This window comes from Bactrocera dorsalis, chromosome 1 (genome assembly GCF_023373825.1).
Source record: "Bactrocera dorsalis isolate Fly_Bdor chromosome 1, ASM2337382v1, whole genome shotgun sequence".
In the NCBI taxonomy this organism is placed as follows: Eukaryota; Metazoa; Arthropoda; class Insecta; order Diptera; family Tephritidae; genus Bactrocera; species Bactrocera dorsalis.
The window spans coordinates 2315420-2568358 of record NC_064303.1 but is presented as its reverse complement, the minus strand read 5'-3'; the positions used below and the strand labels follow the sequence as shown (position 1 = coordinate 2568358).

The window sequence follows — 252939 nt, the reverse complement described above, 5'->3', positions numbered from 1 at the left end:
TTGCAGTCCAGCAAGGTTTAGTGAAGGTTTGGAACATATATAGGATAAAGCAAACTACCAAAAAATATTTAGTAACTCAATTATCAAAACAGTTTAAAAATCATGTTTGGTTAAGGATTCTTGTAAAACCTTTGGAACTCATACATAAACAAGGTGTGTCGCCGAAATAATAAAAAGCTCAGCGATTTCTGATTCATTCTCTTTCAAATGCATTTAACTTCATATAAATTGAATGAAGTTGATTACTTCATTGCCAAAGGTTTCGGTTATTTCTAGAGCATACGCTATATGTATACAAGTATAAGTACATACCGTCACCGAAATGCAAAATAACGGCTGGATATTATAATAAATACTTATATTGAGTTTTGGTTATAAAACTGTTATATATTGGTTATCATATGGTTATTATAACTCAAAGCGATTTTCGATTTGTTTTGATTATACGCTGTTTTGATTTTTAGTTATCCTTAACCATAAAAAGGCGTGTATATAAATTTGACATGTGCCGGTTCGTTAGTTTGTGAATTATATCATTTTGAGTGAGGGCACTTTTGTTAATGTGAAAAAATGGATAAAAGGAAATTTCGCTTATTGATGAAATATTTCTTCATTTGAAGCAAAAACTTGGCTTTATTGAGTTTCCGGACACTGTCCTAGGAAAATCAACCATTAAGGATTGGTATGTTAAGGTTAGACATGGTGAAATGAGCACCGAAGACGATGGACGCAGTGGGCACCCAAAAGATATTACTACCGCTGAAAACATCAAAAAATCCATTAAATAATTTTGGATGACCGTAAAATGAAGTTGCTCGCTCCAGTGATATCAACTGAACGTCTACATCATAGCATTCGGGAATATTTTGACCAAAGACAACGACGAGTTGATGATTCGGAGCAGTGTTTGGATATATGTATGTAAGTGTAATAAAGCCGAGTTTTTGCATCGATATGTGATAAAGTATGAAACATGTTTCTATTATTTCACTTCAAGTTTAGTCGACAATCATCGAAGTTAGCTGCACAGAATGAATGCGCCCCAAACCGTGGAAAAACGCAACAATCGGCTGGCAAGGTCGATGACGTCGTAAGACGTCTGTATTTTGGGATGCGTATGGAATAATTTCTATTGACTACCTTGGAAAAGGAAAGACCATTTACATATCATAAGTTGGTCATTTGAAGAAAAAATAATTGCTGTTTCATCAAGCAAATTATATCACAAGACAGATAAAATTACGGCAAGAATGCATGCATTGGGCTTTGAACAGCTTCGGCCATTCGCCAGATCTGGCCCCCTGCGACTATTTTTTGTAATACTAAAATGATAACGAAATGTTGGAGCGTCGATATAATAAGTGTATCATTCTTGAAGGGAACTATGCTGAATAAAATAAAACCGATTTTGACAATAAAATTTGTTTTACTGTGATAAGCCGTGCTCTTTTAAATTGACCTGTGAATAGTTAGAATTGAAAAAATTTTTGTGGAAAGTGTAGTTATACATATTAAATCTATTTAAAATTATTCTCGAAGCAAAGCTACTTATGGGCTTATAAAATATTTTTTACTTATTAATATGTACATGTTCTTTATACTATTTGGAAAATTAATACGATATCTACCTACGAGAGAACACGTACAACGTACTTTATACGGAGAAAGTAAAATATTTTACGCTCTCTTATTCTCACCTTTATACGTTCTCTGAATTTGAAATCCGTCTGCTTCTGATTTAATAGTAAAGAGTAATGTGTTAAGGTACCACGGAACTACGTACGATATCTATTTGCTCCACAGTTTACTAAAAAGCCACGGAAAAAGATACCTTTCTACTACAGAGAACGTATAACGTACTTTATGAAGAGAACGTAAAATACATTACGATCTCTGGGTTTGAGCTTTATCCGTATCGTAAATTCGTCTTAAGGTTATTTTTATACCAGATTTATGATTTCCTAAGGGAGAGCGTAGCATACGTTTTCACTAGAGAGCGACGTTCTTTGCATTCATTTAACGATACTTGCAGAAAACATACGTTCTGTCATAAAACGAGAAAAATATACTATTATAGAACGTAAAAATGTACGATTAGAGAACATATCATAGGCTAAGAAAATATACGTTCTCTATTACAATCCTTTTGAACATGAAAAATATCGAAACTAAAATATGTTATTAATTTTACGATATTACGGAAGATCGTACGTTCTCGAATAGATCCTTTTTAGCTTGAAATAATATTGAAAATAAAACATATTACAAAGTTCAATAAAATTTAGATTTATTTCATAGCAACAAGCCACATATGTGATTTCGATATGGGGAGAACGAAGTGTTTGATTTCTCCAGAGTATTTCGTACTCCGATTTCGGCAACGAAACTCTTGAATGTTAAATATATGTATGTTAAAGTATTTTCACTTCAGAACGACGTTCTTCGATTTCTCTGGCGTTGCTCTTGAAGAACGTACGTTATTTCATAGAACCAGAAAAATATACGATCGCTTTTATCGTATGTTTTATCTATGTTAAATGATTTTCACTTGAGAACGACGTTCTTCGATTACTCTGGCGTTGCTCTTGAAAAACGTACGTTATTTAATAGAACCAAAAAAATTTACGGTCCCTTTTATCGTAAAATAATATCTATGTTAAATTATTTTCACTTGAGAACGACGTTCTTCGATTTTTCGTACGTTATTTAATAGAACCAGAAAAATTTACGATTCTTTTCATCGTTAAATAATATCTATGTTAAAGTATTTTCACTTGAGAACGACGTTCTTCGATTTCTCCGGCGTTGCTCTTAAAGAACGTACGTTATTTCATAGAACCAAAAAAATTTACGGTCCCTTTTATCGTAAAATAATATCTATGTTAAATTATTTTCACTTGAGAACGACGTTCTTCGATTACTCTGGCGTTGCTCTTGAAAAACGTACGTTATTTCATAGAACCAGAAAAATGTACAGTCCTTTTTATCGTAAAATAATATCTACTCGTATGTTAAATTATTTTCACTTGAGAACGACGTTCTTCGATTTCTCTGGCGTTGCTTTTGAAGAACGTACGTTATTTCATAGAACCAGAAAAATTTACGATTCTTTTCATCGTTAAATAATATCTATGTTAAAGTATTTTCACTTGAGAACGACGTTCTTCGATTTCTCTAGCGTTGCTCTTGAAGAACGTACGTTATTTCATAGAACCAGAAAAATTTACGATTCTTTTCATCGTAAAATAATATCTATGTTAAAGTATTTTCATTTGAGAACGGCGTTCTTCGATTTCTCTGGCGTTTCTCTTGAAGAACGTACGATATTTCATATAACCAGAAAAATGTGCGACCCCTTTTATCGTTAAATAATATCTATGTTAAAGTATTTTCACTTGAGAACGACGTTCTCCGATTTCTCTGGCGTTGCTCTTAAAGAACGTACGCTATTTCATAGAACAAGAAAAATTTACGATTCTTTTTATCGTTTAATAATATCTATGTCAAAGTATTTTCACTTTAGAACGTTCGTTCTTCGATTTCTCTGGCGTGGTATTATTTAATCACCGTTTTACAATTGAAGTTTGAAATTTTCTCGAAATTTAATTTTTCACGGCTTCTATAGAAAATATTTGCAAATTAGACACTTAAACTGGTTACTCTCACACTTTACATATACTAAATATTTATGAGAAACTAGAAAATTTCAAAGAACTTTCAAGATTACATTAACTCTTACTTAATAAACCTTGCAACTTCACAAGCACACCAGACTTTTCACACTTCTTTTCATAGTTCTTCTCTAATTTAACATATTTTCACTTCCTGCTTTATCGCTATTTTCTATATTGGTTTTTCTTATTCACACAAATGTATGTACATACATATTCCAATTAATTTGTGATTATATATTTTTTTAAATAAATAAATAATATTATTGTAATGTAGTTTTACTTTTGTGAAAAAATAATTATTTAGATTGAAACCTTATTCTAAAGGATCATTAGGAATTGATAGTTATTACTTTATATAGTCCTGTTAATCAGTCTCAAATATTATATTTAGAATTGTGTTCGTGGCCTTTATGGTCATCTAAAACACATGAATGATTTTTCCCGATTCATATTTTCGATATAATTTTGCGTAATATCCAATTCATTATTGAAAAGGCATTGATTAACTTCCCAGAACTTCAATTCTAAACTTCACTGACTTACTGATATTTGCGATACAAAATCAGCCAAATACATCGCCTGGCTCCTTAAGAAATTGCTGCCCGATTTCGACAATTTTGGGCGTAAGTTGTTATAACGGGTTTTTCGCTACACTACAAATGTAGACCGATAGGGACAGCAAACGACGCTATATTTTTTCCCGCTCTTTTGACATTTCTCTTTAGTAAGGTTTTCCATTTCATTATCGAAAGATATACGATTCAACAACGAGTCAAAATTATTAAAATTTACTACCGAAATTCGAAATCAGTGGCCTCAACTTTAAAAGCGCTAAGTCCCATTTATGGTCGTAGTAATCGTCCTCTCAGAACAACAATTGAGCTTCTAGTGGAAAAGTTTGAACCCACAGGCACAGTACACAATGCAATGGTGCCAATGAGACAAAGAAGTTTCCGTAGTGTCGAGAGTATTGCTGTCGTTAGCGCATCAATTTAGGAAGACCCAAATCAGTCCCTCACACGTCGTTCTCAATAATTTTGTGAAAAGATCTTGGCCTACATCCTTACAAGATCAAATTAACGCACGAACTGAAGCTGTTTGACCACCAGAACCGTCGAATGGTCGGGAATTGGGCTGAGCAACAACTTGAAAATGATCTGGATTTTCATCAAAAAATCATCTTCAGCGAAGGGGCTTATTTCTGGCTGACTGGCTTCGTCAATAACCAAAATGTGCATTATTGGTCATTGATATTCCAAACCGTTTTTGTTTATTTCTTAAACTCTTGTAGCGCTATTATTAAAAAACCCGTTATTAGTTTGTTAAGGGAACAAAAAAGGCACCTTGAGATAATTTAAAGGGGGATTTTTGCTTGTTAGTAGATTTGTAGTTTCATTGCGCTGGTGTAAGTCAATGCTAAAGAGCTTTCAAAAAAGCTGCATTTGACAAAAACAAGCTTGATTTGAGAAAATTCCCACAAAAGGGTAATTAAAGCAGCAAGAAAACACACATTTCTATAACGCAAATATGCAGCATCTTATGACTATGTACTTTGCGGAACTTTAAATAAATCAATATTCTATAAAAGCTTGCAGTTTGGGCGTGTTTTATGTGCTTGATACGGCGTTTTGATGAAAGAATTTGAAGAAATGTGGATTTCTTTAATGCGTTCGGCGTGAAATATTGGTAGAAAAGTGCACATATTTTTTATTTTTTATTTTTTATTATTATTATTATAAGAATCATACTCTAATAAGCTTTTAATAGAGTAATTGTATTCTAATAATAATATTAATAATCATAATATTAATATTATTATTATTGTTTATTATAATCAAACATCATTATTATGCATCCCTGCTTGATTTTGAAATTCTTTCCTCAAAATTCCAAATTAATAGCAAAAAAGTAAAGTATTTTTATTACTAGTAGACCCTCCAATCTATACATTTTTACACTTTAAATGTTCGCCCCAAGTTCGCCATAAATTTTGCAGCGCTTAATATCCCATTCCTGTTTAGCATGCAAACTTTATCGCAGACATTACATAATCACCGCCGAATATCCGACTTATGTCAATTAGTTTTGTTATTTTGATGTCAAATTCTAATGACACAATCACCTCCGAATAGCAATTAAAATATTATGCTAAACAAAAAGTAACTTAAAGTACTCTAAGGCAAAGTAAAGCAGCAAAAGTAAAGTAAAGTAATAAAACAAAAACCTACTACAGCCATTCATTATCAAAAGTATACCTTTAATTAGCCACACAGTCACAATGGCCCCCTTTCTTTAAAACCCGCAAGCCGTTACTAAAAAATCTCATCAGAAGTACTACTTATACGCGCACTTGCTGTATACAACTTACTTACTTACTTACCTACACAAACACATACAAAAGCGTACTTACACATCTACTTGCTTGCTTACTTACTTACTTACGTAGTTGCTACTCACGTTCGCGCCCTCTTGCACACTTAAAATGAGTTTCCTAATAATTTTTGCAAAGTGCCTGCGGCATATTTGTTGCTACGTGCGGAAGCGGGTTGCGGGCAGCGTGTAATGGGAAGTGGGAATCTCAAGTGGGTGGCAGCGGAGGACACCTAGCGCGACCAAGCGAAAATTACCTCATTGGCAGCTGAATTTATCACAGCATCTAAAATGGGAAAATATAGTGCTCAGCACAAAAGAAAGAAGCATGAAATTGTTGCGCAAGACTTACACGCGTACTCACAGCCATAGATAATATTAAAGTAGCACAGCATACCGTTTCGCCTACATTCCTACATACCATAGCCAGGCGCATTTATGTGCAAAATATACGACTACAGGCATTTATTTTGTGTACAAATAAGTACTTAGTTAAAAATTGTGCGTTAATAGTTGTGTGAGTCGGACTTTATTATATACTTCAAGGCGCGCAAAAGCGAAATTTGACTCGTATTCATGTAGGGCTGCTGCAATTGAGTGGCTTGCGGGAGCTTTTTTTGAGCGAAAGAGCGGAAGTATTGATATGTGAGTGAGGTTGTAGGGAGGGGAAATGTCCAGCACTCAACTGGAAGGCAATGGTTAACAGTTATCTATGTTTTAACAGACTCTGAAATTCTTGAAAAAATTTTTAAATTCTGTGGCTTCATAAATATTTTTTTTTTGTATAAATTATTATTTTTTATTATTTTTTCGAGGCATAAAAGCAACAACAATAAAAAAATACTTAATATGAACATACTTGTATACCCCTTGCTAAAAATGCTTAAAGTATTATTAATACAATATTAATAAATTCTGAATATCAAAAAAAAAAAAAATTAAATTTCATAAAAAAAATTAAAATTTTATAAAAAAAAAAATAATTACAATAGTAATAAAAAAGATAATTTACTTTAAAAAGTAATTATATTTTTGAAAAATTTAATCACAAATCACGCTTTTAATATTATATTTAATTTCTCATAAAGCAGTTTATTTCTGCTTTTCCTCTTCATATGGTAAAACTAAGACTAGCCATGCTTTAACCATTTAAATTCAAATAACCAAATATATACATATATATTTGTACTCGACTTTCATTTTACTTAAGTACAGTTACAAAGGACTGTAACTTCGAGTTCGACACTGTTAAATGTAACAAGTTTATCTTGCTTCACTGCTTTCAGTACTGTTTGCATAGCTTTTAAGCTATTTATTGAGTTCACCACACTTTGCTCGGATAAGCAAGAAATTAAAATACCACGTGGTGTCATGTAACTGTTTAATAATGTTGTTGATGCTGATGATGAGCTGTGTTTTGGCGCATTTCAATAGTTTTTGAATGGATTTTTAAATGTGGTGAACGAAATGTAGCTTTACATCCGGCAACTAACTGAATAAAATCAGTCTTCATTTTTCCAGCTGATGAGTGTCGAAGTTATAGAATACCAAGCGCATGCCACATGGCAGTAAAGAAACCATCTGTCTCTGTCTATAGTAGATTTATGGGGTCGAGCGCTTTAAGGGGAACAGCTAGTGGAAAAATTGTAATTTTTGCATATTTTCATAGCGAGTATCTTTAAAAATACCACACTGAAATTTTAAATGAAAATATTAAATAATATTATATTGAGTCACTCGTTATCCCCGTCCTACTATATGGTGTGGAGGCATGGCCGATGAGTTTTCGAGAGGAAGGTTTTGCAAAAGATTTATGGTCCCTTGCGCAGATAGTGGCTACGCTGGCTGGTCATGTCATCCGAATGGATGAAAATACTCCAGCACCGAAAGTAATCGACGCAGTACTCGACGGGTACGGAAGCAGAATAAGAGGAAGACCCGCACTCCGTTGAAAAGACCAGGTGGAGAAGGAGCTGGATACACTTGGAATCTCCAAATGGCGCCAATCAGCGAAAAGGAAGAACGGATGGCGTACTATCGTAAGCGGCGTCTACGTAAGTAAAGAAAAAGAGGAAGTTTACTTGGAGGCAAATCAATAGAAGTTATCAAGTTTTTCATATAAATAGCTTTCCATGCAATACGAATTTTCACAGGCCAAAAACGAGCAAAATTTTGGGAAATCCAATTTTACATTTATTTTCCTACCGTAGGATACTGTAGAACGGTATCTTCTAGAGAAAATTTTAGTAGAATTTAATACACTTACAACGTGTTGCTACATGATATAATGTTTTTGTTCACCTAAAAGTAAACGAGATATATATAGGGTTATATATACATATATATAAATGATCAGGATGATGAGACGAGTTGAAATTCCAGTGACTGTCTGGCCTTGTGTCTGACCGTGCAAGCGTTGAGTAAAAATTTAGTTATCTTGATGGAGCTTGGTACACATATTCCTTGGCATCCAGGGAGGATAGGTAGTCCAGATGGGCGCAATCGAACACCCGCAAAATGCTATTAATCGAAAATATATATATACAATAAAGTGCTATCACTAAATTCGAAATTAACATACAAAATTATAAGTTTTTCGAAAATATTTAAAAAGGGGGGATATAATATCAAGCGAAACCACTTCCCTATAACACCTTCCGATATAACACCTTTTTAAGTTTTATCTGATTCCTTCACATTCCAGTATATAAATCTATAACACATCAATTTATCAGGATAGAACCTTGTACGAATAGTGCCTTTGAGGTGTGCCACATTATGATCAAAAATTATTAAAATCGGACCAAAACATTTCATTTTTTCTTTATAGAATCTACGAAACGTTGACATCTTTTCAGTGGTACGAGGTTTGACAATTAAGTAATGAGACTGATTTTCGATTTTCACAATTGTTGTATCCGCGCGCCCCCGCCCGAAATAAGCTCGCATGAGCAAGTCGAAGATGAGAACGATGATTATTGCCATCCACAAAGAATTCGTTCCACCGGGGAAAACTGTGAATCAAGTCTACTATTGCCAAGTACTCGAAAGATTGCGAAAACGAGTCAACAGGGTGCGCCCAGACATCGCTCGTAACTGGATCCTTCGTCACGACAACGCGCCGTGCCACACCGCCCTCAGCGTGTCCCAGTGTTTGGTCTCTAAAGGGATCGCCGTGTTGCAACAGCCGCCTTATTCGCCCGACATGTCACCCTGTGACTTTTTTTTGTTTCCTAAAACAAAATCGGTGGTCAAAGGAACCCATTTTGAGTTGATTACGGACATCCAGGCGGCCGTGACGAGGGTACTCGCGGACATCCCAGTCGAAGCGTTCCAGAAATGTTACGAAGCATGGAAAACGCGCTGGAATCGCCGTATAGATGCCCAAGGGGTTTACTTTGAAGGGGATGGCAGAGTTGTAGAATAATTTTCATATATACGGTTTTTATGGAATCAGTCTCATTACTTAATTGTCATACCTCGTATGCTCTGCCATGATTGTTGCACTACGGTCCACAACTCACAACTTTTTGGATTTATCATTCCACACGGCTTTCTTGACGTTTGCAAAATATCCATTTCAATATTATAATCTTCTGCATTATATTTACGTGTATCGGACCATTATGGCAGTAATCTTGTGAATTGGGCCTACACCTCTGTAAGAAAACCCATCCCATATCCCATATATCTAATTCAAAATTTTCGCGCTTCCGTTTGGCTTTATACCATATGAATGAATGTGCCCAAAATATAAGGTGACATTTGAATTTAAACTGCGCGCGTAGAAGGATTTGGAGAATTATTTTTTTTTAGGTTGGTAGTTATGTCAAATTTCATATCAAAATATTCATTAGTGTTTGAGATACGTGTCGTTTTGTGAGCTGCTAAAAGTGAGTTTTTCGTTTTTTGCGATGTCGAAATTTGTTGAACAAAGAATTTGCATTAAACTTTGTTTACGGAATCAATTTTCTGCTGCGGATACGCTGAGGATGGTGCAAAAAGCCTTTGGTGATGAGGCTATGTATAAAAAAAATGTTCACAAGTGGTATAGTGAGTTCCAAGCCGACCGTGAACGTGTCGAAGACGAAGAGCGTCCAGGGCGACCATCAACCTCAACCGACGAAGCTCACGTTCAACAAGTCAAAGATTTGGTGTTGAAAAACCGTCGAATAACAATTAGAGACCTTGCTGATGAAGTTGGCATATCGAAAGGCTCAGCCAATACCATTTTGAAGGATGTTTTTGGCCTCAAGCGCGTCAAATCTCGACTGGTACCGAAAACATTGAATTGTTTAGCCCTTGATGGAGTTTGGTCGTCAAAAATTGAATTTCATCTCTGCACTCTTGATGAATTAATCCAATTCCAATAAAAAAATAATCGTGCGAAAATTAGTTATAAAAAAATAATCGTGCGAAAATGTTTACGATTTAATTCCATTTTCCATTCCTTTCCAACACAAATAGCGTTCGTATATCAAAACGTTCTGAGTATGCATACCAAGAAAAATGTTAAACTTTGCGATCAAGTTGTGAGTTACTAGATTGCAATAGTACTGTTGCCAAATCCGAAAATATAAAAGGCATCATAGATATTGGAACGATTGTAATCAATATAGACAATAAAAGACTCACTGCTAGTAGGACGAGACGATCTCTCTATTTCATACAGATTTCTTATATAGGGACCGGTGTAGAAGATTTAAAATCACAAAAAAGATCGCAACTTAGAAATGCTTTACATTAGGTATATATCCTCCATATGCGAAGTATTTTGATACAAGGGCACATAACTATCGGAAAAAGTATATCTCTGAATTTCAATAACATCTCAGAATTTTACAGATATTTTGAACAAAAAATCCGCTGCAGGTACTGAAGTACATTTATTCGGTATCTGCGGACTTAAAAAACTGTGGAGCAATTTTGACTATTTTTGAATGTGAGATAGCCCACCTCTTAGGCACTATTTCTGCAATACTTTATTCTAATAAAGTTCTTGACTTTCGAATTATAAACTGTGAAACGAAACAATTTTATAAAATTGAAAATGTTGATATGAAAAGTATGCCGGCTTGTAGTTCGATGTCATCTATCTTCGCAATCTAACATAAGAGCGTCAAGATAATACGATGCAACAACTTTGATTGAAATTGATGGGGTAAGTCCTGAAGCAGAGGTTATCAACTAAGCGTGGGCGGTGCCCCACTCTTTACATCTCCCTTAATCGGAAGATAACCCTGCTCACTCCCCATATAACGGTACTGCGAAAAACTACTAAAAGCGCAATAAATCAATAACTAAAACGCCAGAGACATTAAATTGAGAGAGCTTTATGGGAGCCGGTGTGAAAATTGGACGATGGGCGTAGCAGTGCCCACTTCCATAGCTCGGTATTCGACTGACCGACTTCGACAAAATTTAGTAATTAGCATTCTTTTTATATCCCTATATCATAGTATGAAAGTGGACGAAATCGGACGAAAACGCCTTCTTTCCATATAGCACAATTTTAAATTCCACTTGATTCGTTCAGTTTCCAATACACAAATCAAGAAGCAATTAATATAACGGGATAAAACTTTGCACGAATAATGTCTTTAGTGTGTGCCATCTTATGATCAAAAATTGTTTAGAATTGCTCAAGCCCCTAGGTACCGAATATTTGTACCCCAGTACCTGTAGTTAACTTTTGATCAAAAGTTTCGGTAAATGTGTGAGATATGTAATTGAAACTAAGCGATATTCCTTCTCTGATAATGGTATGTCCGTATGTCAAAAATGGGTTTAATCGTTTCAATACTTCTCTTAGCCCCCCTATATGTACCTAATGTAAAGATTTTCGAACTTCCTGGTGACTTTGTACCGTATATATCGGCCAATATGTGAGTTATCTCAACGAAAAGCTGACTTTATTCTATATGTTGCTGGGGTTAAGTAAGTACCTCATATTATATTATATTGAACTATTTACTCCGTGAAATAATTATCATCGAATAAAACATTATGACTGGCATACATACTCATTCATGGGATTGAGAGTTCAGCTTGAGGTCACAAATTGTTAATTATTGCGAAACATTTTCATAGAATTGATATTACATAAATTGTTTTCATATTGCGTTTCAATATTTTGTTACAGTACCAATCCGAATACTTAGTTAATCTATCTTTAAATAAAGCAAATAGATTAGATGATTTTCTTACACATCAGTAGCTATACATACATATGTTCATATGTATGGAATATATAGTGGCTTATGGGAAAATATATTTAAACTGTATGATGATGTACTCTGTAGAAATGTTTACTGGAAGTTTGATTGAGATAACTTAATTTTTGGTTTAGTTATATCATTTTATCGTTTTAGTTTTTTTGTAAAATGGCATTTTGTTGGTGTGGTTATGGCTTGATTTGGTCCGTCCGCAATATCAACCTTTTCAGAGCAGGGAAAACGCGTGCAAAGTATCGCTTGAACGGATAGACGGATGTAACATGCGGGAACCAACGGATCTCGCTATCCCGAACAATTTGAAAATTAAATCGAGATAAATTAGATGCCAAACTCGAACGAAATGACCTGAACCCCATTGAAAAATCTTTGTCGAGTAGAGGACCCTTCATTCATCAAATATGACGTCGAAACCGTCCAACAATCTAGTGTATGGCAACCAAACACGAGCCGAAACTGAAAAAACCAAAAATCTCGGAATTCCCTGAATGTCATATCAGCCAAGTGTATTGAATTAATCGTTGCTTCTAAATTAAAAAATAATTCTTATAATAAATTAATAATTTATTAAATTTAATTTAATAAAAAATTGTTTATACTGTTACACTAGGTGTGCCCTTTAACATACAGGATTAACTATTTAAAAGTAGCAGCGTCCATTATTTAACACTTCTCCGTACCAAACAACTTCTCTGAATTTGAACACAAAACAGCTTTGCTCTACTGTCACTATTACCCAACGCTCTACATAGCTACAGCAATACATACATACATATGTACATACTTACATAAGTACATACATATATTAGTACAAATGTACATACACGAATACAAGTGCCTACAAACACCAACAACGGAAATGTACCAACGCACAGATGACGAATATGAATCGGAAGTTGAAGCTGTTGACAGCAACAGAAACACGAACGCCTTGCCTCAGCAACAGCATCCGACGCTGTTAACTAACAGTGTTGTACAAATCCACAAAGTTTGCGCAAATACTACACGCCTATTGTTGTTGTTATTGCTGGAAATCGTTGCTTTGCAATTGCCGGTTGTTGTTTTAGTTGTTGTTGGCACACTTCGTGCGCATTGCTTGTTTTGAACGATGTCATCGGCAACAGCAACAGCAAGAACGGCAACAACAGCAGCAACATCCAAAGCAGCTGTTTGCTCTGCAGGCGCTGCAGCATCCTCCGCAGTTGGCGTACGTTCAGTGCTTCAGTACCAATTCGGACGTCAGAGTAAACGGTAATCTTTCGGTAAATAAATAAAGTGAAATTTTCTTTTAACTTTTGAAGGAGTTGAAAGTGAAAACTCTGTGTTGCACGCGTAAATACAATTCGTCGTAAATTTAAATAAATGCAAATATTAAACACTGCATTTTTGCTTGCAACAGTGGCGTGTAAAATAAAAATATATAAGCGTTGTGAAAACACGAGTTAAACTATTTGTGCAGTTGCTGGTGTTCGACAAGTAAATGTAGCGGCACATATTCGCTGCTGAAGTTTAGTTAAATTTGGTTAAATTAGCAGCAATACATACATACTTTCATACAAGTGCGAAATTTATGTTTTTTTCTTTAAATCAAACTATAAAAAGTAGTCGTCAACTAAATATCGAAATAAGTTGTACGAGAATTTCTTCGTGTAGTGGCGCACTTGTTTAGAAGTGCCAGCGCAAAGAGGCGTCAAGTCTTTCGCGTCGCTGCGCCTTTACGTTTCTTTCGCAGTCGCAGTGCGCTTGTGTGGGCGTCGTGTATGTAGATACGCGTGCATGCGTGCGGCGCTTTGTGATTTTCGCGCATTTTCTCCTTTGCCAAACTGTTGATTGTGATTTGTCATGATTTTGTATGTACATTCGTGTCGCGTTTGATACACTGGGAGGTGCGTTAGAAATTTTCGTGTGTCACTGCTGTTATTATTTTCAATTTAAACTCGGCCTATTTGAGATTTTGGTGGCTCGTTGGTATTATTTTTGCTTGAATATAGTGTGATTTTTTACAACAATAAATGCGCAAGTCATTCGATGAATTAAGTGAATAAAGCAAAGTGATAACAAAAGACGTAAGGATTTGTAATATTTTATTATATTTAAGGTAAGCTGCTGGGATGATGCGTGAAACAAGAATTTTTAAATGTGTATAAATAATATAGATGTACATATATATGTATGTACTTGTAGTACGTGTAAGGCGATTTTTACCACTTTATAACGACGTGAAATAAATTTTATGTATGTACATAAATAAGGCATAAACAAACAATCGAAAAAAATAATAACAAAATTTTTAAAAATATAACTTAAAAATATTTTTCTATAATAATTTTTATATAAACATAAAAGACGTTGAATTTAAGAAAACAATAATGACACTTATAATCATTAAAAAACCAGAGAAAAAACTTAATTTCGATCGGTCACTTTGCATGGCAGCTATACGATATAATGATCCGATCTGAAAAAATTATTCTGAGATCGTACCGTTGCTTACGACAATATTCCGTGTTAAAATCTGTGAAGAGATCTTGTAAAATAAAAAAGTTTTCTAAACAAGGGCTTCATTTAGATCCAACGGATCAGTTTGCCTGTCAGCTAAATATATATATTTGTATATGCTTTAGTAATCCGATATTGGCGGTTCGATTGACCGAGCAACTTCTTAAAGAGAAAAGGACGTTACTTCATCGATCGTGTATATAGAGATGAAAATGAAAAAAAAAATACACAAAAAGATTTTTAAAATTAATTCAATGCAAATTCGATACGTTTTGGCTGAGCTGTTTTAACGATAAGGCGAACGGTTATTACACTGAGTCTAAGTACGTAATAAAGAACGAAAAGTTCATATGTAAACAGTCAAGCTCAGCTTAGCAGTCAGCATTTTTCCCTTTAATCGAGCAAATCAACATCCGAACCTAGAGAAAACTTTAGGTAATATGCTGATAATGTAACAAATCGTTGGACTTATTTACTAATATTAGGGTGGTACTTAATGGAAGATTTTAAAAATAATAATTTTTAAAAGTTGTTTGCTGTCAAAGAGGGAAGTAATAAAAGATTATTGGATCCTGGAATTGTTCAGAATGCTGGCCTTGGTGACCATATGTGATATAGGGTAGAGCACAATAGACATAGTTGCAGATAAAAATTGGGATGAAAAGTATAGAGTTTTTTTGGCCGCCAAGAGTATACTTTACTGTTCTAAAATAATAATTATTGAGCTTATTAAGTTTATAACAGCAAGAAGGATTTATTTGAGATCCATATAGTATAAATTTGTGATTTGCTGGTGAACTTAGCCATGTCTGTGTTTCCGAAATTCGATATAGCAGTAATCCACCTGATTCTGAAGTATTTCAGTCTTGGTCTGGGACGGGCGGTACTTGAAACACATACATACATACACATAAATATATTATCTCTGACCCGAGCAATTAACCGAAAAGCATTAATATCTGTTAGCTAACTGAAAATATTTCATTTATCCTACTTAATAGTCTCTTAAGTCATTTATATTCAACAGTCTCTAGAGACATTGTTAATTAGGTAATATAGGCTGCGAACCCCTCTCTGTACCCTGCTAATGAACTCTGACCTTACTTTTTCTTTATTAAATCACTATTTTTATTATTTTTAATGCTGTAATCCCTCTTAATAACTTGCAAAATCACTTGCCTTTATACAAAACACTTAATGACCGCCTACTGAAAAGCCTTGCAATAACAATAAAAAACAATAAAATTCATAAAAGTAATTGGTGCAAATTACAAACGTACTTAAATCGCCTGCCACAAACAAACCGAAAGGAAGCCAAGGAGCAAAAAGAGGCAAACGAAAGTGAGTAAGCAGACAGGCAAGCAAAGAAATAAGTTAACAAGATGAAAAATTTACAACAATTGAAAAAAGTACATATAAAAGGGAAATAACTTGAAGTGGGCATTAAAATGGAATAAGGCATTAAGCGAGAAAACGAGTTGAAAAGCAGCTACAACAACAAAGCAGCATAACGACATAGAATGTGAATAATAGAAGCGGCAGTGCAGTGAAATCCGGTAGTTGCCAAGCGGAGAAAGTAGCTGTGAACACTAAGTATGCCGGAAAATGGAATTTGTAAGCTGCCAGTCTTCACTCACACTCACACACATTCACATTCACACTCACTCTCCCACTCAACGCTCACTTTATTCATTCAATGAAATTGCTACGCGCCGATGCTTGAGCATTTAGCCAACCTTAAGCATTTTAATTGAAAAGTCACAGCATGTAATTAAAGAAAGGAGAAGCAGCGTTGACATGCTGACAAGCTTAATAAAGACAAAGCGTAATAAAATAAAATTAACAAAAGGGAAAACATCAGAAATAATGCCAAATAAAATTTAAAGGCGAACGAAAGGCGAACGAAAGGATACTTCTGTAGCACAGAAGGGAGGAGATGCTATATTTTATGGCTTAAATTTCACGCTAGAGCGAGTGAGTCGAAGTCTGGTTGTCTGGCAAGGACTAACTTTGAAATGTTACATATTTGTACATCGTGTTGGGTTAGGTCTAGTTGTACTCTGCCTTGAAGTTTATAAAATACAAAAGCAAAGATCGGAGATCCAATAAGGCTTATATAAAGTGATCAGTCGGTTTAGCTATCCGTCTGTCCGTCTTTTTATACGTGAATTAGTCCTTTAATTTTTGAGATGTGGATCTGAACTTTTACTAACGTTCTTTTCTCATCAAGAAGCTGCTCATTTGTCGGAACCGTCGATATCAGACAACTATGGCATATATGTAGGTGTCATACAAACTGAACGATCAGACTGAAGTCCTATTTCATTATTATTTCAAACATCGCTACAATCTTCGAAGAAATCTATTAGATCAAACAACGATAGCATAAAGTTGTCGTAGAAACCAGTCAATAAAAATCAAGTGCTTGTATGGAAAACTTTTTTATTTGACAAGAATTCTTCAGGAAATTTATCACAGATTATTAAAGAAAACTGTTCAACAACCTTCGAATAAATTATTCAAATCGGACTACTATAGTCTAGCAATCATACAAACTGATCTTTCCAAATAGATCATTGTATGAAAAGCTTTTTTATTTGAAAAAGTATCTTCACGAAATTTACCAGAGATTATTATTTAACACAATCCAAGGTCACCAATGTACTAATCCTCAGTCAAGCTGCTCCAAACCGTACTCAGAGTTTCAAGAGATTCTGATTCTTCATTCATTTAGGAACATCCAAAGTGTATTGAGATTCAACTTTTCTAAACCAGCTCTCTTTTCTCTCAAAACTAGTATTCGACGTTAAATTTTACTCTTTTAGTTCTAACTTTTTGGAACCGTACTTGGGATCCGAATACAAGCTTAGAACACTGTCTTCCATAAGGAGATAATGACATATTTGTAGCACTTTTTTCTTCAGTTTGCTTCTCCGCAGAGTCTTCATCTAATGCCCAGCTGACTTCGCATACTTTCCCCTTATTGAGTATTATTTATCTAGAAATATTTCAGCTATTAGTTTTATAATAACTAAAATTGTCTTAAGAGCATTTCTCTCTTCAGGTAAGCTTAAATGAAAACAAATACAAACATACAGAGCAAAGAAGGTACATAACATACGAACAAACTGCTAAGAGATTTAATTTCCTTTTTCTTAAAAACTTTTCCTTTAAATACTCATAGTAGCTAGTCTTCACAGCTTTATTGCACAATTTCCTAAAGTCTAACATATTTGTGTGAGTGTGTGTGTCTGGAGTGAAATGTGCTCGTATTTCCCTTAAGTTTTCAACAGTTTCTATACAGACATACACTCTCTCTTCCTCTCTCTATCTATGCGTCTTACTGAACTCACTTGATCTTTCCTTGTTTTCCTTGCAGTTGCTCATAATATAGCAGTTATCTGCATTTACTTCACCATTGTTTACATTAGTTTGTGATGAATTGAGTTGTTGCTTGGCGAGGGTCATGGAAACTTTGCGTATGCAGCTTGTTGTTTGCCAATTCGCCCATCTAGTTGCATTTAGGAACGACTCGTCTAGGCACCGCCCCACCAACTAGTGCATTGCGTCAAGTGAGAGAGTTGCAATTTTTTTACAATCTGTGGCTATTGATGCATGGGATTAAAAGTAAATTGACTTAAGCTCTTCTAACAATTTGCTGCGGGAGGTCATTAAACTTTTAGTATTGTATAATGGCTAATAAAAGGCAGTAAACTGTATTATAAACAGCGATATCCGTTACTCATTAGTTCGTTTTAAATAACGTTAGGTAGGACTGCTATGCAGGACAAATTACTATTGTGCTAAGAAATTTCTCAAAGAAACTAAACGCCAGCTTGTAGGCAACTTCAAAGTAGCTTAAAGTCATATAGAACAGTTCTTATAAAGGCTTTAAACATGCTTTATTATTTAAGCCTAAATTATTTATACGGAGTGGTCCTAACTAGTTGATTGGGTGGGAGGTGATGTCTTTTCAGCAAAAAACTAGAATCGTTTTCCGACTACAAGACCACTACAGTGTCTTTCAAGCGTATGTCATAGCAATTAAACAAAGCTTTCTTGTTCAGACAACCAGAGTGTTTACCGGAAGAAATATATTTATGTAATCAGATAAGCACTAAAATTTCTATGGGTTTCGTCAAAGATAGAAAACAATTACATGATCTCTTGGGTGACCTAACAATCTATTTCACGGTACACCTGAAAAGAATTCCTAGACATAGTGATATTTCTGGTAATTGGTTCCGCTGACTAAGCTAGCCTGGTTGCTGGATGCTAGTCACCATCTTACAACTAGACTTCGAATTAGATAGCATTTATATGCCTCTGTGTACTTGCATATATTTACACGACAAATGTGTTATAAACTTCTCGGTGGAGTCAATCCCTAACTTCCTCAACAAGCAGACAAACATGCCATGAATGGAATATAGACCGATTATGCTGACTAGTACAATTCAAAAGGAATAACATAAGAACTCTTGTAAGAGAGCTAACAGACCACTGTCTAATTGTCAGTCGGGGGAACACCATACAATGACTATTGTAAGCAATCAGGAGGCATTAGAAGAGGAGATAAAAAAACATCTTCTATGTGAATGCAAGGCTTTGAATATGTAGAGAATCACAATTATCGGTCGAGGGTTTCTCGTCTCAGAAGTTGTACAATAAAACTTGCTCTATTGCTGAACTTTATTAGGAGCACAGGATTATTCAGAGGAGACCTTATAAAGTGAGGTGATTTTGGTGCCGGTGGTTTCACAATTGGTCTCCCGAACTTAACTGGGTGCGCCGTCAGACAGTCACTCTACCTGCCTGCCTAACTTGAAAGTACTTTTACAAACACTTTGGTTGAATAAGGTTAGGTAACGTTCTTATTCCGGAAAATATATCGACTAGGTTATATTGGATCTGTAGTTCTATATTCGTGCCTTTTTACGAAGTTTAACGTTTATTTTAGATAAACATGTACAAATATTTGCTTATCTTTTTGGCAATTTGTGGACTATATCCCAAAAGAACTGCGCCAGTTTGGGGTAAATTAAGGCAATTTTTGATATAATATCCTGTAATGAACTTGATCCAGTAATGCTTGTAGTTTCTCATCTCAAAATTTTTTTGACCGTCCATGAGGTTCTTCCAACTTTGGGCATTTTCGCTCAGCAAGAGCATGTTTATCAGACAATACAATGACTTTCGACTTAGGTTTACTTAATATTAAATTCATGAAGAACTCTTCGTAGAAGCAATTTGTTAGGAACAAAGTGCGCTATATATTAGTAAAAACAATTATTATTGCTAACGCCTTAAATGAATGATATATCCTAAAAACACACTAATGACATTCGTTTTCCAACGTTTATTTTGAGTGAAACAGTGGCAATGTCACCATTTCTTGGCAAACCGGACGAAGATAGTTATATATAGAATATTTACCATTTTATAGTGAAATCTGATTACTAGTCTTCTTTTACCATCGTCAATTTACTTAACATCAGCCATAAATGAGGCAATGTTTATAATGTCTGTGCCTCATTGGCTATATTTCGGCGCCTTATAAATTTAAAAGTTCTCGTCTTGGCTTAGCCAAGTCATAAACCAAATTTAAGCTTGAAAAAATTAAAAGTCAAAGATCAGCAGCTATCTTTACAGATAATCAAATCAAGGGGGCGATAATTTAATACTTCTCAGTATATTATACGCACCGCCAAAATATTTAAGTATTTATGAAAAAGCCAATTATAGCACGCCAAAAATTAAATCACGTCATCAACTTTGCCGCAAATTTCATAAATTCAGCTTTGGCTGCGTTGATCCGGCGCTTAAATCGTATTTGCATAGATTTTCGCTGCGAAAGTTTTAAATCATAGTCATCTTCATCATCGGAGGAATCTGCAGCGCATTCTTCTGCCACACCAGCAATATGCCACGCCGCGCGCCCCAGACAACAAATAGCGCCAAGCAAGAGCTCCCGACCCACAAGAATATCAGCATTATTTCACGCTTCAACTGTTGCCAACAAGTTCATTTAAAGCGCCGCCACGCAGTTGCTTGCCAGCACACATCGCATTAGTTGGGCCTTCAAGCTGCCAGCTTCAAGCTTTACGCTAAATGCAACGAGGGGCTAAAACTGTGTGGAACAAAAACAACAACAACTAAGACATTTTAAACTTTCATAGTAATTTGTGTGCTCGCAAATAGCTACGTGTGTGTGTATGTGCGCGCTGTCGATAAGCGTGACTCGGCAACTTGCGCGAAAATCAAATCACATGCAACGGCATCGCGTGTGGCAGACCAGGAGGCATTGGCAGCCGTCAATAGCGCGCGCGCAACAGCAGGTGCCATAAATCAACGCTTAGCTGGCATAAACTTGTCAGCGCATTCCGCGCTGTCAACACTCACTTCCGCCACCCGCGGCGCCCACGTCACCCGCTTGCAAGGTAAACTTTTCACTCACTGATTGCGCTGGCAAGAAATACGCCGCCACTTGTCGCACGCTTGGCGCCTAATTGACTCCTTTTTGCTCATTAAGTCACGTACAAAATGGCAGCCACCCGCACCTGCCTACTTGCCGCTCCTCCTTCAATAAAAGGCGCGGCACTCAGCGCTTCGCACTCGGCAAATATTTAGTTATTAGCGCGGCGCGGCTCCGCTAAGTGCGGAGTATATGAAATTATTTTCACTTGCATCATACTTAAAGTGCATTAAAATTGCACTGTCCTCCTCCCTATATTATAAATTCTTATTGGTTGCTCAAAGAAATGTTACTTCTTCTAACTGGTACGCGTGCTTAAAGCGTTTGTGCGTTCGTGTGCGCAGCGGGCGCCTTCCAAACATTGCTTCAAAAAGTGCTGCAATTTTTCCCAGGGAAATATTTCAAAACTTCCTAACTCCACTCAGCGCTGTCTAGTGTCTGCATGCTGTAATCTCACAGCACATTTTTGATACTGGCAGGCGCTTTCCACACGATTCTGTACGGCCAACTGTGCGGCTGCCACCAGTGCGGATGAGTAACGTTTCAAATGGATTACACTCTTATATCCTTCATAGCGCTTTTATATACTCCTGTTGTTGTTGTAACTGGTGTTTAAACTGTGAAAATATTGCTTTTAGCTGCTGCATGGACTTAAATTCTGGAAAATCGGAATATTAAATTTGGAGCGAAATTTCTATGTGAAGACTATTCGCCTTTAAAGTTTTAGATGCATGTGCTTATGTGGCTTATGTGAATTTTTGAATATATATTTGAGAACTCACTTCAATGTTTGTTAAAAAAATACTCAAAAAATACATATACAAGATTGTGAAAATTTTAGGTAATTTTTTCGACTTAAAGCAGCTAACAACTTTCGAGAAGGTATAAGAAAGGCTTTCAAAATGTGAGCTCTTAACTCTATTACTAAGTGGTGCCTGTTCTTAATAATACAAACTTCAAATTCCAAATGTATGTAGTTATGACCCTTTAATGAACTTTTTTTTGTCTTGATTTTAGAAAAGGTGTTTTCAGATTTTTACTGGAAGTTAGTAGACTTATGCTATTTTAAATTGTAGGTAAGTTTGCGCACCCAAACGCGGAACTGTCAAGAAGGGAGTGCTGAGTTATTTTCACCTTCTTCTTTACAGCTTCTGCAGATTGCGTCTGGTAAGAATCCTAACCTTAGCATGGATGCCAATAGGGCAATGATCTGTTCAAAGCCCCACAACTAGATAGAGACTAGCCTTACTGAGGGCAAAAAGATTCCTAGATCTCTTGCAATCGATCTTGAGCGACAGTGCATGATGGTGGCCCAACGCTGGCCAAGCTTCTGCGAAGCCCACCTATCTAGTAGTAGAACACAAGAAGAATCTACCAATAGTGGTTATAGGGTACTTTTCCTAGATAGCTAATCAGCTTTGCAATTTCTTGCGATTCCGCTATGACCTGGAACCCATATCAGTCTTATCGCAGAGACACTCGATGCTACTAATACCGAAATTAGGCACGCATCGACCAACACTGGACACACTTTTAATGAATTCAATTGTAGTACCGCCTCTTTTCTATCTGAGTGAATGGTCACTTCTCTGGAGGAAGCTGCACTAGATGCAGTAGATGTACTTAATGGTTGCTACCTAGGCTTGGAAGACACTGTAATAGTCAGGAAGTCTGAAGCTGGAGTTAATAGAGATCCCCTGACGGTAAATCCCACCAACTTTCCTCCCAGGCTTCGATCCATCCGTAAACAAGCTCACTGCCTCTCTCCTCCAACGGCTTCTTCCCGCCCACAACCCCCACGTCGGTACATGGGCAGAGAAGGAGCGGCCAGAGTTCGCTTTAGGTGACTCCATGATCCGAGTGATCCGATATGAAGTTAATGTGTGTGAGGATATCCGTGTGTTCAGTTACGTGTTTATGAACACACGTTCTGTGGATCTGATAGCAACTTTCGCAGCCATATACCTTCCGACGATGTCTACGGACTTTAGGTGCAAGATGGCGTTAATTGCTATAGTTGGAATGGACCTGAGTGCACCACGCATATTGATAAGGCTGCCGTTGAACGCTCTCGAGTTTCTTTGCAAGTGTGGTCTTTTTTAAAGCTCTCTACCACATAAAGATTCCATAAAACATAATGGGCTTGACTATGGTGTAGTAGAGTCAGAGGATTACTTTCGGTAAGAATTCAATTTTGCCAAAAAAGAGGATATATTACAGCCTAAAGTTTCACATGACATTAAGAGTTCATGCTTTCCTAGAAAACTTCGGATATTGTTCACAAAATATTTTCAGGCGAGTTTTCTCTGCTCATTTAGTTTTCATCATCTTCTTTGTTGGGAATGGACAATTCACATAATCAAGGCACTATCTTAAAGATCAACTTCTGAACTTCACGACTTCAATGCCTTTTGTCCAAAATAATCCATTGGAACCTTTTGAAAGGTTGCAACTTTGCATATGCATTCAATAAAGCGCCATTATGCGATCGATTATTTTGATTTTTCATATTTTCACTTTAAGTTTTTTTCCAATTTTTCTTCAATAGGCCCACTTCACATACACAAATTAAAAAAAAACTGTAATACTTACATATGTATTCGCATAAGTTTAAAATAAACACCGCCAATGTTTGCATTCATAAAAGCAAGCGTAATGTGCTTAAGTAAATAATGCAGCCTGGTATTGCAAGTATGACTCAGTGGCACTCAAACATCACGCATTTAAATATATGTGGACATATCTACACATATCATTTCGTATAAAAAGTGCCGCTCATATTTTACGGACAAAAAGTTGTTATGCTTAGCAAAATATTTACTTACTTTCTGGCTTATGTGACCGTAATTTATTCTACATGTGTTTGTTTGTGTATACAAATATATGCAAATATATTTCGCGAAAAGTCACTGATAGTCCAGTTGTGGGTTTGTGTATTTTTTTTGGTCTTTCGCGTGATATAAGTTGACTTTTTCAGGCATTTTATTTGTATACCCTGAACCCTCGTAATATATATTATGTTTTCCACAAAGTTTGTTCTATTCGTCTCCCAGTTTTTGAGATTTTTATTTGAAATTTTGTATACATAATTTTTTTCTCAAGAAATTGCTTATTTGTCGGAATCGTGGATAGCAGAACAATATAGCTTATAGATGCCATTCAAATTGAATGATAGGAATCATGTTCTGGTATGGAAAACTTTTTTATTTGGCGAAGTATCTTCTCGAAATTCGGCACAGATTATTATCTAAGATAATAGTATAATCGTATAATCTGTGAAGAATTTGTTTAGATCAAAACTCTATAGCATATAGCTGCCATACAAACTGATCGATCAAAATCAAGTCTTTGTATGGAAAATTTTTTGAATTCAATAACATTTTCCCCCCCAGATTTTACATAGATTATTATTTGAAGTATCTCTACAATTTTCAATGAAATTTTTCTGAACGGATCATTATAGCATATAGCTGCCTTACAAACCGAAAGATTCTAATCAAGTTCTTGTATGGACACTTTTTTCATTTGAAAGGATATCATCTCGAAATTTGGCATGGCTTATGTACTAGGTTAACGGTACAATCTCCGAACATACTGTACAGATCAAGCCACTATAGCATACAGCTGCCATACAAACTGACCGATTAAAATCAAGATACAATTTTTTATACATATTTATGCTATAAAAACTGCACGTGTGAAGGGTATTATAGCATTGGTGCAACTTAAGTTAACGTCTTTTCTTATTTTAACTCAAATTCTTGAGTAAAAATATGTTTTTCCTTCAGAAATAGCGGCAATGTTAGGAACTCGATAAAAAATTGTCTAAAAAATTGTTGGGTTAACAACCCGTTAGTATTTTCACTGTATAAAATTTTATATCTAAACTAATATTTTTCGATAAAAAATTTTTTTCTTAGTAGAAAAGTTAAAAAAAAATTCCAGCAGCTTTCATTTTTAAATAGCCACCACTGTGCCCTTAAATTTTAAATCATTCCTTATATCTTAACCCAGTTCTCCTTATTTATACCCATTTGTGTGCATACCATATGTTTGTATTTGTTCTTCTAATAACAGTTAATTTCATATATTAACCCTTCGTCGGGTGGGTTTTTGCTTGCAACAGCAATCACTTCATCGCTACAGCCGTCAAGAGTAAATATCCTGACCCCAGCACAAGTAAATGAATGAATGAATGATCCTTTCCGGCGTGAGTTCCTTTTTCTGCTTCCACGGGCCACACGAAATGCCGTTGAATGATTTGACGGATAACACAAATTCGTTTTCCGCAACACACCAACACACCAGCACACTCACACACACACGTCGACAAATATAATTTCATTTCCATGCAGGTGTAGACGTGTGTATGTGTGTGTGCGTGCGGCATTTATGTCGGTGACTTGCGCCGGTCATTCGAGTACGCCACATGCAACATTGTTCCCATGTGCATGTATGTGTGTGTGCGTGTGCATGTAAATAGCGCCGCGTACACAAACAATAAAATATCATCTGCCGGATATAAGTCTTTACAGTTGGCAAACATGGCAATAAATTTTAAAATGTTTTTGCATTGTGTCCGTCTGACATACAGGAACATGTGTACTTGCTGCGCACTAATACAAATACAAACACGAATGAGCATATATCATTTATATGTATTGCATATTCACACACATTTTTGTATGACAACGAACTCGGTCAGCGGTGGACGGCGTTTATGGTGAACCACGCAAGCATGTAGCGCAACACACATGCATGTGTGTGTGTGTGCGAGTGTGTCTCTCTGTTGTCCTTTTTACAGTTACTGTGCTTTAAAGCCCTGCTGCTGTTTCTTTTAATAAAATTTAAATGAATCTTTATGCGTGACCCGTCATGACTTTTGCCTCGTGCGTGACTTACATATACACGTACGTATATAGTATATATTATATATGCGTGCTTCAATGTGTACATATTTATTATTCATAAGCTCCACTTTAAAGTGATTGCAAATTTTATGGTTTCTTTGAAATTTTATTTATTTTTAATGTAGCTTTGCTTCGCATACTGGTACATCGTCCTACATATACAAGCATCAAAATAACGGTATACTTGTTGCACGAGTGGTGTACATACATCCGTTATAACTGCAATATTAAATGCTTATCTTAAATTGTCTAAGGAAATAACAGTAATCAGAAATCTAGTATGTTTTAGAGGAGTTTTCAATATTTGAATCCTGCAAACGCAGGTAGATTGAGTGCGCGAATACTCTGAAGTCGGTTATGGCTTTATATCGTTTCATCAAATAATCGAAGTTGAGTTTTTTATTGCTTTCGATTCAGTACATAATATTACATATTTGTAGCATACAATTTCCAGCTTCCGCTTTCAGATATGTATAACCATTTTATAACCAATACTCAAATCAATATGAGTGCATGACAACCAATATATAACCGTTTTTATTTTACGTTATTTACCTCAAATTTTTCAATGTGAGTGTTTTCTATTATATCGTTTTTGCATCGCCTGTAAACTTATGAAATATTATGTTTACGTTATTTTGCATTTTAGGTGACGATATACTGATCTAAGAAAATTCCAAAAAATATAGAAGAACAAGAAACACTAGAAAAAACTTTAATTCGGCTGCTCTGAATCTATAATATCATTCACAGGGTATTTCTTACAGTATAAAAGCGTATAAAGAGATCTTGATATTGATTGAGCAGTTTGTGTGGCAGCTGTATGCTATTGTGATCCGATCTGAACAAATTCTTCGGAGATTTCATTTTTACCTTAGGAAAGGATCCATGCCAAATTTCGTAAAGATATCTCGTCAAATGAAAATGTTTTCCATACAAGCACCTAATTCCGAGCATTCAGTTTGTATGACAGCTATATGTTATAGTGGTTCGATATCAGTGATTCCGACAAATAAGCAGCTTCTTGAGGAGAAAAGGACGTATGCGAGATTTCAGACCGATAGCTCAAAACTAAGTGCTTAATTCGTGTATGTATATACAGACGGATATCGGATGAATCGACTCAGCTCATCACGTTGATCATTTATACATACCTATATATTATTTTACATGGTCCCTGTCATTTTCTTATGGTTGTTTCCAACTTTATAGCAAATCTTTTAGAGTATAATGATTTTTAGTAACCAGTCTTCTTGGCAGCTCTGCTTTTATTTGACAATACAAAGAACCGTCCATTTGTAGTATAAAATAGAGACCATCATTACAAAAGAAATAAAAGCTCGTTCAATTGCCTATTGAAGCTGATCTATACAGTTCTCTGGTCGTATATAAGGTTTTCTCGAAGTCGAGATCATGAAACGGTCTAACAATTTCAGAAATGAGACAGACTTAAGCGAGATGGTTTTATATTTCAGTTTTTAGTATCGAAAATATACAGCTACTGGATCTGATGACAACGTTTACGTTTATTTGTAATATTTGTCATGAAATTTGTTACCGACATACTTCGATTAAGACGCTTTTTCGATTAAGCTGTAGCATACTCCACACACTGTATAAGATTCAAGTAATTAGTAGGACTTTTTTTCATAAAACTTTCATGATTTCAGTTTTTATTTCTCAATTCAGTACTGAAACCTGGGGTCAACACAGAAGTTGTTGGCTTCATTCCTTGCCTGCCGATTAAAACCGAAAATCATACACATCCATCATGACAGGGCTAAAACCTATTTGAGGTTATACTATAGTCTACTTTCCTGTTCTCGACTAGATGTTATACCCTCCTATTCCTTATTTCTATCCTAGACTGCTCCTTTCGTTTCATTTATTCATTCCATTTTGTGTCAATTTATATTTTGTTTATATGAAAATTGCCAACTTTTATTATTTCATTTATTTCAATTTACTAACTAAATTTTACAATTTTCGCCAATTTCATCCGCTCACTTTACATGTAAAATTACAACCGAATATTAAATATTTAATAGAGGCGCTTATTTGCCCTCACAAATCACAGCAAAAGCAAATAAAGTGGCATTATTTACTTTATTGCGCATGAGCTCTTCAATTGAATTTTGTATTGAAAATAATTTAATTTGAAATTTTCGTTTAATTAAAAGTTGTAAATTATTTATGGACATTTTAGTAACATTGTCAGTGTAATAATATTGATGATGGTAATAATGCTGATGCTGTTAATGATGTTGTTGGCAGTGATGATTAAACTCATGTGTTATGATGTCGATTACATGGGAGTAGATGTGAGCGAGTGGGTGTTTTAAAATAGTTTGGTCACTACTTCGATAGCCTATATATATCACTTTTCATGCATACAGTTACTTTCAAAAATGATCAGGAGCAATGCTGAATGTTGTATGAAGATAACGAGTACAAAGAGTAGTGAGTAGTTCGAGTAAGTGAGTAAAGTGAGTATCAGCGAGTGCAGTAAGCATAGCAAGAAAAGTTAATGTAGCGAGTAATTTAAATGTATCGAGTAAAGTCAGTGTAGCGAGTAATTTAAATGTATCGAGTAAAGTCAGTGTAGCGAGTAATTTAAATGTATCGAGTAAAGTCAGTGTAGCGAGTAATTTAAGTGTAGCGAGTAAATTAAGTGTAACGAGTAAATTATTTATAGCGAACATAGCGAGTACAGAAAATATAACCAGTACAGCGAGCATAGTTAGTATAACGTATTAAGTGAGTTCAGCGAGTATAGTGAAAAAAGCGAGTACAGCAAATGTTGTGCAAGGATACTGAGCACAACAAGTATAGCGAGTAAAATAAGTATAGCGGGCATAGTGAGTACAGAAAATATAGTTAGTAGAGTTAGTGTTAATATAATGTGTAAGGTGAGTTCAGCAAGTATAGTGAATTTAGCGAGTATAGCCAACATAGCAATGATGCTAAGCACAACGAGTAAAATAAGTATGCGGGTATGGTCACAACTGTGCGTATAATGAGTATAGCGAGTAAAGTATTTATAGCGACTATAATGAGCTAGCGAGTTTGGCAATAAAGCTAGGAGTACAGCTAGTATATTTAGTACAACTAAAATATTGGGTACTCAAAGTTTGGTGAATACTGTGAATATAACGAGTACAGAGAATATATGCAGTACAGTTAATATAGCGAGTAAATTAAGTTTAGCGAGTATAACCAGGATGATGAGTGCAGTAAATACAGCAGGGATAGTATAGTTGTACTAGTTAGTTCAACGAGTGTGGTGAATGTGGTGAGTTAAATATTTATGGCGTGTATGATCAGTACAGCGACTGAATGGCATAGCGAGTAAAGTAAGTGTGCGAGTATAGTGAGTACAATTAATACAATGTTTTCTACAATGTTTCCTGCAAGTACAGTTATTAAAGCGAGTAAAGTTAGTATAGCGAGTAAACTGAGTTCATTTACGTAAGGGACTGTATATTTATATCTAGTCGAATATATAACACAATAGTTTCAATAAATTAATGTTTTTATTGAGGAGTTTGAAAAAATGACAATTAAATTGTGGCTTTAATGTGCATTGTCAGAAACCAATACCAATACACATAACAATTAATGATTCATATAGCGTTATATAAAAACCATCAAAGGCATTCTGCAGCTAATCTTTAATTAATGGCATTAAAAACTGATTTAAAGGCTATTTGTGGAATTAATAAATTAAATGTAAATTAATTTAGTGGGATTATATACTACTTTTGTCGAAAAGAGTGCAAAATATAAAAATAATTTGTACATGGAGTAGTTATGCTGAAAAATATATATATATTTTATTGAGAATAACCACTGCGAAAGGAGAGCGAACCAAATTAGACATTAAATACAAAGTTTTGAGGTTTCCCTTTAGAGGGGTTCTAAGGACATGTGTAGGATGCCGTGGATCACTTTTTTTAAATAAAATTTTTGCTGCACCAGCTTTAAAAAAAAATAAAAGTTTAGTATTTATTTTTCTATATTTTTTATTTATTTTTGTTTGATATTTCATTTATTTACTGTGTTTTAGTCTTCTCTTCAATATTTTTTACATTAAAAATAATTTTAAGAATTTTTATTTTTTTAATAATTTTTGATATTTCATTTTTATGTTTTTTAAATTGTTTAATTACTCATCCTAACCTTATATGCCATGGTATTAACGACATTCTATCAGATCCCTGCTCTTTAACGCATCCCACGAAGTAATTCATTCTTATTTCGCTATCAACGTGGACTCGTTGGACTCGTAGATTCGGTAATATTTCCCGCGAATTTCATTTCACGTTTTTCTTTCAACTTCAAATTTTTGTTCTTCTCGACACGTATGTATGTGTTGATCAACTTTCGTCTATTTTGCTGTCTGCGACTCAGCGTTTAATCCGCTTAAATGCGGCGCGTACACACGAAACTTGTGGGAAAAAGGAAATCAGCCGCAAAAAAAAGTGTAAATTTCAATTAGCGCCGGCTGGTTAATATGAGTCTATATGCAACGGTAGTCATAAGCTTGTGTGTTCTTCGGCCGAAATCTGTATAGATTTGCTTTAAGGATGGAAATGTAGTCGTTTCTTTTTGTAAAGTGTATTTTTGATGGACGAAAGTACTTGGTTCTACGACAGTAAAATTTTTATGAAAATTTTATATTTATAATTTTCAAAATTTAATTTAAGTCGTAGCTTTGGAACTAGTACCCAAGTTACAGAAAGACTTGTTGAAAACATAAATCGCTGTTTTTGGTGTTATTTTCTTTATTTTTAAAGCAACTCTTAAAGACGAAACTAGTTCACGGGTAGTTACTTTCAGACCAGTTTAGCAAATAATAGTAATAATTGGTTTAGGAGGTTTGTCCGTTATTTAAAGCAACTATTTCGTGTAAAACTAGACCAAAACTAGTTACTTTCAGAACAGTTGGTTGCTAAAATCTTTTTTATTAGGTGATAACAGTTAGAATTCCAATAGAGACTAACCAAAATAAATCTACTGCAAACCTACATTCAAATAGCGATAGTTTTGAGGTTATGTTCGTTTTTTAATATGAATATATAAACTAGTTCCCCTTTAGTTACTTCGAGTCCAGTTTGGCAAAAAATAATTAATAACTGTTTTAAGAGCTTTTTTCGGTTTTGTTAGCAAAATTTGCTATCCCGTTTCTATTTGGACCTAGTCCAAAACTAGTTATTTAGAGAACAGTTGAAACTCAAAACTTTTTTGTTACGTGAAATTAGCAAATGCTCATACGTAGAACAAGAATAAATTTACTAAATATCTCCTGCATATGAATGCTTTTAGCATTAAACTTGTTTTTAAGATAAGTATATGAACTAGTTCACGAGTAGTTACTTTGAGTCCAGTTGTAAATCTTAAAAACAACCATTTTTGGACATTTTTCCTTTTTTTAAAACTAGTCCGAAAGTAGTTTTTTACTGTTCTCAGTTAGGGCTCGAAACTTTTTATTGGGTGAAAATAGCGAACAAGATAAAGTTCTCGAAAACCTGTGTCTTTCGGAGTTATGTGTTTTTCTCAATATTAAAATAGAAACTATGAAATTTTAGCCCAGTTAAAATAAATAACAAATTTTTAACTAGTTCGAAAGTAGTTACTTTTTTACTGAGTTACTGAAAACCTACACAAATCGTTGATTTTGGATTTATGATCGTTTATTAATATAAGTATACGAATTAGTTAAGGACTAGTTACTTTGAGACCAGTTGGAAATTAAAATTTAAAAGACAACTGTTTTTGGAGTTTATCGCAATATAAAATACAGTGGTTCGTTTCAAACTGGTCCAAAAGTAGTTACTTAGAGCACAGTTGGAACGCGGAACTTTTTAATTAGTTGAAAATAGCAAACATATGTACTTATGGCGAACTTAAATAATGTTCCCGAAAACCTATATCTTTTGGAGTTTTGTTACTTTTTTAATATTAATATATGAACTAGTAACTTTCCGTCCAGTTAAAAAAAAAAAAGGGAAATAACTGTTACATGAGTTTTGTTAATTAGCTTAAGCATTTGTTCCATTTATAACTAGTCCACTACTTACTTTTTTACTGAGTTACTGAGAACCTACATATATCGATGCTTTTGGAGTTATAATCGTTTATTAATATAAGTACATGAACTAGTTCACGAGTAGTCACTTTGTTACAACAAATATAGAAGTAATTGTTTTTGGAGGTTTTTCGTTATTTCAAAAACTGCAAAATTTTGAACTAGTCCAAAAGTAGTTATTTTGAGTCCAGTTGATTTTTTTTATTAAATTCAAACAGAAAATTCTCACCGGCAACTAAAAAAAATTACAAGACTTTATTTGACAAGCTGCTTTCTATATTTTTACACAAATAATTACAGTAAATAACAGTTAACTAATAATATTTTTGCATTTTAATTTTCAGTGTGGACCTCAGCAAAGGTGCTTGGCATGACTGCTTGAATAAATGCTAAAATGTTGAACCACAAATGCGCCAGCCAATTATGTTAAACGCCAATTTGAAGGCAGCGCGAAGAAACGCCCGCCACTGTTGAAGAGCGCAAAGGAATTCGCGCCACGCAAGCGGAAAAAGGCAACGCATACCAATTAAAATATCATTTAATGAAAAACCTACAGAGAAACAGAACGCCAGCATTTCAAGTAAACAAATGCAATGCATACGCAATAAGAGCTGACCATTCAAGTGGCGGAAAAAAGTTAATCGAGTGATTGCATCGGTCAGTAATTAGCAATCGGCGATGGTGCGCACAAACACACACACACACAGGCACATGCGCGCATCATTATGTAATATGCATATAGAATAAATGTATAAAACATGAGAAATGCGCATAAAACCAATTTGTTTGTGGCGAATGTGAAATATTGAAATGAAAATAAAATCAAACGCTCAACTGCATATGTAAGTGTGGCAGTGTGTGTATGTACAAAAACAAAGCGGCAGTCACGTTGAAATAAATAAAAGCCATTAAAAAATTATTAACAAAGTAATTAAAAAGAGCACAGCTTGCGCGCGCGTGTGTCGGTATAATTGCGGCGGCCATTTTGCCATAATTTAATTAAATACAAATAAGGTGGCAACTCGAAATTGTTTATAAAGAGCGGCAGCCGTAGCAGCAGCAGCTGGAGTCAAAAAGCGCCACAACGCTTTGTATTGCTGCTTGCAACAGAATTTTGTCAACAAACCAACGGTCAGGCGCATAGACACACGTCAACAAACACACACACATACAAGGGCGCGCTTGTCCAACTATGAAACTGCATCCGACCACAATGTCAACGCGCCGCCTGGGATGTGCGCGCCAAATGACATGCGCCGCAGCGCTGCTCCTGTGTCGCGCGCTCGTAATTATCGCGCTCAGCGAGCGGCTGCTGGCGGTCGGCGCGGGCAGCGGGGGCGGTAGTGGCGGCAGCGGAGGCGCCGGCGGCAGCATCGGCAATAATGGTGAGTAAATAAGCGCGAGGCCAAATGGCTAGATAGCGTAAATGCAGGGATAATATTTTTATAGCTTTGCAGGCTTAAAATAAATAAATTCGCCGTCGATAAGCGCCAAGTCATAAGCAACAATGCCGATATGCGAGCGCTAAAGCAACGCTTAAATTAAAATGTATTGTTTGTATTTTTATGCTTTCACAGTTAGTGCGCTGAGGTGTGACGCGCATTTTTATACAATATTTTGAAATAACTGCATTTTAATTAAGCCGTTGGAGTGCATGATTTCAATACAGTGTGAAAATGCGCGCACATAACCTCAAATTAAAATTTTTATAAATACAATGTTTTTTATACAAATTATATCACCGTTATTCTTACAATTCAATATTAAATTCAAAATAAAACAGGCGCACGGTTCCCGCATAAAGTTGCTTACCAAATGTGCGCATAAATTTCAGTATCACCAAACCTCAAGCCGCTTGCGCGCTCTGCGCCTACAAGCATTTGCATATTTTAGCGCTCAAAACCACACACACACGGTAAAAAGTACCCGCCATTATGCCATTATATGCCAAATTTTGGCCGCAAGCAAATTCAGTCTGTTAATGGGGGGCAAAACGGAGGCGTGATTAAGCAACGAGATAGACCTCGTTTGTTCCGACACACACACGCACACACATAGACACAATTCAATTAGCTAATTTGCATTTAAGCGCCTAAAAATATACAATACAATTATGATGCAACAAAAAGTTATCAACATATAAACCGTTATGGTGCGTTGTGTGGTTTTTTGGTGGCCGAGCAGTATGGGAAATAGGCTCAAATTTCCATGGTTGACAAATATTGAAAGTATACCCAGCAATTTCGCTGCATAAATGTTGAAAATATATACATAAGTTTCTAAAAACTGATTTGTTTTGTACTAGTTAAAAACTAGTTATGTTCAGGTTAGTACTCACTTTATTAGTGGTTTCTTTTGGAACACATTTCTTTTATTAAATAAGTGAAGAAAAAGTGTGCGAAATTTATTGTCCTTAAATATCCGTCGATACATTTTGCAAAATTTCGGACTTCTTGTTCCCGTAATCGATCCCCAGAGCGACTTCCGCAATTCCCACAGCAGCCGGTTCAAAGATGCCGGGATTGTACCAGATTTTATCCAACTAAAACTGTTATTTTGAGAATCTATCCCTGTTTGGATCGCAGAGTTGCTCTTTATTCGGGCTGATATTGAGTCCAACCCTGGCTAGGAAGAGATTTTATGCTGCGTGTGCACCAAAATGCTTCGACATAATTCCATCTCTATAACGTCGAGCGGCCGACCTCTACGAAATCATAATCGAGGGCGGTGGTCACAAGACAACTCCTGATCCCTCGCTCCATCTGTGCCGCGTGTTAGACCTTGCAGTGGGACGGAAGCCTTGCACTGGCTGCGTGCGTTTGTTCCCTCGCTTTCTTGTAGGAGTTTCTTTCCGCAACAACCGTTAATGGCGTTGCCAAATCACAGTCAAGAGCAACAACAGCTCCATGGGCTAATGCAGATGAAATGACCGTTGGGTACAGTGGTCCCTCACTTGCAGGATCTCTACCAATTTACCGCGACGACCACGACTTTTACTACTGAACTATAGAGCAAGATCGAGGGTTGGTTAGTTTTATGAGCCGGGAAGGCATCGATAGCTGTAATCCAAGAAACCAATGATCGGGACATAGATGCTTTGTCCGTGGTAAGAACCGATTGGTATGTGACGATTTTAACTCGCATCACGATTTGTGGCACTCCTTCCTGTCATATGATCGTGGGTCAGGAGTTAGATCTGGCTTCATTATACCGGTATAGATGACTCCGCATTCTGCACAGTGAAAAACAAAGCCCCAGATCTACCGCATCATTAATTTTGATGTCTCTTTAAACTAGTTTCGAAACTACTGTTTTAAATTACCGAAAAGTATTCGTAAAAAGAGCATTGAAAGTGTATTTTATTCCTCTCTTACACCAAAGTTACTAATCTTGTGGTTAGCAACATGGTAACATGGCAGTACAATGTTAAAGCACTCGTCCAAAAGTGATTACTTCGAAACTAGTTCCATATTAGTTACTATCTGAAACAATGTGCTTCTATTGTAGTATGGAAAGCAACTAAAACACACGTGAGAGTTGGTTTTCTCGTAACTAGTTACAAACTAGTTCGTGTTTGAGCTAAGATAAGTGTAAATGACTAAAACTAGTTTTTTGCTGCCATAAATAAATCTAGTTTCTTATTATTTTAGCTGTTTCAACAATTTATTTTCAATTTTTTTACTAAGTAGAATGTTAAAGTACTGGTCCAAAAATGGTTACCTTGAGACTGGTTTCAAATTAGTTCCTACCTAAAATAATGTATTTCTATTGTAGTATGGAAAGCATCTAAAAAAAGTTGAAAATTGTTTTCGTCGTAACTAGTTACAAACTAGTTCGCGTTAAGCTTACATACATACTTCTAATTGGATTCCTCTCTGAATTAATGTACTTCTATAGTAGAATCGAAAGCAATTAAACAGAAGTTCAAATTTGTTTTCCCGCAACTAGTTACAAACTAGTTCGTATATGAGCTAATATAAGTCTAATTGGATTTGCAATTGCTCATTTCGCTTTGCTGCCACGCTCTATTCGGCCACTTTAATTGAATTGATGGCTGCATTGTGCCTGCCAATGCTGCCAATCAGCTGCGAAATATTGTCATTGGCTGAATGGTTCGCGTTTCGCGCGGAAAAAAGCGGTTTTTATGGCAAAAATGTCAAAGCATTATGACATTGTTTACTGTTATTGTTGCAAATGCGCCTGACAGTATGCAAATTATAATGACTATTATTGGCAATATTTGTGCAGCGATGTTTTTGCTGATATTTCCTCTGGAGCGCTGTTGCATGCCGCTTTGTTTGCACAGCGCGTTGCATAATGAACATAAGCGCGTGAATTTTAATGGACGACAGCCCATTAAAAATGCTAGTTTGTATTGTTATTGCAATTTCGTACTTGTTTTGTTGGGGGTTTTTGTATTTTTTTATCGTTCTTGGTTTTATTACTGTTTTTCTTCAGTGCTTTTGTTGCTGCTACGAAATATTGGCATCAATACGCAAATTGTTGTTATTGCTTTTGTTTTTGTTATTGTTCCCGCTTTGTATTTGCTGTTTATATGCAAATTACTTTGTCACCACTTATAAGTTGCGCCCTTTCACGCTCGACTCCTTACTCTTGGTTCTTGAGTGCATCATGCAACAATCGCCTTGTATGTTGCAAGCGCACAAGTGGTGAGGCAATAAAACGGCAGCCGACACGATTAATAACGCGCTTTAAGGAGTTTACTGCTTGTTTTTCTCAAAGCGGCTGCTGTTCAGCAACACACACACCAACAAATTTATAAAAAGGCATTGGCTGCAGCTTTATTGCTTGTGCCACATTTCCTCTCCGCTAAGTTGTTGTGACAGTGCTCTTGACAGGGAATTTGCTTCATTAATTAGTGACAATTAAAAAGTTTATTTATACATTATTTAGGCGACAGTCTGTGCTACAGACACTGCTGGCGTGTGGGTGGTCTCACTGGTGTAGGGAGGCGGAAGTTGCTGACAAGGGAGCACCCTATTTACAAGTGCCTCTGCAGTGGCACTACAGCTGTGTTTGTTGCAATTACGTTAATTGTTGTTGCTAAGGTATTCGTTTTGACTTCAGTCAATTCGCTTTGCGCTGATTAAAGCACGTGATTAAATTTTAACCCTTTCGATCCGGAAAATTTCGCATAATCAATACGCGTCCAACCATTAGCTCTATTTTAGCAAATGAAGACGTGTTTACTATTTAAAATACCACGAATGAAAACAAATACCGTTAAGAGTAGTATGAGCTACGAAATGGGACTAATTTAACCCTTTGTAATCATTTATTTTATACGTTAAGAACCTTTGAAAATACACCGGGACACATACGTCCCGGTTCGGATCGAAGGGGTTAATTGTCTTTCAAGGAAAAAAAGAAAGCGAAAAATAAAAATTAGTCGCAATTTACATGCATAGAGAAGTCTTCTGCCTTAGGCTATGTGTACAATGTAGCTAAGAGGGCGGCATAGAAAAAACCTAACAGCTTAAAGACACCTTTCAGAATTTGTTAATAATGTTATTTGCTTTAGAGAAAAATATAAAAATTTTCTTTTTAAACTTCATACGATTAATTAAAAAATAATAACTAGTTGTGCCCTTGTCCGTAACTAGTTACATTGTAGTTAGATTCACAACAAAATTTTTGCTATCTTAAAGGGTTCAATCTTTACATAATCATCAAAATATTAAAAATTTTCGAATGTTTTGCGGCCCTAGTCCAGTACGAACTAGTTGCAGACTAGTTATGTCTGACCAGTTGTCAACAATATCTCATTATTATAACCCCAAAGCTCTTAACTCAGTGATTAACTAAAAATATAATGATTGGTTGAGTACTGGACCGTAACTAGTTACATAGTAGTTAGTTTCCAACATTTTTTTGTTAGCTTACAATCGCTCATTAACATGGAAATATTACAAGTTTTTGAGTTTTTTGAAGTACTAGTCCATTTAGAACTAGTTGTAGACTAGTTTTGTATAACGAATTGCCAACCATAACTCTCATATTACCTCATAAAGTCTTACTTTAGTGATTTATTTAAAAAATAATAATTTGTTGTGTACTGGTCCGTAACTTCTTCTTCTTCTTCACTGGCGTAGACACCGCTTACGCGATTATAGCCGAGTCAACAACAGCGCGCCAATCGTTTCTTCTCTTCGCTACGTGGCGCCAATTGGATATTCCAAGCGAGGCCAGGTCCTTCTCCACTTGGTCCTTCCACCGGAGTGGAGGTCTTCCTCTTCCTCTGCTTCCCGCGGCGGGTACTGCGTCGAATACTTTCAGAGCTGGAGTGTTTTCATCCATCCGGACAACATGACCTAGCCAGCGTAGCCGCTGTCTTTTAATTCGCTGGACTATGTCAATGTCGTCGTATATCTCGTACAGCTCATCGTTCCATCGGATGCGGTATTCGCCGTGGCCAACGCGCAAAGGACCATAAATCTTCCGCAGAACTTTTCTCTCGAAAACTCGCAACGTCGACTCATCGGTTGTTGTCATCGTCCAAGCCTCTGCACCATATAGCAGGACGGGAATTATGAGCGACTTATAGAGTTTGGTTTTTGTTCGTCGAGAGAGGACTTTACTTTTCAATTGCCTACTCAGTCCGAAGTAGCACCTGTTGGCAAGAGTAATCCTGCGTTGGATTTCTAGGCTGACATTGTTGGTGGTGTTAATGCTGGTTCCTAATTAGACGAAATTATCTACAACTTCAAAGTTATGACTGTCAACAGTGACGTGAGTGCCAAGTCGCGAGTGCGACGACTGTTTGTTTGATAACAGGAGATATTTCGTCTTGCCCTCGTTCACTGCCAGACCCATTTGCGTTGCTTCCTTGTTCAGTCTGGAGAAAGCAGAACTAACGGCGCGGGTGTTGAGACCGATGATATCAATATCATCGGCATACGCCAGCAGCTGTACACTCTTATAGAAGATTGTACCTGCTCGATTAAGTTCTGCAGCTCGAACTATTTTCTCCAGCAGCAGATTGAAAAAGTCGCACGATAGGGAGTCGCCTTGTCTGAAACCTCGTTTGGTATCGAACGGCTCGGAGAGGTTCTTCCCGATCCTGACGGAGCTTTTGGTGCCGCTCAACGTCAGTTTACACAGCCGTATCAGTTTTGCGGGGATACCAAATTCAGACATCGCGGCATAAAGGCAGCTCCTTTTCGTGCTGTCGAAAGCAGCTTTGAAATTGACGAATAGGTGGTGAGTGTCGATTCTCCTTTCACGGGTCTTTTCCAAGATTTGGCGCATGGTGAATATCTGGTCGGTTGTTGATTTACCAGGTCTGAAGCCACACTGATAAGGTCCAATCAGTTTGTTGACGGTGGGCTTTAATCTTTCACACAATACGCTCGATAGAACCTTGTACGCGATGTTGAGGAGGCTAATCCCACGGTAGTTGGCGCAGATTGTTGGGCATACTCTCATCCGACCATATTTTGCAAAGAAGCTGATGCATGCTCCTTATCAGTTCTTCGCCGCCGTGTTTGAATAGCTCGGCCGGCAATCCGTCGGTCCGTAACTAGTGACATTGTAATTAATTTCCAAAAATATAATTGTTGGCTTACAATCGCTCAAACTCTACATAAACATCGAAATATTAAAATTTTTTGAACTTTTTTGAGGTACTAATCCATTATGAACTATTTGCAGACTAGTTATGTATAACAAATATTCAACAATAACTCTCTTATTAGCTTATAAACGTCTTAAATCAATGAAGTGGGTTAAAAACGTACAAAATATTGGGTTTACAAAGCGAAATAAGCGAAAATCTGCATCTCTATGGTTCCAAGGCTTATTGGCAATTTTCGATTACAAATAGTCAAATAAAAGCATTACTGCTTATTTATATGTATTTGCCATAATTCAAGAGATATTTTCATCTATTGTAAAAATCCTTAACTTTGTATGCACTTAATTAAATTCTTTAACGTATCATTTCATGGAATATCTTAAACTGCCCGAGGGAATTTTGTCCTCAAAATCTCTCCATGCCACACATACTTTCGCCGTATTTCATTATAACTGGATTATAAGAACAATTTTACACCTTGTGGCTCTATATGCAATGCTCGACAGAAACGAGATAAATCATATGTATGTATATAAGTGTGTGTTTGTATGTGCGCCTTGTAATTATACAGTTATGTGTGTGAATTGTGCGTGCTGTTACTAATTCCATTGTTATTTTGTTATTGTTTTTGTATTTTATTGCTTTTCGCCACAAAATTCTCATGCGGCTTTACACAGTCTGATTAGCAATTAGCACATTCAACGTAGCCAGCACCTTAACGAACACACATACGCATATGTAGGTCTACATATGTATATACGCTCGTTGGACATTTCTGTTGCAAGAAATAAGCCGAGAAAAGGCCATTGCTTGATTAAGCCTATTGATTGCGCCCTACAGATTTACAGTTAGCTCCACGTCGTGCTCGAAGGATCCACAAAAGCAGGTTGTGTATGTGTTTGTATGTGTGCTGGTATAAGAGTTGTGTGTTAGTGTGTGTAAGTAGCATTAAAATGCTTGTGGGGAGTGAGTTGATTTATTTTTTGAAGGTCGCCAAGGCTATGCGAGCATGTGGGTTAACGCACACACACATTCACACACATACACAAAATAAATAATCTGTGTGCGTTTGGAGTGTCTGGCACATTTATTCTTATAATCCACACACACACATACGCTCATGTGCGGTGCTCTGTGGCGTTTCTTGTGGCATTTTTGTTTGCTCGCCTAGAAGTATGCTTTAAAAAGAGTCAGATTGCCCTAGTAAGGGCTAACCAAGATTAATGACGCATGCTGCTCCATATATCGCCTCAAATTTTGTGACACACATATAAATTTTGCCCAAACATATTGTGTTATATTGTTATTGTTATTGCTTTCGTTTTTGCTTTCTTTTTCCTACTTAACCGCCAATTTCGATAACATATCCACATATTGACAATTCGCCTCAAGCCAGTACTTTCGCTTTTCTTCCCTCGAACGCTATCAGCGCATTTCGGTTCGGCGCATAAATCATGCAGATTATTATCGGCTTTCGGGTTATTTGTGTTTGAGTTTAGGGTAGGGCAGTGCAGGGTAGGGTTTATTGTATTGTCAGTGCGTGCGCACGCTTACAGAAAGCGCCGTTAGTTTATTGCCTGACAGCAAGAAAATTAAACGCGGCCTTATTTTTATTTTATTGCTACAAATTGGCGCGCCTGTTTACTTTTATTTTGCCGGCGATGGGTTAAAAGTTACGATTGTCCTTAGGGCTCTGCGTCAAGTTTGAATGTTTTGTGCTAAAAATGTGGAGCTTTGTAATCGTTATGCTGTTTAAGTGTTTTTTTTTGATTTTGTCAAAATATATTTAAGGGATTTGCAGTTGCTTTAAATAGAATTATGCAATGTAACTCTTGAAAGGAGATCAATATCGAGTCAATACTTGACGTTTCTTCTCTAGATTTGCTCATTCGTTAAGGAAATTGTAATTTGTATAGAGCTCTTATTCGCAGCATCAGAAAGTAACGATAGTATTAGAGGGCTTAAGAAGAGTGAGGAGTTGAGAAAGTTGAGTGATCAGCTGATAGGATAAAGTCATGATATAATAAATAGTTCAGACCAAAAAGTCGAGTAATAATGTCTCTGATAAAATTAGTGAGTACAAATGGATCGTGCTTCTGATAACATCAATGTGGATAATCTGTACTGCTCATAGTAATTTTGGCGGCACATTATCGTAACTGTGGTCTCATATAGTATGGTTGATGTCATTACTTTTCATAATATCACTTTTAGCTGGATCATTGTGTACGCTTTATCTTTGGAGGCCGAAATGTTTTTATATGAACGAATCTCGTAATCTTCTGTATTCGCTTTTTTGATGTAATAGCTTTCTGGTTTACACACCTGAACCCTCGTCTGATACCGTTCTTTTTTGCTTAAGGCGAGACTATGCCTCATCTTGTTAGTTTTCCCATTAAGGAGTCTTATCTACTTGCAAATCAACAAACACTTTCACAGAAATGTTCTTCAGATTAGGTTGATCTGGTAGACCAATAAGCCGCGCATATACCAGTTTTGCTCCTTTGCGATAGAGATGGAGCTCAGTTACTAAATCCATGAGGAGTAAAAGCATCTTTTACGATGCCTGCGCTTGGCTCGAAATTTAACAAATAACGAAATTCCTCTTCCAGTGTATCATACCTTGGGGACCACAAATGATTATTGTCAATGCGGGACAAGGCACAAGAGATTCCCCATTGTTTCCCTATTGCCCTGCTCTAGACATATCCTGCAGTCTTCTCGATCTGTCAACCTCATCCTGCGATCGTGTGCCGCTACCATATAGTGACCAGTTAGAATTCCCATCTTGTTCCTACAGTCTCTTCTATCGAGTGCCAATAGGAGTATTGTGTACTTCCGATCTACCGTTTTGCACATGACTTTTGCAGTTTTGCACCCAGGGTTTTGATTTTCTATTCCATGCTTCTGTCAAGATCGTCGTATAGACAATTTATGTGTTTCTCACGGGTTGATCACGTTTTCGAATGTTACCCGTACACCTTGGCAATCTCGTCTACTATGCGATACGAGGTTACTGCTTTTATTGCTGCTTGTCTTGCTTCCAAGACGTTAATCGTCTCAGGCTTATCTGCGTGGGCAAGCGACTTCACATAACGCCACAAAAAATGACAAGTCGATTTTGGAGGCAACGCCACAGTTTCTCTAAATAAATTGATTTTTTCGTTGGTCGTCCAAATCAAAATCATCTAACTCAAGCACTCCCCATTGACTGTCACACAATATCTAAGAAGATTGAATGAAAATTTAAACCGATTGGTAATTTGGGGTAAATATTCTGCTTTCAGCGTGATAACTACAGTAGATTTGATAAAAAGTCCGATTATTTTCCTCCTCATCTGTTCAATATTTCTTACGTTAGAGCATTGAGAGTCGTGATATATGTATTTCCTCATCCGACTCAAGATAGGTCATTCTCACAGATATTGTCCCAGCGGCTCATCATCCTCCGCGCATGCTCTGGATTCCGGCGAATACACTTTTTCCATTTTCTGAAGATAGGATCTTAAGGACAGATGAACTGTGATGACCGCTACAATGTTACTAACCTTCCTAGAACTAGGAACTTTTCGGTTTCTCCACTATCAATGCTACCTCAAAGTGACTTTCTCGTATCCTAAGTGTTCCATGACCTGAGGTGTTCATGTAGGATCCATTGTTTTGAACAACTCTGCCTTGTAAGAGAGCAATCAGCTGACTCGTGGGAAATTCTACGGCAACGTATGGTAAAGCGGACGGTAGAAGCGGTGGGCTGCGGTTTTGCGGTGTTGACTTATTGGGCTATTAGTACTAGCGCTAATAACCTTAATTATCACCTGTTTAGCCATTCGAATATTTATGGACTTGCTGTTAAGAGCAGAAGACCACTTGGCGCTTGATTTCGGCTTGTAAAACTGAATTGTAGTCATTTAGTTGAAAGCTACATTCTCTTTATGGATTACGACAGAAGAGACTCATTCCTGTACCCTATGAGTCATACAATTATTTTCATAATTTAAAATCAATATAAAATTTTCCATAATATTTAATAAATCTTTCGCGCCTTCAAACAATCAAATGTAATAAATCACAAAAAACACCTTAAGCTCCTTGTAATTTGTGACAAATTTCATTATTCAAAGTGCCAAGCAGATTATTTCACACTCATTTAATTTTTTGAAAAATTTATTGACGAAGATTCTCAACAGACAAGAGCAATTATCTGCAAAATTTACTTAAACAATGAAACCGTATATGAAATTACAAATAAGGAAGACATAGGCAGCACATGTGAGAGCCCGAGGCATACACAAGTGAACCTCAAAACCGCCATATACATATATGGATACCTTCACATGTGAGTATGCCGTTATGTCAGGCAAAGTTAAATAAATAAACAAATACTCAATGAGGCAGAGGCAAGTACTTTGTAGCCCTTGCCAACCGGCGTCACTGCTGTGAGTCTTTATGCCCCAAAGCGGAGTTTATATGTCAGTCATACTTAGAGGCTCATATGCCTACATCGTTTGTTGTTGCTTTGAAGTTGACAGGCAAACAAGTATCTAAGGCTAACCGCTTTGTGTCGTCCTCTCACAGCTGGCAGCTGCTTGTAGTATACGAAGGATACACACCCACTCATACATGCATGTAAATATTTTCTATACTTCACGGGGCTCCGGCAGCCTGCGGCTCATGGCAGCAAATCAAATTTGTCAAGCGTTGTGCGCGCGTTGTAAACACAATAAGGAAAAATTACACTTAATTTGGCATTTAAGCGTTGTTGATGTTGTCATCGTCAACATTTTCATTGTTGTTGCTATTGCTATTGTTGTTCCGGCTGTTCTTTTTGCGCTTGTCCTAAGCTATCAGCTCATTTGTTGTGCATTTTTTGCCACTTTTTCAACTGCTGAATAAAAAATAACAAATGCCTTTGCATTTTAAGGGAGAAGGGGGACTTGGTTTGTCATACATACATACATATATACATGAACACGTGGATGTTTGGTTATTCCCGTATGGTGCCTACAGCTGTGGCTCCAGCAGTCAAGTGCCAAGTGTCAAGTGGTCTTTGTGTACGCTCTCCAAATGGCTCAGCTTTGTGAGTTTGCCACACACATACATACAAATGTATCAGCGCCACCGCTTAAATGCTCATTTCATCACTTCAAGTGTCGTGTCATTTAGTCACATGTAGTGTCATCATCATTGATAGGCATATGCTCATTTGCTACCCTAATCGATGAATTCCACAAATGTTGTTTGCTGTTGGTGATACTTCTCCCGGCGAGTGCCAAATGAAGTCACGATTCGTGTTGACTAGAGTGGCTTCCAGTTGAGTTGACACTTTAAATGCGGCAAGTGAGGAAGCTAATCGATCAAAAATAAATAATCGCCTATCAATTTTTCCTTGCAGTGTAAAATATTGCGCTTAACATTTGTTATTGTGATGGTCCTTGAAGCTGTCAATTTTCGGTAATTTCTGCACTTTGATTAAATTGCCCATTTGCACTCATGTATTTAAAAAAAAAGGTTTGTTTTTTAGCCTCGCTTAAATCTTATACTCATGGTGTAGGTCAACCAGGTGAAATAGCCGGAATTGATATTATCCGCCTCGAAAAATTTGTGACAGGCCAAAACGCTTTGGTTGTGAGTGTTTTTTCATAGATACTTGATAGTTAAAGGTTAGGACCGACATTTGCAGCTGTTCAAGAAAGACGCTAATTGAAAATTTTCACAGTATCCACATTAAAACCTATCCCAGCATACACTAATTCTGCAGGGATGGTCAACACTCAAGACTATTAAGTCTATCTCTTCTACAATCTATAAATTTGCGACTTCTGGGAATCAACATTTTAGGAACCATGAGTTTTTAAAAAATTAAATCTGACTACCTAATATACATATTACCGAGTCTGAAATAAAGTTTTTCAGTCCAAACAATGTTTTTGCTTTACTTTTAACTTTTAAGATACGTATTAACTTCAAAATTGGTTATGTTCTCTACTCCATCTTCGTTGATGGATTTCGCTACGAAGACCCTCCAATCGGTGGTTGGCCCGTCCGGATTCTGCCTTTGCAGCAGCCGCAGAGCATGTTTCGGGTCCAAAACGCGAGTTCTGATTACCTTCGCTTTGGGCACCGAAAGAATACTGGCTCGGTCTACCACCTCCAGCTTCGCTCCCTTCAAGGTTTGGATGCGAGTCGTCGTTGCATTTTAAGATTTAGACACCGCTAAGCTATCCTGTTTCATCAAATGACGGCATGGTTGCGCTCGGTTCGGCGACCATTCTCGAGAACAGAGCTGCCAACAGCTTCATTCCCATTAATTTCTAGCGCTCCGATGACATTTGTTCCAGCGGATTATGAGCGCGACGGTCAAATGCCGTTTCACTATTTCGCTGGCCGCTGCCGCTGGCTTGGAAGTTGTGGGTTTATCGTCCGCGTGCTTGACATCTAGCTTCCCGACTACGTCTTTGTACTTCCTCGTTGTCGAGGGCGCCTTAAGTTCACTATCCGTTAAGTGCTGCCTCTTTCCAGCGCTATGCTCTTCAATGCGATTAACATACGATGGGTCCGAGGCATTGCACCAATTACAAGTAGCGATGTGTACCCGACCGTTCTTCACCGCCTCTTTAGCCCAAGCCAGCCGTTTCACTTCTTCTTCCTTTAGGCTGGACTTTCCTTCCGGGCGGTTACATATTCCGACCGTCGCCTTGTATCTCGCTTTTGCCTTCAACTTCTTGGCTTCTTCCGAGGCTCTCTCTTGTTACCAGAGTAGGAACCCTCGGCTTGCACAGGAGAGTGAAGAAGTTCATTTCCAAGTCTTCATAAACTGTGGCACCGGTGCGCTATAAAGCTGGATTGACCTTAGTACTACAACCACCGCACCCTGCTCCCGTTGCAGTGAAGGTGTGTCCGCTGGCGACACAGCTTATACGATCGCTTTTAAGATTTTGCCCACCGGTGGAGGCTGCTACGCTGCCTCCTAACGACGTTTGAACCGATATCCCGGTCCGCTTCGTTTCCATTCCGAGTTTTAGATTCGGAAGTCTGTACCATTACATACCGCCAGGTAGCTCATTACCAATATCCGTTGTATTATGCATTCACCTACTTCTGAGGATGCATATAAAGCAGTCCAACATAACGGTATGATTGGGAAGATACGTCAGCCTTCGCTAGGAGCCGCCTGGCTCCAATGTAATGACTGTGCCAGAAGCCAGCTTGAGATCATGACATTGTAAGCAGTGGCACCCATTGCCCAGTCGACATCCGCGCGGAGGATGCAGCTAAGAGCATTTTTGCTGATCATCTTTAATTTTTAGTCTTTAGTGTTTAATCGTTAAAGTTTAATCTTTAATCTTTAATCTGTAGTCTTTAATAATCATTAAACTTTAATATTTAATCTATGATATTTAATTTTTAATCTTAAATCGTTGATCTTTTAATTGACACTAATTTACTTATCCAAAGACTTTAGCAAGTTCCTTAAAATTTTTCTACAATTCTCTTTCTCCTTCATAGCTTTTTCTGTATTGCTCATTCTCTAATTTTAATTAATTGAAGTGAATGCTTTAGCTTTGTACCGCTCGCAAATTTGTATTATTTTCTCAGCCAACTTTCTTTCACAGTCATTTCGCTTATAGTAGATGAAGGCTAATCTCGCTTAGTCCACTGAAAGACAGGACATTCGTTTCCACACAACCGCTACTGAGAAACCGTGTATATTTACGTTACCATATATGTATATGTGTATATTAGGGTTAGCTGAAAAGAAACGTTCGAGTTCAGAGGTTACAATTGCACTCTGTACATAAAAAATATATACATATGTATACATTCATACTTCTGAAAGGTATCATTTTTAGCTTTATTTTGAAAGTTTTTGAATGTAAAAGTTTTTGAATTAAAAAAATCTAGCTGAGGTAGCTTTTTTAGACTTTTTTCTACAAGAATCTGCGATGTAAAAGGCTCACTTATGGAACCTTTTTAGGAAATTTTATGTTCTACAATGATCTGCGTTGTAAAAATTTCGTCACAAATGCTTCAAAAGTTATGGTATTTTTAATGAAAAAGTTTTTTAGGTGTTTTTTAAATGATAAATTTTGAATTAAGTTAACAATTTTTTCAAATCAAGGTAATTTTTTTCTTTACATAAGTACGTTCGAACTCATAAATTCGATATATGAGCTTTTCGGTCACCCTAATCTATGTACACACAGCTACTTTTGTATATATATGCGAAGAGGTGCCGACATTGGCAAGTGTTTGCCCACACCTTTTGACAAACGTATGTAAACACTTGAAGTTCATATCATTACCGATGTTTGTTGTTATCTTTATGCGCATGAAACAACGCCTGTGAACATGCAAAGCTGTGTTAAAGCCCACAAAAGCCAGCGAGCAAGTGAAACTGGCAGCCAAGTCATAAGTGCCTCAACTGCTTGCTTACAGTTAAATATGTGAGTGTATGTGTGTATACGGCGGCAAGTGAAAATTAACAAGGGTCGTGTGCGTGTGTGTACAAACAATGATTTTTTATGTGCATATGTGGGTGATTAAGTTTAGAAAGCGGCAAGAGCTGCATGAAAAATTGTTGCAAAAACTTGGCATACTTACAGGCGTCAAAGCGTGGCGCACAACTTGACAAACAAGTGTGTGTGGAAGCGCAGCAAAAACACTAAAATAAGGAAAACAAATAAAATGTAATGAAAAGCAAAAACGCAACAGACATTGAGCAGACTTTGGAGAGCTTAGGTGTTTTCACTTAACGCGTGGTTTCGCTTCCTCTTCCACGCGCTTTGTTGTTTTTGCTGGGTGGCTGGCGCGCGCCGTTCGACAGTCGGCGCTTGCTTTGGCGCACTTTTTCCGCCGTTTGCGTTTTTTGTTTATTCGCAATTGCACACTTTGTTTTTCGTGCATGAGCGCTTTCACGCGATGAAATATAAAAATGAAAATAAAATAAAATAAATTGTAGAGCGCGAAAAAAATAATAAAAAAGAAGTTCTTTTCTTTTTTCTTCTGCGAATTCCTTTCACTGCTCCCTCATTCGTTTTATTAGTGTTTTATTGTTGTTGCTTTCATATTTTGGCAACCGCCGAGTTGCGTGCAAAATATTTTCACGTTTTGTATATATATATATATGTGTGTGTGTGCGGGCATAAAGGAAATCATGCTTGAATTATAGTTTTGTTTATAACGAAAAGTCAGCTGCGAGCGCAAAAGAAAAAAGCAAAATGTGGCAGCTGAAGCAGAGGCGGAGGCGCAAAGCCAACCTCAGGCAGTTACAGACAACTTAAGAGCGCCGCCACCGACGCCTCCGCCACAAGCGCCAGCATACCAGAAGTGATTTTTATTTCTTACAAAAACAATAACAGATTTATTCGCCGCCACGACGACACAGGCACTTACGCGCCTCTGCGTGTGGGTGTGTTTGCTTGCCTTGATGTGTCTTGATCCTCTCGTATTTTCTTGCCTCTGGCGGCAAATCAACTTAAGCTGCTTTTATTGTTGTGGTTATTGATATTGTTATGCGCTCGACTTACTACCAACACTTCATTGCCATACAAGCATACACCCACATTCATAAGGAAACAAGCACACACATACAGCGTTATTTCTAAGTATGTGTGTGAGCACCCACTGGCAATAAAACCCGAGCAGCATCTTCAAAATAAATAAATTGTACGTGCCGCCTGTGAAAAGGGACGAAAATCGCTTGATTTGCTCGTCACTTCAAGTCGACAATTGACCAGCGCTCACGCTCTTCGTAGAATAGCAGACAACGCAGCCTCAACCCGCTCAGGCCAAGCTTGTGTTTTCACAGCATTTTGGTTAGTTCGTGGCGCGGCAAGGCAGGCGCGTCGGGACGCAATAACACGTAGCTTGCAAAACACGCTTTAGAATTTTACACGAGGGAACCCTTTTACACTTGCTTGTTCTTGGGATTGCGTGCGCAAATCTGTGCTGAGCAATTTCAGCGTTGAGCGTTTAGTTTGGAGGGGTTCGCTAAGTTTACGATCTGTGCGTGAATATTCACATTTGTTTTGTGGCTGTAAATGCACATGCTGCACGAATTGGCCAACGCCCCAGCACGTTGCAATGCTTTTGCTGTTATTTTTAACTTTCTTGTAAAGGTTAAGGTTGAAGCGGCAGCTGTTCAGCCTCGAATGTAGGGTAAGGGAAGGATTCAAGACTCAAGACAATGCGTTTGTGGAAAATTTCAAGGGGAAGTATGTGCGATTACAAAAATTTCAATGATAATGTGATTGACAGTTGCTCTTCTTGTATTCCTTTGCGACTCGACTGGACGCAGGATCTCTAAATCAATGGTACTAATTTCAAACGACTTCAAAAACTTTTTGAAGGCATGAAGGGACTAAGGAGTGAACTTTAAGTCTGGTTGCGTTAAGCTTCCTTCTGGCTCAGATTGGAGTGAGAAAGATCCATGGAACTACTACTTTTCAGATTCACATGACCGTTACGTAAACAGAACATTGTCTTTTTTGGCACAGAAGCGGTGAGACTAAAGATTTTAGAAGACGCAACTTCTCAAAGTCGCAGTGAGGAAGATGAGCTCGAAACATCTCCTTCACTGTCCAGCTTTCACCAGACTAAGGTTCAATCATCTTGGTTGATATACTATCTACAACCCGGCGAATTGGCTGGAGTAGATATTAGTTAGCTCAATGAACTTCTGGGTGACGCTTTGTAGATACACGGCGGTCTTTCTGATCCATACTTAGGAGTTCGGAGCGTAATAACAGACAAGTGCCTCTAGCTGTCCAAGTGGAATTATTCGTGGTCTCACGAATATCAGCTTATTTATCTCACCTAACTTAACCCAATCTAAGGTACTGGATATATGGATCCCCAAGTTATCAAGTTGGTGAGATATTAACATGTATTGACTGGTAGACAGTCGCTTATACCCTTTATTTAAACTTCATCGAACTAAAATTCTTGAATGCGTTTTTCGATGTATGAAGATGTGGTCGCATTGTAATTGTGCACTTGACTGTAGTCAGTTGCTTCAGATCCAAGCATAGTTTTTTTTTTCAAAAACTGTGGATAAGTGACTTTGCTCTTGAACAATTTTCAGAGAAGGTTCTCCAAGCTCCAATGTCGAACAATGAAGATCTTAGCTCTTATCATTGAAATCAATTATCCTTCCGGTGAAAACTTCGTATCTGTGAGGTCTGTCTTCTTCTGCCTCGCATTTAGCAATAGTTTTTCTAGACACTGGCCGGTCATTATCAAGATTTCGTAGAAAATTTCATAAATTTTCATTTTCTCGCACTATTCATTCGATAGACATTTCATTTTCCCGGCAAATAAACCCATTTCTCCGCATTACTTATTTCTGTTGTACATCTTTCCATAAATTCAATTCCAAATGCTGACATCTCTGTCTTCATTTAAGTCCTTCACAACTTTCACACGCTGGTCTTCCTATTTACTGCCAGCAAGATTTAAACTTTGCACGAACTTTTCTTTCTCTTACTCATCATTTCTGTTTACATTTCCGCCTCGACACATATTTCTTGCTCTCCTTTGTTGTTCTTGCAGTCCGTCCCCAGCAATTTGCCGCCCACTGTTTCAGGCAAATCAACTTTAAATCTCAATTTAAATGGTAATTGTTGGCAATTCAACTTGTTGCTGTCACTTTGCTTTGTTTGCGCCGCCGCTCCGTCCGGTTGTGGACTGTGGACCAGGCCTGCCAGCACGTCTTCTTCTTGCTGCTTTGCATGTAGCGCTTGCCGACAAACATTGTTTGGGTTTCCTGCATACATTTTTTATGTCTTTTCCAATTAAAGAAAATAAAAAAGACACACAATAAAAATAATAAAAACCGTAGACTTAAGTGAAATAAAAACGATTCGTCGGTTTTTGAATTTTCTGACCAGAAAGTTGAACTGCCACGCTGGTCTCGAGGGAAAAGCGCCGCATTACAGCCCAGAAAACTTCTCAGTTCACAGTTTCGCTGTTCTCCGTTGCTTTTTGCTGGCTTTCAATTTTATTTGCGCATTCCTCGTTTTTTATGCGGCCTCTTGTGGTCTCGTAATTTGTCGCTTATTGATTTTGCCTGTAGAAAAAGTGGCGGAGGCAAAGTTTTGCCGCAGATTTTTTTGGCAGCCTCTTTTGACGTTTTGACATTTTATAGGCAAAACTTTACAATTTGTACTTTGGCTGAGTTTCCACGACGTTCCTCTCTGTTTATCCACTGCCGTTTGGCACACAATTTTGTTTGTGTTTATTGGTTTTTGCTGTTTGGTTTTGAGGTTTGTCTTGCTGTCAACCTCGGATTCGAGTTGTTTTGCTCTTGTTGGGCGTTACGTTTGGCTAGAAAATTGTTTTTGACACATTTTTAATAAGTTTATGCTGATCCGTTATTTGATATCGTACTCACATTAGCTGAATTTTTGGATTGCATTAGAGAGTTGGCATATTAAATAGTGCCCTCCGTAAAACTTGGCAATTAAAGGTGTGAAAATTTTTAAAATATATTTTATTTTATTCGTGGTCGTTTCCTTCGAACGAAGTATAAATTTTTCTAGCAACGGTAAGATATAAGTTAAGATATGACAAGAGAAAGAGAGAGGGTTAGAGAGGGAGATAGAGAGAGGGGAGTTAGAGAAGAAGAGAAGGGGTGAAAGAGGGAAGATAAAGGTTGAGAAGGATAGAGATTTATAGAGTGAGAGAGAAACAGATGTAGGGTGAGAAAGAGGAAGGAGTGGTTGCTAGAAAAAGATAACCGGAGAGAGAGTGCAATGATTTTGTGATCTTATGAACATGACAAGGAGGGAAAGAGCGGTTTACAGAGAAGGTGGTACAAAGAGATAGAAAGAATGAGAAAAAATATAGAGGTAAAAGGAGAAATGCCGATAGATAAAGCTAACGGGAGAGAGATAGAAGCAAATAGAAGGTGAGTATGAAAGAGATGATCGTACAGAGGAAGACAGAGAATGAGAGAAAAATATAGTGGGCCGGGAGTACTGATCTCACTAAGAGGACAGAGAGGGTGAGAGATAGAGAAATAGTAAGATGAGAAAAGAGGAAATGTAGGGAGCAAAAAGAAGAAGGTACAGAGGAAGATAGAGAATGAAAGAAAAATATAGTGGGAGAGGGAGTTATGAACTCACTGATAAGAGAGAGCGGGGAAGATAGATAAAGTGAGAGGCTCCGAGAGAGAAAAAGATATTAAGAAGACAAAATCATGAGTGAACGTGGAGAGAGGAAAAGAGAGGACTAAGAAAAAGAGAAAAGGAGAGAAGAAGAGGTAGTGTGAGAGAGAAAAGAGGTAGAGATATGATGGATTATAAAAGCAGAAGTAGCGAGGGTGATAAAAAGAGAGGTAGATACCGAAAGAGTGAGAGAGATATTGAGAGGGAAAGAGAAGGATGAAAAGATAGGAAATGTATATACGCATAAACTTACAAGATATCTACGCTTAGTATTAAAAAAGGGAGCTAACTTGAATATTTAACAGTTTAACAATTCTCTACTTTAAGTTCTTAACTTCGCTCGCGTCCATTATCATTAGGTTTTCTATCCCCAGCGTAAGTTCACTTCGCTCTAACTAATGTTGTGCAAGATTTAGCCCTCCCCCAATATATAGGGTGATTTTTTAAGAGCTTGATAACTTTTTTTAAAAAAAAAAACGCATAAAATTTGCAAAATCTCATCGGTTCTTTATTTGAAACGTTAGATTGGTTCATGACATTTACTTTTTGAAGATAATTTCATTTAAATGTTGACCGCGGCTGCGTCTTAGGTGGTCCATTCGGAAAGTCCAATTTTGGGCAACTTTTTCGAGCATTTCGGCCGGAATAGCCCGAATTTCTTCGGAAATGTTGTCTTCCAAAGCTGGAATAGTTGCTGGCTTATTTCTGTAGACTTTAGACTTGACGTAGCCCCACAAAAAATAGTCTAAAGGCGTTAAATCGCATGATCTTGGTGGCCAACTTACGGGTCCATTTCTTGAGATGAATTGTTGTCCGAAGTTTTCCCTCAAAATGGCCATAGAATCGCGAGCTGTGTGGCATGTAGCGCCATCTTGTTGAAACCACATGTCAACCAAGTTCAGTTCTTCCATTTTTGGCAACAAAAAGTTTGTTAGCATCGAACGATAGCGATCGCCATTCACCGTAACGTTGCGTCCAACAGCATCTTTGAAAAAATACGGTCCAATGATTCCACCAGCGTACAAACCACACCAAACAGTGCATTTTTCGGGATGCATGGGCAGTTCTTGAACGGCTTCTGGTTGCTCTTCACCCCAAATGCGGCAATTTTGCTTATTTACGTAGCCATTCAACCAGAAATGAGCCTCATCGCTGAACAAAATTTGTCGATAAAAAAGCGCGAAACACATTTCGAACCGAACACTGATTTTGGTAATAAAATTCAATGATTTGCAAGCGTTGCTCGTTAGTAAGTCTATTCATGATGAAATGTCAAAGCATACTGAGCATCTTTCTCTTTGACACCATGTCTGAAATCCCACGTGATCTGTCAAATACTAATGCATGAAAATCCTAACCTCAAAAAAAATCACCCGTTAAAAGCACCACTAATTATCCATGTCACTTCACCGAAAATTTCCAAGTACGCACTTAAAAGTAACATAATGCTGAAAACTCTGTCCCAGCGCACCAATTGCTCATTTCGCTTATTGCCCTCACTTAAGTGACACTTAAACAAATCTGACAAATGACTTAACAACAATTTGCTTATTTCTTTTTCGCTCATTTATCTTTACCGTTGTGGCCACACCTTGCGCACGCCACCTTCACACTCCACAGGCGGTCGTGGCGCTTTTGTGTTGCGCTCAAAACCCCCAACTGACCTGCCTTCCGGCTTGTGTGCGCTGTCTTCTCCCCCGCTGCGGAGGAGTGAAGACTTCTAATGCGCATTTCAATTTATTATATTCCTGCTTTGATAGTTGAAATGTTTTTGATATGTTGTACAATGTCGTCAATAAAGCGAACAACAACAACAACATGACGAACAATAATTTCCGTTTTGCCTTTAGCTTTCCGCTTCACTGATTAACCATGGAATGTCGAAACTTTTATTGTGCTCAAAGTATATTTATCAAATGGAGCTGCGACGCTGAAGCACCAGCTAATGGTGGAGGCGTTTGGTGTGAGCGCGAGGGGCGTCATTCATTGACTTTGTGACAAGTGCGCATTAAGCAATATTATTTACTTGACTTGCAACCGCTTTTCTGACGCGCGATTGATGATCTTCTATTCAAATGTTTGCTTAAGCATTCACTCAAGTACGGTTGTGTAAGTTGTTAAGTCGTACAACAAACAATTTTCTTTGAATATTTATGTTGTAATTCAGCGGTACAGTTATTAATGCCGCTATTTACGTGTGTCAATGATTAAGCAATTAAACAATTCTCCGCTAATTAATGAGATTCGTGTAAATTGCGCGGCGTTAATGAAACTTTTGTGAAATACTCAGCAAAATGAGGGAATTATTTTAAATGGAAAATCAAACGGAATGCGTGGGTATTAATTTGATTTTTGGTAAAGGTGTTCTTATTGAATAATTCATTCAGGAGAATAAACGATTTACGTCACTTATTTAATTAGTCAAAGTGGTCGTTGGTGGAAAAATAGTGGCTGTCATATTTTTTATATACTTTTCTCCGTGAGAAGTTGATGGTCGCTATGCCAATTTAAGAACAAATCGGTTATATTTAGTGAATATGAAGTTGAGGACAGGAGTCCGACAGAACTTATATCGCAACAGTTGAAGGCGGTAGTCTGGTGGAAGTTATTTGACAGTATTCATTTGAAATTACAATTAGGAGATTGTCAAGTTGAAGGCAACAGTCTGTCAGAAGTTACCTATCAGTAGCCATTTAGAATTAGAGTTAGAAGATTGCGAAGTTGAAAGTAGGAGCCTGACAACTTATCTGACAGCAGTCATTTGAAATTGTGTTTAGAAGATTGTGAGATTGAAGGAAGGAGTCCGACAGATGATATCTGACAGAACTCAGTTGACATTATAATTAGGAGATTCTGAAGTCTGACTATAACATTAACCATTTGTCAGTAGGGTGAAGAGATTGTAAAGTTGAAGACGGGAATCTGACAGCACTCATTTGATATTAGAATGAAGATATTGTTCAGTTGAAGGCAAAATTTTGACAGATGTTATCTGACAGTCTTCATTTGACAATGCTATTTGGAGAATTCGAAGTTGAAGGCAGACTTTGACAGATGTTACTGACAGAAGTAATTATACATTAAGATTAGGAGACAGAAATTGAAGGCAGGATCCTATGTTATCTGGCAGAATTATTTTGATATTGGGTTGAAGACTTTGTAAGTAAGAGTCTGACAACTGTTAGCTGGTAGAATTCATTTGACATAAGGATTAGGAGATTGCGAAGTTAAAGGCAGAAATCTGTCAATATTTATCTAATAGTTATCATTTGATATTATGTTTAGAAGATTGCGAGTTGGAAAATAGGGGTCTAACAAAAGTAGTATGACAGCAAAAGTCATTGGAAGCAAAATATTAAGCGTCAAGTTAATCTGGAACAATACTTCGTCGAAAAGCAAATAATTATTTCCCGAACTTGTAAAAGTCAATTCAAATTTACTGTTGCAGCAACTTGAGTCGTTGAAAAATTACTTTTATTTGTATTTAACTATGGTAAAGTTACTCATCAACTTGCAAAAATCATCACCGATTTCGCTTCACTTCACTCGAGCGTTCTTTGGCTCCTACAAGTATGCTAAGTTTCCTTAACTTTAGCCTTCCACTTGGTTTGTCGTACTTTTGGCACTTTCTCCATATTTGTTTTGTGTTACTTTCTTGTTTTACTCGGTTTTATTTGCATTGTTTTAGCTCGCTTTTATTTACTCACAAGTATTTGCTTACATATTTAGTTGCTGGCTATTTCCGAATGTTTATGTTAATGCTCCAGAGCTTCTGTGTTTGGTCTGCAAGGCGTCAACATGTGTACACATTGTACACTACTATTGTTGTAGTTGTTGCTGTAGTTACAGTTACAAAAGCAGCTGCTTCTTTATTTGCATTGAAGTATATTTTGCTATGCGAAAATCAAAGCAACGAAAGATTTCTGGCAATGAGCGCTCAACTGCCAGCCACAAGCTGCCATTTCCTCCGACGTAACTGCTTATCTCCCCAACTGACGAACTGACATTTGCTGTTGTTGTTGTTGCTACTGCTGTTATGCTACTTTAAATCTTGAGCTTCATTGCATGTCGGTTTTGCGGACACCACAGCAATTTGCCTTTATTGCCGTCCGCCGCTTGTTTGCTTAAGCATTTAACCCAGTTGGTTGCCGCAGCACCATGCCGCGCCACGGACCCTCGGACTCTCGCATCTGCAAATACTCAACTACTCAACTTCACAGTGGATTGGCAAACCCATCGGTTAGACATTCTGTCAGTCAGTCTGTCAGTGGATATTTGTTTTGGTTAATACGCTTGAATGAGTTATGGGCTTTGCTGGATTTCGGTTAGTTGATCCCTTTTATTGTTTTAACAATTTTTAAGGATTTACGCAAATAAACAAGTTAACTGGTGTTTTGGAGCCACTCCATAGATCACCCACTCAGCCATGCTGCTGTCGACAGCAGTCAATGGTCGTTAACGTGCGTGCGTAGGTGTTTCTAAGTATTCATAAATACAAATTCACCTCACCGAAAAGAGCTCCCCTCACTAGCGACTAACTTGTAACAACTTATTTTACCGGTCCCCACCCTATGCACGCACATTTCAAAGCCATAATAGCGCTATTTTCTAGGCTTTGAATGCCGTTACTCTTGAACGAGCCTAAAGGCAAATTTTATGCTGGATTTTTATTTCCTTTTTATTTTTATTTTTATGCCTACTTTTCCTTTTCGCGTACCTTTTTTCAGCCATTTCACTTTATGCCACTGTTCTCCGGCATTCCTTCAGCGCGGCCACATTTCATGCTGTGTTTATTATCGGGATTTACAAATCGATACAAGCTTTGAGATATTGGTAATTTATGAGCGGCAATTTAAGGCATCATTAAGTGTACGATAAATGATCTGCGTGGGATTTATAAGGTTGTCATAATATTGTCGAATTGGTTGGGGGCATTTTTTTTGCGGTCTTCATATTTCCATATTTTTATTTGCCTGGTAAAAGGCCGCAACGGCTGCATGTTGCCACGAGCAGCAGCTCAGATTACTTTAAATGTCGGCAGTGACTTTTATTGCCGTGATTTTTATGGATTTGGTTGCATAAGTAAGTAAGTAAATGCTATTAAGCCTCAAAATAAATAAACTGCGTAATAAATGCTTTTAAAGGATTGTGGTTAATCCGATAATAAACTAGTGTCAAGTGGAGAATATGTTGAAAAAGACTTCTGCTACTTTTACAAATTCGCATGTAATCACAGTGCAGAATCCATAATTGATGGATGACTCATAATTTGAGAGGGGTGTAGGGCCATATTTGGTTATCCTTTAGGTTAAAAATACCCCAGGATGAAAGGATAAAGGACAGTGTAGAGAAAATTATATTTTACTTGATTTAAATTATTTGTTTAGTATTAAAGTACTTTTATTTACATTAAGTTTTTGTGTGGTTAGTTAACTGGCTGAATCTTACGCTATACATAAATTCTTATTAGTATCAGATGGATATTCAATTGAATTCCAGCTAAAAGATTTTTCATACAGGACGTCAGCTCAATTTTCGCGAAGTTTAAAAAAGACTTTGTACCTAATCGTGATACTTCATCTAGTCACTTGAACTGTGAAGCTACTAAATAGCTAAGACTTGTGGTAGATGAGGTCGAGCAGAAGCAGAAGACGTAGTTCAGCGTGTCTTAAATGTCTACTTCCCTGCACGTTCTGCATGTTTCTTCGTTACTAATACCCTTCCGATATAAAATGCATGTGATGCCAGTGAGTAGTGACCGATTTCAACGTCAAAACTCGTCGTGCAATCTTTTCGAGATTTGTCTGTCAGCCTTTTCGGAAATTTGATTTTGTAACATTTTAAGCGATTTGGGTATTTCATGTACTCGTTTTGTACTCAGAGAGATGGAACTGAATCAGTCTCACAGCTTTCTCTAGCCATTTACCGGCAGCCTCCTACCACATATCTGTCTCCCTGCCTCTAGGGACTTTCCCTGATGGGATGTGAGTTTATCCGCTTAACTTACCACATATCTGCCTACTTGTTTCTGAGGACTTTCCTTGACGTGATACGATGTGATTTTATTGCCTTAATTGCCTCTTGGCTATTGACGTATATTACTTTTTACTTTCTTTTTCATCGTTCACTTGTTAATTCTCATCTTTCAAAACCCGCTTTAAAACTATAGTGTTGAAATGCGGACCTTCTGCGTCCCTCAGTGTTTTGTATTAAAGGAATAAGTTTCTTTGGCATTTGGCCTTTAGCTGCTTTCAACGTTTGCTGAACCGCAGGTCTGCCGGAAAAGTACTAATTTTATTGAACCTAAACCTTTACTGAGCTATTTTAGATATAAATTTCGAAGATAGTCGTTCCACGGTTTAAATCCTTAATATATTGTAAGGAATATCAAACTTTGGCTGCAGAAAAGCTAGGAAGATGTAGAATTCGTTGAATGGGTTGATCAGTACTGAGAGCTCAAAAGCGCCTCTTTCTATGACGTAGGATCGTTTTCCTACGGACCCAGGATCTGCCCTTACTACGCCTGCAAAAGAATACTTAGCAGGAACTGGGTCTTAAACCAAATAAATTTTGGAGTATCAGAATGCAGAAAGCAGCCTCTGCAATCGTTATAGGTCTTTTAAGTTATATCCGACTCATGCGCTCAATAAACACCTAAGTAAGCTGCCCATATGCGTCTTTACTCGGAAAGTAGCTGACAGATCCGATATAAGAATATTGGAATTATGAGGTTATGGATACAACGACATCCAGAACTAGCTGAACTTAAGTAAATCAGACTATATTCTCCCAAGGTTAGATTTCTACAGCCATTTCCGGGCGAGGATACCCTCTAGACGTGAATGGAAAAGTGGTTTAGTTGGGGACAATATTGCAACCTTTTTCAATATCGACGGGTTCAAAAGTGGACAGCGGAATAGAGATGGGTGTATACTTCAGTAATCTCGCCATGTCTCTATCTATTCGTGCACCAAACTCAGCCAGAAACTTCAAAGCGGAAGTACTAGATATAGAGAAGGCCTGTGGTGTTCTATTGCATAACTACGGGAGGATCCAGGCAGCATTACTGGTCTTGTCTATGCCATTTATTAATTCCAGCGTAGTCAGCAATTGCATGAAGTTTTATAGCTCATAGTTAGTGCTCTCGGCCACAGGTACATTTTCGGCAAGAAAAAGCAGCTCCTTTAGATGAATCCGAGGCTGACGTTACACTGGATCCTTATACTCATTTTGAACAAATAGCTTAGAATACTTGAACTCAATAACTAATTGCAAGACAACGAAGCAGTTATAACCTAAGTATGAAGAAACTAGAAGTAAGGCCTTGTTACATAGGTCAAGGAATATTATGTTTATTAACGGGTGACTGGGCTTCTGTAGAACATACGCTAAAGATGGATCTGCCCGCATTTGCCATAGATGCAAGCTATGTAGAAGGGAGTAAGGAAACGATTTTCCACTTTTTCTGTGAATGCTATGCTCTAATACAAAGCAGACACAGAATACTGGGAACATTGAATGGCGGATATAAATAGTTTTATTGAGAGCACCTAAGACGATAGGCATATGCCAGAAATATGGTGTACTAGTCCAGTCAATATTCTTGATGGGTTTGCTTAGTACATATATTTCATGCAGACAACTCAGTTTTGAGACTTTAAAAAGTTTAACCGAAAGTGCACAAGACGTTCGGCCATCCACCAGCGGCAATGGAAACTCTAAAACGAATCGCATTAAAATTTCAGTGCCACAAATTATGAATAACATTGCAAAGAGAGTTTCCCAAGTTTTGCCGCAAATCCGTAAATTAACATTTAAATATATGCCAAGAAGAGGAAGAACAAGCGAAAATACTGGAACTTGGCAAAGGAACCAGTTAAGCAAGAGCAAGGAGTGCGATACAAATGAAAGCAAGTGCATGCACAAATATGTATATGTGCCTCTACCTTTTTGCAGCACAAGTTGCTGCATGCAACAAGCTGCTGCCACACGCGCAGCTACCAAAGGCTTGAGAGGCGCATGTGTGTCTGTGTATGATGGCAACCACTAAACAGAATAAACTCATTTGTGCTGTGGCAACTTTGTCAACGCTTTGCAGGCAACCGAACTAAGCAGCCGAGGGAGGGTAGGAGTAGTGAGTATTCGCGCACCTGCAAAGCACTTTTGTTGTTGTGATAAGCACGCAAACATATGTATGCATGCCGGTGAGCATTTACACTTACACCTGTAATTTACCGCTACTGCATGTTGTGACACGTTCGCGCCTTTATTGCCATGGTTTGCATGCCACCGCACCCCAAGCGGCAACAAAACAAGAAAGCATCAGGCAGCAGCCATTAACCGCTTACCCGCGCGTAAGCAACCGCCCGTTGAACTTTGAGCTGGTGTTGCCGACTTTGTGGCGTTGCAACGCTTGCAACTGTGGCCGTGGCAGCAACAGAAAACGCAAGTAAAGTGGCCACTTTGTTAATGTGCACTTGCTTTGAGTGCAGCGCTTGTGAATATGTGTGTGTGTGTGTGTACCACCGGTTGTTAATTCCAAAAAACTGGCATTTTCGATTTTCATGTTCGGTTTTATCGCCCCATCTGGGGACTTTGTTTCGCCGGTGGCGCACATACTACCAGGTCGTGTGTTGTGGCGCCACGCTGCCTGCTGTTGTTAAGGTATTTCGCGTCGCTTTCGCCCGCTCTGGCTTTGTTCTACCGTCTATTGTGTCGTTTAAGTTCGCAGTTCATTTAACTCGCTTCGTGACGCTGCCAAAAGTGTAGCGGGGGGTCAACACGGTGCGAAGATTGTGTACTCACGCACGCTCGAACTGTTGTGTTAAGGAATGCGATACAAGCGCACAATCGTCGTGGCCGTAAATGTAGTGATTGCCGCATACTCCGCGCCGGGTCGTGATTACTCTCCGTAAATTCTCACCGTAGTGCGCCAATATAATTAACGAGTCGATATTAACGGCGCGTAGCTCACCGCTGCGAAGTTAAAAAGTCTTGAAAAGTCCATTGTTGTTTTTAAGCGTTTTTTATTAGCCGTCTCTCTTTGTTAATTCGTGTATTGTTTGCTCACGTGCGTTTAAAATTCCTGCAACGTTAAGTCGTTGATGAAGATTTATGCACTTTTATACTCTCGTCGAACGTGTTGCTGTTTCAGGATACAATGTGTTTGGATTTCGACTGATAAGGGATTTGAGAGAGCTTGAATGTTTAAAAGTTGCTTACTAAGTGGTTCATTAAGATATTTTTAGAAAAGTTAGTATACATATCTTTATCGCCTGAAGCTTCTATGTTTTTAAAATCTATGTTTCTCTTTTAAAAAGCAGAAACATGTTTGTTGTGTTAATGACATAGAAGGTTTCTATTACATATAGGTTAGGTAACGTTAGGTTATGAGGTCCTTTCTAAGAGTTCTCACTTGGCACACAGCTTAAAACAGCATTTCCTGTGTTACCTAAAACTTCAAGATAATAAACCATAAAATCGTTTAAAATCTACAAAGCGCTTTAAGCCCATCACAAATTCTTTGAGACCGCTAATGGCTCCACTATGTCTTTTGGTTCGACGAAGATAAGTCTGTCGAGATGGATCTTGTTACCTCACAGGAGCGGTTCGCCGGCCATGATTCAATGCTAGAACGCAAAATGTCGACGAGTATCCAACTCATCCCATTCCAATGTGAGCGGGGCATGGGTATCTCCTCTAGCTAGCTTGTCAGTTTTGCTGTTACAAGCGATTCCGCTATGACCAGAAACCCAAACGAGTCTGATTATGAACCAGCTTGATATTATTTCTAGTGAGGACAAACACTCCTCGTCTAGTTTTGAGTGCGCAGCTAGCGATCTAGCGCTAGTATTGCCGTTCAGTGTCGTAGCAGTATGTCTGCCGTCACAGTAAAATAGCCACTTCTGCCTGGGGAGTACTATAGTGATCACGAAGACTAAAGCCAAGATTGAGGAGGAGCTTCTTACAGCAACTTTTCCCTCCAATCTTCTCGCCTGGCTCAGACCCATTTTTGAAAAAGCTCACTGCGCCTCGTATCCAGCAGTAAAGTTTTTCCAGTTTATTTTGTACGAAGGGGAATGAAAAGAAGGCATTTGGTATCAAGTCAAGACTTTACGGAGAATGACTAATCAACTCGATGTTTTGAATGACCAAGAATGCATTTGTTTCAACCTTTGTGTGAGAGCTGCGTGTCCTTTAAGCTTTCCATCTCAACCAGCGATCTGTCGGCAAACTGATTGTGTATTGTGTTTAGCGAATTTCGTTTTGGACTCAATATTTATGCAGCCGTTTACTTCTAACAAGAGTCATAACAAAGGCAAGAAGTTAAAACTCAAAACTCCAAACATTCTTCGCATGTACTTTCTAAATTCAAAAGCCAGATATTATTTTACCACACCAACACTTACAAAATCATTTCAAGTTTAAGCTAAATCTCCGTCGAAAATCAGGCGAATGTCATGACAAACACGAAATCAAGAGTATAAACGCTTAAGGGTAAAACAAATGTTCGAGTGAAAGGCAAAAGTGTTAAATCGCGGCCAAAGTGGTAAACAAGCCGAGCGATGCTGTAAGCTTGCCGCCTTCAGCTCGTGTTTACCGCGCAACCGCTTCCACGTTTTACTGCTTAAACAATGAAATGGAATGTATGAGTATGAGAATACATACTCCCTTGAGTGTATATGTGTATGTGTATTTGCATCCAACTGCACCTACTCCTCTTCTTCGCGCCACAAGTAGTGCAACGTACAGGGTACTTATTTATGCACAAGTCACTTGAACGTTAACCAGAAAGCAAAGGAAAGCCTTCAAGTGTCGAGAGTTGAGAGTCGAGTGTTGAGGGTAAAGGAGTTAAGTGTTGAGGCGTTGAGGTAGCAGCAGCGAAAGTGTGAGCATATTCGGAACACCTCGCCACAATGCAGCTTATTTGCTTGTGTGTATGAGTGTATGTGCCTCTTTGCTGAGGTAAACTGGAGTTCGAAGACGCAAGGTGAGCAGGAGTGAGCACTTGTACATATGTATGTGTTTGTGTAGGTGTGTGCGGGCGCTGGTGAAGGAGTGAAAATATGTGCGCTACTAAATTGCGGAGCGCCAAGAAGTATGCTCGTTTATTATAAGTGCGCTGCGGCGGCTGTGGCGCACAACCGCTTTACTCTCTTACACATACCAACACACACACATCCGACCGTTAAACGTCGTGAGGTTGCTGCTATTGTTGCTTTTGTAGCTTTCACAGGGGCTCGATGCCAAGGCTTACACACACACACACAACCGTTGTTATTGTCGACAGCAGAAATTGAATTGGCGGCGGTGCAGTCTCGCTTTTACACCAACTGCCTTTCCCGCTCCCTTTCACCAGCCGAAAAGTCAGCTGTTTCTTTATTTTATTTGTCTTCTTGCCGGAAGTGCGCTTTAAATACAATTCAGTGGAAAAAACAGCGGAAGAAAAACGATCGACGAGCAAAACTGGCGAAAAATACTGCCTTGGCTAGCGCAGAAGAAGCGCCAGCAAAAAATTGGCCTCCAACGGAAGTGGCAGTGTTGCATATTTTAAGCTTTGAAAAGCGGCGGTGACGCTGTTGAATGTCAGACAAATTAATTATTTACAGCCAACTCACAAACGTTTGTCGTTGTTTTTGCTTCCTTGCGCAGTAAGTGCACTTTGTTGGTGTTGTGATGGGGAGGGGTGGGGCGGTGAAGAAGCTGACAGCAGCAATGAATGGCTGGTGGCGTTGAGCGCGAGCGCGAGCGCAGAAGACAAATTAGTGAAGCTGTGCCTTCGAGTGTTGCGATTTTTAACCAAAATGGAAACATCAACTAGTAGCTGGTGGTTGGCTAAAGGAGGAAGAAGAGGGTAAAACGAAAATATCACTTTACATTAAGGAAGACAAAACGAGTGGCCAAGCTGCGATAAGTTGTTGTTTACGTACTTTCTTGTACCGCAAATAAATATATTAACGAAAGTAAAGGTATTGGTAATGGTGATGATAACGGTACTGGTAGTAATATCAGGATTCAAGTTAATGTTGGTATTGTTACAGATTATGGGATTGGTACTGGTATTTTTATTGGTATTGAAAAACGGTTTTTCCTTTTTTGTTTTATGGATTTTAGTACTGTTGGTGGTATTGGTATTGGCACTGGTAGTGGTATTGGTAATGGTATTGACAGTTCTGTTGATATAGATATTGGTATTTCTATTAGTATTGGTATTGGTAGTGGTATTGGTATTGGTATTGGTATTGGTATTGGTACTCGTATTGGTATTGATATTCGTATTGGTAATGATAATGTTGTTCGTCATAGTACTGGTATTGGTAGACGTCCTTTAGTGTTATTGATTTGGTACGGTATTAATATTGGGATTGGTGTTGGTATTGGTATTGGCATTGGTATTGTTTTAGTATTGGTATTGGTATTAGTATTGAAACTGGTGTTGGTATTGGTATTGGTAATGGTAATGGTATTGGTATTGTTATTGGTACTGGTATTGGTAATGGTATTGTTATTGGGATTGGTGTTGGTGTTGGTACTGATATTGGTAATAGTAATGGTATTGGTATTGTTGTTGGTATTGGTACTGGTGTTGGTATTGGTATTGGTTTTGGTGTTGGTACTAGTATTAAGTAATTAGTAAGTAATTTTATTAGTATTGATATTGTTTGTTGCTTATTCCGTTATAGAGGCATTAATGTATTCTACACCTCTATGGTATTTTTAGGGTATATTCGAAAGAATACCTTATAAAGTAACTCTATTATAACTGATTTTGTGCTAATATTCCAAAAAGTTCATAATGAATAGACATAAATCCGGCTTTTAAACTGTAGCACCCGCAAATCTTTTACCTAAAAACGCTGATTGACTCTCGGGCACCATCTGCCATTTGACTTATCACCATTCTCAGCGTGGCGTGATAATTTTTCATTTCTGATACATGACAATGTCACAAACAGATACTTAAAACGGTTAATATTTTTGCGTGCAACGCGGGGTTTCCCCACGCACACACATGCGCCATATTTGTCAGAATATGTTTTATAATTAATCACGCCTTCTTTCAAGCTTTCATCAACGAACCCTCGTTAAAGCGTTTTCACACCGACAAAATTATACACATTTATGTGCCTTTACATAAAGACAGATGTGTGTCGCATGCAACACGCGACTGAACCAATTTAAAGTCCCTGCAATTATCGCTGTTTTCGCCGGATCTCCTTGGACGCTTGTTATTTGTTTTTTTTTTTTTTGTAGGGCCTCGGAAACACTTGTAGCAGTAACAATGTGTACTTACGAACATATATACATACATATATTATACATGAGCGCCACGGGTGTACAATTTTTTAAATAATGATAACCTCTGTAAAGTGGGTGTGGCAAGAGGCGTATTGTTGCCACACCAAAAGGTGTAATGCGTTTTGTGGGGTGAAAAGAAAAATGTTTAAATTATTCAAAACATAATAAATTGCTTTGGAAGGCGCGAAATATGAATGATGTTAGCGTCGTTGCATTGGTGTGAGTAAGTGTGTTTGCGCATTTTAAAAATGTGACTTGAATATTAAATTCTAATAATTTGTAAAGAATAAATAGCGGGTTGCATGTGTGTGCATATATGTGTATATATTTCAATGGCCTTTGTCGCCGCTTGAAAAGAGTTGCAGCGAGGTGTTGAGCCGCACTCAATGACATTTAGGATTTTAGTGAATTTTTAATTAAAACTGAAGCAAAAATTTAGGCTTTCGGGTTCAAATATAATGACCGCCGTACAGTCGGTGTGAAAAGTATGTTTTTAATCTGCATTTATGAGTTTAAAAAGTTGAGCTAATATTTTTTATGTGACACTTTAAATTTAAAAATGCATTTGGGTCAGTTGTCTCCAAGGTGAAATTGAAAGCGTTAATCAAAAAATAAATGAGTTTTATATTTTTAAACCTACAAAGCCGAAAAAATTTGCGCTCATACGAGGAGGTGAAAGCATATTAAATAAAAATGTATTAAAAATGCATGTTTAAGTCATATACATACAAACAATGCACTAATAACGGTGCTATATGTCACATAGGTTATGATTCAGCTCAAATTATCTTAACTTAAATCTCAGTTGACAAATTTCATGGAAATAAATTGGCTCCTCATGAATATTCATACCTCAGATGCAAGCACATGTATGTCTGTGGAGTCTTAGAGAACACCATATGTGCCACAGTTGATAATTTGTGTGAATAATGAAGCAGCAGGTACCCAATTATAATTGCATTATACATAAATTATGGTATACTATGAAAATTTAACTAATTTATTGCTGCCAACAGGTGGTTTATTCTTCTTGCGAAAGTGGTTGACTAAAATTTATATTTTTTCAAAGAATTTGTACGAACATTGTTTAAAGGGGTGGGGAAATACACATTTCTGCTTAAATTCTCTCGATAATATTGTATGATGCGCTCTAGGGAGCGGAAATTTATTTCAGAAATCACAAAAGCTTTCATTGTTTTCCTTGACAAAAAACTCTGTTCTGTGACCTCTACTCCGACTGCTTTTTGAACAAATTCTGTGTGAGTTTACATCAGCGAATGAAGGCCTTATGGGATGAAATCCAACGGATCTTCTCCCGAGTACAAATTCTGTTTATAGCCGAGTTTACAACAGCGTGCAATTCGTTCTTCCTTCCCGCTGTTTGGCTCAAATTGGAGAATCCAAATACAGCCAGGTCCTTCTTCAGCTGGTCTTTTCACATTTGTGTAGGTATTCCTATTCCTCTGCTTCCCTCCCGCGGTGCTGCATCGAATACTTTCAGAGCTGAAGCCTCTTCATCTATTCGGACGACAAAACCTAGCATGCCTAGCCGTTGTCTCTTAATTAGCTGAACTACTTGTATGTCAATGTCGTCGTATAACTCATACAGTTCAACGTTCCATCCACTGCAGTATACGCCGTAGCCAATGCGCAAAGGACAATATATCTTCCGTAGAAGATCTCTTCTCGAAAACTCGTAAAGTCAACTCATCAAAGTTCTGCAGACCGAATTATTTTCTCCAGCAGCAGGTTGAAGAAGTCGCACGATAAGGAGTCTCTTGTCTGAAACCTCCTTTGGTATCGAGCGGTTCGGATAAATCTTTCCCAATCCTGACGAAGCTTTTGGTATTGCTCAACGTAAGTTTTTAGATTTGCGGGGACACCAAATTCATAAAGGCAGCTTATTTTCAAGCTGGCGAAAGCAGCTTTGAAATCGACAAAGATGTTGTAGGTGTCGATCGTCTTTTCACTGGTCTTTTCCAAGATTTGACACATGGTGAACATCTGGTCGGTTGTTGCCTCTTGCGTTAACTGCCGATTCTGCGATATGGATTCGGAAACTCCAGAGCACCTGATACTAGACTGCTTGAATTTATGTATCGGAATAGTCGTCGGACAGTCGGCGCAGGATAAAGACCCATGAGTCTATGTATCCGAAAAGCGATCACATTCCCTGCATAGTACCCAGCAGTGTGTTGGGCCTATGTGTTTCCGTGTGACAGAAAAGAGGGTGCAATAGACCTCAGGTCACGGTGCATGCCTGAATTTACTTTCATTCTATTGTATGAACCGATCTACTTGAATAAAAAATGTTGTGATACCTGTCAAGCACTTTGAAACACCATTCATTGAAAAGACGCCTCGTACGATGCAAGCTTTTTATGAGCTCACGCCCAAAACCGAAGGTCTTATACCGAAAACTGAGAACAGAAACTTTCCACGAATACTATACTTTTAACATCTCAGATAAAGTCTGCACAAGAAGTAAGAAGTGAACCAAAAGGTGATTATTACAACGCTGTTTTACCGTTTTATTGATAAATGTATATAAAGTATTCTCTTATATGATTATTATTGATCTCACAAAATCTCGCTGTCTTCACGGACATGCTTTCTTGCATTCCTCATCGTCCTCACATATGTCGCACAACTTCGAGGCGACTTCGTAGTATACCGTTGCCCGTTTCAAAGTATCATAATAATCATAGAGCACAATCGAAGCGGGTTTCTGACGAGCAACAGGAAACTGGCGCAGTGCTTCGATAGGCACACATTGAATTTCGCCCTTCGGCAGACTTTCGAAGTAGATGGCAATCAAAGTGTCCGATTTTTGGGTTTCCACTTGCTGCAAGTAATTTTTATTATTTATTTGGGAAAAATCTGCATTTTCAAAGAGTAATCACCCTGACTCGAGGCACGGCTTCAATGAGTTTGAATGCATCCGTATCGGCCACATAACCCGAGGGTAGTGTCACTTCTAAAATCGCCATATTTGAGGCATCTCCTTCACCCTTATATTCAACACAGGCGTCCATTTCCAATTTTAAGACTGGCGTGTTCTTATTGATTATGGTTTTTATTTCAAAACTTGGTTGGGGCTCCTTCTCGAGCACATTGTACTGATAGGCGATTTGTACTAAGGCAGCACCTTTGCCCTTCGCAATGAAATCCACTGAGAGCGTTTTGTGTGGAAGCTGTGTAGGAGGAAAAGCAAAACTATGAAGTCTTTGGATGATCTCGAATTTTTATTGGATAGTGTACTTACCTCCACCGTTTGCAGGAGCAGTCCGTTGTTTTCGTCAACAATTATACTATCCGAGCGTTCAATACCGCCTTTAGCCAGCACTTGAACTTCCATTACACCAGGTTCATACTGCGCTTTTTCGGCGAAGGCAATTAGAGCTTGTAATCCGACAACGGTATCTTGGGTGGATATGAAACCACCATAGCTATTCCGTTGGGCCACCAACCATTTCACAATCGATAATAAATCATCTATACCGACAAGGTCTTCATCTAGTAGCGTTAGCAGCGCATAGGAAGTGATCTCCACGTCTCCATTAGGTATCCAGCGCCACCAATGCTGCGAACGGTGTTCCGAAGCCGACCACCACATGCGATCCTCAGCGGTCTTCGCAGCTGACTTTAGTAATTCAAGCTGCTTACTTGCTGAAGGATGCTTAGCTAATTGTAAGGCGTACGCGGTTATGGCCTTAGCGAATATACTGGTAGATTTCTCAGTGTTCGCCAAAATAAAATCGAAGGCTTTGTCGACATTGGCTTGATATTCCTTAGTGAGTTGCTGTGTATTGGGAGCGGATTAGTTTAGAAGTAATTTAGTGTTTTGTTATAGAGACCATACCTTGTTTTCTATGAGTGTCAGTAAGACATGCGCTGTCAATGCCACACCCTGCTGACGTTCTGCACCGAAGCGTACGTTGTTTGTGTCCACAAAACTGCCGTTTTCTGCTTGTGTCTTGCTGAGATATTGCAAGCTCTTCTCGAGTATAGCATCGTCAACTTTTATAAACTCTTGCAGCTGATGCAACGAACGCGCCACATATGCGGTAAGCCAGACGGAACCGTTCTCATTTCGGTCCTTAGCGCGGAATGTGACAAACGAACCATCATTCAGACGAAAGCCGAGCATACGTTGATAACCCGTTTCCAAGTTTTGCAGTATCTTTGATTCCAAAGCTGGCGTAAGCTTGTTGATGTTCTGTGCGGGAATAGAGTGATTATGGTATAAACTCCTCTTAAGGTAAAGACATTACTTACCTTAAGATATTTCAGCACTAAATAATTGGGTATCAATGTCGACATAGTCTGCTCAGCACAGCCGGTTGGCATGCGCAATAAATGCTCCAGGTTATTCAAAAGCGGTCCCAGTAAATCGCCGATCACAGAAACTTCAATGTGTTCCGAGTTAGGCACTACATCAGGTGGCAGTATTAAATCGAAGCTTTGTCGTTGCTCAGGCGCCTGCTTGAGATTTACAAAGAACGCGCGATTCGCATACTCGGTCACGCCTTCGGGTACTACTTTTAGCGTCTTGTGTATGGCATCGCCAGCGAGTGCTGAGACAGCAGTGTACTTCAACATGATATTGCCTATGATTTTGGGACGTAGCATAAATGCGACTCCAGCTGAGGACTGTGCGGGTATGTGTACAAGTTTTGTTCTTTTAACTTCACGGGAAATCTCGTTGGAGATTTCGGTGAACTCATATTCGCCATCGGTATTGTCGAGCGTGATTTCGACATCTAAGGCTTTGTTCAGATAGTTGAAGACTAAAGCCGGCACATTGATGATCTCGCCTGCAAGGAAAAAAGGTTTATATTAGTAAGTGTGGGCTCAGCAGAACTTATTTGGATGAGAGCTTTAAGAACCCTGAGTAATGAACCCTCAATAGCTCTATTTTCTAAAATTTTGATACTTTATTTATTCATAAGCAAGCATTTTTCGGAAAATACCAAAATGTAAAGATTTTTTAAGGTAACTTCTAATTCACCTCTCTTCACCGAATATGGCAATCTCACTGCTATAAAGAACGGCTGAAATGTGACAATATCAGTGTTGTGCGTTGTAACACCAAGTCCTTTTTCCGGATGTAGTGCAAAACCTGAGACCACCCAAGAAGTGATGGTATCTGGGATTTTTTTAGTCCAATTGAACTCCGCCGTTTGCGTGCTTTAAAGACAAAAGTCGTAAGAATTGCGTAAATCGGGAATCAAAACCTTTCAACTTACTCCTCAATATCTGTGAAAATCCACGTTTCTGAAAAATCTCTGCGTACCACAACTTCCTGGCTGGCGACTGCTGGCGTTGCTCCTGAGGCCGGCATTACCGCGAGAGACACAGCACCCTCCGGTACGCGTAGAGCCGTCAGATCTTCGAAGCGGTTGTCAACTGCAAAGTTGGTAAAAGTCATTTTGAAGTTTCAACATATGCTGGCTCGGTTTGTTTTTACAGTTACCTGGTGACGTGTGTGGCGCTGTGTAGTTGTAGAAATAGTTGCCATTAGTCATGGTTACGACACCACTTTGTCCACCCGGGTAGCGTGAGTAACCGCCCTGCCAAGGTGTATAGGTTGTATAGGAGCTTAGACGCCAGTTAAAATCATTTTCGGAAATATCATTGTTGCGACCCAAAAGTAGTACGCTCTGATCAACAGCGAGCAGCCCAACAAAGGAATGTGGTGTGGTTTTGATGCGTAGAGCGACATCTGCGCCAGGTTTTACCTCAGCTGGGGCAGTAATCTCTAACTGAGCAGCGGAAGAGCAAGAAATTTAAAAGTCGCATGATAAAGGGTTAGAGAACGAGACTTGTGTAAAAATTAACAAAAACTAGTGAATAATAACCGAACCTCATTTTGCATTTCCGTCTTAATTTGTAAACTCGTCTCGGCATAGCGAAATTCACCCAGTTCATCAATAAAGTAGGCGTAAAAACGGGCATACGGCATCCACATGAAATTAGGCGTCAATGTTAAATCAAAGGTCTTGGCCTTATTAGGCACAAAAATACGTTCGCTGACCAAAATATTGCCACGACCCACGATGTTGTAGTCGAAATATGTTAGGGGCGCACTGGAGTTCAAAGTCAGTATAATTTCCTCATCCGCGTTAAAACTGCAAAGAAGTAACAAGAAAACGAAACATGAGAATTGTAACTTTCGTGTATAGAGTGTTTACGCCCCACTTACGTAAAACGTCCCTTTGGATACTCAAGCTGTGCCTTAAAGAAAGATTTCGGCGTCGTAGGCGCAACTGTCTTTACCGCGTCTGTGACTTTTGGCGGCTCCTTCTGATATATGTTCGACACGTCATGCTCCTCATCCTTGTAGAATGCTTTTATTTTATAGAAATGTGTATAGCCATCAAACTTTGCCAGAGCTGGCAACTTCACCTTAATCACCGCTGTGCTATTGACATCCAAAACGCCTTCAAACTCCAAAACTAGGTTCTCTATTTTGGGTTCGGTTTTATTTTCATCCTTATAGTAATTTTTGTTCAGCGATTCGGTGAAACGTAAGCGCACGGGCGTATTCAAAGCTCTTAATAGTTCACCATCGTAGCTCACGACACGGAATGTCATTTCCGCTTCCTCGTCGGCTGTGAACCAGTTGCAGTTCTTGAAAATCAGACAGCTTATAAAGTAGCGGTCGCGGTAGAGTGTTGTTCCTATGGTGCCGTTAATTTTGACACCGGTGAAATTCTCCTCCACCGTCGCTGTAATGTCAAGTGGTGCGGTTCTGAAGCTGAGGAAGCTGTCTTTGTATTGGCTCACGTTGAGATCGAACTTCGCTTTACCATTCACCATATCCGTCGTCTTTATAATTTGCTGTGGTGGATCTGTTGAGTTGTCGTTGGTTTTGTGAGAATAGTAAAAAGACTGCAGCTTCATGATCAGTGTGACCTTTCCATTAACCGGTTTGCCGTAGGTATAGCTTGAGAAAGGAAAGAAAAGGAAGGATTGGAATAAAAATAGTCAAATAAGCTTTTCGCTGGTAGATTAATCTTCTAAGAGATTAAAGCGGAAGTACTACTGATAAAAACACAAAAGCTCTAAACTATTCTGTAGTCATTTATGTTACTTACTTGGCTCTGACGACAACCTGCATATCACCATCCTTCACCGACACTTTGGAAGTGGCATCAACGGTGACCTTATATTTGGGTAAAACATATTTCTGCACGTCGAAGCTGACAATGGTTCTATGCCAACCGCCGTTATCCACCGCCAAGCGCTACCTACCCTGTACGGGAAACTCGAAAATTTGAAATTGGCCCGTGTAGACACCTTTGGTGACAGTAAAGTTCTTGTATTCCTTAATGCGGTTGCGCTTGCCATCCTACAAAGAGGAAGTTTACATTTAAAAGTTAAAGTTTCAAAGTCCTTACAAGTCCTATGATACTTGTACTTACCTCAAACCAAATAACACTGCTCGCTGAAGGACCACTTGGTTTCAGATTTTCATCCATAAAAAGTACGCGAAAGTTGACGACATCGCCTGGTTTATACTTTCCCTTATCGGTTTGTATCTTCACATGTGTCTGAAAGACATTGTGATTGAGCTTGGTTGAGTTCTTGAAGATCAGACCGCTTAAGCCCTCCGCGGTGATATTGTAGTCGCCATCACGCAGTACCGGCACGTTGAAGCCGATATACTGCACTTCGTACGGTTGCACCTCAACGGTTTTGGAAGCGTTATATTGTGGGCCCAGGAGACTGATTCGCACTGTTGCCGGTTCGGTGACTTGATGCAGAGCGACGGCAACATTGTATTTTCCGTTCGTATGTATGGTGCCCGGTGCGACAACTGTGTAGTGACTGTAAGAGAGTGGGATCAGATTATGGTAATGAAGAGAGTGAGTAAGGCGAAAGAGAGGTTGATTGAGTGAGAGAAATGAGTGTTTTATTTATTTTTGTTTGCATAAAAGAAGAAAAGAAAGAAGCCTAAAGCTGGCGGGTCAATGCATAGCACCTTGGTATTTTCATTTTTATTTCTTTCATAGATAAGCTAAGCTTGAGCAATTCACAGGTACGAGCTTCTTGTAGATTTTTAGCTGCATACATATATACACACCTCGCTTGGGTATTTAAGTAAGTTACAGGTTCTAAAAATTGGTGAAGACACAGGAAAATATTATGTTTCTTTCTCTTTTGGCAAGTTTTTGCTGATAACGTCTTTCGAAACAGCCATTTGTAATTAGTTCAAACGGTCGAAAAAACTTCGAAATAGTATTAACCGACTTTGTATAAAAGCAGAAACCATTTGTGGAATTGAAGTTTCCTTGGTTCAAATTTCACTCTACTTCCTTACGATTTCAGAATCGTTTTCGACCATTATTTTAGAGTTTAAGAGACTCTTAAGACTATGTATTCGATATGAGAGCCTCGCAACTATTCTTATAACAATTTAAAGGCTTCGAGATTCTTCTTCTTCTGCTAGAAATAGAAGTATCTCGGCAAACCACTCTGAAATCTCAACTCTCCATGACGAAAAGGCTGGGTAACGAACTGCGAAAGCAATATATTGGAGCTTCGCGACTAAAGATGCTTTGTAAATATTAACAAAACAAATATTATTGTTTACTTTTTGGGAATCTTAAGATAGTTTATAGTTTCTATTACATACTATTTTTCTCTTTATTTGCATAAAGTCTACCAATATTTGCACAATGAGCTTGGAAAATCAAACAAAATGCTGCAAATACTCTACTCACCCAGTTGCGTTTGCCATCCAGGCGATTTTCAAGATGGCTAATATTAAAAGCGCCGCTCCTTGCATTTCGGCGAAGGTGTTAGCGTTGAAGCTATTTTAAAATCACACAAAACCGGAAAAATTATACAAACAAACACCTGTTGATCACTACAAAAAACTTAAATCAAACACTAAAAGCCTGGAAAGTCTTAGTTTCCGATCGAATGCGTGCAGCCAGACGCATCAAAACACAGCTCGCTTCTGACTAAACGCGACTGCAAAATCCCCAAAGAAAGCAGCGTTCATTTTAGAATCACTAGCTGCTTGTTGTTGGAGCAACGATTTGTTCTTGAGCGAAATTTGACTTGAGTTTGTCTCAGGCAAAGCCGGTTTAAAGAAATTCTAGTTTGTTAGTTTTGCTTTTAATCAACAGAGTTTAATTGCTCTCTCTCACTCTTCTCTCTCTCTCTCACTCACTCATTCGTGCTCTTGCTACGACTAGATTCTGTATAAATTGATAAGAAGACACAATGTAAACAAATAGACTTCCAGTTGTTTACTAATCACTGGATTGCTAGCGGAGAGATAAGCGTTTCTAAAGTTCATAAAAAGTGATCATCGATTGTTTACAAGCCGACAGCTGTTGAGGAGGGGTGTTAAAACTAACAATACTAAATATTTGAAAATAAGTGTTTAGACTTCGCTTCAAGAGTCTACGATTTGCATTCCTTTAAGGGATTAGATGGGTTTTATCACGCCAAAAATGGTATATTTTCAAGAATTTTTCTTCATATAAAAACGAAATATGTCATTAAAGCTCTTTATTGTGCTAAAAAAACATATTTTACAAACATTTTGTGAAATTTTCGAAGAAAAATATTCAAAACTCAGCCATTACTGGAGTTTTTCTCTATCCGTCTACCGAACTCGGCTAGTATTTTCCATGCGGAAGTACTAGACACTGAGAAGGTCTGTGAAGGTCTGTTGAATAATTTTGAGAGGATACATAAAGCAACAATATTCACAAATAGCCACGCGACTCTTCTGGCCTTGTCGTCGCCCATGACTAACTCATAGTCCATAACTGCAGGAAGGTACTGAGCTCACTAAAAACACAAAATAAGCACCATGACTTCATCTGGGTTCCCGGCCACAGGAACATTTTCGGCAACGAAAAAGCAGACAAGTTGCCAAAGGCAGGAGCTTTCATAAACGAATCCGAGGCAGAGTTCATACCAAGCCCGCTAGGAACGATGAGGAGAAAGCTCAACACACAATTTCAGAAATTAGCAAATAACAATTTGAAAAATATTACTAAACAGATATCGCCAATATATGACAATAAAAGTATTAAGGACTTATTAGATAGTACACGAAAAGTATCCAGAGGCTAACTGGTCATTTGGAGAACATGCGTCTAAAATGGGTATGGCCTACAGCAACATCTGCCGAGGCTGAGAACTAGTAGCGAATAAGGAAACAATTTTCCACTTTCTCTGAGAATGCCCAGTAATATCACAGATCCGACACAGTACATTTGGAATCCATCAAGCACAAAACCTTGAAAGGATGTCTAAAAAAGCATATTGGATATTAGTAGCTTTATCGAAACCGCTAGTGCTAATTGAGCCCGATATAAAACAAGGCTGCACTCCTACCTACCTACCTATATGTCGAAGACCTGTGTAAAATTTCATTATGATCGGTTGGGGATTTCGCGAGAAATTTTAACACCCGACTTTGAAAACATATATTCGAGAAAAAACCTATTTATAGTTTCAAAAGACTATACCTCGTGGACGCAACTTTTCAAGTCTGTATCTCCAAAATCTATCTTGAAAATTTAGGACAATATTCTAGAGATTTTATAAAAGTCATTAAAAAACTTTGTTGTTTTGAATCCATGGAACCCATGTAACCCCTCCTCCATTCCTCTTCCTCTTTAAAGCACACAATAAGATGACACCGAAGTCAAAACCCATACTTAAAAAAGACAGAATTTATTTTTTAAACTATTTACATTTTTATTTATTAATAAAATTTCGGACAATATTAAAAAACCGTTATATATAATATGTACAATACAATTACTTTACGCTGTTGTGGCGCACATCTTCTTGCACTCCTCATCATCCTCGCAAATATCACAAAGCTTCGAAGACAGGGTATAGAACTCACTGACTTTCTGCGCTGTGTCGTAGTAGTCATATAAAACAAGTGGACTTGGTTTTTGGTTCGCGACAGCATGTTGTTTCAGCGCCTCAATCGGCACACAAGATGCCTCATTCTTAGCCAGGCTCTCGAAGTATATCACAACCAAAGTGCCCTCTTGTTTGCTCTCTACTTGCTGTGGTAAAGTTTCAATATGATATTAATTAGTAAGCTCAAAAACCACAATCAACGATTTGAAAACTTACCCTGACACGGTTGACGGCCTCAATTTGGCTGAAGCTCTCTTCGTCTGCAACAAAACCGGAAGCTAGTGATACCTCCAATAGCGCCATATTTGAGGCCTCTCCATCGCCAATATATTGCACACAGACTTCCATGTCCAACTTGAAAGCAGGCGCCTCTTTGTTGATGACTGTATCGATCTTGAAAGCCGGCAGTTTCTCCTTTTCGAAAACATTGTATTGGTAGGCGACTTGTACCAGAGCGGCACCGGTGCCTTTGGCGCTCAAATCCACGGAGAGTGTTTTTTGTGGTAGCTAAAAAGTACCATAAATATAAAGAATTAGCACTTTTGAATTTTTTTACTCCGTCTATTATCTGCTTACCTCAACAGTTTGTGTCAGCAAACCGTTGTCTTGTGTCAAGTGTATAGTCTCTCGCTTTTCTCTATCGCCCTTGCCGCTCACATCCAATTCCATATTTGCTGCTTCATAGTCTGCGAAGTCGGCGAACTTGATCAAAGCACGGAGTCCCAGTACTGTATCCTGTGTGGAGGAAAAGCCACCATAGCTGTTGCGCTGCGCCACCAACCAACGTATTATCGGTAAAACTTCATCAATCGTTGTCTTGCCAGTTTCGAATAGCGTGAGTAAGACATAAGACGTGATCTCTACATCGTTGCTGAAAGCCCAACGCCACCAGAGATTGCTTGGTTTTTCCTTTTTGTTGGTCCACCATTTACGATCATCCTCAGTCTTCGCAAGTGATTTCAGTTCTTCGAGTTGCGGGGCTGCGGCGGGACTACCGATCTTATTTAGCGCATATGTAGTGATAGCCTTAACATGGAGATCCTGTTCTTTGTCGGCGTTCTCCAGAATGTATTTGAAACCCTTCTCGATTTCCGCTTCGTAAGGTTTAGCGAGTTCCTGTTCAGAAAAAGGTAATAAATATCTCGATATGTTAAGGTTACAAATACTCGTACATACCCCAGCTTCTACTAGTGTGAGCAATACACTAGCTGTAAGTGTCAAAGGTCTTCTGTAGGAACCGAAGAAGAAATCGTTGCTCTCCAGGAAACTTCCATTGTCGGCTTGCTTGCTAACTAAGTACTTCAATCCTTCCTTCAGCACATTTTCGTCGACCTTTATGTGTTCTTTAGCTTGATTAAGCGAGCGTACAATGTATGCCGTTAGCCACGTGGAGCCATTGACGGGGTACTCTGTGTTACGATAGCCGACGAAAGATCTAAACGAACCGTCGTCTAAACGGAAGCTCAGAATGTGTTGGTAACCGGAGAGAAGATTACTTTGGATTTGTGATTCTAAAGCTGGAGTCAGTTTTTTCGTTTGCTGCAGAAAGCAAGAAGCGTCAATATGATATATTACTGAGTTAAACCTTTAGACTTACATTCAAATATTCCAAAACCACGAAGTTGGGCACAAATGACGATGTGGTCTGCTCCGCACAACCGGTTGGCAAGCGCACTAAGTGATCCATGTTGTTCAATAGTGGGCCCAAAATATCGCCTACAGCAGAGACTTCTATATGTTCGGAGTCGGGCACCAGATCTTGTGGTAATTCCAGTTCGAAAGACTCCTTGAACTCGGGCGTATCTTTAAGATTGACGAAGTATGCGCGATTTGCATACTCGGTTACACCTTCAGGCACAACTTTTAGCGCTTTATGTATGGCATCGCCGGCAATCGGCGAGACGGCGGTATATTTCAATAATATATTGCCAATGACTTTGGGACGTATCATGAAGGAAACACCAGCTGAAGATTGCGCGGCTACGCGCACATTCTTCACACGGCTCGCTTCGTTGATAACCTCATTAGAGACATCGGTGAACTCGTATTCACCGTCGGTGTTATCAAGTGTGACAGCAACATCTAAAGCTTTGTCCAAGTAGTTGAAAATCAAGAGCTGTGTATTGACGACCTCGCCTGAAGGCGGCAGAATTTGATTAGATTGAGTGCTTAAAAAAAAAAAATATAATAAATGTACCTCGTTTCACAGAGTAAGGAAGGCGCGGCGATAAGAAGAATGGCTGGAATGTTTTTATATTTTTGGTGTCCTTCATTACTGCAAGTCCTTTTTCGGGATTGACGGCAAAAGCTGTGAGCACCCATGATGTAATAGTTTCTGGTATTTTATCGGACCAGTCGAACTCTTCTGCTTGAGTGCTGTGCAGGAGAGAGATAGAAAATTGAGAAACTTATTTCAGATTTTCACTATGTGCGGAACTTACTCTTCAATATCCTTGAACAGCCAAGTTTCACGAAAATCTTTTCGTACTACGGGTTGTTGCGCTGCTGGTGACCCGGGAGAATCATATTGAGCACCACCTACAGCACCAGCGAGGCCAGCCTCTGGAGCCGTGGTAGTTAAAGGAGAGTCATGGACTTTGTGGAAGCTCTTTACTATGTCACCACGAGCACTGAAGGGTGTGGGATATGCTAAGGGATCAATAAAAAAAGAATGCCAAATATAGTGGTTAATAGTCCTCAAAATATATTTATTTTAAACGTGCAACTCACAATAAACTGGCTTGGTCCAATTGTAGAAGTAATCTGCGGAAGTGAGTGTCACCACACCCGTAGATTCACCGGGGTAGTGCGAGTAACCTCCTTGCCATGGTGTGCTAGTGTCATAGCTACTGACGCGCCATCTGAATTCACTTTCGGATATGTCGTTATTACCAGCGAGAAGCAGGACGCTCTGATCAACAGCCAGTAGGCCGACGAACGAGTGTGGTGCGGTTTTAATGTGCAGCGGTACATTTTCGCCAGGTTTCACCTCAGTCGGTGTTGTAATGTCGAGCTGTTGAGCGATAACAGTAAGTAAAGAGTCAACTGAAGACTTAGCGGCGTATATTGTACTTACTGTGTTTTGTAGCTCCATTTCAGCTTGGAAGGAGGTCTCCGAATAATGGAACTCTCCATTTGTGTCAACATAGTAAACAAAAACTCTGGCGTAGGGCGCATATATATATTTGTACGGTAACGTGATATTATAGACCTTGGTATTCTCTGGTAGAACCACTCGTTCATGTTCCACAACATTACCACGTCCAATGACATTATAAACGAAATATGGCAAGGGCTCGCTCGAATTGACAGTTATTGTCACAGTATCAGATGAGTTGAAGCTGTAATCGTCGAATTCAGAACAGGAATAAAAATTTGAAATCGTTTCTTCCGCCGCATGAAGAGATGTCAATACTTACGAGTATTTGTTCGTTGGATAATAGGTTCGCAGCTTAAACCATTCAGTTGGTTCTTTCTCTTCTGGCTGCGGCACCACATTCTTGGGTTCGCGATATTGATAGGAGTTCGATATCTTGCGTGTCTCATCAATATACTCAGCAGTTATTTCGTAGTAATGTTGATAGTCCTCAATCTCGTCCAAGTTGGGCAGCTTCACGGTGAATTTCGCAAAGCCAGTGCCGTTGAGCTGACTCTCGAAGCTATGCATTTTGCCTTCGATCGTGGGTCGCACCGTTGTTGTGGTATCTTCCGGATGGCGTGCGCCATGCCAGAAGTGTCGTTGCGACAATGTTTCTTTGTAGACCAGCTTAATTGGATTCTTGGTATCTGTGACCACAGTGCCATCGACAAATTTGACATGTACTAACACTTCCGACTCTTTGTCCGCGTGGTATGTATAACATGTGTCGTAGGAAACACAGCTCATGTCATAACGATATGGGTAAACACTTATGTACTTAGTCTCGTTGAGTTTAACGCCCGTGTATGCCTCCTCCACAGTTGTGGTGATTTGCATGGATGTGGCGTACATATCGCTCATCAAATGATCTTTAAAATCCTTAACATTGACAAGCAACTTGGCCTTACCGTTCACCATATCGGCGCTCTTAATGAGTGTGGGCGCGCTCTTGATCTTCGCGTCGTCGGAGTAGGAGTAGAGATCGCCATAACCTACAACAGCGGTCACTTTGCCCTCCACAGGTTTGCCATATGTGTAGCTGTGGAAAATATTAGTGAGTCGTAGTTGAGACTTTAATGGCATGACTACGGGATACTTACTTGGCCTTCGCCACTATATTGACATCGCCATCGCGTACGGATACGGCTTCGGTAGCCTCGACTTTCACTTCATATTTAGGTAGCACATATTTCTCAACATCAAAGTAAACCTCTTGATTATATGAGCCACCATTCTTAACAATCAAACGCCAACCGCCAAGCACCGCAAACTCGGATATTTGAAATTCGCCCGTAAATACGCCGTTTTTGAGTTCGAAATTTTTGAATTCTTTTACGATGTTGCGCTTGCCATCCTACAAAGAAAAGAAGATAAAAGAACTGTAAATCTGCTTGACAAACTTTCCCAAGACATGACCTTTCAAAGGATCTTAAGCAAATCTAACCGAAAAATTCGCCTCTTGGAAACTCACCTCAAACCAAATGGCAGCATCCTTATCCGCTTCACCAGGTTTCAAGTTCTCATCCAAAAACAGCACACGGAAGTTCACCTTATCGCCAGGCTTATACTTGCCCTTATCAGTTTGAATTTTAGTGATCGCCGCGAAATTGTCGTAATTTAGCTCGGTTGTATTCTTGAATATCAAACCTGATATGCCCTCCGCCGTAAGATTGTATTTGCCCTTCGGCAAAGTGGGCACATCGAACTCTACTTCTTTCGCTTCATCGGGCTGCAGTTCAATTGTCTCAGACTTTTCGAATTCTGGACCAACTAAGCCAACCTTCAATGTGACTGCTTCGGTATTCTGATAGACCGCCACGCCAACGGTATATTTGTTGTTCGAATGCAAGGTACCCGGTCCAATTACGGAGTAGTGACTGCAATTGAGATAAGAATATGAAATTTTTTTTGTGAAATGTCTTAACACAGGAAAATTTATAATTTGGAATGTATGTATATGTATTAAAAATAGTCTAAAAATATTGATTTGAAAATAGGTATAGAAAGTTTGTTGTTTTATTTGTTGACCCATAAGTCGAAAATCTCACTTTATCAGTCACCTTTGTTATAGAAGTAATAAAATAAAACATTAAAGAATTTATTGAGCCGATAAGCTTGAGTTAAAATTATGCGCTCTGAGGCAATCAGCATCTGCTCTAGCTACTTAATTAGAGATTAGACTACACAATTGCAGCTTCATCTTAATTAATAATGTAATTGTTGGCTTTTGCCTGTACCTGGTACACGAAGCAACGATTGTTTGTTAGTGATGAATATGATATTTTTTATTTGAATCGCCTAATAAAATGACTAGTTTGTGATAACTGTCGCGAGCTTTTAAAAATATACCATATCTCTCTAAAATGCTTAATTTGCTTGGAATATCATTGAGAAATATTAGTTGAGATTCTTCTTCTTTGGCACTATAGTCAAACTTCTTCAGTTGCCTCTATCATTTGCAAGCTCACGCCAATTGTAAACCCCAAGTGCAGACAGGACGCTATGCGCTTGGTCTTTCCATTGGATGCGTGGGCGATTTTGCTTCCGCTGTCCATCCAGGAGGCTCGAGTAGCGGGACCATAGGGATGTTAGGTCACTAGGATTTGTTGTGAAGGCAAAGAGGTGTTTTGAGTCATCTGAGATCTCATTACACACAGCACATATGTATATTTGGTTCATTAGGATCAATTCTGTATAAGTGGGGGTTTAATCTGCTATAATCCAGAACGAAATTGTACATTCTCGAATCAGCTCGAATTTTTCGTCTGCTATGGGTGCTGGTTTAACTCCAAGGATGAAATTCACAACGAGGGAGTCGTTGAAGCTGTTGACGGCTCCACTGAGAATGGTGGTCAATACATGTGAAGTTTGTGGCGACCGAAGCCTGGTCGGTAAACTGTTGGATGTCGTCGACATATTCGAAGAATGACCTCTAGCACCTAATGACTCGGAAAACAGGACGATGAATGACCAAGGTGCTTCAAGCAGAAAAATGTTTTTCTGCGAAAAAATCCCAGTAGAAATGGCTTGAAGATTAGTGCATTGTGTTCCAAAACTGGTAGCATGCATTATCCACTATGTAGGTGTTCGATAGGAGACATCAGAAGGCATTCTGTAATATTTCGTAGTTTTCTAAAACTTCTTCGTCTGTGTTTCACTACACATGTTGACCGGCCGGCCGATTGTTTTGTAGTATATTGCCAACAACGTTACTTTGTCATTTTCCGAAGTGCTGCCATTCAGCAACTTGTGGATTTGGTTGTGGTTCTTTTCTCAGGCAATAAGCGCTGTCGTATGTCGGTAGTAGAGGGTCTCTTTGTCTTAGGGTTGTTGACAGTCGTAATTTTACTGTCTTTTGCCAGTTCGTGAATATGCTTGCTGTGGATTTAGTGAGGCATAATAGACCCTAGGTCGCGGTGCAATCCTCATTTACTTATCTAGTGGGGTGTCAGGCTCCTCGCAGCGAAGACCGACAAAGATCAATCAGATCGGACGGGCTGCTTACCGGTGTGACTTTAAGTTCACGTATGCAATATGTTTAATGTCGGTAGTATGGATGTTTGGTATACAATTTTTCACTCAGCTAATCTCTTATAAGCTGCACAGTTGAGTCGCTACTATAAAAGCTGGCTGGTAATAAGATTAAAGATTGTTTTCGAGAAAAATAGCAGCGGGTTAGCCTAATTTTCAGCAGTTCTTGGTTAATAGTATCTGTCTTCTAAGCCTTGATGACAGCTAACTTTTTAAAACATGAATGGTTTATTATGAAATATATCTTCTCGGAAAATAGTTTTCTGTACTTCAGCTTAAGAACTTCAGTATCTTATTATAGAACTTCTTATCGTTGCCAGTATTCGCATATTTTATTGAATTAGACTATTTTCTGATGTCTTCACATTATTTTCATTTTTTGTTTGAACAATTCCACTAAATTTTCGAATTTCTTACAATCCAAGTTATCATCACCATTTATTGAATTTAGTCCGCGCCTGTTGCTGCAATAAATTATCAAATATTGTTTCTAAGCAGCAAAATCATTAAGCCTAATTAAAGAACTTGTACGAAGACTATAAAACACGTGTCAGTGTTGTTCATTTAGAACAAAAAAGTAATAAAACCAAAAAATAGCAGAAAAAGTTCCCGTTAATTAATTAATATTCAGCCAGAGGCAAAAGACAAGTTCTAAATGATGAGACTCGTTTTTTTCTCCACAGATTAAGCAAGAAAGCCAACTTTTTGCAACAAAATTTTTTCGTTTGAAAATAAAAGTAGAAATTTGCAATTAAAAGCGGCAGAGCTACTGAAATTATAAGCAAATAAAATAAATAAATTCCAAACGGCGCGACATTAACGTGTCGGTGAGGCTTCTCACGTAAGCCCGTTGCATTCGCGATTTGAGATTAGCCAATAATTAATATTTGATAAATGTCTTTTTTGCAAATCACACACAATATTCATAAAAAATATTTAAAATTAGCTGACAATAGCAAGTTAATGTAGCAGGAATCATGCCTATAATATATGACAATATATGATTATTAATAGCCTCGCACATTTTTCATACCTAAATATCACATAACTGCATTAGCCAACCTTGAATTTAAGTGATTTCGTGTGTAAACTTAGGAAAAAAGACAAAAAAAAACAAACTTTGAAAAAAACACCAAATTAACAAGTCAATAAAGACGACAAGCGATGCTTTTTCACACAATGCGCGGACTGCGAGTTTTAGCATGAAACGTAACGGCATACACAAAAACACAAATAATTTATTCATAATGTTTGGGAATACCCCGAAATAGTTTAGTGCTATCAGCACGCAAATCGGTGAGCAAATCGGTGAGCAAATAGTACTTCACATAAATCTTGGAAATGATGAAAACAAATTCAGAAAAAACAATTTACCGCTATTAACAGTTATGCCACTTTTATTTTCAGTTATTAACAAACATTTCAAAGTAACATGTTTTGCTTGTTTATATAACGGTGCTTGGATGAATCAGGTATAGTTATAGGTAATTTGAAACAAGTGACGAGTTCTAAGTATAACGCTAATTAGCAAATACGTTTTTATAATAAAGAGAAAGTTTATAATTAGTGCCTTGGTGGAAACGTAATGCTTTGCGAGCTCGAGAAAAAACTAAAAAAAGTGACATTTTTATATTGAATATGATACATCGAGCTAATTAAGTTTGCCGAACGGTTTCTCCGGAGCGGTCACTTGACTTTACTGAAAGCCAGAAGCTAAATCAGGCGAATGCGCTGGCAAAAATCAAGAAGAACCAATACAGTACGAGACGGTACATTATCGTGTCCAAAAAATAGGAGTCGTCGGCCTATAATTGCGGCCTCTTTTTACCAATGGCTTCTCGTAAAGGACGCATAAAACTCAAATAATATAACTTGTTGACAGTTTAGCTGATCGGAAGGAATTCGGAGTGCACCACATTTCGATAAACGAAGAGAACTGTCAACATAAGTTTGATTTTTGACATGCTTTGACGTGGTCTTTTCGGCTACGGTTCACCTTCGCCACGATATTCCGTCGATTGATCGTCTGTTTCCGTGTCGTAAGCAGAGATCCGCGAACCATCGTCAGTAAAAATACCTTTCATGACATCCTTTTAGTCGGCATTGTTTCATAGACGTTAACACAATGCTGTTTTCCGAAAAAATTTAGAGATCTTGTAACTAATCGTGTTTCCACTTTTTAAGGTCCAAATGATATTTCAAAATGCTAGATAAAAACACATTAGGTTGATTAACTCTTGACGAGTGTAGTATTCTAAGCTCTAAGAGATATGGTAATAGTTGCTTGGTCTAACTAAACTAAAGAGTTCAGCACTGAAGTGCGTTCTAATTGGAACAGTTTCTCTGATCTCCACCTCAATTACGGAATTTTTCATCCAAGCTACTCTGACTCCTCAACTATTTTAAAGAGATGTAGCAGATTTGGTTGAAAATAGCCGAGAAAAATAGATCAGATCGCAGTTTTTGGTGATTATTGATACAGACCAAAAAAAAATAAAAATACTAACATACATATGTAAATCAAAAATAAGAATTTATATTTTTCGATTCTCTCACATCTACTTGTAACATAAACTTTATATCGTCACTTAAAATGCAAAACAAGGTATCATCAAAAATTCAATAAAATCGAAATTGAGTTTTTTATTGCTTACAATTTAGTACATTATATTCCATACATGTGTTTAAAATTGTCAGCTCCCGCTGTCAGTTATAACCAATATATAACCATTTCATAACTGTTTTATAACCAATTTATAACCAATATATAACTATTTTATAACCATTTCATAACCACTGTATACCCAATTTATACCCAATATATAACGATTTTATAATTATATTATAACCAATATGTATAACCATTTTATATCTATTTTATAACCAATTTATAACTATTTAACCAAAAACTCAAGTCGCCTGTAAACTTATGAAAAGTGATATTACATTAATTTGCATTTATGGTGACGACATGGAATACCTATTTTTCATACTAAATCTAAACTGTAGTCCCAATTTTTTATATACATATATCGTACCATTTCATCATATTAGTCAGTTCAACTCGCTTAACATATAGTGTACACTTACCCCTGCCCCTCGCCTTGCACCAATGCGCTCAAGTTCAACACGGCCGCGCACAGGGCCAACAATAACAATCGCTTCATGTCGCTGAACACAAAACACCCGTCAAATTGGAAATAGACAACTAACAAAGTCAACGGCAGTAAAAATTATGATGAACGCACAAAAAGGTCACACAAATTTTAGTTTTTATGAAATCGTCTGTTTGCTTCCTGCAAAGCAAATTTGTATGTAAATACACGCTACACTGCAGCAGCCGTTCGCTTTGGCTCGACTACCTTCGACGAAAAGTGTTGCGCGGCAACTGACCAACCAAGCGCGTCTTCGCTTAGAGCTAAGCTCAGTCCACTGGCAGCGGCACACAGCAATAAAAAACAAACAAAACAAAAGTTGAAAACAAATAAAATTAGCCAAACAACAGCCAGATTTTTATGACAAATGATGACAAATACAATGCCTGTGCGCGAAGTGAGAGCACGACGCATAAACAGCAGTAATCACGCCAAGCGCACAGCTGCTCAGCTCAGCTCATATGTGTGTTTGTGTGTGTGTGCGAGCCAAACTACGAGCATGCATACTAATTGGCTGAGCCAAGCAAATGTAAACAGAAACAAGGGAAAAACCGGCAAAATTGACTTCTAGCCGCTTGGGGGGCTTTCAAGTTCGAGCGTCTCGTAAACAAAACCGGGTCTGAGTGAGACGCTAAGAACTTAATCTGCCACTCAGCTGGCTCAAGCGTCTGTGCACAATCAGCGCTTATTTGCAGCGCGAAGAGCGCAAAATATTTGCACTCAAAACAAGTCGAGATAAGCGGCCTGGCATTGCCACCTCGAACGCGGGGCGGCGAGTGCGCTGATGGCGAAGGCGTTTATTATGTTGGATCTATGTGTGTATGGAAGTGTGCGTGTTCGAGAGCGCGTGAACCGGCTTATGACGTATGCGCCTGCCAGCCAAGTTGGCTTAAATTGTCATGCATGCACATGTATGTGAGTAGCTGTGTGTGCGACTTGCATATGAATATCAACTTAAATGACGCACGACGACTTATAAGCATACATACAAACAATAACCGATATGTGGGTATCAATGCAGCCAATCAATGAGAGTGATTCCCCAGTGCAGTGAGCGCGTGTGGAAAAGCCGGCTGCTATATTCGGTTGTGTTTGGTTGGCCTAAAAATACTCGTACAAGTTAATGCGGAAATTTCAGCTAATAACCACTGACATAAATAACTCGCAGTCGTGCGGTAATCAATGTAATGAATACTGTGTGTGTGTGTGTGTGCGTGTGTAGTAGATGAAAAAGGAAATTTCAGATATCGTAACATTTAACCAATTTCCTTTCGTTTCCTAGGCACGTATATATATAGATGTACATACATACATACATACATATGTATATTCGTATACTGACTTTTTAAGCTGAACAAGCTTTCTAGGTTCTTGTAATTAAATTTTTTTCTCGGAATTCATTTGCGTTTGTTTATCACATATTTTCTGTATAAAACGATATTAGTAACTAGACAAGTACGAGGTGCGTTCACAATATCACGAAATAATTAATGATATTGTCACCTTCAAAGTAGTTCCCATTCGACATTATGTACTGACGCCAGCGCTTCTCCCAATCGTCGAAGCACTTTTCAAACTTAAAATATTTGGCATAGTCTCAGCTCTTTCACCGATTTTTATCTATCTTGTAAAACGATCGACGGCCCTTTAAGAACGTTTAAAGCTCGTTTTATTTTTGAAGATAAGAAAGAGTCACACGGAGCCATATGCAGGGGATATGGAAGCAGGTACATCGCTACGCCATGGTTTTTGGTCAAATATTCACCAACGAGCAACAAAGTGTGAGTTTTTAACCAACTAAAATCGTCAAGCTTCCAAAAACATTTGAAAATCGTTTGACAGCTGCCAACTGACATCTGGAGAAATACAAGTCATCGTATTCATATATATTGGATAGTCGAAAAAGACTTTTCGTATTTTGTAGGTAGATGTCATTGCAGTCGTATATCTCCAGCGCTGTATCAGTTCGTGTATCAAAACAATGGTTCGCTCGCTTACATTCTGAAAATTTTGATGTGAAAGATGCACCTCGCTCTGGTCGAACTATCGTTGAAAAAGTCTATGAAATTCTGGAAAGTATTGACCACGACCGTCATGTAAACAACCATGACATCGATAAGGAACTTAGCATTCATCATCAAACAGTTTTGAACCATTTAGAAACAGGCTGACTACAAAAAGAAGCTTGATGTTTGGGTACCACATGAATTGTATGTCAAAAATTGAATGGACCGAATTAACATCTTCTATTCTTTGCTGAAACGAAATGAAATCGAACCATTTCTGAAGCGAATATTAGTAAGAGACGAAAAGTGGATCAAATACGACAATAATGTACGAAAACGATCATGGTCCAAACGTGGTGAAGCTCAACAAATGGTCGCAAAGCCAGGATTGACGCCTCGAAAGATTATGCTGAGTGTTTGGTGGGATTGGAAAGGAATCATCCACTATGAATTGCTGCAGCTTGGCCGAATGATTGATTCTACATTTTACTGTCAACAACTGTTGAGATTAAAGCAAGCAATCGAAAAAACCGCAGGAACTGATCAACAGAAAGGGCTTCGTCTTCCATCTTTGGAAGACCACAAACATCTTTGATGACTCGGCAAAAACTAAGAGAGCTTGGCTGGGGAGTTCTGATACATCCACCATATAGCTCTGATGCAGCACCAGCGGACTACCATTTGTTTCGGTCAAAGCAGAACTTTCTTAATGAAGTGAAGTTGGCTTCAAGAGAAGCCTGTGAAAATTACTTGTCACAGTTTTTCCCGAGAAACCAGAAAAGTTTTACACTGATGTTAGAATTATTACAAGAGACCTGGACATCTCGCGCAAGTCCGTTCGAATGATTTTGGTGGATATTTTGGGTATGAGACGCGTTCTTGCTCTGCTCGTACTGATAAATCTGAATTTTTTCAAAAAGAAAAACTGAAAACTGCCGCTTTGTTCAACTCGTTTTCACTCGATCGAAGAGGATAAAGAAAATTCTCTGAAGGAGCCGAAGGCCATCCCAAAAAGTGCTTATGTTGCGAGGACTGGCAAAATCGTTGGTGTCAGCGTATTACATCTGGTGGGGATTACTTTGAAGGCGACAAAATAAAAATTGATAAATATTTAAATACTTTGCGTTTTATTTATAATTTCCGAGTACTTTTTTGTAATCGCTTACAAAGACCTTTCAGCCTTGTTAATGCATGGAAAGAGTTTTGGCGCTTTTTTTAGACGATGACATTATGTGTGCCCCTTAAGACGTGAATGGGGATGTATATTTACTTGTGACAGAAAAATATCGCAAAAGTTAAAATTTTCATAAAACTAAATAAAAAACACATAGATTATTATATGCCTCTTTAATTATATTTTAAACCCTCCTCTGCTCCATTTGACAGTTTTAAGGCATCATTACTATTTTTGAAGAACTTGATCTATGTGGGTAACTTTTTGTGGTGACTATATATTTCAGTTTTATTTTTTCCCTAGAATTTCCAACGTAAAATTATGACATTTTCCATGAAATTTTTTTAACGAGTTTGAAAAAAAATACATACTTGCTCACCATTCATTTAGAGATTTTATATCTTGCTCAGTGCTCACGTTGCAAGCACCGCAAAACCACAATTAAGTCATTAACATTGACTTTCAATTTTAATTTTTCATTATAATTCTCCTTTATCAGTTTTTGTGTTGATAATAAATTTCACGAATTTTTAATTTGATTTATTCACTGCGGCAAAATAGTTTCGGAAACAATTGCACACTTGTTGGCAATTGTTGTTTTTTCCACATTGACACGTCACAACAATTAAGATAACATTTCCACCAACGGCCAATAAATATGAGTATATATTTACAAATATACATAGTTACATATACACATATATTATTTACACATATAAGTATATGTATATGTGTGCGCCTATTTGCCCACAGGAAACATTAAACAGCATTAATGCGAAAATAGACAAAAAATAACTTTATTATTATTTTTTATTTTTGTAAATATATATTTATGTATATATTAACATACAGATATACTATTCATTTATAGGAGTGTACGTTTGTATGCTGCTTATATTTTTGTAAATAAAAAGCGTCAAATGCGCATATAACGTGCGAAAAGTCTTTAAAGCATTTGCTTATTTGTGTTGTGGCTAACATTTGTTCGCATATATCTGTGTGTGTATGTGTGTGCGCAGATGAATGTATGTTATTATTTAAATTATTATAATGCTCACCTCTATATAGGCGTGTAATTAGTAGTTTGCTTTTAATTTGCAACAATATTTGCGATAAGCAGACTCAATTAATGAACTGGCTGCTGTATAAAGCATTGGCGTATACAAATGTACAGATATTCATTAGGGTGGGTCAAAAAAACAATCACTTTTGTTTTGAGAAATAGGTTCTTAGACACCGTAAAGAAAGTTTTTCCAAGTATAAGCTCAAAATAATAACGCGAAGGTCTTCCGCCTTAGAGGTTTATATATTTTCTTAATATCATATATTAGGAAAAAGTCTTTTCGTATTTCTAATCAAACTTCAACTAGTTATTTTTTTTATATTTATAATGAACTTTTAAGAATCAAATATGTACCATTTTGGTGGAACATATTTTGCCGTTTCTCCGCTAGAGACATTATTCCATCAGTGTAAAACTTTTATGGTTTCTCGGCGAAAAACTGCGAAAAGTAATTTTCACAGGCTTCTCTTGAAGCCAACTGTACTCCATTAAGGGAGTTCTGCATTGAGCAAAACAATTGGTAGTCCGATAGTGCAAGGTCAGAGCTATGTGGTGGATGCTTCCAAACTTCTCAGCCAAACTCTTCCAGTTTTTGCCGAGTCATCAAAGATATGCGTGGTCAAGCGTTGTCGTGATGGAAGACGAACCCCTTTCTGTTCCTCAGTTCTGGCCGTTTTTTCGATTGATTGCTGCAATCTTATCAGTTGTTGACAGTAAAATGTAGAAGCAATCGTTCGACCACGCTGGAGCAGTTCATAGTGGATGATTCCTTTCCAATCCCACCAAACACTCAGCTTAACATCCCGAGGCGTCAATCCTGGCTTTGCGACCATTTGTTGAGTTGCACCACTCTTGGACCATGATCTTTTTCACGCATGTTATCGTATTTGATCCACTCTTTGTCTCCTGTTGCTATTCGCTTCAGAAATGGTTCGATTTCATTTCGTTTCAGCAAAGAATCACTGATGTTAATTCGGTCCATCAAATTTTTCATGTGGTATCCAAACATCGAGCTTCTTTTTGTAGCCCGCCTTTTTTGAATGGTTCAAAACCGTTATAAATGTTAAGTTCCTTAGCGATGTCATGGCCTGGTGCTCCATAATTTCATAGACTTTTTCAACGACAGGTCGACCAGAGCAAAATGCATTTTTCACATCAAATTTTTCAGAACGGAAGGGAGCAAACCCATATTGTGCTACACGAACTGACACAGCATCGTTTCCGTAAACTTCACAAATTTCATTGGTGGCTTGTATAGCATTCTTCCCTTTTTTATACAAAAATTTCAAAATATAGCGAATTTCTTGATTTTTTGCCGATAATAAGAACAAATCTAAGGTGGACGACCTGCCCGTTAAAATTAAGAGCTCATACTTGGAAAACTTTCTTAGAGATGTCTAAAATCCAATTTTACAAAGTACCAAGCAAAAAAAAAAAATTTTGTGACCCACACTAATATAGTATATGCAAACATATTTTATTATTTTGTAGCAGTGATGCGAGATTAGAATAAAGTAATGCCAAAAAAGTGGGTTTTACTAGTTAATGAGTCTGAATGTTATTAGAAAGTATTTTTCCAATAACCCGGCAATGACAAACGAATTTTAAGGTTTTCCAAATGATTATTTTTAAGTTATTTCCACATTGCTATTTATGTATATCATATTTGTGGGCATTTCAAAAGCTGCTTTCCGCTATTTGCAAAGCTTGGTGATAATTTTCTTTTTACTTTTTGTGAAAAATATTTCAAGTGTTTCCTCCATAATTTGGTATGCTCTGGTCATCAGTCACCAGATCACCGGATTCTATAAGAATATGCTCCAGTCTAGAAACCTTTTGATAGTCGCCGGATCTTTTCATATTTTTGAGCTTTACCCCTGTCGGTCAGCTTGTCAAGCTCTTCATACAAACGCATTTTTGTCTCTCCCTTTTTTGTCTGCAAATACGTCTCGCTTCCCCCTTCAGCACTCGGTATCTATCACATCCCGTACGTGTTGTGGTCGATTGTAACGTTGCGAGATAGGCAGTATGTTTTATCTCCACGGATCAGGAAGAACCTCTCCGAGTCGTTCGACCCAAACGAGGCTTTAGACTCCCTATCGTGCGACTTCTTCAATCTACTCCTGGAGAAAATAATTCAAGCTGCAGAGCTTAATCGAGCAGGTACAGTCTTATATAAGAGTGTACAGCTCCTGGCGCTCGCCGATAATATTGATATCAACAACGCGCCGTTAGTTCCTCTTTCTCCAAGTTGGAAGCTAAAAGGTCTGGTGGTGAACTACGGAAAGACGAAATATCTCGTGACATCAAACAACCAGTTTCGCGACTTGGCTCCCACGTCACTGTGAACAGTTATGATTTTCGTAAATAATTTCGTCTATCTTGGAACCTTAAAAATAACGCCGACCTAGAAATTCAACGCAGAATAAAATTTCTCCACAGATGGTACTTCGGACTGAGTGGGCAATTGAGAAGTTAAGTCCTCTCTCGTCGAACAAGGACCAAATTCTGCAAGTCACTCATCGTCCCGGTCCTACTATATGGTGTAGAGGAGGATGACAACATCTGATGAGACGGCGTAATGAGTTTATGAGAGATAAGTCCTGCGGAAGATTTAAGGTCCTTTGCGCATTGGCAACGGCGAATGCCGCAGTCGCTCGAGATTTACGACGACAAAGTTCAGCGCATTAAAAGACAGTGGCTACGCTGGCTTGGTCATGTCGTCTGAGTGAATGAAAATAATCCAGCTTTGAAAGTTTTTGATTCAGTACTTGTCAGTGGAAGCAAAGGAAGCACCGCTCCGTCCGTCTTAGAAAAATCAGGTGAAAAAGGACCTAGCTATACTTGGAATCTCTAATTGGCGCCAAACAGCGAAAGGAAGAAATGACAGACGCGCTTTTCTGAACTCGGCTATAACCGCGTAAGCTGTGTCTGTGATAATAAAGAAGATGAGGAAGATTAATATATTTTTCTTAACTAGTCGATATTAAGCTTGGAATGCGCTTTTGGTGATTATTTGCTTTCAATTTTTAGTAATTTTTATTATCTAATATCTAAAAAGTTATATAATTATCTATCAAATCAGAGCTCAACACAATCGCAACGTTCTCACGGTAATTAGCAAATTTTGCAATTTCTAACAACTTTCTAAGTGTCTATGCATGTAAAAACTTGTGCATTTGTGTCACTCCTTCAAATACTTAGCATTACCAATTTCCAACTTTTCAGGGTTAAACCCAGTAATTTTGAAAAAAACTTCCATTTCCGACAAAAAAATTGAATTTTACCGCCTTCATTTACTACTGTCGCAACTTCAAGCAACGCAAGCAGCTCTTCTGATTAACTGCAGCCGCCGTGTCGCACAGTCCCGCCATCGACGTCGTTGCATTTTTGGTGGAACTTTTTGCGAATGACAAAATTTTCACATTGAGTTCCCATGAAATTCGCAAAAACGAAATGCGTCTCGTCTCTGCACACGCCGCTTTGTAATTATGAAATGTTTACAATTTCCTTCCGTTGCCGCGCGCGCGTCTTCTTCCGCCACCGCAATCGAAATTATTTCATTGCATTTGTTGCTTGCAACATTGTGACAGCGCCAGTGCCGTTGGCAGGGCGTGCGGCGCACATGAAAGTTTTAACGTCACTGTTGCTTTTAACGGCCGTTGTTGTTGTTATGGTTGTTGTTGTAACTCGTCTTGCGTGCTGCTTGTGCGCCTGAAATGGTGCTACGCTAATGCAGCCAAAGAAGGCAGACAAAGCAATAAATAATAATAACACTAAATATGATGTGAAGTGAGGAGAGCAGTGCGTGGATGCAGCGAAAGCAAGTGTGTATGTGTGGGTGGGTGTGTGTGTTGGCAGCTATCGCCGCACTTTGGAGGTAATGACTGGAAATTACGTATACGACAAGTAGCACATATCAGTGCATATCGGCGACGATGACACAGCGCGCCTCTGAGTCCTGAGTCCTCGGCGACAATAACAATAACAACAAAAACAACAGCAACAAATGCAATTCGTTCACTCATTCATTACTCGCATGCAAATTGCAAATGTAAATGTAAATGCCAATGTAATTGCAAATGGGCTTATGCATATGAGTGACTCTATGTGTGTGTGTTTGTGTATGTGCGTGGGTGTTTTATGTGTACATCCGTGTCTATGAAAGTGAACGCGAATGAGAATTTATTTCCATATAAATGTGCGCTGTGCTGTGCTTACTGTTATTGTTGTTATTCATATGTGCCGTTATGTATGCCTTGACTATTTGTCTGTGCAGTTGTTTGTGCTGTGTGCACTTTGGCGGTCTGATTTATGCCTTTCAATATGCTCGAGCGCCATAAACTGCAACAGCGAGGCAAGCGAAAGTGCAGCAGCATGACGCAGCTACTGGTACCGTTAAAGTAAAAGCAGTTATGATATATAAGTACATTACAGCAAGAGGGCAGTGTGCGTCATGTGCTTAGACACACTTGTTTCGAGGACAAGCTACACTGGAGCTATAATATCTTTGACTGATAGCAGAAAAGGGTAAAAAAGATCTTTAACTTGGTTCGATCTGATCAATATGGATATTGAAGACTGTAGCGTTGCTTAGGAAAATAATATGTACCTAATTTACTGAAGTTATCTAATCAATTGAAAAAGTTTTCCTTATAAGCACTTGATTTTGATAGGTCAGTTTGTATGGCAGCTATAGGCTATAGTGCTCCGATCATAACAATTTTTTCAGTGTTTATAGTGCTGCTTTAGGAAATAATCTATGCCAAATTTCAAGAAGATATCTTGTCAAATAGGAAAGTTGTTCATATAAAGACTTAATTTCGATCTTTCAGTTTCTATGGCAGCTATATGCTAGAGTGGTCCGATCTGAACAATTTCTTTAGAGATTATAATATTACCTTAGGAAATAATATATACAAAATTTCCTGGAGATATCTTGTCAAGTAGGAAAGTTGTTCATACAAAGACTTAAATTTTATCGTTCAGTTTTCATGGCAGCTATATGCTATAGTGGTCTGATCTGAGCAACTTCTCCTGAGATTATAGCGCTGTTTTGGAAAACAGTTTTAGTTAAAACTCGCTTAGATACCTCGTCGTATAAAAGGTTTTCCAAACAAGGAGTTCATTTTATAGGTCAGTTTGTATGGCAGCTATACATAAGTTATAGTTTTCCGATCCAAACAATTTTTACGAATATTTGATCACTTCTTCAGGTAATGGATGCAAGCAAAATTTTGTGCTGATAGCTCGTGAAACATAAAAGTTGTCCATACAAGCACTTGATTTGGATGGGTATGGCTTGTTAACAGTGGTTGGAAAAAATTAGCAGCTTCTTGGAGAGAAAATATCACTAAAAATATGTGTGTGTCCAAGCTTATATCCTCCAGCGTCCGAAAGACGGCGTCTGCTTAAGCGTCATCTGTGCTCCCACTCATATTCGCACACATTGTGCCATAGTTGTTGCATTACATTTGCTATTTATCAGTGTTGTTGTTGCTGTACTTATGCTTACATGTGTAATAAGCACACTTATTCATTCATTTGCCTGCGTCCTTATGGAATTTCTGAGCATCAGCACAATTTGCAGGACATATTAATATAATTTATTTAAAGGCGCGGGGTGCAGCAGGTGCGCCGTGATAACTAAATGCAGCAGACTCACAGCCAAGCAAGGCTTGCTTTTCATGTGCATTTGCATTTTAATAGCAGTCTACTGATATATTTATATGAATGGCAATAAGTAGCTGCATGTGAAAGGATTTTCCGTTCTTTTTTGATTTTATGAAAATAGTAAAGAAAAATATTTGATGAAAATTAGCGGAATGAAATTTTGCCTTTTTATATTTTGGTTGCTCTTTAGACATAATTAAAATGTACACACTCGTTTTTTGTGAATTTTTCGCTAAAATGTGATACATTTTAGGCTGCTGCAGAATGAGAAAAAAATCTGTTCAGCGATTTGAAATTCTTTTGAAAAAATGTGTGGCATAATTAAGAAATGGGAAGTACAAGGTCTTATAAGTCTTAGAGAAAAACTTATTTTTATTTGAAAAATAATATCTTTTTAACCATTATTTGACATACGAGCTAATTTAAGTGATCATTTTTGAAAAGTTTGTAACTCTATTGAGTAATATCCTGAAGCTTTCATCTCTCAGAAGGTTTGTATCTCCTCGAGCTTTCGTTCAATCTTCTCCAAAAACACCAGGTGCTTAAGAAGTGAATTTTCTTTCAAATTTTATGGCATTTAGCTCATTCCTTCTAAGAAAATACATATCTTTTGTTAAAAGTAGTTTGTCCTCCGATCTCCTCCCTTCGAACGATCGAAGTAAGTGACATTAATGAAGCTAATTGGGATTTCATGCATCCGTTCAATATATATGTATATCGCATCTTATGTTTGCACTTAAATTCTGAGTTTGAGTTATAACAGAAATATATTTGTTCCAACTTCAATCTTCCTAACGTTAAAGAATCCAACTACCTCTTTAGCGTTTTCAACGTTACTTTGGTTGGCTCGCAAATCACGATTCTCATGTGGTCCTCCTAGTGTGACATTTTAGGTTTGGTTGGATGAAGATGTCGATCCCTACAGGGATTTCTTGGCCAACTTAAAACGGTTGTACGTTCCTATACAATAGATTATAAGTACGTCACAAATCGACAAAGTGCGTTGAGCCTATCATAAAGTTGTTGAGGAGAGTTATGCCAGTTTAGGCTATGACTCTGGTTCGCCGAAAGTAAGACTTTCGAGGGTTTTCAACATAAGGCTGGACAAGGCAAGAGAAATTGCTTGGATGTTTTCACCTCACCCCTTTCATATAACTTTCATAACTAGCGTCTGAAAAGATTTTAAACCTGTGCATGAATCGCCGCATGAATGGCAAGCAGTTCAGTAGATCTCTTGTAATCTGCTTTAGGCCAAAGGCATCTTACAGCCGCACAGAAGCGGGTAGTCGAACCCCACCTGCTAAGCGCACGCCAAGTCCAATGTTCGAGGGCTAAAACATGGTCCCTTTTCGTTGACAGCATGGCAAAGCTGCCCCTCTGGTTAGATCAACGGCTTTGCAGTAATGTCTACAACTTCAACCCATTCTTGAAACACCCACTACACCACTTCACCAGCAACTTCTCCTAAATCACATACCCCTCGTTAGTATATAAGCAGAGAAAAAGTTGCCGCTACGCTTGATTCAAGTTTTCAGGCATGCAGTTGAAGAGTGAGAGAAAATCGATGTGTCCTTTTCGGACCTCTTCTTATACCCAGCTTATTTGAGCCTTAGAGCGCACTTCTCACTAATGTACCTGCCAACAATATCCACAGGTGCTAAGTGTAAAATGGTATTAAGTTGTATTGTTGGTGTAGTCCGCAGTGTATCACAGACGCCGAAGAGGGCTGCTCTTTGAACAAGTTAAAGAGTGTAGTCTATTCGAGCACCCTTTATCATACAAATAGAAGATTTTTGATTTCTGAACGGTTTCGTAGAGTAAAAACAATACCTTATATGGGGGACCCTCTTTTCCTCTATAACACTTCTATAGCAACATAAGGCAACTGATGCCTTCCAATATATGGCCTCCTTTAAAGCTTTCTATCAATGCTAAGCCCATACCTTATCAACAGGTGAAGATGTGAGCCTCCGAATGTGGGGAAAGAAAAGTTCGGATTCTTATACCAACCTAATAAAGAAAACGATTTTACTTGGGTTGACGGCTAGGCCGCTTCTAAACAGACAGCTGAACACCACGTTGAGATACCCTTCGGTTAGGTCATAGACGGTATTTAGAAAATTTTTTTTTTACCATAAAATCAACGTCGAAGAAAGAAAAACAAGTACTAAACTTCGGGTTACGCGATGTCTAACGGCGCTGTGTTTATTTCGGTCTTTCCATGGAACAAATTAATAATTGTAAAAACAACTATTGTAAAAACTTCTCCTCCTTTAAATTTTTATCTCCGAAATACCTTCGAAAACATTCATCATATTCTAACAACAAACGGAACTAGGCACTCAATTCAAATATTTAAAGTTTGAGGAATCCCAGGATTTTATTTACCAACAAAAAATAACGGTTGGCGCTTTTTATACCGGAAGATAGCTGCCGCCTGCATGTGAAAATTGTATTTATGAAATTTCAAAATCCTTTGAATAAGCGATTGCTGTGTGTTGACATTCAACAAGCTAGAGCTGCCAGCCAAGCATGCTGGCAACCCACTAGCTCGCTTTACATACTATATCTCAGAAATACTCACTCACTACGACTACGAATTCGGCACACACACAAAGCCAGTTGGAAGCGCTGACTTACTCCTGCCACAAATGGAAATGCATGTATATGTATATGTGTGTGTGTGGCTAGTCAAATATGAAAATGATGTTGTCAACAAGTTTGTTATCCAGATTGCTGTCGTGCCGTTTGTTCTGCACATTGTTACTGCTATTGTTGTATTTGTACTTATTTCTATTTATGCTGAGCTATCCCTGATGTACGACTATATATGTATGTTTGTAGCTAACTGTTTTAGCGCTCACTTGTCGCTTGTTGCTGGCAGTTGTTGCATTTGTAGTTCTTACTATCTCCTTTACCTGCACACCCGCCCGCTTCGGTAATGTTATTGTATAAATTATGACATTTGTTGCGCTGCGCTTAGCTTCGGCTTCAGTTTTAGCCTTAGCGCCCACACAAACCCCTAGCGTGAGCTTCTGAGAAACACACACACACACACCCGCTTTCCCTCTGTCAACTGTTGCTCCGTGTGCAGTGTGCTGTCAAGCGAGTGTGGCGAAGACTTGATGCTGTGACTGCGGATTCTACTGACAGCTGCTGCCTGCTCGCCTGTCTCTCTGTCTGTCTGCTCGGCACACCGCTCCACCGTAACCCTTTTCACTCTCGGCTGCCTGTTGATTTCGCTATTTGCTAAAGTGTATGAGATGTTGAAGATGTGTAGATTTGTAGATTTGTATATATGAATTAAATTATATTCTGTACAAACCTTACTCCTCACACTCCTTCACGAGTTTTGCCGTCTGCTTCCTGGAGTCAGTTTTTTTTCTTTGTACCTTTGCTTGGTCATATTTTGCTATCCTTTGCTGTTTAGGACCGTTCTCAGTCGGTGAAAAAATTAGACAGTCTCTTGACACTTGAACACATTTGAGTTGTCAGCAAGCTGTCAGTAAGCCATCATAATGACATAATTGCTGTGAACTATTATACTTTATTTACTGTTTAAAAACTGTTGCATGAAATATTAGACTTTAAGCGTGATTTCCTACAGTTTTATGAAGTTAAATTTTCTCCGATTTAATTTTGTGTCGAAATGTGTTGAGAGAAAAATTAATAGGTCGAAGTTTGCACTATTTATGGCTTAGGGAGCATTTCTGATATAAGACTTACACACCTGCTTGTGCTTAGCCAAACGAGGACCCAAATCGGTACTTAAAAGACTGGAGGTGTTTGCGGTGAATAATAGGACGCTGCGACGTTAACTTTGCGGATGGACGGCCTTTAGCAGGTTAAGCCAGGATATTTTAGATCTCTCCCAATATTTCAATTTAAAAAACATTGAGTAGCTGGAGTGGAAAAAATCAGGTATTTTATCAAATCCACTAAGGAGCTGGATAGGGCATAATTGTTTGTCAACTGGGTGCACAAAGTGCGGACGGCTGCGGTCTGATAAATACCTGTAGGCTGATTTCTCGTGAGTCCACGAATATTCTCACTTGGACAGCGAAAGATGTTTGTCCGTTGTGACGCCCAGAACTTCTGGGTATTTATATGAATCAAAAAGTCCGTCGCATATCGACAACACCTTTAAAGTCTGCCACAAATTTATTGCGGGGGCTAATATGAATTCCAGCCAATTCGCTGGGTTTGTAAAAAAATTACAGCCGAGATGATTCACAGTGGAGAAGAAAGTGTCTAGACTTCATCGCATCTTGCACATTTGACAAGCTGCGATCTCGTAAACCTTTTGCCCCACAGCGTTACCCAATGGGACACTGTCCAGTTAGGACGACTATCATTACGGCGATGTGAACCTTGCTAATAGCTAGCAGTTTAATAGACCTTCTACGTTCCACTCTGAGCCAGATGATCATGCACTACTTGACTAGCTTTGAGCTTACGGTTAGCGAACTCAAGGTTTGTATAGCAGTTCTGTCGCTCTAGAAGAAGCCGCACTTCGTTGAAGTGCATTTGTATCTCTCTTCCCTCTGTATCTCTTGTTCAGCGATCTGCTCCACCCACATATTTCTTGGAGATATAGACGCGGAAAATATGAGGCTAGGAGTAGATTCCGCAGCGCTGTGGTCCAAGTTATCAGGTATGCAGTTAAAGTAAGAAAGAATTTCAAAACGTCCCTCTCTGGGACCCTTAATGTGTTAAGTTTTCGGAGTATGATAGTAAATTTCGCAGTAACGCCGGCTATGTCCACAGTTTTTTCTTAAATAAGAAGAAGCTTGGAAAGCCGGAACGCGGAACTTTAACCGGCTAAACCTTACCTACTCCCAACTTATATTTCTTACACGGAACCACCGGATTAAGTATTATTTCATGGGAGACAGAAAGACTTTAAGTCTCATCTATCTTACGGGCTGACAGATGCCTAATATACTGTATATGGCTTGGTTTTCTCATAACTAGAGCTGACAGCTTTCCATATACGAGTACCAGAGAACTGACACATGAGTTCTGTCAAATTTTCCACCGACAAACTAAGGCCAAGTGAAGTTTTTAACTTTTCCCTTACATTTAAAAAACGAGGGCATTAAAAAATACATATTTAAAGTCTTCTATGCACTCAGCATACGTCGGACAGTACGGACTAAGGTCGTGATGGAATCCGAACACATAGCTTCTGAAGGATGCATGTCCACTCAGTGCTTGAGTTAGGTGCAAGTTTAGGTCCCATGTTGTCTATCTATCCGCGAATGGAAGTCCGGATCCACCGTCCCTTGGTTGAGGTTTGCACCTGTTAACCGTTTCAATATCTGGTGGCAAGAGCAGAGATTGCATTCGCTCTTATTTGGAACACAGCTTCAAAGTCGCGCGAGTATCTAGCGAAAAGGAGGATATTGCTTTTCCAGGAGCTCACCTGGTTAAATGCTACTACAACAAATCTCCACCTAGAAAGTATTGCAAAACTGACTTTCTGTCGATTGTGATGTTTTCTATGATTCAGAGTAAATCCAGTTCCTCATAATAAAGCAATCAATAACAATAGGTTTCCCTTGCATGGATTCTTTTAAAGTTCAGAATTTACTTTATTTTCCATAAAAGCTCTACTAAATCCAGTACCTCTGTATACCTATATATCGTACATACTTATGCATATGTGTAAATAATGTCAAAGGTTATGGAAAGTTTTTTATAGAGAAGCACCGGGCAATTTTGGCAAAAAAGAACGGATTCTTAGAATCCACACCGAACGGAAATTAAAGCGTCACTCACCTTGCAGTTGCTTAATAGCAGAAGTCATCGCAGATTGAGTACACATACATATATGTAGTTATATGTAGTGGTGTGTGAGAAACCACAATTTGAAAAAATTCACAGAAATGTGATTTATTCTTTTCCAGCTAAAATTGTAGCACCGCAACTCGTCTGGCGCATGTCACATGCGGGCGTTGTCAACCGTCATGACAGCTGTCAAAAGTACATGTGGCGACCCACACACAGACACCTACAAACGCTCGCTGACACTTATTCGTAATAACAAAATCATAACAGTTCACACCAAATCACATTGTTATTGTTGTTGTTGGTGTTGCAACACCGGTAATTTCGCTCCATAAAATTGCGGTTGTGCGCCTGGCATCTGCAGCCGAATTTCCGGAACCGTGCGCATCCGTTGAGGTGTTAAATTTGACAGGCGTTGTTGACATTTGCGAAATTGTAATTTTGTTATAACCTTTAGATGTGCGGGGGTGTGTGTGTTGTTGCCACGGTTGTGTGGCAATAGCAAATACATGAAATAACAACAAAACACGCGCGACATTTGTAAGGTATTTATGTGCATAAATAATAAATAATCAATGACTTATGTTCTTATGCGCTGCCATGCTGCTCAGCATGCCGCCATCGATGCCGTTGTTGCTGCTGTTTTTGTTGCCTTTTGTAATGTGATAATAAGCGGCTGTGCGATTTAAGTACCCACGACGGCATTTGCGGCCGCGCTGACATTAATATTGTCAGCACATAACGGCACATAATAACACAGAACATAACAAGATGAACACATAATAAGACATGCATGTGTGTGGGTGTGTATGTATGTGTGAGGGCTTTGTGCGGCAATGCTGTGGAAAAAATGCTTTTGCTGTGGAACAAAAACTGTTTTAACAAGTTGCCTGTCATTACATTTGTTTTCACTGACTTATTTCAAGTCCCAGCGCTTTTCAGTTTATGCCGCAATTAAAATCATATACACTCAAACATTAGGGTTGGCCGGATTTTTGGCAAACGTTTAAGTTGATTTGAGGTTTTAGAATATCTTGTGAAATTCGAAAAGAGAATTGGTTGAAAACAAAGTAGAACCACAACAGTAAAACCAAAATGCAGCTTTAAGAATTGCTAGTCGCAGATATTGAGGAAGCTAGGACCTTCTTTGAGAAGTCAGTATTGACTCCATGTCTTTCAAGAATGCAAAAAAGATAATCAAGATCAAGCTAGTCCTTACTAAAGACATTTTCTCGTCCAATTTGCGCAAATACATATGTTTCACAGTTAATGATTAAAGAGGATTAGAAAGACCTTTGGAAGCCCTCAAGAAAGCTGTCATATAAACACAAAGACAGATTCAATAGCATATTAACAGATAAATTGAAATCTGAGGAATGCACTGCCATCGGTGGTCTATTGTACCCTAACCTGTTATCACGGCACTTCGTTAGAATTAATGGTTGTAATGTGTTCTTTCACCGGATTTATTTATCCGTTTGTCCAACTCATTATGCTTGCAATTACGGAGCAATCCAGTGGTATCTGCTTAGTTTTTCTCTGGTCTTTGGGTACAAAAGCAATATGATCCGTCAAAAAATACCCTTATCTGTGTAGATGACACCGCTACGTGCTGTCTTAATTTGTCACTGGTGAAAGCCATTAATTTATTGAACTATCGAACCATTTTGTATAGTGCTTTGTATGGGCGCCCACAAGATGAACGTTTCCGTTTCTTTCGTACTGATTGTCGCAGCTTCTTCGCCAGGAAATTAGCTCAGTTCCATTGACTTCTCGTCGCCCAGGGATCCATGCTTGTGTGATTTTGTTTTCAGTAGCAACACTGTAAAGCATTATATGCACTGCAGTACCATAGTTGATTTGATTTCAATAGACGAGATTGCCTGAAGAGCCGCTTGACTATCACTGATAATGACAATTCGTTCCCCGATAGTTTTTTTTCTAGAATAACCGTGTCTGCTAATGGCATAAACCTCAGCTTAAACATTTTTTTGGAAACCTACCCTTGAACACTAACGCTGATTGTATGTAGCCCAACCCTAATTCCATCTGTCATTTTCGAGCTCTTTCCAAAGTGATATTGTCTCTAGGAGAGAATGCCAACGGTAGCACCTATCCAATGGCGCTTCGCTTCTGAGCGTTTCTCACTCTTCCAACAGGACAAAAAGGCTAAAATGGACCCTATTTCTGTCATTTCCATATCGATATGAAGCGGGGTGAGGTCAAGACTGGTTGGGTCAATGTGTCTTCATTTTCTCTTCGTAATTAAAAATTCATTCTGAAAAAGATTAAGCAACTTTAACTTCTAGCATCTATCATTGTAGAGGTCTGTAACTATTATATAATTGAGTGAGCGGCAGCTTTTCCATATGATCAAATTTGACCCGGACTGGTATATTTAAACTACGCGTTTTGCAGATTTTTCTATCTGATTATAAAAAAATAATAGAAAACTGTAAGTCGGAGGACCTCCTCTTACTTGGAGAGATTTTCGTAAAGAGGACACTTATTTTTTAGAATGCCGAGCGAAAAAAAAATTCTTTTTTTGACCCACCCTAGTATAGATGTATATGTTTATTAATGTGTTCTTTTATTTTTATTATCGTTATTTAATCGTTTTATTGCTATTTTGGTTTCATTTCAGGTATGTATTCTGGCAGCAATCCATTTAAGTTCAAATACTCACAAACACTTACACGCATGTGCAACACACATGCGAACGCCAGGACACTCAAGTGAGTAGCAAAGTATATAAATAAATGGCATTTAAAAACAAATAAACGCTTGCGTGTGTGTGTGTGGGTACACCACATCGTTATCCCGGCGCATTAAGTCTTTTAATTGCATTCAATGGCAACTTCAAGTGCTGCCTGATTGTTGGAAATGTAATTAACATTACTTTCCACCGAATTTGTCATTCGAATCACGCTTCGCTACTCACGACGTAATTTATTTCACTCCTTATTGGAGCTGATGATTTATTATAAATCTGCGGAAAATTAATTCTTTTAAAAGATGATTAATTTCGTGGCAACAGTGGAGCAAAACTGGGTTTGGTGATGAAATATTGGAAAATAAATTGTGTTCTTTCACAGGAGTGTACATAAATATGCTAAGGGACCAATTTTGTATAAGATTTTCGGGCAACGGTTAAGTATCGATCGTTAAAATGTATTTAATAAACTTTATCGACATTTTATTGAATCAAATTTGACCCGAATTGACAAAAAAAATAAATACGTTTTCACGTATTTTAAGACGAATGTTTCTTACCCTGTTGAAAATAGAGTTCTAAGCCAATACAAGTATACTAATACACTTGACACAAGCTCCGGCTGAGATCGGCTGAAATAGCCTTTAGTGCCTTTAAGAACATTTAGTTTTTTCAGTTTTGGTTAATTTTTGGAGTGTCATTCGATAGATTGTCAAACAGCTTCGACTTCGCATCCATAAACTCACGTCTCTTCGGAATGATGTGCTTGGTGAATATTGGGTTCTCAGCTAAATATGATGTCAAGCAATCTCTTTTGCGACCTCCCTAGGTTTACATTTTTTACTCGACTTCCTTTTTGCAAAAGATTCAGGAATTCTGTTACGGGTCTAGCGCTGACATATTTCTTTGCCTAAAACATTAACCAAACTGTATTGATTCGACCAAAAAGAGATGTTGAGATCCTTTGTCATTTCTCTGAGGCCAACACGACGATTTTCAAGCACTGTTTCTTTAACTTTTTCGATGCCATAGTCATTAATAGAGGTGGGTGGACTACCATCATAAGACAAGCTTTTGTTGACTTCACGACCAATCTAGGAATATATTCAGATAGTATTTTTCTAATACATATACATATTTAAGAACCTTTCTGTAAGACATCTGTGAAGATTTTAGAGAATAATACTGTTCCAAGCTGTCATGACTTCCTCTCAGATTCCGATTGAAATAAATTTGAAAAATGTTCCAAAACTTATCGAAAAACTTATTTTCTGATGACCACCCTGGATTATAAGGTATTTTTGGATACGTAAGTTTTAATAATCGAACTCGAATGTATATATATTTTTGATCCCTTTGAGAAGTATTTAGTCGAGCGCTCTGAACTAGCAGTGTCAATATCTCAAAACTCCTCGAAAGCTCAAAGCTCCGACCTTTGTCATCCGACTACAAAGTCCCGAAATAGATCTTATCATGTCTTACTCGCTCTAAAATACTCTCTCTGAAGACAAAAATAATTATCTTTCTGAAAACAAGCTACAAAGAGAGTCCTTTCAGTGAATTCTTGAAAATTCCTTAAATTATCTTTTACATACTTCGATTAAGAGAAAATTAAACGCTCGTACGATATCATCGTTTCCTTCTTCTGATTTCCTACCCATCTGTAATCTTTCTTAGGGTGTTTGTTGGTCCTCCTATAAAAGTTGGATCTCCAGCAACATATTACTGAAGCTACGTCAGCAGCTTATCGTGAATTCTTAAAAATTTGTTAAATAATCTTGTACATGTACAGTTTTAGAGAAAATTAGTCTTTCATAGTATATCATCGTCACCTTCCTCACACCGCTTATAACAGTTATAATCACCCTTAAGGTGTCAGTCTCCTAATCTACCTGCTTAATCTATGTGACCTTTTTCAGGTTGATGGCTCTTAAATGTCTTTAGATTTATAAATCTTTGTCTCTACTATCGGCCATCGCTCTTTCACCAAATTCTCTGTAAAATCGTTGTTGTCTCACCTCAGCGTGCGCGGCGATTATAATCCCATTAACCACTTTAAATCCGCTTTGCGCCGTAATGAGCCAACCCAAAATTTGAATCAACTATAAATAGCATAAATCAATGGAATTGATTTTCCTATCAACAAAAACTGGCAACAACAATGCAAAAACATCTATAAACGCACAATAGAGTCTGCATAGTTTCTGCAGATATCCACTTTTTCCCAAAATACAGTTAGCCAATATCGCTGATGCTGCATTCCGCTTAACAAGCTAGATGGGTAGTTGTTCTTGTTGATGATGTCGTTGCCACACCCAACCACTCGTTGTTGTTGACATTTAAGTTTTTTAGACCGTTTTCCTGTGTCTTCCACTCCACCGCCGGGTCCACTCATTGCCATTGTTTTTGCAGTTCTTGCTCCTCTTATTTGTTGTGACGCGGAGCAAATGAAGCGTTTAGTAGCTGAAGCGTGAAACTTCACCCTGTTGTGGTTGTTAGCTGCCTGACGCTTCCACGAAAAAGCTTTTACCACCACTACTTACCATCCTGCCACCCACTTATCTTCTGTTGTTGTATAATGCTAACGATTTTGTTCTTGTAATGTCTGTTTTTGTTCGCCGCCGTGTTTGGCTGCGCGCTGAAATTCGTAAGCTTGCTTTGTGTCTGTCTGTCTGGCTGGCTGTCTGGTTATTAGTGGCCACACTCTCCTTAGTGGTCCCTTGGTGCTAGTTTTTAGTGCCATTGCGGCTTGTAGTTGTTGCTATAGTTGTACTTCGCTTAGTTGTTTCTGCGTAAATTGTTTCTCCGCTGCTTCTTACAGCACTCGCACCGCTTTCTTCTTGTTTTCTTCACGCTCTACACTTCGCTGAGCTTCGTCTCGCACTGCTCTTGTTGTTGCTGCTGCCAGTTTTTGTTGTTGTGCTGGCACATTCATTTGATATTTTCGCAGACAAAGTTTGCAGCAGTGCAACAGTTGTGCTGGATGTCAGTCTTCATTATTAGTTTGGTGTTTGGTGGTTTTGTTGCGTCTTGTTGCGCCGAGGTCCTTGCTTGGTCTCGACACCGATTTTAAAGTCTACTAAAAACATTTAATTTAGTTAACACAATGAAAAAGGAAAACATCCCTGCTGAATTCCATATTAGCTGCATTGTGCTCCCTGATGTGCTTAGTGGCTGAATTTGGTGTTTTCTTCGGTGCTTGGGAGCGTGTGAGCTTGATTTGGCGGTTGAGTTTTGTGGCTGCCATTTCTGGTTGTATTGCAAACTTTTTCGATTGTGGTTTAATTGAATTTGTTATTAGTTTAATATTTAAGCAAACTGTAGGAAACTAAAACGATAACACTTGCTTCAAGAACTCACTGGAATTGAACTTTCTGCCGAAAGTGAAAGTTGTGCTTTCGAGAAGAAACGTAGACGAAAATGCATTTAACTCTTTAAGTTTAAATTGCATGTCACACAAAATTTAAAACAAGTAAAAAAGTTGAACCCGGTTGCACCGAAACTATAATTAAAAATAAAGACTATTTCCATACGATAATTTGGTTGTATGGCAGCTATACGCTAAAGAGGTCCAATCGAAACAAAATAGTCGGACTTTCGTGACTCACCGTGACGCATTTATATCCAAGTTCCACCAAACCGAGCACTTCGAGTTTTCGTTCCAGGTAATTCTTAATTTGGTTCTCCCTTGAACTTTTTTAGAGTTCTCCTTAGCAACTCTGTAGGTGGTTCCATCACTCCATCGTCTTATATAAACAAGAGTTCACCGGAACCGTCCTCTATTCTAGCGATGAAAACATCTTCGTTGCTGATATTTTGTAAAAGAAAAATTAACTTCTTTCCTGAACGACTGAACTGATTCAACCTGTATTGTTGGTCGTTAGCAGCCTATGGCTTTTTGTCTTTAACCCAGACGAAGCAAGGACCGTTGTCCTCTAAGATCATCTCCAGAAGTGCGTTTCGCTATCATTACCTCCATCATCTTTATCGAACAGCGGCTGGCTGACTGAAGACAGATCAGTCGGTATACGATCCGCCTTCAGTACTACCACGTACGAAGGAGTCGATTCACTTGTATGTTTGCATTTCGCATCTCTTATTCCCCATTGCTTCTGGAGCCTTAGGTTTTCCGTTCCATCGTTTTTTGGGAGGATCCGTCTTCAGCACCCATCACAAGCAAAGGAATCGGTACACATGTCCGTTTGGAGAGCGCATCTCTTATTCTCCATTGCTTCTGGAGACTTTGTCGTTAAGAGGACTCGGGAAATTCAACGCTTGCCGATATGGTTCCTCAGTCCTCTCCAGCCTTATCACCTCTAGTCTGACTATCTTCCATATTTTCCTCATCCTTAAAGCAGAAGATCCTATAGAACATTATGTGGCACTGACTGCAAGATCTGATAGTAGTATCAATAGTTGACAAATTTTAGCAACTCAGTTTAAAATTTCGCACGGCTTTAATCGATTATGTCACAGAACTCGGTAAATCTTTATATGGGATTTTTATTGTACTATTTGAAGGAGAGATTTCTTGTTGAACTCAATTGAAGATTTAGTCGACGATTCGGCTATATTGGTCCTATCCCCCGCGATTAGCATTTCTTCTATTAGACAACTGACACCTTCATAAATAAAATGTTCCCTCGACGTAAGATTTAAAAGACGAAAATGTTCAGTTGCTTCTTTTATATTGAAATTGTACCCTAATCTCTCGTATTATATCTATGGTATGGTGATACGCCACGACGTTCTTCGGGAAGAGTTCAGTGTAAGAGTCATCCATTGTGCGGGTTTCCAATTTATTATTACCAAATGTTTCATCATGGAAGAAGAAGTTTGATAAGAATCCCTACTTAAAGAACTGAGCATCACATTACCATCTTAATGCCAATATAAGCTCGTCTTTCTTACTCGAAAATTGTCTCAAGTATCTTGTAACCCTACACTGAAACACAACTCTTTATGAGTTACTTGCTTCCTCCAAAAAAAATTATTTTTCAAACTACAAATTGGAGACTCCACGTTTAAGTGCCTGCCAGCGCTACTTAGCTGAGCTGAGAATCCTTTTTATTTTTTTTTACATAATCATTACTTATTTTTGTGCTGCTTATTATACGCGACTTCACTAAATTTTCATGCTTGAAAGTGCACAACAGACTCGACAAAAGCAGCAGCAGAACAAATTTACTCGCACACACCTGCTTTTCCCAGCTATCTAGTAGCTAGTTATAGACTTTTTCCAACAGCCATAAAAATATACTCACAAAAAAAGAAAGCGAAATAAGCAGATGCACTCAAAATAAGAGGGAGGAAGTTGGAGCAGTGGGGAGAGTCAAGTGTGCAGAAGTGAAAATAGAGTGGAGAGAAGTGGCTGTGCATTTGGCCGAAAGCGCTGCTGCAATTGCATTAGAAGACACTGCTACAGCATATGCAGAATTGGCGCAGCTACACGCTTCACGCTTGACTTGCGCCGGTGCACAGTGTGAGATTTAGTCAATCTAGCATCTCGAAATTCAAAAAAAAAAATGTTTTCGTAACTCGCTCATATTTTTTTTTACGTGAGAAGAGTCCTCAATTGTTACGCAAACAAACACAAAAGAGAATAAAAAAATGTTATTGGTGTGATAACAGCTATCAAACACGTGCAATTGCATAGCATGCTACAATTGATTTACAAGCTTGCATTGATCACAAAAGTTTGAGTGATCAGGTCGAAGTTGTGAGTGGTTTTTTTGGCCTAAAATATTTTTTGTATTGAAGGTTATTACTTAAACTTAAAATTTTTGTTTTATACAAAATTATTTTTGCACTCAAGTATTTTGAAAAAATTGTTTTATAACCACCTGAAGGTAAGACTAATTTAAAGTTTTCAAATATTTGATAGACTAGAACTTCCAAGTCCCACGGAGTTCCGCGATGGGAATGCCAGCAGAATCTTTGTTAATGTACCCAAAACAAATTTAAAAAATAAAATCCTGCCCATTTTTTGCCTTTTTTTAGTATGAGTGAAATATCGCGAGAGGAGCTATTTTGGGTTTGGTTGAGCAAGGTGAAAAGCAAAAAAACAGAAGCGGTCGAAAAGCGCGTTATATCAATTTTTGGACCAGATGTTGACGATACCAAAGTTAAAGATCGTATAAAAAAGCTTTGCTTCTAATTTCAATCGCGATGGAGCAAATCTCACCGTCATAAAGCAAGATGGCTAAGTTCAAAAATTTCTGCTGTTGATTTTGCTCTTGATCACGCACCATCAGCTTCAAACAAATACCTCAACGCGGAACTATGAATGAGATGAATGCCTTATCACAGCGCGAAATCGATGAAAATATGCTTGCTGTTGGTCCTTCACCTCTACATGTCTACATAAGGTTTATGGAGTGCTTGTTGCACATTTCTTACCGATTGGAAATAGAAAAATGGTACGTATCAGGCGATGAAAATAAGGAGAGCGTTGCAAGAAGGAAGAAAAAAATACAAGACAGGTTTAGGAACGAAATGGGTCTTCTTGTGGATATGCCGAAACAGAAAACAGGAAACACAAATGATGGCAATACGGCCAGAAGATTTTTCAAAGAAGCAGAAAAAACATCGGATATTACATGCATAAATCAAGCGGTATCGAGTAATACTTATTTGCATAAACAGCGGCTATTTTATTAATATAGATGCGTTCCAAAATTTTACGTCAGAAACAAGAGAGCTTTATTTGAGTTTATATCCTTGGTACTATATGCCAGTAACTCTCCACAAAATATTGTTTCATGGAGGAGCTATCATTTTCTTCATGCATTCTTCCCATAGGAAACTTTTCTGAAGAAGCGCAAAAAGCACGCAATAAAGAGTCGAGATAGTATCGCGAACTGTTCACAAGAAAAACGTCCCGAGTTGACACCAACATAGATTTATTGTAAAGGTTCCTTATCACGTCAGACCCTTTGATTGCAAGTTTACGTTTGCACCCAAAAACCAAGCGTTCTATTTTACCTTCTGAGGTCATTGCACTTCTGTCTGACACCCAACTAAATGATGAATTTGATTATGATTATGATTTAGCATAAAAAACTTTGCTTGCAGCTCTCTGGAATTTTTATTTTTGTATAAATTCCTTATTTTTTTATTTCTACTTTTCGCTTTTTACTTTTGTATAATTTGTATATAATTTCTTTATTTTGGTTTTTGATTAATATCTTATTTTGAATATTTTCCATTCTTTTAAGAACTTTCGTTGAATGTTTTAGTTTTTTTTATTTTTCTCATTTGCAAAGAATCATCGAAAACTAAAGTTCGAAACTTGAAGAATTTTATAGAAATGGTTGTATGTGGGTACTTATATCAATATATCGACAAGTTTTAGTTAGAAGAGAAAAAAAGAAGAAATTTTGAATATAAATGTGTAAAAAAAATTGTCCCCAACTAGTGTTTTTGAGGATAGTTCGGAACTAGTCCCCTTTGACACTAGTTGGAACTAGTTGTCTAACACCATATTGAAGCTTATAATCTCATTAACGATCGTGCCAAATTTCAAGTTCATATCTCTACAACTTCATATAAAAATTAATTTTGAGATGCTAGATTGACTAAATCTCACACTGTACGGTGGCGGAGCTCCATGATAGTTTCGACGCATATGTATGGCGATGTAAGGATAAATTTGCTTGGTTATGTGTGATAGGGTTGTTCTAAAATACGACATCAGGTTTCTGGAACTTCAAGTCTTACGTCGTTATACCCTAAGTAGAATATGTTTTATCGAAAGATTAGTTCTGATAGTTTGATGAGACTGTGAAAAATCCTTGGTTTTCAGAATTACTCAACCATTAATAAACACAGGCCAAGACAAACTTTTACGTTCCATTAAGTACAATGAATACACAAAGTCAGCCCTCTTGGACACAACCAATGAAAATTGTCCAAAGTGAATCAGAATACGTTAATTTCGAAGGAGTTTGTAGTGTAAGACATGGTTCTGTGTCTTTTTCAACTAAAGAGACAACACTAAAGTTACATGGAAACATTTCAATACTTGAAAGTTGGCAACAAAAACTATGGAAAGTAAGAGTACGGATGATTTGTAGTGAGAAAAACTTGGTACTACTACTACTACATTACAAAAAATATATTTAACCATATTTATAAGATTAATCCCTACGATTCTGTTGAAACATCAGTTTTTTTTTCTAGAAGACTTAGAAGATCTTGCGACTGACTGGTTGGTTCGAGATATCAAAACTGAAAGCGAAGTCCGTTTTCCGAATATTTGAAATGACTGAAGAGGTCGGCGTTTCTTTCAAGGTCTTCAGCAATCTATCCTGAGATTTGGAATGATTGGAGAGGTCAGCATTGAAGTATTGATTTCCTTAAGGTCTTCAGCAATCTTAAGCCTCAGAAGTTGTATAACCTGCATGAAAGCCTGGACATATTATTCTAACCTCTTTTCGCGAACATAAAACTCTGGACCGAAGATTAGCGATTCTTTCAAAATTCTTAGACTTCTCACACTACCCTTCATTCAACTTCAGAGTATATAAATACCTATCTACAGATATATTTGGAACTGTTGACACTTTCGTAGTCTACAACAACTTGCTACTCGACGGCTTGTCTCAGTGCCTGCGTTAGCCATGCTTCCACTCCGCTTGTCAATGCTCATTTTTTCCACAGCTGATGCCATTTCTCTCTTTCTTGGCGCACAACGCGCGTCTTGTCTATGAATATTGTATGTTTGTATTTATGTTGCAACATAAATTGTCGCTGCCACCAGTCCATGGTATCTTGCACTATATATGTAACTGCTATGCGAGACATTAAAAAAATTGCCCTGCAACCGGGAAAGTGACGTGACTTGAGTGTATTGTCATGCTATCGCAGCGCGTTGAATTGGCGCAATAACGGCAGCAGCGGTGGCAGCAGTGGCAGCAACATCATTTGTTTGCTTGTCGGCGACGATGAAAGACATCGCAAGACTGAAAGGGTCACACAGCAAGCACAACACGCACACAGCGACAAGTGCACTTGTGTAGTGTATGTGCACATGTGTGGCATGAACGCGCAGTGCAGGTTGCAAGTGCAACAAATGTAGCGTGCAGCAAGTTCAGCGTAGCGAGCGACAGAGATGGATTTTGCAGGCGATTATCGACATGGCTTACAGATGATGGTCTCCTTACATGCAAACACACATACGCACATACACATACTAGCAGAGAATGCGTGCAATTGTACGAAATAAGCTTGCTGAATGAACACAGAACACACACTCATAAGCACATACGAGACTTAAAGAAGTATGTACATGAGCAAGAGTCTCTGTTGTTTAATGCCACCACATCACATAGAGAGTCTCCATTAAAACAAACATACACACACTCAGGACTTTCCGCAGTCTCGACTGTAAGTTCTAATTAGCTGCTCTATCGATTGGCTCACAAGCGATTTTTAGGTTAGGTATAAGTAAAGAAATGGATAAATAGAAAATAGGAAAGGAAATTTTGGCGCTTCATCACTAAAGTTCGCTTACAAAATATATGTGCATTAAAGAAGTTTCAATTTCTTTTAAGTACCATGAAAGCTTTGATAGTAGCTAGACTAATTCTTCTCGACAAGCTACTTTTAAATCCGTTAGTTCTCCCATCATCACTCGCACTACTTGGAAGCCAGAAAACGGCTCTCATCGGTATCTCCGGTGCACTGCGAACTATACCAACAATAGCACTCGTGGATTTTACCGACAAGTATCAAGTTTTATCTAATGAAGTCTTTGTCCATCATCTGTGTGCTACTGAACCACTGTATTGCTTTTTAGGCAAGAATGGCTGCTATTATTCGACAACGCTGAACTCGCTAACTGTGCGCTCTAAATTAGTCAAAGGTAAAGTAACTATTATCAACGCAATCTTTTAACTGGTCATAGCGAAATCGTTGGAAACTCCAAAGCCGATGAGCTAGCCAGAGGAGGCACCTTTGTCGCGCTCATATCAGAATGATACCGTGTTGGATCTCCAGCGGTATCTTGCGTTCCAGCACTATACCAAGAGCACGCGAGGTTCTGCACTTAGCAGGCGCTTTTCGATGACGATAAACTACTTGCTCTTAGCGAAGTTATCGTTCAGCAATCGTAGTGGTTCTTATTGGACAATATCCAATAGGCTGTCATCCGGTATTGCTTAAATATTTGATGGGCGCAAGTTGTCAAAGTTGGTTGGAGGAGGGTAAGGTAAAAAATTTTCAGACACTTCTTTGTCCAGCATTTGCAAGCCAGGTTTGGAAATCGGAGAGACTTGGTGGAGGAGGAATGTTGTTCTTAAGGACCCATCTATGATATAAGCTTTGGTTTTAAGCTTGAGGCTGAACCTTAGTTTACGGAGATTTAGGAAAAAAATTTTGTTATTTGACCTTATAACATTGCTAGAAACAGTAATTTTGAAGCGTTAGTCTCTTAGGTCTTAAGCGGCGATATACCATTGACTTTTTCCTAAGGGATAGCATTACCAAAAAGGTAAACATCATTAAGAAGCCCAAGATCACCCTCGAGCTACTGCTTTGGAATAGTACAATCAACAAGTACACCGACGACACAAAAACGTTTGAAGGGAATTGGTGCAGGAGTCGCAGGACACCGCACCAAACTGTTCGTATCCATAGGAAGCTTTTCGAGCATATTCCAAGCAGAGCACTTTGCTATAAGTCGGTGAGTAGATATAACGACTGAAAAATCTATCAGATCGCAACCAAGTGCACCTTATATGGGTGCCCGGTCACAAAGGTATAGCCTGGAATGAACTGGCTGAGAAGCTTGACCACTCCGCAGCATCCATCAACGTGGTAAGAGCGGAACCTTTCATTGCCCTTGGTCCCCATACCATAAAGAAGCTGCTCTGCAAGGATAAAGTAGTGGGAAGAGAGGGGTATTGGCAACAACTCCAAGGAATGTGGCACGCCAAGTTGCTAATAATTGGTCACAACCTTAGTAGGTTTAAATATGTAATCATCATCTCAAGGAACAAACTCAGGTTCTTTGTCGCTTTCTACTCTGGCCATTGCAAGCTCAAGAAACTCTTCTACAACATGGGCCTAGCATCTTGTAAAAATTATGGGTTCTGCGAGATGTAACCTGAAACTTCAGAACCCCTTCTAATTGACTACATAACAGTTTGTAGACGCAGGATAAAGACCCTTGGAACCAAGTTTTCATGTATGGATTACATCGCCTCAATAGCTCCCAGCAGTATATTGGGATTTATCAATATGCTGTGGCTAAGCGAGTTGTTGTGACTTAGTATAGGGCGCAATAGACTTTAGATCATGGTGCAATCCTCATTTACTTATCTATCTATCTATCAAATCTCTTGTGTGTTTCTCTTTGGGTACACTTGTCCGTATGTTCCAATGGAGAGTTTATCGAGTCCGATTCAAGTCAGTGGATATACTGAGTCTCGGAATAGATACTGGTCTCCCAGCACGGTCTTCATCAGGGACCTCTTCCTAGCTCCCCAAAAAGGCCTAATGCCACCAAAACATACCATTTCTTGCTAAAGCAACACCTGGGTAAGTCTGATTGATCATATCAAACGATCGACACGTCGCGTGTTTGTCCTGACTGTCCAGGTGTTCAGAGACAACTGACCAGCCGCCCATTCGTTAGCCAGGAACGCCCTCTATCGAATCCACGCACTCACGCTGCTTAGGTTGCGGTGCAATCCTCATTTATTTATCTATATATCTATCTAATCTCTTGTATGACTGCCTTTGGGTACACCTGGGTCGACTTGTCCATTCCACATCAGCATAAACCGATCTATGTGGCACCGACTAGCCCGGTCTGACAGCGAGTCGTTCAAGCTTCCTGCTACCTTCAAAAAGTCAAGTAGAGACGAGAATTATATCGCGTATTGCCTTCAACTAGATGTGAACTGCAAACACAGCCGACGTAAATTGGAAAAGTAATGAGATCGTCAAAGCAGGCGATATGGTTTTTAATTTCCAATACAAAACCTCCCACACCATATTTAAATTAAGCACACACATGTGAGAGAACACAAGCGAACAAACAAAATCTGCATATGCAACATTTGTATTGCCATGCTGCCACAAACAAAGATGTCAAATCGCAACGGAGTCGGCGGCACTTAAGTGGCATATGCCACATGCCGCACAATGGCAGACAGCATGCCACAAAGATAAAGGCGGGCCATGAAATAGATTGGAAAATTCGACAAAAAATCCATAAAACGCCAACACGAAATATAAAAGCGCTCAGCAAACACACACACACAAATATAAACATATACGAGTTTATACAACAGAAACATCTCTCTCAACGTTTGCATGTGTGTGTGTGTGGTTGTTGCATGCCGCAAGCGATTGTCATGGGGATAACTAAACTAATAAGCAGAGACAAGTCCTATCGCAGCACACCACTTTTGCCGGCCGCAATCGGCCAAAGAAGTCATATAGTCATATAGTTGATATTAGACCGAAATAGCTTGGTGCTCGGTGCTCGGCGTTTGCCGCTTGGTGTTGGCCGCAGCGCTGGGGCTGCGCAGAGCGGCGGCGGAAAGCCAAAAAGCCAGCTGGAATCCAATAAATGTCACAAGCGAAACTAAATAGAGTTGCAAGCGCCCTCCACTCACACAAGCGCACGCACACATACACGTATACAAAGGCGTGCGCGCCAAGCACACAATGACTTCGTTACGATACGGCGCTTTATTCTCGATGAGGTCGAAGTAAGTGGATATATCCGGCGCTCAATGCACAGATTGCAATGCATTCCATTTGTTGGCCTCTGTTGTTGCTGTTGCTATTGCTGTTGATGCTGCGCACACATTGCATTGGCAATGGCTAAATTTATCAGCTTTTGTGCAGCTTGCCTCTGTGTGTGTGCGTGCGTTTGCTAAATTGTATTGTTTGATTTTTTACGTGATTTATCCTGTGTGGCGGGTGCGCTGCAGCTGCCTTTGTTGCTGGCGCAGAGCAGATGTTCCAAACCGATCCAACTGTCTGTTGCTATTTTTGTATATTTTGTACATTTAGTATGTATGCGTGTGTTCGCATTAGTGTGTGTTTGTGTGTGGCAAGGAAAGCTGCCATTTGGGGAATATATGGATATGTATGCGTGTTGTTAAGTGCGTGAGCAAGTATGTGTGCGTGTGTGATTTATAAAGTCATGGTGTAAATGCCGTGGCAATTTCTAGGGATTTGCAACACTCCCGCCTGCTGACGCTGCCATCCAGTGCAATGAACCTGCGTAGCGTGTGGGGTGTGTAAGTGCTTAGTTGGGTGAGTTGGAAGCCAGCGCTAATAATAAATGTTGGAATTATGAACTGCAGCAATATTTCTATGCATTTAAAGAAAGAAGTGAAAAGAGATAAATTGTTAAGGTGGTTAAAGAGATAATTCGAGCTGTTTTCTTTTATTTCAAGGACAATAACCATTAACTATCACCGTTTACTAGAGTATTTTCATCGACATTTTCATATCTGAAAATGTTGCAGATCGATAGAAACTCAAAGACAATAATTTAGAGATCGTCGAGTACTATGATGCAATGAACTTTAAAATATGCAGAGTCTACTCTCTAAGTACTGTGATCAGCAGCCAAGTTATGTGACAAAATGATACTGATATGTAAAGACTACGATAGATTGGGTAGGTTAGGTTAGGAGGTTGTTGCCATGGATAGTTAGGTTCAGTTAAGAGATCTATACTAACAGTGATCTCACTTGGACAGCTTAGAACGCCGATCCATTTTGTTACCTGAAACTCCTAGATAATAGATCATAAGACCGTTACAAATCGACAAAACGCTTTGAGCCTATCAAAAAATTTTTGAGACGACTAATGTCAATTTTCCTAAGTCTGTTGGTTCGCCGAAGGTAAGACTGCCGAGATGTTGCAACCTCAGCCTTAAAATGGATTGACAATGAAGGAGAAATTACATTTATATTTCCATCTCATCCTCCTCCATTCAAATTTGATTACTTGCGTCTGTCAAGAGTTTTAGCTCTTCTTCATGATACTACTACACTAAGATAGTTACAGTTAAGTAAACCCAGGAGGCACACACGGTTACCTCACCTCTTTTCGGAGTTCTCCTAGGCATTGACTATGGGATGAAGGAAACAAAACTTTTCAAAATGAATCATTTTATTAAGTAAAATGTTCTTTCAAAAAAGCAAAAAATATAGAATTGCATAGTACCAGAATATGGGCCTTATATGCCTAAACTAAACTACTTCAATGTCAGAGCCTGCCGAAAGCCGCTCATTTTCTAATATCGCTATAAGAAGTTATTAATGAAATTAAATGGCTAAATATTATGTTCAAAGGTTCTCATTCACACTATCCAGTTATCTTGTTAATATCAATACTATAAGTATTCTTGCTTCGCAGCTGTCACATTAAGTTCAGAAAACGTGTTTATCATTATTCTGTTACTTTCACTGAGTCTGTCATCTCTCTCGTCACTCATACCAGTGCCATCCATAATAGTTCATAGAACCCTCCAAGTTGCAAATTACTTTAATCAAAAAGCAAAACACCGTTTTTCACTTAACAAGTTTTGTTTATATAATTTTGCTTCAAACTACAGACTTCGCGCTAATTTCGTAATTCCTGCAACAGAACGCTAATTTAATTTTATCTCTTAAATCCTTCACTTAAGAAACTAAATAACAACTTTGTGAAAAAAGTATGGCTAGAAAGTAAAAACACAAAGCAAATCCACCACAAATCTATTCTATTATTCTTAACCCATTTTTCTGCTCTACGCTTTTCATTCACAGTTTCTGTTTTTGTTATATTTTTTTTTCTGGTTCTGTTCTGTCGCAGGCAGAAAAGTTTAAAACTTTTGCTAGTTAAAATTCATTAAAGCTTAACCGCAGCTTTTTGCCGCTCATTTCACTGGTGGCTTGACTTTTGTATGCATTCGTTGTCCCCACTTCCCCCCTTCCCGCTTCCTTTCTACTACACTTCCGCTCAGCAGTCTCTGTTCGCCCAACTTCCATTGGCCATTTCACTTGTGTCCAACTAACTATCAACAATCCCAGTAAAATCACACATAACCGCAGCTCAGTTACAACAACAAAACTTACAAAAGCATGCACACACGCTTCACTATAAATATCTAAGCATCTAAGTGTGTGTGTGCTCTAAGCCGAGGCAGCCTGTGCATGTACCCAAAGTGAAGCGCTCTGTTGTTGCACTTTAAAAAAGTGTCCCATTTCAGCTCCTATTTTAGTCCGCTGCAGCATTGTGACTCGCCTGAAATATGCTTGCGTGTGCCTGTGTGCGAGCTGTTAGTGTCGCTAAACTTTGCTCATATATTATTCTCAAGTTGGCAACACTATTTAGTAGCAACACGACACGCAACACAATAACTCGGTTATACTCTCCCACAAGTGGGCGATGGTGGCGAGGCGGGAGGCGGTCAAGGGACATCCGATACACCGTAGCACACTTTCACAGGTCACAAGCAGTATGTATGCGTGTGTGCGTGGGTTGGTGCCAACGGAAAACAAGTCAAATACCAAAGTCACCTTCGGTGTGAAAATGCCCGACAAAAATGTGTACCGGAACACTTACATGCTCTGGGATGTGCTTTGTGTGCTTATGGTTGTGCGTGTGTGTGTGTGTGTGTCTCGTAACTTTGTCGCTGGCCGAGCAGCAAATTGGGGGTGTGAGAGTTTTAAAATATGGACAATTTTAACTTTTTTGCGGCTCCTGGCACTAAGTAGCTCCGAGCTCGTTGGTCTCTTAAGCCGTCGTAATTCATTAGTTGACCAGTTTATCGTGATGGCCCAGGAGGTGTGGGGAGCATACGTTGTCTGCCAATTGGCTGCGGCTGTTGAGGCCACTTTGGGGTAGGTGTAAAAACACTTAAGTGCCATTTAGGGTTCTACTTATTGATTTGCTAAGCTTTCTCGTTTATTGAAAAGGGAACCATTAAATTTGACACCCGTTTTTTTTAGGGGATGAGTAAGGGAGCACTAGGATATTTCAGTGGTCATCGTCTTGTAATAATAGGATAAGTGTATGTATAAATAAATTACAGATAATGGGTCTCAGATAAGAGCTTTTGGAGAGCTACTCTACATTCATTTTCGAGAACTAAGTATTTCATTGAATTTTAGGTATGACTAATCCAGTATAATAGCATTTTATTTTCCGCCGGGATCCAGGGTTTACATTTATTTCGATTTTGTGCTAGCTCCTTGACTTAACTTCTTTATTTTGACCTTAGATACTTCGATGTCCAGATTTCTCTCAAGGTTAGAGCGATTCCAACTTTCCGTCGGCTGCCTTGTGTATTCAAGTCGATAGCGCTTCAGGTGATTATGTCTGGATTTTGTTCCAAAACATACTCGAACCCGATCCATGTTCATTTGAGAAACCATACGAGCAAGCAAAGCTCCAAAATATCCGATAAAAACAAAGTTTATAAAGTTAACCCTCTTCGTGTTGTTAATAATTTAATCAGAAAGCAAACAGCTTCTCTAGTTTAGCTTAATTTGGAAGCATTTTACAGATGAAACTGAGCAAAGCTTCCTTCCAATATGAAATATCAAGTCATCCCACATTTAACTGCGGAAATCATGAGCTAGGTTAGGTTAGTTACACTGGCTGACTGCCTCGCCCTTTTAAAACCTATAGATCTTCTGTCATGTTAAATGGAGGCTTATTACGAGCTGATATTTACGTCCTAGAGGACTTCAACGCTATTTGCGAAGTTTAATAGAGGTTTGAGTATTATAACTTCATCCAGTTCCTTAAACTGTCAGGCTCTTAGTGGTCTAAGCCGAGTTCTAGATAATGCCGGGTAGCAGGGTATTTCGGCCTTTCTCTCATGCCTACATCCATATTTTTTTGCATGTGCCAACTTTACCCACGCCTTTACCCGCCTCTCACGTAATGTCAGCAGGCTCTGGCCTGTCTTTAGGCCAACAACCGTCCTGGAGTCTTTCCGAGACCGCAAGTGTAGAAAGCTAGCGTGTTTTCTTTTCGCTTCTTTGCACATATTCTCGGCCATCCTGCATATCCATACGGTAATCCAACTCACTATGAGCCATTCGTTAGCTTTTTCACAAAATTTCATTGTTTATCCTTACTAGCGAATTGTGTATTTCCCGATTTGGTTTGGTAGTTAAAAGGTTAATACTTTTGGGAATCTCATTAACCATTTCGTTTTCCGAAGCGCTATTATGGCCTGGAACCCAAAATGTAAGGAGCCGCTTTCCATTACATCTACTACATTTCGTCGAAATGGAGGCAGGCTACTAAGGACATTGTTCGAAGTAATATGATGTGAGATTATTGCTTTAATTGCCGCTTAGCTATCGACTCGAGACATTTTCTGACTACACAGGATTCTTCCGGAAGATACTGCAGTATTATAGCAGCATATTCAATGATCATCTGCTTATCGAGCTTTGGCCGAAGTATCTTGTGGACAATTCACCCAAGCCATTCACCTAGCCGAACCTTCCATGCAATATTAACTGATCGATAGGTAGCAGTTCGAATGACCTTTATAGTGCAGCTATGGAGTGGTTCTTTTTGCAGACAGCAGTGAGCCGCTGTATTCACTCGAATGGTTTCCTTTGTGAAATTTTGCTGGCCGCGGAACTGAAGCGCCGTAAAGCAAGATTGACTTAACTACCCCTGTCATGAACTAAAATACGCATCAATGGAATCCTCGGTGTAGGTACATATAACTCAATAATGAAATCGATCTTTTAATAAAAGTTGATCAAGAGGGTCTTAAAGTATACAAAACTATCGTGGTATCTATAATATTCTAACATCGCAGAGAGCTGCGGAGTAAAGATGGATACAACAATGCCCTCCAAGTTGAGTTTTCGAACTTTATCATATCCGAAACCAAAACAGAGGTATTTAGTTACTTAAGTTTTAGTTGAATCAGTTACATTGTATTCTTATTTCCATACTTTACTTCTCTAAATTGGACCCTCTCAGATATTCAAAAGCTGAAACTTATTCAGTCCTTCCCTTCAACTCCAGAACAATAAGTAGAATCTCTTTGTTAATTATTCCATAAAAAAATCTTTGGTTTTAGTGTTCCGTGATCGTTTATTTTTGAAATTGTATGCTCATTGTGTCATAAAATCACATGCGATCATTATGTGTTAAGATAAAAAAATTATATTTTATTAAGTTCACAAAATTTTGGATTTGAAGTGGTGATAGAAAACATATGCTCCACAAAACTTAACTTAAATCTAAATATTAAACCCTTTGTACTACCTTCCTACTATCCCTTTTGTTAAACATAACTCTATCCCTTGCCACTGCCTATAAGTTTACAGCTCGTCGCACTTTGCCTTAATCATGTTGAGCGTGACAGTGCCCACATTCGCCGAAGCATTGTTCAGCAACTCGAAGATGTGCATGTTCGCACTGCCATTACGCGTGTCCGCATAGAGGGTCTGCACCACGCCCTGATAGGCGTTATAGCGCTCGCTATTCTCCCAATCGCGCTTAAACTCCACATATAAGCGATGCACATCGAAGAGGCGTTGTGACGACGCATCGTACAGCAGCGGCGTTTCGTGCGCGTTCGTTGGCCATGGCAATAGCTTGCGCCACGTTTCGTGTAAATGCTCGAGGAACTCAAAATTGCTGAATATGAATGTGACAAAGAGGTCGACGCCTTTGCGCTGCAATTTCGCCAGCATTTCCGCCAAGTCGTCGTTTGCATATTGCGAGTTCTTAAATTGCTCATAATCGGTGGAGAGGTCATTTTCGAGATAACTGTACAAACGATTGCGTTTCGCATAGAAGTCATCAATGGCGAGTATTGTGTCGATTTCGGTCAACACTTTGCTCAACTTGCTGACGTGCAGTGTATGCGAGTCGGCAGTGGATGGCTCCAACTTCCCCTCTTCATTTTCCGTTGATGACATAGCCGCAATGTGCTTTTCTTCAATGACCTCCTGCAATAGCTTGCGCACGGTGAACAAATAATCATCGATTAACTCCGCGCCGGCCGCCTTCACATTTGCATACAGCAGCCGTGCGAAACGTTCGAGCTCGATATGTGCCAAGGGCGTTTCGGCCGTTGAGGCGACTACAGTTTCGGCACGCAATGGCGCCAACTTGACATTCGCCCAGTAGTGCGCCGCCACGGGTGGTCGCGGCGTGGCTTTGTGTGGCGCCGTTTGTGTTTGATTCGACAGCGCATCGCGGTACCAAAATTGTCCGCACAAATTGTACCAGCGTAGATGACGCAGCTCTGTGGCGCTCTCATCCTGCAGCTGCAACAATTGTCGCTTCAATTTGCCGAGGAAGTTTAGATTGCGCACGGTGTAATAGCTCTCGACGCTGTGCAGCGGCTCATTCAACTTGAGGTCGAGCAGCTGCTTGAGGTAGACGATTTTCGGCATGAGTCGTGTGGCGCTGGCGGCTGACTCGATGCGTGACACATAAGCGACATAGTCTTTGTTGGCGCGCAGCTCCTGCAGTAGTCGATTGAGATGATCGCCGGCGGCTGTGTCCACCAAAGCGTTGAGCTCATCAATGAAATGAGTTTGGAATTTGCGGCTCTTGATGTCGGCGTGTGGCAAAAGAATGTTGGGTTGCGGGGTGGGGGTGACGCCGCTGGTGGCCGCGTTGCAGTACTAGGGATGCAGTAGAAAGTATGTGTTTATTGTGTGTTTACAGAGTATAGAACTTTGGGTATTTACCAATGGTGACTGTGAAATGAGCAGTAGGAAGGCAAAAACGATTAAGCGCCTCATATTGCTGATTGAAGTGCCAAACTGGAGCTGAAGGTGTGGTTTTGGGCTTTGGTTTTGCACTAGAATTCACAGCTAAACTAAGCGTTCTATTTTATGTCGTAGTAGCTATTATTTTCACAATTTACTTTAATTAAATAATATTTTTTTTAATTAATTCTTTTAACTCCCACACTTTTTAAAGATTTTTGAGGTTAAAGTTTTCTCAGTTATCGCAAGCCGGTAAGGTTGAAATTCAGATTCTAGTACCTTTTTTATAACTGTTTTTTATTAACTTATATTTTCTGACCGTTTTGTCACTGTATTTCAATTCTAATTCACATTATTGTATTCTTCCACTGCTTGAGCTGAGTCCAACCGCTCGCTTAAACTTTGCGATTCGCTATGTTTACGTTTTCGCACTGTAATTCTATTAGCGAACTGCTAAAGCTGCTCTGGCGCTTCTAATCGCAATTACATTGTTTATTTATAAACTCACATATGCAAATACAACGCTGGGGTTAAGCGGGTCCCGCTTATTTTGCGCGCCGCTCAACAAAGCGCTTATCAAAAGGCGACGATAGCGCGTCGGCAGCCACAAACTCTCATGCCTTTTGCATATTCCACACAACTTGTATAATGAAATTTTGTTTACATTTCTATACATATATGTGCATGTATACATATGTATTATATATTAGATTATATTTAAAGATTTTAAAGGAGGTATTGACATAGCTGACATTGACCTACATATATGTGAGTATATAATTGCTGATTAAAAGTGTAGTCAAGGCTTTGACAATCCCTTCTAAAAAGATGAAAGCTACGTATGTGAGCTTATAAAATTCTTTAAAGCATTGTGGAAATTGTAAATATACAAAAGCTTTTCGAAACTAGAAATGCGCATTAAATAAATATATGTATACGAAATCAACAACTTGCGCATGGTTTATGATATGTCTACCTTACTGAGAACAGCCCTATGAAAAGATCATATCATAAGATGAGTGCCAAAACGTTTAAGTATTTTTAATTTTGGGCACACTAGGCTAACATAGAAAACAAGTTTTTTTTATAAAATGTGATTTTATTATTCAATAAAGTTGGTTTCGATGTTACAACGATTATACCGGTCAAACAATTTTTCAAAATAATTTTTATAATATATTTGCCTTAAGCTTCAAAATAAGCCTCAGTCTTTGGTAATAACAAAATCATTATTGCTAAATTTCTTTCCGATGAGTATTGTCGTGAGATCTGAGAACAGGAAATAGTCACAGAATATGGTGTATGGGAAAGCAATTCGTATTGTTCAAATGAGTCGTTTTTCGCGATTTTGTCTTTCAAAGCACCAATAACGCAATGTAATAGCCGATCTTAATACTCTTCTGTTTAAAGACAGTCATTGAATATTACACCATGAGTATTCCAAAATACTGATCCCATAACCATGCCAACCGACTTGTGTGTCTTTCGACGTTTTGGAGTCGGTTTCATCATGTGGAGACCGCTTGGCTGACTGTCGATTGATTTACGGTGTTAAATGGTGGAACTATGTTTCATTTACTGTCATATATCGGTGCAAAAATTCGGTTTTATCGCGCTAACATAGCTTCAAACACTGCGCACAATCTTCAATTCATTGTTAATTTTGATGAATTGTGAGCAGCTTTCGAATACCTAAATATTCATTCACACCATATCTAACATGTTCCTTAAATATCTTCAGAGTCTAAGCTATATCGAACAACTTCACTTTACGGGCATCCAAAATGATTTTGTGGACTTTTCCGATGTTTTCGTTGTAACAACCTCTTTGAGGCGTCCAATACGTTCACCGTCTTCGATGTCTATTTCACAAACTTAGCTAACCACCAAACTATTGATTTCAGCTGTTGATTTCTTTGGGGCATAGTCAGAATAGTGTTGATCTATCCAAAAGGAGAACAGAGAAGTTTATTGCTATGAATTGTCAAAGTATTTCTTTCACCAAATTTTAATGGGAAAGCTTTTTTATGACAGCTCTGAAGTTCTTTGCATTGATATTCAACGTTTTCCAAAATCTTTAACGATGTTTACTAATAACACTAATTTATGAAATTTGAATTTTTATAGCTAGTTTAAACTATTTCAAAGCTTTCTCAGCCCAAAAGCTCTGGCAAATGCCTTCCACACATAAAAAGTATTTCAAGCAAAATAGTTTACTTATAGGTATAATATTTTTATAGCAAGTGGCAACTTGGTTTAAATAATTTGGTAAAATACCTTTGTTACATAAATAATTTTTAGTTGTAAGGTATATGATTTACAGGTGTAATGTGTTTTTGAAGTTTATACTTCTTATACGACGCCGGAAAAGGTTGCGATAGATTCTGGTTGCGCAACCTTCCATATAAATGTAACGCAAGGTTGCGCAACCTCGCTCCATCCACATGAATGCAACGCAACCTCTGCGAAGATGTTCGAGCAGCATCGTTTGTTCGTTTCTTTCGGCACAGCTCGGCTTTTCTACCAACAACACAATGTTGCCATGCTTATGCTGTTGTTGTTTTTGTTTTCGTAGAACAATGTTTCAATTTTTGGTTGGTGACATATTCACATGGTGTGCGCATAAATATGTTTGTATGCTTGTGCATTATTGAAGTTATACTTCTTTTTCTTTCGTTTGTCTTTCATTTCTGCGAATTCTCAACTATTTTGTGTGACTTTTAATTGAAATACTCTGCGTTGGCCTTTCAAAATTAACACTTATGTGCTTTTGGAAAACGACCCACGATCACGAGGTATATCGTTTTATCTGGGAGCGTCAGATTTAAGAAATTCATTTCTAATTTTGTCTTGTGGCATATTAGAAATGTTTCTTCAAAAATCGCTTGCTTACAACGGATAAAACGACTTCTGAGTGGTGATTTTAATGAATAAATTTCTTTTGGTTGAAACACTCTGCGTTGCCAGTTAAGAAGTTAAGACTATACTTCTCAGGGGATCACAGCAATACGAATCGATTTTTCGAATCTCAAGAACCGATTCTTAATCCACTTCGACTACTGAAAATCGATTTTTAAAAAATCGATTATTTTACGAGAAAACTCAATTTTCGAGTAGAATCGGAATCGAGTTTACCATCCCTACTGGCAGCTATCGGGGCACATATAAAACCTCCGCACAATAACCACCACAAACAAAAAAATGATTTTTTTTTCCATGTAATTTATATGGAAAACAGAAAATTTGAAAGAGGCACCTCTTAAAATTAATATTAAGAGCTCATCTTTTGAGCGACTTTTTTTTACACATTTTCGAAAGTTTTGAGCCTGTTTTTCAGTTGAAAAAAAGGTTGCCTCAGAATGACACACCCTAATATACATATTATGTATATGTATATTGTTGTGATAAATTTATTGCGAAAGCAAATGTTCTACAAATGTATATGTATATTCTATACTTAAAACAAAATTATTAGAACCATCGTATGTTTCTTGCATGCATAACCAAATCATACTTAAGTCAGCGCAACCTAAGTGTCAATGGTGGTGTTGGTGGTAAGCGCCAGCTGAGGAATATCAGAGAGCGCGTAAAAAGATTCAACGTCTGCTGTTTCATCAATCTCTGCGGGAGCATCTATAACTACTGATGAATCAACGATCGTCAATTCACCGATAACTGCTGGGCTTTCAACGCGTGTTGATGGATTACAAAAGATATATGGTTACCCTGCATATTCCCTTCCGCAACGAGACAGAACTTCTTTCCGAATTAAAATTCCTTCATTTAGACTTTATAAAATGTGCATAATAAAATTAGAAAATGTGAATTTAGGTTTTCTTTCATAGAAAATGTTATGCATTTCTGAACACCGCTAAGAAGTATAACTTCTTCCGCGCGTAGGGACTCCACGCACCTTTTTGTTTTTTATAAAGTGGCAACTCCGGTTAAATTTAGAGTTTTTCTGAAATGCATGCCTAGGATACACCCCATGCTATACACATTCAGTATTTACATTTTGAAGAAAATTTAATTTTCAGCCAGGTGGCAACTCTTTCTTAGCCCAAAAGCTTGCGAAAACTCTTTCCCCACATATGTAAAATATTTTTAGCATGCTAGATAATTTATTGATACAATATTATTTTAACAAGTGGCAACTCTAAAAAATTTGGTAAGATAATATAAGGTGGCATTTCTATCGCAGCCTAAAGCTTTCGCAAATACTTTGCACGCATAAAAAATATTTCTTACAAGGCAACTCTGGTTAAAAAATTTAGTAAGAAGGTGGCAACTTTATTAATATTATATTTTTTATTAAATATTAAAACCAAGATGTACTCTTAAGATACATGCCATTCTACCTAGATTCCTTTTGAAAAAAAATTTAATTTCAGCCAGGTGGCAACTTTGGTTATATATCTGGTAATATCTAATATTTATGTTCACATGACACATTCCGTTTTAAATTAGTTCCTTTATTAAAAAAAAAAAATATTTTAAGACTCGTGGAAACTATTTCAATCATAACCGAGTCTTTTTCTATTGTCGATAAAGCTTTGTTAATGAATTTTCAGTTAGTTCAGGTATTCTGGCAGATACAGTATACTACTATACAGCATACTACTTTACTGTATCTGCCAGAATATCAAAATGAGGCTCCTGACTAGCAGAGTCACTAAATGAAGATTGTGACAATTAGAGACATGAGACAATCGTCTCAAGCAGAATATCGATATTAGTGTTGCCTAGTCCAGAAATATATATAGCAACCTACATATCATTCAAAGCAGTGGTATAATTTCCGATTAAATTGTTAAGATCGGACCACCATAGCACATTGCTGCCATACAAAAGGAACGATCGTAATTAAGTTCTTATGTAAAAACTTTTTTGCTTGTGTAGGGTATTATGGCTTCGGTGCACCCGAAAATAACTGCTCGTTAATTATTTTTATCATTACAAGCATACTCTCTTCTTAAACTTTCTCTTCTCAACGTTTCACTTATTTCACTCATTTCATTAATTTCGTTCATTATTCAGCAGCAAAATTCATGAGAATACTCTCAAGTAAAGCAGTAACAGTTTCCTCCTCAAAAATGCAACTCTGCGCACTTTCAAATCTTATCTCAATTTCATAACTCTTCTTGTTGCAAGCACTTCAAGGTAACTCGAAAAACTTTCCGAAATTAAATTCAAATAATTTTTCAGATTTTTTCTCCCTTGCTGCTTTTGTTGTTGTGGCAAGCGTATACATTGTGGAAAATTGCACTAATTAATTGCAAGCAAAGTTGCATAAAAGTTTTCTTCATAATTTTTGGTTATTATCTGCGTGCAACTGCCAACTTGCAACCGGCAACTGGCAACTGGTAACTTGCAACTAAGCTAATACATACTTTCGCTTTAATTAGATGGCACAAACAATGGTCGAGTGAAAAAGTGCAGACGCACGTGCCACCGAGCGAGCTGCCAGCAGTTATCTGCGAGAGTTAGCAGCGTGCGTGCTTCCTAAGTGCAGTTGAATGCAGTGCGAGCAGCGTTGATATGAGCATATGACTGCGAACATATGACCGCAACTGTGCATGCATATCCTATATATGTATGTGTGTGTGTGAGTGTATGTGCGCAATTCAAGGCGAAATGAAAGCGAAGAAGTTTTACTGCAAATTGGGCCAAACGCCCGTTAGTAGACTACATTGCCGCAGCTAAATGACAGAGCACGAGCTGAACGTGTGTGTGAGAGACAAAGATAGGGCCGACCAGACAAATATTAGAACCACAAAGCTACGTGGTGGCTAATCGCCCCTAAAAAGATGTTGCTGAATTGCAGAAAGTCAACTTGCAGTTGAGGCAAAAAATTCGTATAAACGTGTGCAGCAAACAAAGAAAACCGAAAATAGCTTCTAGAGAATTAGAATTGCATATAAGCATGTGCGTGTGTATATAAATTGTATTTACTCTTGGAAAACTGGCAGCGTTAAGGTTGGCATATGTTGGTTTAAAAGTGGATCTGGTCAAGATTGCGCTGAAACGGAGCTTTTGATATATAGTAATGCCTCTTCGTAACAGTAACCATGTATATAATTACATACATAAACACAGATACAGCCACGTGTGTGCATTTCATTACACATGTTCCTCTCGGACTCTCTCCGGCCCTCACGTACCGTCTACAATTGCACAGGCTTGCCAAATATTTACCACGTGCGCTTTCTAGCAAATCTTTAGTCTCCTTCTTTAGTGTTATTTTTGCTCGGGTCCTTTAAAACACAACAACAACGCGGCAAAAAGTAAAAGTTCGCAGCAATCGCAACGTCCACAACAAAGTTTCCAAGTAAAGTTCGGCTTCCTTTCTGCTGTCGTCCACCTTTTCTTTACACAAAAGTTCATTTTCCTTGCATTGACACGTGACATTGTGTTGCAGCAAGCGGCCAGCAACAATAACAGCCAGCCACAACAAATATGCAACAAAGTTAAACAAGTATAGCGTGCGAAGAGCAGGAGGAAGGAAGAAAGGGAGCCAATGTAATGGACAAGACTGTAGTTTTCTAGGTTTGTTTGTGTGGCGTGTAGTTGTTCTTGCTTGTTGACTTTTTTGAAAATTTATTTTTGAAGCATTCATTTTGTTATTCAGACCTGTCGCTTTATTCGGATATGTCGACGTCTGCAAAAATTACTTGAGATGTGAGTTTTAAAGTTAACTGTGTTTTATAAAAGAAAAAAACTAAAGAAGTTTATAGAGGGCAAATAGATATACATATGTGTATGTTCATTACAGGATTTGTTGGGGAGGTAATAGGACTGATTTTCTTCCATCGCGACTGTACTGGACAAACCGTCAACGCCGTCTTCAAGAGACTCAAATGAAGGATCAATCGGGTCCGACAAGACATCGCAGCGGATTAGAAGTTGCACCACAACAGCGATCCGGCTCACACAACCTTTCTTGTGAAGAGCTACCTAACCATGATCGGCATCCCAACGCTTCCGTAGCCGCCTTACAGCCCAGATGTGACCCCCCAGACTTTTTTGTTTCCTTGCCTGAAAAGGCCGATGAAAGGGGATCCAAACAGCATTTACCTCGGATTTCAAGGGTATTTCTATCTACTACTTCCCAAATCTGATCCATAAAAACAGTTATAAAACAGTTACAATTACGTAGCTGGTAGGTGCTTGGCGTAGGCTGCTATTGGGCTAAGGGAATTTGTGTATTTGAGGGACACTGGGCATACTGAAATTCTCCACTGCTTCGATTGCATTGCTTAAAATCTAGAGCACTGCATCGTAGAACCTTCTCCTGGCAGTTCCTTCTTGGCTCTTTTAGCTACGAGAGATTTGTGGGCAGAACAAAACTGTTGGAAAAGAACTATTTAACGGTTGGATTGAAGTTAAGAGGGAGAGTAAGTGGTGGAGTCATCTGTAGGGAAGTTTCTATTGACTCGAGTTTCATACTACAAGACCGCTGTCGCGTCTTTCAAGCGGAAATTTCTTTCGATTGGATGCGAATCGATTTTCACCGATGTCATCTTGCGTTCTGGCATTGGAACTTGGAACATCAATTGAGATCAACAAGCGCTGATCACAATCGATCTTGTGCAACTGCGAAATACTTCTGGCCCAGAGTGTATCGTAAGTGGTTCCCCGAACTAATTGCTTTTATCAAAGTGAAAGTAACCGCAATTGTAGGTATTTTGACGGGACACTATCCAATATTTTCATACGAATTGCAGCTAAATATTTTTTGAAACGCTTTATGCCAAAAATCGCAGGTGAGGTGGAAGCATCCTGTCACTTCCTCCTCTACGGGTCAGACTGAGTTTGCTGCAATGAATATTAATCGCCTTAATTGGTATGCTCAAAACGCCCCATCGATCTATTAGGATCTGTGTAGTGACACACTTTTAAGAGTTTTAGGGTAACACAAAGAGCGAATATCTATCCAAGTGAGATTCGAAAACTTTAGAACAATTCTACGGCTTAACCTAACCTAATCTAGTTCGCCATCAGAGAGTTCCGCTCTTAAGCTCAGCAAGATATTCTAGTATCTAATGCATCCCACATTAACTAATCGACAGTGATATGCACAAACTTCTTTTCCAGTGATTTCCAAAATACTTTTCAATTGAGCTATGTGTGAGATGCGAAATGCATTTTTGAAATAATAGGGGCTCCGTTGTTCTTCTCCATTTATAATTGAACGGCTGAGCTTAACGTGAGCTCTGCAAGCTTTGGTTAATAACCACTTCTTGCTCATCGGCGAGAGTCTCCGTGTAAGGAACATCTTGACGAAATTTTGGGAATTTTAACGGAACTCCGCCCAACCTACTATCTAGCTTTATCAAAAAAATTTAGGAGAAATATCGCGGATGTCATACTTTAGTTGAACCGGGCAAACCAAATGGAATAAATATTAGCCTCAATAAATTTTTGTTGGACTCAAACCGCCTTGTCGCTAAAATATTGTCTCTTGATCTCTACCTAAAGGTTTTGCCATCATAAAGGTGTGGTGTTTCAACTATCAAAGTGTGATCTCCTTTTCTCAATCGCTGAGTTCAACCCCAAAAACTAAACTGGCATATCTGAAAAAAAAAAAAAAGAATTTATCGCATTTTCACTTCTTTAGTTACGTTAAGAGGTCATTTTAACAGGTATCTCATTTGGATGGCTTGGAACACCGGTTCGTTGTGATATCTACAACTTTTGAGTTATAGATCATAGGACCCTCACAAATTGACAATACGCTTTGAGTTTATCTCACAGTTGTTGAGACGGATAATGTCAGTTTTTTCTATGTTTTCTGGTTCACTTAAGACAAGACTGTCGAGATATTTCATTCTCATTCTGTCCGGGCAATTGAGGAGAAAGTGCCTGATGTTTGTACCTTACTCTTCTTAATACAAGTTTGACACATTGCTGCTGAGAGGTTCTCTATCGCTAAAAAATTGCAAACATTTTGAATTTGAATCATAAGAAAGTATTTCAATATCATATGTGACTAGTTCAATCGGAATCTTTTTTTGAAAATGTCTCCGCTAATATCAAAACAGAAAACAGCGTTTCTTTCTAAGTTTCTTATACTTTCCAGCCTCGAGATTATTCAGAAACTCAATGATTTCCATCAAAAATTATATTTTCCCATTTTTAAAAGAAAATTGCTTTAATCTTCAATGTTTTTGTTATAATTTTCGTTTCAAATTCCATTTCTATTGACCTTAATTAAATTCTGGGTCAATCCTCTTATCTTGCATCTTCGGTCAATTGTTTCTACAATACACATGTAACTTCATTTCTCTCGCTTCGAATTGCTTCATCAAATTGCTAACAAATAAACTATTTTAATTTGCATAAATTTTACGGTTCGTAAATCAAAGTCGTTCGTTGGAAATGATCAAGAACTTTCACTAAGCAAATATCGAATTACCAAAGAAGCAAATCTATTCGTTTTCATTTCCACATAAGTGCCCATCCACGTCCAATCATTTGCATATGTTTATTGTACTCCATTTGAGGAGGACATTTGCTCAATTGTTGCCACAACAAGCCACAAAACAACCACAACAATGACACTAAGACCGCATATAATTTTACACTTGAAACAACAATTCCAACCAGTGGGAGCGACGGCCGGTTGCTGAGGCCACTTGGCTGCTCGACTGCTCAACGGCCGGGCTGCTTCACTTCATTCATACGCGACGGCGGACGTTCGAAGTTGCCAGCCTCAGAAACCACTTAACCATGTGGGCGGCTATGGCATCTTAAGGAGGCGAGTGCTTGCTTTGCTTGTTGTCGTTATCCTGCCGAATTGTGGGCGTTTTGCTGGGCAGGCTTGTGGGCGAGGCAAATGTCTTGTTATTAAGCAGCTCATGTGATACAATAATGGATATTACGCTGTATGTATGTGTGTTTCTGTGTGGATTGTGTACATTTGAGATTTGTGGCCAAACAGTTGTTGTTCTGTTTGTTTACCATATATACCTGTCTGTATGTGGACGTGTGTGCATCCGCAAGCACAAACCCATTCAGTCAATAACTCAATATTATTGCAATTAATTATTTGCTACAATCGCCACAACGTAAGCTGTATTTGTGCAGTGTGTGTGTATGAGCTTAGGAGAGATACGATTTGTTGTTGTGCCGAAAATTCTCTTAGTTCGATTATACCAATAGGAAATTTTCGAAGAAAAGACAAAATTTTAATCCAATAATTCGGGAAGTCAAGCCTCGCAGAACCGTATCCTCTTATCTGTTTTTCAGCCTACATACCGGCATCACAGATGGGTCGAAACCCACTGGGAATATTGGAGGGGAGATTTCTGTAAGAAGCTCGTCCTCAAGCATGGTTTTAAGATACCGGATCACTGTAGCGTTCTTCAAGCAACGTTAACTTTGCGCTCGCTCACAGTGCGCTCAAGGTTAACTAAGGAGTGTCTGATCCCAGTTTCGATTATCTGGCTGCTCTAGGTGCTTCATCCTAACGGAATCGCTGGATACGGCATGGCCAATGAGGTCTGACGAGAAGGCAACCAACTACACTTATTATGAACTAGTTTGGTATCTGTTGTCGTCAGGCGTTCTAAAATTGAACCTCTCATCTTCGTAGGAGCTTAGCAGGTTGCCTCTGGACCTTGCAGGTACTGGACAAACTTTTTTGCAATTGAAATATCCTTTTGGCCGAAAGCGGATCGCAGGAGATCTCCTCAACTTCTTACTCACAGTAAGAATCATCTAGTCGTAATCGTAGAAACTCTAGAGCTCTGAAATTTGTATCGGTCTCTGACTAAAAATGTTGTGTGGAGAAAAATGAAATGGGAACTTCCAGGAATTTGATTATGCTTAATCCAACCTTGAACCTGGCGAAATAGCTGGCGTCAACAAGTTTTTAACAAGGTTTGAAATTTTTTTTATCTCTTCTTATCAGAATATATATAGATATCATAATGGACCGATGTTCTCAGCTGTCCAAATGGAATCCGTTTTTGGATTAACCTTTTAATCTAACCTTAGATCCGGTTTTAGACCGGCCTTTTAACTTATCCGTTTTTGAATCGACGGCTTGACCTGTTTTTGTATGGACCGTGTATACGTTTTTGGATCGATTTTTTAACCTAACTTAAGCTCCGTTTTTGGATGGTCCGTGTAGTCTTAGCCAGGATCCGTTTTGCATCGACCTTTTAATCAACCTTAGGATTCGTTTTTGGATCGACCTTTTGATCGAACCTAGTGTTTCCTGCAGGGTCTGTCGATAAGTATGAGCAATTCCAGCACATCTCGTGCTAAATAAGATATATCTTATTAGTCATCCACACAAGTACAAGTATTTATATGAGCGCACTTTATTACTCCACTTCTTTCAACACATTGTCCGTCTGTCGGAGATTGCTTAAGTGCGTTCCTTTGTGTTTAGTATGAATGTACATAGGTTCGCTTGGGTGTGTGTTAGTTTGCATTGCGCTTCTGCTAATATTCAATATCAGCATTGAAAATGGTCTCAGATTTGTGTACATAATAACCATGATTTAAGCTATTGTGTAGCAGCACGTCAAGGACAGAAATAGTTAAGCGAACGAGCAACCGACATAACACCAACAACAACAATAAAGTGGAAAACAAAACTAAAACCAACAAGGAGCCGACAAGCTGCGCAACAGTGGGGGCCACCAAGCGACCAGACCAGACGTGCCACTGGCTAACCAACCAGGCATACCAATCAGCTCTAAAATATTCAAAACACAACAAGCAGGAGGCAACTATTTAGCTTATCCGCACGGACCACGAGGGCACAGCGGCGGCCAGCGGCAAGGTGAGGCAACAGAAACAGAGACGGGAAAATCAAAAATAAAAATAATGAAAATGAAAATAAAAATAAAAGTAAAACAAGAACTTTACGTCATCATTGCTCGCAAACAAGCTGAAAATACAATGCCCACAACAGCAACAACTACAAAGCGGGCATCCTGCGACGACCGTCGACAACAAAAATGAGGCAACAAAGCAACGAAGCCAAGTGAAATGGCTAAACACTTGATGAAGTGTTCATTTTGCATGCCGAAAGTTTTTGTTGGCATCGTCGTTGTTGTTGTTTCGGTGCTCTTGTGGGCTCTTATTGTCGGCATTGCTGTTATTGCTGTGTTAGCGTTACTGTTATATGGCTATTTTAGTTGTTGATTTAGTTGCCTCGTCTATATATATTTAGATATAGTTGTTGTGCGCATTGTTGTTGCAAAGTTTAGTCGCTTCTTTCAGCTGCCCCCCCGCTGCGTCCACGGCCGACTGCCGGTAACTGGCAGCTAACAGCTGTTAACTTGGCATACCATTATTGCTATGATAATTGGTCTAACTTATTTTGGGGCGGAATTTCTCGTTTCTCGTTTGAAGGTTTTCTGTTTTTGTTGTAGTTTGGCTTACCAAATTTCATAGTTCGTGGTTAGTGGGCTGCATGGAGTGGGTCAACCTAAATTTGTGGCGAGTTTGCCGAGGTTTGCGCAGTTTTTAAATTTGGGGTGTTAATTCCTGGATTTTTTTTTTATTTTAGTCAAACTTTGTTAGTTGCGACGCAAGTTATCTGCTCTTGACAAATTTGAAGAGATTAAAATTTAATTTCTGATTTGTGAAATCTAAAAAAATGTTGCTCTTTAGAGAAAACAGCGTGATCATGACCTATTTTCATGCTTTTGAAAACTTAAGGTGTAAGCTTAATGTCAACTACGGTTGCACCGAAGGTATAATGCCCTTCACAGTCGCATTTCTTATAGCAAAACTATGTAAATATAAGTGACTGTGAAAAAGTAACCTATCAACGGGTTACTTTTTTTTTGTTTTTCTTCGGCATTATAACCGTTGGTCGGTTTGGGACAAAAACGCAAAATTTCGTCAGATGCCTCTATACATTGCGAAGCCATGCTAGTTGTACATCCCAAGTGCAGACAGGTCGCTATGCACTTGGTGTGTCCATTTTATGCGTGGGTGTCCTTTCTTCCATTATCCACCGATGGCTCTTGATTTGAAGGAGCTTTTCAGTAATACAACATCTTCATTTGAGAACGACATAGCCTTACCAGCGTCTACGTTGGAGTTTTTTGCGCTTCATTATATATACGTCACCGAAGAGCTTATACAAATCGTGGTTATATCCATATTCTTCGGTGTTCATGGCTCACGCGGACAGCTTCAAAGATCTTACGAGTAACAGTTCTTTGAAATGCTCAAAGTGCATTCTAATCTCTTGTCGTGATCGTTCCTTTTTGTGCGACGTATAACAGGACGAGAATAACGATAAGTTTTGTTCGTCGAAAGAGGTACTTATCTGCTTTTCAATTTCTTACCGATTCCTGCCTGTTGGCAAAAGATCTATTCTATTAGATTATTGGTTGAATTATGCTGGTACAAAGCTCTTAACTTTTTTAAAATTATAGCTCGCAACAGTGTCGTTGTTCTCAAGACGCAGGGATTCTTTGTATGACTTTAAGGTTCGTTGTCTTGTCCACGTTCACCACAAGACAAAGCTAAAGAATATTGCTTGACGACTCTATTGTAAATACCTATAATGTATCATCTCTGTATCCCAGAAGCATTGTACATGTACTTTTACAGTAGACTGTGGCACTGCGGTTCAAAAATAGCGGCACGTTTCGCCATCGGTTTGAACCATCGAAAAACATTTGGCTTCTTCTTTCTCATCGGCTTGCAGGACAGCTATGTGTATACTATAATTTTCCGATTTGAACAATTTTTTCGGAGATTTTAGCGCTGCTCAATCAGATTGTATGGCGACTATATCTTATGGTAGTTCGATATCGGCTATATCGACTCTGCTCGGCACCCTGATCATTTTTGAAAACTTTATTGGATTTCCGACATTTCATTTTGAGTGTTACAACCTTCATACCCTCTTCAGGGTGTAAAAAAGCAGTATAGCAAGCCACACTAGAAGAGGACGGATGAGGCATGAGCATGTGACTCACTACATAGACGGTTTCAAAATGAGCACTCTATAGTGGACGCCGGAATGTCGTGCTCATCAATACATACTATTGTGGGAAAACATTAAGACTTTTTAATTTAAATTTCTGCCAACCGACTGGCTATCGCACCAGTAAAGGAGATGCATCTCCAAAGTCTCCAAAAATGATATGATGAAGTTTTCGAAGAAAAACACGTATGCTGTGTACTCCCACGATCTCCAAAGAACTGCAGAAGGGTTGTTGGCCAAATGACTAGAAGCAGAAGGTGCAGAGAAGTCTTATGACTGTCCAACCTTTTCTAGAACAAGACTTAAATATCTAGGAGCTTCACAGTTAAAGGAACTAGATGACGTCTGGTAGACCAGTATAATCTAACCTTTGGCGTTAGTATTTCCTCCCCCTTTTATCTTATACTCACCTCCATTGCTTTTATCTCAGTCGTAAACGTTTGAAAGAAGTTTCACCTTCCAGTATAATACCACAAATTGATGAAAATAAAAAAATAGTTAACCTTTGCTCTTATCCCATTTTATCCTCAACACATCGCTTTTACTTACTCCTAAATAAAGGTTACAAATTATCATTACTCTCCCTCTCTGTTCTACTGAAATAACACTAAAATATTGCATAACCTGAAGCAAGCTAGAGAGATAGCAATACATCCTCTCTCATTTAACTATAAAAGATTAACTTAAGCCAACCTTCGCCTGCCATTAATCTTAGAGCACACGAATAAACCAAATTTGTTTCAGCCCCCGAAGCTAAGCCAGCACAGGCTGCTCAATGAAAATATGATATGAATATATTCTTGCAGCAAAAACGCTTGTACATCAATGAGATAACTGTTAAGTGAAGGTAATTAACGAAATAATGACTGGCGCAGTCGCCCTGCAGCTGTTCGTTCGCCACAATTCATTAAATGGGGAGTTATTGTGGCAAGACTCTAGCAGCATGTCTTCTGATGCCTCAGAGGCATTTGTAGCGTTCACATAAATTAAAATATATACACATAAATACATACCTACATCAAAAATATACAGTTATACCAAATGTGGTAATTTATTACCAAATCCTTAAGTTTTCCTCTGACATTTATTAATGCTCTTCGTTTTATCTGTTTAATTTTTTGCTCTCTCTTTCTCGCTTACTTGCAGTTGACTCCGAAGATCCTGAATTTACGGATGTCATTGATAATATAACAGTGCCAGCGGGCCGAAATGTCAAATTGGCGTGTTCTGTTAAGAATTTGGGCTCATACAAGGTAAGTCATTAATAAAGATAGGAAAAGATTAGCAAGGTTAAGTAAAAAATGAGCTAAATGTAATTACATCAGGTATTTTAGTTTATCAAACTAAAAGAAAAATTTCCCCGTGCTTCTGATAGAGCTCTTAAAATTTTTACTAGCTTTCAACATGTAACATTTTTGCTTCTACAATAATTTTCTGCGCTTGTCTTAATTTAGCTAAGTCAGTGTAAAACTTGAATATTGATTAAGAGACTTACTTTGCAAACGAAGATTAATATATACATTTTGCAGAGAGGTATTCCGTTTATTGGTTTATATAGTGCTTTACTCAAATTTTAGCAAAAGTCATGAACAAAATTAACTAACTCGTAGTAAAATAAGCTAGAGACTCCTTTTATTTAATTCTTTAGCTCACTGATCAGCAGTTCTCAATAAATTTATGAATTTTTTTCTATAAAGAGGTCTTCTAATATATGATTTATGATTTAAATGCCATGGTATAAAACAAACTTTTGGGTATAAATATAGAATCTGAAGATAATAGATCACTTGAAGTCATCAGCAGAACTTACACTTAAACTTGTAGCACAGATATCAAGCCACATTTGTTTAATGCTTTAGAAAATTGAGTGAGGTCGGAGGTCTTATACCTAAAACTTTAGAGAGAGAGAGAGCAAGTGTGGGAGAGATAGAAACTTTTGTAGAAATATGTATAAAAATATAGCGACAGAAATTCAAAGGGTCCATTTTAAATTTAATTCACTATAAAGAAAACGATATTATAATTGAATATAATGAAACAAAGAAATATGTATATGTAATGTTTATCGCGCTACAGGCGATCTTTAACGACGCCAAGAAAAGATCATCCGCTGCCGCGTTGATTCCGACCTTCTTTGATAATGAAACCACTTTTTAAAGTTCAAAAACTGGCAAGTTGATGTATGTTTACATTGATAGAAATATATACAAAGCCTGTAGAACAAAATGTTATAGTGATCGATTCATTTGTGACATGATCCTCAGATAGATTTAGAAAAAATCAGTTTGAAAAACACTTATAAAGATAAAATTACGAAGCTAATTGAACTGAGCGATTACGGTTTAGAAAACTGCAACTCGAAAACTGTTTGAGATGTGGATTTAACAGTTGAGTTTTTTCTTTTTAAAGATCGGAAGTACTCGGTAGAAGGAAATATAGATATCTGATGATACACTTAATCCTTTATAATGCCCATTGTGAAACCTTTGTTATTAAAATCCTCTTACTTCATTATGACCTTGCTGAAACACCCTATGCTCCTGCTGAAGTTCGTTAGCATTTGTACAATCTCCGAGACTTTGTCAAGAAATCCAATCCAATATTTGTGATTATTTTCCTATACAAAACATTGGATTCTTATAGAAGATGCTTTATAGTATGTTCTTCTACCATCTGACTACAAACTGTCATAAAAGTGATTGGATGGTGTTCCCATGTCCGTCAATGAGACAGTGACTTGTTAGCACTGGTCGATTCAAATCTACAAGTAGCCAGAGGCATAGAAATACTCTATTTTCTGTAGTCTAATTGTAGGATGGTGCCTGCTCCTGCTAATTCATGTGCTTTATCGTTACCAGAATATGTATCACTAAGTCCTGGTTCTCAGTGCAGGTTTATTGTGATATTGAATGCTGATTGATTGTTAAACGAGGAATGCACCACGGCCTTAAGTTTATTCTGCCCTCCTCCAATCCCCCAAAAGATCATGACAATCTTTCATAATCTTTGAAGTAATCCTAAGATACTTTAATGATTTCTAAACCGCTTGGCTGTCTGTATTATTATTCAGATAAATTTCTTTTTGTAAGCATACTCTTTGGCAGAACACGAAGACACTACAGTGGTCTGGTAAACGGTCGCTGATTTTGGTGTCCCATTTTGCTGAGAAGAAAACAAGAAGACTTTCTTTAATTGCAGTGAACTTAACTTGAAAGACACTGCAGTGGTCAAATGAATGAGATTTCGTTGTCTAATTTTGCTGAAAAGACAGCACCTCTCACTCGATTATCATGTTTGAAGCCATCCGTATAGATGCTTATCCCTGCGTTTCTACGTCCCTGCACGCCACACTATTTTTTCACTCTTCTCTGGAAGGGACAATATTGCGGACGAGATTGTGGATCTAGAAAGTAATTTGTATTGATTACAAACTGGAACTTTTTAAAAGTACAATCAATCGAAATACATAAAAAATAGATTTTTTTTTACTTCAGTCTAAAAGTGCGCCTTTCATTTCTTAGATCCTTAATATGATTATATAGTGAATAGGCAGACAATATTTTTCGGACTTAAAGTCAATAATTTTTCCTCTCAAAAAATACAAGACATTTTCAGCTGTCTTTCGTTGTCTTCTTCTAAAGAGTTGTAGCGCTCTTCCAAAATATAGGCTCACCTTATACTATATGTTGAAGCGTTGAGGGTAACTCAGAAGTAAAGAGAATTTTTCTTGTGTACCGAAAGTGATTCAGGCGGAAATGAAGAGTGAAAGCACTCAAGCTGAGTATATGAAAAATAATGCGAACATATGCACGCTGATCACGCTCTCTAGACTTAAATTCTTTGGTTCCTTTAATTTCTTCTGGCATTTCACCAATCCCTACTTCCTTACATTCTCTTTAACGCAAATTAATTCAATCACGCTAATCTATTCCGCATATTTTAACTAATAAAATATAGATAATATTGCTATTGTAGTTAACTACATCGTTGTTGTTGTAGCGCCGGGGTTGTTTGAAGACAACCGGCAATAAAATATGCATACTAATACAAGCAAGCACGGACAGACACACGCACACAAACTGACTGGCTATTAGACACAAATGGAATACACATGAATACATGCATTCCAATTTCATTAACAATCATAATTACACACACACACAGGAAACATATAATACATAACGGTATAAGTAGCTACATTTCCGGCGGCGTGTAGTCTTCCTGACTTCCTCCGACCGCGTTTGTGCTGTCTTTGCTCGCTGCCGTTTGTCGGTGCTTGCCTGCTGGCCTTAGTGTGTGTGTGCGCCCAGCTGATGCGCCAGAAGGTATGCTACATAATGTAGCAAAAGCGCACACACACATATATACCCACATTTGCGCATATATTCATGAGTCTAAGCACTGCATAAGCATCATTAGCAACACCGCCGGTGCTGCTGCGGTCATATTTTGTTGTCATTCTTGCCGCTGCTGTTGTTGCTGTTGGTTGTCTGTTTGTAATTGTGGTTGTCTTCACCTTGTTTTCTGCCAACTAATGAAATTAATTAGCCTCCTGTAATAATGAACCACACTGCGGCAGCCACAGCAGTTCAGCAGGCAAAGGCAAGCGCAAACGACAAAAAAGACGCAACAACAACAGCAATGAAGCGCACAACAAGTTATAATATAAGCACCTCTACAGGTGCAGGCAGGCGGGCAGGAAGCGCCGTGTGGAAGCGTCAGTGGCAGGAAGAAGGCGCCGCATGCGGGAAGCGCAGCCAACAAATTACGGCAAAAGAGCAATGAGCGCTAATAAGCAGGAAGGACACGACACAGGCAGAGCGAAAGTACGCAAACAAATAAAAAATAAATAGAAGAAAATGAAAATGAAAACCAATGGTGCTGGGTGCGCCGTGTTGGCTTTTGGGGATGCGTTGGAAATTTGCTTTAATTGCTGATGGGCCACCAGTTGCCTTCGATGGTCGACACAAACACACGACAAACGAGCAAACACAATTTAATGCCACAAATACATATTTACACATATTTACTATGTACATGTGTGTGTGTGTGGGTAATTTGCATTTGTTAAGTATACACTTAAGTGGAGTCAAATGATGTTCGCTTTAGCAGTCTGTTGATTAATGCATACAACTATATGGCAACACACGCCTGCATACATGTGTGTGTGTGAGGGTGTGTCCAACCCAAGGCGTCAACTCAACGTTGCTTCGTCGGCAATTAACTCTAGTCCATGTCAGACGACATGGAAATGGGAGCAACTAATGTGAAATCTCTTCTTTTTCTTCAGTGTTGTAATTACTTAGAATTTGCGGCAAATTATCACCATAAGTAGTCGCCGTCTTGCTCAGCGACACGGAAGCAGCTCAAGCGTGCACAAACGATGTAGGTTAACATGAATACATATATAGATATAGAATTGCTTAATTGTGTGCGATAAGCTAAAATTTATTCCGGCTTGATGATTCTTTGCTCAGTTTTAAAATTATCCCTCAGCTAGATACTCACATGCTCACTTCAAAGCTCGATAATTTCATTTAAAGCAGCTTAGGACTTCTGGTCTTAGGCCAAGTATCTTCTGGTTAGCCAAAGAACATCCGTTTGTAGGCGAGCTAAAGTGAGAAGGCGAAACATCCCCTCCGCTGGTTTGTGCGCGGAGTGGTCTGGTTTGGGACCTGCCACGTAAAAAGCCTTACCAACAAACCCTTCCCTACAGCCTCGGACTACATTCCAAAATACTTGGCTTACCAGAACGCTGAGCCTATCTATGGCTGTGTTTTTTATGGATGAAAAAAAGCTGTGGTGAGGGCTAGTGGAAGAGTACACAGTCGCAAACTTTCCAAACACTTCAGTTTTAAACTTCTTGAACACTGCAACGTCTTCTATGCGGGATTTCTGCCATAAAGCTAGCAGTAGATATACTACTCTAGAGCCCGCCTTCAAAGTAATGGCTATCCACCTCGAAAGTAGGACGGCAGTATTAGCCTTGAGTTCGTTGACTCACGACTTGTAATGCGGAATGGCTACGGGTGGAAGCTCCATTGGCTTCTTGTGGTTTACTGTGGGATTATTGAGCCTCAGACCAGCTCAGAGATCGCTGATTAACCACCAGCAGCTGTGCAATCGCAAAGTCATTCTGGCCCGAAATAAATCGAAAGAAGTCTAAAGAGCTGTTTGCTCTCAAAAAGGTCCACCTTTAAATAGTTGAAAAAGCTCTAATTGGACACAGTCCGAGCACGACTCATGCTGTAAGGTTGAACATATGCCCTACTCCCGGGCTTTGTTAGTTTCCTTGCCTGAAAAGGCCGATGAAAAGAGATGCAAGTAGGATGAAACAAACCAATGATTTCGTTTCGCTTCATAAGGGCTGTATACAATAGTCGCCCCATGCCATGCTGAGGGATCAACCGTCTAACCTCACCTAACCTAACCTAATATCCAAAAAAGTATGTTAACTGTCGATATTTGTATTGTAGTAAACTATAAGCCGACTCTAAGTTGGACGCATAGGAACTTCCCAATCAACTTTCCAGAGTTGTATGTGGACTGTTCTTGTTCTGATGTGGAACAATTTCTCTGATATTGACCAAAAGTAACCTAAAACATTCATCGAAAAAAAAAAAAAACTTACCTTTACTAAACTTTACAGCCTTTTCCTTTAAAACATTGCTTTGGTAAATATCTAGGTTCTTTTCGTAAAATTTATTGTTACTTCAAATCCATTGTATTTTGACCTCCTCAAAGTGCAATAGTTGATCTGAGAAATTTTCTTAATCAACAGAGTAATTATTGACCAATCAATGACTTCTAGACTTTAGACAGTTCAAAGGGCCGACTTCACATGATGAAGGAAAAAACTGAGGTTCTTGCACCTATTTATGCTCTTCAACATTTCTCATAATATTTATTGGATGCCTGTAATATGGTCAAACTACTTTTTTTTGAATACAGCTTTTAATGATGAAAATATTTGGTCAAAAATCTCACATTCGAAAAGAAAATTAGGGTTCAGATTATCACTGAAGTACTTACCGGTGAGATATTTAGCCTGGACACAAATAAGACAGATCACTATAACACAGCAAATCTCAACATCAAGAGCTAGCGCATAACCTCAACCATTACTCAACTTAACAGCCTAACATTTAACCTCACTTTTTGAAGCCATAACCCATTCACTCACTTTGCTCTGAAATTACAGTTACAGTTGTTAACTAATTTCAGCTTCTCTCATTTCAATTAAAGCCACTCCAAACTTACCCAAAGTTTGCGACCTCTCATCTCATACTTCAATAATTGCACCCATAATGATTATCGTTGAAGTGTGGCAACCCGCACCATGTGCCCACTGAGTGTCATGAAACCATGAAAGCCAACTATAATTGAACTGAGTATAATAAAGTGACACTTAAAGTTGACTCACTCGAATCGAGTTTAACACTTTGACTTCACAATTTTTCTCCTCCGCTTGCATGAAAATAACAACAAAAACAAACAGCATAATGTTGATGTTGTCACGGTGGTGACTCGTTTACAACAAAAAGCACAACAACAACGAACGGCACGATAGTTACCATTGAAATTGTTGCGGCAGTCGGAGTCACTAACGGCATCAAGCCACCGAGGGACACGCCATTTACCGCAAAATGTCCGTTTAATTCACACGCACAGCTGTCAGCCCGCCCGACTGCCCGACTGCATACGTAGCCGCAGGCAAACACAAATAAATATACGTACTTACATACGAGTATACATATTCAAACATGTGGAGGCGTTCTCATAGCGTCCTCATAGTGTTTGTCTATTTGTTTATTAAAGAGAAGCAAGTCAACTTCCGCTTGGCGTCTAAACTACTTTTCTGCGCGTATGTGTTTGTTGTATGTGGTGTGTGTGTGTGTGAGCAGTATTACATGTAATTATGGGCGTAATTGGTTGGGTGGAAATTATAGGATATCCACTTGCGAGTGTTGTCGGGAGCGCCTCGTTTACATATAATTTGATGGCAGCTTCACTTATGCCCCGGTTTGCTCGAAAGCCGCTTAGAAGCATGTTGGTGGGTTCGTAGACTGGGTGGTGAGCTCATTAGCTGGTGGAGGCATATTTATTTACTTGTTGTTGTCTCAGATTAAATTAATTGAACCCCTACCTGGGGCTTACAACAAAGTGTATTTTGAGTATTATCGCTGCTTCGAGGTGATTATTATTTGACAACGGATAAGACTGCCTGCGGCGTTTCATTTGTAAGGAGCTAATTGAAATTCGGTAGGAAAGTTATGTGTAGGTCAAGAATTTGCTCACGCTTTGAGACACTGTTATTTATTAGTTTTTAGAAGATACCTTGAAGTTTAGCAAGTCTCAGAAAAACTCATTTTCGTTTAACTGATTTTTTATTGAAGAATTGATGATTTTTCATGGAAATGTAAAGCTCTGTAAATAGACCCCGGTTGATTTGAAAAGGATGTCAATTCATAACTGTCAGACCTATTGGTTCCAATCGGGCGTTATATAGAAATATTTCTTGCTTGTTGACTATCTTCAAAACCATAAGAACCGATACGATAAGAACAAACACAGGACAAGGATAAAGATAAGGATAAGGATAAAGATAAGGATTAGGATAAGGATTAGGATAAGGATAAGGATAAGGATAAAGATAAAGATAAAGATAAAGATAAAGATAAAGATAAAGGTAAAGATAAAAATAAAGATAAAGATAAAGATAAATATAAAGATAAATGTAAAAATAAAGATAAAGATAAATGTAAAAATAAAGATAAAAGTAATGACAGCGATAAAATTATTTCATTCGGATATCTCCAAAATCCTCGAAGAAAGTTTTTTAATAAATTCGAAGAATTTGAACTCTAGAGAGTGGAGAATCAATATTTTAAACCTTTTCAAGGATGTGCAGTACTTCAATATCAACACATGAAAAATTTTAAAATTTTAAGGAAAATGTGCGAAATAAATTAACTAAAAATTAAAGTTTCCCAAAGGTTTCCTTGGTTGATCTCAACACTATTAAAAGCAGTTGCGTTTATAGGCATATTTGAAAATAATAGTATATTAGCTTTAAGCTCAAAACTTATTACTAAAGAAAATCTGAAATTTGAGAAATTGTCTCGCAAAACAAAAACCAATTAAAATTTTGGCGAAAACCTAAAAGAGAATTAAGTTATTTATTTGCAGCAGTTTTGTTGCAGCATTTCATACAACCGCACACATATCTAAAACTCCAAATAAGTGTATGTGTATGCGTATGTATTGGCTTAATTGCAAAAGCCTGCTGTGCATAAAATTGAAATATCAAAGAACTTTTGCCCGCTCGCTCAAAGCTCTGACACATGACTTAAACTTATTGCAGTGCAATAAATTCGCATTAGGCATTTAAGGCCTCAACAAGGCCAACGGCGGCAAATCCAAGGCAAAGCTTAGCTAATACGTACAACTACTTGCTTAACTGGTTTGTGTGTGTGTGTGTGCTTGCCTTTGTCTCTGCGCAAACAGATGAGTGGCAATTTGTCAGAGTATTGAAATGCAGCAAAAGTGCAAGGTGAGCTTCGCTTTGCTTTGTGTGCGTATCGGTGTGTGTGTGGCACTGCTTTTGCAGCTGTGCTTAGAGTATCTGTTGCAGAGTTTTAGGCGCAACATTTTACAAATTGTAGAAAATAGTAAAATAGATGGCGAGTCATTTGTTTGGAAGCTGGTGAAGGATTGCATTTTGCAGCAGAAGTTCGAAGATCGCAGAAGGGATGCAAAGATATTGATTAACTGGCTTTAAGAGAGGGAGTAGGTGATTTTTGTGTCTTTTAACTAAAGACTCATGCAATTCGATTCGTACTTCAATATTCAAGTTTACCAAAAACTCACTAACTAGAAAAAAATGCAAATTTTTAAAGCCATAACAATTACAATAATTGTAGAGTATATACTTAAAAACAAATATTTCGCCATACAAGTATATATTTTTGTTGATAAGTTTGTATGAATCTGCATTATTGTAAATATGTGGCAACGACTAAACGAAGAAGCGGCAAGCAATGCTAAGAGAAGCGTGACGAGCACAGCAAAAACATGCATAGCTATTAACGAATGAATATATAACATGACATGACCTAAAACACAAAACAACGTAGCTCAAAAATAAAAAAAAATTAAAAATCGTTGTCAGATATAGTAACCAATATATAACCAATTTATAGCCAAAACTCTAATTTTTATTTAAAATGGGTGTATGATAACCAATATGTAACCAATTTATTACCATTTTATGTGCGTGTGATAACCAATTCATAACCATTTTGTAACCAAAACTCAACTTTCTTATTCAACATTAGTAGTTTCTATTATATCGGTTTTTTTGCACCTGTAAACTTATGAAAAGTGATGTTATGTTGTTTTTCATTTTAGGCGACGATATGCATGTATGTATACATACATATAAACCTAACTATGCAAATATGTTTGTTCATACATATGTACTACATATGTGTGTACTCACGCCATTGTAAATACCCACTGCTGGCGTTGTCAACACACATGCTTTGTTGTTATTTTTGGCTTAGCTTTGGCATTCTTAACCATAAGCTGTGGCATTTCACATGCGAGCCAAGCAAACTGGCATACAAAACGAACTGATATTTAATTCATGCAAAGCGCACAGGCGCACTAACACCAAGTAGAGGTGAACATACACACACACACAGATGCACAGAAACACTCATACTCTTTGCATAAATATATAATAAACATACTGTAAACAAACAAGCGGGCGTGCAAACAAACGAATGCACTTGTGGTCAAAGCTTGTCTTCCACAGCACACACAGACACAGAGAAACAAACAAACAGACACACACACGCACCCAGACAAAACACATGCAATGCCATGCGGCAGCGAATTGTCGTGCTAAGCAGCTTGCCATCTGCCCATGAGCTTGCAATAACTCAGCCGGCTTACGCTCCAGCCAAAGCCAAAGCAAAAGCAGGTTCCAATACACATACGAGCATTTTTTAATTTTGCTCCACATTTTCTTGTTCCGTTTTTGTTTTTGCTCTGCAATGTGCACTTCAACAGCAACATATTAGAACACGAGTGAAAATCTTAAATAAAAACCAAAGCAGGAAAGCAGGGATGTGAGTTCAGCTGCAGCAAACAAACAAACAAACGAACATTCCAGCACCGACGTGCAGTGACACTGCTTGCTTGTGGCGCACTCCTCTGCACATATGTATATGTGTTGCATGCATAATGCATGAATTGGAATCAGTTGTAAGCAAGTCAATGCACTGACTAAATAATGCTGTAAACAAGAACGCTCGTAAGATTAGAGCAACTGCCACTAAATTTAATAGTCGGTATAAGTGCCCTTATTAAATATGCAATGAGCTTGTGTACTTTTGTCGTACACAAATGCATATGTGTAGGGGATATTTTTATACATGAGTAGGCTGTGATTTGTAGCGGCATATGACTTCCTCAAGAGACAGCTGTCAGAGCTGACAATAAGAGATCACTGTTCTCAACTACTAGGTCCCGTCCACTATGTGGAAGAGTTTGAAGAACTATACTGGCATACTCCCAAATTATGGCCACGTGTCCATAATCTGACTTGCTTTAAAGCCTTCCTATACTTACTAATTAAGCTGGAATTAATCTTTGGCGGAACAGGATTAGCAATGTCGTCTGGCAGAACTCCACAAGCCTTCTCTATACCCAGAACTTTCGCTTGGAAGATGCTTGTTGAGTTTGGTAGCCAATATAACGAAAAATATCAAGATCCTCAGAGCATAGTCCCGTTTATACTCTGCAGTACATTTCGGAACTGTCGGTATAAATTAAAAAAATATCCTCTACTCCTAATAAACTGCTTCCTCATTCACGTCTAAAGGCTATTCTCACCTGGTGGTAACAATTCAAACATAAATAACCAGGTTAGGTAAATAGGCTCGTGATGGAGCCATGTGTAGAAGTTCACGCAATTGACGAAAGTTCTCTGAGCGCCATTCACTTGGGAGTGGCCAGGAACGATTCTTTTAGTCACGACGCAGGTCACGACTTCCAGCCTTAGAAAGTATCCTCCAAAAAAACATATGTTTGAAGGCGCGCTAAAGTGAGAAGGCGAAACATGCTCTCCCCTGGGTTGTGGGCTGGCTATGGGACCCGCAACCTAAAAAACCCTCCCAATGAGAAGGAAAAACAGCCTCGGACAAATGACCCCCTTTCAGATGACGACCCCTGCAAAAGTGTTAGGGTTTACGATTTAAGGGCATGCACTTGGAATATCCGGTCCCATAATTAGCAAAGTGTCTCTGTCCAGGTGAGACCTAAACATGTTCGGTGGATATATATATACTCTGAGCCAGAAGGCTTTCGCACCCCCACCAGCTGGTTGCTGGCCAATACTTACTGAGCTCGTGCAAGGAACCTATGTTCCTTGAGTGCTGGATGACAGGCGAACACCTGCTCGTTCCCATCCCGAGGGAGGTTTTGTAAGGCTGCATTTTCTTGCAGTCGGTTTTACAATTTCTGACAATTCCACTATGGCCAGGCAGTCAGACAATTTTAATATAGAAGTACCTTGCTGCTGCTGCCAGTGAGATCATACACTCCTTGACTAGCTTTGAGCTTACGAGCTCTCACTGTTGGCAGTTATAAGTCATAATTTGGAAGTCGTAGAGGATTTCCTTTATCTTGGAACCAGTATCAACACCAGCAACAATATTAGCCTTGAAATTGCAGATTCAACTCTTGCCAGAAGGTGCTCCTTTGGATTGAGTAGGCAGTTGATAAGTACAGTCCTGTCTCGAAGAGCAAAGACCAAACTCTATAAGCGCCTCATTACTCCTGTCCTGCAATATGATGTGAAGGTAAGGGAAATGATATCATCTGATGAGTCCGCCTTAGGAGTATTCAAGAAAAAGGTTTTGCGGAAGATTTATGGTATTTACGCTCTCACAAAGACGAATACTACAGTCGATGAAACCATGAGTTGTACCGCGACACTGACAAAGTTAAGCGAATCAGAAGACAGAGTTGCGACTACCAAGGTCATGTTCTCTGGATGAAAGATAGCACTTAGAAGAAGATCGAAGGATTACGATTCTGTTCCCGCCGAATGAAGTAGAAGAAGAGTGAAAACTCCACTCCTTTGATCAGTTGAAGAAGGATCTGGCAGCCCTTTTTAACAACCATTGACGCCAAATAGCGAAGAGAAGAAACGAGGGCGCTGTTGTTAACTCAGCTATAAACGCGTAAGCGGTGTCTACGTCAGTAAAGAAGAAGAAGAATGAGTTTTATTTTTACACAAACGATTTTTATCTTTGAAATATAACAATTATTCATGTATATGTATGTCTGTTGCTGGAAGTACAATTTAAGTTCATTGTTCGCATCAATATTAGCTTCACGTTTTCGTGTGTGTATGTGTGTTTGCCATTTCTTATTGCTTTCGCTATTCATCAACATTTTCAGCTTGTTATTCAATTGCTGCTCTTGTTACCAGCGCCTTGTTTATTATTACAAATGCTCTAACACAAGGCTCTGGAATTGTCCTTTGTCGTCTTCTTAAATTTTCATTAATACCGTGTTTGTTGTTATTGTATTACAAAGTAAACAATTCATGCTTACATTTTAAGCATTTTATAATAGATATTTTGCAGGAAACCGCACACCCACTTGCATGGAAAGGTATTTAAGTGTGTGTGCATATACTATGTGTGTGTTTACCTATGTATTAGCATAAACAAAGGCGCGTATGAGCATGTTTTCCGTTTATACCCGCTGCAAGCGTTTGAATTTTGTTATTATTATTTTGGTACACGCACCACCAACCCGCACCACTTTGGCAAGCAACTTAATTTTGACTGTGTTGCCTTAGTTTTCTCACTCCACACGTGCTTTTTGCAGCCACCACGTCGTTGTGGCACTTGTTGGCTTCGCTTTCATTGTTAAGCACTTGTTTTTCATGGCGCTGAAAGAAGTCCAAGCTTACGCTTTCCGCTCCAGCCAACACAATGTATTGTTGCAGCAACCGTGTTTAGCATGGCAACGCTTAAAAGTAGTTTAATAACAACAAAACGCCTGTAGGTATGCAACGCGAGTAAATTTAAAGCCGCTTTGTGGTAAAAGGCAGCTACTGCGGTAAAAGGAGCGCGGTACGGGTGGACATTGCTGCTTTATGTTGGCAACGCATGTGTTTTTGGACACCATATTCACTTGTAAAATCGTCTTGTGAACACGCTTCAGCGACAGGTGTGGTTTTGTAACATAAAAGCACTTGTGTGGTTGTGATCACCAGCTGTTGTGACCAGCACTTCATAAACGCTCAATTAGATAACTTTATTAGTGCTATTGAGCACATAAAATTGTGCGCGCGTTGGCACCATTAATTGGCCAATTAAAATTTATACCTTTTAAATGCGCGCATTCTTACGTCTTTAAGCCAAATTAAATTGCCATTAAACCTGTTGTAACAAAACACTTTCCCCACATCGCCCATTGACGGTAATAAATCTGCGAGGCAAGCGCAATCAACGTTTCGACACGTCCGGCGGAGCAGGCGGCCGCCTCTTTTGTGGCCAATATTTGATATTACGTATACGCCACGGTGCGCCAAACGCACCTACCACGCCACAGCAATGCAGCCAGCAGCTACAGTGGCTTGTTAGCTTATTATTCACCATCCAAAAGTCAACATCTGCAGCAAAAGCAATGCTCAGCGTCCTCCCTCCTTCCTGTGCTCGCTTGCCTTGCTACCCTTTGCCTGGCCAGCAAGCACTTGGCACTCGGCTTGTCTTTGCGGTTTTGTTGGCGACCCTTTCCTCTGCGTCGTTAAGGTTTGGCCATGACTCCGCTTTTGTCTCGCCATTTCGTTTACTCATTTTAAATGCGTAGTCACGTTTTATTGCTGCCGGCATATTGTTGCCGCCGCCGTTGCCTCTGCCACGTCTCATCGCAGGCGCAAAGTGAAACGAAAATGCTGCAGCTTACCCGTACACAGTTGGGCACCTGATGGCGTCTGGCCACCACATCAACAGCAAAGCAGTTGAATTTGGCTTAAATTGCCAATGGCCGGCAGCGCGCTAAGAAGCTGGCGGTAGTGGGGGCATGAGACAGGTATGCCTTGCTTGCACTTTGCTCAGTCATACGTCTGCGTATATATACAAATATATATATGTATGTATGTGCGTGTGTCTTCAGCTGCTAATATTTATATGCTTGCATATATTTACTATTCATTTTTCATAACGATTGCGGTGTGCGCTCCGAGGCAGATCGCCTGTCTGTTGATTTTTTAGCCACACACACAACCGCATTTTTCATTTCGCTGCACATTTGCATTTCATGCGCTTTTTTGTTGTACAACTATAACTTTGTTGAGCGAAAAGTGTAAATATGAATGCGAAATAGAGACGCCAAGCACCTTGAGGATGGCTGCCCCAGTGCTAATACGAGTTGAGTGAATGAAATTTTGGATATTACCTTAAGAAATTCAGTTTCTTTTTTGGCATAGCTTTAATAAATGTATAGAAATAATCTGCATTAACGGAATTTGCGGTACTATAATATTTGGCAATTCGTCTTGAAAGTTTTTGCTCTTAATCGAGTAGCCGATCTTCAAGAGAATCTCCGAAAAACGATGTCGGGCAGTGAGGAAGATTTTTCTGCTTAAAATTATCGCAAATCCACAAAGCATAAATTTTATTAATACAAAAGGTAAATACCGGTTAGGTAAAGTTCAATGGTTGATCCAGAAATCCCGCTTGGATTATTATATTTAGTCCATTGTGAAGAACTCGCGTATCCGATCTTATAGGTCGGTGAAGCGCCTTATGGGCAATACAAATCTACTTAAGTGTTTAAGTGTTTAATATCTATTCCCACCAGTTCGGTTTGATAGCTCAAAATGTGAGCTCTTAGGTGTTAATGCCTTGATCTTGATCATAAAAAAACTTACTGAGATGTTTGCACCTTTTTTTAAACGGGGTTGGGTCGCCGAAATAACAGTCCTTGGCTGGATTCCGGTGCGTAGAACCGGCTGTTGTGGGAAATGTTTCGACCTCATCTTCTTCAATGAAGCTTCTGCAGCTGGCAAGCGGCAAGATATTCAAGCTTATAGCGTAGACAACGATAAGTCCTTGGACTTTTAGAAGCCGCACAACTATGCAAACGCTAGGCTTGTTGAGCCAACTGGACTTACAAAGAGCCAACTTAATCTCTTACTATAGGTCTTTGGTTGAAAGAACCTTGCGACAGGGCTTGAACGGATGGTAACCCTGCATTGCAACCCAGCATTCAAGTGTCCGTACTAGTCGTATCACAAAGTTACTCGATGCCATTGAAAACAAGTTAGGATATTTCTTAACTACTAATCGTGAGTTCAATGCTAGTATCGACACACCGTTATCGGAGTGGATAGCCAGTTCTCTAAAAGAGGCTGCACTCTAGAGCAGTAAATCTTCAGAGAACATTTTCAAATACATCTAAATAAAAATAAAAAATCGATGTTTGAAATCCACAATCCCTTAAATCAATTCGCATTAACATATTTTGTTAGGGTAATGTCTCGTTGAATAAATAAAAATATACGGAATGTCTGCCTTGACTGTGTATGGGCTAATTTCAGCATAAATATTTCAAATAAAAATGTTATGAAGTTTTGTCTTCACCACATCATCATATGTCCATTTTCAAAAATACTCCCTAAGCAGACATCGTCGCTAACTCCACAAATTTCAGTTCTCATATAACGGCGCTTCTCATATTACGTCAGTTCTTCAATTAATCATATTTCCAAGAAAATTTGAAATTTCAACATAGATCCGTTCAGTTTTGCCGTCCGCACACATTGAAAGCTAGCGGCCCACTACCACTACAAGCGCAAAACTCCTCCTTCGCCAACGCCCATTGCCGAAGTGCTTGTGTTGTTGCAACATGTTTGAGTTCGACTGTGCTCGGCTGATTTGCGGAGGATGGTGTGTGGAGCTCGGGTGGGCACCCATACTTTCACCAGAGAGCAAATCAACTGTAACAACAACAACAACAACAACAACAGAGAGCCGAAAGCATATTAAGAGTGATTATTTAGGTATATTTATGGTTAACTTATTAGGCGCATGCTGCGCAAGTGAAAATAAGAATATATGAAAATTGTATTGTAATTATTCTTATTTTTTTGATTATAAGTAAGTAAAAAGTGTTATGAGCATTATTGATGGAAAATTATAATAATGAATGTGGAAGCTTTTGAAAGTCATATATTGGGTAGTGAAAAAAGTCTTTTCGTATTTTATCACAACAATGGCTCGCTCGCTTCCGTTCTGGAAATTTCGAAATTTCGATTTACAGTGAGGAATAATGTCTCTAGCGAAAATGGCAAAATGGTACATATTAGTTTATTTATTTATTTATAAATATAAAAAAATAGTAAGTTCAAGTTTGATTAGAAATACGAGAAAATTTCTTAGACTACCCAATAAATAAAAAAAATTATATTTGGATGAAACCTACCGAAAACGGAAGCTAAAATAACAAGTATTGAAGAAAAAATAATTTTCGGACTATCTGTGGTCGGGAAAAGGTAAGAGAGTGGTTTAAGGGTTAAAAACGGCTTATTTCGACTTCAGACAAAACTACGAGTGCTACAAGAAAAAGTTATACAACAAAGTGGTAGATAATGATAAGATCTATAACTTCTCTGTATAGACTTTTTTCACATAACCTCAAAATTTATGTAAAATTTTCAAAAAACAAAGATTTTGTGTCTTCATTTTTTTCTTATAAACATTTTTTTCCTTTTACGAATTTTAGTGTAAAATTACCTCCATTTTCGAAAGGTTTCAACCTACTGTGTTCCTTTTCCTTCTCAAAAATTATTTACCCTGCTCTATACACAATAACTTAGGAGCACTTTAGCGCAATTTTACTCTTCTCTTCACTGTTTTCACAATAATTTATTTAAATTTTATTTTATTTTCCTTTCAATTTCCATTATTTACTCTTATGCGTGCATGCCAGTTGCTTAAAAGCTCAAATTTCTCTAGACAAATATTGACCGAATTCTTCTTGGCGCTGTTTGCGCACAAAAGTATGCTATGCTATGCAAAGTTGTCATTGCTGATATTGATGATGGAAATGCAAATAGCAAGCAGGTAAACACACACACACACACATGCACACAACGAATAATATTTTGCTAGCAGACGATATTCTTGGCACGTCCTGTTTACATGCAGAAATATTCTAAATGGCCAGTTTCGGCATTTATCGAGACAAATATGCTCAAGTGTGTGCGTGTGTGCTACAGCTTGTCTTATTTGCCCTAACTAAAATGCGAAATATTTTCAGAATGCTGGACATGCTGCTGCACCGCATGCCTTTTGATTTTTCGGGCTTTTTAAACATTTACGTAGCATACTTTGAGGCGCATGGCCAGTTATTGTTGCTCTTCACGGATAAATGCATAAATATAAGCAGCTATGACATTTTGAGTGCTGCTACAACATGTATACATGTGTTTGCTGGTCCGAAAACATAAAGCCGCTGCATGCTGCCACAAGCATGTAATGCCAATAAAAACAAAATCGCAAAATCACAAAATGGCAACTTAAATATACTTGAGGCCGGCAATAAATGCAATGCACTGTAGTCAATATTTGATATACGATTTCGATAGCCGGAGCACAAGCGCTGCAAAACAATGTGTATTTAAAGGCTGAATTGCTGACTGCATATGTGTGTGTGCGAAATGTAGATTTCTACTTATGTTTCTAGGTGTGTGTTTGTATATGAATGTTGTATTTAAACTGGTAGGTTTGTAGCATGTATGTATTTTATGTATTTTAATCGTGTATAAGTTGCTGAACATGCCTGCACAACAAACTCGTAGCATACTTTTAGGCATTTTCAACTCAACTGTCTAGAATTTGCATAAATGTCTAACATATGAAACAAATGCATACAAGTGCGCAAAAACACACACTAACACGCATATGTACACACATTCACACGCCTATATATGTGTGTATTTACTCACTTGTTGACGTGCTGATAGCCAATGAAATTTTAAGTGAATTAATTTTGTCATTTCTCCGCAAGCAACATAACTTTCTTACTTTCTCTTGCTTTTCGTTAAAGCAAAGGATTTTCACTTCACCACACACATAATATTTGCCTTTAATCCAAGCATGGCACACACGCTCCTACAAACATACATACATACCTGCATATGTGTAAGCCAACATGCAGCCGGCACACAAATACCACCAAACACATGACTACACTTGCGTGTAATCAGCTCGTACATTGCAAAATCAACTTTGCTCTCATACAATATTCAATAGTTTATTCATAAGACAAACACCGAATTGTACTCGAGGCTATTTTGGTCCTTTGTGGCATTTTACGTAATTAAATTTCAAGCCAATGAATTATAATTTCAATCAAAATCCTTTACGGATTTCCTACTCACTGTATATTGTAATTACGCCGTATAAAGTTGGCTTGTTTGCTGGCGGAAAACGCTCGTTTGCATGGAAATTAAAGCGCCAGTGTATTGATATGGATATTCTTATACTTTTCGGAGAGAAGAAAGAATTTCTGCACATTTTTGTTGCATATTTATTTTGTGATTTATTAAGCATCCTTTTTTGTTGTTGCTGTGTAAAGAATTTTGAGCGGCTTTGAAAGTATTTATGAAAGAATGTTAAATAGATTTTTTGATTTTTATTTGAGTTAAATTTGATTTTTACTTTAAAATTCGTTCTGAAATTTGACTTTGATATTCGAGTTTATCAAAAAAAGCACTTTGTGTCAAAAGTGAGATTATAAAAAATAAATGAATTGTTTCCGCAGCTCTGATCAAAGTACTACCATGCACTATGATTAGTCAGTTTAAGCTCTGAAGGGTAATATCCACTTGTGATTATACTACAAATATGATAGGACTTTGTTCATAATTTCAAAATTCTGAATTTATTCTTTAAAATCTATGTATGTCGTTCCTCGCAAAGTACGTCCTCTTGGCCCCTATACACTGGTGCCAACGTTTTTTCCAATTCTCGAAACAAAGTCAATTTCCCGAACAGCCTTCACTGAGCGTAACGATTCACATTTAATGTCTTCAATTGACTGCAAACGGCTTATCCGGAGTGACCGTTTGAATTTGCTGAAAACCCAGAAGTCACACCAAGCAAAATGAAGCGATACGAAGGAGGAGACACGATATTGTTTGAAAATTTGGCGAAAAACTTACAAAGAATCAGTGCAGTATGCGACGGTACATTATCGTGATGCAAAACCCAAGAGTTGTAGGCCCATAAGGCTGGCTTCTTTTTACGAATCGCTTCTCGCAAACGACGCATAACACTCAAATAAGGTTCCTTGTCGATAGTTTGGCCGGGCGAACGGAATTTGGAGTGCACCACACCTCCATAATCGAAAAAAATTTCCTTCATAATAACCTTGATTTAAGACGTGTTTTGACGTGTTTTTTCGGCTTCGGCTGACCTGTGCCTCAATATTCGGCCGATTGATCATCTGTTTCCGGTTCGTAAGTATAGATCCAAGACTCGTCGCCAGTAATAGAATGTTTCATGACATCCTTGCAGTCGGAAAGCATTGTTTCACAGGCGTCAACGCGAAGCTGTTTTCAGAAAAAGTTTAATGATTGTGGAATCTATCGATCTTTCACTTTTCTCCGGCCCTAACGATATTTCAAAATGGTTTTTATACCAAATTTATGCATTCTAAAATTATGGAGGAAACACTTCTCCATTCTGCTGAATGGTAGTGAAAGCATAACGCCAGGAGAAGATGAGCCCGATTCCCCAATCGATGACGATGGAGCAGACGTTCCATTGCCCTATCATTAAGAAGTTCGAATTGAGAAATAAAGTCCTCTTCGACGAACAAAAACCAAATTCTACAAGTCACTCATTATTCCCGTCCTGCTATATAGTGCAGAGGCATGGACGATGACAACATCTGAGCACTCGACGTCGAGTACCTGCCGAGGGATGCAGAGGAAGAGGAAGACCAGTTCAGTATCTCAAATTGGCGCCACATTGCGAAAAGAAGAAATTACTGGCGCGCTGTTGTTAACTCGGCTATAACCGTAAGCGGTGCTTTCGCCAGTAAAGAAGAAGAAGAAGGAGGCTAAAATTGCATATGGGCTTACTATACACATCTTATTAAATTTTCTTAGCGGAATTCTTACTTTTCTTTAGACACAGACTTCTCTATTGAATGAACTAATATAATGTCAATCCGCGAAAACTGGCTCAATTAAAACTGGCAACCCGTTTACAACTAAACACAGGGCGGTTTCAAGGCTAGGGAAAAATTCCCTTCACCGCCCGGTTTAGTCACTACCATTTCCTTTTTGTTGAAGAGCATTCAAAGAGCACTCAGAGTCTTCAACCACTCAAAAGACACCAAATCATGTGGGCTAATTTCATGATTAACTCTATAAAAGTAGCTTTTAAAGTACCCAAGCCTATTTAGGGATTTTTGTAGGTGGAAGTTCTGGTTTCCGCTTTGTAAATCCAAATATGGATCGTTTCGAAACTTATTCAAGCATCCTTTGGACACGGTCTGCTATCTTCTCTGGCACATTGCCACACTTTTGTTATTTTCTTTGTTTTTTGATGCCTGTAGAGGAAGTGCGTGATTGGTGTAAACACGCCAATTAATTTCTTTGCTTGTTAATGAGCGACATAGTGACTAATGCTCCCACAGCAGCAACAAATAATGATTACTCTCATTAAAGTATGAAATATTTAAGTAGAAATAGACATAACTTTAATTTTGGAGTCGAATATTACCTCTTGCTATAAATGTTCGGCCTGAGCTTTTTAAACCCATGAAGAAAACCATTGATGCCAACAACTCAGGAACCACTGCATTTATTGCGAAGGTCGTATTGCCTTTTCATTGCAAGGTATTTATTTTTATAACAGTTTTAAACTTCCATGGGGAAATCATCGTCTCTTACCCAATATTTCATATGTAAGTCACGTGCAGGCTCAGAATGGGTGGAGTCCTTATGAGATTACATATTAAATTTTTTGCTCTTTAATGTTACGTGTGAAGTCACTTTAGATTACTACATCACTCAGAAGAAGGTTTCATCTACTGTTACAGCGCATAACTCACGTATACCATATATGTTGTAAGGAAATGTTCCAGCTACAAAATCAATGAAATTATCATGGGAATGTATTTTTTCACATTGCGTTACATAGAAAATTATAGTGGGAGAAATATTTACCTCGAATTTGGCGAAAGAAGTTCATGCGGAGTAACTTAATAATTTCCTCCAATTCACCAAGAAAGCCGCATCCCACCCTTAATGCAGTCACTACCGCTTATTGTCATATAAGCGATAATTGAAGTTTTACCATAAATGTACTTTAAACCGATTTTTTTCCTATTTGCCATCTTTCAGTGTTTCTAACCTTTAAACTTTCACTGAGTTGCCTGATCTTCACTGGTTGTCAGTTTTTTCTATATCAAAGAGAGGGGGATATATATTGGTAAGAAATGAGCATCCGATTTCATGATATTCAGATGCAGGTTACATTAGGTTAGTCTGGTAGACTTGTGAGCCATGTAAAGACAAGTTTTTGTCTTAAGTTATGCCAGATCTAGTGTCGCTACATATCATTTACGATAACAGAGTTTTGACGACAATTTCAAGAGGTTCTGCGGCCTCATTATTAGAGGTATCTATAGTCAGCATCCCATACCATTGTTTTGCTATTGCGGGACATTTCATCAAATTTTAAGTTTCTTTGCAATGCCTTTGTTCACATTGGCGTATAAACAATGCGTCGGCTTACCAATGTTGATCACGTTATCCGATGTCAACCGTACAACACCTGATAATCTCGTCTACTGTCTGATTGCCATCGATGCTTTTGTGACCTGCCAGCAAGTAAAAGTGAACTCACTTGTTTCTGACAATACTCTCCACTGCTGCTTTGCTTTCCAAGATAGTTCTGGCCGATATGCGAAATGAAGTTACTTACTGCTCTTATTACTGCTTGACTGTCCTTTTGGTTGCTAAATCTAGAGTTGTATGCTGATGCTCTGGTAGTGAGCATGTAAGGAGGTGACCAGAGACTCGTTGCACATGCGGACATATATTGGATATCTCCGGGTCCATTCCGGGTAGGTCAAAGTTTAACCTGCTCCAGTATTCAGAACGAAACTGCGCAAGGGACACTCGTTTCTCGCGACAACTCGAGCCCTTCATCTGCAATGTGTGATGGTTTGGCTCCAAGTACGCCATTCACTGGAAGGGGATCGGTGAAGGTGTTGATGGCTTCACTGCGAATGGCCGTCGGTGCTTGTCGGAAGTTAATTGCGTCCGAAATTTGGTCGTCGTGTTGTCTGATGTTGTCGACGAAGTTGAGGAATGGCCTTTTGTTGCTCTTACGAGGCAGTTCCGCTTCAATCAGGTGACTGCAAGGGTGATTTCTGCGAAAACGCACTAGCAGGAACTGCCTGGAGAGGAGTTCATTATTATCCTTAACTAGGAGCATATGAGCCTCACTATGCAGGTGTTCAATAGGAGACATAAAGAGGCATCCTGTCGTAGTCCAGAGTGCAGTATTCTGACATGTCAGAAGCTTATTCTTCTGCGTTTCACTGAATACAGGCGACTATATTGGTGCGCGTAGTTAAGGTTCGCAATCAAATTATATCAAGCAAGGCCTAAATACTGTGACCGCGATTCCAAAATCTATGAAAATCGATGACCAATTAGAATGTACCGCCATATTCTCAGTCTTAAGTAACTAATATACTTTTCTGCGGATTGATTCCTAATTTTACATAAGGAACGAAAGAAAAATAAGGTCACCTTGACACAATGTGCACTAATCACTATAAACAGCTGTAGAAACATGAAACCTTGCAGTTACCGTTATTCCGCAAACAATTGCATTCATTGCTCGCGCTTGAACTGCTGCCCGTGCTCGCTTGCCAACGCTAATAACGAGCAATATTCTGGCGTCGACAATGCGCTACTCGATATAAAATCAAATCAAGTACCTGCAAGAGCGTTAATATACAATATTGCTAAACTGCAATTACCGTTAAGTGTCTGAGCAATGCTACACCACCACTACGGTGCCAACTGAGCAGCTCGGCGATGGCAGCAAATATTGCAAATGTGTGCTTACAGTGCCACTTGTTTTCATTGACATTGTTTTTGTTGTTGTTTCTTGGTATATTTTTCCAGTTTTCACAACGGTAAATGTTTACAAATACCGTTTCATGATACTCGTCGTATTTGCAGTGCGTTGCTGCTACTTTGCTGATTTCGCCGTTCGCATGTTTGCACTCGCTTGCATGTGGCTGTGTGTTTCTGTGTGGGTGTGTGTGTGCTTGTAAGCTGCAAATATTTTCAATTCCTCTAACACGTATCGATGTCGATGCCATTCCAGTGATAAGAGCAGCACAAAAAGTGCCGATGATAGACGGACGACGGACGACCGACGACGGCGACGGCAGCTGAGTTGTTTGTTGAGGAAAAGTGGCTGGTAACAGGAGTAGTCAACACGTTGGCCGGATGGCAGGTTACAGTTAGTTATGCGCGTGTGTCTATGTGCAGTTGAAAGGAAGCGAGTTCAACTGAGCTAGCGCAGAATGTGGCCAGAGTGGTGCCGGTGTGGCAGGAGTCTAGCACGGCAGCAAGATTGCAACTATAAAGCCACACACACACACGTATGAATATAAAAGCAGTGGCTCATGTAGGTGTGTGTGTGTTTGTGTGACTGACTACTGTCTGGCAGCAAAGTTCAGTTCAGCTCACTCCAAAGCACACACAATCAAGCAAAGAGTCAAACATGCCACAAAACATGACAAGCATCTGCACAACTGTTCGTATGTGAGGGTGCGTGTGTGTCCGTGTACAGCTAAGCATGTGTTTTCGCACACTTTGTACTCACTTGCCGTCATATACGTGCTGCACATGTGTCAGACAGATGCTTGTTCATATTTCAATGGCTTGTGCCGGGAAGAAACGTGCTCGACTTGCCGACGACTTGTGTGATTTTTCAGCTCTTTCGCCAGTCCCCTACGCCCAACCGCCGCCTCATCGTCCTCATCATCGTCCGTTGTGCTTTGTGTGTGTCTTTCATTTTACGGTTTCTTCATGCAAGTTCACGCACTGATTTTTATTTGTATTTGTATTTGCTGTTGAAAAAGTGAGCATCGAGCGCTTGCTGACAACTTGCCATACAACATGGATAAAGGCTAAGAGCAAACGCACACTTACACACTCACAAACATTTGTTAGTGTCAATAGACGAGGCTGTGCGTCGCACGCACTGTTTGCACGCCCCTGCTCCGAGTAGAAAGGGTGACTGGGGCCGGGCTTATTTTATTGACGCACTTCGTTAATCAGCCCAGTCTCACGTTCACGGTCTGTGTGGCTTCTTTATCCTTGAGCATATTTCCTTTGGCGAAGAGCTGATAGCATTTCCTATTATATTATTAGATATTCATTGAAAAGCCATTCATAAAATTGTTCCTCACTGTGTTTAAAGCATATATTTTTAAAGAATCCTATATGTGTCATGCAAAACATGCCGCCAGCTGGTGGCCGTACAAATTCCGAGAAATATGCGTGTCTTCTTAACACTAGAAAGTCGCTATGTTTTAGAAAGACTGCTTGATAAGACTGTCATCCAAACATCTATTGAAAGGCTCTCTTATAATTTGAGAGAAAATATTAAAGTAAAGTAAGTTAAAAGTATTTAGACGTAATAAAAAGAGAAGTGACAGTTATACTATGTATAGTAGTACAATTTTACACACGTTGAAATTTAGTAAGTGCTTTCAAGCCTAGATTACATTCAGAAGATTGCTTGGAGACTATGCTTAAGGCAAAAAACCTATTGAGCAGCTAGTTTAGGTTAGTTTCAACGGCTGATGTTCAAAATGCGAAGTCGCACTTGGACTACAGAAAACAGTGCTTTGTGAAGCATAAAAATTAAACTACTGTATCCGATCCCATCAGTCGAGCAAGCTCCATGAGGTCGATATATTTTATATCCACCAGCTTAACGGGAATCAAGAAAAAGTGCTGAGATGTTTCGACAACCTTGACGTCTTCCTCCAACTACCTTTTACAACTGGCATCCGCTAAGATGCTCAACATAAATACCAGTTAGAACTGCTTCGACTAGCTAGAAACTGTCTTATTGCGGTCGAGCAACTCACTAGAAAAGAAAGTAAAAGAACTTTGCTATTAGAGTGTATAGTCACTTCTCTGAAGAAGGCTAAACCCTTGGAGCAGTATACAGTCAATTTTTCTCTTCGCTATCCAATGCCAATCGCCAATTGGAGATTCCATGTGTTTCAGGGTCCTTTTCCAATTGAACTCTTCAACGGAGTAGCGGTCTCCCTTTTCTACTGCTTCCATCGGCGGGCACTGAATCGAATTCTTTAAAAGCAGGAGTGTTTTTCTCTCGAACAATATGACCCAGTCATCGCAGCCGTTGTTCTTTGAATCGCAGAACTGTGTCAGTGTAGCCACATACCTTTGCCCATATTTCCAGTATTCGTCATTGCAAATCCATAAAGAACCTTTCTCTCGAGTACTCCTAACACCGATTCAAAGGATATTGTCATTTCCACGCTTCCGCACCTTATGGACTTTGTTTATAGACAGAGGACTTTACATTTATATTGCTTACTCCGTTCAGCAATCACAGTATAAAAGGTCAAAATGCTATTTATCTCAATGTCGAACTCAACTATTTCTCTCTGTATTGACAGTCAAAGCAAATTGAAACACCAATCTTATATAAAGGCAGAGGAATTACAGTGAGTATAGCTGTATATGAGGCAGCAATAAATCGGTTCAAAGAATCACATCCACGAAGCAGCAGAAAACACCTTTTATCGATAATTTTTTCCTTAATTAAGATCTTGTGGCAGATTCTGATCATGAAAGCCGACAAGCGCGAAGAGCTAGCAAAGGCAAGGTCTCGCTTGATTCTTTAAAATAATATAAGATTCGCTGAAAACATTGAAATCTAAGCCCTCTAAATAGCATAAAATAACTACTTGATTCTAAAAAGGTCTTCTGTTAGCGTTGCTTACGTCCTTAGAACTCTTTGCTTAAATAATGTATTAAGCATTGCCTTCAATTCATTTGGACTCAGTTTTAGCTGCTGATTTCACATTTGTCTAGTTTATTTACAGCTGAAAATATTTTAGACGACATATGTCGCCAAATCTTCTGAATTTCTTGACTTGTCTATACTCTTCCCCCACCTCCCCGCACATTGTTTTTCAATACTTGCAAAGTTTTGTTTATCAAATCAGGGATAATTTATTAAACTCCGTTGCAAAAACACATAAATTTATGCGCATTTGTGTGCACACACACATTGACATTTCATTAAAAAACGATGCTGAAACTTTCTCTGCGCACCGAGGACAACAGCGAGTGCAATGAGTGTGAAAAATATTCCAGGCAAACTTAAGTTTTCTGCAAAGTTATGTCATCGTGCCACATTTTTTGCGCTCGCCTCATGTTACCTTTCCGCTATGCACATATGGATGCGTGTGTGTAACTTTGTTGCTTATTTTTCTCGATACGTTAATCTTGCATAAAAATTGATGGCCCGTTTGTTGCTACAACCAACTTCTGCTGGTGCAACATGCTGCCACATCACTTGTGCGCACAATTTCGTGGTTAAATTATATTTGTTTTTGTTGTGGTTCTTACTGTCCTTGTTTTTCATATGTCAGTTTGCGCTTGCTCTGTTGTTGTTGCTATACACATTTGTTGCTTTTTGATGTGTTTTTTCTTGTACTTTTTCACACATGGTTGCGTTGTGTCCTCCATGGCGTATGTGGAATTTGTCATTAGGTGTCAGCGGGCTGCCAGCATGCGGAGACACAAACTTTTGTCAAACTTACTTTTGATCGTTATTAATATGAGTTTGACGCCTGCAAAAGTAGCTTGGTTGACAAGGGCGGAAAGGATGTTTGCATAATCCAGGACAAATGGTTGGGGAGAACGGCCAATTTGCGTGGGTTCTTTTACTTGGTGTGGTAAGATTGTGCACTAACGGACCTCTAATTTGTCATTAGTTACGTAAGCAAATTTTGCTGTTAGAGTAAGTGGGAAAAAATTCTTTCGACGGGCTGAATTTTAGTCGTATTCAAAACTCTAGATCTGTCATTTAAACCTAATAAGGGGGTGAGTGTCAAATCTAGGTTTAGGTATACATACATATATGAGACCATGATTATGGGTACCGAACTTAACGATGAGCTTAAAAATATTATTTTTATGAAAATCACTCTTGCAAAGTTGTCTGTATCACAAACTTTGGTTCGCATCATCCTGTTATAGCTAAAAATAAGTAAATCGGACTGTATTTTTCCTAGATTAGATTCCGTTTCTGGATGAGAATACCCTTTAGACGTGAATGGAGAAGTGATTTAGTCGGGTAGCATGAATATAGCCTCCATCTGTACCGAAGGATTTAAAATAGACTGCGGAAGAGGCCTCTCTTATACTCAGATGATCTCTCTCTCTCTCTCTCTACCCAACTACTGAATTCAGTCACCATCTTCTAAGCGGTAGTCCTAGGTATAGAAAGGACCTGATAGCCCGGCAGCGCTGCTGTTCTTGTTGACGAAACTTATTAATGCCAGTGTAGTTATTATTGCAGAAAAGCATTAAGCTCACTGGCCGGTCAACTTTACTTGCCCTTAATTTGGAATCCCGGCCACAGAAATATTTTCGGCAACGTAAACTTGGACGAATTGGTCAAACCAGGAGCCTCTTTGAATGAATGTGAGGTAAAGTTTATGTCAAGTCTGCTTGGAACAATCTAAAGTAAGATTTGTACTTTGTATAAATTGCTCAGAGCAGACGAAAGTCAATATGATAGGACTTGAACTAGAGAAGAATATTGGTTTTTTCAGGCTTACAGCATTTACCAAGAGGCACTGTGTCTTTAGAGAACAAGGACAAAAAATGGGTCCGCCATATAACAATCTTCGCCACAGCTGCAAGCTAGAAAGGAATAAGGAAAGAGTTTTACACTTTCTCTGTGAACGCCCAGCTCAAACCCAAACCAGACATAGAAAACTTGAAATTCTGCTTACAAAAAGCATAACGAATGTAAATAGTTCTTTAAGAAAACCAAAGGATTTAAGCTCAAATATGAAACGAGATATCAAGATCCAGCGCTAATTGATTATTAGATTATGTTTTCATCGGAATGTCTAAATTTTGAGTAAATATGTGAAACTTCATAACACTTGACTGATTGACCGACTTGCATTTGACTACTTTTTTGGCAGGCTCTATCAATAAGGGTTTGGTGCCCCATACTCAGTGGTTTTGGAAATTACAAAGGCCCAGCGTTCAGAAAAGACCATCGTACAAGCTGGTTCCTGGGTTATCTTTGGTCCATGGATGGTTCCTGCGGCCTAACCTAAGCTATTCTATCTTTTCCAAGTCCATCTGGTCGAATTTATACACAAATTTCTCGATCTAAAAGATTGTATGCTTTGGAACCCTAAATCTGATTGCCTTAGAGTTCGACCCCTTCATGAAATTCGTAATTCCTGTGTAATGAATGCAAAATTTCTCAGCAGACTGTTTACGAGCCCTGAAATCTTAACTAAGGTTTCTTTAAAAAATATTACTTACTTATTGCTATTAGTTGCTCCTTTTGCTGGTGTTTTCCAAAGGACAACATCTTTAGATAAGAAATCTCACAGCGCCTAATCTGTCTATCACTCTGACATATTTTAAGCTTAAGCAAGACTAGCATAATAAATAGTTTCTAAATCCAAGGCTGTTTCTCTCCATACCTTAATCCCTTTCTCAGTATAAATCGACAACTACATATGTTAATTTATATTCACCTTAACCTCAACCGTACGCTTAACTCAAACACTTTCCCTCAAAAGACTTTCTCACGTCTCTAATGCGCTTTTCTGCTTTTATCTCTTTATATCCGCAGGTGGCGTGGATGCATTTCGAACAATCGGCCATATTGACCGTTCACAATCACGTGATCACGCGTAATCCCCGCATTAGTGTCACACATGACAAGCATGACAAACATCGAACATGGTTCCTGCATATCAATAACATACAGGAGGAGGACAAGGGCCGCTATATGTGTCAAATAAACACGGTGACGGCGAAGACACAATACGGATTTGTCAAAGTTGTTGGTAAGTCTCTTCTCCGCCGCTGGCGCAAGCAAAAAAACCCTAAATGAATAATAAAAGCAAATCTACGCAAATAAATGTGCACATTATGGGCCGCATAGGACCACTGGGGGTCAACCAACATTTGCGTAAATAAATGCTTAACAAACAGAAGTTCGCCGCCGTACGCTTTAAGCAAAAAAAAAATGTTGTTGTTATTTTTCTTTTCCACGCATACGTGTGTTTACATGTTTATTTATGTGTTTAACTTGGTTTGTTGTTAGTTTGTGACAATGCAGCACGTACTCATTTGTTTACTTAAGCGCAGCTTAACTGACCGCAACCAAAGTTGCGGCTGAACGAAAAAAAAAAAAAAATTCGGCATAGTGTGTACTCACATATGTACGTGCATTAAGGTGCTTTCAAAAAATTATTTATTTTTTTTTTAACTCTTACCATCTAAAAAATAATCACCATCGAAAGCGATCCCTATTGCTCAGCTCTCAAGAGGTAGCTTTTTAATAAAACTAACACTAGAGAATTCTTTCTTATTAAAATTGAATTAAAACATAATTACCTAATTTTTTTGTGTAATAAAAGCAATTTTTCTTTAAAGTTTTCAGCTATACTAGACTTTAAGAGAAATATGGTTATCTTTATCAGAAGGCTAATTACAGCCCCCTAAAAACATCTTGAAATCTCAACATTTTTACCAAAAGTTCTTAAGCACCCTAATGTACATGTAGTCATGGTAATGGGGTGGTAATCATAGTGGTAATTTTAATAGTACTGATAATGGAAAGACTAAAGCAATAGTCATATTATTATTGATTTCAATGGTATAGGTAATAGTTGTGGTAATGATAATGGTATTGGTAATGGTAGTGGTAATTGTAAAAGTAATGGTAATGTTTAATACCGTTGGTAATAGTAATTGTAATGGTATTTGGTATTGGTAATGGTATTGTGCAATGTAATTTTAACATCTAACGCTTTACAGCATTCCATTTTTCAGAAAGCTTAATAAGTTTCAATATCTGTTTACTTATTTCGTATGAAAATTTGTTCACGTTCCGAATTATTCTCTTTAAACATTCTTTCCCTTCAAGCAAGCAAGTGAAATAATATCTTACAATGACAAACAGTCTATACAGTTTCGAAGACTCACACCCCATACGGAAGAAGCCATTATTTGGTTGTAAAACTTTTCATACAATTTTTATGGAATCATTTCCGCTTTTGCTACGAAATTTCACACAATTTTTTGTGGCCTTATAAAAGCGTTATAAAAACACTTTCACCATGTGCGCATACATATGTGTGTGGGTATTTGTGTTGGGTTGTGAACCGGAAGAACTATATTGGAGCATAAAAATCACATTACTCATGTATACTTGACATTTCAGCATATGTACAATTACATTATTTGCTCGTTGTAAGTACATTTTAGCACACACTAAATAAAAAATAAACGAGAGCACTAAAGATATCTATGTACATATATTATAAGTATGCATATATTAAACATATACATACATATGTATGTATATAGAGGTATACAGAGGTATGTTCGTATAGATCATGTAATCACATGCAACAACAGTGTGGCACATTTTTATAGAGTGGGAGCTTACTATGGTGCATTAAAAAGCGAAACTTATGCAACAAGCGTTCAGTTTGAAAAGAAACGCTTTGAAAAATATTGTATAAAAAACTAAATGATTGATTTTTGTATGATTTTATAAATGTAGTGTAACTATCTACATTGAACAAGAACAAATGATTGAGTGTATGAAGCATGTATGTGAGTGTCAGCTCGCGAACGAGCGAGTGTGGTGGCAAGTAAAACACTGAACTTCACATCCCCTCAACGCGGCCAGTAGAACTATTAACTTTTTGTTGCAGTTGTTGTTGGTGGCTTATAAAAACGCAGCTTTATGACACTTTTACATCTCTGTAATGGACAAATAGTGATTTTCACCCACTACAGCGTTGCCACACTTACTAAAAAAAATTGGAAAAAAATCTATTTACTGAAACAAGAGCCACCTCAAGCATTTAATAATTTTTTGCAGTCACGACTTTTAACTTAAAAATAGGTAAAGCAAAAAATATTTGTTTGTCTTGCTAAAGTTGCTCGCGTCAGCGCCGATGCGGAGCGAAATGCAGCGGGAAAAAGTACATAAATGGCATCAGCGAGCAGCAACAACAAATCAAGCATGCGAAGTAAACAACTCAATGTCGGAAAAAATGAAAAAGAGTGGAGAAAAAGGCTACATTTACTTTTTGTTGTTGCTGGTGATTTTTTATGTTTTTCTTTTATTTTTTTTTGTTTTCTTGCTGCTGGCCACAAATGTGTCAAAAATCTGACAATGGAAACACACCCTTGAGTAGCACTTGTGTTGCTGTAACACATGAGCGTAATGGCGCCAAAGAGTGGAGCGTGATTGGGAGTGAAGTTGTTTGTTTGGTCAAGGTTGCCAACTAAGCTTGAATTTATGTTTATTTTTATGAAAAATATCTTTCGTATAAAGCTCAAGCTACAAAAAAGTCACGAAAACTGATTTTTTGAAAGAGCAAAATATCAAATGTCGAAATATAACACAGCTAATTTAACTTGGGAACTGTCCATGATAGAGATGAAGGGAACAAGCATTTCTACTGGGTCTTAAGCAGAATTTTAAACACAGGGTTGCCATAAATAATGTATTTACAGATTTAAATATTTACTATAATGCGCATTGAAAAATTATATTTATAGATAAATAGTTGCGTATATAGTAAATACTTAGATCAATATATCAAATAATAGCATAAAGAAGTGTATATGGTTGCCACCTAATTACTTATTGAATTTAAAATATTCATAATTATTTTCCAAAGTAAGCTCCCAAAAATTATTTTTGGCTTAAAAGGCTTAAAGAATATGATTTTTCCGTTTTCCGAAAACACATTATTTCAGTGTTGCCAGCTGTTTGAGAAATTATAATTTTTTTTTGTATGTCGGGAAGCTATTAGCAAATTATTTTAAAGACTTTATAGAATTATTTTAAATATACTTGACATCAGTGATGCCACCTGTTTCAAAAAGAAAAAATATCTCAAATAACATAATAAAAATGGGTACTTGGTTACCTCATTAGTTATTTAATTAAACAGATTATATTTTTTTTTGTAAATTAAGCTCTTGAAAATTATTCTAAAAGGCTTAAAGAATGTTTCCGTATATCAAATACAAAATTTTTTCAGTGTTGCCACTTGTTTTAAATAATTATAATTAATTCTTTTATTTGGAAGCTATAAGTAAATTATATTAAAGAGTTTAGGAATATATTTCAAATATACTTCACTTCAGTGTTGCCACCTGTTTCAAGAAATAATAAAAAAAATTATAAGTGACATTCTTGTAATCTATGTATAAGAAAATTATTTGAATAAGTTTTAAATACAAATTTCCATTTACCTGGTTTCAGTGTTGCCACTTGTTTAAAAACTGTAACTAATTATAAAGATTTTTTTTATTTGGAAGCTACAAACAAATTATTTTAAAAAGTTTGCGAATATATTTCAAATTTATTTTGTTACGGTGTTGCCACTTGTTTAAAAATATTTTGTATAATTTTTTTTAATTTCCAATATTTTTTTAATTATATTAATTATTATAAACATATATTTTACATCTACTTCATTTCAGTGTTGCCACCTGTTTCATAAAATATTTTTAATTATTTTTTTATAGTTTTTAATTTTAATAGTTTATTGTTTTTTGTAAAACTATAAGAAAATTATTTGAAAAAGTTTTAAATATACATACATATATTTCACATATTTTTGATTTCAGTGTTGCCACCTGTCCCAAAAAATTTATAAAATATATTTTTAAGTAAAAGCTTTTTTGACCCTTTAAATTTCGAGTTCGTTCAAACAGGGTTGCCATGTAATTCTTTTTATATATGTATTTGAAATAAAAATTGGGTGCTACTTTAGTGCAATGCTTTATATGTGTGAACTTATATTTCCTTTAAAGCGTACATATGTTTCTGGAAAATGTTTGTTAATTTATTCGCTCGGAAATATATTTTTAATTCTGAATTCCTGTTGGCTTACTACGCATGTACATATATACATATGTATGAATGTATGTATGTACACCGCGTGATCAATTTTCAATTAACCGTGCAGATTTTATGCTGTTTCCAGAGAAAAATGAAAGCCTGCATACTTGTATGAACTCGACGTCTATAAATATGTATGTACATACTCCCATATGTACATATCTACAAGTATATTGCATATCCCTGAAGCTTTTCTTACTTTTAACATTTATTTGTTGTTTTTGTGTTTTTATTTTGGTTCACAAAAAGTTGTCAAAAAATTACCAGATTGTCCAGCGGGAATGGTGAATTTTTATGTCACCGCAGCGCTTTTGTCTCACCTCTGGCCAACTCCCCTCACTCCCCGCCCCGCCGCCATGGCATTTGATGTCGAAATTTCCTGCACTTTTTCACCAGCTTTGTTTGTTAAGCGCTTTTTGTTGTTGTTGTGATTTCAGTACCGCTATTTTGCATAGTTTGTTTGTGTAGCGCGTTGCAAGCGAACGTTTTGTCAGCTGCGTTGCGGGAGCTGCAGCACCAAAAGCAACCAAAAGAAAATAAAAATAAATAAACAACCGTTAACTGTTTTTGTTGTCATACGGCAGCAAGGCTATTGCTGTTTTCGTGTTGTTGTTGTTGTTATGCCTTTGCAACATATGTCAAACTGTTGCGCGATGTTTGCTTGCAATTTTTTCACCACACACACATTCGCGCGCTTGCATATATTTGTTGGGCGGAAAAACTGCGCGGACTCTTTGCACAGATTTATACGGCAGCACGGGGCAAAAGAAAATTTACCAAAAAAATGCCGCAAAATATGATACGTGCAACATTTGGCTGGCACACTCGTTTGCCTGTGTGATGGGCGTGTATGGCTGTGTTATGTCCAACATATGCCACTATTTGTCACACAGATTTTTTGGGAAACTTTCGGCAACGTTTGTACAAGTGCTCACCAACACACGCACACAAAATATAAACATGAATTTACGCTGCCGCAGCGGCGAGGCAGCGCGCAGCAACCGCAGCTAGTAGCTGATGTGTCAACTTCTCCCATAACCGGAACTCGTGTAAATACTGTCATTTCCGTTGGCTTTCAGCGCACACACACACACATATGCTCACACATATAGGTACCCTCAAATTTACATTCGTTCGCTTTCACATTTGCATTTCCATTTCGTCGGCGCTGTCCATTGCTGTCTCTTGCCGTTGCACTTGCCATTTCCATCTGACTCTCCTCTTTTCATTTCTCCTCCTCCTCCATCTGTCATCTTTATTTCTATTTCCATTTCCATATGCAGTTCAAAATATTATTTTGCATTTGTAGTTTTGTTGTAGTTGTTGCTGTTGTTTGCTGCTAAGTTATAGTTTGGCATAAATGTATTGCTGCTGGCGTCAAACATTTTTGTCGGTTGTTATTCAAATATTTGTCATTTGTAAAATTTGTCATGTAATCGAAAAACTTTTGTAATTTAGAAGTTCACTTAATGCAGATCCCCTCAATTAATACATATATACATACATACGTGCAAATGCATGTGGCTGTATGTGGTCACGTGTATAGGTTAATACTGAAATAACTCGCAGCGACTTTTTTAGTTTTGGTCTACAGCGTGGCTTGTCCATTCTATGACTGTGTTGAATGGTTGTTATTACCTTGGTAAAACCGAAGTGCCTGCATGCCGAACGAGCATTCCTACATCTTAGTACCTCAAGCAACAATTTATCTACCCTTTTTCCTTTAGACTTTATGTAAATCAGAAGCTTTCCATTTCGACATCTTTGGCATGGAACAAAGAAAATGCTTGGAAATTCTGCTCTTCTACTTAACCCATAAGGCCGAGTTAATTCAGTATACTTCTCGATCGGTTATGAGTCATAATTTGTGGCAAAAGTTTCTTGTCATTACTAGCGATTATTACTTCTGCTCAGTCAGATCCACTATTGTAGATGGTTGTGTTTTTGACTGAGGAACCCGCTTGCTACACAACCATACCTTCACCTTGGTTTCTCAAGTAATAATTTACTGCTCTCTTTTCTTGACTTTTTATGTGTACCGGACGACGAGCGGGACCAAATGTTTTGGCATCAATTGAAATTACCGAAGAAAGTACTTGACTTATGTAATTTAGTTGCGAGGGATTTCATTAAACTGTTCTCACGATTATACTATGTATTTCTAGTTTCAAATATCCACTTTAGCAGACGGTCTTTCTTATCGCTCAGACCTACTATTGCAGACATATCGGTTTTAGTATAACTGAGGCGCCTGCTTGACACTCTACCAAACCTTCACAGTGGTTATTTAGGTAACAATTTATCTGCTCTCTTTCATTAACATTTTAAGCGAACCGGAAACCTCCCAATAATTTTGACATCCATGAAAAAAGAAGAAGACAGTACTTGACTTCCGTTATTGTATCGCAATTCTAAGACTTTATTTCCCTTCTGACCCTTAATAGCGAGTTAATGCAGAAAAACTTTCGATCGGGTTTGACGAATGGGATGGGATCCACAGATTGGAGGATCGTTGGAGCAAGTGTATTAATGTTCAGGGAGATTATACTGATTAATAAAGTGTATTTTGAATCATAAAATTGTGTTTTTGCTATCAAAAGACAAAACTTATTGAACATCCTGATACTTCTAATCTCTAATATTGGCTTTTGCAGTTGGTATTTCGTGATTATTATTTTACTATACATAAGTGAGACGATATTTTATCCAGCAGTAGTTCCCTAGCCTTCGTATATCATTGGCATTCTTAGAAGTATATCTCTTTTATATCAGTGCGAGACATTTCGCTTAGCTGTCTTCCATTAACAGATTTCAGACTTCACTTGCCCTCTTGACTTCCTATAATATTTGAATATTTTGTAAGACTACTTTTAAATCGCACAGGCTAGAGGCCACAACAGCACCTCAAGCTTCTTCTCGTTCATTTTAATATAGCTTTATGCATTCGGATAACGGAGTTGTCTGCTAATGGATAGCGACATATGCTTTCTTTTACAGATCAATCTTCTTTATCGACGATCGACACTTTTGAACCCCCAGTATTGAATGGGAAATTATATTATCAAGTCTCTACAAACTTTATCTTACAGTTCATATCTTCAGCAGTTAAGTAGGATTCACGTAAGGCTCCAATGGTTGCAAGAAAATACCATCTAATTAATCCCGGAGCCGGCTTCAGACTCAGACCCGGAACATAAAAAAGGTTGTTGCTATCTGTGAAGAAAATATTGAAATATTTGGTTTACATTCGCAGTTAAAATTGACCAGTCCGGCTCAAATTTGATCAGATCGTATATCATCACAATAGGTCAGCTCTGTTGCCTCTGCACTAATTGGTGGTACCACTGATAAGGTTTGAGCTAAATTTACTGATTTCTCGAAGCATTAGACTATAGATTACCGCAGACGGCGGAAGTTACTGTGCCATAAGGACCAATAATACATTAGGAACGAATGGTTTATGGGAATGCTTCTGAATATGTAAATATGCATGTATATGATGGAGAACCTATACTCAATTCAAAACCAACAAGTGAACGAAGAATACATCCTACATACATACATATGTCAGTACTCCAATATTAAAAGTCGCCAAAACGTTCCAGGACGTTGCTTAAACAAAAATGTAGGATTAACTGTTAAATTAAAAAATTTGCAAAACATATCACCGTTAGACGTTCAAAACAACTTCCGACAAACAACCAAATATCAAAACAACAAAGAAGAAGGAAAGCAGATTTACAGCAAACCGTAACGAGTTAAAAGCGGGCACGGAAGAGAGCAGAGGAGAGCGTGGGATTTCAGAGGTATAAATATGCCATTTGTTGCAAAAAAAAGTGCCGTTATTTAGCACTTCAGTTGCGGCGTCTGCAAAAAGAGGGAGTAGACGACATTAAAGAGAAATACTTTCACAATGTGAAAACAATAAATATAAAAGAATGAAAAATATGCACAAAGAAATTCCAACAAAAGGCAAATACATGAAAATGTTAGGAAACTGCGTTGAAGGCGAATAATACCATGGAAAAAAGTTTTGTTGCAAGGAAACGGAGAAAAGGAGGACTGGAGAAAGCGCTGACGTCAACTGACGACAATGTGACCGGAGCAAAAAAAATTAGTTTACAAAAACCAGAACAATAACAACGACAGCAACAGCAACACACCGTGTGGTTGTTGTGCATGCACTAATTTAATACGGCAAATGAGAAACGAATAAGCGAAAAGGAGCAAACAACAACAAGGCGTTGCAAAAGTGAAATGAGATTTAATGAAAATTGCATTGCAACACGGGCAGACGAAGAACAGACACAGAAGCAGCGAACGCACAACAGGAGGCACTTAACCGAAACCAGCGAGTGTAGTAAAAAACGAGGAAAGAGTCAGCAAAATGTTGGAGGAAAGAGTTACAAACCATGCGACCTGCTGGGGAAGGCGATGGTTCAGAATCTTCTTCTTCTTTACTGGCATAGACACCGCCTATGCGGTTATAGCTGAGTAAACAACAGGCCACCAGTCGTCCTTCCTTTTCACTCCTTGGCGCCAATTGGAGATTACAAGCGAGGACAGGTCCTTCTCTATCTGGTCTTTCCAACGGAGTGGAGGTCTTTTTCTTTCTCTGCTTCCCGGCGTTACTGCGTCGAATACTTTCAGCGCTGGAGTGTTTTCGTCCACTGGTTCGGAATTGGTACGGTTTAATACTACGCTATTAGTGACTTCCACGAGTTTAGAAACTTGTCAGGTGGAGTTAAAATTGTTGTAAGGCTGGTAAGGTCAACTGATATCCACTTGTTTTTCTGGTTTCGAAAAAGCAGGCGGAACTTGTTTGATGGCTACCAAAAAGAGAACAGCAGTTCTTATTGGACCGATATTTAAGTGATTGAGAGCAATGGCTAATGAAGAAGATTCTCATCTCCTTGAAAATTTTTTTCCACACATGGTTTTAATACTACTTCGTGATTGTATTTAACTACATCAATATAACTTTAGAGGCGTGTCATACTTTCTCTACAACTAACTGATTCAAATAGGTACCAGTTACTCCATTTCTACAAAAGCATCTTATCTGTTAGAAAAATAAATGTTAAAATGCTGACCGCTTTCCTACAGGGTAGCTGTATGCAAAATTCCTCAATGCCATTCTCTGTATGTGTATGTGTGTTGCTTGCGTGCTTGGGCGCGTTTCTTCTCTTAGATAATGAAAACAGCTTAAAGCAAGATAAAAGCGAATTAAGAAGAAAAACGCAAAAGGAAGAGTAGAAGAATCTTGTGGAAAAATGGCAGAAGTTTAACCAGCACAGGAGGCACTAATTATGAGTGCTCATAAATCAGTTGATAATTTGCAAAAGTTAAGCTGGAGAACGCCAACGCGCCGCGCTCACGTTCTTAAAGTGGAATTTAATTGCGATTCAGTGCAACGATTCAATTACAAGCCAATTGCCAACTTAGTCGCCGCTGTGCTACGGTGTGAGCGTGTGTATGTGTGGGGGTGTGCGTGGATTCGTGAGCGCGGCTAATTGGGTTGTTATTATACTTGGTGATTCAGCCATTTAGTGTTTTCATAATGCTCTTTTTTTGCCCATCGATTTATTGAATCGGTTTAATTAGACGATAATTAGATGAACAGTTTAGCTAACTGTTAATTGGTTAAGCGAATTGAGTCAATGGAGCAGTGATACCGAGCGATTTCGTTTCACGTGCTATTAACGGTAGTTTGTGGAGGGTGCTTAGTGATGTGCTTTTGTAAGTTGATGTAGTATTTTTGACGTTTTTTCGGACCCTCTTATTTTATTTTATTTAAGGTTATTAATTTCCACATTAAAATGTATATAATTAAAAGTTTTTTCAAATCACGTAGGCTTTATGAAAACGTTTTAGTTAATAGCAGATCAAATAGTAAATAATAATTAAATGTTTTTGTTTCGATTTAATGTGTATTGATAACTTTTAGGTATTAATTCCATATTTAAGCTAGAGTGCAATAATTTTCGAAACGATTTTCAAGATAAGGTCTAACTTAATAAAAAAAAAACTTAAAATATGAAGCATGCGATTTTTATTACGCTATCGAGAGGGCAGAACTTTGAAAAGGTTTGGGGTAGAATCGAACCTTAAGCCTCTCTTTCCTCTTTCTGACAGAACGATCGTTAGGAAATGAGGTAGTGCGCAGGCTCAATGCAGTGTAAGTAGGGATACTCACAAGTAGGAGTTATTTTGCCACTTCTTGGATCATGCTTGGTATTGATGTTCTGGAAAACCTTGAGAGAATCAGCTGCTGGTTGATTGCTTACATAGCTCTCCTGGTTAAGAGTACATTTCTGAATACCGTGTATGAGTTAACTTAGGGAAACCACCACTATGAATGGGGTAAACGCGACTTCATCCTGCTGACAGAGTTGAGTATCAAGGGTATCACCACAAGGAACCTAAAGAAACTTTTGGTTAAACCCAAAATCGAGGAAAGAGCTAGGAACACATCGGTTGCTGTGTGTTGCTGTGGGGAGGCATGATAAAAGTTGGGGACTCTCAGCAAAGGTAGTTCTATGGCTCTATGAAAGTAATATGTATGGCTTGGAAAGCTCTCAGTCTCAGAGAATCTGACTATTTAGATCACTATGAACCTTAGAACTCTGAAACCTTCGCACACTATAACTTCTTTCTAAATACTGGGATGAACAATTCGTTGGGCCTAGCCACGGGCTGTTGTTTATCTGCTCACATACCTTTCAGGGAGGCATGGGAAGGAAAGTTCGCTGAAGGAGGGGAACGGTGATCCTTTTTATGAATGAATCAAAGCTTACGGGAATGCTTAATGGAGGAATACACTGTATGAAACTTTCCATCGACTCAAGTCTTTGGCTTCTTGCCCACTGCATCATCTTGCAGGCGGAGGTGGCTACTATAAAGGTAGCAATAGATCTACTGCTCTGGAGCGCAGACTCATTCGGAGTGGTGACTATTCACTCCGAGCTAGTAGGGCAGCGATATTAGCCTTGAGTTCGCTGACTAAGCGCTCAAAATTATTAAAGTGATGTCTATCTAGACTCTTTATCTCTAAGATCACTTAATTTTATGGTAAGAATGGTATGGATGTCTATCCACAACGGTATTGCAAAAAGCTGATGAGTTTGCCAAGACAGGTACTACATTTTAATAACTGTGAAATGGAAACGAACACTATCGGATCGGAATTCACGAGGTAAGATTGAACATCTTACAGGAGGCCAACTGCGTCAGCTGTTAGAAAGGATACGAGATACAATCATTTCAACAATTCTTCCACGAATGACCTCGCCAGATTAAGGCAAAAACACCTCGGCTCATACTTTGAGACATCCAGGTGAAATATGAAAAATTCAGATGGTTTCGCCAATGACTGGTATTGAAATACAGCAGTGTTTTGTCTGGCCTTACAAAGAACTGTACTTAACAGTCTAAGTGGGACCCTCGCCTTACTGAGAGATCAGTCATTTAACCTAAGATAACCATAACTCTCTAGTTCACAGTGACTTACAGAACAGTGTGATAACTAATCCAATGGATAACGAACTATAATTTTATGCTAACCGTAGAGCTTCTTAAATTGTTTTCAATGATACTGAAAACGTAAACTTTTCTGGAGCCAGAAGGCTATACTATGCTTATAGATTGGTACAGATCTTGAGGCCATTATATAATGTATGGTGTATAGGCGTTTACATCTCTGCTATATATACTTGCCTGCAACTTTAATATATCCTATTAAGAGGCGATATTTATTTTAGGTTTGGACCTACATATTGCTGTAACTGTCTTTTAGACTCTATTTAAGCCTTAAGCGCTTGCTGGGAACCAATGATGACATTTTTACATATCTATTATCAGTATTTTTATATCTGCTTGAAATAATCCCAACTCCTTCTAACAAATAATAAATTTACTTAAGAAAAAAGAATCAGCTTTTTATATATTGCTCTGTTTATTTAACTTTTCGTTTACATTTAATTCGTGAATCCACTACCAGTTTACAAGAGTTTATCGATATAGTAAGATGGTTTAAAGTCCTTTATGTGGCCCGCCCTTCTTCTCCTCCGAAGATGAGCTCGAACTTTTCGAGTCGCTACTTTCCTCCGACGAGTGTGCGGAATGTTCCTTGGAGTGGGTTTCTCCAACGACTGGTGCACCTACTGGGGTACCGGCATCACCTTCTGGGTACGCAGTGACCAACTGTAAGGGAAAATATGATTTGATTTGTGTTATTAAAGTATATTTGACTTCAGTTTTATAAATGAGCTATTTTTTAGTTACAAATAAAAAGTTTATATTTGATATCGGCTTTGGTAGTTTGTTTTGAAATATGTTTTTGTAATTTTCAAAATAAAATTTTACGTTATCGTCATTGTTTTAATAATATATACCGATCATCAATAAATTTCAATAAACAACTTTGTTTGTTTTCATACAAATATGATTGTTTGGGTGGTTTTAATTGAATGTTTCAAATTGAGGGATGCCAAGGGCTTACAGGTTTCAAAATATCGAACTTTTCATAGTCTAATTAAATTCTACTATATTTATAAAATATCGTCCTAAATTTTCAAGTTGATGTGAGTAATAGTTTCGGAGATACAGCCTTGAGGACTTGTGCGGTCGAGGCTAGCTAGGCTAAGATCCTTCTTTGCGACAAATGCAGGTACACAGAATTACCAAACGGTATCTCACCAGCCTAAAGACTAAAGCTTATAGGCATACAGGTACACTCACGTCACCATATCGGTTATGACTATCCTGTTTAGGGTATAAATATACCTTCTACTTTTATTTTTAAGCCAGATATGTGCAATATTTGTACAAAAAATTCTTATTTGTAATCCTATCCAAGATTTCATGATCAAACCTTTTGTTCAGAACTTGTTCTAGATATATTTTTCGAGAGAATATTTTTTCATTGTATGTGATTTTTTTTTTGTTTCCATTTCTCACTGTTCTCACTGAAAATATTTCTCTTTTAATTCATGTTTTTTTTATCTTTTCCCTTTCCTTAATATTCCATTACACTGTGTATTACCTGCAAAACCAGGAGACTGCACAAAACGAAGAACATTAGACTGCACTTGGCCATTTTTAACTGGTTTCTGTTTTAATTTTTCACAACTGAAAACTCTGCTTAGGAAACGCTGAACTTGAACTGCTGCGGTAAATCATCGCCGGCCGCTTATATAGCGCCGGTCCGTTTAAAAAATTAACCATAAATAAAAATGAATTAAACAAATAAACGCCTCCGCCCGACCACCACACTGCACCATAATTAATATTTATTCATTTGAAATCATTCGCAATGCAACTTAGATGAAACGCTCTTTCCCAACGCCGGTTCGCGATCAGCCAGCCAGCGACATCTCACTTTAAATATAGTTAAATATAGCCCCTGTTTTCTACACCCAGCGAAAATGAAAATTTAACGAGTTAACTATGAAATATGCAAATTAGCATTATAACCGCTATAAATTAGCATTCCAATACGTACATATGTACTTGGAAATTCAGCGCTCGGCCCTCGTTGTCGATCACAAATGAATTCCCTGTCAGCGTGTAATTATTGACTCCCGATTAGCGCACTTCATTTGAACTAACGCTTTACGAGGGAATTCGGCACGAGTTAGCGAGGCATTAATACGAATTGCTTGGAGCTGCGGTATAAGTGTGGGATTATGTGCATCGAGATGTGTGAATTCCCTTCAGTAGGTGAACAGGTTGCAGTTGCATTTAATTCAGCAAGTAGAATTCTGCTGAGAACAGGTTTATCGTTAATATCTTTAAAAAGAAATTAACTTTTCATAGCTGCTACCACTGAACTACAATGAGAATAAGAAACAAGCCGAGAAAACAACTTTAAAATATTCACACTAAATGGCAAATTGCAACAGTGCCTCAGGTTGAGCTTTCATTGAGACAGTTAGACAGCCAATTAGTTTGTTGCATATTCATGTGGTATTTATTTCGTTAATTTTTGCTACCAATTGCATTTAACTACGACGTATTAAAATGCGAAAAATACAATGTAATAACTGAAATTAAAACGAGCTGATGAGTAATAGATAACCGTAGAAATTTTCCATGAGCCCGTTAATCAAAGTTTTTATACCATTCACAGACTTCTCAGCTAGGCATAATTTTTCAACATATAGATTATTTCAGCAAAACTTTGCTGGAAGTACTTCATTGCTTTCACCTGTAAATTAGTTTCCAACTCATGGTTAGTCGAAAGCTCACAAAATCCACTTACAAGAAAACAGAAAGTTTACATCTGAGAAGCTAAGGAACTGCTTAGAAAGCTTCTATACTTGGAAAGGAAAGCTGCAAGCTTTCATTAGGTGCGCACGTTAGTTCCCGTCGATAGATGTCTCCAGCAGTTACTGGAGATCGATTTTGATATATACAAAACGGTGTAGACTTAACACAGATATTTGAAAAAGAAACTGCGTTTCCACATTAGTGAATTTATTTATGTGTCAGATAGTTTTGGTTATGTGGATATGTCCGATTTTTGCCAAATATTCGTTATTTACGGGAAATGCTGATCTTTCGGTTCTTCAGCCGAAAAATCGGCGACTAAAGCACAAACGAAACTCCAAAAAGTTTACGGAGCTGCTGCACCTAGTGAAACTACATATCGCTTCAAGAACGGCGATTTCGATATTAACGACCTTCCGTAAAAAGGGAAGCCAAAAACTGTCGGAGATGGTGAATTGAAGCCGTTCCTCGATGAGACTCCATGTCGTATGCAAGAATAGTGGGAGTCCCCCGACAAGCCAAGCACTTTGAATGATTCAGAAACAAAGCACATGGGTTCCTCATGACTCCCGTACCAAGAGAGACATGAAAAAGTGATTATGCTGGAAGAAACCGCTCGACTTCACGTTGCCAAGCCCATTAAAATCTAGCTGAAATTTCTTACATGTCGATTATTATTTGTTCCGTTCGATGCCGCATGATCTGGCTCAGTAGCAGTTGAAGGATTCAAACTTGTAGCTCCCCTAGCGGGCAGAGGGTAGAACTAGCCCGCGGTGAGGTGTACCTGTCGTAAAAGGCGACTAAAATTCATAGTGCATACTGAATTCTTCAGATTCCTTCCTTCAGAATAAGGTCTAGAGTAAAACAAGTCGATTATTCACAATAACTAGTGCCAAAAGCAAAAATTGTTCAATACCCACTGTGAAAGCTTTAACTTACTTGGGCTTCAAACTCAGTAGCCAAAACTCAAGATGGATCGACGAACTTGAGGAAAACATGAAGAAGCTTGAAATACATACAAAATTGGAAAGAAATCGCATAATACCGAGATATCTGGACGTTACATTTGCAGCTCACATGGAGGTGTAACGCCAAAAGATAATGATGATCTGAAATTACTATTGACTTGTTATTGTAACGTCTAAAAACATTTTCGAAACAGGTGGGGAAAATTTTAAGATTAGGCTTTCTATATTCAGAGAGTTTCATACCGTATCTTAAACACGGCTGTCATGGAAACGCATAGTATAAGAGTTATACTAAAACACCTTCCTCAATTTCATATTTTCCAGTTCGCTTTCCAACAAGTAATATCACATTATCGGGAATAAATTACCGAAAGTTTCGCTTTAACTTGCCGAATACCGTGGCGGTTCAACTAGTTTACTTCAAACGCCTTCAAGTTGTAGTAAATTTAAGGCGGCATGAATACATCAGTAACCCTGTCTCAAGAAATGAGTATTTGTTTCGGTGGTATTTGGTAAAAGGCAGAAAAGGTTACACTGTGGCATCCGTACCGCATCACCGCCTTACTCGTAACCACAAAACACTTTAATTATTCACGAATTTTCTTTATTGCAAATTTTGTGTTACAATATCTTCATAGTTATTAGTCGCACGTAAAAAATTATTTATTGCTAAAATAATCATAAATTTAATTTTTGTATTTGTTTATTGAATTGCTGCCAGCCTCCAGTTTCTGTGTAATTTATTCTATGAATTAACATTTATTAATTATTAGCTATAATTAAATTAGTTACAGACGACAGCAGAGAAAAAGCGATAAATGAGTTGAGGGTATTCACAGAGTGTCATTATTTGAATATTACTTACAGAAGTTGATAAGTTTTTGTACAGAAAAAAAAGTTTTCCAACATCTTTGGTATTCAGCGCTTTATTCAGCAATACTCGCTTCAGCTGAATAAGTGTTGAAAGGTCGGAAAAGAAAGGTATGGCAATGTTAGCGAGTTTTGTGAGCAATTTGTTCACATATTGAGTAAAATTTTTGTCAAACGTGTCAGTCATAAGAAAGAGCTTTCATTCCAACTGAGCTTTGAAGTAATTAAAAGATATCTAAATACACTTAAATATGTTTTTCGTATTAAATTATATATATTTCAATTTAATTTCTGTGACTTTTTTATAGTCATGGTTTCAAATATTCTGCCATTCAGCTTATTCCTAATTTAACGGCTAATGTCAGAGCTTTTTCGGACATAAACTAACCGAATCATAAACATTTAATGCTTACTTAAACATAAATCCAAGCGGCGAGTTCATTTCGAAAGCCAAATGTGCACGCCTCTACATAAAATTACAAATAAAGTTAGACAAAAATATTTATACGTCATTGCGGCGGGACGGGCGGTGTGTACGTAAAAGTCATTATTCGAATTTGTGCGTTTTTAATGCAGTCAAATGCAAATTTAATTTGTTTCCGAGTCAGTGGACAGCAGGTTCAAAGCTGCACCCCCTGCAAGTAGGTTTATGTGTCGTTATGGCATAGCATACATATACATTTTAATATATTTGTTCAAGCCAACGTGCATGAAATCCTTTATTTGGCCGGCGCTTTAATCCCCGCTGTCGGCGAAAGCAAACGTAGCGCAAGCATATCGACAGCTGCGTGGAAATTTCGTTGTTCGTGAGCGCAAATGCGGCGGGAAGACTATTAAATTTGCGTTAAAATGCAACGCGACTATTAAAGGGGCGTGGTGCGGTGAAAATATGGTATGCAGGGTATTGCGCTTTGTTAAATTCGTATTTTTGATGGCGAAACAGTTTTTGACAGCGAAAGAGTGTCAAGGCGCATTAAAAGTGGCTGTCATGGAAAAAGAACAAATTTTAGTCTAAAGTGGGTCGACACTAATGTGTTAGAACTAGAAATTATTTTATAAATATCAGGTAATTTTTGAAGTGTCATAAAAAGCTGAATTAAGGTTTTAATATACATTTTTCTGTCCGTTATTTATTATATAATAAAATAATACCGGTAAGAAACCGCAAAATATAAAAAGAGGTAAACATTTCAAAGAGCGAATAAAGGTGGGATCTCAAACAATTGGCACGTGGACATACAGGGTTTGTCCCCGGAAAGTAATGGGACTGAGTCGATTTAAAAAAAAAAAAATTATTGAACCAATAGTTACAATTCTTTAAGAACTCTCAAAATAGGCTCCTTTTGCGTCGATGCAACGTTGCCAGCGCGATTTCCAAGCATTGAAGGCGTCACTTAAAGCAATCTCCAGATAAGCCTTGAGAGGCGTGGTGCTTGCTGCTTGGCTCCCCTCTGTCGTCTTAAAATGCTTGCTTTTCATCGACTTTTTCAGGAAAGGAAACAAGAAAAATTATTGGCTGCAGAAGTGTTGGGATGCCGGCCTTGGTTAGGTAGTTGTTCACAAGAAAGGCGGTGTGAGCCGGGAAGTTGTCGTGGTGCAACTTCCAATCGGCTCCGATGGCTTGTCGGACCCGATTGATCTTTCGTTTGAGTCTCTTGAGGACTTCCACGTAAAACGGTTTGCCCATGGTTCATGGTGGACGTTGCCTTTAATGTCAAAAAAGACATCGTTTTCACTTTAGATTTGCTCATTCTTCCGGTATTCATCAGCGACATCTTCCCGCTCCAGTCCTATTACTATCCGGAAAAACCCTGTAGGTGGACTTTTATCGATCTTCACAAAGGCTAGATTATGTTATACTGGCCGGCTGTCACCCTACACATAGACCTACTAGTTCTTAGTAATGAAAGATGGAGATTCTGTTTAATTAGAGTTGAATTATTTGTCATACAAGACATCAACGTTCCAAGCGAGTTTAAAGAGTGACTTGATTTCTTAATTTGATATTTTATCTAATTATTTTGAAGCTTCTAGATATCCAAGCCCAGTTCTAAATAAAGTCGAACATAAGTAGAAGAAGTGTTCCAGCGTCACTCTTATGCCTACTCCTCTGCAGTTTCTGTATCGCTTTTACTTACGCCCATTCCGCTCGCATGCGATGCCAGTAGATTGTGACCAGTCAAAAGGCCAACAGCCGTCCCGTAGTTCTTTCGAGACCGTGTGAGTAAAAAGTATGCGAGTTTTCCTATACATTCTACTCTTAAACATGTACTTGGCGATCCTACATGTACCTAAGACATCTTGGACCGATGCGCCTGTTAGCCCATTGGGATATTTGAATGTATATTGTTTCAGTGACTTCCATATTTCCTGTTTTTGTTCGGTAGCCAGCAAACTCATCATCTGTTTCGTTTTCACTTAGTTCCTTTGTGACCTGGACCCCGGTATATATACTGCCGCTTTCCTAATTCCGTATTATGTACTGCCTCAATGCTTCTAAAGACAATCTCTGGCGTAATGCGATGTGAGATTATTAGCTCGACTGCCGTATGGCTATCGACGTATATTTGTATCTTTTTATGTTGTTTACTGTAGTATTCCGGAAGCTTGAAGGCCTGAGCAATAAGTTCCAGCTCCCACTCCATTCGTCATTGTATAGATGTTGTAAACTCCGCTGATAAGTTGCATGTCCTTGCGCAATCCACCCGTTTTTAAGACCAAATAAAGCGTGAGAGTTTGTTGTCAAGTATGCTGTCTAATTTGTCCGCCAACTCCCTGTTCATTGAGATATAAGGCACCATCGGCCCTTTTCATTTTTTCTCCACGCTGGGCTTCCACATCAGTTTGCTATCTAAAAGTAATCCCAGTTACTTGGCATGTTCCTTAATTGTTCATTCAATTCCGTTGAGGCTCGGAGGTTTCCATGAATTACGTCCTCCTTTGAAAAAGTACCGTATCCGTATATCGCTCATCGGTATATGACCCTCGAGCGATGTTCAGCACGTAACTGAATGTGTCTAGGAACTTCTCCTTCACTAGTATAGCTATATCGTTTCAATGATACTTCCGTTAATTTCCGTGCTTTTTTTATTTATGCTCTACAACGTTTTTTATATTTAGGATTAACGAGTGAAGTGCAGTCTTCTTACAAAGATTGCTTAAGGGGTTATATGTAGTTAGGAGGCTGAAAAAAACGGTTATACTTTGTCTCCTGGAATACCCTACAAAAAGTTATTAAATTTGTTTGATTTGATTTTAAGTGACTCCAAATCGTTGTCCACCACCTTATCCTCGCTAACAACCTTTTGTTGAAGAAATTATTGAAAAATATTCTACTTATATTTTCCCCTGTAAAATCCAAAAACAAATTTAGTTCAAACTTTTTCATGAGTGTCTCCATTATGCGGCCCACCACCGTAACGGCGTTAGTCACGCAATCTATAAATGTCAGCAGTGCATTTACATAAATGCTGAAAATGCAAAAGCCCATCAACAGTAGCGAACGCCAACAAGGCCGGACTTAAAAGGCATTGCGGCGGCCGCTAAATAGGCAAAGCCGAGTGCAGCAGATTTCCGTTCTTTTTTTAGCGGCGTGTCGCGGGTGCCAACCGTAAATGACCATTTAGTGCGCCGCTGTTTGGGCAAACATATTTCAATGCTTGCGCTCGCTTGCACGCTGCCTCACGGCTACCAAATATTTGCACTGCACATAAATGTTGCATGCAACGTGCGCTGCAAATATATTTTTATTGCATTTGTTAACGTTAATTTTGAATTTTATTGTTGTCATTGTGCGCGAAATTTAGCGCAGCGTTGCCATAATGAGGCAATTTATTTAATTCAATTAATTTGATGACATTAAAAGGGCCGTCAACTCTCATACGTGTATTTGGTTGTGTGTGTGTGTGTGTATGGGTGGGTGACTGCCTAAGGGTGTGTATGTTTTTGGCAAACAAGCGCAACAATAGAAATGCAAGTTAATAAGTCAGCCTGACAGCTGCAACCAAAATGGCTGCCTGGAGTATGAGAATGAGCGAAAAGGTAAACCGCAAATGCAATTTTTCACGCCAAAGCAACGGAGCTTTTGTGGTGGGTGTAGCACTAAAGCGACGGCAAATAAATTAACTAGTATATATATTTTATACCCTGAACAAATTATTTTAAGCTGACGAGTTGAGTCAAGTTTGCCATGTCCCTATGACTGCCTGTATAACCGCGAGTTAGTCCCTCAGTTTTTGAGGTATGGATCTTAAATGGATGTACATGTTCTTTTCTCTCAAAGAAACTGCTTATTTTTGAGAACCGTTGATATCGGAAAATTATATCATATAGCTGCCATACAAATGGACCGATCAAAGTCAAGTCCCTGTATGGAAAACTTTTTTATTTGACCAGGTAACTTGGCAAAATTTAACGTAAAATTATTACCGCAAGCATAGCTATATTCTCTGAAAATAATTTACAGATCGGATCACTATAGCATATAGCTGTCATACAAATGGACCGATCAAACTCAAGTCCCTGTATGGAAAACTTTTTTATTTGATCAGTTAACTTCACGAAATTCGACAGAGATTTTTTACCAAAGCAACACTATATTTTCAGAAAAAAAATTACAGATCGGATCACTATAGCATATAGCCGTCATACAAACGGAGCGATCAGGCTGAAGTCCTTGTGTGGAAAACTTTCTTATTTGTGAATATATCTTCACGAACTTTTGCACAGATTATCACCAAAGACTGTGCTATAACCTTAGAAAAAATTGTTCAGATCGGACCACTATAGCATATAGCTGCCATACAAAGTGGAGAATCAAAATCATGTTAAAAATTTGTATATACCCTTATAAGATTTAAAAATGCAGCTTTGAAGGGTATTAGAGCTTAACGGTTTTAATTTTTGTTTTTTCTTAACTTTATACTTGTATGTATTTATGTATATTCATATATAAAATATTTAGTGTTGCCTGTGTACTTGTTTATTGCCACCTCAATGCACGTCAATAAATTATGTCCGTTTTGGGTGAGCGTATAAATTCCGCGCTTTATTTGGCACTAAATTGCGAGCGCCTACAATGGCCATCACAGCCAGTGTGGGTATGTATGTATATATTGTACACCAAGTACATAAATTTATGCCAAAAGTTGCTGTGATTAAATTCTGACTTCATTATTTCACTTGGTGGCAACTTGTAGTTGCCTTTAAAGTGAATTTAATGGCGTTTTGTTAAGCGTAGCACTGCCCACACACAACTACAGACACACCCATTTAAATATACAAACATGCACTCATATATACACATACATACCTACATTTGTATATCAATTCTCAGTCTTCCACTTCATGTGTTCATTAAGTGCGTGTCTTCATGTCTTCATTAACTGACTAGCCACACGAACATAACTAAAACAACAAAAACAGAAAAACACTACAAAGCATAAAAAGCAACAATTTAACGTTCCGCAGCCAATGCGTGTTGCATGTTGTACAAAACTTCGCCAATAAAACGTTAAGCACGTCTCCGCAGACGACAACCGTCGTTTTGTCAGACACACCCGCTTCACAACTTGCCACATGCTCATTTGTCATACACGCTGTCTTAATCGCTTTATGTGTTACGCCCACTCTGCTGCATGTACGACCGGAGACGGGAAGCATTTCGCCATTGGACTGTGTGCTCTACGTCGGAAGTACTTAAAAGTCCAGTGAAAAATACTTTGACTTGTTGTCTTTGACATTCTGGTATTATTTTCCGCTTAAGTGCTGACAAATTCCTTTAAAGAATTTCTGGGGTTGGGATGAAAGATTGTAGTTCTCAATTGTAATAAACTTTTCTTCAAAAATTATTAGTATTTAAAGAAATATTTTTTAAATGTAGACTATAGAGTAGGTTCTTATCGCCCCAATAGTGTCAACTGTATATCTTCTAGAGATTTTCAGACATTTACTAAGCCAGCCTTAAACCCAGATGCATATAATTCTTGATTTACAACTCGGTATGGTCCAGATATTATTCTTAATCCTGCTTGAAAAATATATACAGTTCTGTCTCATATCTCATATCTGAATATGGCATTCTATAATTGAGATTGGGTTATGCGGTGGTACCATTACCGGTTTGTTACTAAATACTTGAAAAAGGCTGGATGTTAAAAGAAGCTTGATGTATAGTTGCCACACCAGCTAAAATCTCATGAATCTCAAGGATCATTCGATCTTTGAATCGCTGCTGAATCGGACCAAAGTCGATCCATATCTGAAGCAGGTGGTTATTGGTGATAAAATGGGCCTCTACTGACACTGTCAAATGAAAACGGTTTTAGTCATATATCGATGACCCGGCGCTAGCGGTGGCCAAGTCAGAACTTACTGCCAATAAGGGTTTGTATCTGGTGAGATTGCCAGCGAATCATCTACAGTCAAGCCCTTCTTTCGGATCTATACTGTCAACAATTTCCCCGTAAGAAGTAAGAAATCGCTTTGAAGCAGTCTGTGGGTAGAGAATTATGTTTCAACAGGACAACGTCAGACAATACATATCTATAGTGGCTTGCCAGAAGCTATGGGAGCTTAGTTGGCATGTTCTTATAAAGGGTGATTTTTTAAGAGCTTGATAACTTTTTTTAAAAAAAAAAACGCATAAAATTTGCAAAATCTCATCGGTTCTTTATTTGAAACGTTAGATTGGTTCATGACATTTACTTTTTGAAGATAATTTCATTTAAATGTTGACCGCGGCTGCGTCTTAGGTGGTCCATTCGGAAAGTCCAATTTTGGGCAACTTTTTCGAGCATTTCGGCCGGAATAGCCCGAATTTCTTCGGAAATGTTGTCTTCCAAAGCTGGAATAGTTGCTGGCTTATTTCTGTAGACTTTAGACTTGACGTAGCCCCACAAAAAATAGTCTAAAGGCGTTAAATCGCATGATCTTGGTGGCCAACTTACGGGTCCATTTCTTGAGATGAATTGTTGTCCGAAGTTTTCCCTCAAAATGGGCATAGAATCGCGAGCTGTGTTCAATGATTTGCAAGCGTTGCTCGTTAGTAAGTCTATTCATGATGAAATGTCAAAGCATACTGAGCATCTTTCTCTTTGACACCATGTCTGAAATCCCACGTGATCTGTCAAATACTAATGCATGAAAATCCTAACCTCAAAAAAATCACCCGTTATATCTAACTTATAGTTTGGATCTGAAGAAAGTGATTAGTACTTGTTGCTGTCTATCGCTATAGATTTTTCTCGTGAAAAGTTTAGCTCTGCAGAAGCACACCAGTTAAGCGACAGGCGACAGCATTTTGTTAATAGATACTAGGGATTCTATGGGGTGTCATTATTAAATTGTCTTCAAAAGGACAACAAGTTATAATGTGTGTTACGAGTATAATGTAAAGAGATAAAAAATATGAAGATATTAAGATAAATATATTATAAATTGAGAAGACGAAGAAGAAATTTTTTATCTTTTGCCTTCATTACAGAATATATCTCAGTGTAATGGAACCAAAGTCAAGATAAGATTCATAGCTCTTTATGTTAAACTCGAAAGCATACTACAGTTTTTTCGTTGCTCTTCGTCGGTTTATCCGACACCACTAAAGGTTTTGAGTGGCTTTTTCAGAAATTTATTAACTTTACGTCTGATATACATGTTAATTTTATTCAGTTCATGGTCTTCTATTAAGATACCGATAAACACGATTCTGATTTCTATTCGAAAGATAAATTATCTGTGGCTCCAAGTCCTTTTTTACTTCAATCATAAAGGTAATCTTAAAACAATCGGTATTTACAAGAGTTTACCTGCTCTTTTGCCAAGTGTATTGGATATATCCAAGGTATAACTGTTTTCTGTTAAGTCAGAACACAGTAGTACTGTTACGGCTACTACGTCAGCCTAGAAGTGTTTCTGAAGCAAAGTAGCGTTGTCCTATCAAAATATTCTGACTCAGTTCGATATTTCACAGATGTAATAATACATATGTGTGTATCTCCTGATCAGCCTGAAACTAAAATACTTTTAATGGATCTTACCCACCGGAACATGTTCTGAGAATGTGGGAAGATACTTTCTGAGAAAGTTTAGATTCCAAAACGAAGCGAATACCACGAAATTAACACGAAGAAGTGTAAGACTACACAAACTAACTTCTCAAGCAACAATTCCATCAAACTTCGCACCGAAATTTACTAAACGAAAAGGAAAAAGATAGAAGCAATAACGATTTGAGATTGAATAAGGGCTAATGAGATATGAAAATATTTATTAAATAGTTCAGTATTGCTTCTAAAATCCACTCAGACACTTTTGATTAATTTGCGTTCTAAAACAAATCACAACTTTTAAAGCCAATACCAGCTGTCAACTTCATGACATTTATCGGGCCAGCGTGTCATCAAGTCACCCAAATCACACCGACAACGACACTTTCTTAACGCAGCAGAAGACGCTTATAACGTCAGCACATTCGGCGCTGAAGTAAAGTGTTGATTTTGCGAAGGACATAAAGATAACACAAGGACTAACACGAACTGGCGGGGTATTGCGAAATGCTTAATTAAATTGTGTGTGGGAAACTTTGCGAAAACTTTTGCGGCGTTTACTTAAGTAGGCCGGCACGACCGCGCTACGTGTGAGCTGCGTTATAGAGCAAAAGTCAGCAATGGTTTCATTAGGCACAAGAAAAAAAAACCCTAAAAATAATTTATCAAACTAAAGGACGACAGCTGCTGAATATCAATAAAAGCAATGTTTGCAGTAGAAGACAACGCTGATGACCAAGCAGCGAAGCGTGGTGAGTGCCAAGGAAGGCCGGTGAACAAGACAAGAAAAAGTCCGAATGAAACAATATGTCAAACTAACACGAACAAGCATGCGAATGACTAAATAGCTGGCGCGAGGAGTGGGTCTAGAGGTACGGTGCGCCACGTTGGCCAACATGTCATTAGTGCCGGCGATGGACCGGACAAACGTCAGCAATTCCAAGAGACACGTAGAAATAAGCACACACCACCACCCACACACACATACATACTGTTTGCATACTTGGGCGCCTGCCTTGGCGGGTGGCCCACATTGCGGTGCTAGGCGTTAAGTTGACCGGCCGACTGGTCAGCAGCAGCAGCAGCGACAGAAAATTACCAGCAAAGTCCAGGCGGAAGCGCACAAATGCCGGAAATTAACAGTAAAGTCAGTCGTTATAATGCAACAATGCATTGGCAAGCAACTTGTTTAAGGAGAGAGAGAGGAGAGAGAGAAGGAGCGACAGCGTAGCAATAAAAACGCAGCTAAACTTAAGCCACATAAGACGAGCAAAACTTTGTAATGGCGCATACTCAAGCCCCTCGTGTAGAAACTTGCCGGCGTGTGTGTGTGTGTGTACGTGTGGATGTGTGCCAATAATGATGCGCACAAATGTCGTAGCAGATGGACAGCAAAAAATTATTACATGGCTTGCTAAGCGGTGAAAGAAAAATAGAAAAAGCAGTTGCTGCTTTTTTGCTACCAAAAAATTTAACTTCTTTGTGCTGATAACTTTTCTGCTTGACTTTTTTAGCCGCACTCAGTTATTTATATTGTTTTTTTCCTTCATTTTCGAATTGTTCGCCATACTAATTGGTGTCGCATTAGCCGTTCGGTTGCCACCGGCGCCGCCATCAAGACTTCAGCGCACAATTTATGCGCTCTACATTCTACTAAGCTCTCAGTGTCCACCGTACTTTTTGCTCCGTTCCATCTACTTCTGTTTTCTGCGCTGTTATCTTTATTGCGTTTAAATTTGTTCGCATATTTTTATTGCTGTTTAAGCTCTGCGCAGTAAAATCTATTATTATTGTGTGCATCCTTTGCAATTTGACCATTGATGGGTTTGTTGTTTCGGTGTGCAGATTATGATCGGCCATTAAGTCACCGAAGCGCTGCGTATATGCTGACCGATTTCTGTGCCATCAATTGACAGTGAAATGGCATTATTTTATTTGCTGCAGTTATATTTGGTAAAATATAAATTATTGAATTGCTACTGGGTTGCTAACATAAAATCATTAGTATACATTCAGGCGCAACACTATAAGGCGTGTATCCGGTTATCGACATTAGCCGAAAATTGACTTATCTCTCTATAAGAAGATTAAATTCATAGTAAGTAAAATACAGTAATTACATGATCCAGCATTCAACCGTCCCTAAATGTCATGTACTCTCTTAAACTTTTCATCGTTGGATTACTTATTTACTTCGTTGGTAAGAATATCAGCACACGCTTCTTAATCAAACAACCATCTTCGTTGATTATATACATTTTATAGACCCAGAAATGTCATAGCAATAAAACAGAACATTCAAATTCATCACACACGAGTCTAAATTACTGCAGTACTCCCTCCTTAACTGTTCTTACAGCTTTGAAGTTATTATTCCAATCTTAGTTTAAATAAACTTGAGAAATATGCTTTACAGTTTAAAAAATTGTCTCAACTTCTTCGCCAGTCTTATATTTTATTCGATTTACTCTTAGAAAATGAAGTGTCTTAATAGTAACAATAAGCAATAATGGACTTTTCGATCAATCGAAAGATCGATGACAGAGTGAATTGTTCGCTTTAAACTTTAGTAGAGGAGCAATTACGAAGATGTGCGACCTGTAACCAAAAGTGGTGTTCTGGATCTGTGAAACCGTAGCTAAGCAAAAAATATTTTATGAGAGACGTTGTTTGATGAAAGGGGCTGGGAAAATCATGTTCGAAGAACGGCCTTCATCGGCATCTTTGGTGAACTAATTTCTACATAACTGGTTACTTAGCAGTAAAGGCTGATTTAGACTGAGGAAAGCTGAGTAAATAAGGTCATCGAGATAGAGACAAAGCAGTTCTCCACTGCTTCGATTGCATTCCTTACAATCAATATTGTACTGTATTTCAGAACCTTCACATGGCACCTTCTTTGCTCGCACACCTGGGAGGGACTTGTGGGACGGGTCGAAGCCGTTGGAGAAGAATTGTAGTGAGCCTTTTTCACGGATTGATCGAAATTAAGATTAATTAAGATGGAAAGTACGACTTTCAGGCCACTGTGGCGTCTTTCAAGCTGAGGTGGCTGCCATCAAGGTGGCAGTAGATTAACTGCTTCGAAGTGCTTCCTACAGAGAGGTGTGCATTCCACCTGACAGACGAACAAATAATATTGGCTTTGAGCTGTCTGAATGTGAGCTCCAAAGTAGGAAGGATGTCATTAGCCATAACTTCAAGCTTCTTCTATATCGCAGGAAATAGCAAAACTGAAAAGCTTGCTAGGATGGGCACCTTCTCGCATAATACATTCGATAAGAAGCAATTCGGTTTCCGATGTCGTCTAGCGTTCTGTCGTTGGAGCTTTAGACCTCCAATTAGCTCAGTAAGCACTGGGAATTTGAGCGACTGCGATATCCTTCTGGCTCAGAGTGAATCGTGGACCTTTAGACCTCTATTGAGCTCTGCAAGTGTTGGAACTACTCCGAATTGCAGAGATCCTTCGAACTACTGACACCTAGCAAAGCCAATCTCGCCGCAATTGTATGTAGGTGTTCTAACTGGTCATTGTCCAATAGGTTTACATGCGGTGCGGATAATATTCTGTTGGACGCTCTGTGCCAAAGTTGCATGTGGAAAGACTAGGTGGAATCTTCTTGTCACTTCCAACTCTAAATCCCGGCTTTTACCAGACTGAGACCGAAATATTTTCGTAGACACACCATTGTCAAACCCATCGAAGTGGCTGGGCTGGATATTGACTGCCTTAATAAATTTGTGTTGAACTCAAATAGCTTCGTCGACTCGTGAGGTGATCACCTTAAGGTGTTTTTGGGTGGTAGAAAGGCCGAATACCTGTTTAAATGAGATCCAACGATTTTAGATCAAGCATACGTCCTAACCTAACCTAACATGCAATCTTTCGAAAGAAAAGTAGTAATATAAAACTAATTTACTGTCATTTTGCGACTGTGTTGTTGAAGACTGTTTCTTGCTAGGTTAGGATTTTAGGTCGCTAAAACTGAAAATGATAGTAAAAATTTCCTAACACGTAGGGTTCGAAAACTTTTCCTTCAGATTTGTCGGCTCTCGTCCGAGGCTTACCAGGCTGTTGTTTAGAATTCCTTGGGGCGTTTTTTGCGTGGAGGGTCCCAAACCCAGCGCACAAACCTGAGTAGGGATGGTTCGCCTTCTCACCAAAGCTCGCTCTAAAACGGATGTTTTTTGGCTACTCAGAGGATACTTGGTCTAAGAACGGAAGTCAGGAGCTGCTTGAGCTATACATATGTATATAATCGAATCGTTTCTGGCCACTCTCAAGTGAATGGCGCTCAGAAAACTTTCCTCACTTGGATAAACTTCTACACATGACTCCATCCAGAATGGGTCCAAGTTCTTAATAATTCCTAAATCTTAGTTACGAAGCTAAATTTCAATCAAAATTGTATTTGTAAAAGAAGCTTGACCTAATCCTGCCTGATAGTTTGTGGTGCCACATGTTACTGATGAGCAGCAGCAAGCTATTTTGAAACTTACGTCTAAAGCCAACAAATGTCTGCAGACACATTCCTGTGTAAGTATGTAAGTTGCTATAATCTGCATGCACTTTATACCGTTATAAAACGTGTAGACGGGATAGCACGTCCCTAAATGAATGAGTATATTGAAAAATATATTATGGTTTCTAATAAAACGTGCCACGCTGTGAGTAAAACTCCAGCACACACACACTCACACAAACCCGCATAGACAATGGTGTTGTAAAAACAATAAAGATGAGCATAAAAATAACAGTAACAATGCCAATAGCGTGGAGAATGCAAGAAAGTGCAGTAAATGCAAGCAGTTGGCAGCCATTTCCACACTGCGACAGTGCCTACCAACAAATTGGGTACTTAACACACACACATACAAAATATACAAGTGTGTGTGTGGATGGGTGCGATCGCAGCAGCGTCTGCGTGTGGAAACAATCGATTGCGATAACTTTTGATTACAATGGGAATATTGAGTAAAAATCACCGGCATAAAAGCAAATATTGTCAGGGCTGTCAGTCTGTTGCCAGCACACCAGCGCCACCACAAAATGAGTCTATTTGCCACAACACTACCTACACACAAGGAATTGTTGGAATTGTTGGTCTACTTCCTGCCTTCCTTCCATCTTTGTTAGCGGAGCGCCTCACCATCGTTTTCCCAAAAGTAAAAGGTGTCTCGAAATTCAAAGCATTTGCAAATTTCAATTTCAATTGAGTATCTCTGCTATGTATGTATTTGTGTCCACACACACACATACGCACAACTTGGCTCCTTCCTGCCGCATTGTTTGCAAGTCTTAACCGTTGAATGGCAACGATTTGCATGCGACAGATTTACTACCATTTCAAATGCAAAACCAAAGTGTGAAAGCGAAGTTCGATTTGGCCAAAAATTTCCAGATTCCTCGTTTGGGAAAACTTTTCAGCCACAAACACCAACACACTGACATACGGCCACAGCTACTCAGTTTGGTGTATGCATACAAATACTTGTTTAACAAAGGCGCTTTCAGTTACCGGCTTTTAAGATATTTTCTGTTGTGGTTGTTGGGGTTGTTGTTGTTGCTGTTTTAGTGACATGTTGATGGCCAGTTTCCGATTTCAATTTGATAGCCATGTTATAGTGGCAGCCATGCGAGCGCATTGGTGGTCAAAGCTAGTCGAGAGTGATAAGCGTGCCCTGTAGGAAATGATTGACCAGAGCGAAAAAAAAATGATTTCTGATACTTAGAAATATTTTTCACCTTTTTGCTGACAAAACTTTAGTTCGAAGTTCAAAAACTTTTGAGTACCTCAAATTATCTATTTTTTTATTCAAAATATATATTAGGTTAGGTGCAGTGACTGAGCCAGATCGCGCTTAAACTACTATATGCAATCCTTTTTGATACTATAAAAATAAAACTCATGACCAGTGCTTTGGTGTTTACTTTCTATTCCCATTAGTTCAGTGAGGGGAACAATAAGGTATAGGCTAGCCTTACTGAGGGCAAAGAGATCTGAGGACTGAGTCTTCGACCGAAAATATTTTGAGACTGCGCTTGAACTGATATCAGCCCAGCTCTGGACACGCTAACGCTAAGCCCAGTAGTAGACGAGTGAGTGGAGTACCGGCCCGTTGTCATTCTACTTTTAGCGAAACAGGGGTGTCATGAAGTCTGAAACTGAAGTTTATAGAGAGTTTCTGTCAATATACACATCCATCAACCTTTACTCCAAGCTTTGACGTATCCCTTCACTTTCAAAACAAGAAAACACGGTACCTTCGCTTGCACGGAAGTTAGAATTCTCTTCACGAATAACAAATAAATAAGTTTCCTTATAAAAACATAATTTTGAAATGTCTGCTTATGACAGCCCTATGTTTTAGTATAAATATTTCGAATTGATGGACCCTCGAAAACCATGATCTATAAAATATTTTTCCAGACTAAAATATTATCATAGACTTTACAGAAAAAAGGAATTCGATAGGTACGTTTTTGAGAGCGTCTGCAATATAGCAAAGGCACTAGGCAAAGGTACCGTCCACTTAGTATCCACGGTGCATGCGATGCTACTATGGGTAGAATAAGATACCGTAATAAGCGAAAGCTGGTGGAATGAAGAAATTGCCACGCTGAAGTAGTTCTGCCACTCAGCTAGACGTCGCCTACAGCGCAATCAGAATGGTGAGAATGAAGACCGCCTCTGAGGAACTTTTAAAAACCAAACAAAGGTCATGAAAACATCCATTGGTCACAGCAAAAGATAATGCTTCGAAAAAGTTGTGAAGAAGCAAACATAAACCCCTTGGGAACTGCTTACAAATTATGTATGTCAAAATTCAAAAATAAGTCTCCGCAGCAAATAACTCATCGTTTACAAGGAAAGTCGTCTGAGCTTTATTTCCGACACATGACCGCATTTGCTATGCTAAGTGAAACGAAACTACAGTGTCATTAGTCACGGCCAATAGAGTCATGGAACCATGGCCAATAGAGGCTGCGTGCGTGAGTTTCGTAATATTGTGTGCAGCACTAAACAAACAAATAAACGCGGTCTATAAGCTCCCTGCTATAAGAGCTTTCCGAACGATATCAAGTGACTCTGCTGAAGTTCTAGCTAGTATGACGTCCATTGACATCCAGGGAGACGAATTTGCACGACTTTTTTTTGAGTAAATAAAGTGGAGAGAACCAAAAGCATCACACTGTGACAGCAAGGTGGTAGACCTCAACCAGAGGATGGTGGACACACAGACTAATCCCGGACATCCAAACGTGAATAGATAGACAATATCGAGACCTAGACTCCCACCTACCCAGAGACTGGTGGACATGGATGCTTTAGTAGCTATCTGTTCCGATTCCGTCACGTTCTTAGTCTATACGGTCCGATGTGTACTGAGTGCATAGAAGACTCTGAGTACGTATTTTTTCAAAGACCATGGTTTGCGACTTCGCTTATACGAGTATGCACCAGAATGTAGGCAACATTTAAGTTTTTGAATATTTGTTATCTTAAAACGGCTTTGAGTTTCATAAATTCAGATTATTGATCCCACTCAACCAAGTACGAATTCATTGGATACTGTTTACTACACAATTTCCTGCAGGGCATGTATGTAAGTATGTTGTTATGTTTGCTATATGATCGTAGGTGGCCGGTGAGCTCGTTTTATTGAAACTGATAAAAATTTGCACTCTAATCGAAGCAATAAATTGCGTATTTTCCATTTTCTTTTAACAATTGCAATTAATTTAATTTTAAAACGAAATAGCAAATTAGGCCTGAAAAAGGCGAATATTGGTAAATTCACAAGTGTGAAGCTGCAAATAATATTCACATATATTGCATTTTTGAACAAATTTAATTTTGTAGAATATATCTCGTATCGAAAGGTATGACTACAGGCTGTGGACAAAAGCACTTCCAGGTTCTCGGCCGAGCTCTGAGCTTCATTTCAGATGGGTCAGAAGGTATAACAATTAAATTTTTACGTAATTGCCATAATAAAAACTGAAGCATTACTCACAGAAGACCCATCAGCAAGTAGCTTAAGGGCACTTGTCTCTTAAAGTAATAAGTAGAGATAAGTAAAACATCAAATGGACCCACTCACATAAGAATATTTATGATCGCATGTTTGCAGCTTAGGAGTCTACATTTTTTTTATTCTTAGAAGCAGCTCATCGCAGCACCTCTGCTGAATTTTCTTTTTTTTTTGGTTTTCGACTGCCAAAAGACGCCGAAAAGCGACGAAGAAAAGCACAAGACGGAAACTTAGAAAAATGCAAGAATGCTTCCAGCTATGAAAATTATGTCTACAAAGGAAATACTCATAATGCTTTCAATTGTTGTTGAGTCGCTGCTGCAGTCGGACTGAATACAAAGAATGTGTATATATGTGTGTGTATGTGAAAATAAATGTGAGTTTATATGAAAAGGTCAGCACTCAACTCTAAAGAAGTTTTGGTAGGAACGTCATAACGCTGCGAGCAAAAAACGGAAAATTCGTGCAATGTGAAGAAACGGGATTACAAAATGGGTACAGCTACGGCCAGTGGAATAGGTATAGCTCACCTAAATGATTGTAAATTTTTGTCTAAAGGAGCAAAAGTTTTGCGCAAACGACAAGCATCTCTGAGGTATATTTTCTTAAAGCACTTCATAAGGGGAATTAACGCTGTATCAATCTCCTTTGGCGTAAGCTGGACCTTAGACTCGAAAACGATTCTTAGCTACTGAAAACTGAAGATTTTTACCTATAAAAGTTCAAAAAGCTTAAATTGTAGGATACAACAAATTTCACTCGCTAATTATGCGCATAACGGGCAGGGTGCCGAGCTGAGTCCGTTTAGCTATGTGTCTATTGTGTATACCTGAACTAGCTTCTTAGTTTATGAGCTATCGCTGTAAAATTATGTACACGTACTTTTCTCTCCAAGACGCTACTTATATGTTGGAATCACCGATATTGAACAACTATAGCGTATAGCTGTCATACAAACTGACCAATGAAACTCAAGTCCTTATATGAAAATTTTTTTTATTTGACGAGATATCTTCACAAAATTTGGCACAGATTATTTTCCAAAGCAGTGCTAAAATATCTGAAGAGATGGTTTAGATCAGATAACGATAGCATATAGCTGTCATGCAAACTGACCGATCAAACTCGAATCCTTGTATGGAAAACTTTTTTGTTTCATCAGATAACTTCACGAAATTTTGTACAGACTTTTATACAAAGCATTGCTATACTCTCACAAGAAATTGTTTAAATTGGACAACTACAGCATAGAGCTGCCATATAAACTAACCTATCAAACTCAAGTCCCCGTGGGGATAACTTTTTTATTTTACGAGATATCTTCACGAAATTAAACATGGATGAGTTTCAAAAACAATAAATTGTTCAGATTGGAGAAATATAACATGTAGCTTCCACACAAACCGACCTATCAAAATCATGCTAAAGCTGTTTTTATGGACTGATGCTATAATAAATGTTTCATCGCAGCCGATGTTTACCTTCTTTCTTGTTTTTTTTTATTTCTTAAAATTAGAATACCCATTTCAATGCCCACAACTGTAACAATGACTGTTTCAATGGAAATGCGCAACTATTTGTGGCAAGTCCGCGCTAGCCTTTTCGCGATTCCAGTCCCTTTTATTTTCAACATTTCCACCGCACACACTTTAATCTGAAATACTTGCTTTTTGCTTTCCTTTTTTTTTTCATTTCAATTGCATTAATTTCCTCAGTCTGGCATTGTGGCTTTCGCTACCTTGTTTTCCATATTTTAATTCGCTTACCACAACATCCGCTGCCAAAGACTTCCTACAGCTCAGACAATTTTAATAAAATAAAAAAGAAATATGCATACATACATATATTTAAGCACGGACGCCTTACTTGAGGCGGAAAATGTGTGAGTATTTTTTTATAATTTTCTCCATTACATTGTGCTACAAAGTGGAGAAAGCGTGATTTCTGCACTTTTTATTTTAATCCTTAAGCGAAAACATATTTTTCCTCCTAAAAGTTTCGTATCAGCGCTGCTTACCTTTATGACTATTATGAAGCATCTTGCTTTTCGTTGTTGGACATTTGCATAATTTTTATTCATTGCAACTTTGCTCATTTTGAACTCTCCGAAAATAATAATATGAAATATGAAATATCTACTTTTCCCCCTTTTAATGGGAACGCACTTTTGTCGCTGAAAGTGGGGCGTGCCACTTAGTTATTTAATATTTTTACTGCTCACATCCTCTTTTTTCCCCTTAACTTGACTAACGGTCTCACAATTTCTTCTTCTTCTCTTCTACAGTACCGCCAAACATCGACGATGCACTCACCTCCAGTGACGTCATAGTGCGCGAAGGTGACAATGTGACGCTGCGCTGCAAGGCGAAAGGTAGCCCGGAGCCATCAATTAGATGGAGACGAGATGACGGCAATAAAATTGTGATCAACAAAACGATGGAAGGTAAATGCTAGTAAATAAGTACTTATGTAACAGCAAGCGCATAAAAAGGAGCGCAAAGCATTTAATTGTCAGCATTTCGTTGTAAAAGTGACACCATTTCCAGCGCTTCCCCACCGCAATTGCACGCCATCCGCTGTGCTCTTGTGACTTTGCGAAATTTTATTACTGTCACTGTGACTTTTTGCGGTTGTGCGGTGTCGTACGGTTAGCTGCCGGTGCTGCTGTCCGCTGCTTGTGTTGTTATCGCACTTCAGGAGATAGTTAAAGCTCTCAGGGATACCTCTATTGTGAGGGAGCAAGTAATGATGTCCTTTGTCACTGTTGGTGGCAATTAAATTATTTAGATTGGTTTGAGCACAGATTTTATGGTCAAGCAGCAGAATAAGTTGGACGAAATTACATTTTTCATGGGGAAGCTTGAGAGTTCGCAGCTTTTAATTTATATTGTCATAACCCCAAACTCCTCCTCAATGCATTACATTGGTGGGGGAAGAAGTTAAGTGTGGTTTAGCAGCCATTAGAGGCAATAACAGAGTACCTGAATAAATCGGGAGTGGGTTGAATATCTTTGTGGAATTTGTGAGGTTTTACACTTCATACTTAAAAATCAGGAATTTGGGGTACACTGGCTAAACACTTTTATATCCACAACATGTTAATCTTGGGGCTCAGAGCCAGTCCAAATTTCATTAGCTGACTTTTATTCCACAACAAGTCTTTCAACTCTCATGGATTCTAGATCCAGCAGTCCATTTGGAACCATATTTGTATAACTTCGTAGATCTTTGCAATAAAAGTATCCTCGAGCCCAAGATGTTACCAGAGCTGACTACTTACGAATATAAAGAAAAAACCGTTCTTCACAGAAGACAGGTTTTGTGAAATACTGATGACCAGTAAGTTCCAAAAGTCATTATGTTGAGTAAAAAAATTTTATGATTTCATAATTGTTCATATTGAAAACATCTTTTCTGTGGAAGCCTTTGACTTCCTGTAATCCTTGATTGATAGAAAGTTTACAACAGCGCGCCAGTTGTTTTTCCTTTTCTCTTTTTAGTGTCAAGTGGAGACTCCAGGTGAAGCCAGGTTTTTCTCCATCTGGTCTCCAACGGAGTGGAGGTCTTCCTCTTCCTCTGCTTCCCCCTATGGGTACTGCTTCGAAGACTTTCAGAGCATAACTTAGCCAGCGTAGCCGCTGAATTAAGTCAATGTCGTTGTATCGCTCTATCGAATGTGATACTCGCCGTTGCCGATTCGAAAAGAACTACAAATCTTCTGCAGAACCTTTCTCTCGAAAGCTCGTAACGTCGATCCATCAGCTGTTGTCATCGTTCATGCCTCTGCACTATATAGCAGGGACGAGAATAGTGACTTGTAGAGTTTGGTCTTTGTTCGTCGAGAGAGGAGTCTACTTCTCAATTGCCTACTCAGTCCGAAGTAGCATCTGTTTGCAAGAGTTATTTTGCGTTGGATTTCGAGTCTGACATTGTTGTTGGTATTAATGCTGGTTCCAGGATAGACGAAATTATCTATAATTTCGAAGTTATGACTTATCTCAGTGACGTGCGAGCCAATTCACGAATGCGATGGCTGTTTATTTGATGAGAGGCGAAATATCTTTCATCTTGTCCTCAGCAGCTATACACTCTTAAAGAAGACTGTAGCTTTTCTATGTAGTTATGCTGGTCGAATTATTTTTACCAGGAGTAGATTGAAGTATTTGCACGACAGGGAATCGCCTTGTCTGAAACCTCATTTGGTTTCAAACAGCTCGGAGAGGTCCTTCCCGATCCTGATACTTTTGGTGTTTCTCAATGTCAGTTGACACAGTCGTATTAGTTTTGCGTAGATACTAAATCCAGGTACAGCGGCAAGTCCTTTCATGCAGTCCATAGCAGCTTTTAAATCGACGAAGAAATGGCGTGTATCTATTCTTTTTTCACTTGTCTTTTCCAAGATTTGGCGTATGGTGAATATCTGGTCCGTTGTTGATTTTTCAGGCCTAAAGCCTGGAGGTCCAATCAGTTTGTTGACGGTAGGCTTTAATCTTTCACACAATACGCCAGAAAGAACCTCATATGTGATGTTGTCGATGAAAAAGGGTGATCTGCGCCTCACTCAAAACTAGACAAACTTCTTCTAGGAGCATTAATTCTTGGCTGACAATATTTAATATCTGAATTTGAGCGGTTGAGCATTTCAAGTCCCCTCGGTTGACGCTGTAACACCAAAAACTCCAACAAAACACAATTTTCTTGGCCAACTCTTAGTGGCCGCCTCAATTTCCGTTGTCCTCGAAGGCTTTCACAGCCAAAATAGCAATTGCTTTGTTTACATTCCATTAAAAACTAATAAGCAAACTACGAACAAGGTCCAAGTTGCATGCCTACAGGTGAGCACCAAATATTACTGCCAGCACGCACACACATATGTATAGAACTCACCTAACCATACACACTTGTACATATAGAGAAGACAGCAGCTGTGTGCGAGGTCCTCTTCAAATGCCTGCAGCCATGCGAATCGAATGCAGCTACGGCATCGGCAACAATTGCAATCGGAACTTTGTCAGCGCTTCACTTGCACACACACACCAACACAAACATGCTTGCATAACTTTGAGGTGCTATAACATGCAACATGCAACTATGGCAACAATGTAGAAATTTGCCAGCTGCGGTGAGTGGCGCCTCACGTTGTCAGTCAGTCAGTCAGTCAGTTAGTTGCTCAGCAATTGTTGCTTTGCCGTAGCAATTCAAAGTGCGCACAAAGGCGCTGGCAAACTTTCTAATAATGGACATGTGGCAAGTGGGTACATGTGTGTAAATGGGAGTGTTTCTAAGTGTGTGTGTGTGTTGAAAGTTTTCAAAGCTATCTGATGCCTTAAGCGTACAACTTTGTTGCTTGTGTTGCAACACTCGCATGCAACATATTGCTAATCAAGATTTTAGGTTTTGTGGATGTGTGAGAGGGGCTTAGCCATAACTACATGCATATACTATACATATACAGAGGAATGAATATACAGACAAATTTGTATTTTAAATAAAAATTTGAGGAAACCAAAAATGGAATTTTACATCTAAAACTGTATATAACAATATATTTATATATTTATATGTAAACTGTGTCCACTATCTAACTTTACACACCTTTTCTGCCTCGTTTCTTTTTCAGTGCTCGAAGTGGATGGCGAAGCTTTGGAGCTAGAGCGCATCTCCCGTCTGCACATGGGCGCTTATTTGTGCATTGCCACCAACGGCGTGCCGCCCAGTGTCTCCAAGCGCATTAAAGTCAGCGTTGATTGTAAGTACCACACATTTAACATAAGCAAAAATTATTTTAGATAATATATTTGTAGTCGAAAAAGTCTTTTCGTTTTTCCATTCAAATTTCAACTTATTTTTTTTATATTTAAATTAAGCTTAAAATCTCGTCTCTCCTTATGGTATGACACAATGTGATTGGTAGACTGGAGATATATGACTGCAACGACATCTATTGACAAAATACGAAAATACTTTTTTGACTACCCAATATAAATACTTAGCTGATACTAATTTATTCCATTTACATATGTTCAAAAAACTTACAGTTATACAAAAAATACACTGGTTAAATATAATTATAACCAAAAAACCTAAAATTTGAAATTACCATTACAGTTTCACCAATGGTTTGGATACCTCATCAGCTGGTTGGCATACCCATGTACTTCAATGTCACGCTAGAGTGTTTCATCGAGGCAAATCCCACTTCATTGAATTACTGGACCCGTGAGAATGATCAGATGATTACAGAGTCCGCAAAGTACAAGTAAGTGCCACAAATATTTATTTTTATTGCCGAAAAAAAATATCTGCATATGTCTGTATGTGGAATAAAATGGCCATATTGGGTCCGCAACAAGGCGAACCCTATCAACATAAGATACATATAGGAATTTACTGACATTTCAACTGCAAAATATTATTGGATCTATAACTACGAGTATATTCGTGCGGTTAACCGGGAGATTGCGTAACTTTCATAGCTCTAATATTGCGAACAAGAACGTTGAAAAGCTATTGATCTCGTGCGTCATTTCGGTATATGTGTGTCATTCATCTAAAGCGTAAACAGCAATAATTTTTCTTTCTCAATTATGTCGAACTTAGTGTCTGAAAAAGTGTGTTATAGCTCTTCCTCGTCACTTTAATATGAACAAAACTTAGAAAGTCCATTATGTCACTCTTAAAATAGGGTAATTTTTGAATCAATTATGATTTATCTTTTCTTGGGACCAAGTGATCTTTTAAAATGGTCATTGAACCTTTCGCTATTCCAACGATGCTAGTAAGATTTCAGACTGATCGATTCTCATGCACTAATTGCTTTATTTTATTGACGTGGTGATCATCAATTGATGTCGATGGCGGTTCTGGACATGGTTCGACGTCAAAAAGAGATTACAACACCCCACCTCACGCTACACAACATACTTATGTTGCTGAGAACCCTACATTTATCATATTATCATTACTGGGGAAATAAGTTGCAGGCTTATATCGATACAAAAAATAATTGTTGTGAAGGTGACCGACTGTGAACCGTTAACAATTCTGATAATACTCGTATCGGCCTGAAATAAACTTACTCTAAGTATATTTTTTGAAAGTCATGAGCCCCAAACCCCATTCCTTAAATAGGAAAACCCTAAAATATTATGTACATAGGTAAGAACCTGTATAGATGAAAGGCCGCAACTTCTTATGTAATACAAGACTTAAACTGAATTGACTGCTGTTTAAATTATTTCGAATGTTGTTATAGGATATTTTCAGCTATGTTAAGTTATGTTAATTTTAAGTTGTGCCAATTGAATTTGTTTCTTAATTAGATTTCGATTATCATAAATAATTATTTTGAAGAGGTATACAAAATTATTAGCATACCATAAAATGTTGGGTAATGTTACGTTACGTTAAGTTCCTTTAAGTTAAGTTGAGTTAAGTTAGGTTAAGTTAACTTGCGTTATGTTATGTTATGTTGTGTTGTGTTATGTTATGTTTGTTATGTTATGTTATGATATGTTATGTTATGTTATGTAATGTTATTTATCTTCTGTATGACATGTAGCGCTATACTCTCACAAAATAAAAAATGAGAATTTAGTTAAAAAAATTTGTTAGAAATATAAAGACCGAATGTCTATACTCATCATATAATTTTATCACCACATGCTTTACAAGGCCTAGTGAGCGTAACTAGTCCAGATGGAAGCAGTTATCATAAGCTCCCCCACTGCGTAAGCTTCTGACTTCGCTGCTTGTTTACTCGCCGCTTGTGGTCTTATTGATGACTCAGAGTACTTTAAGATTATTATGAAATGTGCAATTCCAACTAATACAACAACAATTTACTATTTGCGTAACGCGGTGGCGCCTACTAATGTGGATATAATTTATGTGGTTTACATACATATGTATGTGTGCGTGCTGTGACGTGTGCAGTCTATTTGCTTTCAATATTTAATAGGCAATAGTAAAATAAACGATGGCAGCACCTGAGGGTTAAGCAAATATACAAATGTATGCACGTAAGTACATATATACAGTGACGAGCAATACTGTAACACGTTAAAGGCGCTTTTATTTCAACTAAGTATATTTCACCAGTTAGAGTTAAAACTCAATTTTTTTGTTTGAAATGCTGTATATGGACATCATATTTTACCTCTACAGTAAAAGTGCTAACATAAAACAACAATAAATTACTGTGAACAGCGAAAATTAAGAATAACTAAAATGTTACAGTTATGCACGCGTGTCATGTGATCTTTTATTACCGTTATTTTTTGCAACTGCGATAAGCAGGCAGGAATTTTTTAGTTGTTAAGTGATAATTTGAGTTGTCAAGTAGCAAACGTGACCATGCAGCCAGAAAATACGCAGAAAATTTTAAAATTAATAAAGGGGGAGCAATCTGTGCGTAAAATAGCAACAGAATGTAAAGTTAGCCATATGACAGTGCACAGGTTAAAACAAAAATATTTTAAAACCTCGTCCAAGAAAAAAGGTGGTCGGCCCAGAAAAATTAACGACCGACAATGCCGCCATCTCGCCCAATTGGTCACTTCGAACAATGCGGTAACACCCGCAGCAGCTCTTAAAGTGCTAAATATCGAAGCAAGTGAGTGGACAGCGCGCCGTTCCTTAAAAAAAATTGGACTCAAAGCATCTGAAAAGAAAAAAAAACCGATGTTGACAAAAAGACATGTGCAGCTGCGGCACGATTTTATTGCAACACACAAGCATTGGACTGAAGAAGATTGGGATATGGTAAGTTTAAAACAAAAAATTTTTAATTATTAAAAATATTGACTTAATTTTTTTATTTGAAAGGTAATATGGTCTGATGAGATAAAAATAAATCGTTATCAGTCTGATGGACGTTCCTGGTACTATACACGAGACCCAAACACGATTAAACCAAACCATGTTTCCCAAACTGTAAAACATGGTGGCTGGTCAATCATGGTTTGGGGGTGTATCACCAAAAACGGTATAGGTCGTCTGGTACGCATTAATGGAATCATGCGTAAGGAGCAGTATCTGACCATTTTACAACAAAATTTGCCGATAGTCATCGAAAATTTGGGTCTTGCTGATGAAAAAGTTATCTTTCAGCAAGGCAATGACCCGAAGCACACGGCTCGCCTTGTACAAGATTGGATAAAACGTCAAAAATTTTCGACCCTTACATAGCCCCCTCAATCACCGGATATGAATCCAATCGAAAATTTGTGGAGTCATGTCAAGGCGCAGCTGGCGAAGTACACTAATCCTCCAGAGGAGGTAAATGAGTAGTGGGAGCAAACTCAAGAAGTTTGGAAAGCAATCACCCCGAGTTTGTATCGAAATATACAAAAAGTATGCCCCACCGATTGAACGCTTTAAAAAAAGCTAAGGGTTTTTGGACCAAATATTAACTTTTTGATTGTTATGTTTTAACATTACATCGAGTGCAAAACTGTAACATTGAGCTTTTTTTACGTTATTAATTTTAAACATATTGAATTGTTATTAAATTACCATATTTGGTTAATTTCATAAAGCTAAGGCTACAATTAATTGAAAACAAAAATTAAATCATTAAAATCCTTCTTTATTTTTGTTTTCGACGTCATTTTAGAATGGATCACTGTGGGGTGTTACAGTATTGCTCGTCACTGTATATATGTACATTTGTAAATATGTGAGCAATATTTGATTGCAAGCAATTCCATTAATATGTGACGGCAGCTAATTGTTGCTAATAACGGCAAATTACTAACGCGAAAGTTCGAGGGCAATGATTGATTGTTTGCGAAAGCGCTGCAACTTGCTAATTATAAGAAATATTTTTAATTTTATATAAAATTAAGTGGAATTTCTTAGTGTCGGCACTTTTCTGACTTACAATGTGCGGCTTATCACTCCATTGTACATTGAACTGGTCAGTCATGAACTTGAAAAGCTTTGTTTCTTCTTTTGTTTTGCGGCTCATTTGTTGCGACCCTTGTGGCATTGACCGGCGAATATGCCGGGTATGAGCACCACACCGTTATGTTTATAATTGTTTGCCGTAACGCCTACACGGAACATATTGGGTATTGCAGGCTTCTCATTCATCTAAAAAGCTTCCTATTAGGGTGAGGCATTTGAGGGAGAAAAGTTCAATATTTCGATATATTGAAAAGGGTAAAGATAGAGTTTGACGTTTACCATTATGATTGGGAAAAATAATTTAGGTGCGATTTGAGGTCGGGGAGAGGAAGGTAAGCTGTGTCGTTGAATTATTAAGAGTTAAAAAAGGTTTCTTCCGATTTCCAGAAAAATCACAAGTCCTACATAAAATAGTTACAAGGCAAAGTTGTAGGTAAAAACAAAGATGTGCAGACAGCTTTTGACGTAACCTCTAAATTTATGTGAAAAATTCATATGACTAAATTTTGGGTTTTTTCTCATCTTGCAAACAAAAAGTTTGTGCCACCCTAATGTTAAAAAAATAAACTTTAGCTCGTACTAGTAAGTGGACTCAACAATTTGCTATATTATCAGCATGAGATCTAATGTGGTCCCTAAGTTCGAAACGAAAGTCAACGCCGATTTGCTCGATTAAAGGAAAATCTGCTAACTTGACTGTTCAGCTGAGCTTTTGCTTTGTTTGGGTGTGAACTCTTCGTACCTTATTACTTTTTTAGACTCAGCATAGCAAACGTGCGTCTTATCGCTAAAGCTGGGTTTTTTCATTACAAACAAATAATAACTTTTTATTCGGAGAATTTTTCGCATTTGATCGAATTATTCGCCTAGTACAAGGCAGTTGCTCAGCAGAAGCGTGGCCGTGCAGTGTAATTCGAGAACGAGGAAACCACAGCAGTGTTAAAGTAATTTTCAACGCTTTATCTAAATGAAATTTATATGTTGTGTAATTAAAATATAAAGGGGATAATTCTAAAAATAATGTTAAAATAAAAATACTTAGGAAGTGTGTGTTGAATAAAAGTGAAAAGGTAGAAATAGAAAACGAGTGATAACTAAATAAGAAAAAACGTGCAGCTGAATCGAAGCTATAATACACTTCAGTGGTGCATTTCTTTGAGGACTATAGCGCAGCTTTAGGAAAAAAGCCAAAGCCAATTTTTTTAAAGATATTTTGTAAATTAAAAAAGTTTTCCATATAAGGACTTGAAATCAATCGGTCAGTTTGTATGGCGGCTATAAGATATAGCAGTCCAATTCCTAAAAGTATGATTGAAGATTGTAGTCTTGCCTTGCAAAATAAAGTGTACTGAATTTTGTGAAAATATCTTAGCAACTAAAAAAGTTTTCCATACAAGGACTTTATTTTGATCGATCGGTTTGTACGACAGCTATATGCAATAACGGTCCGGTTCCAAAAAGTATACTTGAAGATTGTAGCCTTGACTTTGGAAGGTAAACTGTATCAAATTTTGAGAAGATAGCTTTCGAATTAAAAAAGTTTTTCATATAAGGACTTGAAATCAATCGGTCAGTTTGTATGGCGGCTATAAGATATAGTAGTCCGATTACAAAAAATATGATTGAGAATTAAGGCTTTGACTTTCAGATTAAAGTATGGCGAATTTCGTGAATATACCGCTTCCCTGGCAGAAGCATTGTGTTATGTGAAGTTTAGCTTCGGCTTGGGAGGCCTTGCCGGTAGTTAAGCTATGGCCTCCTTTCCAGAAGGAATATGTCATGTCGATTGTTTTAGACCCGGTACTCACCTTCGACGTACCCTCCTTCTGAGGTCCCGCCAGTAGTTCAACTACCGTCTGCATCTGTCTCAGGATGAATGCATTCACTGAGCCCACACATTGGCACAAGATAACAATATTTGAGGCTGTGGGAACGCTATGTACCGGGCATAAGCTTTACAATAAATATAATCTAAGAAACTTTTTAGCTTTAAAAGTGGAATAAGTATTACTTTAAAAAGTCTGCCCTGAAAAAGAAGCTGTAAAATATTAACTGCTTTAGGATAAAATAAATTGCTATTAAAATAAAAGCAATATATTCATTCACTTCATACGTTTTCAGTGATATCATTTTGGCAGAGCGAATTGCCACAATTTCCGCGTTACCCACTTCAAATACAAATATAACAAATACAACAATAAATAAGCGCCACCAACAACAAAATGAATTTACATAGAGCTTTAACAAGTCTAACATTATTTCTACTGCCACTCTTGATACACCCCGCCCGCAAAGGTGCGTTCGCCAGCGTCAATGAGAATCAAATTCAGGCGATCACCAGCTACGTGGACCCGCTCATTAATCCATGCGACGACTACTACCGCTACGCCTGCGGCAATTGGGCTAACGTACACTCGAACGAGCAGTACTACGAAGTCACCAGCTTAATGGATCACAAGGTCAATAAGCGTTTAATCGACTACTTTCAAAACTATCAGCTGGAAGGCAGCAGTGAAGCCGGCAACGAAACCTACACGGATAAACTCTTTCTTTACTATCAAACATGCAGGCGCACAAAAAGTTTGCAATTGAAGCGTTACTTGCAGCTGGTGCGTCCCAGCTCCCACTTGGACTGGCAGCTGATGCTCGAGGTGCGCGAGCCCAATGCCACGTGGCCGGCCGAACGCTTCAACTGGCTATTCACGCTGGCCAAGCTGCGTCGCTATAACTTCAAGGGCGCCTTCATCGAACACATACTTCTGCTGGACGTGGATAATGACTCCAATCGGTACCTAATCGATTTGGACAAACCAACGGACAAGTTGGCTGATGAGATAGTGATAGCAGCGTTGCTTATAGAGTTGGGGGTAGAGAGAGCGCGTGCGATTGATGTAGCAAAGCAACTGCATAAGTTCGAGGAGAGACTACTGATTCTGCGCGATATTGCAGATAAAAGAGGACCGCAGTCCATATCTTTGTCTAAATTGAAGGACGAAATGCCCGAAGTTCCATGGCAATTGTATCTGCAATTGGTACTCAGCTACACACTGACAGAGGACTATGAAGTGCAAATCAACAATCGTGAATACTTTCGCGCGCTCAACAAGGTTCTGGAAAATACCGAGCCTAGCTTGATCGATAATTATATAATGGTGAAATTCGCACTATTTCTGATGAAGGATAGTGCTGACAACTTCACGAAGATGGACTGTATGTGGGATGTGCGCAAAAAGATGGAACTGGCTGTTAATTTCCTCTACAAGCAACAATTCTATGGCGGCTCAGACGCCAAGTACATCGCCGATGTTGAGCGCATTTTTAACTTGACAAGGCGCGAATTCAGCGCCAGACTGAAAAATAACAGAATGAAACTGCTACCAAATCAGCTTGAATTCCTCCAAAGCAAATTGTCCGCCATGCGCTTCAACATCGGCAATCTACCGGCAAGCGCTGATGAGCGTTTCATCGATAAGTACTATGCCGACGTGCACATCGACCCCAATAATTACCACAAAAATCAGCTGCTCTTGCTGAAACTGCGCTCACGCAAAGAGCACGATCAGTTAACGGCGCCGGCGCCATCGCCCAGCGACTACTACTTCATAAGCGATGGTGACAGCTGCACGCCGTACTTTTTGTTTCCTAAAAACTTGGTCATCATACCGTACGCTTTTCTGCAGCCGCCTGCGTATCATGTCAACATGCATGATATAATGAAAATGGGTATATTTGGTTTTGTGCTCACCCATGAGATTATGCATGGCTTCGAGTATAGCGGCGTGCGCTTCGACTCTTCGGGCATAACAGACTGGCTCGGTAAATCTATTCTCTCAGAGGACGAGTTTGTCAGTGGGTTTGAGTGTTTGAGTTATCCAAAGACGGATAGTCTCGATGAGCGTGCGGCGGACTTTATGGGCATTCGTGTGGCCTACGACACGCTCTTCCACCCCAATTCTAGCATGAATGCGCGTCAACCGAGCTTCACAGATATAACGCCGCGCCGTTTGTTCTTCTTAAATGTAGCTCAGTTTTTCTGTGGCAATTTGCAACCGACTTTCTACGAACACGATGCGGACGATGTGCGCTTGCGACAGACTCTCAAACAATTCGAGGCCTTCACTTTAGAGTATGAGTGCAAGCCAGGCGATGCCATGTTTGTGGAGAAGAGATGTGAGCTGTATTAGGGTGTGGAGCGACGAATATGACGGAATCTCTACTGAGCCATAATATTTACTATTTTCTACCGAAACAAGCCAATCGAATCCTTAAAGTTTAGTAATTAGTTTTGTATTTTAAGTTAGGTTTTTTATCCTTGAATTATTTTGTACAATAAACTAGTATCTGACAAATATAATATTGCTTTCTCTTTTTGTATAAGAAATGTTGCTTGCCAACGCGTTGGGGAGAATGCTTCCTTCAGCATTCTCTAAACTTGGGTTTCACGTCTTCAGAAAAAACGATAGTCCTATTTATATCTAAAATATCTTAAATTCTTAAGTTCATCCTGCTAATATTTTCGAAGATACATCCGTTTTCTAAAGCTTCAAAGATTTCAACCGAATTTCAAACATTCATTCCCCTACGATTTGTTTGTTCCAGTGCGAAATCTTCCCATATAGCACAGTTTTAAATTTCATATTCTTTGAATTTCTAGTCTACAAATCAACCACCAGCGAATTTGTCCGTATAAAATTTTGTATAAATAATGTCTCTGAATTATGCCTTATCATTATCTCACATCTGAAAAAATTTCAGAATCAGACCATAACTGCCTAGTCTCACCTTACTGAATATGGAGACCAACTGTCTGATGCTAACTTTTTCTAACTTCCCATTGGCCTTATACGTTTATCATATGTAACAGTCGACTACACGTATAATATTGGATATACTACACATACTATAGCTAAATACCGATAATATGTGATGTTGGTCTTAGAGTTAAGTTCTCCACTCCCATATATAGCTATATGTATGTATATTTATTTTCGTTGTTTGAACAAACCTTATGCCGAACATGTCGGTAAGTGATTGAGCTTTATAACGGTTGGAACGAAGCGACGTATGAGACGACTTGGCGTATATTACATCGATATCTTAAATCAAAACTATACAAAATACAGAATGTGCAAGAACTGAAACCGCTCGACCTTCCCAAGCGACATCGCTTCGCTCTATGGGCTCTTGAAAAGTTTCAAGAAAATCCGACGTTTTTGAGCCAAAATTTGTTCAGTGGACTGTATGTGGCGCATTTCTGGCTGAAAACAAGCAAAATTGCCGCATTTGGGACGAAGAGCAACCTGAAGAGATTGAAAAGCTACTATTTCAAACAGAAAACACAGCTGTTTGGTGTGGTTTGTGGATCGGTTTAACCATCGGTCCTTAGTTTTTCAAAACTGATACTGGTGAGAATCTAACCGTGAATAGCGCTATGATAACCAGCCATTTGCCTGAAATTGAAGCTCGTGATCTCGGCGACATTTTGTGTCAGCAAATGGCGCCAATTCCCACACATCGTATCAATCAATGGATTTATTGAGAGAACTCTTCGGTGAGCTGATGATTATAATTTCGTGTTTTGGGCCGGTCAATTGGCCACCAATATCGTGTAATATCGCATCGTTAGACTTTTTTCCATGGAGATATGTAAAGTCTAAATTCTATGTGGACAATTCCGCTTCCATTCAGGTCTTGGGGCGAAACACTACACGTGTCATTAGCCAGTTACCAGTCGAAATGCTCGAACGAGTCATCGAAAATTGGATTCAGCGCATGAACCATCTGAGACGTAGCTGCGACCAACATTTGAAAGATATAATATTCGAAAAATTAATGCGAAAGAATGTTCCTTCGATTTATAATAAACGTTCTCTATTAAATTTGAAGTTTTTGTGTGTTTTCCTTTAAAAAATTATGGAACCTTATAATGGATAATGTTTCATAAAGTTATGTATGTATTTCCCGTGTTTTGACCTTTGCAAGTTGCAAGTGTATAAAATGTTTAGTTGCTCACGAGCTTATCTCTTCCCTACTTGTTTATTTTTATTTTTAATACTGTTATAAGTTTTGTTTTCAACGAGGAGGCACCTTTTTCCGAGGGATTGTTAGAAATGACGTCGTAATGGCCGAGTTTAAAATATTTTGCTCTGAAAATTTAACAAAATTTTTGTGAAATATGTTTCTTCGGAATAATAAAATATAAGATATTTAATCGAACCACTGTGACATCTAGCGGTGCTTTCTCGCATTCCTTACGATTTATAAAAGCAGAATGCAGCTTTCCATGTATTTTGCTGTTGTATGTTCACTTCTTGACTAAGCAAATTTCGGTTTAATATACACAAAATACTCATATGAAATAAAGAGTTTTAAATTACTATTTACTTTATTAATATGCTTAAGGTAAAACTAAAATTTTTCTCTCGCACCATATTTACAAATAGCCAATCTTCTCTCAAAGCATTATCATCCACCAAATACTCATTTTTATCAGTTTATGTACAGGAGTATATGTATGGGGAGTATATGTATGTATGTGGACATATTCGTCTCTATGATACATATAAAATATAACCCAACACATACAGCCAAAGCTTAACAGAATGCTTGTATAGTTTTTGAGCTTTTGGCTAAAGCTTTTCACAAAAGTTCTCTTACTTTAAATACACATATTTTTGTTTATTGCACTCTTACGATCAAAATATTCGAGCTTATCAGTTTCATATTACCCTTTGCTATATTCACTACAACAGCTTGATTAGCTTTCTTCTGTAACGGCTTCACCAAAGTCGACAACGATGTTTCGACTGCATTTTCGCACGTCGCTCGCAGCCGAATTCGCGTGAGAATTCCTCAAAGTTAGCTAATGTCTGCAGCACGCGCAACTCGTCGATTGCGTGCTCCAAATAGGCGGTCTGTCTGAGGCTGCGCTGCACCTTGCTGCAGAAGAATTGCGCGAAGTTGACGAAGAATAGTTGTTTGTCCGTGAATTCCGGTAGCAGCTTGCTAAGCATGCCACCCGACCGCTGGGTCTTGTTGCCGCTAAAGTAAGTGTCGTAGGCTAAACGGAAACCCTCGTAATCGGCAAGCTTCTCATTTAGACTACGCGAGCCAGTGGCCAGCTCATTCTGCATGCAACGCAGTCCTTGCATAAAACGCTGATTCGCCGCAATCTCCTCGCTGGGTCCCATTATGTTGCCGATGCTATCGTAGTCGATACCCGCCGAGTCGAAGCCATGCAGCAGCTCGTGTGCAATGCTAAAACCAAGCACCGAGTATTTGAAGATATCGCGCAAGCCTCGATGGTATATGGGCATCTGCAAGTAGCCATAAGGCACAATAATTAAATTCTTCGGCTTCACATAGAATGGCGATGAAGAGCTGCCCGCCCAATCGGGCAGCACATACGAATCATTTTCGGGCGTACTAAAATTGCTAGCGACCACAGAGTCCAAACTCTCATGGCTCTTTTCAACAGCCAAACGCAGTAAACTCAGCTGATTGACATAGAAGTTATTCGGATCGAGCTCAACACGTTCGTAGTACTCATCGTAATACTCTGGCGTGGCCTTACGTGGTGAATTGCCTATCTGCAGACGCATGCTGGTGATCTTCTGCAGCAGCGAATCTACGATCGGACGTTGCAGCTGCAGCCGATTATCGCTGATGATTTCATGGAACTTTTGTTGTAGTCGTGCAAATATCTCTTGTACGTTTTCGTCCGTCTGTGCCGCATCCTTGTAGTAATGACGACCCACAATATAGCTCATAGCCAAAGGCATGGCGCGTCGCAAACTCGAAATGCACTCATGCTTCGAAATCTCCGCCGGTCCGCGCTGTTTCAGGTAGAGCAAGAACTTCAGCATAATATAGTTGCACTGCGTCTCTTTGGGCGTATCGGCGAGTAGACGCACCAATGCGCGCATGTACGGTATATTTTGTATGATGACAGTGGTTTCGAGATTGGTTGAGGCACCTTTCAGCTGTTTTAGCAACTCAAGCCAATTTATTTCCTGCACATACTCCTGCAAATAGCCCAGCTGCATCTCCTTGGCGCCCTCTTCGTCCTCAATTTCGTGCAGTTTGTGTAGACGCAAAGCGAAGGTGTGCACCTCACGCGCTACCTCGTTTGCGGCACGTTTCGTTTGGCCAATATCCAAGAGCAGCTCGATCATTATGCCCTCCTCGGTGGGCTCTGTCTCAGCCAAATTCGGTTTGTCCAGGTAAATGCTATTACTGCTCGACTCATCCCAACGCGGCAGCACTTCTTCTTTCAAGAGCACCCCATTCAGCCCATACAAACGCAACTTGGCAATCGCCGACAGCCAGTCAAAATGCTCCGCATGCCATTTCTTGCCACCGTTGCGTGCCAAAATGCACCAGTGCGCGCCGAAACCCGGCTGTATGAGTTGTAAATATTTCTTCAGATTGTAAGGCTTCACCTTCTTACAGGAGCGATAATATATGCGTGCCTTCTCGTAAATCAGCGGTTCACCGACCGCATCCTCCAGCAGGTAAGTGGACGCTGTCGTTGTGGCAGCCGTAGTGCTGGACGCTGCTGGCTGTGGCTCCACGACCAGATCGCCCACCATAGCGTAGGGTCCCTCCAATGCCGCCGCGGCTGTGACAAAATTCGTGACGACAGCAGTTAAGCTGTCGCCGGATGATGTTGGTGTTGCCTCCGTAGTTGTGCTGCTGCTAACCGCATGGCTGGCACTGGCGTTGAGCTGGCGCCGCAGCAAATGCTCCAACTTGCGGTTGAGCTCATAATCCAGCAGTCCAAGCGTATCGCCGAAATCCAATTGCTCGATGTGCTGCTGCGGCCAGTGGCCACAAGCGTACTGATAGAAGTTTTCGCATGGCCGCGCCGTTGTGTCCATGTAATTTTTTATATTCGTTGCCAAAATTTGATTCACATTGCCGCCGTGACCGTAGGGGCGGCTACAATTGGTCGGCGTGGTGCGCCAAATAATGGACGCGAACAATGTGCAAATTATGCTCAATTTCAACATCTCGCCACATACACACACTCACGCAAACGCGCGTATTATGACGGCACTAACGAATTTCAAGCGCGGCGCATTGACCTCTTTGCCGAAAAAAAATCTTTGAATTAGCCAAATTTGGGCAATAGTAAAGTGCTTTGTGTATGATTTTCAGTTTTTTGCAATTTTCGTTCGAAAAGTGTTCCTCAGACCGCTCCGCTTACACGCACTTGCCAGGCTCAACTAATGGCGAGTGCTGGTCCAATTTGCGCGGCTACGTTCAGCTAATGGCGAGCGAACGCGGCGACACCTAGCCGCGACGCCGTCTTAATCTCGGTGATCTCGCGCCGGTCAGTGTCATTGTGATCTCGTTCAGTTTTCTTTTATTTTGATTCTGTGCTGTTTTTTATGCGTTTTCCACATTTGTTATTGTATATTTTGTGCAAAAATTCGCCTTTTGTTGCTCGCGAATTCGTATTGTGGCCCATTTTTAAATCTGGCATACAAACAAATCTATTCAAATATATATACATATATGTATGTATGTATGAATATATATATATTCCTATCAAGTCGAGACGTATATAAGCGTTTTACATATTTGTGTGTAAACACATTTATAGAATTCGCGATTATACTCTGGGTGATTTTAATTTTTCGCTCTCTGGCGCTCAGTAATTTGTTGACACCTATCTCGCCTTATCATATTCTAGGTGAACGGCGATTAAGTATAGTGCCGTCAGTTCTATTATAAATGATGCGGTATAAACGATCTATATTAGGCAGGTTTTCCTTAACTTTTGTTATAATACCAGGGAGCTTCAAATTGTGTTTTTTTTTCAATAAAAATTGTAAGAATTCTAAGGATTGGTTTGAGATTTTCCTTGTACCACATATGAAGTTGAAAGGTTTGGATACTTTGAGCTTAATTTAAATAGTTTATGAGCTTTACCTTAAGGTAATCCCAGAAATTTTTAGAGTCGTGTGCTAAGTCTCTACCTGAATGTTTTTTTGCTACAATCTCTATTGTTAAGCGATAAATTTTCACTAAATTTGTGGGAGTGGTAAGGCATAGAGGGCTCGTTCAGTTCACATTGCTGTTGTGCACTCTTCGCTACGCCAAAGGCTAACCACATATTAGGTGTGTTCGATTCATCATTCATATGCTCGCTTCTTCTCTCTTGCAAAAGAGTTACATGTAGAAGCATTGTATACGTACAAGAGAGCGATACATCCGCTATTTTCAATGCCACCGAGTTTTGTTTTGCATATTTAAGATCAGTTTTACTATTGTGAATGGCACAAAAGACATTTGAAAATATGAATTTTCTTGTATCTTATAATTTAGAAACTTAAGTCAGCACATCCTTGAGGGGTTACTACGTTTTTTCATAGCACAATTGCGTATGCGTCAGAAGATATATTGACGCAAGACTGTACCCAAAGTGGTAGTTAGTTCGTTCGATTCGCTACTCTCCAATGCATGACATATTTTCGCTCCTTTCTGCTTTGTTCTTCATTCCACTATGCGACCAGCTTTAGACTGCTTTTGTTTATATTTTCAATATATTTCGGCTATATATTTCAACGTACGTTCATTCTTAAAAAACTACAATAGTTACAGTTGGCAAAACTGCCATTGAGAAGCTAACAAACAAAAGTACATATTTCTACATATTTTTATACATATGTATATGAATGTTACTCATTGTCATTAATCTTGTCTATTCAATTTAGAGAGAATCTAAAGGCATTCGAAAGCAACTATTCCTCAGTGGCAGACTGCTTTGTTTGTTATTCCAGTCATTCAATGGCGTAGTAAAAATCCAATAGTAGACCATGTATGTACATACATAGATATTTATTTATATAGAGAGGTATATAGATAGATAGGTACAGGCAAACACTTTCATAGACACCGAGCAGCGAGCGCATCTACTATTTGTAAATACATTCGCTATTTTGGGCCAAAAGAGCTAGCTATGAGAGTTAAAGGACTGAGAATTGTGGCACTATATACAAGTATATATGTTATGATATCCATTTATATATGTATATTGCAACTTAGAGTATCTTTAACTAAATTGTTGTATTCTTTAAAAAAAAAAGTAGTCTTAAAAAAGTTGTGTGATAAATAGTCAAAGCCAAAAATTATTTGTAGAGAAAATACATTTTCTACAACAAAGCAAACATAAATTAAAATTGTTGACATTCCTCCTTCAAGAAGCTGCACCAGAGAACATAAAACAATATTTTATGTTTTTTATTGTTCTCTGCTACTCACAAAGGCTCTGTTCTATTCAAATCTCAAACAATTCTACAATTCTTGAATCATATTGTGTGTAAGTTTGTATGCTTGGCTGTTTATATGTTTGTAAATATTATGTGTTTATGTTTCTTATCACCTTGACCTTGAGTTCATTTAAAAAGAATTCTTATCTTACAAAGCCCTCTTCTCGAAAATCTTTTAATAAATAAACAAATGTTTTCAAACATATACAAATTATTTACATATATTCTCTAAGTGAGAGGAAGGTCTGTCACCAAAGGTCATAGAGCAAAAAATTATTTTTGCTTGGTTGAGTTAGATCACTGTCCTATTAATTTCCATATGCATTTGTTCATAAAACCGTAATTCATCCTCTGCTGGCATATAATGCTGAAGCTGTGTGGATTCATGAATTGGTGATAATGAAGATCCTACTCAGTTTACCCATAATTAATTATTACGCAGAGGACGAAATAACTTATTTGGCATAGTTAATGACTTCAGAACGAAAAGAACAATTATCATTAATTTCAAACAAAATTTTTTTTTTAAGATATATATAAATATAAAATGTATTATTTAATAATAATTTACACTCACCATCTTAAAAAAATTGTAATTCGGAGTCAAAAGTATTGGAAAGAAATCCAATCAGATCCGTAACTGAAAGTGGTAAATTTGAAACGACGCGCCTTGAGAGAGAACTTGAAATAGATGCTGCATACAGCTCCATCTGTGATATGTTTGGTTGTAATATTCTTCGTGTAAAACCAAAGAACTGGAAAATACTATTAACTGCTTGGTAGATAGATTCAAAGGCCTTTTGGTTAACGACAACGTCGAGCGTTGTTAGCGATAAAGCAATGACATTTTTAAGCACTTAAACCTACAATTTGATGTCATCAACCATATAGTCCTGACTCGGCACCTTCTTTTTATTTCCGTACGAAAGAATTAACTAAGAGGTCAACGTTTTTCAACACTAGAATAGGCGGTTGATGGGTTAACAATGAATATTTTGCAGATATTTAATTCAGAGTGTTAAAAGTACTTTTCTTAGTTTAGTTATACTATTTTATCCAGAAAAAAATTAATTTTCAAAGTATTAAGTAACACAATATTTAATTCCAACAACTTCTTTTCTTTGCTTACAGAACTGAAACACTGCCGGGCAACCCCTCTTACAAGGCAACCATGCGTCTCACCATAACGAATATACAGAAGAGCGACTATGGCAGCTACAAATGTGTGGCGAAAAATCCACGCGGTGAAATGGATGGCACCATAAAGCTTTACAGTAAGTGACACAACAAACTAATGACCATATTATCAATGAGAACTTTCATTACATAAAATCAGGGTACAAATTAGTGCAGCAAAGTGAAAGTATGCTATTTTCAAGCAATTGCTTCCGACTTCTCTGATTAATATAACTTAAAAAACCCTTCTTTAGATTTTTTTTCAATGGGACATATTTGCGACACCAAGCCTCATTGCAATTCATGAATCTTTTATGCCATTTTTTGTCGGTTCTCCATAAATCATATTAACTGTAGCTAAAAAATGCACAAAAACTGCTGGAAAAAAATCTATTATTCAATGTGTAATGAGTTGAGTTGGTGCACCCACTATACTCTCACACTCAGGTATAGGAGTGGAGCAGATTGAAAACCGAAACTCTTCAAGTCATATCGTAATGATGTATGAAAAAAATATGGAGCAGTTAAACGATAAACCGAAAAAATGGCAATGTGGACGCATATTTCAATGCAGAGAAAGTAAAATGGGTGTACTTCCACCTCATTGGAATATTATGACTATAATTTTTGGCTATAGCTTTCAATCGTAATTGGAGAACATGTGAGCCGCTTAAAACTTTTTGAAGTTACATTTCGAGTATTAAACAAAAATAAATTAATTAATATAAATTGAATAAAAATTCACCAGCTGTCAATATCGAAAAGCATTTCAACAACTACTACAGTTGAGCACCAGCTCAGGTGACGTCACACGAAAGTCATGTGATGACAGTTACTGACTGAATTTTCATATAAATAAATAGCGCTTAATAAAATAGGCAACCTCCAACTAGGATAGATTTATTGCAGGCAGAAGCAGAAAAATGCTACAAGTACATGAAGTCTTTAAATAAAGTCTCACATTCTATTGATGAATTTCCGGATTTTTCCGAAAAAAGAGTCTCCATCGCCACAGCAACCAATACGCATTTTAGTGGTGAAAGAGCCATGAACATGAACTTCTAAAAAGAGCCAAATACTAACGGGTATTCTAAGTAAAGAATTTGTTTGCTCAACTCTTTATCGACATAATCGGCCTACTGAACGTACTATTCGCAACACCCACACTCATCTTGAAACCCAGCATTCATTATTAGATAATATTCGACCGAATACACCCCGTCCACGCTGTAAGGAAATATAGCAGCCGTTGTTGAGAGTGTAAACGAAGACCATGGATAGTCGATTCGGCAGCGTTCGCAGCAACTCTGACTGACTTATGGAACGACTTGGCGCATTTCACGTCGAGATTTAAAATTGAAAGCGTACAAAATACAGCTTGTGCAAGAACTTAAGCCGCTTGACCTTCCTAAGTGATATCACTTCGCTCTATGGGCTCTTCAAATAATCCAGGAAGATCCGACGTTTTCAAATTTTTTTCAGCGATGACCCACTTCTGGCTCAATGGGTATGTAAGCAAACAGTGCCGCAAAAAGCAACCTGGAGATTCAAGAGTTGTCATTTCATCCCGAAAAATTTACTTTTTGGTGTGGTTTGTGGTCTGGTGGAATCATCGGTATTGGGTTCAGGGAATGGATCATCTGAGACGTAGCCGCGGCCAACATTTAAAAGAGATAATCCTCAAAAAACAAATACCAAAGAATGTTCTTTCGAACGATAATGAACATTTCCCATTTAAGGCTCAATGGGTAGGGAAAAACTAGGGAATCACGAAATGAATCAGCCTATACTATAATATTATTTTTTGGCTGTTTCACACAGTAAAACTCAGAACTTGAATACTCAAGGTGAATTTCACCACAGTAATCTAAGAAAGCGATGAGTAACAGCTTGAGTTTTGACTGATTTTGCCGTTGTTTCTTTCGGCTTCCGGCAACGTTTTTGCAAAAGATTCGGGAATTTAGCTATAACACCCTTCATACCTAAAAGATTAACGAAAATAAGTTGAGTCGATCCATAAAAGAGGTAGATATCCGCTGTTATGTCTCTGATGCCAGCACGACGGTATTCAGGCATTCTTTTATAAATCTTTTCGAGGTTATGTATTAACAGAGCAAGTTTTCGAAGACTTCACGGCCTTCGAATGCTTTTAGTCAGTAAAACACTTGGGTTCGTGAAAAAGTAGACTGTCAGAAACAAATTCATTATTCATTTTTTTCATGGTAAAAATCGTCAGACAAACTTTTGGCAGACATAAACAGGTTTTACCAAACATCTGTACAGTGAGTCCCATATGCTTCCAGCTAAGGAGTATAATAAACTTCTCTCCAAGCAGTTTCTGTTGGAGTGTTTTCGTAGAAATCATCCCTGCATCGGGAGATCCTTCTTGAACTACGTCGATGATATGAGCCACTACGCCGACCACACTTCGGACGCAACTAACTTCAGACATGACCGCCACTCACTAGCAACGAGTCGCTCTTTGAATGCCCAGCTAACCCTAGACATCTGACACTCCCTATCGTCCCACCCCATCGGAACAGCACCTTTCTAAGCCTACCGTTGGATGAACTTGATGACAACTTATCTAACCTTACCACTCTAATGGAAACCAGATAACCATTACAACAACAACAACCAAAAAATTTTAATCGATTAGGTTTGGGCATGTGGTTTTAATAAACGAATCCGAAACTTAATCAGGTGGCTGAGATCCAAGCTCATTTTCCCCAATTAGCCCATCGCTGAAATTTAAAAACTATTAGTTTTAAAGCATATACTTTAATTCAAACTACTTTCCTTTCCCACCACATCCCATCACCTTGAGGCATTCCGCTCATATTTATTACATTCCCCGCAGTTATTCTCCCACTACACATTGCTACCCTGCAAAAATGTGTAATAAATCCTATTTCTTCCTTACTATTCACACACCCGGTGCACTTTTATTTGCATGCCTTTGTCTGGGCGACACAGTGCCGCCACTTTGGAGTCCAACAGGTTTTATGCTAACGGTTAACAGCATTGAGCACTTGTTGAAATGCCTGGACAGCGGCAACTTGGCTTCCACCACAACGCTGCCATTGCGGGCGCCGAGCTGCGGCCGGGGTTGAGGTGCTCAGCTGTGAAAATAATCATAAAAATCGGAGAAATGCAAACGAATTGCTGCCCCTTCGCAATGCTCTTTCACACCTAAGCACATTTATATGCCATTTGGCCTGCAGCGCCACTTTGTCGTAATTCTTTTCGGCTTCCCTTTAAGTGCCTTCCTGTGTGTTGCTGTGCTTCCGCACGCTGTAAAATGCAAAGCTCCTGAGGATTTTCAACTCAACCCTCTTGTCTGCACGGCCGTTTGTCAGGGTTGTGCGGTTTTTGCGAAAAGTTATTGTAAGAAGTAGCGATTTGCTCGGTTACAGCAAGAAAGCACACAAATCAATTTGAACTCATTGAGTAGCGAAAGTTTTTGCACAATGGACTCAATGAAGTTGGCATGAAATACTGCCGAATTATGAGCTTGACGATTTGGGAGGTCTTTAAATATTGGGAATGGACGTTAAGTGTTTATTTACTGAATTATTTGAGTGATGCTGGAATTTAGAAGGAAATGATGGAGCTAGCATAAGAAATATACTTAATATGTAGATATATATATCTAACCTAATAAACGTATATAATTTTCATTGCTTTCTTCTAAATATTAGCTACAGCTAAAACCATTTACTTTGTAGAAGGAGGAAATAATCGAACGCCCTCCAAAAGTCGTTTAAATTCCATTCCTGGTGGGATGTCTGAAGGTATGCGCTGCCAAGTGTTTAAGTCTTGACCTCCCAAACGCAGTATTGAGACTTTTTAACCAACCCTGAACGCACTGTTAATGAGGTTACTATTACCGTTCTGCTATCTGAGCGAATGGTCACTTCTCTGAAGGAGGCTACACTCCGGAAACGCAAACCTACAGCTAGCTTAACGGCTGCAACCTCGGCCTGGACGCCACCACAATAGTTAGGAAGTTTGAAGCTGGAGTTGATGGAGAACTCCCGACAGTCAGATGGATGCATAAGAATATACCGTGCCTTCTGACGAGTCATTATCAAAAGTCTGGTTGCCCTAACGAACCTCAATTTTTCCTCTATTTGCCAAAGTTAGTCACTTCAGGGCGTTACTTCCTTCAGACGGTCCCACTTTTAGTAGTACAGCTCCCATTTAAGAGTTTGGCTTTGCGGAGGATCTAATAGTAGACGACACATAGCAAACTCTTCCTTACAGTCAATCTTTTCTTTAGTCACTGTTTACACCGAATTACCACGAATCGACTACGAATGTTTTCATTTGAAGTTGTCCTAAGTGACACACTTTTTATACGTTGTTTCTGTCTACATATGCGCCAATTAGTCCTTCAGATTGTAAGATATCGATCTGAAAAGATACTGAATATAGCTGTCACATAAACAGATAGATAAAACTTACGAAAAAGATTATCATCGAAGATATTTTCTCCTTACTAACTTTAATTCGAATTGAAGCTTCTTTATATGAAAATTGGCGTGAAAGAATTAGCAAAAAGATTTGTATTGGGTACCAACCGGTTATACATGTTATATATAATAAATAAAACCGTAAAGGGTATTATCGCTTCGATGCAGATGATGTTGATGGTTTTTCTTGTTTTCGTTACCTTCAGGTTATAGTTTTTACTCCTCATATATATTCGACTACTCCCTTTTCTTGATATAAGGATATGTCTTGTTCAACACTATTACACTCTTTCAACTTTACTGTAGTTCCTTCAAAGCAACGATTTATATAGTGTGCTATATGTAAGCAACTTACCGATCATTTCTCCTTTTACCACATAGATTGACCACCTTAGCGTTAATAAGTGATTTTTTATTACGCCCTTACATTAAACTTTCTATTAGTTTACTTCTTCCATAACAAACATAAAACATAACTGTGCCTTCATCATCACAACAACACTTTCAATACACGTGTAGACATGCAATAAACCTTATTAAGCCATAATAATCATCCTAACATATTATTACTGCCACACAAACATCAAGACATCAAGAACTATTCCCAGCCATCAAACTACAGATGTGTGTGTATATGTGCCTGACGGCTTTCTAAGCACACACAATGGTTATTGTCTGTCTGTTTGTCTGTGTTGAGACACAGTGGCAGACAAAAATCGATTCGTAATTTGCCAAATCACAGTTAAGTAGCAAATTTATGGGTAAACACTAAAAATCAGCCATAAAATCAGTGTCAAGCGGTCACACAATTGACGCAGTGGCACAAAAGAGCAGACACACATACAAATATTGTACATACATATGTATAGACACAAGCAGCAGCAGGCGACATGCCGAGCCACAGACAAAAGGGTAATAAAAGGCACATATGTATGTATGGATGGCTGTATTAGAAAGGTGCATATGTGTGGAGCAAACAACAAATATACGTTAGAGTAAGTGTAGTGCTGTACAACATATCTATCTACTTAGCTTTATGGGCGATTGTGCGCTTGTCAGTGAGACATTCTCACCCACATCTGCGCTTTGTGTGTGTGTTTATTGTATTTATGTGTAAGTAAATGTGCCTTAGTTGCAATGTCAAGCACAAATTAAATCTTCAATGAATTGAAACTCACAATGAAATAATAATAAAAAGAAATAAATGTGCATACAAGAGCACACGTGATAGAAGGTAATTATTATTGAAGTATACATATGTATAAAATGTCGCCTTGCAACTCGTAAATTGATTGCAATTAAGGTGTTGCAGCGAAAAATGCATACTCAGCTAAAAATAACTTTTCACAGTTAAATGTTGTCAAACAAGTTGGTCTGAGTAATGCTTTAAGTAGATATTGTTTGATTTGGAAATAGAAGAGATCGTAAGAACATGATCGGAATACCAACTGGTCACTGTCTCAGAAAATGTCTAGAGCTAGGCACCGAGGAAACAATGAAGCACCTCTTATGCATTTGTCCCGCATTGGCAATACTACACTGTAATCATCTGGGATCCCCATGGTGTGATATACTGTGGGAAGTATCAATAGTGAGGCTGCAGAGTTTGTTAAAATTCGCGTCAAGCGCAGGCATCTTAAAGGATGACTACTACTCTTGGTCTTAGCAAGTAAACTCCAAAGAAGCAAAACTGGTCTACTATTGTGATCAAATTGAATAGTGAATTTTGTCCATTTTATTTCCTTCAAAGTACTCCACTACCGCTGCATTACACTTATCCTTTCTCAAAACTGCAATTTTTAAATTTGTTTGAGCGATTACTCGGATATATGAGTTTTATGCATGTTCTGGATAGTTATGGATGGATATTCTGGATAGTTCAAAAAATTTACAAAATTGTGGGTCAAGTTCAACTTTTTTTTGAAATTCGTCATTTAATCACTTTTTGATTTTTTTCGAACTAAATTTATTTCTACTACTGGGCAATATCCTTTTTTGTGCGTTTAATCTACAGAATTCCGGTATTTTCCGCAAAAAAATCTCTACTAGAGGGTATTGCTCCATCACCATGGTTTTGCTCTGTCGGGGATCGCTTATAACTCGTAAAATAATTAATTTTTTTCTTAAAAAAGTTACAAAATATTCTTTAAATACCTATACATTTTCCCTTTAATCCCCAAAATCCGCCTTTTCTCTTCTCTTTTAGGCCACGTGTGCACCTTAACATAATATCCACGGCGTATGAGTAACTTTATTTTTTTTCCATTGAAGTTTTTAGTGCATTGTTAATGACCTTTCTTACCTAGATTGGCTCTCATGAGCACTGAAACAATTTGTAATACACATTTTTTTACTTAAAAAATGTAACTTAACATGCGTATGGCTTATGTTTTCTGGAGGAGGCTATGTCAGGGCGTATGAGTGACATTGATAGTGTCATATGTGCTTTAAGCTTTCTGACCAAAATTAGATATATCTTCTTCGGAGTTAGAAATGTGCGAACTTGTAGTCACTTTTTCTTCTGTCTTCAGTTCCACTCTCTTTCCAAAGCAGCCTCTCTTACAACACTTGACTAAAAGAATTTTGAGGAAAAAGCGATGAAAATTTAAAATAGATTTTCATACAATTTCTATTAAATCATATTAATTTAGACGTGTATTTATTTGCATAATTACATTTTGCCATTAAAGTGCTAATTTGTGCCACTAATCTACTTTTGCTAACACTAATAACGTAACAACAACAAGTCAGTTGGGCAAAGGATAAATATATTTGTATGTTTGTATTTACATTTGTATGTATTTGCGCATGTGTGTTTGTGTGGCGTCATAAATCAGCTTACCTCTGTGAGTGTGTGCCGCAGGTCTCTAGTTGGCAATAATTTTACGTTTAATGATTTCATTTTATGTGTCATGGTGTTAGTGCAATGGCAATAAATAACACGAAAAGCCACTAAAATCAGCGCCAAAGCAAAAAATAGAAAGCAATCGAAAAACTTGTAATAGCCATGCGATTACTTCTATATATATAAATATGTACATATATATATGTGTATGTACATATGTATGTGCGAGTGTTTGTGTGCGCAGTCAAATGCCTAAAAATATGCTAGCAAACAATATTTCACCTTTTAATGCCATCGCAAATACTTGCACAACAAAAAAAGTAAATAAATAGAGTGACCAGAAAAAATCCAAACGGCGGTAAGCCATTTGCTGGCTTTTTATTGCTTGGTATTTTATCCTTTAATTTGTTTTCCACCGCAAACGGATTTGTTGGGTGTATGTCTGTGTGTGTGTGATACAAGTGTTAAATAAATAATAATATCAAAAAATTGCCGTTATTTGATTTATTTAGTTAAAGCATTTCGGTTGAAATCTCGACAAATCCCACAAAATGCCACCAAATTTTTCGGTATTTTATTTTAACCGCAGCATTTAAATGATTGATTTTGCATATTTTTTGGCGCGGCAATTTTAGGCTTTACTGGTTGACCAGTAAATAGCGCTTTTTAATATGGTTACAACAAAATATAATGGAAAATATTTTTCATAAAATTGTCTATGTGAAAAATTGCGACTTACTTACATATATGTATGTATGTATGATTTAACACAAGAATCTATACTATAGAGTGTTTTATTATACTGTATATAGCATTAATTTGCTTTCTTTATTGTTTTTTCTTCCAGTGTCCAGTCCGCCAACAACGCTGCCACCGCCGACCACAACCACAACGCGTCGCACCACAATAGCGCCAGCCTGGGGCAGTTTCAGCACGCCAATTTATGGCATGATGCCAACCAATTCAGTGATTGTCATCGATAAAAGTAAGTTTCTGATAAATCTAGGCACGTGAGCACCATAAAGCAGTGAAATCGCCCGGTCACAGTGTGTTTGTGGCTTACTGCGACCGGACGTGCAAACTTGCAAAATTATAGCAAACGTTGCAAGCAATGTTTACAAGCAAACAATTTTTTATGATTTTTCTAAGCGACGATTTTTTCGTTTGATGGAGTCATAGATTTGATATGGAAATGCAGCAAAAAGTGTTTAAATTGAGACAAGATCGTTTTTACTCAAAACTAGGGGAGAGTCTATATAGTTTGCACCCCCAAATGAACTGGAACTGAATTTGAGTATATTAAGATATTCTGGGTGCAATATCCGCAGCCTTTCAGTATTTCATGAGCCATGGCGTATGAGTAACATTCGTATAATAATATTCAGTTTTTTTTTTAATTCTTTTACTTTTCTGTGAACTTACCAGCTCTGCTACGTTTATTGTCTTATAAACGCTAGAAAAATGCACTGCAATTTCTCTTTTGAAAGCTAAAATTACTACGTGATGCACTCAGAACTGTGATATATAATGTTATGTAAGTCAGAGGCCTAACCGCGTCGACTTTGGAACTGGATTATAGGCTTTGTAGAGGGGAAAAAGACTACTACCCATATCCTCTTCAGTCTTAAATATCTTTCTTACTACCAAAATCTGTTTAAATTAAGATTTTCTTCCATAAACTACTCCATTTGCTTCCTCATCTTAATTCCTTATAGTTCTGATAAGTAAATTTAAAAGAAAGTCATATAAATAAAATGAACCCTGGCAAACATTACAATTGAATGGATAATTTTCAGCAATAGCAAGATAAATCTTTCAAAATGTATTTTGTTTACTCTAAATAAAACTGTTCCTCCAAACATGAGCTTTCCATAGTGCTTCGAAATACTCTTACATCTGCCTTTATTAGCATACAAACAGTGATGTTTAAAACCTTGACGGAAGCTAAAAGTTGTTTGTCAGAGATAGTGGTATAATCGTCTCTTCTCTTTATCCTTATACTTATTCCTTATCGTTCTTCTTTACCCTTCTTCTTTACTGTGATTTTTTTTTTTAATGTTCCTTATCCTCATGCCTTTAGCGTTAGTAGCTGGAGCAACAATCAATTACCTGATAAGTTTTGTAACAAAATCACGCTGGATTTATATACGATTTATTTATAGAAAATATTAAATATATCTCTTCAAGTTTTTTTTTGGTATCGCAAAGTATTTGTCCTTAACCACTGAAATGGTTCAACATAAACAGCTAGGTTAGCTTATAGAACTATGCTAAGGGCACGTAGTCTATATTCTATAAAAACGATCTTGCAGTCGCTAAGTACATGCAAGATCTAGTGTTAGAACGCGAGAAGACAAAGGATACCAAATTACCTCATACACCAATGTGAGCGGGTTAAGGATGTCCCCTCTTGTTCGCTTATCGGCTTTGCGGTTTCCAGTGATATCTCAACTCAAGTGAGACAATATGATAATGTAGTGGCTTCATGCTATTTCTATTGAGGATAGATACGCCTTGACCAACTTTGAGTACACAGTTAACGAGCTTAACGCTGATATTGCCGCTATACTGTAGGACTAATTACTCAACTCCCTGAAAGAAGCTGAACACCGAAGCAATGCGTCTTTTGATATCCTAGTAGCAGGCACTTTTGCCTGAAAAACATTACAAACCGGACCGGTTACCTAAAGTCAGGGCTTGAGGACGGACGCCTTACAGAGAATAGCATCTAGTTACAATAAATCCATGAAAAAGCTCCCTGTTTTTTATCTCCATTCCGACATTCAGACATTGTGATCAAATTAAATCAAATTTCATACAGACCACACTGCAGAAAACCATTGATACAAAGATTTTATCAACATTCTCGTGAACTCAAAATGATCAATATCTCTTCACTCGTCACCAATTTCTTTAATAAATTTCCACTCCAAAAGTTAAAGTACTAACAATTGCAATGACTTTTTTGCCCCACAAAGAACTTCACAAACACCAGTAAACATATTTGCATATTAACATATATGCCTGCTTACATGGCGATGCAGAAGTGCAAAAGCAATTGGCATAAATGCTCTCAATTAAGTGAAATTCATTTGAATCCTTGTTTATCTTCCATTTCAGTGGGCACAAAGTACCAATCAAATCTGAATGAGATTGGTAAATCCGAACAAAAGCTAACCGGTGAGAATCCAAAAGGCTATGACTGGTCAAAGGATAAAAGTGCGGCAACAAGAATGCAATTGTGGCTGCCACATACTGCATGTGGCAACAGCAATAAGCTAACGTACACACAACGAATATGTTGCAATTATGCAATGCTAATTGCATTGCTCGGCATGCTGCTGACGACGTGGCTGCAGATGGCAATGATCGGAACAACAACAAAAACAATAATGACGGCAACAACAACTACAAAAGAAGCCGTAGTAGCTGGCACTGTAGATGTAGCAAGTGCAACTGCAGCCGACAGTGCAACGAACAGCAAAGCTGTAAGCGCATCAACAACAGCAATAACAACGGAAACGCCAACAGCAACAGCAACAACAACACCAGCAACAGTGGTATTAAGTGCAGTAGATTGCAAAACAATACGAAAAGAGTTCACCACAAATGAGCACACACCACTACACATGCACAATGAAACGCGTAGCATAAGCATAGCATATAAGCAGGCGTAAGAGCTCATTCTTCGATTGCAAGTGGCGAAAAATCAAATTTCTGTATCAACACTAGCAAACCAATAAACAAAAGCACTAACAGCATACACACATACATACAAACACTCATTACCCCATTAAACAGCAGCTTTTCTCGTAAATTTTGGTGTTTATAGGCGTTTTAGCACGCACGAAATCCAAAAGAAAAACGAAAAGTTCTTGTGTTACGTAAAAAGTTAACTAATTTTTGTTTATTTCAATTTTATATATTTTCTAAATTTTACGCATTTATTATATGCTTTTTCAAAAGCATATTTTTCACTTTTTCTTTAACCTTTTCATTGTTTTATTGCAGTCTTTCACATTTCTCTTATTGTTTCCCTTCACTTTTATATCTAACGACAGCCTAGAATCTACAATTATCCATTTATTATTTCGGTTTTTTTTTTCTCTTTCATCACTTTTCTTATTTTTCCTACTTAACTCATACTTACTCCCAATAACACTCACAACTTAGCAGTCTATCATAGTAAGACACCACTCACAGCAACAAATTTCAATGCCAAAAGACAAAATGTGCCAATTGTTTCTTATAACAAAAACAACAACATAAACGAATTATGCTAAAAAAAATGTGTAAATATTATACAAGTACGATGATACTCAATATATGTTTATGTAATATACTAAACTCTAAAAACTATATATACTATACTAATGAATACATAAACAATTAAATAATAAATAAATGAATAAATAAACAAAAAACAACTAAAAAGCATAAAGCAAAAATGTAAAAAATACAGTTAATCACGCATTAATGCACACGCATGCATTTAGAAAACTTAGTTTAAGCAGCAACCGAAGCACTGCAGCAAAGGCAATGCTTGAGGGTAGACATTAATATAACAACAAAAAAGAAAAATGAAAGTAAAGAGTGGGCTCAAGGTTTTCTGCCTTATTTTGAAAAAATCTCACAATTAAATAAATTAATATTTAGTGTATTTCTTTTTTAGTTTAAAATCAAAAATTTCTCAAAGGACACACCTAACTCTTTTTGATGGTATAATACGATGGTCGTAATAAGAGAAAAAGAAAATTTTTGTTATCAAAAATCGATTCATTATTATTATTTCTTTAATAATTAAGATCCAGAAACTTTTGCATGCCCTTGAATTAAATGTCGAAACAATTTTGCCACTCAGATTGTGGTATCTCCGAAACATTCCGAAAATCGCTGACCTTAATTTTTACGTAAGGAAATTAAAGAGTTAAATTCAACACCAGTCACGATATCGTAGAGGGTTTTAAAGCACATCCATCCTATGGTTTTAACAATATACTCAACCAATGAATACGAGCCTTTTTTGAGCGATTGACAAATGCATGGGATCCAACTTGGGCAATTTCTTCGTACTCAAATGTTCATCTAATATTAAATGTGCCCCACAAATGCCTATAGCTCTCTCAATCTAGCGATAATTCACATGATGATCTGTAATACCAATTTGCGTATACCAACAAAAGCTTCCGGAACAACAACTGATTTTGGCGGACTTTCACGAAATTCGTCTAACAGTGATATATAACTTCTGCCCAAGATCCATCGCAAGGAATTTTGTGATCCTTTGCACTCAGTAAAGTTAGCCTCTCCCTAGTTTTGGGGCTTTTAACGGACCATTGTCGTATTGGTGTCCACGCAGTAAGGCTGGGAATTTTCAGACGCCATCTGCGGAATCTGAATGGAAGAAGTTGAGGTGGAAACAACCTAATACTTCCTTCTTGACTGTCCTGCGTCTGAGAGGTCAATAATTAAGCACTTGGGAGCTATTATTTTCTATGGCCTCACAATTGACTACATATAGTAGTCCATGTACGATCTTTGACCATCTAACCTCAACTAACCTATATAACCCCGATGGGTCAAGAGGACTCCATCAAAAATACCATATTAATAAATACCTATTTTAGTTTCCATTGCCTGGTCAGGAGTGTGCATTTTGATTAATTTTGTATTAAGGGCTGGGACTAAATTGCGCTAATTCAGTGAACCATAACTTTAAATTTAGAGCTAACTCAATTTCCGATTTCTTGTTTAAGTACATGTAATGTGCTTTAGAAATTGTCAGAGTTATTGAGTTTATTTCAATTCACATTTTAAATATGCACACACCGATATCAACAACATATCGTCACCTAAAATGCAAAATAACATACCATCACTTTTCATAAGTTTACAGGCGAAGGAAAAGCGATTTAATAGAAACTATTTACAGTGAAACAAAATTTGTGGTTTGGTTATAAAATGGATATATATTGGTTACCATACACTCATATTGGTTATAAAATGGTTATACATAGGTTATGATATCGGGCAGCGATTTTCGATTTTTATTTTGTTGATGATATGTTGTTTTGCATTTTAGGTGTCGATATAGTACATACAACAACTTTTAATGCTTTCTAAAAGTAGAAAGCCTTAAACAAAGCTTCACGCATGGTTGTGTGTCTGAAGAGAACAGGCTGCTTTTTGCATATGTAAAACAGGAAATATAAGTTAGACTTAAAACAAAAACAATATAGTCTTAAAAATAAAAAAATATAATCAAATAGGAAATTAAAAATAATTCATAAAACAAACTGAAATATGAAAATAAAAATAATAGGTCAAATTGTTAAAGAATTATAATTAAAAGAAAGAAATAATGAAAAAAAATAATATATAAAAATAAAAAAAAAGTTAAAATAAGATAAGCCATTATAGTAATAAAAACATGAAACAAAAGAACTATATATATAAAAATAATAAAAAAATAAAATAAAAAATAAGAATAATAATCAAATAAGTTATAATAAAAAAAATTTAAAAAAAATATACAAAAAAATAATAAAACAAAAAAAATAAAAAAAAAAATATTAAAAACAAGTAATAAAAAAATAAACAAAAAAATAAAAAATTAAAAAAATTAATAAACTAAAAATTAAAAAAAGAATAAATAAATAAAAAAATATATTAAAAAAATAACAAAAAAAAATAAATTACAAAAAAAGTACTAAAAAAATAATAATCAAACTGCATGAAATGAGATAACCAGTTAATACCTGCAAGCTAACTGAAACTGACATAAATAAGCATACTTGAGACTAAGTGAACTGGGCATGCGCAAACTCGGTTAATAATCTCTTGCATATACATACATACATATAAAAGCAGCAAGTACTATTGAATACAAAATAATATAATGAATAGTGGTTACTAAGCGTTAAACAAAACAGAAATTTGTTTGTGGCAATTAGAGTAGTAAGCTATTGCTAGTAAGTAAAGACACACACACACATTAGTACATATATGGATGCCAATTGATTGAGCATACAAAATAGAGACGCTTATAAGAACAGATCACATAGACGCATATACACATGCAGATGTATAAATATATAAGATAAATGCATGAATTATTAAAAATAAATAAATAATTATAAACAAATGAAATTTGAAATAAAAACTCAAAAAACAAATAAAAAATGCATTAGTGTGTGTTAATCATACATTTTCCGCACTGTGGGGGCTGAAAAAGAGTTGAAAAAAGGTAAGTCACTTGGCAGATCAACTTACTTGTTTACAAGGCGCGCCGTAGCGCTAACTTTAGTGTTTACTATACCGCCTAGCTATGTAATATTAGCCCATCTTAGTTCTGTAAGCAATAGCTGCTAAGACCTTTAACCCGCAGTAACCACATAATTCTTAGCTACATTAAAAGTCAACTTAACTCCGAACAGCCGTGAGGACACATATGTACATATTTAGTGGAGAAACTTCCAAGTAATTAACTTTTCTAACTCGCACCAAGACACTACAAATTTAATTGAGGTTAACTCGTCTCCAGCAAACATTGACCGCAACAGCATAAATATTCCAGTGCCCGCTTTGTAGCGACAAACGTGCACAAATAAGCAGCGGGACGCAGTTAAAGGTCAATTTCACTGACGACGATCAAAGCACATTAATTTTGTATGCACAAGACAAATTGAAATACAAATTAAAACGAGTAGAGATTTCCACACCTGCACACCCGCACAACCGCTCGCCTCGTCAACCGCGCAGCAGGACTTATTTGCGAGCAAGCCACGTCACCTCCGCCAGCGCAATAATTCTTCTTCGCTACTAGTTCGCCACTCAACGAAGGTCACAGCTCGCCCGCCAGCTAATAAATACTCTGCGAAATAGCAAATGAGTTTAGCACGTTGAAAATTCACACACACACACAGACATGTGCAGGTGTGCGCTTATTTGCTGCTGTGCAAAGGTAAAGTGTTCGTGGCGCCACAGCTGGCTGCTGCTGCCACTGTGCTTGGAGCAGATAAGTTCATTAGACAAATAATGCAAAAAGAACGTGTCGAAATGTGAGTGGAGAGTAGCAGTTGACAGTGTCACCGGTTGTTGTTGGTGCACATTAATTACGGCCACATAGTTGGCCATGTCAAGGATGCAAAGTCAGCGGTAATATTGTCAGTATCACTCCGTATAAATATACATATTTTACATTTATATGGAGAGATACATATGTGGTATGTATGTATAATACATTGTATATAGTGTGAAGTGTGTATTCAAAGCGTTCAACGTGTTGTGTGTGGCGTGACCGTTAATTGCATAAAACACTTGTACACGTATCATGCAGAAGTGCTGCTGACATCGTTTCGTTTTGCTGAAGCGTGAGTTAAAGCTTTTCAAACTGCTTATGTGATATCATGTCTTCATATCATCATATGCTACATGGTTTCGTTTTGTTGAACCGTGAAATAAATAAAGGTTTTCGCACTGCTGATGTGATATCATATCATATGTTCGAACGTGATTTGACATATGGTATGGTACATCCTTAAACGTAAGATAAATCATTTCCAACTGGTATGTGACATCATATCTTCCCATGGCATTGCTTAACAGTTAGATAAAACTGGTGATGTGATATCATATCGTCGCATATAATGTGACATCAACGTTTAGTTTCGATGAAACGTAAGATATAAGCGTTTCAAACTGACGATGTGATATCATATATGCAAGTGTGATGTGACGTCATATGACTAAACAATTTCTTTTTTATTTTACTTCATTTCTGTGATTGAAAATTCGTTAAATTTATAATGTAGACAAGCTAATAAAAAGAAAAAAGAATAACTATCGCATGACATCACGTTTGACCATATGATTTTTGAGGTAAGATCTTTTAGAAATTTTGCACTCAAGTAAATATTCAAATCACTTCCTATAATATGAACGTTAAAAAAAAGTATGATGATATCTCATATCATGATGTGATATCAAATCATTATATGTAGTGTGACATCATGTAATAGGATCACATGACTTTCTTTTCATACATACTTTCATTTTTGAAAATTTTGTGCCAAGAGTTTGGTTAAAAATATTTTGTGGACGTAGAAATATGAGAGGCAAATAACATCTCATGATATCACGTGTAACCCTAGGATTTTTTCAGGTAAGGTTTTTGAAAATTTGTATTTTTATTCGAATGTGAGTATTTGATAAAATTAAGTTAATTTTGCTTCTAATAAGTTCTCAAATCAGTTCGTGCAAAGTCAGATCAATGTAAAAAAAAGAAAGAAAATATTAAACTGCTTCGATTTCCTTTTAAAACAGAAATTTTCGATCATTTGGCGCCATAAATTATATTGTATACCATAGATACTTTGCTAGATCATCTAATAACGTTTTTTGAAAATCACAGTAGTCCCATAACCACATTATATCAACATCACACCATGAAATTAAAAAAAAGAAATAGATCATAGTACATCATATCACACAGCATTTCATCATCCGAATACATAGGCCCCCTTTGTTCTGATCGAATCGTAAATATCACATGAAATGATGCATCACATAACTCTGTGAAAATCGCGTAATAAAATGAAAAGTACAGCCATTTCATTTTGTGTTCACTAAATAACCTCATATTAAATCGTAAAAGTCATATAAAATCACACATCACATGACATCACATTATGGAAATCGCCTCAGTGGCAGTTTCAATCAATTAAAAAACTATGAAAATCATAGCTGCTCAGCGCTGAAGACATTCATTCTCATATTTGCAGCTCGTCCAATAAATACTGTTAGTGAATGGGTTGTAAAAAACGTATATGCTCCTTGAGTGGTTAGCACAATTCGTATAACTGTATATTTGGTGGTACATTCCCCAGAACTTTATGAGTGAAAGCAACTTTATGAGAAATGCAGCCACTTGTAACTTTGGCCCCTCAACCGCACACATGAGAGCATATTCATAAAAATAACAATTCGTCATATACCATATATGTACATATAGGGTCGTATACTTACCATATGTTATGTGCTTGTATGTGTATGTGTCAGCCGTGTGCGAATCGCTGTGCAAAGGTATGCACCAGTTGTCAATTGTGCACTTTTTCTTCACACCATGCAAAGAAAAATCGATTTTATGATGCCGCTGGTTTATGGCCAATATGCGCACCACATACTCGCAATCTCACACTTACATATGCGTTGGCAATTCCCTTCGCAATTTTATGCAAATATTTGCACAAACTTATTTCGCAGAATCATTGCTTTGTGTGATTGTCTGGCTTGTGAAGCTATTTGCAGTTTATTTGCTTGATTGTGATTTGTGGAGCAAATCAACGTAACCGTTACATGAGTCATGGCGTTTCCTGTGTACGTGTGGGTAGTGAATGCCTCATTGGAGCGTGCGGGTAAAATATTTATTTAAGACTGGGGTAAGGAGATATATGGAGGTTGGTAGCTGAAAGTATAAGAAAATATCAGCTGGAAGTGAGAAAGCTGACAGAAAGTAAAGAAAACTAAAGTAGTTGTTCATTTAGCCTTGAAATATGGAATTCTCAACTTGTTTATAGCATTTTTTAAATATATATTAGTGTGTAATTCGACACAAGGAATCCATATTTTTGTAATGATGTCTCATGCCATTCTATAGAGTATTTTAATATTCTGCAAAGGTTTCCCTGGATCTATGATTACATCACAGTCTCTATAGAGATTCAGTAGATGCTCTATAGTTTTCACCATAGACTCTGCATATTATTTTAGTTTATATATTAAACTTTCCAAAGACAACAGCAATTACTATTTGAGAATAATGTATAGAAAGAGATCAAGACAAACCGAGATAAAATTTAAAATAAAAATTTCATTTTTGTAACATAAATTTTTAGCATATATTTCTCCAATAGCGTATTATAGTATAACAGTATTGTCTTTCATAACTACCTCCTTCACCTTTTTCGATATAAACCATAGTGGCGAGTAACTTTTCACGCTGAACACAAAATGTTGTTTCCCATTTGGGACTTATGCTTACGCTTTCTTTTTCAAACTCTCTAAATATTCTCCCAGATACGACTGAACATTTGGCTTCTGTATGTTGCTCAAAAATATTTCCAAATCATGCTGACGATTATCCTCAAAGTTCTTTAAATCTTTCTCGCGAAACTGACGTTTAGTGATCGCACGCGCCACCAGCGAATGCTTTGGATAGCTGCTGATAAATGCCACAGCTCTCTCCAACCCTTGCTCCTTGCTAGCTGCCAACTCATCAACTAGACCTGCTTTAAGTGCGTGTTCACTCTTATAGATACGACTAGCTGTAAGATCCCATTCGGCGACGCGCCTGTTGGGTATAACATTGAGGTAGGTGTCTATCAACCACATCGGCACCGCTAGTCCCACCATAGTTTCATTGATGCCGATCTTAAAATTGGGCAGCATAATGCGATATTCGCTGCTCAGCGCTAACATGCCACCGCCTGCAACTGTGTGTCCGTTAATTAGCGCTACAGTGATGAGCGGCGTCGAGTAGAGCGTGTGCCAGAGATTTTGCAAAGCAACCCAAATGCCCTGCAGATGCGACGCCTCAGCTTGGTAGCATTCTTTCAGATCGAGTCCAGCGCAGAAAATGCGCTCCGACGACGAGGTGAGTATGAGGCCGCGACATTTCGATTTCTCCAACTCTTTAATGGAGCGCGCTATTTCGCCCATGAAGGCGGCGTTGAGCGCATTCGCTGGCGGTCGATTGAGTGTGAGCGTAGCGATACCGGTCTTATCATCCACGCTCAGTGTGGTGAATTGTGGTGGCGACGCGGAGCCGGTGCTGCCGGCGTAGTGGCGAGCGAGAGCGCTTGTTCTCATCAGATGGCAGAGACCGTGTTTCGGCAAATTCATAATGCGTGCGGCCATTTCGTGTGAATTTACTGTTTAAAGAGTGAAACGAAATTTATTTGATTTAATATGATTCTCAATTATATTATATTAATATTATTTAGCACAATACTTACAACTTTCGGTGTGTAAAAATATTTCCAATATAAACGATAACAGCAAACCTCCTCACTGCTGCTTCCACAACTTAGCGCTGCGTGTGAGTGCCAAAGCGATGGTCGTGTGAAGCGAATAAGCAACAAAATGAGAGTGAATTTCACCACGGTCGCAGCTGTTTCTCCGTTTTCTGCCTTGCCATTTTCTTTATTGTTTTCTTTGCTTATTTTGAGTTTATTTTGTGTGTGTTTGTGTACATTCCTAATTACATTTTGATGCACAGTGACGTATAACAAACTAAAAAGTCCAAAAAATATATTTTTCATTTACAAATTCTTAGTAAATATATGGAAATAATATTCCCAAAAATTACATTAACATACATACGTTGAGCCAATAAAAACTTGCACAGAATATTGTGATGATATTTGACCTTGAAACCTCCTAAACTATTTCAACATTTAAGTTGCAACCAAGAGTAAGAATTTGAGAATCTTATGTATTTTTCATAGTTCAATAAAAATATTAACAATAAATTGATATTGTAGACAATATTTTCAAAAGAAACTTCAGTATACATTGTTCCAAAAAGTACCCGGAATTGTAATTTCAATGCCCCAGGTGAATTATATTTCAAAAAATGTATTTTTCTAAGTTGGTAGGACTGGAATTTTGTATTTCTAATCGAATTTCGTATCGGTGCGAATTTTGGAAAAGGCTTACGTTGATTCAGGTTTTTCAAAAACACAGGCCTACGAGTGGTCCTCAAAAACAGTCGAAATATCGTTGAAAGCATGACTCGTTCTAGACGAATATTTTAGATTTGAAACGCGTTCTTGCTCGACTCATCCCGATGAAGCTAAATTTTTTTAAAAAAGAGTACCATAAATAAGCCGTTTTGGACAGGCTTGATCATGATTTCATGAAAAACGAGTCCACAATTATCGGAATGGAGGGAACAAGACGACCCGAAACCAAAAAACCACGTCAAAGCCACTCAAAAACATCCGTCGAAAATAGCCGGAATTGTGGAGAACTATTCAAGGATTTTACACAATAATAATTCGCAATCGATTGTGACCGAATTTAGAGGCAAAAACATAATGCACACCATCGATGTGGTGTTTTCTTGTGCGCTGAAGAAGCTGAAGGCAATCTCAAAAAGTGCTTATGAAAAGTGTTTCGATGACTGGAGAAATCGTTGGCAGAAGTGTATTGCACCTGGTGGGGATTACTTTGAAGGCGTCAAAATAAATATTGATGAATAATTAAATAGTTTGCGTTTGATTTACGGTTTCCGGGTACTTTTTTTCTCAAAATATATTTATGCTAAATTCAAAAAGCCTGAGTTTTTGAGACACAGCATGTTGGGCCTTCGAGGTCAACTATACAGTCACGTAAAGGTTTCTACTTAAACGGATCTTAATTTTAGGCAGATACGCGAAATGTAATTTACAAGGTCGTCAATGAAGAATTTTTTCTGTCGGGAAATTTTCACCTAAATTTGCTTTTTTTTTTGTAAAAACGTCTGCCAAAAATACAATTTTATTTTTTCCCCCCTCCAATACCTAGTTTATGGTCTTTACAAAAGCACATATTTTTATAACCTTCATTGTTGTAAGAACTAAACCATATTCACACTTTCAAAGTATCAAGTTCACCAAAATGCGTTGGTAGTTAATACCTTTTGCTCAATTACTCCATACTCTTTTCAACGATCGCTCATGCAATTAGCACCACTAAATATTTTTAAAGCATACTTTTTGGCTGCCGATTTTAGTTTGCCCAGCACTGTATATGCAGCATTAAAACGGAGCGTATATAGAGCTATATTTAGAAAAAATATGTATTATGAGTATTTGGTGACAACGTCTAGGGGACAAGAAGTTGTTTGTTTTGAATTCAAAAGAGATTATTTTTTATGTTCTTGGAAGCGGCTGATGTGCAAAGTCTAATTATGAATGACAAATTGTTATTTAAATTTAAACTTTTTATTTATATATGTATATATAAATAATAAAATAAATCTAAAATTTGCTTGTTTACTGGTTGGGAATTATTTGTAGTAAAGCATAGATTATATTATATTTCATCATTATTTTTGAAAATGCATCTATCGGCTATTGACAGCATGAGGATGATTCGACGAAGTTTTTGATGGAAAGGGGTTTCTCATAAGAACGTTCGAGGAATAGCACCCGAAGCCTTTCTGTCTGGCCTTTTTGCAATTTTTAAGGCAAAAGTATTAGAAATATGTTTCATACAATTTTTTTTTTATTTGAGTTACATCCTAATTAAAAATAAATGCTCGTGTAAGGTTTGCAAAAAGGTCTTTACACGGACAATATCTTATAATAGAGTGCCATAAAAACCCATGTTGTTTTGTTAAAATTTAATAAAAAGTATTGGTTTATAAATATAATATATACCGTTTGTTCAAAAAAGATGTCGAAGAAATTCAGCATTGGAGAGCTGAGAAAAAACTTCTTTAACGCAACTCTTCAAAGGTACTTTTTTCGACCGTTGAAATATTGAAAATTCATAACAAAAACATTTTTTTTATTAAGTGAAAAAGGAAAAACTATTTTGCCATTAAAAAATATTTTGCACGAAAAAATTTGTAAATTCTTTAGGCTGTCTCTACTCGGCTCTAATTTTCTGCACAAAATATTTTAATAATCATTCACATGAAATACAATAAACATCCGAAATAGAGAATTATGAAAACAAATATACTAAATTCATACCATCAACTCATTTATTTCCACTTATGCTCTTAACGTTTACTTCCGCTCACCTCGCTTAATGACACACTTGTCTCTTACTTCTCAACTCTGAGATAATCAAATTCACTATATGACAACAATTCCAGCACCTTAATCATATTCATTTGATAATATATTTGTCGCTTCACCAACTTCATTATGCCAATACAAATTATGTGCGAATTTACACACACACACACAGTATGTATGCATGCGTCAAACCATATTGTGGGTGAAACAAATCCCATGCTGATTAAAATAAAGTCGAGGAAACACCCCAAAATGTGATTAAAACACGCATAAAAAATCAGAAAGTAAATAAAACGCGACCGATAAAAGCATGTGCCCAAGCACACATGTGATTATACGTCGCTACATACATACACACAAACATGCATATATACATTCATACATACATAAATATATGTGCATGTGCCCTTGTGTTGTATATCGCCTTAGCCGGTACCATCATGCGAGGTTGTACCCCAACCGAGGAGCGATGTCACTCTTCAATTATATTGCATCATTCGAAATTCATTCAAACACACGAAGAAACATGAAAAAATACAAATCAGCAATGTTTGTTTTGTTGTTATTTTTTGGTTTTGTTTTTATTTTGCGCTTTCTTTGCTGATTTGCAAACTCACTTGTGAAACTAGAAGCGCAAATAAGCTGTTGAAGGAAACATTTAGGTAAAGCAAAAGTATATACCCTTTACGAAGTTGGCACATTTATTTACTTAAAAAAATATTTCGAAAAGTTTAATGGCAAATAAACAAATTTAGATTAATTTTATGGATTTATTAATTTAATTAATTATTTGTGTAATTATTAAATAGAACAAGAAAAATACATTGTCACCAGTCACACTGTATCACATTTGTAGGAAAGGTGAGATTTAAACTTCATTTAACCGAAAACTTAATTCGGAGAAGTTGAAAAAAAGTTACAGCTGTTCAAAAATGAGAGAAAATAATGAAGAAAATCGCTATATTTTGAAATTTTTGCACATATAAAAAAGGGCAAAATGCCACGCAAGCCACCAATGAAATTTGTGAAATATGCACCCTGCTCTGATCGACCTATTGTTGAAAAAGTCGATGAAATTAGGAAAAAACTTGACCAGGACCATCTCATAAGCAGTCATGCCATCGCCATGGAACTCAGCATTCATCACTATCAAAAAAGGCTGTCTACAAAAAATTGTCTGTGCAGAACGGGCCGAATGAACCGAATTAAAATCTACGATTCTTTGCTGAAACGAAATGAAATCGAATCATTTCTGAAGCGATAGGTAACAGAATACGAAAAGTGGATCAAATACGACAATAATGTGTGAAAAAGATCATGGTCCAAGCGTGGTGAAGCTCAACAAATGGTCGCAAAACCTGGATTGACACCTTGAAAGGTTATGCTGAGTGCTTGGAGGGATTGGAAAGGAATCATCCACTATGGACTTGATGAGATTGAAGCAAGCAATCGATAAAAAACGGCCAGAACTGATCAAAGAGAAAGGTTTCATCTTCCATGAGGATGCTAGACCACGCACATCTTTTTTTGACTCGGCAAAAACTGGGAGAGCTTGGCTAGGAAGTTCTAATACATCCACTATATAGCCCGGACCTTGCATCATCGGACTGTCATTTGTTTCGGTCAATGCAGAACTCCCTTAATGGAGTAAAGTTGGCTTCAAGAGAAGACTGTGAAAATTATCGCAGTTTTTTGCCGTCAAACCAGAAAAGTTTTACACTGATGGAATAATGTCTCCAGCAGGAAATTGGCAAAAAGTGGTCAACCAAAATAGTACATTATAGTACATTCATATTTGTTTATTTATTTATTAGTGTAAGTCGTATCTATTTTTTCCATGTCATCTTATCTTATATTCATCTTTTTTAAACTTATTATATGAAGAAAACCCTTATTTTCTATCGAAAAGTCTTAAGACAAAACATCTGATTGAAGCTTTTTCGTTGGAATCTCTCCCGTCTGATTAGTATAACATATATGTATATTCTATACATTGTTATGGTAAGTTTTCGCAAAAAAATTTAAAAAAATACCGTACCTAATATTTCAAACCCGTATTATTTTTTACAACTGCTACCATGGAATATATTTCGATTACACTTTTGACCATTTTCAAAGCCCTCAATTCTGGTCTAATGAGCATGATTTGTAATAAGCTTTATGAAAGCAAAATATTTAATAAGGCATTGTATAACAATAACCTTAGTGAAATGTCTACATAATCACATACATATGTATGTATGTAAGTACTACTGCGCAACCTTAAATCTGACACCCGTTCACTCGGCGTAGAGCATTCACCCGAGAAATGACACACAGCTACACATTTTCATATTTGCGCGCAAAAACATATTCTTATAAGCATAAGTTACTTATAAACAAAACATACATATATATATGTATGTATGTATGTATGTATGTATATGTATGAATGAATCGAAATTCTAACCTCAGCGGCAGGCGCTGCTGTCTCGGCTCTTATGCGCTTTAAAAAAAATAAAATAAAATAATATAAAATAAAAAAAATAAAAGAAATACAAAAAAATTAAAAGAAAAAAGTAAATAAAAAACTATTTATTTTCTTATTAATTTGAAATTATTGCGCACTTTTCGTTGCTTCGCTTGATTTTAGCAGTTGACAACGAAGTGGAAGCGCTTAAGGGAAAATGCTGCTAATGGCAAATGTTAAGCGAAGGTGTTAGAAAAAACAACATAAAAAATTGTAAAGCTAATTATCATCAGCATTTCTTAGAATCTCCCACTGTAGCATAGGGCCTCAAAGCATTTTATACATACATACATAAATAAAATATGGAGCGAAGTCGTTGTGAAATTCTTTGCTCTGACACATTCTGTCTCATACAATGGCATGTACATATGCTAGACAGCACTACGCAGTAGACTAAATGACTAGACTACATTTTTGTTTGAACTAGTTTGACTGCTGACACCCAAGAAGCTCTGTTCTTATTTTTATTTTGACTGATGTATTCGTATGAGTTGCTATTGCTTTGATTTTGAATGAATTTTTGAGCTGAAGGCATCAGCAATAACTGCACGAAAAAAAGTCAGGTGGAGTAAAATCTCTAGGTCTGGATGATTAGTCATTTGATATCATCCACTCAGGCTTGCGTGTATATAGACGATCAGTAATATTATTTGTATTAAGTATAATACTTTATTTCGAAAGAAATTAAAAATTTAAAATTTTTGACAGCCGCTACTTCTCATAGCGCTTGATTGCTTAACATAATAGTAATCTATAAAAAATTCTTCAGATGGTTCGTAGGCACTTGCTAAGGAATCATTGCATGTTTCTGGGTATTCGAGGTAATCATGCTTCTAAAGAACAGAATCAAATTTACGAATTTGGAGAATGTTCTGAGATTTGTTCCTATGGAGAAATGCGCACTTGTCCACACCAATTGCTTGTGATCCAAGCACTTTTACCTTGCTCATCCTGCAGTTGTCATTCGCTTCACCTTCTTACTCAGTTTTTGTAATGCTACTGGGTTAGCAGAAGCTGTCGACGAATTCGGTTTAATGATTTTTAACCGCTAATGACTCGTCATGCGTTCGTCGGCATAAGAGACATTTTTCTTCGTAATACTGACCCTTTTTATGTACTTCATAGTATTTTTCTTAATTGGTTTATCACCACAACTAAAATTGTTTATTCGAATTGCAAACCGAATCAAATTCTAACGAAATACTTATTTTTCTGAAGTATTCATTCATCAGAAATTTGGAACCAGCCAACCTAACTCAAAGGAACTTTTAAACTAACTTTTTGTTTCATAAAAAATCAAGACTGTTATTCTGATTAATAACATTTTTGGTACCTTTCGCACATAGGTTAGGTTAGGTTGGGTCATAGGGTTCATTCGAACTCGATGAATCTGATTTGGTTATATATTCCTTCTTTGTATTACTTAATACAGAAACTCTTTCTGTTGAACTTTGTTAGGTGTAAATATTTAATAGTCGAAAAAGTCTTTTCGTATTTCCAATCAAACTTCAACTTCCTTTTTTATATTTATAATGAGTTTTAATAAACCAAATATGTTATATTTTGGTCGAACACGTTTTGCTCTTTTTCCGCTAGAGAATTATTTCATCAATGTAAAACTTTTTTGGTTTCTCGGCCTAAAACACAGGCTTATCTTGAAGCTAACTTTATTCTATTAAAGGAGTTCTGCATTGACCGAAACAAATCATAGACCGATGGTGCAAGGTCATATGGTGGATGCATCAAAACTTCCCAACCAAGCTCTCCCAATTTTTGCCGAGTCATCAAAATGTCAAATCTTTTTGTATTTTTTAAATGGTTCAAAACCTTTTGATGATGAATGTTAAGGTCCTTAGCGATCTAGATTCTCAGTATTATAGATCAAGCTTACTTCTGACCTACTTTTAATACTCATGCGGAATTTATAAACTATTCTTTTGTTTTGTTGAACCAATCACATTAGATCTTTGCCATGAGATCTCAGCACGAGCTGGTGATCTGACAAAGGAATATTCACACTTAAGATCGTTTAAGAAGAATATATTGTAAATGAAACTTTCTTCTTGAACATTATATTGGGCGTGTTGGTGGCTTACCCAAAAAATTGCATTGCTATTTTTAGAATTATCCAACAATAACTAATGTTTCAAGGCAAAACTCACACAGGGTTGACCTTGCTTTAACGCTTTTACGCAGTTCTTGTCATTGACTTTGCAGACAACGCCTACATGGCGCTCTCTCTCAGTACCCACGCCGCAGCTGTTGTTGTTTTTGTAACTTATGCTTTATGAAATTTGCCTGTGTTGCGCATTTTTATTGAAATAAAATTTTAATTTATTAATTTATTAGCGAAAAATAAGTAAACATACAAAGGAGAAACAAAAACAACAAAAAGCAGTGCAGCAAACCCACATAAATGCGCCAAGCCGAGCATGAAAAACAGTGCATTCGCATGTATGTATTGAAAAATGTGTGTGTATGTGTGTGCGTGTTTTTGTCGGCGTGTGGAATTGCGCAAAGCTGCAGCGGCGCGGTGATCGCCTATAATCCTGCGCTCGGCCGATTGAAAAAATCAGTCGCGGGCGTTTAAGCTTCGCGCCGTTGCATGGCAACGCATGTGTGTGGGTGCCAAGCTGTGTGCGTATGTGTGTTGGTGCAAGTAGTGGCAGTTGTCTGCCAGCCAGATAGGCCGGTCAATGTGCAAAAATGTACATATGTATTAGCAATGCGGCTTATGTAATAAATGTATATACATATGTACTTATTTAACTACAAATAATGCATATATGTGTGTATGTATGTATATATCATGCTAATATATTTGTTTATTTGTATGTGTTATGATGCGGACGGCGCGTGGTTTCGCTTCAATGGCAACACTGATTGTCTGCGGCTCGCTTTATTCGCGCATAATTGTTACATATTACAACAAACATACACACTTACATATGCAAATATTTGTATCCGCGTGTACGTGTGGGTGCGCGTATGCATGCACTTCTGCGTTTGTAGTGGCAATCCACTTTATCACGTCGCATGGAAGAATTTAATATTTTTCAATTAAAAAATCTGCGCTCCCTTTGCCTCGCGCCCGCTCGTTAGCGCAGCACAGCGCTCTTTTTTCGAACACTACATGTATATATGATATATGTATGTACATATATATATATTAATTTCATACTTTTTACACCCATACATGCAATGCAAATCGGCGCCTCAAAAGGCACTTAATTGATGAAATATTTTTGCAAAAACTTATATTTGCCTTCATACATATATTTATTTTGCATATTTATACATACATAGGTACATAAGGAGTTACATGTTTATATGTATATTTATATATACACATTCATATCCTAGATTTGTGCGCCTTTAATCGTGTTGCCTGTTTGCATGTTTGTTGTCATAATCCTTTTTACACGTGTGGTCAAGCCTTCCTCCGCTCTTTCAACTCCGCTTTAAAGTTTGCACTGCCACACAGTTTTCCTAGCCCCACGCTCACCACAGTCTCTACTAAAAAAACATATATAAATATGCGCATAAGCAAATATGCATACATAAATAAATATATGAATTAATGCATGTACATATTTTCATGCTAATAACTGTCTGCTCGTTGCATTAAAACTGACTCGGCGAAATGCCATTGGACGCCTGCAGTGCGAAATTCGATTTTTTCTTAAAAAAAACTGGAAATACAATTTTGAAGTAAAAACATGAGAAACGTAAACTTCAGCTGAAATAAAAATAATTTCCGGTACCAGAACTTACTTCTGATTGTTCAGTTTGTATGGTAACTTTACGGTATAGTGTGGTCCAATCCAAAGCATTTTCCGAAGATTGTAGCGTTCCATTGGGCATTCGATGTTAAATTTCGCGATGACAACACGGTTTTATTGAACACAGTTTCAAGTGATACACTGATGACCCTCTATTTTTTTGATAATATGCGTACAGTACAATAGTTCTGTTGTAGTTCAGTTTGTTCTTCGCTTCATAATAGGCCTTAGTTTCGATGATCCCCTCTTCATTCGACAAAAATTTCTTCCCAGCGAACATGCTTTTGAGATTTGAGAACTGGAAATAGTCGCTAGGGCCAGATGTAGAGAATACGGTGGATGTGGAAGCCAACGTCATGTATTTTTGTCATCTTTTTCACTGACTTGTGACACGGTGTTACATTATCTTGGTGCAACAGTACTTTCTGTTTCTTCAAATGCCTGTTCTTTAGCGATTTCATCCTTCAAACAGTTCAATAAAAGACAATAAGAATAATTTATACGCATCTCAAAATTCAGACGCCATAACCTT

General features: G+C 38.1%; 7 protein-coding genes and 1 pseudogene across 8 annotated transcripts; 3 read left to right on the top strand and 5 right to left on the bottom strand.

Annotated features, from left to right (window-relative positions):
• The first annotated feature begins 13491 nt into the window (after positions 1 to 13491).
• Positions 13492 to 237611, top strand: LOC105232340 (interference hedgehog). Of its 2 annotated transcripts, none has more exons than XM_049459116.1 (10): positions 13492 to 14343; positions 32594 to 33634; positions 140288 to 140394; positions 169150 to 169366; positions 203931 to 204089; positions 207267 to 207395; positions 207755 to 207905; positions 223963 to 224105; positions 232175 to 232312; positions 234448 to 237611. In XM_049459116.1, exons 2-10 carry the CDS (start codon positions 33442 to 33444, stop codon positions 235002 to 235004), a joined length of 1794 nt encoding a protein of 597 aa, XP_049315073.1. In that variant the 5' UTR covers positions 13492 to 14343; positions 32594 to 33441; the 3' UTR covers positions 235005 to 237611. The 2 variants fall into 2 exon arrangements, with proteins under 2 accessions (XP_049315073.1, XP_011212294.2); XM_011213992.4 differs by having other exon boundaries at positions 13492 to 14375.
• LOC105232334 (CD109 antigen) lies at positions 68813 to 75288 on the bottom strand. Its single transcript, XM_011213986.4, is given in 13 exon segments — positions 68813 to 69153; positions 69212 to 69502; positions 69574 to 70110; positions 70171 to 70527; positions 70587 to 71125; positions 71320 to 71498; positions 71558 to 71717; positions 71785 to 72073; positions 72175 to 72439; positions 72514 to 73257; positions 73409 to 73662; positions 73736 to 74141; positions 75038 to 75288. Coding segments are annotated over 13 exon segments (4332 nt in total). The 5' UTR covers positions 75103 to 75288; the 3' UTR covers positions 68813 to 68907.
• Positions 77015 to 87290, bottom strand: LOC105232335 (CD109 antigen). The gene is made up of 13 exons (XM_011213987.4): positions 86977 to 87290; positions 81827 to 82232; positions 81456 to 81709; positions 80636 to 81394; positions 80293 to 80557; positions 79947 to 80229; positions 79658 to 79865; positions 79414 to 79592; positions 78814 to 79352; positions 78393 to 78755; positions 77793 to 78332; positions 77433 to 77723; positions 77015 to 77362 (listed from the first exon to the last, which is right to left on the bottom strand). Exons 1-13 carry the CDS (start codon positions 87051 to 87053, stop codon positions 77108 to 77110), a joined length of 4419 nt encoding a protein of 1472 aa, XP_011212289.2. The 5' UTR covers positions 87054 to 87290; the 3' UTR covers positions 77015 to 77107.
• LOC105232336 (uncharacterized) lies at positions 123541 to 125621 on the bottom strand. Its single transcript, XM_011213988.4, has 2 exons — positions 125158 to 125621; positions 123541 to 125091 (listed from the first exon to the last, which is right to left on the bottom strand). Exons 1-2 carry the CDS (start codon positions 125209 to 125211, stop codon positions 123775 to 123777), a joined length of 1371 nt encoding a protein of 456 aa, XP_011212290.2. The 5' UTR covers positions 125212 to 125621; the 3' UTR covers positions 123541 to 123774.
• LOC125775976 (small nucleolar RNA U3) lies at positions 127903 to 128097 on the top strand (annotated as a pseudogene).
• On the top strand, positions 212350 to 215909 carry LOC105232338 (membrane metallo-endopeptidase-like 1). The gene is made up of 2 exons (XM_011213989.4): positions 212350 to 212499; positions 213677 to 215909. The coding sequence occupies exon 2, from the start codon at positions 213778 to 213780 to the stop codon at positions 215737 to 215739; it is 1962 nt and encodes a 653-aa protein (XP_011212291.2). The 5' UTR covers positions 212350 to 212499; positions 213677 to 213777; the 3' UTR covers positions 215740 to 215909.
• Positions 217915 to 220897, bottom strand: LOC105232339 (neprilysin-4). Its single transcript, XM_011213990.4, has one exon. It carries the CDS (start codon positions 220564 to 220566, stop codon positions 218335 to 218337), a length of 2232 nt encoding a protein of 743 aa, XP_011212292.2. The 5' UTR covers positions 220567 to 220897; the 3' UTR covers positions 217915 to 218334.
• Positions 237612 to 242195: 4584 nt separating the features above from the next.
• On the bottom strand, positions 242196 to 243488 carry LOC105232332 (enoyl-CoA delta isomerase 1, mitochondrial). The gene is made up of 2 exons (XM_011213985.4): positions 243342 to 243488; positions 242196 to 243257 (listed from the first exon to the last, which is right to left on the bottom strand). Exon 2 carries the CDS (start codon positions 243241 to 243243, stop codon positions 242365 to 242367), a length of 879 nt encoding a protein of 292 aa, XP_011212287.2. The 5' UTR covers positions 243244 to 243257; positions 243342 to 243488; the 3' UTR covers positions 242196 to 242364.
• Positions 243489 to 252939: the final 9451 nt, after the last annotated feature.

Excerpts from the sequence above, each read along its gene's own strand:
- LOC105232340 (XM_049459116.1), top strand. The coding sequence starts at position 33,442 with ATGAAACTGCATCCGACCACAATGTCAACGCGCCGCCTGGGATGTGCG. Across the intron at positions 33,635-140,287 it reads CGGCAGCATCGGCAATAATG|TTGACTCCGAAGATCCTGAA; the intron begins GTGAGTAAATAA and ends GCTTACTTGCAG. Across the intron at positions 232,313-234,447 it reads AGTGATTGTCATCGATAAAA|TGGGCACAAAGTACCAATCA; the intron begins GTAAGTTTCTGA and ends CTTCCATTTCAG.
- LOC105232335 (XM_011213987.4), bottom strand. The coding sequence starts at position 87,053 with ATGAAGCGATTGTTATTGTTGGCCCTGTGCGCGGCCGTGTTGAACTTG. Across the intron at positions 79,866-79,946 it reads TTGGACCAAGCCAGTTTATT|CATATCCCACACCCTTCAGT; the intron begins GTGAGTTGCACG and ends TTGATCCCTTAG. Across the intron at positions 78,333-78,392 it reads TCACACTAGTAGAAGCTGGG|GAACTCGCTAAACCTTACGA; the intron begins GTATGTACGAGT and ends TTTTCTGAACAG.
- LOC105232339 (XM_011213990.4), bottom strand. The coding sequence starts at position 220,566 with ATGTTGAAATTGAGCATAATTTGCACATTGTTCGCGTCCATTATTTGG.
- LOC105232338 (XM_011213989.4), top strand. The coding sequence starts at position 213,778 with ATGAATTTACATAGAGCTTTAACAAGTCTAACATTATTTCTACTGCCA.
- LOC105232332 (XM_011213985.4), bottom strand. The coding sequence starts at position 243,243 with ATGGCCGCACGCATTATGAATTTGCCGAAACACGGTCTCTGCCATCTG.
- LOC105232336 (XM_011213988.4), bottom strand. The coding sequence starts at position 125,211 with ATGAGGCGCTTAATCGTTTTTGCCTTCCTACTGCTCATTTCACAGTCA. Across the intron at positions 125,092-125,157 it reads TCATTTCACAGTCACCATTG|TACTGCAACGCGGCCACCAG; the intron begins GTAAATACCCAA and ends CTGCATCCCTAG.